This window comes from Schistocerca americana, chromosome 2 (genome assembly GCF_021461395.2).
Source record: "Schistocerca americana isolate TAMUIC-IGC-003095 chromosome 2, iqSchAmer2.1, whole genome shotgun sequence".
Classification (NCBI taxonomy): Eukaryota; Metazoa; Arthropoda; class Insecta; order Orthoptera; family Acrididae; genus Schistocerca; species Schistocerca americana.
The window spans coordinates 168,725,567-168,969,359 of NC_060120.1; the positions used below are offsets into that span (position 1 = coordinate 168,725,567).

The window sequence follows — 243,793 nt, forward strand, 5'->3', positions numbered from 1 at the left end:
ATGATATCATCCGTGGTGTCTGAGGATTGACTGCAGATGGTATCCACCGTTGCATCGCATTTTTCAATCTTCCATGAATGCGAATGCGCGTTTCATCTTCTGCATTCAAATATTCTATCACAGAACGCTGTCTAAGATGAGAGTCGAATTTGGCCGTTTAGCAAGCGATTGCATTAGATGCATCTGTAGAATGAAGAAAGTTACTACTGCAGTGGATTCGAGAAGTGGCAATGCGAAATAGCGCCAGACTCAAATTTTTCACTTAACACCTTTATTTAGGGAGAAAAAAAGAGGCGTTACTTTTTCACTAACCCTCGGAGAGTTCCATTACAACATAGTAATCATACGCACATTGCGAGAAGAGTCGAATGGTTCAAACGGCTGAGCACTATGGTCTATGGGACTTAACATCTGAAGTCATCAGTCCCCTAGAACTACTTAGACCTAACTAACCTAAGGACAGCACATACATCCATACCCGAGGCAGGATTCGAACCTGCAACCGTAGCAGCAGCGCGGTTCCGGACTGAAGCGCTTAGAACCGCTCGGCCACAGAGGCCGGCTCGAGAAGAATCATATAGACATAATCATATCAGAGTATAAACATGAGCTGACATGTTTATGCCTATATGACTCTTCTCGTAGTGATGACTACGTTATAGTCGAAATCTAGATCAGCAGTAAATCACGGATGCTGCACTGACTGCTGTAGTTTGAGTCTATTTAAAATAGGTAGTCCGGTATTTACGGATAAACGTCCGGCTGCATGTAATGTCAAGTCTGGCTTTTGTGTTTTCGGGCCTGGCAATACCATCTGCTCACCGCTCGCTACAGATGCTGCCAAGCGGTGCAGCAGCCGACCTTGATAGGAGCGCATATGACCTTGTGTGTGAGATGCGCTCCCCTGCTAGCGCGCAGCGAGATAAACGTGGACCCTCTCCCACTGCCTGCCTGCTGCCTGCTTCGTGTGTGTGTGTGTGTGTGTGTGAGCCAGCGGTGCGCAACAGACGTGACAACGCCGGCGGCTCTGTGGTGCCGAAGCTAAGCCCTGCAGCCGACCTGCCACACATCGTAGCCTCGAAACGTTCCAAGGAACTCGCAGCATTTTGTACGTGGATGGTAAGCACCGGTGTTAGAACTACAGTAATACGTTGTTTACACCACTAACAAGTGGTCACATGTTGTAGTTTTACCCACATGCTACACAGCGCAGTACAACGTTTACGAGCGTAGTAACAGTGTGATAAAACAGTGAGAAGGTTGTTTCGGACAACAGTCACATTACCTTGTGTTCTGTCCCAGCTAGAACGCAGCTTAGCGCAGGGACAATCAGTGGTGTCAGTGTCATGCAAACTAAGCGTGCACAAATATCTTCACACATCCATGCAATACTTGTAAATAGCTAGCACTAGATGAAGTCAGAAACACTAGTACACAGTACACATTTCTCAGTTCAGCAACAAAACATGATGTTCTTATAATTAAAAAAATGGTTCAAATGGCACTAAGCACTATGGGACTTAACATCTGAGGTCATCAGTCCCCTAGAACTACTTAAACCTTACTAACCTAAGGACATCACACACATCCATGCCCGAGGCAGGATTCGAACCTGCGACCGTAGCCGGCCGGAGTGGCCGAGCGGTTCTAGGCGCCACAATCTGGAACGGCGCGACCGCTACGGTCGCAGGTTCGAATCCTGCCTCGGGCATGGATGTGTGTGATGTCCTTAGGTTAGTTAGGTTTAAGTAGTTCTAAGTTCTAGGGGACTGATGACCAAAGAAGTTAAGTCCCATAGTGCTCGGAGCCATTTTTGAAACTGCGGCCGTAGCAGGCGCGCGGTTCCGGACTGAAGCGCCTAGAACCGCTCTGCCACAACGGCCAGCTTTTAACTAAAAACACACATCTTTCAAAGTAATCACTCTTTAAGTCAATGCAATGCACTCATCGTGGACGGTAAGACAAAAACGTTAACCATCTATTGTTGCAGTCTTTGAAATATATATGTACCTCAGGTGTTCCAATTTTGTAGCAATTTACTAATGATGTACCTGTATAAAGTGGATTTTCTATCACTTTTCAGAATTTTACATGTTGCCCATAAAATAATGTCCCTGGTAAAAATTTTGGTGGTATCAACTATAACGTTGCAGAGTGTTGGTCGGAGATCACAATTAAAGAGTACCCAAAACAGTTTTGAATAAGCAAATGCCCGAGTATTGCTTTCTTGTTTTCCCGCTTGCAGCGTCACATAGACAAAATGTTGAATCCTGAGCGTAAGGCGGTTTGCGTTCTGGAGTTTGCCAAGAGTGAATCTGTAATTTCGTTTGGACGTGCATTTCGTTTAAAGTTTAATTGTAGTCCCCCATGTGGCAAAAACATCCACCTGTGGCCAGTTCGAAACGAGTGGATGTGTGTGTAAAGGGAAAAGAACGGTACGACCAAAAGTGTCTGAAGAGGATGGTGACAGCGTCAGAGTAGCTTACCTTTGTAGTCCTAAAAAGTATGTTCGGAAAGAAAGTCTTGAACTTCAGCTGCCAAAGACGACAGTGTGGAAGGTTTTAGGAAAACATTTACACTCCTTACTGGAGTTCCTCCCCACTGGTATCTCTTTGCATGAGAATGGTTGAATGTCGAAATCCCTGACTGACCGTTGGATTGGTCATAATGGCATATACGATATTCTTTTCCGCTGGCCTCCACGTTCAACCTGACTTCACACCATGCGATTTTTCCCTTTGAGACTTTGTAAGAGATCGTTTCTAGGCTCCATTCCATCACTACTTAATGATTTGCCAGAGTTAAGACACAGGACTGAAGAGGCTATTGCTTCAATTACTCCGAACGTATTAACCAAAGTCTGAGAAGAATCGGATTTTGGTTTGGATTAATACCAAATAACTGAAGGTTATATACTGATCATTGTAAAAAAACTAGGTTAGTTTAGCTTCAGTTTGACGTATAATTTCTTGTAAATAGTCTAAATTAAACTGTTATAATTTACCATTGAAACTGGAACATTTTTTTATGGACACCCTGTTTACTGTTGTGTGGATGGATGGTTGGTTAATTTGGGAGGAGGGACCAAAGAGCGAGGTCATCGGTCCAATCGGATTAGGGAAGGCTGGGGAAGGAATTCGGCCGTGCCTTTTCAAGGGAACCATCCAAGCATTTGCCTGAAGCAGTTTAGGGAAATCACAGGAAACCTAAAGTAGGATGGTCGGACGTGGGTTTGAACCGTGTAACCTCCGCACAAAAATTTACAAGAGTGTCAACATTATTTATGAATGCTAATGGACACTGCGCTAAGTGTAACCTCTCCACTGAAATTTTAAAGACAGAAATAATAAATGAATAGGAGCCAAACGTAACCTCCCTGCAATTAAATTTAATGACAATAAAAGTGAGAATCGCAATCTGACTCAAGTATAAGTTCTTCATAAAAAATTAAAGTCCATTCAGTGATAAGAAAATCTCAGTGATAATGATAATTCAATTAAACCGAAATATCGGTCTTTGGCCCTGTGCAAAAAAATCAAAATTAAATTCTTACCTCATTGCAACACCTAGTCAGATTTCTGCTCTTGTTGTTGCGCACCGCTTGGAGGAACTGCATTGCAAATAATAATATTCCTTTTTTTTTTTTTTTTTTTTTTTTTGTAATCTGCTTGAAAACTGAAACTTTTGTTTAGGGGAAGTGGAACGAAATAGTTACTTCAATTAAATGAAAATTTTATGTAAAATTGCTTTTGAAATCAAAGTTATTATTGGGGGCACTTGTTGAAAATTAGTTACAATAATTAAACTTTACATTATCCGATGATTATCTTAATTAACAGTATACCTCATTCAGCATCTTGACCAGTGTTGTCGCCAGACCACATCACGCAATCCCACTGGACTGCTACCACTGACCGACCGCTCTGCATGACGACTACTGGCATACTGCACGCGACGACTATTGACAGAGTACTGCACGCAACTAGACAGAGCTACAGACTCGCAACGACTGACTGACAGACTGAGAACCGCTCGCAACACTCGCGCGGTCAAGCGCATACTCTCTGGTCACAGATGCTACAATGCCTCGCCATCGCTGCTATGTTACATACGTGTTTCATAACCCTCCACTGGGGGGGCAAAAATTTGGCAGCGATGGTGAGTCATTTGGACTTGCCAAGCGCGGCAAAATTTTTCTTTAATTAACCAAATTCTACAACTTACAGAATATTTAAATGTTGTGCACACGCACTAAGTACCAAATTTATCAGGCAAAGACAAAATGTGAGTACAAAACATAGTAGCAAATCAGAAAAATGTATATACAAATTATTTGACAGATAACAAAGTGCACAGGCACTGAAAAAAATCTTTAGCATATTCAGAACAAATAACAGACTGGCAAAAAATATTATGTTGACAAGTGACATGAGCGCACATGCACTGCAGTTGAGAACATATCAGTAAATGATGAAATGACATAAGTGCATACGCATTAAAGTATTGAATATACAGAATAGTAGAAATCATATTGAAAAATGAGAAAAGTGTACAGGCACTGAAGTTCAGTAGAAAACATATTAACACCTAACAGAAGTGCTCATGCACTGTAGTTCAGAAAATAAAAAATGTATATACAATATAAAGGACAAAAGTGCACATATACTGTACTTCAGAACAAATAAAAAAAAATGTCTTTAGCATTTTGGCAATAAATAAACATAATAGCAAAAAAATCATGTCGACCAGTGACATAAGTGTACTCGCACTGGAGTTCAGCAAATCGAAAAAAAATGTATAACCCATGAACATAAATAATGTTAGCAAAAATGATTTTCACTATGTGACAAGAATTAGGATAGGAAAGGGAAGGATTGCATCATGGTTGTAGCACTTTAGATTGCACACAGCTATTTTGAAAGTCCATATCTTTCCACAGAAGTACAACACCAAGTGACACAACTTGAAGTTCTTTTCCCCTCAGAATTTATCAGCGTAGCCAAGACACTGAACTGTCGTAGTAATATTCCATTTTTTTTTTTATTTTGGCAGTATATTAGGTACACCAAACAGTGGGACCATAATAACGTCTTCATCGCTCACGGTGGTGGACAGCATGTCGTGTCAACACCACGCTCTTACACGGCACATCAACGTAGAATTAGTGCAAAACCAAATATAGTGCTCCATGATCACTAGGATAAACAGGACAAATGGACATTGCAGTAATTCAGGGTAGTTAGCTCATAAGGTGAAGGACATTAAGTCACATAATATTGTCAATTACAGTAGTAGTTTGCGGCATTCATAGCCCAGTTATTGAACATTTCTGTACCATGTATGTAGTATTACAGAAAATGTTCATTAATTGTTTTACATAGAATCAGTAATCTTCTTTTCCTAGTTACAAAGCATTATTAAATAATCGCATTCTTTTTCAGTTACAAAGTATAGCATAGTTAATTAATCATTTGTCATTCCAATATAGTATTAATCATTAACCTTCTCCTAATTACAAAGCATCATGAAACAATCGCATTCTTTTCCAGTTACAAAGTATGGCATAGTTAATTAATCATTTGTCATTTCAATAGTAATAATCATTAGCTTTTTCCTAATTACAAAGCATTATTAAACAGTCACATTCATTTCCAATTATAAAGCATAGTTAATTAATCATTTGTCATCTCAATAGTAATAATCATTAGCTTTTTCCTAATTACAAGGCATTATGAAACAATAGCATAGTTAATTAATTATGTGTCATTCCAATCTAGTAAGAATCATTAGCTTTTTCCTAATTACAAAGCATTATTAAACAGTCACATTCACTTCCAATTATAAAGCATAGTTAATTAATCATTTGTCATTTCAATATAGTATTAATCATTAACCTTCTCCTAATTACAAAGCATCATGAAACAATAGCATAGTTAATTAATTATGTCATTCCAATCTAGTAAGAATCATTAGCCTTCTCCTAATTACAAAGCATTATTAAACAGTCACATTCATTTCCAATTACAAAGTATGAACATTGAAAACAAGAGCTAATTAATGGCATAATTAATAACAATAAATTAAGTGACACTAATTATTGGCACTCAGTGGCCATCAGGTATCAAATAGTATAAAGCATTGTTCCTCATTCATTATTATTCAGATCATTACGAAGTCATTATTAAAAATCAGTTAATTATACTCATAGCATTAATAATCATGGGGATTATAGGTAGTCTCATTACAATAACAGTGGCAATTACTAGCCAGTTACTAAGCATTATTTTATATATATGTGTATTTTTGTTGTCTCATTAAGAAGTCATTACTCAAGTGACATACTATTCAGAGCTAATCAGTATTATTCAGAATTTTCTCAAACTGGTATCACTATTTGGGACTGTTAATACATTTTTTTGTTAGCAATGCATTGCGTTGGGATCGATAATTAATTGCTGAGGCATAACACTTTTTGCTTTTGACCTATTGCTGCAAATGAGGATAGGTAACGTCATTCGTCATGAGTCAGCTGTAGCAAGGTTATGTAACAAGGCAGTATATGTGATTACATTTATAAATGATAGACACAAATGGGTAAAAAAAAAAATAAAAATGCAAGTACTAGAACAGGTATAATAAGTAACAGGTTTAGTAAGTATCATGAAAAGCTTCTCCTGGAAAAAATACAAAATGGATTATTGACCTGAAAGAAGAAACGCACACTATGCTGAAAAGTAGTGAACTTCGAATTAACAGGTAGTGAAATGTGTATAAAATGTGTTCCATAGCTGTCCTTTCCAAAACTTTCTGTCATCCTACTATGCAATATAACACCTGCTGTCAAAACAAACTGCAACAAATACTTAAATAACTACATAGCATAAATATAAAACTCCAACATTATCCTCATCTGTAAAGAAAAAACTTCATTATCAATCACTTCATTATCCATATTATCATAACTTCATTATTATCATCACCTCTAAATAAAAACTTCATTATTCATAATACCATATCCTTCATCATTATTCATCAGTATTCATTATCATCTGCAAAAAATCACTTCATTACTCATTATACAACTATTCCTTATCTCTAGCATATTTCATCACTAAAACTAAGATGTGTAGTTCAGTCTGACAGCCTTGCATCAATCACCTTGTATTCTGAAAGAAAAAATTAGTTAAGACTGCTATTCTACGATGAGTATAGTATATTCTTGTTAATGCTTGTTAATCCTGATCCATTTACTCTTCCTCATAAAGTTATTGCATCTTCTTTCGTTTATTCCGTAGGTGAAATTCCCATTTCTGTTGAATTTATTTCTTACACGCATCATTTCTTTCTGAAATTGATGAACAGGGATTAATGTCTTACATTTAAATCATATACCCATTAAATAATGACTGGTTTATGGTAACATAATTAACCATACAGCATAACATGACAGAAAACGTAATACACTCCTGGAAATGGAAAAAAGAACACATTGACACCGGTGTGTCAGACCCACCATACTTGCTCCGGACACTGCGAGAGGGCTGTACAAGCAATGATCACACGCACGGCACAGCGGACACACCAGGAACCGCGGTGTCGGCCGTCGAATGGCGCTAGCTGTGCAGCATTTGTGCACCGCCGCCGTCAGTGTCAGCCAGTTTGCCGTGGCATACGGAGCTCCATCGCAGTCTTTAACACTGGTAGCATGCCGCGACAGCGTGGACGTGAACCGTATGTGCAGTTGACGGACTTTGAGCGAGGGCGTATAGTGGGCATGCGGGAGGCCGGGTGGACGTACCGCCGAATTGCTCAACACGTGGGGCGTGAGGTCTCCACAGTACATCGATGTTGTCGCCAGTGGTCGGCGGAAGGTGCACGTGCCCGTCGACCTGGGACCGGACCGCAGCGACGCACGGATGCACGCCAAGACCGTAGGATCCTACGCAGTGCCGTAGGGGACCGCACCGCCACTTCCCAGCAAATTAGGGACACTGTTGCTCCTGGGGTATCGGCGAGGACCATTCGCAACCGTCTCCATGAAGCTGGGCTACGGTCCCGCACACCGTTAGGCCGTCTTCCGCTCACGCCCCAACATCGTGCAGCCCGCCTCCAGTGGTGTCGCGACAGGCGTGAATGGAGGGACGAATGGAGACGTGCCGTCTTCAGCGATGAGAGTCGCTTCTGCCTTGGTGCCAATGATGGTCGTATGCGTGTTTGGCACCGTGCAGGTGAGCGCCACAATCAGGACTGCATACGACCGAGGCACACAGGGCCAACACCCGGCATCATGGTGTGGGGAGCGATCTCCTACACTGGCCGTACACCACTGGTGATCGTCGAGGGGACACTGAATAGTGCACGGTACATCCAAACCGTCATCGAACCCATCGTTCTACCATTCCTAGACCGGCAAGGGAACTACCTGTTCCAACAGGACAATGCACGTCCGCATGTATCCCGTGCCACCCAACGTGCTCTAGAAGGTGTAAGTCAACTACCCTGGCCAGCAAGATCTCCGGATCTGTCCCCCATTGAGCATGTTTGGGACTGGATGAAGCGTCGTCTCACGCGGTCTGCACGTCCAGCACGAACGCTGGTCCAACTGAGGCGCCAGGTGGAAATGGCATGGCAAGCCGTTCCACAGGACTACATCCAGCATCTCTAAGATCGTCTCCATGGGAGAATAGCAGCCTGCATTGCTGCGAAAGGTGGATATACACTGTACTAGTGCCGACATTGTGCATGCTCTGTTGCCTGTGTCTATGTGCCTGTGGTTCTGTCAGTGTGATCATGTGATGTATCTGACCCCAGGAATGTGTCAATAAAGTTTCCCCTTCCTGGGACAATGAATTCACGGTGTTCTTATTTCAATTTCCAGGAGTGTATGTCAAAGGCATTGACAGTGTTCAGAGGCAAAATGTACAGATAATATCACAATGCAGCAGCAAAAATGTAAAACAGTCACGATGTTGAGATGTCATAAGGCAAAAAATGTCAAAGTCAACAGGTGTGTTATATCTTAACTATTTCACAGTGCATACAAACAAAACTGGAGTACAATCATATACACAAAAAAAGTGGAAAATGTGCACGGTCTGATGTGTAACGACAAGAAAAGCGACCTGCTAACCTTACCTTGCCGGGCACTTGCCAAGAAAAAATGCGATAATCATCAGTAATTAGTCAGGTGAACATAATTGCATTAGTAAATGGCATCATAGTGTGTTGAATCATAAAGTGTCTTCACTCAATAAACGGTTTAATGTTTGAGATATGGTGATTGCCTTTCGATTTTCTAGTTCTCAAAGTTTCGACGTGTACAACATTGGGGTGAGGGATGCTGCGAATCCGATATGGACCTGCGTATAGAAGTTCAAATTTACTGCACTTACCTTTTAATTTGCTGCATAAATAATGTGTACGCACTAGTATTTTCTGTCCAATGTGAAAGTCTCGGCGTCTACAAACCTGTTTTTGCTGTCTTCTCCGGCGCTCTGCGGCACTTTTGATGTTGTTCAGCGCAATGTCAATTATTTCGTGGTGTCTTAGTCGACGACATTTAGGGAAGTTTACTAATTCTTTAATTTTGTTTGGTGGTTCAACGTTTTTCAGTATAATAGACGGAGATAACATAGTGGATTCATTTGGAATGGAATTAATTACATCTTGGAATGAGAGTATGTATGTATCCCAATCAATATGTCTTTTGTGGCAGTATATTCGGCACAGCTTACCAATTTCTTTCATTAATCTTTCACAGGGGTTCGAAGAAGCGTGGTACTTGGATATATAAATCGGAGAAATGTTTCTAGCTCGTAACATGCGTGTCCATGTAGCTTGCTGTAAAAGAATTTTGCGTAGTTGCGTGCGTTCGTCGTCTGTATTTGCACTGCTTTGTTTAACTTTATCGGAAATCATCTGTATTACGTCGTAGTCAGCTTCGTCTGGAGTATTATAGTTGTGTACGTACGTATCCGTGAACAATGCAGAATTACAGTCTAAGTTACGTGTTGCGGAATAGACCTCTGTGCGATTAATTGTTTGTTCTTCTGCAGACAATGAATGCTGAAACTCTAAAGCCAATTGTACATTTTCATCCTTTAACATTAAATAAGAATTCTGAAAATCAATGACTGCGTCGTGTTGTACCAGAAAATTCGTACCTAAAATTACGTCTGTTGTCAATAAAGGAACAATCCAAAAATTTGAGTGGAAAGTATGACCTCCAATACAAAATGATAAATGCGTCTGTAATTTAACGTCTACACCTTTACTCGATACTGCTCCTTTTACTTTCGTCTTGCCTAATGGTAATGTCGGATACGTATTCTCTTTGTTGCACTCATTAAAAGTCTCCTCATTTATTACTGATATAGGTGAGCCGGAATCGATTACTGCTGAGAATTTCGATGAACCAATTTTAATTTCGATAACAGGATGTGAAATAGATTTCTGAACAAATGGTCTTTCCTGCAAGAGAGTGTCTCTGATATCGTCAAAAGTAATTACATTTTCGTGAATAACATTTTGCGTGTCAAAGGTAGTGCTTGTGTTATTAGAAGATGCGTCCTGTGCAGTATTTAGTCAGATTCTATCTGACGTGTTATTGTTATTAGGAGGATTCTGTGGCATTTCTACTATTTGAACTGTCCTATTACTTCTTCCAGACGTGTTACGCTCTGGATGGTACCTACTGTCGGGTTCGTTCATGAGAATAGGTTCTTGTGCATAATTTTGCTGTTGGTATGACCGACTGTTGTTAGATGTACGCTGAAAATTGCCCTCATTATTTTTACGTCTGTCGTAATAGTCATTCCTATACGGTGCATTACGATAGGAATTGAAATACTGCCTTCTTTGTACGTAGTTGTTTCTTTGCTGACATGCGTTACTATTTGTTGGGGCTGGGACTATACGTGCACGCGGCGAAACATTAAAGTTTGGTTGACCTTGTAGACTGCATTGTTGGTTAGGTATGCTAAGCGGTTGACTTTCATGCTGTTGTGGTGGAAAACGTCTATTGTTACTAAAATGCATTCGCTGTTGCTGCTAATATTACACATACTGATGATTAAAAATTTTTTCTGATATTAAAATTACACTGGTAGTTCTGGTGTGCCTAATGAAAATTGTCACATTCGGTAAAAGTTGTCACATCCGGTTTTCATTACATATTCTTAATCCTACAAAGAGCAATAGTTAAAGAGCAGTTTTGATAGATATAAGGGATAGTAGAAGAAAAGGCAGCAGTGCAGAAAACTAAAGATGAAACAGCACTACTACAGCTCGGGGCCCTATGCTCGCTACGGCACATATTCATTAAAGCGTAATGAATCCCCTGAGGTCATTTACGCACTGCAAATAAATTTTAGCTTTTGTGTTACAAGCAATAGCGGTAAAATTCCAAAAGTAAATCGCTGTATTCTTGCTAATTCAAATTTCTTCATTACAGGCAATGCTGTTGTAAATACAAAAATAAATTGTCGCATCTGGTTCAAAGCTAGCTTCTGCATTACAGGTAATAGCGGTGAAAGTACAAAAATAAATTGTCGTATACAGTGCAAATCGTGTATCTGTGTTCTGGCATTATTAAATTCTTTACATTTTCTTACAAATACAAATTGCTTATAATCAACGTTCTCGTCACTGAATTTGATAACATGTTCGGGTTTGTGTGTGAATCTGTTTGTCTGTGTCATTTCGTACTTCAAGTTACGTAGCTTTTCAGATTTTAAGTCGCATAGCTTTTCGGATTTTAATTCGCGTAGTCTCTGTAAATTGTTCACATTATACACGCTGCGTGACTCTGACAAATGCTCGTAACGTGGCGGATTCTGTGACGTATTGGTGACTGAAATAGTTTTTAATTCTGTTACTTTAAAACTTTCGACATTTTGGTTGTTCTGTCGTTCACTTTTATTATTGACTTCCGTATTCTGAGTGTGTGAAACTTCCAGTGACTCTAAATTAACTTCGTCGCGAATCTGTACTGCGTTTTTAGGGCATTCTTCAGTGACTGCATTAATTTCATGTATCTGTGTTTCGTTCGCTGAACATTGTTCAGTGACTGCATTAGTCTTGTCTTTATGTGATTCTGTTGTGCCTACACGTGTGCTACTTAATTCTTGTGCAACAGTGCCAACTTTTTCATTACTGTTATTAGCACAAGTCTTAGTATCCACATGTAATTGTACTTTAATGTTCTGACATTGCACGGCAACAGCTGTAATCTGTTCACTAACTTGTTTCTTCTGTTCATTAACGTTGTCGTGTTTTTCGTTCTGCTGTTTAAGACTTTCAGAAAATTCTTTGTTCCATTCTATAAATTCTTTGTGCTGTTCATCAAGTTTTTTAATCATTTGTAGCAATAATGCTATAATTTGATTCGACTCAAAGTCAGCATTTCTATTCTCTGTACTATGTGACGGTGTATTTGCCATTGTCGCGTTTTGTGTGACCATTTGGTCATTCTGTAATTTACAAAAAGGTTTCTCACTCGAGTCCGTCGTATTTTCGGTACACTGACCACTTTCATTAGACAAATTTGTCTGTTCGTCACGAGAATTTTTCAAACCGGGTGTGTTAGGCTGGGCAGCGCTCATTACAATAGAGCGTCCCGCGTCATCAATTGTCGTCAAATTAACAGACGAGACAATTGAGTTCGTTTGTTCATTATCAGGGTAAAAGTCATCATTATTGGTTGGAATGCACTGATTGTCAGTGAACGCAGGATTGTCACAATTACTATCGGTCACGTTGTTTAAGTTGGTAATTTCGTTCATAATACCTCGCGATACACTATTCACAGTCTTTCGCGGCATTTTTACTATAGTCACAATTTTTCACAAAATAAATAAGCACAATGCAAAAGCAACACACAAATACAACAGAGCAACGAATTGCCGTTGACCTGTAGAAAGAAAGTCACAAGTTAATAAAAGCGTTGCGCTAAATCCTAATTATATTTAAGCAAATAAGAGCAGATATCTGACTGTTGCTCAAAAGACTCTCAACGAAATACGATCCTGGACTGGGTGTCGCCAAGTGTAACCTCCCCACAAAAATTTTACAAGACAGAAATATTATTTAGGAATGCCAATGGACACTGCGCTAAGTGTAACCTCTCCACTGAAATTTTAAAGACAGAAATAATAAATGAATAGGAGCCAAACGTAACCTCCCTGCAATTAAATTTAATGACAATAAAAGTGAGAATCGCAATCTGACTCAAGTATAAGTTCTTCATAAAAAATTAAAGTCCATTCAGTGATAAGAAAATCTCAGTGATAATGATAATTCAATTAAACCGTAATATCGGTCTTTGGCCCTGTGCAAAAAAATCAAAATTAAATTCTTACCTCATTACAACACCTAGTCAGATTTCTGCTCTTGTTGTTGCGCACCGCTTGGAGGAACTGCATTGCAAATAATAATATTCCTTTTTTTTTTTTTTTTTTTTTTTTTTGTAATCTGCTTGAAAACTGAAACTTTTGTTTAGGGGAAGTGGAACGAAATAGTTACTTCAATTAAATGAAAATTTTATGTAAAATTGCTTTTGAAATCAAAGTTATTATTGGGGGCACTTGTTGAAAATTAGTTACAATAATTAAACTTTACATTATCCGATGATTATCTTAATTAACAGTATACCTCATTCAGCATCTTGACCAGTGTTGTCGCCAGACCACATCACGCAATCCCACTGGACTGCTACCACTGACCGACCGCTCTGCATGACGACTACTGGCATACTGCACGCGACGACTGTTGACAGAGTACTGCACGCAACTAGACAGAGCTACAGACTCGCAACGACTGACTGACAGACTGAGAACCGCTCGCAACACTCGCGCGGTCAAGCGCATACTCTCTGGTCACAGATGCTACAATGCCTCGCCATCGCTGCTATGTTACATACGTGTTTCAACCGTCATCCTCCCGAATGCGAGTCCAGTGTGCTAACCACTGCGCTGCCTCGCTCGGTGTATGTAAATGTCGAAGTGCTTTACTCTATGTTTCTGGTCTCAACAACGTTCATCGTTTGGCGCGCGCCAGCGTGCTGTGTGTGGGTGTAGTAGTATGCATGAGTGTATGCCGTAGTGTTGTGCGTGTTTCATGTGTAGGGTTATGCGTACGGTAGTGGCACATTGTCATACAAAATTTAATAACTGTCACGAGAGATGCTTAGAGAAACTGATAAAACAAACGGTAGTCTTTGTTAAGCACTGCTCGACTTACGCGTTATCCTGCGATCATCACAGACCATTCCTGAACCTGGTAATACAGGACCTTACCAACAAAGTTTTTGAGTTCTTGTTTACCAGAGAAATTGGCGACCTTATATGTGAGCTCACCGCTTAGCACGACAAGAATTTGGACGGAAATTGTGCTGCTGGTATTTAAAGAACAGAAGCAGAATGAACCGAATGATGATGTGGATGTAACAATAGAGTTCATCGGCATGCAATACCTGCTACCTCAGGGTAGTTCAGCAGAAGAACACGCTGCCATTTTGGAGGCAACTGAGGGCAGTCTCGACCAAGTAAATACGAATTCCCCACCCCCTCGCCACATGATCAGTTTGGCATCTAGGAATCATTTACGAATAATAGTGCAACTCCTCCACTCACCTCATGCAACGTTCTGTGCGATGAAAGTGAGCGAGGGAACACCTGAAATGGAAATTTAATTCTCGCACCACTGCAACGATGATATAGATATTAGTGTCAGTGTTAGTGAGAAACAGCTGGAATCACTAAAACCGAACAAAGATCCAAAGTCAGATGAAATCCCTGTCAGATTCTAATACCTAATTTGCGGCTGAGTAAGTACCTCTTAAAACTGCAGGTGACCCAAAAGCCCAGTAACATTTGAAAATGCAATACTACACGGAATAATGTAGATGGAGACGTGAAAATTAACACAGATGCTTGAAACGACATGGGGTTTTATCGAAACCAAAAACGTGCACAATGGCAAACTAATGGCGTTTCATATGATACAAAAACAATAATAAGAGAAACAATCCATTTTTAGAAAAGACGATGTTTTTATAACAAATTCTCAACATGTCGGCCGTCATTCACCAATAATACCTGTAGTCGAGGGACGATGTTGTGAACAGCACAGTACAGCATATGAGTAAGTATGGTGAGAAATTGTTGTCAGATGTTGACTTTTAGCATCCCTAATGAAGTCAGACGATCGCGGTAGACTTGCGATTTCAGGTAATCCCACAACCAATAATCACAGGGATTGATTTATGGAGAACTGGGACGTCTGGTATGTCAGAAGTGGTGGTTCAGCATGCGATCCTCACCAAACGATGTGAGCACGAGATCCTTCACACGTGTAGAAATATGGATGGAGTACCTTCCAGCAGGTGTTTATCAGCCAGGCTTGGGATTATGTGATTCTGTAATAAATCGCACCCATCACGCTGACAGTTTGAAAAGCAGCACCCCGCATTTTCTCGAAGAAAAAGGGTCCTATTATGATTGGTGTGGTAAATCCGCACCAAAGCTTGGCTTTCTCGTCTTGCAATAGGTTTTCCACGAAAGTTCTAGAGTATTCTGTAGCCCAATTTCTGCAGTTGTGGTTGCCTTCGAGTGTGGAATGGGCTTCGTCGGTCCACAACAAGTCAGACATCCGTCTTTATCTTCCCCCATTTTTTGAAGTGCTCATACTGCAAATCCGCTCCGGGTTACAAAAACGGTGGCTAACAGTTCATGACGACGTTGGATTATGTACGGATAGCATCGAAGAGTAAATCTTAGTGCCCTCCAAACATTAGTGCCTGGAATGCTTGTGCGACGTGCGACTTCACAAATGCTGACTTCACCATGTGGAGATGAACCCACTAAAATCTCCGTTTCTTCCTGAACTGTCCGAGCATCAGTAGCATTTGTGTCTGGTCGCCCACTACGGGCCGATCTTCTAAACAACCTAAGGCTTCGAATTTCGTGGTCATTTTCTTCAAAGCAATAATTATCAGAGGACCTTTCCCCGTTCTAATCCCCTTCTTAAGGCCACAGTATCCTAAAGCTGAAGCAGCGGACTCTCCATGCTGATGGTATAGCATCAATAACAGTACCTTTTCTGGTAAAGTCACATACCCCGTCATTTTATACACGATTCTCGTTCGGCGTCATTAACAAGTTACTGTCCAGTGCCATCTGTTGGCCAGTTTTTGCACTCTTTTTTGGTCTGAATAAAACCCCATGTCATTTCAGGCATGTGCGTCAAGTTTTACCTCTCTACCTACATTATTCCATGAATTAGTGTATTTCAAATTTTGACGTACTTTTGGGTGTACTCCATTGCAGACTCCTAGCAGAAAAGACCATGCCGAGTAGTTGGAAGAAAGCGCAGGTTACGCCCATTTACAAGAAGGGTGGCAGAAGTGATCCACAAAACTACCGTCCAGTATCCTTGACATCCAAAAGTTGTAGATCTTATGACATATTCTGATCTCAAACGTAATAAAATATCTCGAACCGAATGATCATCTTTGTGCCAATCACCATAGAATCCGAAAACACTGATAATGTGAAACCCAATTCGCATTTTCCTCACTTGACATTCTGACAAAAAATGGTTTAAATGGCTCTGAGCACTATGGGACTTAACTACTTTGGTCATCAGTCCCCTAGAACTTAGAGCTACTTAAACCTAACTAACCTAGGACATCACACACATCCATGCCCGAGGCAGGATTCGAACCTGCGACCGTAGCGGCCGCGCGATTCCAGACTGTAGCGCCTAGAACCGCTCGGCCAATCCGGCCGGCACATTCTGACAGTCTTGGGTACCAGCAGTCACGCAGATGCAGCATGTCTCGATTTCCGAAAGGTATTTCGCGCAGTATCTCATCTACACTTATTGCGAAAAGTACAATAGTATGGGCATCAAGCGAATTTGTGACTGGACAGAGGCGTTTTGGATAGGGAAGTCGCATCGTTCAAAATGGTTCAAAGGCTCTGAGCACTATGGGACTTAACAGCTTTGGTCATCAGTCCCCTAGAACTTAGAACTACTTAAACCTAACCAACCTAAGGACATCACACAACACCCAGTCATCACGAGGCGTCGCATCGTGTTACCATGAGTAGGTAGTCATCAGCAGACGTAGAAGTAACTTCGGATGTGACCCAGGAAAGTGTGTTGGAACCTTTGCTGTTCATGTTGTATGTTAATGGCCTTGAACATAATATTAATAGTAACGTCAGTATTTTCGCAGATGATGTAGTTATCTTAAATGAAGTACTGTCTGAAAAAAGACTGCAGAAATATCCTGATAAGATTTCGAAGTAGTACAAATATTGGCAGCTTGCTTCAAATGTTCGAAACTATTCGCTTCACAAAACAAAAAAACGTAATATCCTATGAGTACAGAATCAAAGAGTCACAGTTGGAATATGCCAGCTCATAGAAATACGTGGCTGTGCCACTTCGTAGGGACATGAAATGGAACAATCACATAAGCTCATTCGTAGGCAAAGCAGGGTGCAGACTTCTATTGATTGGCAGAATACCAAGGAAATGCAGTCAATTTACAAAGGAGATTGCTTACAAATCTTTCGTGCGACCCATCCTACAATATTGCTCAGGTTTATGGGACCTGTACCGAATAGGATAACAGGGTATATCGAACGTATACAGGTAAGTGTAGCACGAATGGTCACAGGTTTGTCTCAGCTGTGGAAGAGTGCTGAAGAAATTGAACTGGCAGACATTTGAAGATAGACGCAAACTGTGCCTAGAAAGCCTATTTACAAAGTTTCAACCAGTCGTTTTAAATGATGAGTCTAGGAGTATACTACAACCCCCCAACGTATCGCTCCCGTCGAGATCGTGAGAACAAGATTAGATTAATTACATCGTACACAGAGGCGTTGAAACAATTCTTTCCGCGTTCCTCTCGCGAATGGAACGGGAAGAAGTCCTAATAACTGCTACAGTGGGAATTGCCTTCTGCCTCGCACTTCACAGTGTTTTGCAGAGTAAGAATGTATAAAAAGATGTAGACCCTGGATCAGTGGATTTGGGTGCTCTTCATCGACGAACGAATGTTATCTGGTAGCAGATACTGATTGTGCATATGCGCAGAGATATGCATTTCCGAACAGACTGTTTCTATTTTTGTCAGTAAAGTTGATTTTCTTTTTAGTTTCATATGACTTATTTTTTCATTTCTCGCTCCCCTTGATTCCTTTCCCAAACATGTTCTCAGATATGCAGATGGTGCAAAACTTGTTTTGGCGAGTTCAAATAATGATACCTCCGCTCTTCTGCTCGACTTAACTTTCGCACTGAGTGAGGTGGCGCAGTGGTTAGCACACTGGACTCGAATTCAGAAGGACGACGGTTCAATCCCGCGTCCGGCCATCCTGATTCAGGTTTTCCGTGACTTCACTAAATCGCTCCAGGCAAATGCCGGGATGGTTCCTTTGAAAGGGCACGGCCAACTTCCTTCCCTAATCCGACGAGACCGATGACCACGCTGTCTGGTCTGCTCCCCCAAACAACCCAACCCTTAATTTTCGCAAACGACTCACACTGATCGGAATACAGCATCTGCTCTCATCATTTAACGCAACTGAGCGCCATCCATCCCACAAAGAAACAAGATTAGAATTTGATCTGTTCATGTTTGCCATTTTAGGCGAGAGCAAGTGCGAGTGCAACTGGAAAAATAAGCAGGAGGGTCGCACAACCCATCATCGATTACGTCATTAAAAAAAATGGAGCGAAAGATTCTATTGGTCAAGGACAGGAAAGCAAATCAGCAAGTTTTATTTAAATTTTTTATAGAAACCGCCCACTTACAACTTTGGCTATACCTGTGAAAGTGGGCTGCACAGTGATGAGATGTGAAAAGGAAAGTGGCCAGCGCACCCTGCCTTGAAGACTGGCTCCCTTTACAATCTGAAATGACGCACTGTGTGTAATGGCGTTCGAATCCTGCCTCGGACATGGATGTGTGTGATGTCCTTAGGTTAGTTAGGTTTAAGTAGTTCTAAGTTCTAGGGGACTGATGACCACAGATGTTAAGTCCCATAGTGCTCAGAGCAACTTGTAGTGGCGTTGTTTGTGTTATCGTACCTACAAGATTACCAATGGCTTTTGCCTGGCGCGGCGGTTCAGCGCTAATCTAGAGAGTGGAGAAATACAGCCTGATGATAGGGTGAAAGCAGAGTAAGGGACGTCGAACAGAGCAACATCATCGAAATAACCGTGTAGTTTATTACTTCGTACATAGCGGTAAGGAGAGTTGGGCTACAGAATGGTGCAGCAAACGTCGACGTAGGGAAACTGCATGGGATCAGAAATGATTAGCAAACAAGTAAATACAGCGAGGTAGCCACGCAATCTTAGGCGCCTTGGACGGTTTGCGCCGCTCCCCCCGTCGGAGGTTCGAGTCCTCCCTCGGGCATGGCCGCTATCGACAAGGGATCTCAAGTTGATTCCGTATTTATAGATTTCCGGAAAGCTTTTGACACCGGTCCTCACAAGCGACTTCTAATCAAGCTGCGGGCCTACGGGGTATCGTCTCAGTTGTGCGACTGGATTCGTGATTTCCTGTCAGGAAGGTCGCAGTTCGTAGTAATAGACGGCAAATCATCGAGTAAAACTGAAGTGATATCAGGTGTTCCTCAGGGAAGCGTCCTGGGACCTCTGCTGTTCCTGATCTATATAAATGACCTGGGTGACAATCTGAGTAGTTCTCTTAGGTTGTTCGCAGATGATGCTGTAATTTACCGTCTAGTAAGGTCATCCGAAGACCAGTATCAGTTGCAAAGCGATTTAGAAAAGATTGCTGTATAGTGTGGCATGTGGCAGTTGACGCTAAATAACGAAAAGTGTGAGGTGATCCACATGAGTTCCAAAAGAAATCCGTTGGAATTCGATTACTCGATAAATAGTACAATTCTCAAGGCTGTCAATTCAACTAAGTACCTGGGTGTTAAAATTACGAACAACTTCAGTTGGAAAGACCACATAGAAAATATTGTGGGGAAGGCGAGCCAAAGGTTGCGTTTCATTGGCAGGACGCTTAGAAGATGCAACAAGTCCACTAAAGAGACAGCTTACACTACACTCGTTCGTCCTGTGTTAGAATATTGCTGCGCGGTGTGGGATCCTTACCAGGTGGGATTGACGGAGGACATCGAAAGGGTGCAGAAAAGGGCAGCTCGTTTTGTATTATTACGTAATAGGGGAGAGAGTGTGGCAGATAAGATACGCGAGTTGGGATGGAAGTCATTAAAGCAAAGACGTTTTTCGTCCCGGCGAGATCTATTTACGAAATTTCAGTCACCAACTGTCTCTTCCGAATGCGAAAATATTTTGTTGAGCCCAACCTACATAGGTAGGAATGATCATCAAAATAAAATAAGAGAAATCAGAGCTCGAACAGAAAGGTTTAGGTGTTCGTTTTTCCCGCGCGCTGTTCGGGAGTGGAATGGTAGAGAGATAGTATGATTGTGGTTCGATGAACCCTCTGCCAAGCACTTAAATGTGAATTGCAGAGTAATCATGTAGATGTAGATGTAGCTGGGTGTGTATGTTGTCCTTAGCGTAAGTTAGCTTAAGTTAGGTAGTGTGTAAACTTAGGGACCGACGACCTCAGCATTTTGCTCCCATAAGACCTTACCACAAATTTCCACAAACAGTAAACGGATGATTTACTTAACTTACAGCTTTATACAAGCATTGCAAAGAAACTTTACAAAATAACAAACAACAATAAAGTCCAGCTATCACAAGAAGCATCTGTAGTGTGTAGCTGTCGATCTTAATTCACGAGCGAACTGTTAAAGGCTGACTAAGATTGCAGGCTATCAAAGACTGCGACTGAGACTGGCCGTGTAGCAGCCCCTGGCCATCCTATTTTCCATCGTCAGAGGGGCTCGTAGTCGGAGCCGCTGAGGGCGTGGCTCAGTAGGCGCACTTCACCAGATCCGCTGGGTCCTTGCGCCTGCCACTCTCTAACTTTAACGACACTGTCAGTCAGATTAATATTCATATTTCAGGTCATGATCTACATTTACTGTATGCACACTGTGTGATCAAAAGTATCCGGACACCTGGTTGAAAATTATTTACAAGTTCGTAGCGCCCTCCATCGGTAATGCTGGAATTCAATATGGCGTTGGCCCACCCTTAGCCTTGATAACAGCTTCCACTCTCGCAGGCATACGTTCAGTCAGGTGCTGGAAGGTTTCTTGTGAAATGGCAGCCCATTCTTCGCAGAGTGCTGCACTGAGGAGAGGTATCGATGTCGGTCGGTGAGGCGTGGAACGAAGTCAGCGTTCCAAAATATCCCAAAGGTTTTCTATAGGAATCAGGTCAGTACTCTGTGCAGTCCAGTCCACTAATGTCGTGTAGCCACTCCGCCATAGGCCGTGCATTATGAACAGGTGCGCGATCTTGTTGAAAGATGCAATCGCCATCCCCGAATTGCTCTTCAACAGTGGAAAACAAGAAGGTGCTTAAAACATCAATGTAGGCCTGTGCTCTGATAACGCCACGCAAAACAACAAGGGGTGAAAGCTCCCTCCATGAAACACATGACCACACCATAACACCATCGCCTCCGAATTTTACTGTTGGCACTACACACTCTGGCAGGTGACGTTCACCGGGCATTCGCCATTCCCACACCCTGCCATCGGATCGCCACATTGTGTACCGTGATTCGTCACTCCACACAACGTTTTTCCACTGTCCAGTTGTCCAATGTTGTCTCCTTACACCAAGCGAGGAGTCGTTTGGCGTGATGTGTGGCTTATGAGTAGCTGCACGACCATGAAATCCAAGTTTTCTGACCTCCCGCCTGTCATAGTAATTGCAGTAGATCCTGATGCAGTTTAAAATTCCTGTGTGACGATCTGGATAGGTCTGCCTATTACACATTACGACCCTCGTCAACTGTCGGCGGTCTCTGTCAACAGACGAGGTCGCCCTGTACACTTTTGTGCTGTACGTGTCCCTTCACGTTTCCACTTCACTGTCACATCGAAAACAGTTGCCCTAGGGATGTGTAGGAGTTTGGAAATCTCGCGTACAGACGTATGACGCAAGTGACACCCAATCACCTGACCACGTTCGAAGTCCGTGAATTCCGCGTAGCCCCCCACTCTGCTCTCTCACGACGTCTAATGAGTGCTGAAGTCGCTCATATGGACAACTTGTAGATGGCAGCACAATGCACCTAATATGGAAAACGTGTTTTTGGCGGTGTCCAGATACTTTTCATCATATAGTGTAGTTACTGACTTTTTACATGAGTAAACTGTGGGAAAAACATTCATATAACTGCATGTCTTGCTTGTAGAAAACGTATACCCGAGGGGCCATAGTGGAGGCAGCGGAGAACAGGGAGAGAGATGGACTGCAGGCCATGAAGTCTGAGTGCAGTGACCTGGCTGTGAGAGTGATTCTGGGAGACAACTCTGCCGGCCGGAGTGGCCGAGCGGTTCTAGGCGCTACAGTCTGGAACCACGTGACCGCTACGGTCGCAGGTTCGAATCCTGCCTCGGGCACGGATGTGTGTGATGTCCTTAGGTTAGTTAGGTTTAAGTAGTTCTAAGTTCTAGGGGACTGATGACCTCAGAAGTTAAGTCCCGTAGTACTCAGAGCCATTTCAACCATTTTTTGAAACAACTCTGCGTATTGTGTTTGCAGATGGTCCTCTGGGTGTACCACTCCCTTCTTTCCGCTTAAGGTTGGAGCAGCAGGGCGCTGGTTCACAAAACATTTTACCTGGGCCAGGCGGCAGTCAGTCGCGGAGGCGGCCAGTTGGCGGAAAATGGGTGGAGGAAGCCATTTAAGAGAAACTGCTGTAAACTGAGCCTCTGTGTGAACGGTGGAAAGGTCATAAAACTCCTTGCATTCTCATGTTAAAAGCTGGGACGATACGGACAGAACACTTGGTGCACATGTTTACTGGAGGAAATACTGTAACTCCCCTGACACCAGGAAGTCGCCACGTTCTTTCAGCGAGCGCCAAGAAATATGCAGGGTGTCCATAAAGTCCCTTTACAGCTTCAAAATTTTATTACAACGGCAGTTGTTGAAATATTTTAACAAAATTTCTTTTATTGTAATCACGGTTTCATGGTTTACTAAAGTTTATATATATATATATATATATATATATATATATATATATATATATATATATATATATATATATATATATATTCTGTGTTTCAGATACTCTGTTGGTGGAAGGAACTGAGCCTCTATAACATGACAACTCCTCAAGTGAAGGCACAATGTGTGTTCTGGTTTATTAAGACAAAATTGGATGTTCAGACTCAATGAAACTTCAGAACGAAGTATGGAAGAGATCAATCCGTGCATGGAACAAAAGATTTATGGAGACAGGGACAGTGTTGCATAAAGGGAGGAGCGGGCGACCAAGAACATGCGAGGAAAACATCGATCGCGTTTCAAACGTCTTCACTCGTTCACCTACGAAGTCCATCCGCACTGCTGCCAGACAGTTGTCACTACCACATTCAGCTGTATCTAAGGTCCTCCACAAGAACTTATGGTTGTACGCTTACAAAGTGCAACTGTTAACAGACACTTGAGCCAAATGACAAGCCGAAATGGACAGAGTTTGCACTCAACATGCTGGAACGCCTTTCGGAGGATGAAGCATTCCTCGAGCGAGTTCGTTTCAGTGACGAGGGAACTTTTCATGTTTCTGGGACATTAAACAGACACAATGTGAGAATCTGGGGATCTGAACATCCCCATGTGACTAGGGAGCTTCACCGGGATAGCCCTGAATTGAATGTGTGGTGTGGAATCATGTGCTCCCGAATAATTGGTCCACTTTTCTTCAACGAGTCAATAATTACTGCAGATGTTTACCTCGACCTTCTGACCGATTATGTAACACCGCAACTGATTGACTTACAACCAACTATAATTTTCCAGCAAGATGGACTGCATGTTCGTCGGTTCCTCAATCAAATATTTCCAGGCAGATGGATTAGGAGGGATGGGCCAATTCCTTGGCAACCGTGTTCGCCAGATATCACTCCCTTGGAATTTTTTTATGGGAGTATGTAAAAGATATCGTGTACCAAACACAGGTAAGGGACATTGCTGACTTGTAATGCCATTGTCACCATTGATGACGCTATGCTACAGCGAACATGGGAAGAAATCGAGTACCGTCTTGATGTGCTTCGTGCAGCTAAAGACGCCCATAACCACTCTAAAAAAAACTTGTATAAACACTGATTAAGAAATGTTGTTATAATATTTCAACAACTGCCGTTGTAATAAAATTTTGAAGTTGTAAAGGGACTTTATGGACGCCCTTGATGTATTTCACGGGTACGACTGTCTGGGAAGCTCTACAGCCTTCCGTAATTGGAAATGGTCAGCCTGGAAAGATCAGATCTCTCCGTAAATGAGGAACTGTGGTCCCATCTAGGTATTTTTTTCTCTGCTAATAAATTGGCCATGCTTACCATGAGAACGGCGCCTCCTTAATCTAAAATCTTCTTTTTTCAATCAAGAGAGATTTTGAGCCCCTGATTGGCTCCTCTCAGGATTTGCAAAGTGGTGGCTTGACTCCTCATGCTTGGCAATCCCGGCGCTGTGTCTGGATTGGCTACCAGTCCAACACAACAGTTAAGAGGGGAGATTCAATGAGTAGAGGATAATTTGATTGGTATGTGCAATGTGGGGGCAGTTTCGTTTTTGCTAATTCAGCTCCCGTACCGAGCCCTGACACTTCCAGCACGCACCGTCGTGCCTGATAGTCAAATTGGTCCGGCCAGACCAGCGAATGGGTACACCTCACACTGAAATCTCCCGGGATTTCAGGGTTCTGACAGGGAATTTTCCCGCGTTCTGATAATCACAACGCCAGATGGCGTAGTTTGCAAATTTTCGTCGATGCGTCAGAACATTACAGCTGCAGCATCGCACCGCTTCTCGCCCAAAGTGAAAGGGTAAAATACTGTTGTGCCGACGTAGGGTCGTTAAATACGATTCACAGCTCCCTGTTCTCTGGTGAACCATAGCTTGTGGTATACTTGGTCTTAGCTGATTCCATTTGAATAAAGTTGGACCTCACATTGGATTCATGTAAACAAAGTCAGATTGCGTTGTAGAAGGGTTTAATTCGGGGGAGAATTTGTATAATTTGCAGGAATGAACGCTTTGTCAATCAAGCACCATACCTTTTCTGATTTGTGTTTGTCTTTTTTTGCGTGTAAGATTTATCAGCTCGTTGTAGTTATAAAAGGATTAATAAAACTTGTCATTATTTTTGTAAACTTAAATACGCCACTGTTCTCATTCATACTCCCTGAACTATTCCCCGAACTATATTCTCCTCATCTGAACACATGCGACTCCTTTTTGTTGGGCTATACGAAAGACAAGGTGTCCTGCAATAACCCCAAAACCGTTTCTCAGCTGAAAACAGTCATTGAGGAGGCCATCGGCAACATCGATGTTCCGACGCTTCAGCGGGTCACGCAGAATTTCGCCATTCATCCGCGCCACGTCATCGCCAATGATGGCAGGTATATCGAACATGTCGTAACCTAAATCCGAATATCTGTAGTGGCCTTTACATGTTGAATGAAATGTGTGCATGCCGTAGTTTGTAACTAATTTACCTTTTTTCATATGTTTCAATCATTGTCATCCTGTAAGTACCAAAGAAGAAGAGATAGAGGAAGACCCCGACAAAGACAAGGGTAAAAGAAGAACAGACAGAGGAAGACCCCGGCAAAGATGAGTATCTTAACAGGCAACTTCACCTAATACCTGAAGAGAAGAAAAAGAAGATGACACGTTTTCTTTATTTTTCTCGTGAAGTAATTGTCGTGCTTTTTCACATAAAGATTTTTGAACTTGCCTTCTGGAGGCATGTCAGGCTACTGTCGACTCCGGTTCCAGACTCTGAGTCGGATCCCTGCGTTACTTACGATGTTTTTCGTCCCTTTGTTGCATGCTCTTTTTCCACTCCATGTCACATAGAATGCCTTGTGGTCCGATGCTTGAACTTCTAAGCATCTGAATGCATTTAGCTGTCTGATTTCAGCTTCAACATATTGCGATGACATCACCTCTGTGAGATAATCACTACAGACAACAATCGCCGAGAGCGAAGACAATAACGCAGCCACACTCCACATGGAGAGATTACGCCAGGAGCACGGAAGGAATGCCATATTACGCTGCCCTACACATGGCATCAAAGCCACAAAACGCGGAAAACGAAGGTCGCCGGCTGTCAACCGGCAACAACACATACATCACGCCGTCATCACATCAGCTGCACCTGCCTTCATGCAAAACTGATTCCATCGAACAGTGAGATGAAATACAGGCCATTCAAAAAGGAGGAACAGCTTCAAATATTCATTTCTTCCAAACTGAAAAAAGATAGAAACACATTTCCAACGTCCCTGGAAAGAGAAAAGTTCCAATTTTTACTTTTTCAATGAGAGTATCAAGTGCTATACGAAAATTATCAGAAGGATGACTCATCTCCTTCCACACACGAAGCCGTTGGTCTCTCGTTACAGAATTCACAGCTTCAACAATGCGATGTCGCAGACTTCCAAGTGTGTGAGTTACAGGAGAGGGGCGGGGGGGGGGGGGAAACATAATCTTTTACGTATGTCCAACGTCACAAGGTGTGAGGTCTGGAGACCTAGGAGGAAACCGGCAATGAAGTTCATCTTCTGCCCTCCTCTTCCAATCCAACGTCCTAGAATGGTGTCATTCAGGTAATTTCGGATATGCTTAGGGAAACGAGGCGAGGCACCATCTTGCATGAAGATAAGTCATCTGAATCATCTTCAAGTTGAGAAAATAACCAGTTTTGAAGCATACTAGATAGGTTAGTCCTGTCACAGTTTTCTCCATGAAGAAGAAAGCAACGGCGCCAATGCGACCATGATTAGAATGTCTGCTCGAACTGTTCAAATTATAGACAGTTTTCTGTCTAGGAACGTTGGAATTATGGTGCTACCTTTGTAATCTGGAAGGCATAAATGTTTGAAATCTGTTCCTTCTTTTTGAAAAGCCCTGTAGTTCATTGCTCAAATACTGAGTTTATGTCCAGTCAAATCGGCCCTGAGCGTATACCTGCATTATTGATCTGATAATGAGCTATAATAAATGTAAATATTTCGATGTTTTTACTGCCTTCGAATTCCATACATTTTTGTGATCGTGTTTGCACATCAATACCCTCAATAAATTGAATTCCAGTTCCCGACATTTTGGCTCTCTCCATGGAGCGACGTCATTTTCAATTAATCAAAGCAATTTTAATTTACTACATTTTGGCGCCTATCTTGGAGTTAATTGAATACTTATTTCTTCAATCAAGTCCAAAACATTTTGGCCCCAGATGTGGGGTGATCAGCAGATTAATTTCCACCAAAAAATATGAACTTACGATTTAGGTTCGCAACATGGGGCTACGATTTAATTTCATCCTCCGTTTAATGCTAGCGCGACGACCCTGCATGCTTTAGCACGACTCGGGAAAAGTTAATCTCCCTTATCTACATCAGTGGTCATCAAACTGCGGCCCGTGGGCCGTATGCGACCCTAACCTGTTATTCGTGCAGCCCGCGTTTCTCAGCGGTATCTTAAAACAACATCCGTCTAGCAACTACTTGAAAATAAAAGGAAGGTTCAAGAGTGGAATTAAAATTCAAGGAGAAAGAATATCAATGAAAAGATTCGCTGATGACATTGCTACCCTCAGTGAAAGTGAAGAAGAATTACAGGATGTGTTGAATGGAATGAACAGTCTAATGAGTACAGAATACAGAATGATAGTAAATCGAAGAAAGTGGAAAGTAATGAGAAGTAGCAGAAATGAAAATTGCAAGAAATTTAACATCAGGATTGATGGTCACAAAGCAGATGAAGTTCCAGAATTCTGCTACATAGGTATCAAAATAACCCATGATGGAAGGAGAAAGGAGGACATCAAAAGCAGACTTGGACTGGCAAAAAGGGCATTCCTGGCCATGAGAAGTCTACTAGTTTCAATCTTTCGCAAAATTTAAGGAAGAAAATTTCTGAGAAGGTACGTTTGGAACACAGCCGTGTATGGTAGTGAAACATGGACTGTGGGAAAAGCGGAACAGAAGAGAATCGAAGCGTATGGGATGTGGTGTACAGCCGAATGTTGAAAATTAGCTGGACTCATAAGGTAAGGAATGAGGAGGTTCTGCACATAGTCGGAGAGGAAAGGAATATGTGGAAAACACTGACAAGAAGAAGGAACATGATGATAGGACATCTGTTAAGACATCAGAGAATAACTTCCATGCAACCAGACTGAGCTGTAGGGGTAAAAATCTGTAGAGGAAGACAGAGGTTGAAATACCTCTAGTACCTAACTGAGGACGTTGGTTGAAAGTGCTACTCTGAGATGAAGAGGCTGGCACAGGAGAAGAATTCTTGGCGGCCCCCATCAAACCAGTCAAAACACTGATAATCCAAACACGCCAACTGTTGTTAAGAGCTTCTTAACAGTGTAGTTTTCGTGCTCCGTAACAAACAAATAGACTTACAGAGACAGTAATATTATAAGATGAGCTTACAGAGGCAATAATATCGTAAGGTGGGCTAAATTTTAATTGGCGTTGGTGGATTCGGCCGTGCGCTAAGTAAAGTTGGCCTGTTATACCTAGGGACAGACGGGTAAGTCGCGCGACAACAGTGGAGTTACAGGTTGTGAGAAGGGGAGTGTTTTATTGTTTGTCTTACAGTACTGACAAATTGTACTGATTACAGGGTGGCGCACGAAATGTGTTACCATTTTGTTATTGTATGTAAACTTTATTGTCAATACAATCTGAAAGGAACATACACTACAATGTAGAGCCGTCCATTGAGATTTGTTCTAACTCAGCACATGCTCAATATGTCCACCATTTCGTCTCCTAACTTCCTTCAAACGAACACTGAAGTTAGTGATTACCCTACGGCACATGTCTTCCGTAATTTCACTGCAAGCTTGAAGAATAAGTCTTCTGAGCTCCATTAAATCACATGGACGTTTCGGGAAAATTTTTTCCTTTGGGTACCCCCAAAGAAAAAAGTCACACGGATTAAGGTCTGGACTGTTAGGGGGGCGGGGGCAATTTTGTCCGTCATTGAAGAGACCTGGAAACCTGAGTGAAATGATCCGCATGTCGAAATGCTCGTGTAAAAACTCCAACACAGTGTTTGCAGTATGTGGCCTTGCTCCATCGTGCTTGAACCACTGCGTGTTGAAGGGCAAGGCAGTAGCAAGAAGCTGTGGAATGAAGCTATTGCGAAGCATGTTCAAATAACGCTCGCTGTTCACAGTTTCTTCAAAGAAAAAGGGTCCAATAAGTCCGTGACTAGAAATTGCTCCCCACGCTGTAATCCTCGGAGCATAATGTTGTCGTTCCAGTTCTGCTGGAGACGCCAAAGTGAACAGTTGGGATTGAGAAGTGAAAGCGGACCGTCGGTCTTTAGGCAGTTAGGAAGTGAAACGACTTAGAAAATTTCGCGTTGTGTGGTATCGCGGGACTTAGTCTCTGAGCAGTGAGCAGCCGCGCGGCTTGTGTGAACTTTTTGCGTAGATAACTTGTATTTTGCCATGAGATTGTGAATGATCGAACTGTGTCAAATGGGTATGCGCTCGAGTGTAACAGTAACTCTAAATACGACCACTTTCGCTATTAGTTTGCTTTCTGAATAAACATCATTCTAACCAAATCGCAACTGTGTGGCCTACATCTTATATGGATCGTTAATTTAGTTCCCCGTATTATTATTACTGTTATTATAACTTTGTATTTCGCAAACTTGCCATCAGCCAGACAATTTAACCAATGTGTCACAAGTGTCTAATTTAGGGCGTGTAATGCGACACGTGCGGTTCAACCCCTAGACGAGTTTGAGCCAAGATATTTCGACGAAGGGGAACCGTACGTGAGACCGAACATCTTTGGGATGTTAGCTGGCAAACAGTCCAATGTCGGTATTGACTGTCCCAGCGAGGCGTCAAGCTTTGTGTCGTGCAATCATCAAGGATACACGAGTGCGGAAGGGTTGCGCTTCTGTAGCGTTGAGCGATTCCTTCAGTCGTCGAGGGTCCTGTTCTTGCAGGATCTTTTCCGACCGCAGCGATGTCGGAGATTTGATGTTTTACCGGATTCCTGATATTCGTGGTACACTCGTGAAATGGTCATACGGGAAAATCCCCACTTCATGGCTACCTCGGAGATGCTGTGTCCCACCGCTCGTGCGCCGACTGTAACACTACGTTCAACCTCAGTTAAATTCTTGATAATCTGCCACTGTAGCAGCAGCGACCCATCGAACAACTGCGCCAGACTCTAGTGATCATATATAGGCGTTGCCGGCAGCAGTGCCGTATTCTGCCTGTTTACGTATCTCCGTATCTGAATACGTATGCCTATACCAGTTTCTTTTGCCCTTCAGTGTATGTACACATATATGTACATGGATTTTTATAACACATATGATTAAATTACAGCTGCTTTCCAGAATTTACGACACTGTTATACACCGATTAAAATTGCTTTGTGACGGACGCTTCAACGAGTCGAGTGTTAGGGGCCAGCCGCCATCCAACCGGAGTTCTCTCTCGACTGCCACGTGCTTACCGCATCGTCTCATTTGTAGCTACAGGGTGTTTAAAAAATGACCGGTATATTTGAAACAGCAATAAAAACTAAACGAGCAGCGATAGAAATACACCGTTTGTTGCAATATGCTTGGGACAACAGTACATTTTCAGGCAGACAAACTTTCGAAATTACAGTAGTTACAATTTTCAACAACAGATGGCGCTGCAAGTGATGTGAAAGATATAGACGACAACGCAGTCTGTGGGTGCGCCATTTTGTACGTCGTCTTTCTGCTGTAAGCGTGTGCTGTTCACAACGAGCAAGTGTGCTGTAGACAACATGGTTTATTCCTTAGAACAGAGGATTTTTCTGGTGTTGGAATTCCACCGCCTAGAACACAGTGTTGTTGCAACAAGACGAAGTTTTCAACGGAGGTTTAATGTAACCAAAGGACCGAAAAGCGATACAATAAAGGATCTGTTTGAAAAATTTCAACGGACTGGACTGGGAACGTGATGGATGAACGTGCTGGAAAGGTAGGGCGACCGCGTACGGCAACCACAGACGGCAACGCGCAGCTAGTGCAGCAGGTGATCCAACAGCGGCCTCGGGTTTCCGTTCGCCGTGTTGCAGCTGCGGTCCAAATGACGCCAACGTCCACGTATCGTCTCATGCGCCAGAGTTTACACCTCTATCCATACAAAATTCAAACGCGGCAACCCCTCAGCGCCGCTACCATTGCTGCACGAGAGACATTCGCTAACGATATAGTGCACAGGATTGATGACGGCGATATGCATGTGGGCAGCATTTGGTTTACTGACGAAGCTTATTTTTACCTGGACGGCTTCGTCAATAAACAGAACTGGCGCATATGGGGAACCGAAAAGCCCCATGTTGCAGTCCCATCGTCCCTGCATCCTCAAAAAGTACTGGTCTGGGCCGCCATTTCTTCCAAAGGAATCATTGGCCCATTTTTCAGATCCGAAACGATTACTGCATCACGCTATTTGGACATTCTTCGTGAATTTGTGGCGGTACAAACTGCCTTAGACGACACTGCGAACACCTCGTGGTTTATGCAAGATGGTGCCCGGCCACATCGCACGGCCGACGTCTTTAATTTCCTGAATGAATATTTCGATGATCGTGTGATTGCTTTGGGCTATCCGAAACATACAGGAGGCGGCGTGGATTGGCCTCCCTATTCGCCAGACATGAACCCCTGTGACTTCTTTCTGTGGGGACACTTGAAAGACCAGGTGTACCGCCAGAATCCAGAAACAATTGAACAGCTGAAGCAGTACATCTCATCTGCATGTGAAGCCATTCACGTTGTCAAAGGTTTCGGGTAATTTCATTCAGAGACTACGCCATATTATTGCTACGCATGGTGGATATGTGGAAAATATCGTACTATAGAGTTTCCCAGACCGCAGCGCCATCTGTTGTTGAAAATTGTAACTACTGTAATTTCGAAAGTTTGTCTGCCTGAAAATGTACTGTTGTCCCAAGCATATTGCAACAAACGGTGTATTTCTATCGCTGCTCGTTTAGTTTTTATTGCCGTTTCAAATATACCGGTCATTTTTGAAACACCCTGTATATGCAGCGTCTGGTGAAACGTGACTGGGTGCACGTCGACAACGCTGCACCTCGCCACTGCAGTCTGTCGATCACAAAATAATTCTAATCGTAATTTATCTCTCGTAAATTGAGCCTGGATTCAGTGAGCGCCGCGTGACACATTGGACATCACCTGTCGCTGCATGAAGTGCCTTGCAGCGTTAAGCGCTCCTGGTGTCAGGGCACGTGCTGCAAAATAGAGCGACTTGTTTTACACTGGAGCCAATCGAAGCGAACTCAAGAGAACGAGCATTCGCAGATACTTCGCCAGTGTTCACTACCATTCGCCTTTACCTGCGAGCAAGCGTTTACACTGGAGGGAACGGGAAAGAATACGACACAAAGAATGTAATTTTCAATCCAATTTTTTTTTTCGCGCTAATAATCGTCATAAAGGTTTCACTCGATACATCACTAGTTATAACCAAGATGCAAAACTTACATATCGAGGTGGGAGTATTCTACACAGTGATGTGCTGTGTTTGACAAAGCAAGTAGAACGGCGTTGGAAAAAATGAATGTAGGTGCCTGGATTTGTACGTAAGTGCGAAACCGGTGGAGGCAGTTACTTACTACTGAACTGCAACTCAAACTCTTAACATTATTCAAAAATTTCGCAGACATGGCGGTTGACGCTTTTCGCTTGTTTCTCGTTACAACTGAGCGGAAAAGTTAGAAGCAGAAAACTAACTACCGACGAGCAACACAATTTGAAAAAGGCTACCATTTACACTCTGGTAATTGGCAACTCCAGACTTTTAGAACTTGTTTAGATTTCAACAGATGTTAGATAGTTCCTGATGCGTGCAGTGCATGTGCGAAGCACCAGAGGATTTTACTTATGCGCATATAAGGCAGATAACGTCAATAAAGTACCACTAATGAAATGTGAAATATACATGTACATATAAAATACCTGATAATATTTTTGATAAAATCTGCTACACAGTTTATTAGAGGGCATATGGCGTAGCAAGCGTATATTCTGTCTCGCCATTTAAGGATAATTAATTTCTGCAGACTGCCTATTATTATGAGCTAGTAATTAGGCTAGCTGTCATATAACCATGGACTTCCATGCTTGCTCTAGAGTAATGAGTGGAGGAAGCAAGTAATTTACCTAAATTTTGTTGCACTCTTGTCCACCGCGCATACAATGTCGACTGTTCGGATGATTAACAAAACTTCTTTGTAATGATTGTGCAACAGTGAGGCCCTTGTGATGCAGTTCGACTGCACAGATGTAGTGCACATCACATAAACACTGAATACTTACGGAATACCGAGGGAGGTGGCGCAGTGGTTAGACACTGGACTCGCATTCGGGAAGACGACGGTTCAATCCCGCGTCCGGCCATCCTGATTTAGGTTTTCCGTGATTGCCCTAAATCGCTCCAGGCAAATGCCGGGATGGTTCCTTTCAAAGGGCACGGCCGACTTCCTTCCCCGTCCTTCCCTAATCCGATGAGACCGATGACCTCGCTGTCTGGTCTCCTTCCCCGAAACAACCAACCAACTTACGGAATTTGATTCAATGTTATTTGTTATCTAAAAGGACTTGATTTCTTTACCTTTAGAGGGACAGCTGAGGGATACAGGAGATCACGGCAAGGGCGAATGTTTGGAAAGCAACTCTGATTAAAACCGCTGATTTTTATCATGAGCGACAGCCGACATGAAACACAGTAACTAATATCAACCCATGTTTGAAATTATAATCCCTTACTTGCGTGATAACTGTGCTTAAATAAAACGACAGGGGGGAAAGCAGCATGAATGACTTCAGAGGCAAGGACATGAAAACTGGGAGACCAAACAAACAGGAGAATAATCCTACACTGTCGTTAGAATGATCACACACATAATAGTGACTAAAAGAGACAGTTCCTTCTCCACACCCATTAAACCACACTAGTGAAAGAGAGTGAGCTACAAACTGACTGAAGCTGAGCCTATCCATTAAAATTAATACATTCCCTAACTACAATTATATTTGAAAAATAGTATGCAAATTGGGATTCATTCTGCATGGAACCACTTATATATTATAATCAGCAGGATTATTAGACCTGCTTATTATAATAAGCAGGTCTGTGCTCATTATATCTTTACTTTGTTCACACAGCAGGAAGGCCACACCAGAAATCAAGAAACAACTTCAAGTCTCATGATCAGATTCACGTAAATACACCTCAAGACTACGAGTTGATCGCTGAAGATAATAACTTTGAGTAAAATTGAGCCAGTTTTGGGGAAACCTGCTTTGTCCCATGTCAAGAGGGCGCAAATGTAAAAGGGTTGGTGTCTATTAATCGTCAGCAATTGAAATATATGGCGTTTAGGGATTTCAGAAGGGGCATGAAGAAACACCAGGTGCTCTCACTGTGTAGGCCTGGAGGTCTGATTGAACATGTTGAAAATTTTGTTCAGGCAGTCACTGAGGAAAAGGGTGCAACCAACTGCAGTTTGTGGCGCACGCTGGAACAAATGATGCATGTCGTCTGTGTGCCGTGGTCATACTTGGATCGTACGACTGGCATAGAAGATTGAGTTTCAACAAAGCTCACAGTTTGCAACATAGTCCCCAGAACTGATAGTTGCCCCCTGGTTCTGAATGGTGTGGAATGACTGAACCAGAGAATTCGAGGGTTGTGTGACAAGCTAGGCTGCGACTTTCTAGACTTCTGTCATATACACTCCTGGAAATTGAAGTAAGAACACCGTGAATTCATTGTCCCAGGAAGGGGAAACTTTATTGACACATTCCTGGGGTCAGATACATCACATGATCACACTGACAGAACCACAGGCACATAGACACAGGCAACAGAGCATGCACAATGTCGGCACTGGTACAGTGTATATCCACCTTTCGCAGCAATGCAGGCTGCTATTCTCCCATGGAGACGATCGTAGAGATGCTGGATGTAGTCCTGTAGAACGGCTTGCCATGTCATTTCCACCTGGCGCCTCAGTTGGACCAGCGTTCGTGCTGGAAGTGCAGACCGCGTGAGACGACGCTTCATCCAGTCCCAAACATACTCAATGGGGGACAGATCCGGAGATTTGCTGGCCAGGGTAGTTGACTTACACCTTCTAGAGCACGTTGGGTGGCACGGGATACATGCGGACGTGCATTGTCCTGTTGGAACAGCAAGTTCCCTTGCCGGTCTAGGAATGGTAGAACGATGGGTTCGATGACGGTTTGGATGTACCGTGCACTATTCAGTGTCCCCTCGACGATCACCAGTGGTGTACGGCCAGTGTAGGAGATCGCTCCCCACACCATGATGCCGGGTGTTGGCCCTGTGTGCCTCGGTCGTATGCAGTCCTGATTGTGGCGCTCACCTGCACGGCGCCAAACACACATACGACCATCATTGGCACCAAGGCAGAAGCGACTCTCATCGCTGAAGACGACACGTCTCCATTCGTCCCTCCATTCACGCCTGTCGCGACACCACTGGAGGCGGGCTGCACGATGTTGGGGCGTGAGTGGAAGACGGCCTAACGGTGTGCGGGACCGTAGCCCAGCTTCATGGAGACGGTTGCGAATGGTCCTCGCCGATACCCCAGGAGCAACAGTGTCCCTAATTTGCTGGGAAGTGGCGGTGCGGTCCCCTACGGCACTGCGTAGGATCCTACGGTCTTGGCGTGCATCCGTGCGTCGCTGCGGTCCGGTCCCAGGTCGACGGGCACGTGCACCTTCCGCCGACCACTGGCGACAACATCGATGTACTGTGGAGACCTCACGCCCCACGTGTTGAGCAATTCGGCGGTACGTCCACCCGGCCTCCCGCATGCCCACTATACGCCCTCGCTCAAAGTCCGTCAACTGCACATACGGTTCACGTCCACGCTGTCGCGGCATGCTACCAGTGTTAAAGACTGCGATGGAGCTCCGTATGCCACGGCAAACTGGCTGACACTGACGGCGGCGGTGCACAAATGCTACGCAGCTAGCGCCATTCGACGGCCAACACCGCGGTTCCTGGTGTGTCCGCTGTGCCGTGCGTGTGATCATTGCTTGTACAGCCCTCTCGCAGTGTCTGGAGCAAGTATGGTGGGTCTGACACACCGGTGTCAATGTGTTCTTTTTTCCATTTCCAGGAGTGTAGTTGAGAACTGTGGGGGCCCCCTAAATGGGTCACGTGTGCTCTGCACATCATAGGCTGCTACTCAGTTGGCTGACTGTGTGGGGTGCACACAAAGGTTTTTTAGATTATGCGACTCGCCATCAAATGGTTCAAATGGCTCTGAGCACTAGGGACTTAACATCTGAGGTCATCAGTCCCCTAGAACTTAGAACTACTTAAACCTAACTAACCTAAGGACATCACATGCATCCATGCCCGAGGCAGGATTCGAACCTGCGACCGTAGCAGTCGTGAGGTTCCGGACTGAAGCGCCTAGAACCGTTCGGCCAACGCGGCCAGCTGACTCACCATCCAGTCCAGATAAAGACAGCTGTAGGAAACCAAGAAGTATCAGTCTAAGAAAGAAATGCCTCCAGCAGGTGAGAGCCTAAAATTCTGGAGGTCAACTGTCGAAGCAATCGCAACAAAGTGCCAGAGTCTGAAGCACTTCTAAAAAGCACTGAACTCACGTAAGAGGATGGCAACTCACACTAGGAGTAGCTTAAGGGCCGACCGACCGACTAACCAATCTGCCTAACGTCCGATCACCGGTACAACGATGGGATATTTTTAGGCAAGGGCGAAGAGACAGACAGCACCACGTCTTCAGAAACACACCCAAGGCAGAAGGAAACACTAGAACCAGGGTAGACCTTCCAAAAACATATGTCCAGCACAATTCAAGAGGCTGTCGAACTACATGCCGGTGGAGGTTCGAGTCCTCCCTCGGGCATGGGATAATTTAGGTTAAGTAGTGTGTTAGCTTAGGGACTGATGACCTTAGCAGTTAAGTCCCATAAGATTTCACACACATTTAAACATTTTTTGAACTACATGCCGTGTCGGACAGCATCAACATGACGAGGAAAGGTCCACTGCTGAAAAAGTACGCTAACCTCTAGGGCAAGTAACTGTGGCGTTAGCGTCCACAAGGCAGAAAATCCCGCTAGTTGCACTTCACTAGTAAAAATAATACTAAAACCAAACTAACATCAAGGAGTAGGAGGTGGCTAATAGCTTCCGCCAACCTGACAGACTCTACTTGTTGCTGTTGCTCTCACCGACCCTGGGAGCAGCAACACGCAAACAACAGCGAGATCTCAAATAGTGGAGGTTTCAGTGCTGGATACGGTTCACTCAACTTCAGACGTCCTGGGTTCGGTCGTCGGCTACAGCCCCTCAATCCGACAGTGCCTGCACGCCGCCAGTGGTTCCGGCCTGCCCACGCGCTGCGGACCCCCTCACTGCTCCGTCCGAAGCCACGAACAGCCTGACACACCCGACGACCCGGAAATACTAGCCGTGGCACGAAAGATACTACCACAGTACTGGCTATTGATAACCGGTACTTCTGCCACTCGCGGACAAACAATACTAGCAACAGTGGCACCAATAACAAAAGAAGGAATTGAGACACCACTACCTCTATTACGAGATGCCAACCTATGAACGGCATCAACGCAAGCCGCACATGGCTCAACCTTCCCCCCTCAAACATCAACCCGGGGGTACCTATGAGAAGCCTATCCAATTTAGTTTGATAACGATGCACTCAGTTAGTGTTCACTGAAGAACCCAAAACCACAAACAATTTTACAGACAATCAGATCTCAAAATGAAGTCGACTAGCAGCTCCTTAAGGAAGGCGGGAAAAAAATGGCCATGAGAAAGCCCCAAGTGAGACACTCACTCGGACCCAGCTCTGCAGAGAGATACCTGCCCATTGGCCACCCAACATCCCTGCACCAGGAAAGGACCGACCTAAGTCCCGCAAGATGACCAATTCAAGAAACCATTGCTAGCTCAGCAACAAAAGAAGCGAGATACCCACTCGGACTTCAACCATGCAGAGGAACACATGCCCACAGGCAACCCAACATCCTTGCACTGAAGAAGGTACCGAGCTAAGTCTCACAAGATGACCAACTTCAAGAACTATTCGTAGCTGCCCAACCAAAAGGAGCTACCAGAACTGAAGGGGCACCAAAGGTTGGCCAACTAATCAAAAACATGCATTAACTGTGTCCGCACCCTGACTAACTGACTGCCACTAGGTTGAGTGCCCTCCTAAAAGCCAATGGTGTCCTCAAGGCCCCTAATGGCCTTAAACAGAAACTCAATTGCTGCTTCTGTCTCACCCAGAACATCCAGCGTGACGTGAAACAGGCTGAAGAATGGTAGCACACAAATGAGCTGGTAAGTCCGGAACGCTACCCTCAATAGCTTGGTGCCTAATCGCCAGCTCATAAATGAGGTGGCCCCTCCTCAACAGGCCGATCCTGGGGCCCTGCCTGACCGCTATTAGAATTAGTCACCTAAAACAACAAATAGCAAGACTAATATCATGTTACAATTCAAACCAACGGTAACTTAATGGGTATATTACAATCGCAACCACACCTTGCTACCACTGATACGTGGGACTTAGGGAAAGCAGGAAAGGTTGAACGGGGCCTCATCAGTTACCGTTGGTTGCACAGAAAACACATATACTTTATTTTTAAAAAACAAAACTCGCAACAATCATTTTTAAAGATTTTACTACACTGACGACTGAAAGCCTTATTAGAAGAATTGCAAGTTATTGTCAGCTGAAGGCCACAAGCAGTGTTACAGACAATCAACGGCTGGAGGCCTGATTAAGAAGGTTCAGAATTATTCGTCGGCTGAAGGCTAGAAGCAATTTCAAAAATACACAATGGCTGAAGGCTTGAATTGCCCATAAGGTGGACAATTACACGATAAAAAATACCAAAAACCCTCTTAACAATCTTAATAACTATAACAAGTTATAGTGATGGCTGAAGGCCTTATCAAGACAGAACTGAAACTATTTGTCAGCTGAAAGCCACAAGCAATGTTACAAACAATTAACAGTTGAAGGGCAACAGCAATTTCAGAATACACAACGGCTGAAGGCCTGAATTACAAATAAGGTGGACAATTACACTTTAAAAATACTAAAACCCTTTCTAATAATCTTAATAACTTGTAACAAGCTATAGTGATGGCTGAAGGCCTCACTAGAACAGGATTGAAAATTATTAGTCGGCTAAAGGCCACAATAAATGTTACAAACAATTAACAGCTGAAGGCTTGATTAAGAAAGGATTCAAAATAATTAGGGGCTGAAGGCCACAAGCAGTTTTTGGAATACTCAATGGCTGAAGGCCTGAATTACAAGTAAGGAAGGCAGTTGCATGTTAAATTACTAAAACCTTTTTAAAACAATTTTAACGAACTGTAATAGGCTATAGTGATGGCTACAGGCCTTATTAAGAGAAAATTGAAAATTATTTGCCAGCTGAAGGCCACAAGAAGTGTCACAAACCATTAACGGCTGAAGGCAGAAATTACAAGTGGGGAAGGCAATAACATGTTAAAATTGGCTCTGAGCACTTGTCCAAATAAGATGGAGTGATCCACAGACAGTGGTTCAAATGGCTCTGACCACTATGGGACTTAACATCTGTGGTCATCAGTCCCCTAGAACTTAGAACTACTTAAACCTAACTAGCCTAAGGACATCACACACATCCATTCCCGAGGCAGGATTCGAACCTGCGACCGGAGCGGTCACGCGGTTCCAGACTGAAGCGCCTAGACCGCACGGCCACACCGGCCGGCAAACAGACAGTGCTCCCTGGATCGACCTGAGGAAGGTGACTACAGCTGTGTAAGCGGTGAGACAGGCAGCCAAGAGTTGTACTCACATAACAGGATGGCAACTCAGACTAGAGGTAGCTTAAGCGCCAACCGATGGAATATTTTTAGTCAAGGACGAAGAGATGGACAGCACCATGTCTTCAGAAACATACCCAAGGCCGAAGGAAACGCTAGAAGCAAGGTAGACCTTCCAAAAACATATGCACACTACAGTTCAAGAGGCTGTCGAACTACATGCTGTGTTGGACAGTATCAACACAACGAGGAAAGGTCCACTACCGGAAAAGTATGCTAACCTCCAGAGCAGGTAACTGGAGTGTTAGCGGCCACAAGGCAGAAAATAGCGCTGGTTGCACTTCACTGAGGAATAATACTAAATCCAAACTAACATCAGGGAGTAGAAGGCGGCTAATACCTTCCGCCAACCTGACAGACTCTACTTGTTGCGGTTTGTCTCACCAACCCTGGGAGCACCAACACGCAAACAACAGCGAGATCTCAAACAGTGGAGGTTTCAGTGCTGGATACGCTTCACTCAACTTCAAACGTCCTGGGTTCGGTCTTCAGCTACAGCCCCTCGATCCGACAGTGCCTGCACGCCGCCAGCGCTCCCGGCCTGCCCACGCGCTGCGGGCCTCCTCGCTGCTCGGTCCGAAGCCCTGACCTGCCTGACACACCCGACGACCCGGAAATACTAGCCGTGGCACCAAAGATAGTACCACAGTACTGGCTATCGATAACCGCTGCTGCTGCCACTCGCGGACAAACAATACTAGCAACTCAGTGGCACCAATAACACAAGAAGGAATCGAGACGCCACTACCACTTTTACGAGATGCCTAGCAATGAGCAGCATCAATGCGAGCAGCACAAGGCCCATGCACTGGATTCTATTTTAACAAATTCTTTTCTACCGTTAATTTCCAAATGCAGTTTATTGTTAGCCTCTGTGATATTCGGGATACTGTTGTACATCTCCAGCCCAATTAGTGCAATACTCCAATCTCTAACGCTTTAATCAATCGTTGGGAAGTAGTTAACGTGTAATGCTGACGGTCTCTTTTTTAAAGTCAGTGAACTTCAACTGGGGAATGGACGCTTACTACACTTCCTTATATGTCCTTTTTCATAAACGTTAGGAGGAACATGGTGCATAGATGACCACACAAGTAAGTCTTCATAGCTTTCAAAATTGTAGAACAAGTGTCTTCTGCTGGAGAAGTATCACTGTAATTCTTTTGGAGGTTGCATGTCACCAAAGGTGTCGAAATAGTGGAGGGTATTTGTAATTTTTTTAACATACGGCACCCAGTGGTTTTCAGGTCCTCCACCAACATCTAAGTTCACAATTGCACATTCTTTGGATTTCCACGTGGTGTTTGGTAATGTTTCCCGCATAAACACACTGCGGAATCTTGAAATCTAGAATTTTTTTCTAACAAACTTAAACAGATCTGTATTCGCAAGCACTCTATCCGGTGGGATGGCTAAGGGGCTTTTTTATTTTTTATTTATGGAAGACCTAGTGCTTTCCTGTTGGGTTTCACGTGTAGTCCATTCCCGATAGCTGCTGCTGCCATCATGCAGTTATTTCTTGTTGCTTCTTCTAATTGTTCCTGAGAGTTCTGTGCGTCTTGACTGTCATGGCAGTAGCTGCAGCATGTCTAGCCAGTGAACCCACTGTTCAGAGACCTGAGAGGGCCGGAATGAGGAAGGAATAATTCCATCTGATGTCTTGGATATTGGCAGAACCCCGACTGCTTTAACCGTCCCTTTATGCTTCAGAGCGCTTTCAGCGGCATACATAGCTACCAGGATGCAGGTTTTTAAACATTCCTGTTCCGTCTTCTTCTTCTTCTTCTTCTTTATCGTAATTGTCTTCTTCTTCCTTAGTGCATGAAATGCTGCTTTCATAACTTGCTTGAAATTCATACCCAAACCTAACTTCATTTTAGCATGCACGGTTTTATCAGTTGCAAATGCTGCAATCCGCTGTCCTATACCAGTAACCCTTCTTGCATGTATTGCCTTGTCTTTATCAGTTAAAATTCATCTGCAGTGTGACATCCTGGGAGATCTTTATTTGCCGTGTATGGGAGGCCATGTTCATACACAACTCATCAAACAGGTTAATCACTAAGTTCAAGCTTTGTTTCAACGCCACAGTACTTATATTTCAGAATGTGTAATTCGACCAGCATTTTTTTGAGAATACTACCATCTCCTCCAATGTGTCTCTTATGACATTTGTTACACTAGTGACGTGGTTGTGGTCTGCACACCCCATTACATAGCAAATTGTTGGTGTCGATCAAGTTGTTTTGTGCTCTAACCCCTGACATTTTCTACGAGAAACGCATGCGGTTCCAAGCTCTTCTGTAATTCCTCTGATTAAAAGCATCCTGCAGTTTCAGTACTGCTGCTAACCCTTAAGATATAAGTTCTAGGACCCTTTCTTTCGTCATAGTATATATGCTGTAGGGGTTGATTATTCACTCTTTTATACTGAATGTCAGTACCATCATTGCTGCTATTTCGAGAATCTAATATAGGTGTTATAATGGTATAATGGTATAAAGCAAAACGAGGATAATGGAATGTAGTCAAATTAAATCGGGTGATGCTGAGGGAATTAGATTAGGAAATGAGACACTTAAAGTAGTAAAGGAGTTTTGCTATTTAGTGAGTAAAATAACTGATGATGGTCGAAGTAGAGAAGATATAAAATGTAGACTGGCAATGGCAAGGAAATCGTTTCTGAAGAAGAGAAATTTGTTAACATCGAGTATAGATTTAAGTGTCAGGAAGTCGTTTCTGAAAGTATTTGTATGGAGTGTAGCCATGTATGGAAGTGAAACATGGACGATAACTAGTTTGGACAAGATGAGAATAGAAGCTTTCGAAATGTGGTGCTACAGAAGAATGCTGAAGATAAGGTGGGTAGATCACGTAACTAATGAGGAGGTACTAAATAGGATTGGGGAGAAGAGAAGTTTGTGGCACAACTTGACTAGAAGAAGGGATTGGTTGGTAGGACATGTTTTGAGGCATCAAGGGATCACAAATTTAGCATTGGAGGGCAGCGTGGAGCGTAAAAATCGTAGAGGGAGACCAAGAGATGAATACACTAAGCAGATTCAGAAGGATGTAGGTTGCAGTAGGTACTGGGAGATGAAGAAGCTTGCACATGATAGAGTAGCATGGAGAGCTGCATCAAACCAGTCTCAGGACTGAAGACCACAACAACAACAACAATGGTTTTATGCTTCAAGCTGCTTCGGATTTTTAGTACTCCATTTGCTTTCTTAGGTACATCTGTCAGTTGTAATACTTCAACAAACGTTTCTGGAACTTTTTGTGAATAATTTACGATTTTTGAAGGTTTTAGGAAAATAAGGTTCAGTAGACCTGGTTTTCTTTCGAATTCCTTATCACCGAACGGTATCGTGTTATCCGTCAAACTTATAGGCTGATTGCCCAGCTATGGTTTCACAATCATGACACTGTATACTTTGTGTCTATCCTAGCATCATTGTGACGATTAAAAAATCGGCAATAGCATTGTCGTCATCATGTTATTTTGTCAAGAGCTGCCTGACCGATTCAGTAACAGGTTAAAAGTTTCTCTTACAAGAGTAGGCCACGACGTTGGGATCGCGAGGTATTTTATTAAAATTACTGGTTTCGGTCTAGTCTTAGGCCATCTTCAGGAGAGATTACTGTGAAAGGCAGAAAACGTGTTAGTTACATAAAGAAATCAGTGATTTAAAATAAAATAATTTATACATATTAAAATCGAAGAGCGTCCGTAGAGAACAAGTTCAGGCCAGAAGAACAAGATGTAGATTGAATAACATCAGGGGTAGGCTACAACGTTGGCATACTTCCTTCTCAACCATTGATCCCTTTTCATGTCCTTCGACTCCTATAAATTCAGTCTGTTTTCTGTACAAGTTGTAAATAACACTTCTCTCCCTATATTTTCCCTACTTTCAGAATTTCAAAGAGTTTAGTCCAATCAACACTGTCAAAACCTTTCTCTAAATCTACAAACGCTATGAGCGTAGGTTTGCCTTTCCTTAATTCATCTTTTAAAATAAACGGGAATTAATACATTATTCTTGACGTCTAAGGGTGTTTTCGGCTGCCTCATATACGGGTGAGACAGGAGGAAAGGTACTGCTTTGAGGAGTGATAGTATTAGTGGTTTTGAAGAAAAACGTCATGTGAACAATGTCTTGTTCTTAACAGTTTCCGAGGAAACGAGGAAACTAATGAAAACAAAGGGGGGCAGGATAAATGTTTTGTTTTATTGTGTACATTCTCCACAAAGGGAGATGTTTAAATGCAACATATTTTGCAACTCTTGTAGACAGCTGCTGTGTTGCTCGTCATGAGCATACGCATGTAAAATACGAGTGCAAGTAAAGTGCGCAACACTACGTAGCCTAACGTCGCTTTGATTGTATTCGCTTGTGAGTGCTGGTGAAGAAAGATATGCGAATGACGCCCGTGATTTTCAAACAGTTGTATGCTAGATCGGTAAAGAAAAGGACATACGTTCATTTGAAATTTTTTGTTCAGAATCAGATGGAATAGTTCTTTCCTGTTTGCCTCTCCCAAAGATCTCAATAATTCTGACATGAAATATATAAATATGGTTTACACGAGGACGATAGTGTCTTAACAGGATGAATATCCATTGACGCACTTCATAGAGAGTTGAAATGTTGTCATTTCAAACAATGCTGCACGGCTATGAAGGCGAGTAAACAGAAAAGAAATCAGTTGCTCATGAGTGTGTACTAAGCGGTTTCCTACTCTTGTTTCAGACGTCAAGGGTTTATAGAGGGTATGGCACAGGCAACGTTCCGAATATGAACCCAAGTCCGTAATAGCGTCATTTCCCCACTATGATTAAGGGAAATCAAAGGAGTCTAAATTTATTGCTTCTACTGGAGTCAGAGAGCCATCACAGCTGTTTATTTTCTAAAGCGTCGTGCCTCTCCACGTGTCTTCGCGACAGATGCCTTGAATCATCCCGACTAAACATTTCGAGGAGCCCAGCACAGCTGTGTGATCTTAGCGGCCGCTGGATTTAGCTACGCTCAATTTTTCCTTTGTAACGCATTAACTACGTAATTTACGACGCACGAAGTCACAGTGAGCTCTGTGAGGAGAATTTCTGTCCGTAACAGCTGTACGCTTACTCAGCACTAGTGCTGGGTTTGAACTTCTCGCAGGCAGAAACCGGGTAGCTAAAATCTTCTCGGTTATTAGGCCGCGTCATGATTCTTCTAAAATGTTCGACGTTTCGACCCCTCTGCTGGGATCTTCCTCAGGATCTTTTGGTGTCCACTACTGCTAGAACACTGTCAGAGACAAGTGTCGCGTCCACTTATAAAGGGGGAATTTTCTGGCGTTCGTGCTGGAGAAGTGATAGTATTGGTTAAAATACATGTGGCTACCATTGGTCGGCCATAGTCACAGGCTAATACAGAAGAAGGGGCGCTGGTAACTCATCTCCTGTGGATACCATTGGCGACCCATCGTCATTGGATAGAACGGCGCTGTTCCACACTTATGCTGGAGAAGGGTTATTGGTTGAAATGCCTCCTACCGCTATTGGTTGGTCGTCACCAGTGGCTGGATTCGAAACGGACAGAGCAAGAGAGGGGGAAGGTTTATCCAAAATATTATTGTCCGCCGAGGTGACTTGCAGCGCGTTGTTTATGCCGCTCACACACCGTGGCCGCGTATTTACTTCCTTGATGGCGGGGAGCCACGATGCCGGAAGCCTATAGCCGTCCTCTCTATTGAAATTAGATGAATTCTTAGAAATTTCAATCGCTTCTCGGACCTTCCTTCTATAAATGTTTGTTTCTTTAGCCAGTACACGTACGTTATTAAAATCGATGTCAGAGCCACAGTTTTCGTGATGTTCCGCTACTGCCGATTTTGCACTTTGATTTATCCGCACGTGCCGTTCGTGTTCCTTAATGCGTTCTTTAACAGTTCTTCCCGTTTCGCCTGTATACACTTTGCCGCAGCCACATGACACTTGATAGACGCTTGCATTGTGGAGGTAATCAGGTGCATCCGTTTTCCGTCGGAAAAAGTCTTTTATTTTGTTTTGACTAAAGAAAGATGTCTGAATACCATCTTTCTTTAGAATTCTGCTTATGCGGTCAGTGACCCCAGAAACGAACGGTAACATGACGGAGTGAGAAGGCGGTTCCTCGTCATTCTCATTAGCGGTATTAGCGGTATAAATATTCCGGCTAAGAGCCCTGTCGATTGAATAACTATCATACCCATTTGCCTTCAATGTCCTCTTTGAAAAATTCAACTCCGATTCTAAGTTGTCGACATCGCTGATACGGAAGGCACGTGAAGACAGAGTGTTTGAGTACTGCTTGCTTCTGGGCTGGGTGGTGGTGCGAAGTGGCATCTAAATACCTGTTTGTGTTAGTCGGCTTTCTGTACACTCTATGACCTAGAGTGCTGTCAGATCTTCTGTATACCAACACATCTAGGAATTTTAAAGAAAAATGGTATTCAGACATCTTTCTTTACTCAAAACAAAATAAAAGACTTTTTTCGACGGAAATCGGATGCACCTGATTACATCCACAATGCAAGCGTCTATCAAGTGTCATGTGGCTGCGGAAAAATGTATATAGGCGAAACGGGAAGAACTGTTGAAGAACGCATTAAGGAACACGAACGGCACGTGCGGATAAATCAAAGTGCAAAAACGGCAGTAGCGGAACATCACGAGAACTGTGACTCTCACATCGATCTTAATAACGTGCGTGTACTGGCTAAAGAAACAAACATTTATAGAAGAACGGTCCGAGAAGCGATTGAAATTTCTAAGAATTCATCTAATTTCAATAGAGAGGACGGCTATAGGCTTCCGGCATCGTGGCTCCCCGCCATCAAGGAAGTAAATACGCGGCCGCGGTGTGTGAGCGGCGTAAACAACGCGCTGCAAGTCACCTCGGCAGACAATAATATTTTGGGTAAACATTCCCCCTCTCTTGCTCTGTCCGTTTCGAATCTAGCCACTGATGACGACCAACCAATAGCGGTAGCAGGTATTTCAACAAATAACACTTCTCCAGCATAAGTGTGGAACAGTGCCGTTCTATCCAATGACGATGACCGCCAATGGTATCCACAGGAGATGAGCTACCAGCGCCCCTTCTTCTGTATTAGCCTATGACTATGGCCCACCAATGGTAGCCACATGTATTTTAACCAATACTATCACTTCTCCAGCACGAACGCCAGAAAATTCCCCCTTTATAAGTGGACGCGACACTTGTCTCTGACAGTGTTCTAGCAGTAGTGGACACCAAAAGATCCTGAGGAAGATCCCAGCAGAGGGGTCGAAACGTCGAACATTTTAGAAGAATCATGACACGGCCTAATAACCCAGAAAATTTTGACTTCAGTGACAACGGCCACGAAAGCCTGCAGATTTAGAAGAAACCAGGTACTTTCCCGGTTAAATGTTATCCACTTAACGTCTGCTACTCTAAATGCAATTATAAAACCGTCGTTTAGCCTGTATTTGCAGCGGTCCGCTTTAAGGCGATTTTTTGTTACCTGAAGAGAATCAGGCACAAGTACATAACAACGATCTCAGAAAGGTACCAGTTAGCTGAATGTAGTCAATTACAGTCATTGGAAAAGGAATGGACAAGGTACAGGGACACAGTACTAGAAGTGGCTAAAGAATGTCTTGGAACAGTAGTGTGTAAAAGTAGGATGAAGCAAACAGCTTGGTGGAATGACACAGTCAAGGCAGCCTGTAAAAGGAAAAAGAAGGCCTATCAAAAATGGCTACATACTAGAACTCAGGTAGACAAAGAAAGTTATGTTGAAGAAAGAAACAAAGCCAAACAGGTAATTGCAGCATCCAAGAAGAAATCGTGGGAAGACTTTGGAAACAGGATGGAGACTTTGAGTCAAGCTGCTGGAAAACCATTCTGGAGTGTAATTAGCAGTCTTCGAAAGATAGGTAAGAAGGAAATGACAAGTATTTTGGACAGGTCAGGAAAACCGCTGGTGAATCCTGTGGATGCCTTGGGCAGATGGAGGGAATATTTTGAAGAGTTGCTCAATGTAGGTGAAAATACGATCAGTAATGTTTCAGATTTCGAGGTAGAATGGGATAGGAATGATGATGGAAATAGGATCACAATTGAGGAAGTGGAGAAAATGGTCAATAGATTGCAGTGCAATAAAGCAGCTGGGGTGGATGAAATTAAGTCGGAACTCATCAAATACAGTGGTATGTCAGATCTTAAATGACTACACAGGATAATTGAAACGGCCTGGGAGTCGGGACAGGTTCCATCAGACTGGACAAAAGCAGTAATCACACCAATCTTCAAACATGGAAACAGAAAAGATTGTAACAACTACAGAGGTATCTCTTTAATCAGCGTTGTGGGTAAAATCTTCTCAGGTATTGTTGAAAGGAAAGTGCGAGTATTAGTTGAGGACCAATTGGATGAAAATCAGTGTGGGTTTAGGCCTCTTAGAGGTTGTCAGGACCAGATCTTTAGCTTACGGCAAATAATGGAGAAGTGTTATGAGTGGAACAGGGAATTGTATCTATACTTTATATATCTAGAAAAGGCAATTGACCGGGTGCCTAGGAGGAAGTTATTGTCTGTTCTACGAGATTATGGAATAGGAGGCAAACTTTTGCAAGCAATTAAAGGTCTTTACATGGATAGTCAGGCAGCAGTTAGAGTTGACGGTAAATTGAGTTCATGGTTCAGAGTAGTTTCAGGGGTAAGACAAGGCTGCAACCTGTCTCCTCTGTTGTTCATATTATTTATGGATCATATGTTGAAAACAATAGACTGGCTGGGTGAGATTAAGATATGTGAACACAAAATAAGCAGTCCTGCATATGCGGATGACTTAGTTGTGATGGCAGATTCGATTGAAAGTTTGCAAAGTAATATTTCAGGGCTGGATCAGAAATGTAAGGACTATAGTATGAAGATTAGCATCTCCAAAACGAAAGTAATGTCAGTGGGAAAGAAATATAAACGGATTGAGTGCCAAATAGGAGGAACAAAGTTAGAACAGGTGGACGGTTTCAAGTACTTAGGATGCATATTCTCACAGGATGGCAACATAGTGAAAGAACTGGAAGCGAGGTGTAGCAAAGCTAATGCAGTGAGCGCTCAGCTACGATCTACTCTCTTCTGCAAGAAGGAAGTCAGTACCAAGACTAAGTTATCTGTGCACCTTTCAATCTTTCGACCAACTTTGTTGTATGGGTGGATTCAGGTTACCTTATCAACAATGCTGAGGTTACGGATATGAAAGTAGCTAGGATGATTGCAGGTACTAGTAGATGGGAACAATGTCAGGAGGGTGACCACAATGAGGAAATCAAAGAAAAACTGGGAATGAACTCTATAGATGTAGCAGTCAGGGCGAACAGGCTTAGATGGGGTCATGTTACACGCATGTGAAACTCAGCTCGCCCTATTTGCCCAAGAAATTCACAGTGCCGTAGACTCTGGCGAGCAGATTGATGCCGTATTCCTGGACTTCAGGAAGGCATTTGATACGGTTTCGCACTTACGTTTAGTGAAAAAAATACGAGCTTACGGAATATCGGACCAGGTTTGTGATTGGATTCAGGATTTCCTAGAAGAAAGAACACAACATGTCATTCTTAACGGTTCAAAATCTGCAGATGTAGAGGTAATTTCGGGAGTACCGCAGGGAAGCGTGATAGGACCTTTATTGTTTACAATATACATAAATGACTTAGTTGACAACATCGGTAGCTCCGTGAGGCTATTTGCAGATGACACGGTTGTCTACAAGAAAGTAGCATCATCAGAAGACTCGTACGTACTCCAGGAGGACCTGCAGAGGATTAATGCATGGTGCGACAGCTGGCAGCTTTCCCTAAACGTAGATAAATGTAATATAATGCGCATACATAGGGGCAGAAATCCATTCCAGTACGATTATGCCATAGGTGGTAAATCATTGGAAGCGGTAACGACCGTAAAATACTTAGGAGTTACTATCCGGAGCGATCTGAAGTGGAATGATCACATAAAACAAATAGTGGGAAAAGCAGGCGCCAGGTTGAGATTCATAGGAAGAATTCTAAGAAAATGTGACTCATCGACGAAAGAAGTAGCTTACAAAACGCTTGTTCGTCCGATTCTTGAGTATTGCTCATCAGTATGGGACCCTTACCAGGTTGGATTAATAGAAGAGATAGACATGATCCAGCGAAAAGCAGCGCGATTCGTCATGGGGACATTTAGTCAGCGCGAGAGCGTTACGGAGATGCTGAACAAGCTCCAGTGGCGGACACTTCAAGAAAGGCGTTACGCAATACGGAGAGGTTTATTATCGAAATTACGAGAGAGCACATTCCGGGAAGAGATGGGCAACATATTACTACCGCCCACATATATCTCGCGTAATGATCACAACGAAAAGATCCGAGAAATTAGAGCAAATACGGAGACTTACAAGCAGTCGTTCTTCCCAAGCACAATTCGTGAACGGAACAGGGAAGGGGGGATCAGATAGTGGTACAATAAGTACCCTCCGCCACACACCGTAAGGTGGCTCGCGGAGTATAGATGTAGATGTAGATGGGAGAAGAAAGGTTATCCAAGAGACTCATGGGTTCAGCAGTAGAGGGTAGGAGGAGTCGGGGCAGACCAAAGAGAAGGTACCTGGATTCGGTTAAGAATGATTTTGAAGTAATAGGTTTAACATCAGAAGAGGCACCAATGTTAGCACTGAATAGGGGATCATGGAGGAATTTTATAAGGGGGCTATGCTCCAGACTGAACGCTGAAAGGCATAATCAGTCTTAAATGATGATAATGATGATGATGCTGAAGAGAACCGTATCAAAGGGCGGTCGAAACGTCGGTGTTATAGCTGCTTTTAGTGCTTCACAATGACGCCTCCGGATCGCAGATCGATTTTACTCAAATTGGCAGTAACCGTGGAAGACTAAGCGCTTACTTTGACCTTTTCTTTGGATAGTACTCGACTGTTGAAAAGACTTACGTTCAGCGTATCTCGAAAAATTTTTGTATCTAATTTCATTACTCTTTCACGTTTCTTTTATATCTCCCATTTCACAGTCTTCGCGTAGTATTTTCTCTCCTTCACTTACAGCCAATGTTTCATCATTCTCTCGCTGACCTCTCTTTTGATTTTTTGTGCCTCCTGAATATCATGAACTAATTGACCTTTGGTCTAAATTCAAGTATGTTCAGTTAGTCCCCTTCTTCGTCTGTTAATCTGGCGAGATCCGTCCTCACTTCTTGTAATCAGTTTGGCGCTGTTTTCCTTTGGTTAAAGTAGTAGAAAATACTAATCGTTTCTTGACCTGTATTCTTCAAAAATTTTAAACTGTAGAGATGTGTTACCTTTTTTAATTGCTGTTACCATTCCTTCTGTGTTTTTGTACCTTTGTTGTTACGTCAAAGCTTCTTTCTCCACAAGTTTCGTTTTCACATTCAAGAATTTTTCTAAAACATTTTTCTCTTGTCCTTGAGATCTCTCTTCCTTGACATTTCCAGCCTTTCTACTGTAAAAGTTTGGCGGACCACCTCGAAAGACCAGACCATCAGTCCTGGAACTCGAAAATGAACTGTCATCTCTTTGATTTTCAGAAGTAACGTATGAGTGTATCGAAAAATGTAAACGAAAGAGACTTTTGATGAATATGGGACACCTGTCGGATGACGAAACGTTGCAAGAATTCAACTATCCAATCCTAAAAGAACATGGTATTCAGAGTTCAAACATTCAGTATATAGACATCGATGGCTGCTCCCGCTACGTCAGGCAACAAGACAAACTCTGTTAGACAATCGTCAAATTGGAAATGGAATTGAGCGTACGGCATTGTGGGCCGGGAGTCCCCCATTCGGGGAAGTTCCGCTGCCGTGGGCAAGTACTAATTGCATTCGACGCCACATTGGACGACCTTCGCGTCGGAGATGGGGATGAAATGATCATGAGGACAACACAACATTCAGTCCCTGATCGGAGAAAATCTCCTGTCCCAGACGGGAATCCAGCCCGAGCCTCTTGGCATGGCATTCCGCCGCGCTGACCACTCAGCTAATGGGGGAGGACGCTAAACTGGAAATTTCCCTACATATAAATGTCACGAACCTCGCCCGACAGTCTAAAATCTATGTCTGCATGGAGAAATACACACATAAAAAAAGAAGTTTTGCATCACCTTGGTTCCGAGAGTTCCGGAACCTGTACAGAAAATTGGATTGGAGATCAATATAAACATCACTTCCACCCTTTTTATTGCTCATGAAAACCACACATTGCATGTTGTACCACCATACAGCGAGACCATCATAGATGGTGGTCCAGATTGCTGTACACACCAGTACCTCTAATACCCAGTATAACGTCCTCTTGCATTGATGCATTCCTGTATTCGTCGTGGCATACTATCCACAAGTTCATTAAGGCACGGTTGGTCCAGATTGTCCCACTCCTCAACGGCGATGCGGCGTAGATCCCTCAGAGTGGTTGGTGGGTCACGTCGTCCATAAACCGACCTTTTCAATCTACCCCAAGCATATTCGATAGGGTACATGTCTGGAGAACATTATGGTCACTCTAGTCGAGCGATGTCGTTATCCTGAAGGAAGTCATTCACAAGATGTGCACGATGGTGGCGCGAATTGTCGTCGATGAAGACGAATGCCTCGACAATACGCTGCCGATATGGTTGCACTATCGGTCGGAGGATGGGTCACGTATCGTACAGCCGTTACGGCGCCTTCCATGACCACCAGCGGCGTACGTCGGCTCCACATAATGCCACCCCAAAACAGCAGGGAACCTGCTACACTCGCTGGACAGTGTGTCTAAGGCGTTCAGCCTGACCGGGTTGCCTCCATACACGTCTCCCACGATTGTCTGTTTGAAGGCATATGCGACACTCATCGGTGAAGAGAACGTGATTCCAATCCGAACAACATCGCTTTGGTTCACTCCGAGACGCGTGGACACTTTCCTTGTTGAGGGCCCTTCCTGGCACAAAGTAACAATGCGGACGCGATCGAACAGCGGTATTGACCGTCTAGGCATGGTTGAACTACAGACAACACCAGCCTTGTACCTCCTTCCTGGTGGAATGAGTGGAACTGATCGGCTAGCGGACCCCCTCCGTCTAATAGGCGCTGCTCATGCAAAGTTGATTACACCTTTGGGTGGGTTTAGTGACATCTCGGAGCAGTCAAAGGAACTGCGTCTGTGATAAACATCCACAGTTAACGTATATCTTCAGAAGTTATGGGAACCGGGGTGATGCAAACCTTTTTTTGATGTGTGTATTTATCTCTAAATTTCGAGATGAGAAGACACGAAGACACAGCAACCACATTACTTGTTTGACTCGACAGGTGCACAGACAACTATTTGCAGAAGATAAAATCATTTACAGTCAGTTTTATTGACTGCTTATTTGTTTACATTGATAATCCTCATCGCTTTTACTTACGTATCCCCGATGTTGATCTCGACAATACTCACTACGATTAAAGAAAAGAGAAAAGCCGGCCGGAGTGGCCGAGCGGTTCTAGGCTCTTCAGACTGGAACCGCGCGACCGCTACGGTCGCAGGTTCGAATCCTGCCTTGGGCATGGATGTGTGTGATGTCATTAGGTTAGTTAGGTTTAGGTAGTTCTAAGTTCTAAAGGGACTGATGACCTCAGAGGTTAAGTTCCATAGTGCTCAGAGCCATTTGAACCATTGGATTGTTAATTACTGATTCTTCGCACAACATTTCTATCACACTATAGTTTACTCGTTTGTGTTATTGGGCTTGGCAGTACAGGGTGGCGCACGAAATGTGTTACCATTTTGTTTTTGAATATAAACTTTATTGTCAATACAGTCTGAAAGGAACATATACTACAATGAAGAGCCGTCCATGGAGATTTGTTCTAACTCAGCACATGCTCAATATGTCCACCATTTCGTTTCCTAACTTCCTTGAAACGAACACTGAAATTAGTGATTACCCTACGGCACATATCTTCCGTAATTTCACTGCAAGCTTCAAGAATAAGTCTTCTGAGCTCCATTAAATCACTTGGACGTTTCGGGAAATTTTTTTCGTTTAGGTACCCCCAAAGGAAAACGTCACATGGATTGAGGTCTGGACTATTGGGGGGCCAATTTTGTCCGTCATTGAAGCGACCTGGAAACCAGAGTGAAATGATCCGCATGTCGAAATGCTCGTGTAAAAACTCCAACACAGTGTTTGCAGTATGTGGCCTTGCTCCATCTAGCATGAACCACTGCGTGTTGAAGTGCAAGGCAATAGCAAGAAGCTGTGGTGTTTAATGCATCTCAGAAGACTTATTCTTCAAGCTTGCAGTGAATTACGGAAGACATGTGAAATTACGGAAGACATGTGCCTTCGGGTACTCACTAACTTCAGTGTTCATTTGAAGGAAGTTAGAAAACGAAATGGTGGACATAATGAGCATGTGCTGAGTTAGAATAAATCTCCATGGACGGCTCTTCATCGTAGTCTAGGTTCCTTTCAGATTGTATTGACAATAAAGTTGATATTCAAAAGTGTCGGAAGTTCCATGCGGCTTTTCGCGGATGATGCTGTAGTATACAGAGAAGTTGCAGCATTAGAAAATTGTAGCGAAATGCAGGAAGATCTGCAGCGGATAGGCACTTGGTGCAGGGAGTGGCAACTGTCCCTTAACATAGACAAATGTAATGTATTGCGAATACATAGAAAGAAGGATCCTTTATTGTATGATTATATGACAGCGGAACAAACACTGGTAGCAGTTACTTCTGTAAAATATCTGGGAGTATGCGTGCGGAACGATTTGAATTGGAATGATCATATAAAATTAATTGTTGGTAAGGCGGGTACCAGGTTGAGATTCATTGGGAGAGTGCTTAGAAAATGTAGTCCATCAACAAAGGAGGTGGCTTACAAAACTCTCGTTCGACCTATACTTGAGTATTGCTCATCAGTGTGGGATCCGTACCAGATCGGTTTGACGGAGGAGATAGAGAAGATCCAAAGAAGAGCGGCGCGCTTCGTCACAGGGTTATTTGGTAACCGTGATAGCGTTACGGAGATGTTTAATAAACTCAAGTGGCAGACTCTGCAAGAGAGGCGCTCTGCATCGCGGTGTAGATTGCTCGCCAGGTTTCGAGAGGGTGCGTTTCTGGATGTATCGAATATATTGCTTCCCCCTACTTATACCTCCCGAGGAGATCACGAATGTAAAATTAGAGAGATTAGAGCGCGCACGGAGGCTTTCAGACAGTCGTTCTTCCCGCGAGCCATACGCGACTGGAACAGGAAAGGGAGGTAATGACAGTGGCACGTAAAATGCCCTCCGCCACACACCTTTGGGTGGCTTGCGGAGTATAAATGTAGATGTAGATGTAGAACAAAATGGTAACACATTCCATGCGCCACCCAGTACACCGAAATGACAAACGTCATGGGATGCCTTCTAACATCTTGTGGGGCTTCCTTTGGCTCGGTGTAGTGCAGATGTTCAGCCATGCTGCTGCTACAGCAGCCCAGAACTGCGCAAGTGTTGCCAATGCAGGATTTTGTGCACGAACTGACCTCTCTATTATGTCCCATAAATGTTCCATGGGATTCATGTCGGCAGTCTGAGTGCTCAAATGTTTCGTCTGAATTGTCCAGAATGTTCTTCAAACCAGTCGTGAACAATTGTGGCCTGCTGACACGGCGCATTGTTATCCGTAAAAATTCCATCGTTGTTTGGGTACATGAAGTCCGGGGTTGCAATTGGTCTCCAAGTGGCGGAAAATAACAATTTACAATCAATGATAGGTTCAGCTGGACCAGAGGACACAGTGCATTCCATGTAAACTCAGTCATGAATCCCTAAGTACTTACTTGAATTTATAGCCTTCAGATTTGTGTGACTTATCGCATAATCGAAATTTAGCTGATTTCTTTTAGTACTCGTGTAAATAACTTCACACTTTTCTTTATTCAGGGTCAATTGCCAATTTTCGCACCATACAGATATCTTATCTAAATCATTTTGCAAGTCGTTTTGATCACCTGATGACTTAACAAGACGGGAAATGACAGCATCATCTGCAAACAATCTAAGACGGCTACGCAGATTGTCTCGTATGTCGTTAATATCATCCCGTTTATTTTGTTTCAGGATCTTGAGCTCCTCTTGGTGTTGCTATTGTGCAGGGTACAATTGTATAGACTGGTCGAGCCGGTCGAGGTGGCCGAGCGATGGTAGGCGCTTCAGTACGGAACCGCGCGACTGCTACGGTCGCACGTTCGAATCCTGCCTCGGGCATGGATGTGTGTGATGTCCTTAAGTTAGTTAGGTTTAAGCAGTTCCAAGTTCTAGGGGACTGCTGCCCACCACGCGCAGGTACAACAATAAATAGATAAACATGCTATAATTACATAATAAAGACGTAACCAATAAGCTAATGCAAAGGTCTATATTTACTGACCTGATCTGTCTTGTACATTGCCGGCGGCTGTAGCCGAGCGGTTCTAGGCGCTTGAGTCCGGAACCGCGCTGCTGCTACGGTCCTGCCTCGGGCATGGATTTGTGTGATGTCCTTAGGTTTAAGTAGTTCTAAGTCTAGGGGCTGATGACCTCAGATGTTTAGTCCCATAGTGCTCAGAGCCATTTGAACCATTTTGTCTTTTACATTATGTGACATTAAGTGCTGAAAATTACATCCTTGTGCTTCAAAGCACTTCTGTCTGCGCCCAAACGTGTTAATATACATTTTGCGCTACTCTGGCGCATCAATTCTCAAAATTTCATTACGACCATTGTCCTTCAAACCTTCTAATGTTATTGGGTTATTTGCGTACACATTTCCCTGTAGACTGCCAACAGATAAAAGTAACAAAAGGGTAGATGCAGCGAACGAGGTGGCCTTAATCCTTTGCTCACATTTGTTTCTTCGGTGAATATTTCACGAATTCTTGAGCTTGACTCGCGTTAAGTGTCACAAGCCGCCCCATCATGTTGAAAGCCACAATACGACTTGCTGACACAGAACACCGCACTCCGATTTTTTCACGTGAAGATGTTCCTCATTAATCGTATTGGGATTACGTGTTGACCAGTGTGTTCTGGGTGTTCAAATGTCCTGTCAGATGGAACTAGGTATCATCACCCACAAAATACAGCAGCGGATCCATCATTTCTATTCTCAGTTATTTGACACAGGCACGTGCAATCCACAAGTTTTGCCTCTCCTTCAGTTCTTGGAGACATGCCATTTTGTAGGGCTTCATCCATGGATGGTGTTAAACACGTTGCCAAGACCTACGCGAAACGTTCACTTGTGGCGGCGGTTTACGTGCCGACTTCTTTGGACCCGGGATCATTCTTGCTTTAATGTCAGCGATCACAGCTAGTGTACGAACGGACGAGGCTCGATTCTTTTTCGCGTTTGCAACTGACCCTGTAGTACGCCACTGGTTACCAAATTCTGTATATTGCTTTTTGCAGAACAAGATGTATTATTGGGCACTTTTATTTTTGCAATAATTGAGCTTTGTGTGATATTTGAGTGTGGGAGAGACACATACGAAAATTCAGTAAGATAGATACTGTTAGATAACTCCAACTGTATGAAGAACAATTTGATCAAATTTTATTCACAGGCAAGCCAAAATGTAATAACGCTGACATTACGTTAATTTTAAATTCAAGATCTTGAAAAATAATTTACTCACATTTACTCATGTCAAGTATGTAATTCAGTTTAAAACAGCTTCAGGGAATTACTTTTACACGGTATTTTGCATCATATCTTAAAGGCGTGTACTGCGTTTTATTTTAAGGGCTTTAATAGCCAGGCAAAATACTAAAAATTTAGAGGCGTGCTTTGTGCGTCTCATTAGCGAAATGACTTCTCGATGCACTTGTGCTTTGAATGCAGATACAACAATCTGAGTTTCTATTTCTATGATATGCACATAAAATATCTACCCGGTTTTGAAACTCGATATTTTGGCACGAAAATGAATTTAAAAACATCTTCATGTCAGTTTGTTTCGCATAACTTTCTTTTTCTCACAACAAGAACATAAACAATGTTTTTTTTAGGTACTTACAGGACAAACTTCGGAACATATGCACTGTAACGTTAAATTATTTCGTACACTTAGCAAACTACTGCACCGAACAGAAGCTCGGTGCTCCTCTCCCAATTCTGTGACCGATGCCGACACAGAGTTTATTACAACTGTGAATTGTGATTCATCCTGCATAACTCAAAATCTGGTTTGCTTCGAACAGCTTCCTTCATTATTGTGAGGTTGCGATACTTTGCTGACGTCAACTGTGTTACAACAGCGTTTCCAGTAAGGCTCTCAGATGTTACTTGTTCGTAATTACGTTTTCGGTCTTCCATGTGTATGCTGACGAGCCCAGTACACACGCCAACATAGCTTTAGTTTGCGTTTTTGTGCTTTTTAATTCGATCTAATAAAACATTTTCATGTGATACTGAAATAAGTTTTGAAATATTAGTTCAATTCAAAAAATTTTCCTTTAATCAACATGGATTTCAATTAGGGTGACCATATTTTATTCGGACAAAAGTGGGACTTTCATACATTTTCTAGGCCAAAAAGTGGGACAATTTTTATTTCTCGTTAAATATCACTTTTAATGCTAAAATTTCTTCTTCCTCTGCAAATATAGCCTTCACTGATATTTGTATGTGTGTGTGTGTGTGTGTGTGTGTGTGTGTGTGTGTGTGTGTACAAAACCAAACAAAGAATGGGAAGACTGGAAACAAGTACATTTCAAGTTTTCAGAAATTTACTTATTAAGAAATGTAACATTTATAACATAGAATGTAGAAAGACACACAGTACCAATCACTAAAAAAAAGTTCTAAGTGAACACAAAGAATTTATGGTTTTGTGGATTCCACACTGCAATCATATTTCTTCGAAGATGAAATTTCATTCAGCAACTCAGGTTTGCCTAATAGGTATGAATAGAAGTCAGTGCAACTGTATTTACTGGAGTTTAAACAGGTCAGTAAAATACACTTAACGCTCCTCAACGTAAATCTATTCCTCTGTCAACTGTGACGATAGTAAGCTGAAAACTCTTTCAACATTTGCATTGTGGGCAGGGAGTGAAAAGAAGTACTGCGCTATATTAAGCGATTCTCTGAACTGTTCATTACACTGGCAAGTTCTGGAAAACCTACACCATTTTTTATGTGCCATCAACTGATTCCATTGTTCACTGTCTGTTTCAACTTGTTGTTTTACAAATGACTGTATATTAAGTATTTCATCAAATAAGAGGCTTTCATTTACTAGAATGCCCTTTTCATTTCGCCACATTTAGGAGCTATAACATTGTTGATAATTGCTTCACACTCTGTTCTTCCACAAGAAACATTTTCCTGCAATCTTAGAATCAGGAAAATATTTTTTTGTTTAGTTGAACACTGCAGTCATTAGAACGATAGCTTTGGTGGTGTTTAACAACACGGAATGACAGGGTTCCTTATGCTGCAGCTACGTTTTTCTGTTCCTCTGAAGCTCTTCCGAAAACATTGATTTTCGTTTCGGCATCGCCACGACGTGCTAGCACGATACTGACACTGAGTGCTGACAACAATGGCAAGCAAAAGCAAAGAAAATAAGAGTACGCAACCATTGTAGTGGTTAAGTGTCATTATCAGGGTGTTCCAACGTACGGAATATCAGTTTCAATTGATAGTTTATAAAATCAACACTCAGAGAATATTTTAACCACTTTGTAAATGTGTGAAAATAATCCTTGAAAATCGGGACAAATTGCTTCTTTAAAAAAAAAAAAAAAATGTCGGGACAAATTTTTGAGCGCCAAATAACGGGACAATCCCGATTAATCGGGACGTATGGGCACCCTAATTTCAATGCTTCTCTGTTGTCAAGAAAAAAAAGCTAGAAAAGAAAACAAATGATGGTGAAGAAAGCCATACTTTCGGACCCCAGCCGAATCACTCATTTGCCAGCTAAACGCTATTAAAAAGAAGCCAGAGTTCGTTCTTAAAAAATCTGACAGGCAACACTGGGTCGTCGCAACAGCTTCGAAACAATAGTTGACAATTGGTGGACGACAATGATTAGTCTAGTACTTGGGGCCGGTTTTCCGTGAGTCAGTCCGTATTTTCACACTAAGCTCCAATTACGCCACGTCGTATCAAGGCATTTTTAGTCCTTTTCTTATTTTCTTGGGTAGGATAAATCTAGTTTATATTTAGGTGACATCAAGCCTACACTCCCCCAATCATGATCTTCTGCGCTTACCTGGAATTCGCCACAAGATCAATTTGAAAATCACACAGGATTGGCTTTGAATGTTTTTTTTCGTTTTCTTACATTTGAATCTAGTTGATCTCTGACTGAATCATGCTACACCATTCACAGACTTAAAATGGATATTTTTCAGACGTGAATAAAGTTTTCGTAAATTTGATAACCTAGTGTTTCTTATGCATTGGATTGGTCGCCCTTCTCAAAAGTCGTAATGATTCTTAATAAATATCTATAAAAATGTGTATACTTGCGCACAAAATCAGGCAAAGAGGCGAGAAAACCACGAACTATGTCCGCTAGAAAACTCTACCGAACCGATTCCTGAGTTGAAAAGATTTTGCTTCATCACACTATACGCATATACATGAGGATCCGCAAAAATTATATGTATCGCACAACTAGAAATATTTGACTCTCATGCAAAAATCGCCAAGACTCCAAAAAAACAATTTTCCGTTAACTTGCGAGTCAAAGAGTTCTGTTAACCACGTTTCAGCTCTCTTCGAAAGCTAAGAAATTTCACCTTGTTGTCGTAGCCTTGTGTTAATTCCCGGGCAGCAGCAGAAAGGTCAGAGGTTCAGGCTTTTTCTTCGGTCCAGGAAAGAACGTTTCGTAACCACATCTTCTATGGAGAGCATCAGATTTAACGAGGCGGCAACAATCTGGTCGCATAAATTATTTATTCCTCTGCGTATATTTCGTGTCATTAAGTGAAATGATGATCCTTGATATACATCTTGATCTTTCGAAATGGCGTAGAGAGATATCTGCGAGACAACAGCATCACCAACGAGCGACAGCGCTCTCTTTTGTTTAACCGGATGCCGCTGCCGACAGATCGAAGGAGCGACGCTGCCAAAACGTGCCGTTTCCGTATTTTTAACGGCTGCGGTAAACACCTTCGCAACACACGTCGCTCGCTTCTCCCCCACCTCCGCCGCCTCGCGCAGTCGATGGCCACGCCGAGCTCAACGTGACTTCTCGTACCACGTGACCACTGGCTCCAATAGCGAAGCGGCTGACGTACAATGTCACGTTGCACGCAGCGTGCTGACTTCGCCCGCCACTGGGCGCCCACCGCGTACGTTTCAAGAAGTGTTCAACGTTTGGCAGCGAGCAGCTGTGTCCCTGACCCGCGTCACTACTTTTGTTAGAGCAAACGCAGCGTCGACAACTGCCCGCCGTTCGTGAAGAATGCCAAGATGAGCTTCGCTTCGCATCCAGTGAATCAGTGTCCGGGATAAATCAACTATGTGTGCGAAAACCACTCAGGAACACACTGTGCATTGGTTCAGAAGGGGACTTCGTCTACATGACAACCCTAGTCTGCGTGCGGGACTCATAGGTGCGACGACATTTCGGTGTATTTTCATCCTGGACCCTTGGTTCGCGGGTTCATCTAATGTCGGCATTAACAAGTGGAGGTGAGTGCTGACATCAACAGTTAATTTTCATGTTCTTAAGATGCTCCCTTTTATAAACTCTTTTTGCCTTCTGTTTGTTTGTCTGATTTGTATTTTATGCAGTAACGCTTTGTTCAGTTCTCTCCCTCGCTGTAGCTGTGTCAATGCTAGATTTAAGTTTACATACGTATGGTGAATCTGTAATAAACATTTCTTCTCTTGTGACGTAACTGGCGATAACCGTTGGTTTTTCTCAGTGTATTTTCCTTGCAAGTGTGTTGTTCGCCAGTACTCAAGCTGGATGGTTTGACCTTCGTTAGTGTATTCCATTACAAGAAGTGAAAGTCTGTGCTCAGAAACGCAATTGTGTTTGAAAGGATGTGCGTAATATTGTAGTTGTTTACCCACCAACATTTTTTTTTTTTTTTTTTTTTTGGTAGTGTATCACTAGAAACAGTCGTTGAAATGGATTCATTCAGTGTTAAAGCGACCGAATAGTTGTTGTCAGATCAGTAAGTGGATACCGGAAGTAATAATAAGTACGAAGTACCTTTTACGGTGTCCTGTTGACACCTATCAGTTGGCTGTCACTTCTTCGTGTTCAAAATTTATTTCAGTAATGGCGCTCCGTAGAGATTAGTCATCACCTCGAGTCGCCCACCGTTTAATGTTTGCGTCCGCTACAGCGCGAGGGAGGGGCTAGGTGGGGAGCTAGGCCAGGTAACGCAGCATCATTTGTCATTGTTGCAGCACAAGAGTCATCCTAAGAAAGATACCATCACGCCTAGTGTCACAATAGTAATACCGCTGTTACTCAGCAGATATTTTTGTTATTGTGTATATAATATCGCACTCGAAAGGGTGGGGCAATAGTATGAAGCTTTCAGTGGGAAAAGGTTTACAGAACGAGCGTGGGCTTTTAATTCTAGTAATTACCATCTCCCTTAGGTGTTTATTTGTCACAGACATGTAATATTTCTCTCAAATATGGTAAATTGTTTCATCTACGAAATGCTTTCCGCCTGTGAGCCTGTGGTCTTTATGAACATTTTACTGCGCAGTGGTTGTTGTCACAGACGTGTAATATTTCTCTCAAGTGTGGTAAATTGTTTCATCTATGAAATGCTTTCCGCCTGTGATCTTGGTGAACATTTTACTGCGCAGTGGTTGTTTAGAAAATTGAAAGTGTTGTTGGCGATTATTGTGTATGTCGATGTGCCTCCATAAATGCTTCTCGTTGGCATACGACTCCTCATGATAAATGACAGAATTCAATACGTGAGAAATGACAGGATTCAAGACATTGTAGGGGAATATCAGATCTTTACTGGCGGAACAAATATCATAGGACTCGTGTGTAGAAGAAACGAAATTTCAGGAATAAGAATTTGCATTTTTAGCTGTTCACAGAAAAGTAAAAATTTCGCGAAGTCCACTCATGACGGAAATTTGTTGGATCTTAATGACAACAAACAGACCTTACCTCTTTTACTATGTCCGCATTGAGACTGGTAGATTTGTCTCTGAGGCAGATGTAGCAAAAAATATTATCGAAGAACAAAGGGCAACTGCAACAAATAGTAATTGTACATGTTAAGTGAACTACATAAAAAGCCAGTAGTTTCATATTTCACTGAGGAATTTGAAACATTGAGCACTGGACAGGTGCCTCCAGAGGTATTGTAGCTCATTTTAGGATAGTTGATCAAGCACTAGATGTGTACGTACCTAGTAGATAAGTTCATAATGTGAGGGACGCTGGTGGTGTCTGTAAAGAAACTCTAAAGAAACAGCGGCTGCTGCACAGTAGGTACAAAACAAAATGCAAGTCCATAGAGGGACCCCAAATAAGGCGTGTTGGCTGTCAGAGGGACAATAAACGAAACTTTCTGTGACAGTAGCAATATCTTCTCGAAAGGCTACCCCACAAAACGCTTATAAATTCTGGTAATATATCAAAAGTGCTAGTGGCAGCAGAGTTAGGGTCCTGATCCAATGATGACACAGAAACGGAAATGTGTAGAAAGAATATTCCGTTTTCAAGTGTTCCCTTTCAAAGGATGATGTAGGAGTATCGCCTCAGTTTAATTCTTGCATCACTTCAAATTTGAGTGGTAGTAATTGTGAGATTGAGATACAAATGGCTAGACAAAATTTACAGCTGGGCTACCCTCATTCTTAGCCATAATATACTGTAGATCTCTCCTACCAGAAAACTGCACCCAGTGGTTGGAAGAAATCGCAGGTCACGTTCATCTACAAGAAAAATAGCGGAAGTGATATACAAACGAAAATATCGTCACCTAGGTTATCATAGCAGGTTTTTTTCTTTCCACTTAACTTATGATACACAAACAAGCAGTTGAAAATACACATATCATCTTTCTACACCCCTTCATCGTGCGTCGCACGTTTGGAAAGGGATCTGTCATCTGGTCTTGGAGGTCTACATATGCCATCCACTCCTTAATGATGTCGAAAGACACTGTAAACTACTGCTTGCAGGTCTTCAGAATCTGAACCACTGATATACAAATCACCTCCTTATCGCTGCTGAAAATAATATCATCAAGCTTCTGTAAACCCCCCTCCTCTTCATCACCACGAATTAATCTCACCGGCTTGTTGTTTGTTTACTAAGATCAGCTACCAGTGGCACACATGGCTGTGCTTCGTTTCAGAGTACATTTAGGAGCCATCTTTTAGTTAGAAATTGAATTGCAAACTGCGTGATACACACTGTGCTGTCTTACAATACGTTCACTCATTTCCGATTTCGTTCATGGACCATCTTCACAGTGGAAAAAGACCCTTTGTGTCATGTTCACATGGCATACCTGCTGTTTAACCAGGAAAGTATAGGCAATTGTTGGCTTGATGACTGTGCCTCAACAATGGTGCTATGCTCTTACTGGTCTTATTTGTTTTCATGTTTTCAAGATGTTTTCTGCTTCGTTGAGCCTGTATTATGGCGTTAAATACCAATTTCCTTACGTTTTCATATCGGCAATGGCATATACGTTCCTGGTTAAATAGCATGTACGCCACGTGATGTTGTCACAGCATGTATTCTTCCACTGTGAAGATGGTCGATGATGGAAACCGGTAGTGAATAAATGTATTGAGAGATAGCACAGTGTGTATCATGCATTTCCCCAAGTATATCGATGCTGTTGATAGTTGCTGAAAAAAAAATTAAATTTCAAACATTCATATGATGAAGGGCGCATTGCGAACTGATCTCATCATATGATTTAAATGCCATAGCAGCTTCATGCGATTCCAACTCGTCATTTGTTGTGACTGGGTAAATGGATATTATCAACAGGCTCAATTGTAGGTAACGGAGGTGATTTCTTCTCACTGGTAGATTAACTGTGAAAATGAAGTCGGCCTAGAAAGGAGGTTGTTAAAAAGAAATTGTTTGATTCGTCCTAGAATATTGCTCAGATGTGTGAGAACCATAACAGATAAGAGTAACAGGAGACACTGAATGTAGAGCAACAAGATCAGGTCCTGTAGTCACAAGTTTGTTTGCCTCGCGGAAATGCTGAATAATCTGGACTGGCAGGCGCGAAAACCATTTACAACGTTTAATGTAGCAATATTAACTGAGGAATCTAGTATTGCACAACCCTCCTACATATCGCTTCCGTATAGACAGCTAGAACAAGTTAAGAGTAATTACATTCCGAACAAGGGCGTTTGAGCCGTCATTTTTCCCGCGTTCCAGACGTGACAGAAATGGGAAGCAACCCTAATAAGCGATGAAGTGTCCTCTGCTGTGCGCATCACTGTAATTTGCAAAATAGGGATGTAGATATCTTTCCTCAAGGGAATAACAAATACAGCTTGACCGTAAAATTTCCGAGTAATCTCATGGCGAACTTGCACCCCTAATTTTGTCGCAAGCTCATTGTGCTAAATTTTTGGTTTAGCAGCGAAGAAAACAACCAAGGGATGAGAAGTCCTATCTGAGGAGGACTATCTGTTGACAGTAGTGGAACTTTTATTTATCTGTCTAACGGAAAAAGCATTTGGTGGTAAGTTCCTATGGGACCAAACTGCTGAGGTCATCAGTCCCTAAGCTTACGCATTTCCTCTCTTATCAGTGGATTAATATTTTGCATAGCCATTTTTTCATTTCCAGTCTGCAGCGGGAAATTAGGAAACCTGTTATGACACAAATGTATCACTGTTGCGGACTGTACCGTAGATGTATTAAGTATATAGATCAAGGTTCGCATTGAACGACATACCGATTGGAAGCTCGATGATGACGACATTGTAATCTTATCTGGCATTCTAAATGCTCCTGTCCAATGTGCACTCAATTCGTTTTTCCGTGGCGAATGTGCAGGCTGTTTCAAAAGGTTCATCCGATTTCACAAGACTGTATCTTCTCCATGAATGAAGAACTTTGCGTGAACTTTAACTTATTCATAGGACTATTAAGTTGCATCTCACCAGTCAGTTTTAGGAGGTTGTATATAAGGGGCAGTCCAATGAAAACGAAACAGAGAAAAAAAGTAAGTAAACAGTTTATTATTTCAAAAGGAATTGCCTTAATTGTTGATACATTTGTACGACTATGAGACAAGACGTTCAGTGCCTTCATGGAGAGAAGCATGGTTCTACGCAGACGTGCACCTTTTTGTCCGAAGCGAATCAACGGCTATGATTGTCTTCCTTCATGGCTCCAAGATATGGAAATCGCGTGAGGAGAGATCGGGACTGTACAGAAGAAGTGTAAGGGTTTCCTAGTGAAACTTCTGCAGCGTACTCGAAACAATCTTGGCAGTACGTGACCCTCTGTTTGCTTCGGAAGAAGAGCTGCTTTTTTGTACCTGCCTCGTTTTTATTTAACTGCCACACATATTTTTCATGCATGTACATACAATCTTGGAGTACATTGTTTTTAGGACCAAAGTTATGTTACCATTCACAAATGTACACTCTAAAACAAAACAAAAAAGACGCACCACGAAGGAATTGGCCGAATGGTATGGAATCTGGAAGAGTGACGTACATGTACAGATAAACAAATAATTATAATTTGAGAAAAATTGGACGATGTATTCAAGAGAAAGAGCTTCACAAATTCAGCGAGTCAGTAATGCGTTGGCCCACCTGTGGCCCTTAATGCAAGCAGTTACTCGGCTTGCCATTCGTTGATAGAATTGATGGATGGCCCTCTGAGGGATATCGTGCCAAATTGTGCCCCATTGGTGCATTAAAGTGTCAAAATCCAGACATTGTTGGAAGGCCCTGCCCATAGTGCTCCAAAGGTTCTCAATTGGGGAGTGATCCGGCGACCGTGCTGGCCAAGGTAACAGGTAATCACGAAGACAAGCAGCAGAAACTCGCACCGTGTGCGGGCGGGCACTACCTTGCTGAAATATAAGCCCCGGATGGATTTCCATTAAGGGCGACAAACCATGGCTAACATCGTCAGCTTATCACTGTAAGGATGCCGTGGATAACAACCAGAGGGGTCCTACTATGAAAAGAAATGGCACTCCAGACCGTCACTCATGGTTGTCGGGCCATATAGCGGAAGATACTCAGGTTGGATCCCAACACGCTGTCTGGGGCGTCTCCAGACAGGTCTTCACTGGTCATCGGAGCTCAGTTGGAACTCGTCACTGAAGACAATTCTACTCCGTCCAGCGAGATTCTAGCCGAAGACGTGTCTGGAGACGCCCCGGAGAACAATTGGGTACCAACTTCATTGTCGCCGCCCTACAGCGCGACAACCAGGAGTGATGGTCTTTGGTGCCATTTGTTTTCATAGCAGGAGCCCTTCGGTTATCATCCGCGGCACCGTTACAGCACAGCGGTACTTCGACGATATTCTACGCCCCAGTTTGTTGCCCTTCATGGCAAGCCATCCTGGGCCCACATTTCAGCAAGATAATGTCCCCCCGCACGTGGCAAGTGTTTCTACTACCTGTCTTCGAGCTTTCCAAACCATACCTTGGCCAGCAAGGCCGCAGGATGTCTCCTCGATTAAGAACGTTTGGAGCACCATGGATAGAGCCCTCCAACCACCTCGTGATTTTGACGATCGAACGCGGCAGTTGGACAGAATTTGGCACGATATCCTCAGAAGGACATCTAACAACTCTATCAATGAAACTTCCTGGCAGATTAAAACTGTGTGCCGCACCGAGACTCGAACTCTGGACCTTTGCCTTTCGCGGGCAGGTGCTCTACCATCTGAGCTACCCAAGCACGACTCACGCCCCGTCCTCGCAGCTTTACTTCCGCTAGTACCTCGTCTCCTACTTTCCAAACTTCGCAGAAGCTCTTCTGGCCGAAGTAAAGCTGTGAGGACGGGGCGTGAGTCGTGCTTGGGTAGCTCAGATGGTAGAGCACTTGCCCGCGAAGGGCAAAGGTCCCGAAGTTCGAGTCTCGGTCCGGCACACGGTTTTAATCTGCCAGGAAGTTTCATATCAGCGTACACTCCGCTGCAGAGTGAAAATCTCATTCTGGAAGCTCTATCAATGAAGCCAAACCATAAAACTGCTTGCATAGGGGTCAGAGGTGGACCTACGCGTTTCTTGCTCAAATAAATCATCCAGTTTTTTTCTGAAATTATAATCGTTTGTTTGTATATGTACACTATATGTACCGATTTCCACCCCATTCCGATAATTCCTTAGCGGTGCGTCTTTTTTTTTTTTTATCTTAGAGTATATAATGAGCCCCCTACCTGACGCACAGCAAACATTGCCAAATTCGCCCCATACTTTTACGAGGATGTGTGGAATTATTGCATCCATTGCTGTTGCCATGCGCCGCCACAGTTCATCTAAAGTTGTAAGGAGGGGCACGTAGATGAAGACATTCTAAAGCGTTGCAGTGCGAAATCCGTTCGCGCCTTCCTCTTGTAGGAGTTCTGCGACAATCTCAGCGAAAATCATGTCTTACAGCTGTAACTGAATTGCATCTGTTGAAACGGGAAAGGCAAAACTCTTTTTGTTGTGGGCATCTCGACCCGACTCACTTTGGGTAACGAACTGGCGCCCTGGTAAGCTCTTGTAGTTTCGATGCATGAGTCAAAATTCACCCCAAATTTCTGTCTTCATTCACGGATAAGATATATTACTGCGAAATCGGTTGAATATTTTTGAATCATACTGTAGAATTCCATGAATGTTAGCTATTATGAAACCATGGGCGAGGGACGACAGTAAGTAACATATTGTTTAATGTAGCAATTAATGTATCCATCTGAAGATGAATCTGTTACGATGAATAAATCGTTGTATCAAAGCATTTCCTACTTACAATTTGCGGCGCCATTGCTCTGCGAGAGGCAGCTTCAACTCTCAACACAAACATGTTTCCGTCATTATCAGTAGAATCAGAAAGTTGGGTAGAATTGCGACTGGCGTAAGGACGTGCTTTTATAATAGGTAGTTTACATTATTCTTCATTTCGTCACAACTATCCTGCTGTATTATCAAGAAAGGTACTGGGATAGCAAATTCATTCACGTCCGATTTACGACTGACAGGAGCGGTGAGTAGTGGGACAGCTGACGATTACGATGCTGTATTTGGGACTGTGAGCTAAACTGCACGCGGTGTTTCGTGATGCCGTTGACCGCTTTGATGAGAAGCAAAGTAAAAGATTGTAATTTTACCTGTAGCGCGCGGGATGTGTTGAAATAAAGAAGTTTCGAAGACATTTCTAGAGTAGCGACAGTCCACTGATGTTGATTGATGAGAGCAAGATCAAAAATGGTCGTCACTGAGTAATTAGGTGTCATGGGATAAAGAACAAATACTATTTTTGTAGTTTAACGGACAAAGGGAAACATTTTACCGCCAAACTGTAGTTTCGTTTACTTAGGTAGGTATGTGACAGATCTGTTATTATAATTAGAATTATAACGCTTGCAGTACCAAATCCAGAACGGCCGTATTAAGTGATTCACTACGTTGTGCAATGCCCGCCCTCCCTTCATAAATTCGAAGGCCTAAAACGGTAGATTTCTCATCACACCACCAGTGGTTTGTCAGCTGCATTTTAACAAGTCCTGTATCCGTTTTGAAGACACTCTAGAATAGGAACGCTGTTCCACTGTCTCTTGCATTCTGTCGGGAAATACGTTTTTAATTAACTATGCAGCTTTCTTTTATCAGTTTCCTGACACGGACTTAAGTCAGTGAGTAGTGACTGCGCCCGCTAAGGAAGCTTAAGGCCCACATCTTTGATCTGATAGTACCTCTAGACCGCTTTCGAATCTCCACAAAGGAACTCCGGTACTCTTGCGTAGCCTACTAGGACCCCTGAGAGGAAACATACCGCGGATAATGTTTTCAGACTGAATGTCTAACTCTGCTGAGGAGTGTGGTTTTCTTATGAACTTTCATAATTTTAATTGAAAGCTATTTCCTCTTGTGTTTTTGTCGCCACCTCATTGATCTTATTGGTGCATAGGAACTACAGTGTCGACTACAATTCAAAGAAGGACAAAAAGTATACGTCGAACGTACAACTACGTCTGACCTTAGATCGACCGAAACATGTTGAAATGCGTCACATTGAAGTAAAATATATGCTAAAGAAATATGTACTCATGCCATATATATATATATATATATATATATATATATATATATATATATATATATAAGCCTTTCGTAAAAATTCTTTGTGTTGCTCCATTGCCGCGCCGGCCCTGAACTTTAAACTGCTGCCAAAAAGCCTTCTGCCTGTGTCGTGTGCCATGTCTCCATTCGGGGTTCACTTATTTCAGTCGTAAATAATTGACTATGTTGTACTTTTTTCCAAGTAAGCGGTGTTCTTGGGATGAAGGTCAGCCTCGGGAACAAACGTGCTAGTCCCCTTGCTCCTGTTTGAGAGTTTTTGAGTTTAAACTCCCAATTCGATCATCTGGATTTACAAGCTTCCCGACGTCTCTGTAAATGAGTTCACATTGAGATAAATCAGTCTATAAGTTCGCGGTTACTCTCTCTCCAACCGAGTTACTTGCTGCGCCTTTAAACAGTGGAACAGATATCAAGCACAAATCTACCCTGTTTAAGCTGCCGTCTTTAAGGGCTTTACAGACCAGGAAGATTAGCATATTGTACATTTCACGTTACCGGCCTTAAACCCTAGTCAGGCTTAAATGCAATTGACAGTAGTTTAGCGGTTTAAATTTCTTCCGCTTTTTATTTTTATTTTTATTCGATCTGCGGAGTTTCCCCCTTTCGCTCAGCACTTCGAGTTTGAATTTAGTTGTTATTGATGATGACACGTTAATGTCTTTACCTAATCATAGTATCAAACTATTGGACGACATATGCAGAAAACCCTTGTTTACTGGACATTTTTTGTTGCTTTAGTCCATACTCTAAATGCTCCTCTCAAAATATGAAAAGCAAAGAGCTTCCAGTAGAAGAGATTTGTTCGAAGATACTATATACCTGTTAAGGTAAGCATCTTAGAGCTCATGTTTACTGGACTTTTTTGCTTCGAATGATCGTTCCCATCATATTCCTGAGTTATGATTTTGGTCATGGCTGTTACTGAAACAGCTGCAGAATATTTCAACAAAGATAACAAGTCAGTCGTCAGCTGCAGAGGAGAATCTTTGTTTGGTTCACTTTACTGCTTTCAACAGTTTTAATTATCTTCTTCAGAAGAGAAATAGGCTCAAATCATTGGTAAGCCAACGACGAAATAGAAAACTAAAATTCCACCCGAACAGGCCGGCCGCCGTGTCATCCTCAGCCGACAGGCATCACTGGATGCGGATGTGGAGGGGCATGCCGTCAACACACCACTCTCCCCGCCTTATGTCAGTTTACGAGACCGGAGCCACTACTTCTCAATGAAGTAGCTCCTCAGTTTTCCTCACAAGGGCACCCCGCTTGCCAACAGCACTCGGCAGACCGGATGGTCACCGATCCAAGTGCTAGACCAGCCCGACAGCGCTTAACTTCGGTGATCTGATGGGAAGCGGTATTACCACTGCGGCAAGGCCGTTGTCAGCGTAAAAATAAGAAGACACTACCGCTCGATTCTTATTGTCTTACCAATGATTTGAGCCTTCTGAGGATGGTTCAAATGGCTCTGAGCACTATGGGACTTAACTTCTGAGGTCATCAGTCCCGTAGAACTTAGAGCTACTTAAACCTAACTCACCTAAGGACATCACACACATCCATGGCCGAGGCAGGATTCGAACCTGCGACCGTAGCGGTCGCGTGGCTCCAGACTGTAGCGCCTTCTGAGGATGACCGTTTAAACTGTTGAAACCGGTAAAGTGAACCAATGAAAGGTTTTCTTGTGCAACTCACGCCTGACTTTTTATCTTTGTTGAAATACTCCTAGATATTGGCTACTCCTCCTGAGACGGCATTTATATGTATCTATGGTCAAAGGACCACATCATCTATTGGTGCTTAAATTAATGAAATAAAATGTTATTGGACGTTATATTCACATAGCACAAGAAAGTAAAATAACACATTTAAAAAAGTGCGAGGGCGAGCTAAAAAAATAATGCGTCCGAATTTTCGGTTGAGGTATTACATGTCATACTTATTACTCGGTCGACTGTCCCGCTTCGCCGACGCAAATTGCAATCCTCTGCCTCTACACTCCGAATTGTGTAACGTGACAGTGCAAAACGTAGCTATGTCTGTACTTGAGAGACCCGCAGGAAACTGAAAGCACCACCTCGAAGAGTTCCTGCACCTCAGTTCCGACTTGCCCCCATCCGATTTACATGTCTTTTCAGAGCTTGAAGAACACCTTCGAGGACTTCACTTTGACAGTGACGAGGCGGTGTAAGTAGAGCTGGCCGTGGCTCCGTCAGAACGTTCTACAGTGATGGCATCAATAATCTGGTCTCTCGGTAGGAGGCCGGCCGAAGTGGCCGTGCGGTTAAAGGCGCTGCAGTCTGGAACCGCAAGACCGCTACGGTCGCAGGTTCGAATCCTGCCTCGGGCATGGATGTTTGTGATGTCCTTAGGTTAGTTAGGTTTAACTAGTTCTAAGTTCTAGGGGACTAATGACCTCAGCAGTTGAGTCCCATAGTGCTCAGAGCCATTTGAACCATTTGAACCTCGGTAGGAGGAATGCGTTGTTCGCCAGAATGACTATTTTGGGAACTAAAAATGAAGACATGAATAGGTATAATGTTAATGAAGTTTAATTTAAAAAGCTTCAAGAGTTTTCATAGAAAAAATTCGGAGGTATTTCTTTTCACCACGCCCTCATAGTTACTGACTATGGGTCTCACGCTATTTTAAACCGGCCCTAGTCAAAACGCTAAATGGGTGACCATTTCCTCCTCTTGTATCGTGCATCGGAGCCTGACGCAGGAGCTGGGTGCATCTCAGATACACTTCAGGCTATCACGTTCCTCGCGCGCTTGCGTTACGCAATGGCCGCCCTCGGTTAGCGACCGCTGGACTGACAGCGACTCGTCACCGCCGCTGGTTACTGCATCAAACGTAACCTCTCCCGGCACGCCGTGTCTTTTTTTTTTTCGTAACAAGTTCCTACGGTACGCCATCGAGAATGCCCCGACAACCAGCGTACAATGGTCCATCTAATGCCGCGCCTGTTATTTTCCTGTCTGAATGAACTTCAACCTTTTTCGTCTTTTTGAAAAAGTTAATTGCAGTTCCTGCTAACTGTTGTCACCCCGTTAGCCGTAATGCCGTGACGAAGGAAACGCATCTCGCAAAACTAGAGAGCAACGCGTGTTTTATAATTCCCCTCCTGTGTATCTTCTTGTGCGTTTCTAGTATTGTCGCTATTGTGGACGTTACGTTATTACTAGTGATGAAAAAGTAACGACTAAATTTTGTAACTTACGTATTTGGTAATGTCGAGACACCTATCCGTTAAAAAGTATTCGTTACTCGTTACTTTCATTACTGAATGTCATTACGTACGAGTATGTTTTGATGTTTCAAATGCTTTTTATTCGAGTCTCTGATCACAATATCAATTCTTTAGACGATGACCGGTTTCAGTCCGTAATGACCACCCACAGATCTAAAACATATAAATATATACATCTAGTGAGCAGTGTGTCTTTCAGCATAAAACAGCAATATGAATGACGATATACTGTCATACAACCAGGGAAATGTACAGATAAAATAAGGTATAATGTACCTTTTTTACACCAAGTCCTAAGGCCAAAACAGATAAATATAATCAGCACAGCATCGTCACATGGATGTACAATAAGGTGTAGAATAGGCCACGTCGTCCACATAGTGATTATTGCAACTGGCTACTGAAGTACAGTAGCAACCAGAAATCTGTTTGCCTACATCCTCCCTAGATGTCGCTATTGTGGGCTTACTTAGATGGAGTCATCATTTACGCAAAAAACATAATCTGATTAAAACACATTTGGTAAAATGCATGTAGCAGACTTATTGAAATTGATGACTATCATAGAAACCAATTGTGATACATTAAAAGATGAATGCAGTTACCCACATAAAATTATTAAAAGGTAATATATGAAGAGAATAGGTCCGATCCTTTTTTTATGGTGAATTTACGGTCAACAATTAATATACGTAATACATTGCCTGTGGCAACCTATAAATTGCTTATGAAAGATAAAATGTCTATATGAAAGATAAAATGTCTATATGACAGCTGAAAAAGAGACAGATCAATGGTCAGCGCTCTCTGTTGGGTCGGCCGCTAGGATGTTATGTAGGCGCGCGACGATCGTAAGAACTTAACCACTAGAGGCCTTTACATACGTCGTGACATGTCTCCCACAGAAAACGTTTAAACAACATATAAGCTGTCAATAAATAAAATTATATAGTCTGGCTATACATTCCATGAATAGGTAGGAGATAATCAGTTACAGGATTAGAGCGACAAATGTAGGGATGTAAGGCAAATGCCTACTGTTCTTAACATAACTCATCAAGTAACGCTAGGTATAAATATGCGAGGCATTATTTGGTTATCGTAGTATGTTATCAAATAAAGCAAAGTACGGGGTTGAGCACTCTAGTGGGCTCATGCTTTTTGGCTTTGTAAATCTCCAATAAGTCGAGAGCGCGACCCTTCTCTGCTGGGTGTAAAATACGCATACAACTCTCGATATTAGCTATAGTGTGGCCGGGTTCTGCTAAATGCATTCCTAATGCAGTTTTGTTATGTGCTTGCAAATGATCCCTGAATATAAATTTTAAAAGAGCGGCCAGTTTGACCGATGTAAAATTTGTCACAACTACTACAAATGATTTTGTAAACCCCAGAACCGTCAAATTTATCAGAGTCTTTACTCAAACTATGTTTTACACGGACTTTCAGAGTGTTGTTAACTTGAAAACCACATCTAACCTTAGATTTATTCAAACACTTTTCTATTTGTTGGGACATTTTTCCGTAAAATTTCATTGGAATAGTTTTCAGGTTTTCTTTATTCTTTCTTTTTTCTAGATGATTGTGGGTCTGCCTATTATTTACTTGATATTTGTTGTGGAGACGCCTCTAATTGAGTCTGTCTCTCGACACAAGTAACACTTCATTCTAATGCCTGGCTCTTTGAAAAAATATCGAAGTTAGCTTCTTTTTCGCAACGTGATGACTGCACTTCACAATTACAAAATATACTAAATTGTCATTAACGTGAACTCTATAGGAATAGTATAACGAGTCGTTGAAAATAGCACTAATCTCTCCAGACAGTTCAGGTCACAAATTAATTTTACAGTCATACTGAAGATTGTGTAAGAAACGTAGGAAGGCCGAAGTAGTTGTTGCCGGAAACATACTCAGGCCATCTGCTGCTAGCGCACGGCGTTTGAATTCACAGGACCAACGAAACGTACCTGGGATATATCGACCTATTATTGTTGTCATAAACTTGCGTCACATATTCAGTAAAACAATCATAGGTTTATCTTTTGGTGGGACGCTCAAGGAAAGGAAACTAAGTGGCACATGCCGGACGAACTAAAGAATTAAAAAGAAAACTACCCTTTGTGCCGAAAGGAACGAGAATATCATCGTGATTTCAAATCCACTGCAGCGGATGATTTGAATAGTTTCTACTTGTATATTCTGTGTCGAGTAGCTCATTTTAGCTGTCTACATTCGAATTTTTTTTATGTCTACATTGAATTTAGATCTCTGGTGCCTTGAGACTTCCCTTTACTTACGCAGTTATAGACTATTGTTCCAGCAAGTCCACATCGTATAGGTTGTTCTTGATAGCCGGCCGGAGTGGCCGTGCGGTTCTAGGCGCTACAGTCTGGAACCGAACGACCGCTCCCGTCGCAGGTTCGCATCCTGCCTCGGGCATGGATGTGTGTGATGCCCTTAGGTTAGTTAGGTTTAAGTAGTTCTAAGTTCTAGGCGACTGATGACCTCAGAAGTTAAGTCGCATAGTGCTCAGGGAGTCGTGTGCCATTATCAGGGCTCGTCATACTTGGATCACTTTTTATTTTTTATTTCATTTTTTATGAATATAAACGTCTGTACGGTGGGAGCGCGGTACAACAAGTTTCGGGCCTGTATGCTCACTGCAGTCACCTATAAATATAATCATCTAGTCTACCTACTATACTGTATACGTTCTATAAGGTAAATTTCGTTATTTACTATGCCTTCTAATGTTGTAATTTTCAAAACCACCACTGCATTACACCAGTTTGGTAAGGGCCTCAGACTCTAGCTTCTGTGAAACGAATGTTTCGCAAGACACCTATTTCGTGGATGAATTACGTTTCTTGAAGGGGACTATTAATGGTTTGTTGAAAAATTTTAATCTTTGGTTTGAAGCAGGAATAATGTTTGGAATTTGTCGTACTATTTCTTAAATTTGGCTGACTAGAAGTAAATTTAATGTAAGTTGTTGATCGGAAATTTTTTAGATTGCATAAACTATTGGTCAGTTAAAAATATATCACGAATCACAGGGTCTAGAATTCGGTAGTATGATTTAAATTCTAGTGGAAACCTTTCTGCATATGTTGGTAGGACTGGCATAACAGTTGTGATTCTTGTTTACGTTGTGCATGCGATATCCTTGATATAATGTAGGAGCAGGGGTTGTTGACATCACTGTTTGATGACAAGACTATTAGGAGTCGTCTACTAGACATTTCCATCAGTCAACTCTCGGAAGTCATAACAAGCTCGGAAAATAACTTAGATGGCACGATAAAGGCTGTGTGGGCAACGTTTCTACATAAAAGAAAGACAAATCAGTGCACACTCTTCGTCTAGACGAGAGGTATAAATATACTACTGTATGTAAAAAGTGAAACACTCAGAAGAAATGGTCTCCAAAACACAGGGATAAGAGGACGTGTTGAACAGTGGTTTCACTGACAGAGGTGGTGTGCACATAGGCCCAGCAGCGCCCTCTTCTGTCTGGTCGGACAGGTTAGTGTTATGCAACGCTTAGTTGGTACGGAGCCGTCGTACGCAGTGGAAACGCAACGTGCCACTCTTGCCTCACCGACAACACAGGTTGGAAGTTCGGAATGTGACTGCGTTTGAACGGGCAGAATAATTGGGCCCCGGGAGGCGGATTTGTCGTTCCGTGACATTTCAGCTCGTACCGGGCGTACTGCTTCACCAGGCCTATAGGGAAAAATGGAGAGAGGAAGGCCATACACGGCGCAGAGACGGTTCTGGATGACAGTGCGACCAGGGGCGCCCGCAGGTTTTTGTCTCACAAGGGAACCTCCCCATCGGACCCCCCTCAGATTTACTTATAAGTTGGCACAGTGGATAGGCCTTGAAAAACTGAACACAGATCAATCGAGAAAACATGAAGAAGTAAGTATGGAACTATGAAAAAACAAGCAAAATATATAAACTGAGTAGTCCATGCGCATGATATGCAACAACAAGGATAGAGTAAGCCCATGAGTACCGTGGTCCTGTGGTTAGCGTGAGCAGCTACGGAACGAGAGGTCCTTGGTTCAAGCCTACCGTCGGGTGAAAAGTTTACCGTTTTATGTTCAGTTTATGTGACAAACGCTTATGTTTTCATCACTTTTTTTGAGTGATTATGACATCCACAAGAAAACCTAAATCGGGCAAGGTAGAAGAATCTTTTTACCCATTCGCCAAGTGTACAAGTTAGGTGGGTCGACAACATATTCCTATCATGTGACCCACATGCCGTCACCAGTGTCGTATAGAATATATCAGACGTGTTTTCCTGTGGAGGAATCGGTTGACCCATGACCTTGCGATCCAATGTTTTCGGTTCCCATTGCAGAGGCACGTCCTTTCGTCTATTAATCGCACGGTTTTGAGACACTAAACTTATTACAGTGAACAGGTACGTCAATGAACGAACGCACAGATCATAACTTTTCGAAATTATAGAAAGTAAACTTTTCACCCCAGGGAAGACTTGAACCAATGACCTTTCATTTCGCAGCTGCTCACGCTAACCACAGGACCACGGCGCTCCTGAGCTCACATTATTCTTGATGTTGCCTATCTTGCACATGGATTACTCAGTTTGTATATTTTGCTTATTTTTTCATAGTTCCACACAACTTCTTCCTGTTTTCTCGATTGATCTGTATTTAGTTTTTCAAACCTATCCACTGTGCCAACTTATAACTGAATCTGAGGGGGGTGCGATGGGGAGGTTCCCTTGTCAGTAGGGGCAAAACATTTTCACCATATATATATATATATATATATATATATATATATATATATAGGGTGTTACAAAAATGTACGGCCAAACTTTCGGGAAACATTCCTCACACACAAAGAAAGAAAATATGTTATGTGGACATGTGTCCGGAAACGCTTACTTTCCATGTTAGAGCTCATTTTATTACTTCGCTTCAAATGACATTAATCATGGAATGAAAACACACAGCAACAGAACGTACCAGCGTGACTTCAAACACTTTGTTACAGGAAATGTTCAAAATGTCCTCCGTTAGCGAGGATACATACATCCACCCTCCGTCGCATGGAGTCCCTGATGCGCTGATGCAGCCCTGGAGAATGGCGTATTGTATCACAGCCGTCCACAATACGAACACGAAGAGTCTCTACATTTGGTACCGGGGTTGCGTAGACAAGAGCTTTCAAATGCCCCCATAAATGAAAGTCAAGAGGGTTGAGATCAGGAGAGCGTGGAGGCCATAGAATTGGTCCGCCTCTACCAATCCATCGGTCACCGTATCTGTTGTTTAGAAGCGTACGAACACTTCGACTGAAATGTGCAGGAGCTCCATCGCGCATGAACCACATGTTGTTTCGTACTTGTAAAGGCGCATGTTCAAGCAGAAGAGGTAGAGTATCCCGTATGAAATCATGATAACGTGTTCCATTGAGCGTAGGTGGACGAAACTAAAATGAGCTCTAACATGGAAATTAAGCGTTTCCGGACACATGTCCACATAACATCTTTTCTTTATTTGTGTGTGAGGAATGTTTCCTGAAAGTTTGGCCGTACCTTTTTGTAACACCCTACATATATATATATATATATATATTCCCCAGATTTTATGTTTCTGAACCGTATTCTGCCAATACATTGTTTTCTTACCACTAATAATTGTTTCTTGCGATGGATGTGGAAATATTTATGCGATATGTTCCTATTAGAACACAGCAAGACTCATCTAGAACATTCCGGAAATGAAGGTAGCTCACGCCACACCCTGCTAGATCACGTTCGTTGACAGTGGTTCCAATGACGAATATTGCCTACTTCTACAGACAAGTAGCGATATTAGTGGCCACCCAGTACCCTCGAACACTTCTTCAGCAAACGAAAAGGAACATAATACAATACGCTAATTTAAATTAGCGTCTGACAATTGTTAACCATTATTTGAAATTTGAAAGAATAAAATTTTGCCGAGTGTGTTTTGTTGTGCAACTGTATTGTGTTGCCAGTTGAGGTTTATGAAAAGGTTTGTACCTAGTGAGGTGGGAACAGAGAGGGTGGCATTTTAGTACCCTGTAAGTGAGCATTTTCGAGATGGAACTCTCACCATGGGTACCATTCTTAATGGGACCACGTACACATGTAGTAGTTTGTCGATCGGCAGATTCGCTTTATTTTCTTATAGCTTATTAGTAATGCCCAGAGTTTTTAACCCGTAACTGGTACACCTGGGTCCCAGGGACCCGAGCGAAATTTCTTTTTTCCAGCTCCGTGATGTGTGTGGTAGCACTGACTTCCCTCTCCCTGTACTCTCCTAACAATCAACTGGCTACCAGCCCACAACATTGTTGCAGGCGTTTCTTTGTTAGTTTTGTTTCTATAAAGGTGATCGGGTCCCGTGGACCCAGGTGTACCGTTAGTGAAAGTTTTCTTTTCGTGGCATTATTTCCGGTATCTTGGATTTACGGTGTAGTGCTTCAGAAAAATGAGCGAGGAAGATACTACAGATAATCTGAACGAACCATTGGACAGTGATATTGAAGACATAAGTGGAAGCGACAGTGACTATGAAATTAGTGAACATGAAACTGGAAGTGATGAAAGTGATGATGGAGACAGTAACAACGAACAATCTGGAACTAATTATATCTATGGAAGAAACAGATTCAAGTGGTCAACAACACCCAGCATACGTGGAAGAACCTCTCAAACCAACATCATTGCTCCAATTCACTTTCCTGGCATACGTAATGCAGCTAGACAGGTAACAGAAAAGACCCCTCTAGCATTTTGGGAACTACTTTTCAGCAAAGAAATGATTGCAGAGGTAGTACTCAGAACCAATGAAAAGATTATGTCATTGCCACCTGAGTCAAAAAAGAATTCTTTTTCAAATCTAACAGACAGTACTGAAATAAAAGCTGTCATAGGTCTTTGTTATTTGTGGGGAGCCTTCAAGTCAAACAACGAAGATCTGAATGGTTTATATGCTACAAACGGCACTGGTAGACCAATTTTTAGGGCAACTATGCCCTTGAAACGTTTGCTGTTTTTATTACGTTGCCTTCGTTTTGATGATGCAGCAACCCGTGACGCAAGGAAACTCACAGATAAACTGTACCACATCTCTTGGCTCTTCAATTCATTGATAGAAGCTTGTCAAGAAAACTATTCAGTCGGAGAGTACGTCACTGTTGACGAAATGCTTGTAGGATTCCGTGGTAGATGTCCATTTAGGATGTACATTCCATCCAAGCCACGGAAATACGGTATAAAAATATTTATTCTAGCTGATGCCAAAATGCACTACTGTTTGAATGCAGAGATATATTCGGGAAAATCAGCTGTAGCCATCCCGCGCCGTGTCCTCTTACCAACAGCTGTTGTCATGCGGTTGGTTGAACCAATCAAGGGAAGTAACAGAAATGTGACAGGGGACAACTGGTTCTCAAGTGTGGAGTTGGTCAATGAGTTGTCGAACTGTAATTTGACTTATATTGGCACCATGAGAAAGAACAAGGCTGAGCTACCACCAAGCTTTTCAACAGCAAAGGGCAGAAATGTGTCTTCTTCAATCTACGGATACTCTGGTTCTGTAACAATACTTTCACACGTCCCCAAAAAGAACAAGGTTGTCAACCTGATATCGACAATGCACCATGGAGAATGTATGGTGGAAAATAAGCCTGAAATAATCCATGACTACAATAAAACAAAAGGTGGAGTTGACGCACTTGACGAAAAGACGCATAATTACACGACTTCTAGAAGAACAAGGCGGTGGCCTATGGCAGTCTTCTACACTATGCTAGATATAGCAGGTGTAAATGCTTTTGTTTTGTACCATGGGAAAGAAGATACTGATGATGTGACACGCAGAGAATTCCTCATTGAACTAGGTACACAACTCATAAGTGATTGTATGAAAAGAAGATTGGATTCTCCATTTTTGAGAAAAGATATCCGAAATTCCATTTGTGATATTCTAGGCATGACCCCCTCCAAGGCATCAGGAACATCCCAGGTAGCTGGTGCTACTAAATCGAAGAGGAAAAGATGCTCAGTGTGCCCATCTAAAAAAGACAGGAAAGCATCCCGGGCGTGTGCCAGATGTCGAACACCATTATGTTTGGAATGTTCCACTGCTTTATGTCCAAACTGTTTCGGTAGTCTGGATGAATGAAATAACTGAAATGGACTGGTGAAGATGCTGTATAATTGAAACCTAATATTTTGTCATAATTTCTGCTATTTTCAAAGATCACATAGTCATTTAGCTGAGAAATGTACTAAAATTTATCCAAAAGTTGTGCCTGCAGAAATTTTTATATTGATTTTGAACTTTTCTTCTGGCTTACTGTTGTGAAGCATAGTACATTTTGTGTTTAAACGTGAAGTTTCAGTTGTCTATCTTACTATTTGTAACTGATGTGCAGGACTTTCCAAAAGTATATTTTTCACATTTCGTATTTTATGCAGTTTATTGTCCTTTTTTGTAACATCTTTAAGGTATGACCATAAATGAGGAATGTGGTTTTAAAACATTAGTAACAAAACATTAATAAAAGTTTCATATTTAAATTTCATTTAAATGTGTTTTTTTTACCAAAATATACTCAAAACTTGGGTGGGTCCCGAGGACCCAGATGTACCTTATGTGTTACAATTTATAGGTGTACCAGTTACGGGTTAACATGTAAACGGTCTTTCCGTATCAGATATGCATTGTTTACATTTACTAAAACCTCGAATATTCCGGCTATAGATATTTATCTTTAATTTTGTATTTTTCGTCATATAGATACTGTATCGTAGATTATTTTTCAAGGAAGATATCATTTTTTTACGTTTGTGTTTAACGTCCCTTTATGACACAACTGATTCTTTTATTATGTAAAGAACGAACAATGGACGTGCCTTCAGGAAAAACGCTTAAATATTGCTCAAGAATGCATTTGTAAAAGTTAACAATAAACTGCTGGTTCATCTGATTATTCCCATTGTGGCCTCACTTGTTGTTGTTAATATCCACCACGTGTGGGTGTAGAAATAAAAATGAAGATACTTCGTAGGCAATAGCTGTAAGACGGATGTATAACAATTTTGCACATCTTCAACGAACGATATTTATTAAAGAAAATCACACAATTTTTAAATTTATCATCATTTTTTAATTTTAGTTCGATTCTCCTTCAAAGTTTTTCATTGCTCTAGTTCATCCTTTAATTCTGTTTACATATGTTTTATATAATTTTTACGTAATTTTATCGATATTTTCCGGTTATTTTAGTGGTAATTTTACAGGTATTTTAAATCATACATAACTGAGCCACAAAGTTCAGGTATTGAATTCTCACTAGGGGCAATTGCCCCCACTGCCCCCCCCCCCCCCCCCCCCCTGCGGGCGCCCCAGAGTGCGACCACACCGCGAGATTACCGCCATTGTCCGCTTGGCCGTAACGGACAGGACTTTGTCCGCACTGTAGGCGCGATGGAGCAGTGCAACAGGTGTGGACATGTCAGCTTCGACGGTTCGATGCCGTCTTTTGAGGACTGGACTGGTGGCTGCATGCCGTTGCGTCGGCTTCCGTTAACCAGAATCCACCAATGCCGCAAACTGCAATGAGCATGTGAACGCCGACACTGGCGTGCTGAGTGGCAAAATGTAATGCGCGCATCAGCTTGTCCCACAGTGATGGCCGCATACGCGTTCGACCCCGCCCTGCTGAACGCAATCGCGTAGACTGTATTGTTGAGCAGTATAGCCGCCAAGTGTGACGGTTTGGGGCGCCATTGCCTACAACACGTATTATCCCCTTCTACACCTTGAGGGCGATCTAAACAGCTTCCGCTACATCAGGGAAGTTTTACAGCCCGAGGCACTGCCCCTTCAGATGGCCGTTCCGTATGCCATATTTCAGCTGGGCAAACACCGGCCGCATGTATCGATGAATGTGCAAGCCTTCTTCAAAGAATGCTTGATGCCACTGCTCTCATGGCCTGCCTGTTCGCCTGACGTGACGCCCATCGAACATGTCTGGGATATGGTTGACCGCAACTTGTTCATTCAGGTCCTCCTGCAGCCACAGTTGATTTGTAGACGCGAGTACAAACCGCGTGGCAGAGTATTCCCCAGATGTCTATCCAGTCGCTCTTTGATTCCATGCCACGACATATAGCAGCTCTGATTGCAGCAATGTAGTGGCGCTACTCCTACTGAATTTCCTCAGTCGCAGGTCTGCAATGATAATCATTTGTGTAGTGTTGTGTCCGTAATCGGTGGAATAAATTTCATTCTGATAACGGCTGTCGGTGCTGGTGTTACATTTTTTCCAAACAGTTGTCTATAAAACAGCTGAATCATTTGGGGGAACTTCATATAAGTTCATCCACAAGAATTCTGCATGTTATGTTGGCTATAAAGCCAGCTTTTGGAGATTTCGCAAATCTAGATCTATTTAAGAAATGTCGGACAGGAAAAACACAAGATTTGACTGAGGCATTGAACAATGTCGTGTGCACAAGAGTACCTAAAATGTATTTGTAGGCTACCATACATTGAAGCTTGGTGTGTATGATGTTGTTATCACATTAAAGTACGGTAATACTGGTAGACGGAAGCTCTTAGAGGAGCTGGGAGTGAAGACTGGTTGGAATACCCACGCAAGAATGGGATAAATGAACAAAGGAACCAGTCGACTAGGCTGAACTACATCCTCAAAAAGCTTTCAACGAGGAAAGATCTGAAGAGGATGCATTCAGATAGGGTAGAAGATGATAAAGACTATCAGCGCTACCTCATTTTACTTGTTGTTTCTATTAAAATGTGAATTTTAATGTAATAAAAAATGCGAACAGCAAAAATTCTGTATTAAGTCCTAGAATAGAAACGTCAAACTAACTTGATGACAAGGTATGCGAAGAATGTATGATTAAGCTGCAAAAGTTTCTTTAAGTTGCATGGAGTAGTTATTGAGAAAATGGCTCGTGAAATTAGCAAATTTAACATTATTCAAAATGGTTCAAATGGCTCTGAGCACTATGGGACTCAACTGCTGTGGTCATAAGTCCCCTAGAACTTAGAACTACTTAAACCTAACTAACCTAAGGACAGCACACAACACCCAGCCATCACGAGACAGAGAAAATCCCTGACCCCGCCGGGAATCGAACCCGGGAACCCGGGCGTGGGAAGCGAGAACGCTACCGCACGACCACGAGATGCGGGCTAACATTATTAGGATAGGCCAGGATTCTTTATGTACAGGGTGAACAAGAAATCTACCGACAAAGTTCCAGAGGTTGCTCAGAGATATCTTGTGAGTATTTCGATGTTAGGAACCCACGTTCTCCCGCGAGTTGTTATGGAGTAATAATGTAATTATGATTTGATGCTGAAGTCTTCTTGGTTTGTCAGTCAAGGCCCATTCAGCGACAACGTTTCGACAAGTTTCCTACTCGTCATATTCATGGGATGTGAAAGGGGCGAAGGCAGCGGATGGAATAAACAGGCAGTTCCAGGACGCAACGCCAGGACACTCCAACATGCTGGGAGTTCACCCTCCCTCCCCCCCACCCCCCCGCGCCATACCTTTCCCCTCCCGCCCGCCCACCTCCCGTTCGGGAAGCGCGCGATTGTCCCAGCCGTTGCGGACGAGGCAGAGGAGCCTGCGATCCAGCGGCTGTAAAGATACGAAATGGGCATGAATCCGAAACATTGCCTGAAGATAACGAGTACGAAATTTGTCGAAACTTCACCACAGAACGACGACTTGACTCAGCTGAAAAGCCGAGAAGACTTCATCATCGAAATTCGCCGAAATAGCCTGCATTCCCAAATAATTATGATTTATTCGGTTTGTTACCACAATCGCACTTTTTCCTGCGAAAATACTTTCACAACAGTGAAGAAGCCTGTAATATGCAATAATCAAAACGTACACAAAACACAGAGTGATGCAACGACCCTCAGACAACACACATACACTTTTATTACAGTGTGATAACTAGGTTCTGTCAGTGTGTGGTATAGCATGTAACAAATGCAAAACTGTTCCCTTAGAAGTCCACCATGATCACGGCAGGGTGTACAGCGACGCACCGTCGACGTTCTTATACGCTCAAAAATTCCAGGAGTTTGGCGTCTACTTCCGCGGCTGCTATAATCCTAGCAACCAGGCCCGAGTGAGCATCGATCGGAATCTCGTAAGCAAGCGGAAGGAATGAGCTTGTTTTCCAAAATGACACACAGCAAATACCATCGATGAAGTTTGTCGGCGGAGTTTCGATTTGCACTGTATATGCATTTTGAACAGTAATAGTCGTCAGGGTGCACGCGAAGCTACTATTAGTCCTGAAGATTCATGATGATACATAGGCAGCTTTGCGGTAGTAATTACTGATCGGCTGTTGTACCTCTCAAAGTCAACAGTACAATAGTTCCTCATGAGCTATCGCTATTATTTGGTGACAGTTTTGTATCAGATGGATGGGTAATAGCTGGAGAGGGTGATTATTGAAGAAGATGATCAGGCGAGGTTTGGCTCTGAGCACTATGGGACTTAACTTCTGAGGTCATCAGTCCCCTAGAACTTAGAACTACTTAAACCTAACTAACATAAGGACATCACACACGTCCATGGCCGAGGCAGGATTCGAACCTGCGACCGTAGCGGTCGCGCGGATCCAGACTGTAGTGCCTAGAACCGCTCGCCCACTCCGGGCCGGCTTCAAATGAAGTGCTATTTTTGGTATTAGTATACCTTTGTTAGCAAGGAATCTCCTCTTGTCTGTGCTAGGCTGCTTCTCATATCCTCCTTACTGCAAGGTAACACAGCTCCTTTACTTCTACTACGCTGCCCCCAATTTTATCGCTAATCTCGTTTCTCATACTCCCCATTACCTTCGTCTTCTTTGCTTTTCTCTCTCAGTCCATATTTTGTTTTCATTAGGACTCTTCAGGTCAATGAAAGGTCCTGTGATTGTTCCTCGCTTACACAAAGCATAAAAATGCAATCAGCGAACCTTATCATTAATATAGTTTCATCCTGACTTTTAACCCTATTCCTGTACTTTTCATTTCCTTGATAAATTCTTCGATATACTGATTGAACAGACTGCATCCCTGCCTTACACCCTTTTTAATCCAAGAACTTCTCTCTTGGTCACTCATTCTCATTGGGGCTCGTAAATACTGTATATTATCCGTCTCTCCCCATAACTTACATGTATATTTCTGATTGTTACTTGGCAGTAATCAGTTACGTCCACGTTTTTAACCCTATCTCATGAGTTAAGCGATACTGGCGTCTCTTCTCAGTAACTGTTTGACTAATATATCGCCGGCAGGGGTGGCCGAGCGGTTCTAGGCGCTACAGTCTGGAACCGCGCGACCGCTACGGTCGCAGGTTCGAATCCTGCCTCAGGCATGGACGTGTGTGATGTCCTTAGGTTAGTTAGGTTTAAGGAGCTCTAAGTCTATGGGACTGATGACCTCAGAAGTTAAGTCCCATAGTGCTCAGAGCCATTTGAATCATTTGAACTAATATATCACAACAGATACCTGCCTTGAACCTGCCAATTTGTTTCCCCGGCAGTAGCGCTTCCCCGTGCGTCAACAAGGCGTTTGGACGGCAGCATGGGCTTGCTTTCGAGAATTCGCATCGTTGAGACGAGAAGAAATCAATAATTACAGAACTATTGAATCCGTCCTATAAATAGCTGCTATTTTACAGCCAAAACACATTTTTCCTCGAACTCAGCACCTGTGCATTGGCTATTACACTGAGGCGACAAAAGTCATGGGATAGCAACACACACATATACAGATGGCGATGGTATCGCGTATACAAGGTACGAGGGTAATCCCAAAAGTAAGGTCTCCTATTTTTTATAAGTACATAGACCTATTTATTTCTACAATGGTTTAGATCACTTTGCAGCTTGAACATTTAGTAATTTTTCGACAGAATCACCATTTCTGTCGATGCATTTTTGTAGACGCTGTGGCAGTTTTTGTATGCCCATGTCATACCAGCTCGCCGCCATGCTGTTCAGAAAGTTATAAATCTCTTCTTTCACCTCGTCGTCGAAGCCGAATCGCTTTCCGGCCAAATGTTCTTTTATCTTAGGGAACAGTTAATGGTCACTGGGCGCCAAGTCAAGACTATAGGGTGGGTGGGTGATTATGTTCCACTGAAACTGTTGCAGGAGAGCAATGGTATGCCGAGCGATGTGTGGGCGAGCGTTGGCATCGAGAATGTGTACGCCCTTGCTCAACATTCCTCTTCTCCGGTTCTGAATTGCCCGTTTGAGTTTTTTCAGAGTCTCACAGTACCTGTCAGCGTTAATTGTGGTCCCAGTGGGCATAAAGTCGACCAACAATACACCTTTCCGATCCCCCCCCCCCCCCCCAAAAAAAAAAAAAAACAAAAAAAAAAAAAAAAAAAAGACGTTTGTCATGACTTTACCGGCAGACTGTGTTTGTTTGAATTTCCGCGGCTTTGGCGAAAAAGGAGGCCGCCACTGGCGTGATTGTTGTTTGGTCTCAGGTGTACAGTGGTATGCCCAGGTTCCGTCACGTCACCCGTAACAATTGAGTCCAGAAAGTTGTCCTGTTCGGCCGCAAGGCGGTGAAGAAAAGCGCGGGAAGCATCAGCTCGTTGCCGCATGTGGTCCTCAGTCAGCATGCGTGGCACCCATCTTGCGCACACCCTCCGGTAATTTAAGGTCTCCGTTAAAATTCTGTGAGCGGTGCTTCGGGAAACCTCAGGAACCAACGTGCAGAGATCATTCAGGGTGATCCGCCGATCTTCACGCATGCTTTGCTCAACCTTCAACACTTAATCCTCAGAAATTGACTGTTTCCCGCTCCTTTGTTCGTCGTGAATTTCGGTCCGACCAGCTGCAAACTCTCTACACCACTTACGAACATTTTTGACGTCCATGGACGACTCACCATACACTTCCGTCAATTGGCGGCGGATTTCAGTCGGCGCAGTGCCCTTAGCGTTCAAAAACCGAGTAACTGCGCGCAATTCGCTCTTGGCGGTAACATCCAACAGGAGCACCATTCCCAACGGTTGCCAAGCCAAGACTGAGCGCCTCAGCACGGCGTGCGCTTGTTTACACAGCGCGTGAAGCACTCTTCGTAACAGTGTAACCAACTGCAACACAGAGTTCTGTGCTTCATGTCTAGAGGGTTACCGACGTGATTATGGCCGCATGATGGTAATCAACAGACTTCGAACGCGTTATTGTAGCTGGAGCTAGACGCATGGGTACATTCCATTTCGGAAATCGTTAGGGAATTCAATATTCCGAGATCCACAGCCTCAAGATTGTGCCGAGAATACCAAATTTCAGACATTACTTCTCACCACGGTCAACACAGTAGCCGACGGTCTTCACTTAACGATCGATAGCAGCAGCGTTTGCGTAGAGTTTTAGTGCTAACAGGCAAGCAGCTTTTCGTGAGATAACCGCAGAAATCAATGTCGGACGTACGACGTTGTGACAGTGCGTTGGCATTAATGGGCTATGGCAGCAGACGATCGACGCGGGTGTCTTTTCTAATAGTTCGGTATCGCCTGCAGCACCTTTCCTGAGCTTGTGACTGTATCGGTTGGACCTTAGACTACTGCAAAACCTTGGCCTTCTCAGATGAGAACGATTACAGTTGGTAATAGCTGATGGTAGGGTTCGAGTATGGCGCAGACCCCACAAGCTATGGACCTAAGTTGTCAACAAGGCACTGTGCAAGGTGATGATGGCTCCATAATGATGTTGGCTGCATTTGCATGGGATAGGCTGGAACCTCTGGTCCAAATGTCTGGAAATGGTTAAGAATGTTGGGCTCCATGTTGTTCCCAAGTCGTGCAGCCACCGTAAACCATAAAATTACCTTATATGCAGCAACCAGTCGAAAAATCATGTTTTATTTATTCACTTCTGCAAATCGATTTCAACTGATAAACAGCCATCATCGGTGCTTTCAACCAATATTTGCCCTGAGTAGTAATACTGTCTTAAGCAGGGATCAAAACTTTGTTTGACCTCTGCTTAAGACAGTATTACTACTCAGGGAACATAATGGTTGAAAGCACCGATGATGGCTGTTAATCAGTTGAAATCGATTTGCAGAAGTGAATAAATAAAACATGATTTTGCGACTGGTTGCTGCATATTTGGTAATTTTATAGAAATGGTTAAGTTCGGCTACTCGGAGACCACTTACAGCCATTCATGCACTTCATGTTCCTAAACAACGATGTAGTTTTTATGAATGACAGTGCGTTATGTTAACGGGCCACAATTGTGGTTTGAAGAACATTCTGGACAATTCGAGCGAATGATGTGGCCATCCAGATCGCCCGACATGAAACCCATCGGAAATTTATGGGACATAAAATCCTGCATCGCCAACACTTCCGCAATTATGGACGGCTATAGAGCCAGTATGGCTAAATACTTCTACAGGGGACTTGTTGAGTCCATGCCACTACCCCGAGCAAGAGGGGGGGGGGGGGGGGGGGAAATTGAGGTAAGTTCTATGGGACCAAACTGCTGACGTCATAGGTCCCTAGGCTTACACACAACTTAATCTAAATTAAACTAATTTACGCTAAGGGCAACACAAACACCCGTGCCCGAGGAAGGACTCGAACCTCCGACGGGGGAAAAGCGGCGCGAACCACGGTAGGGTGCCCTAGACCGCACGGATGAGATGCGACACGATATTAGGAGGTATCCCACGACAGCTCTCATCTCATTTTAACACCACTTTATGCACCGTTCGCCCTAGCTACGTTTGTGTTGAGCATGCATTTGTTTGCGCTTCACGATGTACATTTAAACTAGGTCTTGAAAATCTTTAGAAATGAGATTTTTTGTCGCCTTTTTTTATGTCTTCTTGTAGTTGAAGCGATGCTTTTGATGCACGTTTGCGAGATGTGTTTTTACGACGTGTTGTAAGGATCATTTAGGTAACTGCCTTGCACAGCGTAGGAGTCAAGATAGCGCGTGACGAGTGCGGCACGTGAAGCTGCAGCAGAGCGCAGAGATAGCGGGTTTCAAGGTCACGTTGAGTTTCGTGCGGGATGTACGGCCGTCTAGAGTCCAGACCGATCCAACAGAATCACCGTCCGCTGCCCCGTAGTCCTTTTAAGGTGAACGAGGGTTTACTGGCTAGTTAGAACCTAAAAAGGACCACATAACAAGCGATCACAGCTTGGCACTGCCTGCTACTCTACACGCGTAAACTCGTCAATAAGCAATACTGTGCGGAGGGGCCTGAATGTTTATTCATTAGATTACGTGATTGTAGGCAGACAAATTGGCCGTCCTAGAGTGCTTACCCAACGTTTGTTGTGTGAAGTCTCTACGTATTATCACTGTGCCTCTGCGCGCAGAAATCTTCTGCTGATAACAGTTTGCACAGTAAGTTCTTGTTCTAATCGTTATCAGCACTTGATTACGGCCATTGACCGCTTTCAGAGACAGTGACTATTTTCTTCGTTTAGCTGCGTAATGTTAAACTCTGTATTGTGTTTTATTTAGGCCTTCATTTTTTACTGCGATAAAACTAGGGGATAGAATTAATATATTATAAACACAAGCTGTGGATATTACAAAGTATTGTAGTATTTAATTACAAAATTAGTTGCAAACTTCGTCCCACAGCATATAGTTCAAATACTTGGCCGTAATGCTACGAAGCGATGTTAAATGGTTCGAAAACGTGGGATGAACATTAGGGAAGGCGAATGGGACAGAGATTTGTTGTAAGGCTTCTTGGAAAGCGTGGTACATGTCTAAAGGAGACCAGTAACTGGGCTCCATTGCGACTAAATCTTGATATTATTCTCGAGTTTCGAGTTTTTACCGAGTAGAGGTGACAGTAGGTGCCGAACAAGTTTAGAAGCGCGCTTCTAGGATCGTAAAAGATCAATGTAGGCAGTGCGGAAGTGTGGCAGTGACGCTCATAGAATTTATGTGGAAATGGAAGACGATATTGTTCTCGTGAATTCGTGTTGAGTGAATGTAGAGTATTCTCGAAATACTGTGCGACAGTCGTACTGCCTCAGTCCTATACCTCGCGTGGAATCATGAGAATAAGATACAGTCTAGCGCTCGTACCGAAGTTTATAGCCATTTTCCTCTCGCTCCATACGCGTTGTAAAGTGGCAACACTAGTATGTTTCATTATTAATAAACATAGTTTTCCAACATCTTTGTTTTGTTTTAATAAGAAATTTCGCTTCCCTCCATGAAACTGAGTGCTCCCCTCCCATGCACATCTCGTGGGTACGCCGGTGGTTTGTTACCATAAACTAGAATTCATATTTGAAGTTTTTTATGACTGAGGAAGACGAAGAATTATTTATGTTTCCAGCAAGAGAGCGAGTAGGGCCCCTTTGCCGCACTACTCTGACTTCAGAGTCTCATTATCTGCAGGGAAGTCAGCGGGGCACAGCTCGCTGCTGAAAATGCCGATTTTTCTTCGTATTTCGTCGTCGCCGTCAGTAAGTAACCTTCAGGTGAATGCAACACCAGATAAATAAAGGCTTCTGTATCGATTGCGATGATAAAATTGTAATTTCTACAGTGTTTTGTTTATAATGGGAACCAAAACGTCAATTTCCGGCGACACTGGGTCAGAGAGAGAAGGGAGAGGAGAGGTTGGCTCCATGAGGGATATAGGAGTAAAGGTAATGAAAGTTTTGCATCGTATTCGCAGTAGGGAGAACACACTTTTTGATCACTCGCACTGACGGAGACGGTGGAACAAACAAGCAGTTCCTGTGATCGATAACGGCGGGGGTCACGAAGTCGTTTGTTTATCATCAGTTGATCTTAGACCATAATGGCGACTGCTACTGCCAAGAAAGTGGACACCAGAAATATCATGAAATACGTACACTGATGCTGTGACGTCGTAAGTTTTGGCAATTTTTAACACATCGCCCAGGGTTGGATCAGACGACTCTAAAGCCTTCGCCCTATTTTATCTATCAGTAATTAGCAGCTATTCGTATAAGTACATCACAAATTAATGATTCCGCTTAGGATGTACCATACTCTATACAGGAAAAATCACACTTGCAAGCTAAGCTTTGTAAGTCAGCAGCACGTGTTGTTTAGGTTTGTTTATGTTGCTATACATTGACTGTATTTGAGCGTAGTTTCAACCATGTGAGTTTGGAGACCGTAATATTTCGTCGGCAAACCATAAAGATCAGGAAAGCTCGAACTACAGGGAACCGAGAGTGGGCGTAGTTTTTCCACAAATTCGTTGAATTTAGCTCTAAAAGAAAGAAAGAGTGCACTCTGGTATTCAGCGTCAGCTATTTGACTTGCCTTGCAGTGAAGGACAAAACAAAATAAACAGACCTCATAACCCTCGCTTGCTTTCTCGAAGCAAGTGAATGATTGAGGGGGAGGGAGTGATCCTGCAGCTGCAGAATGTTGTTGGTTTCGTGGTGGTTGTAACAACAATTCCTGTTGGTGTTGGAATTCCAACTGCTTGTCTTGTTGTTGCTGCAGTTGTTTCTGTTTCAGCTGCAGCTGCTGCTGCCACAGTTGTAGAAACTCAGTATCCGTGATTCACAGTGAATAACTGCTCTGTAGCAGCCAGGATGACAACCGCTACTGTGAGTAATGCTGGCTGAGGTAGTTCAGAATGTCTTCAGTTCACCGCCCTGGGCTTGGCTGCAGTGGTGTGGTGGCAGGCGTTAGGTGGTGTTACGTCATGTAAACAGTACAGGCTAATAAAATCCCTTTATTTCAAAACAAGCTACAGCAGCGAAGATAGTACTGAGAATGCAACCAGTGCCCGCCATGACATAGGCTTGCCTCGACTAGCAAAGCGTCCTGGTGTGAGCAGCAGCCTAGCAAATGGACCATTGAGTCTTCCCACTCAGGCCTTGTTGGCAATCGGCAACGTGATGATGTCAGCACCGTGTCTATAGGCCTGATTCAGAAATGGCATGGAGTGGAGTGGCCTGATTACGACAGTGCCCAAAGTTCGCAGAACCTGGCTGCCCTCGTCGCTCAGCATGAAGTCGAATGGGACAGGGGGGATGAGACTGTGGTCTTCAGGATGGACGATGGTGTTGATGCGTACCTGCACAGAGCGATGGTTAATAGCAGCAGCGTGTGCCCTCCCAGAGCGGTGAAGAACGACAGTATTTGCCCATAAAGGCGGTGAAGGCTGGGCAGCCTGATGACCCATGCACGAACTCCAGGCCAGCAGGAAGGCAGCCAACAGGACGTGACGGTCATCCAGATGGTGGATGGGTGCCGGTGGAACTGTGACAAGTCGACACCATTCAGACATAGGGCAGGTGGCGGCCTGCAGTTACCGGAGACAGTGTCTGGCAGTGGTGGCTTGCTGACTCATCTTAACTCAAGACTGGCACGACTCTCCCCTCGCGGCTGGCAATCACTGAAACTGTCTAAATTTGGCAGTGTATATACTGGCCTGGTCTACTGTTGTTTCTGAAATGGTAGTGGTAGCGATTTTGCCCTCCAAGTCGAGGAGCAACCGTGGCATCATTGCTCCATTTTTCTCTTTATGTCAGCAGCTCCACAGTCGTGGTGTTACTGTAGTGGTGTCACAACGTCTTCTTGCAGAAGCCCCAGTCAGCAACTTCTAGAATGTCAGCAACCTCAAGCTGTAACTCAGTGAATGACTCCTCCAGCCTCTGTACTTCGTTCCTCACTTGCCATGCATTGCATGTCAGTTTCAGCGTCCAAACGTGGCTGGGTAGGATGATATCCTCCTGCCTGCAGAACATTACCCCCACTTCCAGTTGCTTCTGCAAGATGCCTACCTGTTAACCACTGAAGGGGTGTAGTACTCACAGAAGTATGACATGCATTACGGTCGTTCTTGATGGTGACGTCACCTGGGGAAAGGAAGCCACAATCACTCACCCTCCCCCTCACCTTCCGGGAAAGACTGGATGTTTGTGATCCATCAACATACACATTATGAATATATAAATTATTCTGTTATGTTAACACACCTTCGTCATACATCATTTCTTGCAAAATAAACTCTGTGTCATGCCTGTGGCTACAAAATACACGAAAATAAAATAAATTTCAGCATATTAACAAACAATAACCAAAGCCAAATCAAGAAAAAACATATGAACAAAACATAACCTTCCACTACATTTCCCATGCATCCCTTACATCCTACATAACTAATCACTTATAATGAATACCCTCAATACACATGGTAGCCTACCTATCTTTATTCGCGACCTCAATGCATATGGCATTTTGCGAGAGCTTCCATATCCTTACCCCTCGCTTAGCCCCTTACTTTCTTCTCAGGCAGTGGTGCTGGTACCTGCGGGAAGGCATTTGGAACACATTTAAAGGGCAAATATGGCCCACTTTGACAATAGTTGTTCTTGTTTGTTGCAGTTTGCAATTTAACATTTACTGGCAGTGTCATTTCGACAACTTGGTATGGTCCCTGATACCATGTGATAAATTTCTCCATCTTACCTTTCTGCGTATTTAGTTAATTTCATCCATTGGCCAATCTGATATTCTGGTAGTTTATCACTACATCATCCCATTTTCTCCTGACATTCGAGTGCCCAAGTATTCACCCTCTGTGACCACTTCCATACATCCTGCAATGTTCTAGTGATGTTCTGTGAAAGTTGTCCATGTTTTTCCGATCTTTCTTAATAATCTCATACACTACTTCATATGGCGAGAGGCCAATGCTATTATCCACCCTTCAATTACATGCCGTCATGACTTATAAGTAAACAGCCCAGTCATTATGGTAACTAATACTGTAATAGCTAAGCATCTTACTGATCCCTTGGTGAATGAGTTTATTCCTCTCGTTAGCCTGTGGGTGCAATGATCTAATTCACAGTTTATAGATACTTAACAGGTGACTCCCCTGTTTCATTCCATTTGACAAGAAGTTGGGGCCTTGAGCCATGACTATAGTCTCAAAGACGCCAAACTTCAACGATCAGTTATGCACCATCATATGCGGAACTGTGCTTGCTAGCTGATTTGGAATGGCAATCATTGCAACATATCTCGAGTAAAGATCTCTGATAGAAAATACCAGGTGATCAAAAAGTCACTATAAATTTGAAAACTTAATAAACCACGGAATGATGTACATAGAGAGGTAAAAATTGACACACATGCTTGGAATGACATAGGGTTTTATTAGAACAAAAAAAAGCAAAGTTCACAAAATGTCCGACAGATGGCGCTGGACAGCTAAACGTCAGTGACTGTGCATGTCAATCGTGTTTAAAAGGAGCTGTAATGAGAGAGAGAGAATCAGATGTGCCAGCAGTCGCAGCATGTTGACGTTACCTGAAAAGGCGCTTTTAGTGAAGCTGTATTATCAGAATGGGGAATGTACTAGTTCAGCGTTACGATCCTATCGCCATAGGAAGGGGATTCGGACGGGTAAAGGTCCATTGACAAATGCAGCTGTGGCGAGAATGATTTCGAAGTTCGACGCCACGGGTTGTTTAGACGATAGACCTCGTAGTGGCCGACCGAGCACAAGGCGTAATGCTGCTGAGACAGTTCAGGAAGAAGTGGAGACTGTATCGGGTTCATTTATTTATGCACGGGGAGGTCAGCGCTCGTGCAGTCGCACGTCGCACCGGCATTCCATACACTACTGCTTGGTTGGCACTGAGGCGTACCCTCCGATGCTATCCGTACAAAATCCATCGGATTCATGAACTGTTACCTGGCGATTTAGTGAAGCGGAGGGCATTTGCGGTGTGGGCGTTTCAAAAGATGGCGGAAGATGACGATTGGTTGAGTAACGTGTTGTGGACCGACGAAGCTTATTTCACGCTCCGAGGGTCTGTCAACGCCCACAGCTGCAGAATTTCGGCTACCGAAAATCCTAGAACTGTCGTGTAAACTCCATTGCACGACGAGAAAGTCACGGTGTGGGTTGGATTTACCACATCTACCGTTATCGGGCCTTTTCTCTTCGAGGAAATGCGTGATTCTGGTTTTGTAACTGCTACCGTGACGGGTGAGAGGTACGCCGACATGTTACAGAATCGCATCATGCCCAGCCTGGCTGATAAACACCTACTGGAACGTACGATGTTTATGCAGGATGGCGCTCCACCCCATATTGCTATACGCGTAGAAGATCTCTTGCGCGCGTCGTTTGGTGATGATCGTGTACTCAGCCGCCACTTTCGTCATGCTTGGCCTCCCAGGTCCCCAGACCTCAGTCCGTGCGATTATTGGCTTTGGGGTTACCTGAAGTCGCAGGTGTATCGTGAACGGCCGACATCTCTAGGGATGCTGAAAGACAACATCCGACGCCAATGCCTCACCATAACTCCGGACATGCTTTACAGTGCTGTTCACAACATTATTCCTCGACTACAGCTATTGTTGAGGAATTAGGGTGGACATATTGAGCATTTCCTGTAAAGAACATCATCTTTGCTTTGTCTTACTTTGTTATGCTAATTATTGCTATTCTGATCAGATGAAGCACCATCTGTCGGACATTTTTTGAACTTTTCTAATTTTTTGGTTCTAATAAAACCCCATGTCATTCCAAGCATGTGTGTCAATTTGTACCTCTCTGTCTACATTATTCCGTGATTTATTCAGTTTTCAAATTTATACTGACTTTTTGATCACCCGGTATGTGTTGTCTGGCTAAAAAAGTGTAAGATGTTCACCCAAACAGCTTAAATGGCTTGGTTGTCTCTGGTAGCGTGTAAAACGGTATTTGCTGATGACTTAAGTCTGCACATTGTTCACATGGCACACAATTCTTCACATTCTGGTCAATATATCATTTCTGTGTCCTCCATCAATAATACTTGGCCACACTGCGACACATTGGCGTGTGTCTTGTGTGTCCAGGTAACACATGATCATGTGCTTCAACACTTTATCTCTTGGCACAGCAGACACTGTGATGTGTTGCCCATACTACAGAACAATCTATTGTCAATGGCAAACTGAAGCAGTGTTCTGAATGCCCCGCAGATTATGTCAGCGGTTTGTGCCTTCTGCCATCTCTCAAGGCCATGACCAAGCGCTCATATTACGCCAGTCTTCCTGCTCAGTCGATGTGTGTTGCCATGTTTATTACCCGGTTTGCGAATCACGTTAAATCCGGATTCACTCAGTTTCAATGTCCACTGAGTCAGCCTACTTGATGGATCATTTAGACTTAACAACCGTTTTAACTGTGTGCGGTCTGCTAATACCAAATTTCTTTCTTTCTAGGCAACATTTGAAGTAAGTGATGTCACATAAAAAACCTAAAATTTCGTTTTCACTGATCCAGTAATTTGTCACAGCCTTATTCAGATCTCATGATGTGTAGTTTCTGGGGATATTAACACAGACTAGCTGTTAGTGCCACCTGCAATTTTTCAAACGCAACTTGACAGTCTGCCAGTCATTGATACATTACACCCTTCTTTTATAATTGTGTCAGTAGTCTTGTAATATCCTATGAACCCACAACAAATTTCGCATGTTAGCTAATCCCAAGGAAGAATGACGCTCTTAACTCCCCTCTGGTGCTGGTGAACTGCATTTATTAATCTCACATCAATTTTTACACCATCTTGGCTAATCACATGTCCCATGTAGATCACTTCTGTTAATGCAAAATGACACTCCACGATACTCGATCAGGCGTGCAGAATACCTTTTAAAAACTTCAATTACTGTGGAAATTCCTTCATACCCTTCGAAAATACAATTGTGTCACTCTGGTACACAGTGCATTGACATGGCTTTGAACTTCTTGGAATCCATCCAGAAACCATTGAAATAGGGCAGGTACATTCTTTAAACCAAAGAGCATTCGCCAATATTGGCAATGGCACCAATAGGCTGCCAACAGTTTTTGGCCAGTCGACTGTCATTACTTTTAATTGATGTTAACCATTTTTCATTTACTAGTATATATAGAAAAGTATTTGCACTAATCCAGATTATCCAGGATCTCGATAATATTTGCTGTTGGATATGAATCCATAATAGTTCTAGCGTTCGAGTAGCGATAATCACAGCAGAACCTAAACTTTTTTTGTATTGTTTGACGACATTTTGGATACGATAATGACTGATGCTTCCCAGCGACAAGTAATTTCTTCTGTTATGCTATCATTTAATTGCTGGTTAAAAAATTGTTCCATTATTGGCTGTATGTGATGGAACATTCTACAAGGTTTCTGGCATACAGGTGATTTGTCTCCTGTTGGAATTCTATTATGTCTTATGGATTCTGCTGACAATATTTCGGAGGGAATGAATAGGTCCTTGAATTCTGCTGAAGACTTCTCCATGTCTATCCTGTCTTCTCTTTCCAAATGCTAAACTTTTGCATGTAATGCGGTGCACTGCACTTTTGTTAAGATTAAGGACCATACTTGATTTGTCTAAGTTGTTCTCATCCAGGATGTACTAACTGACAACTAAAAATCCTTTTGCCGAAATCACTTCATGGATGCCAGATTTATCCGCTTTGGCAGGAACAATATGTTTACCATCTTCTTCTTATACACGTACAACACTTCTGTGAATAAAACATCAAGTTCATCTGGTTGACCATTGATCTGCAACAGTTCTAGTACACATAAGAGACTGGTTTGTAATTCTGCACCTACACTCATCCATAGCAATATATTTCTATGCCTTGCGGCACTTTTATCACGCAAATTGAATTTAAATGATTTTGTATGCAGTTTAATTGGTTCAGCCTTTATGACAGGAGAACCTTCCGGCTGAGTGTTGTTGGCAACAGTTTCCTCCAGTCAGAACAAAACCCCACTGAGTTCCATGGTACGTTGTGAGAGAACTTTTTTGCATGATGCTTATTTAAGAAATGTAACCCTAGGATTGTGCAATACCCTTCAGCTACATGGGGCAAAATTACCATACTCCCTCGGAATTCTTTTGCTCCAAAGTGATACCCAAGCACTGCTGAACCTAGCGATGTCACATAATTATTTCCTGTACGCACATAATCTATAATGGAGAGACTACAGAGTCCTCTTACCCAAGAGGTCCTGACTTGCCACAGACACATGGGTCCTGTGACTAATAATAACTTATCCTCTCTACCATCTGTTACACCACTTGACTAACAATCCGCTTCTGCAAATGTCTTCATAGCATTGGAACGTATTGGGAACGCCAGCTAGTGGATTTGGAGTTTCGGTTGGTGTTATTATTTCGTCCTTGCCCATGCCGCTTTTTACTTCTACAGTAATTTTCCCAGTGCCCAGCCTCTCCGCATTTGTTGCGTTGTAGCTGGCAACACGCATTGGCCGAGCGGTTCTAGGCGCTTCAGTCTGGAACCGCGCGACCGCTACGGTCGCAGGTTCGAATCCTGCCTCGGGCATGGATGTGTGTTATGCCCTTAGGTTAGTTTAGGTAGTTCTAAGTTCTAGGGGACTGATGCCTCAGATGTTAAGTCCCATAGTATTCAGAGCCATTTGAACCATTTTTTCTCGCATAACTCGTCTTGATGTACGAGATTCGGGCAAGCGTGCAGTCTCCGTTGCCCCTATACGCCTCAACGTCGCGAGCGCTCCACGTCGCAGTCACGACCGGACAACAGGCTATTGTACGAGGTTCTCACAGACGCCGCCACTTCCGAGGGCCTATTCGCTTCCTCATAACACCTGACTTTTGTATCCCGCCTAGGAGGCGGCGCGTGGGTAAGGAACAGGAAAAGGTACTAATCTCTCGGTACTGCAAATACGGTTTAAGCACCTTTACTAGCGGATAACATAAGCAAACGTATAACTTGCAAAGTGGTACGAAGTTGAAGCGAAGTGTTCAAATGGTTCAAATGGCTCTGAGCACTGTGGGACTCAACTGCTGAGGTCATAAGTCCCCTAGAACTTAGAACTACTTCAACCTAACTAACCTAAGGACATCACACACATCCATGCCCGAAGCAGGATTCGAACCTGCGACCGTAGCGGTCGCGCGGTTCCGGACTGTAGCGCCTAGAACCGCTTGGTCAAAGCGAAGTGCCCTGGCTGTCTGCACCTGATGAAATGGGCTGAAGCAGTCGCGGAGCTCGTAGACCCGACAGCACCGGCTAGAGGGCGCTGTCGTCTGTGTCTTGTCGTAGTGCCAACCTAAGCAGTGGCATCGTAGGTATCGATACCACACTGACAAGGAAATAGAATCACAAAGTTTTTTTTTTTTCTAACGGTTTCTGTACATTCTGTTTTCTAGCGAGAGGGTATCTGTCTTTGTTTACACCGCATTTTCCGAATACTACCATTCAACATGGTGAGTCTTGTCTGTCTTTTATTAGTTGGTTGTGTATTTATCTAGATCTCTGTTTATGATGTCTCTGAGCATTAACCACCGTTTCTCCTCGTCTGTCAGTTGTGAACTACACGTTCTAAGTTCGTTTGTTAGTAGATTATTAGTTTGCATTACACGCCTTACACTGAAGTGACAAATGTCATTGAAAACTCCTAACATCGTGTCGGACCTCGTTCTGCCCAGCGTATTGCAGCAACTCGACGCCGCATGGACTCATCAACTCGTTGAAAGTCCCCTGAAGAAATACTCTTGTCATGCTGCCTCTACCTGCAGAAATACTCTTGTCATGCTGCCTCTAAAGCCGTCCATATTTTGAAAGTGTTGCCGGTTCAGGTTTTTTTTTTTACACAAACTGACCCCTCTATTAAGTCCCACAATTGTTCGATGAGATTCATGTCGGGCGATCTGGGTGGCCAAATCATTCGTTCGAACTATTTAGAGTATTACTCAAACCAATCGCGAACAGTTGTGGCCCGTTGAAATGGGGTGCTGTCATCCATAAAAATTCCGTCGTTGGATAGCTGCAAATGACTTCCAAGTAGCTGGACCATTCCCAGTCAGCTGGACCAAAGGACCAGTGTGTTAACACAGCCTACACCATTAGAGAGCCACCACCAGTTTCCGCAGTGCCTTGTTGACAGCTTGCATCCAAGGCTTCGTGGTATCTGCACAGCACTCGATCCCTACCATCAGCTATTACTAACTGAAATTGGGACTCATCTGACTTGGCCACCGTTTTCCAATAGTCTAGGTTCAAATGTCTCTGAGCACTTTGGGACTTACCATTTGAGGTCATCAGTCCCCTAGAACTTAGAAAATGGTTCAAATGGCTCTGAGCACTGTGGGACTTAATTTCTGAGGCCATCAGTCCCCTAGAACTTAGAACTATTTAAACCTAACTAACCTAAGGACATCACACACATCCATGCCCGAGGCAGGATTCGAACCTGCGACCGTAGTGGTCGCACGGTTGCAGACTGTAGCGCCTAGAACCGCTCGGCCACACCGGCCGGCCTAGAACTTAGAACTACTTAAACCTAACTAACCTAAAGACATCACACACATCCATGCTCGAGGCAGGATTCTAACCTGCGACCGTAGCAATCGCGCGGTTCCAGAGTGCAGCGCCTAGAACCGCTCGGCCACCGCGGCCGGCCAATCGTCTAGGGTCCAACCGATATGGTCACGAGCCCAGGAGAAGCGCTGCACGTGATGTCGTGCTATTAACAAAGGCACTCGCATCGGTCGTATGAGCCATAGCTCGTTAACGCCAAATTTCACCGCACTGGTCTCATTAACGACAAATTTCGCCGTACTGTCCCAGCGGATACGTTCGCCTTACGTCTCGCATTGATTTCTGCGGTTATTTCACGCATTGTTGCTTGTCTGTTAGCAGTGACCACTCTACGCAGACGCCGCTGCCCTCTGTCGTTTAATCGATGCCATCGGCCACTGTGCTGCCCGTGTTGAGAGGAAATGTCTGAATTTTTGTATTTTCGGCACACTCTCGACACTGTTGATCTCGGAATACTGAATTCCTTAATGGTTTCCGAAATGGAATGCCGCATGTGCCTACCATTCCACGTCCAAAGTCTGTTAATACCCTTCGTGCGGCCGTAGTCAGGTCGGAAACTTTTTCTTTTGAATCACCAAAGTACAAACGATAGCTCCACCAATGCACTGCCCTTTTATAAAATAAAATAAAATATTAATTATTGTATATGTATGATAGTGATTGGTTGTAATTAATATTTGCTTATCTAGAACGTGGACGTTTAATTATTTGGTATCAGACGCTTGACAATGGATTTTACGTAAATGCAATGTTATTCGTAGTTGACCGTGAAATGTAACTCAAATAATCGGACCTCGCATTTAAATCGTTTCCAAAGACTGCTGCGGTAGGTGCGGACTCAAAATCTCAATATTAGACTAATTTGCCAGCCATGTCAATACGTTGTACAGAGGTGACTGTCTACTAAACATAAAAAAGTTTACACAGTTAGTTAAATCAGATATATTCAACGAATAAGCCTACAGTTAAATAATTCAACTTACTTTCATAAATACAGAATCTTTACAGAGTCGAGTGCCTAGTGAGATTGCAACTCGCAGTGTTCTTATATAACATCAAATATGGCGGTGTACCAGTTAATAAAATATACGTGCTTCTCGCACCAGCTATTGTACAAGACCTACTTCTTCTTAATGAAACATCGGAGTGTCGTAATTGTGTTTTGTTTTATCAGCGGCATAGCGCTGCAGTTCTGTGTCATAGTAAATATGTATGTGATCTTGTTACATATTTGTATGGCTTCTATGAAATTTCTAGAGAAACCCATATTGTCAAGCACATGGAAGAGCTTCCTTCTTTTAGCAAGATCAAAAGATACAATGCAGTCAACGCAGATTATTTACTTAGTGTACTCCTTGTGTCTTTCAATAACTTGCTTTAAACTACACTCCTGGAAATTGAAATAAGAACACCGTGAATTCATTGTCCCAGGAAGGGGAAACTTTATTGACACATTCCTGGGGTCAGATACATCACATGATCACACTGACAGAACCACAGGCACATAGACACAGGCAACAGAGCATGCACAATGTCGGCACTAGTACAGTGTATATCCACCTTTCGCAGCAATGCAGGCTGCTATTCTCCCATGGAGACGATCGTAGAGATGCTGGATGTAGTCCTGTGGAACGGCTTGCCATGCCACTTCCACCTGGCGCCTCAGTTGGAGCAGCGTTCGTGCTGGACGTGCAGACCGCGTGAGACGACACTTCATCCAGTCCCAAACATGCTCAATGGGGGACAGATCCGGAGATCTTACTGGCCAGGGTAGTTGACTTACACCTTCTAGAGCACGATGGGTGGCACGGGATACATGCGGACGTGCATTGTCCTGTTGGAACAGCAAGTTCCCTTGCCGGTCTAGGAATGGTAGAACGATGGGTTCGATGACGGTTTGGATGTACCGTGCACTATTCAGTGTCCCCTCGACGATCACCAGTGGTGTACGGCCAGTGTAGGAGATCGCTCCCCACACCATGATGCCGGGTGTTGGCCCCGTGTGCCTCGGTCGTATGCAGTCCTGATTGTGGCGCTCACCTGCACGGCGCCAAACACGCATACGACCATCATTGGCACCAAGGCAGAAGTGACTCTCATCGCTGAAGACGACACGTCTCCATTCGCCCCTCCATTCACGCCTGTCGCGACACCACTGGAGGCGGGCTGCACGATGTTGGGGCGTGAGCGGGAGACGGCCTAACGGTGTGCGGGACCGTAGCCCAGCTTCATGGAGACGGTTGCGAATGGTCCTCGCCGATACCCCAGGAGCAACAGTGTCCCTAATTTGCTGGGAAGTGGCGGTGCGGTCCCCTACGGCACTGCGTAGGACCCTACGGTCTTGGCGTGCATCCGTGCGTCGCTGCGGTCCGGTCCCAGGTCGACGGGCACGTGCACCTTCCGCCGACCACTGGCGACAACATCGATGTACTGTGGAGACCTCACGCCCCACGTGTTGAGCGATTCGGCGGTACGTCCACCCGGCCTCCCGCATGCCCACTATACGCCCTCGCTCAAAGTCCGTCAACTGCACATACGGTTCACGTCCACGCTGTCGCGGCATGCTACCAGTGTTAAAGACTGCGATGGAGCTCCGTATGCCACGGCAAACTGGCTGACACTGACGGCGGCGGTGCACAAATGCTGCGCAGCTAGCGCCATTCGACGGCCAACACCGCGGTTCCTGGTGTGTCCGCTGTGCCGTGCGTGTGATCATTGCTTGTACAGCCCTCTCGCAGTGTCCGGAGCAAGTATGGTGGGTCTGACACACCGGTGTCAATGTGTTCTTTTTTCCATTTCCAGGAGTGTAATTACGTTATCAGTACAGCTCCTTCTTCTGCTGAATCCTGATCGCTGCTATTTTAAGATGGCTTCAAAAATTTTGATGATTCTCCTTGCAAAGATTATTTTGCCCTTACATAATTTGCACTAAAAAGGAGCAGTCACTAATGGCTTTTGGTACCGCAAATTCTTCACATTTTTGGTTGCAAACATAGCTGCAGAACCCTCTCTGAACGCAGCTGTAAAGCTGCCGCCGTTCAAACACTTGACTGTGATCAAACCTGCTGATTTAGCATGTTTGACTCTGCACTGCTATTTACGTGCCGCAGGCCGACGCGTCGTTGCGTGATGTCTGTCAGCTGCCAACGTCTCGTGACGGGCGGTATCTTCGGCGATAAGCGACGACTGTTTTCGCCTTTCTTGACTTCGTCGATCAGTAGCAAGACCAGCTAAGCCAAAACCTGGCAAAATTTCCAGAATATTAGGTACGATTCGTGTAAATTGTGGAGTTTCTAGCAGGAGAAGCGTCCGTCTGTACATAACCCACATAGATCATTTCGCGCCGGCCGGTGTGGCCGACCGGTTCTAGGCGCTATCAGTCTGGTACCGCGCGACCGCTGCGGTCACAGGTTCGAATCCTGCCTCGAGCATGGATGATTGTGATGTCCTTAGGTTAGTTAGGTTTAAGTAGTTCTAAGTTCTAGGGGACTGATGACCTCAGATGTTAAGTCCCATAGTGCTCAGAGCCATTTGAACCATTTTTTTGAAATCATTTTTCGACGGTCGGCAACAGGGCCGAGAGTCATCTAAAGTAAATAGAGCACCGTGAAAGATAGGATAGTGTTTGTGTTTAATAGGACTACACTAAAACTCTCCGTCCGAACAGGCCTCGGAAGGGCCAACGGGACCGACCGACCGCCGTTTCAACCTCATGCGATAGGCGTCACTGGATGCGGATATGGAGAGGCATGTGGTCAGTACACTGGTCTCCTGACCGTTGTCAGTTTTCGTGACCAGAGCCGCTACTTCTCAATCAAGTAGCTCCTCAGTATGTAGAAACTTGATTACGCAAATCAAAGCGTAATCTTTACACAACACGAAGCAGTACGGGTGTATTAACTTATTAAGATAACCATAACTGCTTGCACCTTCTGTTGTGTTAATGCAGATATGTTGATGTAGAATGTCGAATACAGAACTATGGGGTCTTGAAAAGCATCGTGCAGTTACATTCTGTAAAATATGAAATCTCTGTACCTACACTGTTCACAAAATTTGAAATACTTTGAGCAACAAATTGATGGCATTTGATTTGCGCAAATGTAATTTGTTGATCTGATAGACATTTTAGTTTGGGAGTCACCTAGTTAAGAGAAAAATATCATCTGCATGTAGAGACAAATTTAAATCGCCTATGAGTCCAAGCTGTGGAAGTACATGACAACATTGTTTGACGCCCGACAATCTCCCTTACATTACTATCCTGTAACTCTCGTGAATCCAAGTAGTGTCGTTTCGGTTGTTTCTGTTTAAAATTCGAGGAACTGCGCTTTCTTTTTTGCAATATTAATATTATTGCCTCATTCATTACTTAAATTTTACGTTATTGAATGAAAGGCAGAATGCCCACGTATTGAAAATTCGCTTTATCCTTATTAACTGGTAGATTTCGTTACTGTGAACAGCTGATTTAAATCACTCCGTCTTCAGACCACAAGTGGCCCATCGGGACCATCCGACCGCCGTGTCATCCTCAACTGAGGATGCGGATAGGAGGGACGTGTGGTCACCACACCGCTCTCCCGGTCGTTACGATAGTTTTCTGTGACCGGAGCCGGTCTAGTAGCTCATCAGTTGGCATCACGAGGCTGAGTGCACCCCGAAAAACGGCAACAACGCATGGCGAGCCGGATGGTCACCCATCCAAGTGCCGGCCACACCCGACAGCGCTTAACTTCCGTGACGTAACGGGAACCGGTGTATCCAGTGCGGCAAGGCCGTTGCCCAGCTGATTTAAAACCATAACATAAAAGTACCAGTGTTTTTTCGCAATTCAACTTCAAAGAAATTTATTACTTTGGCCGTCAGTAGAAATAATCCAGAATGAGACGAGGTACTGGCAGAAGTAAAGCTGTGAGTACCGGGCGTGAGTCGTGCTTCGGTAGCTCAGTTGGTAGAGCACTTGCCTGCGTAAGGCAAAAGTCCCGAGTTCGAGTCTCTGTCGGGCACACAGTTTTAATCTGCCAGGAAGTTTCAGTAGAAATAATATTTGAGAGAAATATTAGTTTGACTGCTTAAGGGCTATAGTCAGGTAGAATATTGAAGTAATCATTAAATATTGGACGCCATACAGCCAAAGTACCAGTTATATTTTTAAGGTCGGTTAGTCGCTGTCGAACGTTCGTTGTGTACATGCTGAATTATAACTGCGTTGCAAATCAATTAACTCCTATCTGTGGCCAAGTGATGCCAGTGACGCGTCCACACGCAGCAGTAGCCAATAGGAAATGGAGAACAAAGATCCATTCGTTTGATGAGAGTTGGTGCCCAGAGAATAGTGGGTTTCAAGCCGATTGATGTTTTGTCTTGCAGTGGGCAGCAGTGCGATGTTTCAGACGGGAGGTTTAACTTCCCTCTAAAGTTCGAGTGGTCCACGGAGGGATGCTTGACTTCTTGCTCTGGCTAGAATCTATTATCTGCCAGTAATCAGACACTCTAAACATAATTTTTATTGAAACTTCGTGGCTGAATAAAACAGTCTCGAACCTGGGACCTTTCCCTTTCGCGAGCGAGTGCTCTGTCGACTGAGCTATTCAAGCACGACTCACGTTCACAGCTTTACTTCCGGCGGTACTACTTCTCCTGCTTTCCAAGCTCACACTAGTTCTTCTGTATACCTAGTGGGACTAGCTCTCCTGGAAGATAGGATATTGCGGGAAAATGGCTTCAAACTGTAGCGGAGTGAACACTGATTTAAAACTTTGTAACAGATTAAAACTGTGTGCCGTCCTGGGACTCGAAGCAGCTACTTTTCCCTTTTGCCAGCAGGTGCTCTACGGGCTCACCTACCCAAGCAGTACTCGCGATCCGTCCTCACAGCTTTACTTCTGCCAGTTTGCAAGATAGGAAAAGAGGCACTGGAGAAATTACATCTCTTGGGACGGGTCATGAGTCGTGCTTGGGTATCTCAGTATGTAGAGCACTTTCTGGCGAAAGGGAAATGTCCCAGATTCGAGTGCCAGCCCGGCACACAATTTTCATCAGCTGGAAAGTTTCAAATCAGCATGCACTCCGCTGCTGAGCGAAAATTCAGTTTGGAGATATTTTCCATTCACGAGTGATTGGAAACTCTGTGACTATATAGAAATACAGGAAAAGAAAAAATGAACTGCTACCAGATACAGTTCTTAGAGTGGACAAAATATTCATGTTTAACTAATTTTAGATCTAAATACATCTTTAGGTGGCGGTGGATAATTTTTAAGGGGACCACACCGTGTTCGGGTCGAAAAAAATCGATTTTCGGTTTTCATTATAGTTCGATAGATTAAGGTTTTATTTGAGACCTCTGAAAAGGATTTTTCTGAAAAAAATTTTTTTCGGGCTTTTAAAGAGCATTTTCCTACCACGTGTGGTTATGTGCCACGCCCACTTTTCTGTCACCCACTTTTCTGCATATATTTTAGATCTTTATATCCCCTACATTGCACGTTAGGGATTTTTTTTTTTACTCCCGAGTGTGTTGGCTATCCTTGGAATGCAACGGTCGGTATTATTTTGTTTCTGCTGTTTGTAAACAACACGCTTTCAAACACGCGGTTAGTTTTGTTCAAGTTTGATTGCGAGTAGTTGTTATAGAAAACTTGCGGGTATACTACGGGCAGGCAGTTAGGAGAAATAAAGAAAATCTGGAGGCAATGAAGAGAGATGTTTGGGCCATATTCTTCCTTAAGTCCTCTACTGATGATAAGCCGTGTCATGGATTGTGTCCATCAGGAGAAAATTCGTGGTGCAAATACAATAGGGCTCAGGCAACTGGAAAATCTTATTCTCACCAGCATTCTCTTCCTGCTGCTGTTATTACAGCAATTAAACCTATTTTCAGGGACTTGGCTCATCCTGACCTTCTAAGGAAATGTCTGCATGGGCAAACACAGAACCCAAATGAATATTTCAACAGCATAATTTGGAACCGCTTTCCTAAAACTGTATTTGTAGGCATGCATAAAATGAAACTAGGAGTTCATGATGCTGTTATTACATTCAGTTGTGGTAGTATTTGAAAGTGCTGGGTACTGATAAAGCTGGGAATCAATCCTGGTGAAAATATGATCACTGGGTTGCAACATTGTCATTAAATGAGGGTAGCCGATGTAGACTGGTGTGCATCTAATATGGCCAAGAAAGCAAGACAAACATCCAGGAAGGTGAAAAAGAAGCTGTAAGACCTGCTAGAGGCCACAGAAGGGCCATCATATGCAGCAGGACAGTTTTAATTAACTGTAAGCAACAAATTTCAAAAGTTTTTTCTTTAAAGTCAATTTCCCGCAAACTAAAATTTTCAATACATATGCCCTATTATATCAGAAACTATCATAGATAAATGAATGAAATTTTCAGGGACTCTGCATAACATAAAAAGCCACCTCTGGTACTACATTCATTAATATTCCCCCATCAGGAAGTTCACAAAAAAATATTTTCTCTAGAAAAAACTTAATATTTTTTGTTAATAAATTTAAAAAAAATTTCTTAAAAACTATAAAATGGATAAAGTAGGTTTTAGTACCGTTGACTCTATTAGCATCATGTAACATACAGTAAAAATATTAAGGTCCTGCCATCAAATAGTTTTTTTCAGAAATGGGTCAAATACTTGCCTAAATTAACATGGGTTAGATAGGCAGGGTATGGTCCCCTTCAAAAAAATGACACTGGCACTTCATGACAGACGAACATAATTGCGTTAATAATGTGCAACTCCGTCTGAAGACGGGATTACCCCCGAAAATTGTTACATATAAAAACATTATCAGTTGACTAATTTTTGCTGGTTTCGTATTTTCTCTTGTTACAGGAATATCCGACTTGAACTTATCTTTGAGAGCGGCGGGATCATTAGAAACGATAACACACCTTGTTACTGGATGGGCAAAGGAATTGGCCGTATGGGAGGAATAATATCGCCATTCGTCTGGTGTGATGTTAGGGAAACCACGGAAAACTATGCATGCTGCCTTTTTGCTTTTGTTTTTCATTTTTTGTTAAAGAAAACAAATTTTCTGAATGGAATTGTTTTCTTCGCGATGTATTCATTTTTGTAGAGAATAAATAAATAAAAATAATAATGTTTAACTGAAATCTTCTTGTTTAGTGAAATAAAACTTCTTTTATTTCGAAGTTTGTTCGATGCATGAAGATAACCGGACGGCGATCTGAACTCTGCCTCTCTTGAAGATGAGCACGGTGCTCCAACCAATGTGATGAAATTTCCGAACGCAACATGCTTAGCAGTCCGTCACTCATATTTCTTTTCTGAAACACATTTACGATGATGTAACTTGCACGAAGGCCAAGCAATTTAGTTATGACAAAACCAGTATGAGGTTTCAGCTACACTTGTAACTTTTGCACAAGAGAATGCAGAACAGCTGAAACAGATCGTAACAATCTATGCCTAATGTCTGAGTATATCACGTCAGTTCCTGTTGATTACTACAATTTGCTGCAAATTTATGGTTTCTTGCACATGATAAAGTAGACTCGTGTTCGAACGTTCCCAAGAAAAGAATGTATTTTATTTTTAATATCTTCACTAGTGGTAAAAGAAAAATTAAAAAATTTGTAATAATGATCCCAATGAAAAATTAAAATATTGTAATAATGATCCCATATGAATGATGTTATATTCACACATTAAGCCAAAACGAGCAAGTCACATACAGAACAGTTTACCACAAGGATCTGTCCTGACTCCACTGTTGTTCAACCTGTATATAAATGACATGCCAGAACCTATTTCCAAGAAATTCTTCTAAGCAGATTGCATTTCGAAGCAAGCACCTAGAGGATGGAGAAAATGTGCTCACACTAGACCTGGAAGTTGTTGTTGTTGTGGTCTTCAGTCCAGAGACTGGTTTCATGCAGCTCTCCATGCTACTGTATCCTGTGCAAGCTTCTTCATCTCACAGTACCTACTGCAACCTACATCCTTCTGAATCTGTCTAGTTTATTCATCTCTTGGTCTCCCTCTACGATTTTTACCTTCCACGTTGCCCTCCAATACTAAATCGGTGATCCCTTGATGCCTCAGTATATGTCCTACCAACCGATCACTTCTTCTAGTCAAGTTGTGCCACAAATTTCTCTTCTCCCCAATTCTATTCAATACCTCCTCATTAGTTATGTGATCTACCTATCTAATCTTCAGCATTCTTCTGTAGCACCTTATTTCGAAAGCTTCTATTCTCTTCTTGTCCAAACTATTTATCGTCCATGTTTCACTTCCATACATGGCTACACTCCATACAAATACTTTCAGAAACGACTTCCTGACACTTAAATCTATACTCGATGTTAACAAATTTCTCTTCTTCAGAAACGGTTTCCTTGCCATTGCCAGTCTACATTTTATATCCTCTCTACTTCGACCATCATTAGTTATTTTGCTCCCCCAATAGAAAACTCATTTACTACTTTAAGCGTCTCATTACCTTATCTAATTGTCTCAGAATCATCCGATTTAATTCGACTACAGACCCGGAAGTACTTTGTGATTATTATAGAAATTGGTTATTGTGCCCTAACCCTACAAAAACTGTAGTGAAAGCTTTTCACATTAACAACCGCTTAGCAGACCAGTCGCTAAATGTCATCTTCCATAAGAAAACAGTTAAGAATAACCCTCCCCCTTGGAATCTGAGATTAACATCGGATCGACCACTGCCATTCGACCACGTCACATTCAGAAAAGTTAAAGACCAGGAACAAGATAACCCGCAAACTGGCTGGAACTTCGTGCAGCCGCCTTGTCTCCTGTATATTCTGTGGCTGAATATTGCGCACCAGTGCGGTACAAGACTGTGAATGTCAGTAAGCTGGTTGGTCATCTGAACGAAGCCATGAGAATCATAATAGGCATCTTGAGATCAACTCCTCTATCTTGGCGGTCTGCTCTCAGTAACATCGTTCCACCACATTTGAGACGACAACAAGCAGTGACCCGAGAGTGGGAATTAAGAGTTTTCCCAAAGGCTACCTGTCCAGCAAACTTTGCTCAGTCCACCCAGCATGCGTCGCAAGTCTGGGAAAACATTCTGGACAGCTCATGAGATGCAATCACTGAAGAATGAAGATGCGTGGAAGAAGATATGGAAAAACAACAGCAGCGTACGTAGTCATGGCCTCGAGACACCACATATCAGACTTGCAGATTCCTAGAAGAACCTGGTGTCAGGTGATGTGGACACAGAAGAACTAAGTCCTTCCTGTACAAATGGGTACTCACTGACACGCTATTATGTGACTCTGAAGCTTCAGAGCACTCCATTGATCTCATTTAGAGAGCTGTCCCAAGAGATGTTTCAGTGGAGACTGGAGGGATATCATCAATGTCTCCTTTTAGAATGGATACTCTCTCTTGACATAACTCTGTAAGATCAACTGGCACCAGAGCTCTTGCATATTCCTGTTGTACCTCGTTATGTAAATATTACTGATATATACATGCATACGCTAAATAATTAAAGTTTGCGCACTGTATTTTGCTATCGTAGTATCCATCATCTCTAGTCAGAATGTCACGAAGAACAAAATTTAAGTAAGTCGTGTAGCCTCCTCAAGCTACAAGAAAGGTGTGCAGTAGTGCATGCATGATATCACAGAGGCATCGGATTTTATCGTAAGAGATACTACTTCATGCTGCTTCCACCTGTTGGAAAATCATGTTGGCTTCTCACTGTGCAGCTCATTAATCATAGAAAGTTGTGATCGGTGACTTCTTTGTGATCGAACCATAACACCGTGTGATTCAGATACAATGAGAAGATTACGCGAGATTTCACGTCAGAATGCAGTAAATGTATTGTTCTCTTTGCACCGAACGTCATGGCCAACTTACATACTACTGCAAGTAGTGACCTCTACGTAAAAATTCTCTTCCACCTGATGATTATGGCTTAACGTTCGAAACGCGCAGTGGTTCAAGTAAGAGCTTTGTAAGTGACGCAGAATTATGTATATTTTTTTCCTTTGCAATTAACAATCTCAACATAGCCGTAATAGATAACGTTGTTAAGCCGTTCGTACTCACAATATGCTATCGCTAAATGTCTCCAAGTACCGTCAGAGAAAACGTTGTTGCAGATGACAAGTTATCTGACCATTTAATGAGGCTCTTACAAAGCATAACCTAATAGAAATTAAGGTAAAAGATTACAATGCATTAAAAATGCCTTGTTTTTCACCTATGAATTACCTGTAAAACATGGTGCAGTTTCATTCCTCAGTAACATATGACCACACTGAAAATGGCACAAATATGGGGAAACCTGTTCGGACAAGAAAAGTAATGAAAGAAGATTTTGCAGTTTCTATAAACATGCATAAACCGAAGTTCCATAATGATTCTGCAAGTGCAATAATTACGTGAATTACGTTTAACGAAATTGTCCTATCGCCCTACATTTCCTAACCTATTACGATGCTCGAAACAACTGAGTACGATGTGTTATCATCACCTCAGGAAAACTGAGCTGCACCCATAAAACTTGCTCCTCCTCTGATAGTTACCCTACAATGCGATACGTAGTTCACAACAATGGATACCTAGGTTGTAAGAGGATGAATTTTGGCTGCATAGGAAACGCTACACCAAGAAAATCACTAAGTGGTCGTTCTGAAAATGCCTATCAAGCAATGATTTCTTTGCACGCGGAAAGAGGACGAAGTCATTGGATTCCGTGTGAGAAGAATACGGGGGTGAAGCCGACTTAAAAGCCGAAAGAAGCAGCATATCCATGTCCTTGCAGAATGCTTCAGGGTGTTGTAGAGCAAGAAAACCCCGTTGGGCAACTTACCACCACCCTTTAATTTATCGGCACAATACCACGACTGTCCCAAGAAACAGCATCATCCTACGCAATGAAGGTTAGATCTTCGTCTTTCTCGGCGGCGATGAATTCACGTGTTTTACTGCTTGCTTTGCCCTTTGTCTCTGGACGTAATAAACGCTGACGCAGGAGAATCGTACAACCGTACCGTCGTTTGACCAGCGCATATAAGTCCCGTATCGATGACATAGTAATAAGCATCCCTGGCGTAGAGAAACAACAGAAACAGTTTAAAACAAATAAGTCGCCAGATCCGGATGGAACTCCAATTCGGTTTTACAAAGAGTACTCTATGTCATTTTCCCCTTACTTAGTTTGCATTTATCGTGTATCTCTCAACCAGAGCATAGTACCAAGCTACTGGAAAAAAGCGCAGATTCCATATTTCTAGATTTCCGAAAAGCATTCGGCACTGCAGACTGTTAACGACGGTACGTGCCTATGGAACAGGCTCCTAGATATGTGACTGGCTCGAAGACTTATTAAACCTAGTATGTGGTCCTCAACGTCGAGTGTTCATCGGAGACAGGTATAACGTCAAGAGTGCCCCAGGGAAGTGTGATAGGACCGTTGCTACACTACTGGCCATTAACATTGCTACACCAAGAAGAAATGCAGATGATAAACGGGTATTCACTGGACAGATATATTACACTAGAACTGACATGTGATTACATTTGGGTGCATAGATCCTGAGAAATCAGTACCCAGAACAACCACCTCTGGCTGTAATAACGGCCTTGATACGCCTGTGCATTGAGTCAAACAGAGCTTGGATGGCGTGTTCAGGTACCATGCAGCTTCAACACGATACCACGGTTCGTCAAGAGTAGTGGCTGGCGTATTGTGACGAGCCAGTTGCTCGGCCACCATTGAGCAGACGTTTTCAGTTGGTGAGAGAACTGGAGAATGTGCTGGCCAGGGCAGCAGTCGAACATTTTCTGTATCCAGAAAAGTCCATACAGGACCTGCAACATGCGGTCGCGCATTATCCTGCTGAAATGTAGGGTTTCGCAGGGATCGAATGAAGGGTAAATTCGTAACACATCTGAAATGTAACGTCCACTATTCAAAGCGCCGACAGTCCGAACAAGAGGTGACCGAGACGTGTAACCAATGACACCCCACACCATCAAGGCGGGTGATACGCCAGTATGACGAACACACGTTTCCAATGTGCGTTCACCGCGATGTGGCCAAACACGGATGCGACCATCATGATGCTGTAAACAGAACCTGGATTCATCCGAAAAAATGACGTTTTGCCATTCGTGCACCCAGGTTCGTCGTTGAGTACACCATCGCAGGCACTCCTCTCTGTCATGGAACGTCAATGGTATCCGCAGCCATGGTCTCTGAGCTGATAGTCTATGCTGCTGCAAACGTCGTCGAACTGTTCGTGCAGATGGTTGTTGTCTTGGAAACGTCCCCATCTGTTGACTCAGGGATCGAGACGTGGCTCCACGATCCGTTACAGCCATTCGGATAAGATGCTTGTCACCTCGACTGCTAGTGATACGAGGCCGTTAGGATCCAGCAAAGCGTTCCTTATTACCCTCCTAAACCCACCGATTCCATATTCTGCTAACAGTTATTGGATCTCGACCAACGCGAGCAGCAATGTCGCGATACTATAAACCGCAATCGCGATAGGCTACAATCCGACCTTTACCAAAGTCGGAAACGTGATGGTACGCATTTCTTCTCCTTACACGAGGCATCACAACAATGTTTCACCAGGCAACGCCGGTCAGCTGCTGTTTGTGTATGAGAAATCGGTTGGAAACCTTCCTCATGTCAGCACGTTGTTGGTGTCGCCACCGGCGCCAACCTTGTGTGAATGCTCTGAACAGCTAATCATTTGCATATCACAGCATCTTCTTCCTGTCGGTTAAATTTCGCGTCTGTAGCACGTCATCTTCGTGGTGTAGCAATTTTAATGGCCAGTAGTGTATTTTGTATATGCATAAATGATCTGACAGACAGGGTGCGCATCAGTCTGTGGTTGTTCGCTGATGATGCTGTGTTGTACTGGAAGATGTCGAAGATAAGTGATTAGGTTGATGCAAGATGATTAGGCAAAATATCTAGTTCGTGTAATGAATGGTAGCTGGCTCTTAATGTAGAACAATGTAAGTTAATGTGGATGAATAGGAAAAATAAACCTGTAATATTCGGATCAGCATTAGAAGTGTCCTGCTTGACACAGTCACGTCGTTTAAATACCTGGGCGTAACGTTGCGAAGCGATACGAAGTGCACTGGGTTGTGACGATTGTGGTAGGGAAGACGAATGGTCGACTTCGGTTTATTGGGAGAATTTTAGAAAGTGTAGTTCGTCTGTAAAGGAGGCAGCATATACGACGCTAGTGCGACCTATTCTTGAGTACTGCTCGAGTGTTTGGTATCTGCACCAGGTCGGACTGAAAGAAGAGATCGAAGCAATTCAGAGAGGGGCTGGTAGATTTGGTACCGGTAGACTCGTTCAGCATGCAAGTGTTACGGGTATGTTTCGGAAGTTCAAGTGGGAATCTCTGGAGGGAAGAAGACATTCATTTCGAAGAACCCTGCTGAGTAATTTTAGAGAGAAGGTATTTGAAGCTGACGCACCCCGCTACACATACATATATACAAAAAATGAAAGGAAAAAAAATTATTCCTTCTATGTTTTCACTGCTCATGCAGTAAAACTTTGACTTCTGTCTTCTCCAAGACTGCGGTAAGTTTGTTAAAATGGGTAAAACTTCAGCTCAGAGGCGTATCGAGCTCATGGATCAGGTCCCCAAGCTGGAATGTGAGTGTGGATACTGTTGGTGTGTTCTCAGACCGCCACGGTGCGGTGTACGCCGCTGTCTGAAAGTAAAGCACAATCGAGGGAAAGGAGAAAATACAACGAGAGATGACGACTTAATTTATTACTTCTTTACTACTGACGCTATTCGCAACACTTTGCTGACAGTATCCACGTATACCACCGACTGTTCCTATAAATTGTACGGCACATACTTCAGGACACATGACGTCATAAACATTGAAATACGTGAAAAATCAGCTTTTGCGTAAAACGGGACGGGAATTACCCAGTCTGTATTCATCCATTTATTTGTACATGACACTGACGGTCGTAAAACATCGGCGCACGTGCGGCTCATGTGGCAGTATCTGTTGGCTGCGTTCCATGCTTTTATACTTAATATCACTTGGTCAGCAAATGTTTAATGGGACTTGTGTGGGCGGTGTAAACTCTTGGCGCGCGCAGTTTCTTCTTTCATCTCTCTCTCTCTCTCTCTCTCTCTCTCTCTACTACACGCTTGCCAGAATAAGAATAAGTTGCTGTAGCGTATAGGCAGGTCAGTTGCCCCAACGCTATAACCTGAACTACCAACATTAGCTCGCTTACCACGCTACAATGAGACGGCTGATGTTAGCCTCTAGGTCTTCGCTATTGATCTTGCGCATGCGCACTGGGCTGTGTTCTCTCTCCGTGTCTCTCGCTCCTCTGACAGTGGACATCTTAAGACGCACCCGCAGTACATACCACTATTTTCGCATCTTACTGGGGCTAGCCCCACTTCCTTATTTATCGTATGGTTTTTAAGCACAAAATTAAATAAAATACATCCAGTAGCATATCTGACGTTTAATTAATAAAACAAAATTAATAAAACCGACAAACTGCAGGGGCGGATCCCTGACTGGAACATAGTACACAGCCGCATCGCATCCACGTCACAGCAGATGTTCAGAGTGACCTCCATGGGATAGTAGCGACACATAGTCGTACTTGGCGGACCACTTGCCTGGAGCTTGTACTTGTGTTCGTCTCAGTATCCTGTAAGACCCGCTCCTCCAGATGTGATGTAAGCACAGTCCGCTGCCCCTCTGCACGTTCGTCTGTGTGAAAGGACCCACGATCACACAAACGCCAAAAAAAGCTCTTGAATGTGTGTGATGTGGTTGGTGTCTGTGAGGATTCTTGTTTTGATGTAGCCGTGCTGCCTCTCGAGCATTTCCACCTGCTCCGCCGTACACAAACACCATCTCGGCTTGTTCCCGACGTGAATAGTAGACCATTCTGCTGCTTACAGTACGCTGCGTCAATCACACAGCGTGCAACACACAAGAAACACACGACACGTGGTCAGAGGAGCTGTCACTCGTCAGACCCATCTACCGTGGCAACGACGCATTTCCAGACACATATTCATAGTTTTCTCTTCCTCCATTTTCAGTTATAAATCCGTCCTTGCAGTTTGTCAGTTTTATTCACGTTCACCCTATATAATAAATTGTTTCGTTCGTTGCCATCAAGAAATCCTTGAATGTTCCACGATGTGCCCTGCTGTGACATTCTGTGACAATGTGGCGAACGGTTTGCCTAGCTGCTTCACCATCACGTTTTGGAGATGGAGTCTTACCACATTTATAACGAGTATCCGCGCTTCTGCCACGATGATTTCGGGAAAGCATTGGACACGGTACCCCACTGCAGAATGTTTACGAAAGTCCGAGCGTACGGTTTAGGTTCCCAAGTATGTGACTGGCTCGAAGACCTTTTAAGTAATAGAACCCAGTACGCTGTCCTCGACGGGGAGTGTTCATCAGAGGTAAGGGTATCGTCAGAAGTGCCCCAGTAAAGTGCGACAGGACCGTTTTCATTCTCTGTATACATAAATGACCTGACGGTCAGGGTGCGCAGCAATTTACAGCTGTTTGCTGAGGACGGCGTGGAGTACGGGAAGGTGTCGTCGCTGAGTGACTGTACAAAGTACAGGATGACTTAGACGAAATTTCTAATAGCTGAGATCAGTGGCAGTTTGCTCTAAATGTAGAAACGTGTTGTAAGTTAAGGCGGATGAGTAGGAAAAAAGGTCATGCAACATTCGGATACCGCATTAGAAGGATGCAGTCACTTCGAGTAAATATCTAGGCTTAACGCTGCAAAGCGTGTTGAAGTGGAATAAGCATGTCAGATTGGTTGTAAAAAAATGTTCAAATTTGTGTGAATTCCTAAGGGACCAAACTGCTGCGGTCATCGGTCCCTAGACTTACATACTACTTAAAGTAACTTACGCTAACAATGACACACACACACACACACACACACACACACACACACCTATGTCCGAGGGAGGACTCGAAGCTACGGCGGGAGGGGCTGCGCAATCCGTGACATGGCGCCTGAAACCGCGCGGCCACTCCGCTCGACTTCGTTATATTAGAAGAATTTTGGGGAAGTGCAGCTCATCCTTAAAGGAGACGGCGTATAGAACGCTAGTGCGACTCATTCTTGAGTACTATTCGAGTGTGTGGTGCCCTCACAGGTCGGATTAAAGGAAGACATGAGGCAGTTGAGAGGCGGGCTGCTAGATTAGTTACCGGTACGCACGCAAATATTACGGAGATGCTTCGTGAACTCAAATGGGAGCCCGTGGAGTTAAGACGATACTTTTTCCGCAAGGCACTATTGCGCAAATTTAGGGAACCGGTATCTAAGGCCGGCTGCAGAACGATTCTACAGCCGCCAAAATACATTTCGTGTAAGGGCCAATGAGATAAGATGCGAGAAATCAGGGCTCGTACAGAGGCTTTTAGAAAGTCGCTTTTTCCTCGCTCTATTTGTGAATGGAATAAGCGAGGAAATGACTAGTAGTGGTACAATGTACCCTCCGCCATGCATCGTACAGTGGTTTGCTGAGTGTGTGTGCAGATGTTGATGTAGATTGGTGCGCAGTCTGTTAATCGTTGTCTATAATCTTCGCGATTGATCAAAGGCAGGGGGTTTCTTTCTTACGCAGGGCAAGTTCTGACATTGTAGAAGGCCTGCCTCTGTCCTAGTTGTCGCAGCCGTCTGATGAGATTCACACCCCAGCACGGTGGAATCAAGAATCTTCTTGTCTAGATGAGTGGAAGTTACCAGAATTGCCCACCCTCCCCTCCCTCCCGACAATCGCTTCCTTGGAACTTTCGCATGCGCTTTCAATCCATTTAGTATAATTATATGCCGCTTACGACGTGAGTTTAGTAAGGCGCTAACGGGGCATTCTGTTCCGCACTCTTTAGCGCTTCCTATGTCGTCCATTTGATGACGGGACAAGTGGAGGGACTCATACCAGAGAGAGATATTCAGTACAGAGAAACAGACTGAGACTGTGCCACTGCTTGTCGTATGACAATCCAAACGGATATTGTGGGCAAAATAATGTAACATAAAAACCTTCATTAAGAGGAAACATTTATTTTCTACTCTCGTTCTATTTTCTTCTTTCCCTCAATTGCGCTTTACTTTCAGACAGCGGTGTACACCACACCGTAGCGGTCTGAGAACACACTAACAGTATTCACACTTACATCCCAGTTTGCGATACGCCTCTGACCTGAAGGTTTACCCATTTTAACAAACTTATCGCAGTCATGGAGAAGATAGAAGTCAAAGTATACACTGAAAAAGCCAGGTTGTGGCTGATCAGTGGAACCGAAAACAAAACAGAGCGGTTCTGTCAGGCAGTACAGAAGCAGACCATAAGGAAGAACGTTATTAAAGCCAGAGGTTAGAAATCATCAAAAGGTCCACAGTGCAGAGTGAGCTGTTGTAAAAAGAACCGCACAGACGGATTGCAAACAGAGGTACAATCTTGTGATACATTGGATCTTGTCAGTAATGTCGTCAACCAGTAGAGAACAGCTGATGGGATCAAAGACGAGACAATATCGCCGAAAATGAAGAAAGCAAACTACTGTGGGACTTCCCTATACACTCACTGAACGCTGGAACACAATCGTGGAGAGAAATGAAGTATGGATCGACATTGCTATTGCAGGCGACGGAAGTCTAAACGAACAACAGATGAATAAACTTACACGATACGGAGACCGGAAAATAGAACTTCAGTGGCTTTGGCGTAAAACATTGTAAGTGGCACCAGCAGTTTTTGGTACAATAGGCGCAGCGCCGAGAAATCTCAGTGGGCGCATGAAACACATTTAGCATCGATAAAAAGTCCATTTGTCAATAGGCTAGCTACAGAAATCAAATTTGGGTCGCTTGAAGAGTGTCTGACTGGTGATAATCCTGAAGTCGAGCATAGTGAACTAATTGGCTACGTTTATCGTTTTCTTTTCAAATGGTTCAAATGGCTCTAAGCACTATGGGACTTATCGTCCGAGGTCATCAGTCCCCTAGACTTAGAACTACTTAAACATAACTAACCTAAGGACATCACACAGCTATGCCCGAGGCAGGATTCGAACCTGCGACCGGCCGGCCGGAGTGGCCTAGCGGTTCTAGGCGCTACAGTCTGGAACCGCGCTACCGCTACGGTCGCAGGTTCGAATCCTGCCTCGGGCATGGATGTGTGTGATGTCCTTAGGTTAGTTAGGTTTAAGTATTCTAAGTTCTAGGAGACTGATGACCTCAGAAGTTAAGTCCCATAGTGCTCGGAGCCATTTGAACCTGCGACCGTAGCAGCAGCGCGGTTCCGGACTGAAGCGTCTAAAACCGCGCGGCCACAGCGGCCGGCTAGTTTTCTTTTACGTCAGTAAATAATAACAGGTGGCACAGAAGTGGCGCACCGAATGCGAACCAGATGGAACATACCTCCAGTGTTGCTCTCTCTTCTGATTGTTCTATACGAAATTATACGGGGTGTACAATATTTGACAGCGAAAACTGCCATGGGTTGAAATATGCGATATGAGAAGCAAAAATGTTCCAGTAAACATGAAACCTCAAATGAGCCTTTTGTGATATAATTCTGGATTTGTGATTACAAACCGCTACTAACTTGAGTACGAAGTATCTTTGTAGTTATCACAAATGAACGTGGAATGCAAAATTTTTGGTCTAGTTCCTATTTTGAATGTAGTAACTACAGCTATTATATTGCCCGCATCTCGTGGTCGTGCGGTAGCGTTCTCGCTTCCCACGCCCGGGTTCCCGGGTTCGATTCCCGGCGGGGTCAGGGATTTTCTCTGCCTCGTGATGGCTGGGTGTTGTGTGCTGTCCTTAGGTTAGTTAGGTTTAAGTAGTTCTAAGTTCTAGGGGACTGATGACCATAGATGTTAAGTCCCATAGTGCTTGGGGCCAGAGCCACAGCTATTATTAGTCCGGCCCAAACATTCACGATAGTAGAAAAAGATTCCCAGGTACAGTTCCGTAAAGGTAGTCATCACAGCAATGATTATTAAACACTTGTCTGACTATAACAGAGACGTGGCAACACGATAAGAACTCACTAATAACGTTAATTAAGAGTATATCTCAAAATGTTACTTAACTTTGCTGCGTGGCCTTGTGTCCTATAGCAATAACATAGCTGTTTTGGCAGACTATGATATTACCGCTCTAAGTGAATGTAATGTTGCAGACATTCTATTAGTGGTCCATAACCTCCATAAATAGCGACAAGTTTGAAGGTAGTCAGTATTGTACTGAGCTGACTGGAGGCTGGACTGAACTGTCTAATTGTGGGTTCGTAAATATTTGAAAGTCTGCAGCGCGTCGTGTTTTGGTACCTGTCAGCGGAAGGATTTACATGTCCGCCAGTATGAGGCGAAAGCAATGTAAACACATTTGACAGTGCTCTATACGGCTGTTGTCCATACTATCGGCAGACGTATACGACACGCTGGAGAAAAAGGTGCGGAAGCAGGAAGAGGTCTGCATTTATGAGTATCATCTGGAGGCTGCTGCACGAAACTGAGGTGTGAGATAGTTTTATAACTCTGTGATGGTTGCCTCTCACGATATTAGTTACGTGCCTCTTGCTTAGTACACAACAGTTCCCATCTAATACTCACAAATGTTACTCATGTTTTCACTAAACTGCATAAGACTTGTACAGTACTCAGTAGAGATGGGTCTTTCGCAAACTAACGGGTCCAAAGGAACGGTTCATCAAGATGAACGGAACGAGCAATGAACGAATTCTAAGGAACGGTCTTTCACAGTTCACTTCGGTCGGGGCTTTCTACTTATAGTTCCCGGGAACGGGAAAACGGTCGGTCTCGTTCCCGCAACAGCACGTCGGCCGGTCTCGTTCCAGCCTCGGTCCCGTTCCCGTCTGTCTCGGCCTCGCTCGGCCGGACTCGTCCTTCGCGTGGCCACTCGTCGCAGTTCCACTGCCGACTGCTCATAGTTCAGTATAGAGTTACTCATTTCGTTCGCTGCGCACGCCCATTCTAGATCTGTTTTATATCTTTTTTTAACTCTGGACTTCTGGTTCTTTTCGTATTCTATTCAGCGTCCATGACCGGTAGTTAAAATGTATTTTATAATTACGCAAATTACATAAAATTACGTTGTATGTAATACATGCATCTTTTCAGGTAACAAAACGGCATATCAGCTCACTTCACTATTTCGATAAACAGCAGACGAAATACTTGTAAAAAGGCAAGATTTTTTTATTACACATGCAAAGAGACTCGGCACGACACACACGAGTGGCCATTTCCCGTCTTTTTTTGATCCAAGGTAAAAGAGCACGTTCATTGTTATGGAAGGCAGACCGACTTACAACCGAATGAAGTCCGCGTTCCATAATCAAGTGGTTGGTGTTACATTTTGCAAAAGGGAATATGATAACTTCTACAATATTATTTCAGTGGTACAGGGAGACGCACGAAAAATTGGCCCCGAGTACTATACTGCTCATTGTCGCCTACCAATCGTCATCTATTACTTCGAAGTTGTTATTTGCATTGCATTACCTTATGTGTTATATCTTCACTGCCTAATTATTACACGTTTATCTATTCTGCTCGTAACGGTCAACACGTCCTGCGTAATTGGCGAGCAGTCTGTACTCGGGGCCGGTTTCTCGTGCGCTACAGTTGGCTGAACGAGAGGTTTTGCAGAATCACGAAAATTACAAGTGTGTGAGAATTCTGGTATGAATAAAAACTCTGTACTCCAGGGCAGAGGGAAGTGCCCCCTCTTGGCGCCTTCCATCTTCAGTCATCTATACTACCAATTTTCAATTTTTCATAAGAACCGTATACCAAGCACAAATGAACGGTGAACGAGTAAAAATGAACGGTTCCCAAAAAAGAGCGATCACCTGTGAACTAGTTCCCAAGGACGGACGAGTTTGCCCATCTCTAGTGCTCAGCAGTCATATTTCATCTAAACTTGAAAATGAACAGTGCGCGGATGAAGTAGAAGACACTGCTCAGCTGGTCTGATATAATCCTGCAACCAGTACACGCAGAATTTCGATAAGTATCGATGCTCCATATACAAGAATATGGCGGACCTCCCATATGTGTGGCCAATATTCTTACAATTTACAGCTGATTCAACACCCATTCGTAACGGTCTCAGTAACATTTGGTCAAAAGTCGGAGGTCTGACGAAAACGCTCATTCCTTTTTAGAGGCCTGCTGTTAGTGTATGCTGCGGTATGGTAAGATAACCAGTTTATTGAGCCTGTTGTGTTACCATGTCGCCTTACAGGGCCCAGTTATCTAGACTCTTTAAAACGAACTTTCACTTCACTGAAAGTACTTCCTTTGGTTACACGGCTTGGTTCTTCCAGCTTGACGGCACCCTTGGATATTATAGTCGTCATGCCATACATCATATAAACCTAACCTAAACAAACCCGAAAAATGGACCGGCAGGGATAGCCACGTATCTTGGTCATCCTCTTTTGATTTTTGCCTGTGAGCATGGTTGAAAGTGAAGTAGACCAATTGCTCGTCCGTATTATGAACAGCGCTGCCCCATTAAAGAACACCAAGACGACATGGGAAGAGGTATGCGTGGTGGTCTTAAGGGAATGGTTGCATTCGAACATCTGTAGCTCTGTAATCAATAAAAACTGGACTCATATTATAATAAATGTTTTATTCGAATTATTCTGTACTACTACCCCTCGAAACACTCTGTGTACACTAAGAGATCACTGAATCGTCTGTACCTTGGCTAGCTATAAACCGCAGCGTAGACTAAGGAAGGCGAAACTTTAATGCTTTTTGCTCCAGAAGAGATACAGAGAATAATTTGGGATCTTAGTACTACGCCACCTACTTCAATTGCAGTCTCCTGGAGAATAACAACGCTGCGCTAGGCTCCATGTAGGTACTCAGTTTCTACCGACGACTAATGAAACGGTGATTTTATGACGATTGGCTTTCTTTCAGGAGTGCTAGTTCTGCAGGTTCGCAGGAGAGCTTCTGTAAAGTTTGGAAGGTAGGAGACGAGATACTGGCAGAAGTAAAGCTGTGAGGACGGGGCGTGACTCGTGCTTGGGTAGCTCAGTTGGTAGAGCACTTGCCCGCGAAAAGCAAAGGTCCCGAGTTCGAGTCTCGGTCCGGCACATAGTTTTAATCTGCCAGGAAGTTTCACGCTTGGCTTGTTTCCGTAGTGGAGCATAGCGACAAAATAACCTTCACCAAACATAATTAAATGTTCAATGTTCACGCCAAACTCGTGCGACATACAAAAGATAGAATGACGCTATTTCCTGATGCGTCACATAGTACAAATACACACTGAGGTGACAAGTCATGGGATAGCGATATGCACAGATGGCGTTAGTACCGCGTACACAAGGTGTAAAATGGCAGAGCAATGACGGAGATGTCTCACTTGCACTCAGGCGATCCATGTGAAAAGGTTTGTGGCGTGGTTACGGCCACACGCCGGGAATTAACAGTCTTTGAACGCCGAATGGTAGCTGGAGCTAGACGCATGCGATATTACATTTCGGAAATCGTTAGGGAATTCAGTATTCCGTGATCCGCAGTGTCAAGAGTGTGCCCAGAATACCAAATTTCAGGCATTTCTCTCACCACGGACAAAGCAAGTGGCCGAAGGTATTCACTTAACGACCGAGAGCAGCAGTGTTTGCATAGAGTTGCAGTGCTAACAGACGGACAACGTTGCGTGAAATAACAGCAGACATCAATGCGAGACGTACGACAAACGTATCCGTTAGGACAGTGCGGCGAAATTTGGCGTTAATGAGCTATGACAGCAGATGAACGACGCGAGTGCCTTTGCTAACAGCACGACGTCGCCTGCAGCGCCTCTCCTGGGCTCGTGACCGTATCTGTTGGACACCTAGTCAGATGAGTATCGATTTCAATTGTAAGAACTGATGGTAGGGTTCTAGTGTGGCGCAGACTCCACAATGCCATGGACCCAAGTTGTCAACAAGGTGCTGTGCAAGCTGGTGGTGGCCCCATAATGGTGTAGGCTGTGTTTACTTGGAATGGACTGGATCCTCTGGCCCAACTGAACCGATCACTGACTGGAAATAGTCATGTTCGGCTACTTGGAGGCCATTTGCAGCCATTCATGGACCTCATGCATCCAAACAACGGTGGAATTTTATGGCTGACAGTGCGCCATGCCAGTGGTCCACAATTGCTCGCAACTTGTTTGAGCAACTTTCTGGAGCGAATGATTTGGGCACCAAGATCCCCCGACATGAACCCATCGAGCATTTGTGGAACGTAATCGAGAGGTCAGTTCGTGCACAAAGTCCTGCACAGGCAAATGTTTCACAATTATGGATGGTTATAGAGGCAGCATGCGGAGTATTTCTGGAAATTGGAAATTTGTGGTAAGATCTTATGGGACCAAACTGCTGAGCTTACACACCACTTAGTCTAACTTAAACTAACTTACGCTAAGGGCAACAAATGGTTCAAATGGCCCTGAGCACTATGGGACTTAACTTCTGAGGTCATCAGTCCCCTAGAACTTAGAACTACTTAAACCTAACTAACCTAAGGACATCACACACATCCATGCCCGAACCAGGATTCGAACCAGCGACCGTAGCGGTCGCGCAGTTGCAGACTGAAGCACCTAGAACCGCTCGGCCACTCCGGCCGGCGAAGGGCAACACACACACACCCATGCCCGAGAGAGGACTCGAACCTCCGACGGAGGGAGCTACGCTGACCGTGACAAGGCGCCCTAGACCGCGCGATTACCACGTGCGGCCTTAATATTTCTGCAGGGGACTTCGAGCGACATGTTGAGTCCACATCACGACGAGATGCTGCATTATGTCGGAAAAAGAAGGTCTGACACGATATTGGGAGGTATCCTACGACTTTTTTCACCCCACTGTATTTACTCCTTATTATGTGTATCTCCCCTACACATACTGTCTTACACGCGCTATTCAATCAGCACCAATGAATATTCGACTGTGATGGCGGACAAAAATGTATAGAGGTTTCGTAATTGGCAGATGAGCATATGTTGGGGGTGCGGAGGTCTGGTGGTTATGAAACCGTAGGTTTTGTATGGTGTTGGTGGGGTACCGGGAAAGGGGGGAGGGGGCCTTCAGCCGCATCAGTCGTGCATTGCGCTGGTCTGTAGGGCGGTAGTATGATGTCGGGATATGTTTACATGGCAGCGACTTTGACCTAAAATGTCTGTAAAGGGACCGAGAGAGGTGGCGCAGTGGCTAGCACACTGGACTCGCATTCGGGAGGACGACGGTTCAGTCCCGCGTCCAGCCATCCTGATTTAGGTTTCCCTGATTTCCCTAAACCGCTCCAGGAAAATGCCGGGATGGTTCCTTTGAAAGGGCACGGCCGACTTCCTTCCCCGCCCTTCCCTAATCCGATGAGACGGATAACCTAGCTGTCTGGTCTCTTCCCCCAAAAATAATCCAACCCAACTCTGTAAAGAGATGGACGACTGGTTTTCGGATTCCCAATTTGTTCTCGACGTACATGTACTGAACACTTTTCCTAAACAGCGGTAGCGTCTTTCCAGACGGCAATGCACTTAGCCATTGCGCTTGTTCCAGACAGCAGCATGTAAAGAACAGTGCATATTTCTGCGCCATCTTAAATGACTTTAGTCTGAAATGATTTATCGAAACTATAGGAAGCCTAAGTAATAATGATGATGCCCGCAATCGAGGCTACCTTATATTACGAAAATCTGCATTTCATCAACAGCGCCATTTCATGATTAGCTTAAACGACGATCAATATGCACATATTTCATTTATCATGCTGAAAGTCACACTAAAACCTTTTAGGAAATCGTAAGTAAACACACTGTTCAGCAGAATTAGGGGAACATGTGTATCAATGTGCGGTATGTTAAATCTGTTTTGATACAGGCGGTACAGGTCTTATTGCACGGCTTGAGGTCCTCGCTTTCACTGTAGGCAACAATTAAAATCGCTCCCTATTTGTTGGCTGTGTTGTACTTAACAGTGTCAGGTGACCTCTCAGAAGGAACCGCGTGCCGTTGTTTCAGTGTTTTGTGGTGAGGTACACAGATGACATTTGTCTGTTGTGGACGTTGTATTCAATCAAGCACATGCAACACGACATCTTAATGCAGTGCAAGTTGCAAGTGCAGTCTGTTCGATCCAAAAAGGATGGACTTTCGTTCATGCTGCTGCAGATGCCATAGCCTCTCCAGGTGTCATCTGTAGGTTGTGGTCTCGTTACAAGGAGAGAGATCAGTACACAAGACGACTCGGACAAGATCGCCGAAGCACTGCAAGCCCACGTGAAGATCGACATCTGCGCATCTATGCATTGCGGTGTCGTACGTATGCCGCCAGAGTAGTGCAAGACGATCTCAGAAGGGCCACAGGAGCCGCTGTATCCGATCAGACTGTAATGAACAAGTTAAGAGAAAGGACCGTATGACCTAGACATCTTGTCCGAGAACCCCACTTGACACGGCACTATCTTGCAGCTCGTCTTCAGTTCTGTAGTTCAACTGGCAACTTCAGGAAATCGACAGATTACCAAGGTTCTGTAATGTTGTGGGAAGGCTTTTGTGTTGACAGCCAGTCGGATCTTGTCGTTGCCCGTAGTCGCCTTACCGCCAGGCAGTACATCGAACTGACCCTGTTGGACGCTGTGGTGACTGCTGCGTACAGTGGTAGCCGTGAATTCCTTCTGGTTCCAGGGCCTGTGTGACGGGCATCTGCGGAGACCTCTTGCTTGACAAACGTGTTCATGGTGTCCTGTTCCACCAAACAATCTCCAAGAACTCTCGTGGCCTCTCACTGAAGAATGGGAACGGATACCACAGGGTGGCCTCCATAGACTTATAAGGAGCATGCCACGTAGGTATCAGATAGTGATAAAAGGTCATGGAGCACACAGATGTATTTCAAGCTCTGAGTCCAATGAAAAGCACCTATAATTATTGTTCCCACTTTGTTTTCGGCACCTGTCGGACATTTCAGTTCTTTTTATGTAAATGATCGAGGAATTATAATATTTTGTTATTGCTGTGTAGTTAATTTGTCAAAGATTAAAGTATGATTTGATAAAATATCCAGCCTCCAATGATTGCTCAATAGAGTACGGCTGACTCCCAAAGTCATGTTCCCCTATTAGTTTTGAGTGAGTGTGTGTGTGTGTGTGTGTGTGTGTGTGTGTGTGTGTGTGTGTGTGTGTGAAATCTTATTGGACTTAACTGCTAAGGTTCAAAAATGGTTCAAATGGCTCTGAGCACTATGGGACTCAACTTCTGAGGTCATTAGTCCCCTAGAACTTAGAACTAGTTAAACGTAAGTAACCTAAGGACATCACACACATCCATGCCCGAGGCAGGATTCGAACCTGCGAAACTGCTAAGGTCATCAGTCCCTAAGCTTACAAACTACTTAACCTAAATTATCCTAAGGACAAACACACACACCCATGCCCGAGGGAGGACTCGAACCTCCGCCGGGACCGGCCGCACCGTCCATGACTGCAGCGTCTAAGACCGCTCGGCTAATCCCGCGCGGCTATTTGTTTTGAGCAGCGCAGTACAAGCCCTCGTTGCTTTGCTTATATCCAATTACCAGAATTTATATATATCCTCCCTATGTATAATTTCATTCGAACCAGTGACACCACATTTCCTTCGTTTCATTTCCTGTCGATGACGTGGCAAAGGTAAGACGAGGGGTGTTAGAATACCTGGGGAACAGGCAGGAAGAGAGGAGAAGTCATGAGGAAGTACGTCGCTGATTGTTATCTGCAATGCACAGAGACAGCAATAAGGGCAGTAATGTAGCTAAATTTTGCCTATTATCGAGCAAAGTGCGAATCACTAGAAGGATAAAAGGTTGTAGAGATGTCACTTAAGTGACCTGTTTCAGATGCAGCCGGTGGGCTCCTCGAAGTGAGGCCTGTTGGCAGTTACAGTATATTTCCGGCTGTTTGTCACTGTTCCATAACAGAATACTTACTGCACCAGTTTTCAAGATAGCTCGGCGCTGGCAGTGAGCCCGAGATAAGCGGGACTCGCGCGAAGCAATTTTACGAGTGTCATCAATCTCTCCACTGTTGCTTCCCTTTGCGACAGTGTTGGCGAGCTGTTGCAGTCTCTACACTGCAGGCAGCCTCATTATTTAAGTGCCTGTTTACACGTTTCTTTTAATGCACAAAAAGAGACCTTGGAGTTCCGCTCACTGCCTAACTCACTACTCCACCTTGCTCCTGCATGTTGCCTGTATCCGTGCGTATTTCGTCCATACGATGTTACGCGAATGTTGGCAACAGAAGCTGATACGATCACTCGCACATGTGCTAAAAGCAGATTATAAAAGAGTGTAGCAGTATTCAAGAATATTAAATTAACTACGAAAGAAAATGAAACTACCGATCGTAGATCGGGATGCCAATCAGGCAAAATCGCCGTGAGTATCGACGCAATCAACCTACTGAAGATACCCGTTTAATAAAACACCGTGTCCTGGTGCTTGAAGATGTCCGTAACTGATAAGTAATTGAAACCGTCAGCTGCCGACAGATGTTGTTGATATACCTTGTGGACAGTTGGGAATGCGGGTCTCACGGGAAGCGTGCAAGGGTTAAGTCCTTGCAGTCGCGCTATTCATCTGTGTCCTCGGTGGCTCATATGGATAGAGCATCTGCCATGTAAGCAGGAGATCCCGAGTTCGAGTCCCAGTCGGGGCACATGTTTTCAGCTGTCCCCATCGAGGTATATCAACAACACCTGTCGGCAGCTGAGGGTTTCAATTAACTATCATTTATTGTAGAGAAGCTGCACGGTCATCAATGGTATCTGTTCTTTCGAGAGCAGTTACTATCTTCATATGTCCGTAATTGTGTGGTGCACGTTTTAGTCCGACAGCAATCATCGACCCTCCAAGGCTTTTTTGTTAAGGGGCCAAAGGCGTGAAAACAGCGTGGGGAGAGATCAGGTCTTTAGGGCAGGTGCTCGAGTATCTCCCAGTGGAGTTAGCGTAACTTCTGTGCTACAAAACATGCGATGTGGAGACGTGCACTATCATGAAGATGGCGCTCTATTCGACGTCGGTGGTCTTTGACAGGGGTGCTACCCCATACACATTCTTCGCTCTCCAGTTGATCTATACTGGCGTTTGTCCTTCGGCAGCCGAGAAAAGAATAGCAGCACGTTGGCTCTGGACGAATTCGGTAATAACGTCACCATAGTTGACTTTTCCGCATTTATCGCCCGCACGTCGGAAAAACACGAATACCACAGTAATCCCCTGCCTACATGTCGGTGCTTATATACCCGCGTCGAAGTCGCGCCATACTCTGCATGTACGCCGCAGCAACGCCATCAAACGTCATCTTTTTTGAATGTTTCATCTGCCTGTGGGTAAACAATAAGGCACAGATACGTTCCTGTGGGCAAACAAAAAAGCACAGATACGTTAAGAATTCAACCTCACATTATTAAGCAGCAACGGCACTCTGTGACCAAAATGGTACTGAAACAAACGATGACAGACTAAAGCCCGAAATACTAAATGTCTTTTTCCAAAGCTGTTTCACAGAGGAAGACTGCACTGTAGTTCCTACTCTAGATTGTTGCACAGACGACAAAAAGGTAGATATCGAAATAGATGACAGAGAGATAGCAAAACAATTAAAACCGCTCAGAAGAGGAAAGGCCGCTGGACCTGATGGGATACCAGTTCGATTTTACACAGAGTACGCGAAGGAAGTCGCCCCCCTTCTTGCAGCGGTGTACCGTGGGTCTCTAGAAGAGCGTAGGGTTCCAAAAGATTGGAAAAGGACACAGGTCATACCCGTTTTCAAGAAGGGACGTCGGACAGAGTGCAGAACTATAGACCTTTATCTTTAACGTCGATCAGTCGTAGAATTTTGGAACAAGTGTTATGTTCGAGCATAACGACTTTTCTGGAGACTAGAAATCTACTCTGTAGGAATCAGTACGGGTTTCGAAAAAGACGGTCGTGTGAAACCCAAGTCTCGCTATTCGTCCACGAGACTCGGAGGGCCATAGACACGGGTTCCCAGGTAGATGCCGTGTTTCTTGACTTCCGCAAGGCGTTTGATACAGTTCCCCACAGTCGTTTAATGAACAAAGTAAGAGCTTATGGAATATCAGACCAATTGTGTGATTAGATTGAAGAGTTCCTAGATAACAGAACGCAGCATGTCATTATCAATGGAGAGAAGTCTTCCGAAGTAAGAGTGATTTCAGGTGTGCCGCAGGGGAGTGTCGAAAGACCGTTGCTGTTCACAACATATATAAATGATCTTGTGGATAACATCGGAAGTTCACTGAGGCTTTTTGCGGATGATGGTGTAGTATAGCGTGAGGTTGTAACAATGGAAAATTGTACTGAAATGCAGGAGGATCTGCAACGAATTGACGCATGGTCCAGGGAATGGCAATTGAATCTCAATGTAGACAAGTGTAATGTGCTGCGAATACATAGAAAGAACGATCCTTTATCATTTAGCTACAATATAGCAGGTCAACAACTGGAAGCAGTTAACTCCATAAATTGTCTGGGAGTAGGCATTAGGAGTGATTTAAAATGTAATGACCATATAAAATTTATCGTCGGTAAAGCAGATGCCAGAGTGAGATTCATTGGAAGAATCCTAAGGAAATGCAGTCCGAAAACACAGGAAGTAGGTTACAGTACACTTGTTCGCCCACTGCTTGAATACTGCTGACCGGTGTGGGATCCGTACCAGATAGGGTTGATAGAAGAGATAGAGAAGATCCAACGGAGAGCAGCGCGCTTCGTTACAGGATCATTTAGTAATCGCGAAAGCGTTACGGAGATGATAGACAAACTCCAGTGGAAGACACTGCAAGAGAAACGCTCAGTAGCTCGGTACGGGCTTTTGTTGAAGTTTCGAGAACATACCTACACCGAGGAATCAAGCAGTATATTGCTCCCTCCTACGTATATCTCGCGAAGAGACCATGAGGATAAAATCAGAGAGATTAGAGCCCACACAGAGGCATACCGACAATCTTTGTTTCCACGAACAATACGAGACTGGAATAGAAGAGAGAACCAATAGAGGTACTCAAGCTACCCTCCGCCACACACCGTCAGGTGGCTTGCGGAGTATGGATGTAGATGTAGATGTAGATAACAGGATAACGCTCACCGTATAATAAGCTAACATGCTGTACAGAGTATCGACTTGTTGCCTTGGGCTACTCGATCACCAGATCTGTCTCCATTCGAGCACATGCGTGACATCACGATCACATATGGGACATCATCGGACGGTAGTCCCAGCGTCATCCACAACCAGCATTAACCGTCCCTGTATTGACCGAGCAAGTGTAACAGGCGTGGGACTCCATCTTACAAACTGACATCAGGCACCAGTGCAACATAATGCATGCACGTTTGCATGCTTGCATTCAACCCTCTGGCGGTTACACCAATTGTTAACGTATTATCATTTCACATTTGCAGTGGCTTATTTCGCTCTTACATTAACCTGTGACCTTGCAAATTCAATAACTTAAATATGTTATGTAGGCAAACGTATTCACAAAATTTCATTACTTTGCATTAATTTTCTTTTGGTTTTGTGAGTTTTTTTCCGTCAGTGTATATGTATATGCCTGAGTTTTTGTACCATGGGCATGGTAGAAAGTACAAAGTATGACTGTAATGGGTGTATTATGTGAGGAAAAGATGTCCATACATTCTTGTCGCAAGTTATAATCCCCACCACGGTGTGTCATGCATGAATGCTGGAATTAAAAAAAAAAATATTAATATTATTGGTATCTTAAAAAATGGTTCAAATGGCTCTGAGCACTATGGGACTCAACTGCTGTGGTCATAAGTCCCCTAGAACTTAGAACTACCTAAACCTAACTAACCTAAGGACAGCACACAACACCCAGCCATCACGAGGCAGAGAAAATCCCTGACCCCGCCGGGAATCGAACCCGGGAACCCAGGCGTGGGAAGCGAGAACGCTACCGCACGACCACGAGATGCGGGCATATTGGTATCTTATGTAATCAGTATTACAGTGTTACGAAATAGTGATAACGGTAACTACCATTAAAAAACAATTTAGTTTCTTGACGGAACCTTTCTGTTTTTACTCTTCAGAAAATTTCATTCTACCCGTCAGGGGGTAAATACTGCCAGAGTCAACCCACAGTCTTCGTTATAGTGCCATCTACAAGCAGCAATAGTTATGTATGCAGGATGGTATACAATAAAAGCGGAGTTGCAAAACTTAAGTAGTTTTTAATTAGGAATTTAATTGAACGACACTGAAAATTTATGTTTTACGGGAATAGTGAAAAGTTGATTTTTTTCGGAATTTCTTTTACTTTTTTGCGCATTCGCTATCCAGCCTCCTGTGAGAAAGGCACCTGATGCTGACGTGCCGTCAAGCGTAATACACGGCCGCCATCGGCGTATCGCTTCTCGATCGGCTGCTGTGGCCACGACAGCTCTGATCGCCTGGGCCGCTGAGTTATTGAGCGGCTCGGCACTCGAACGCCGGTAGGTGGCAGGTGGGGCCTGCCACGTCAACTCGGCCCTGCTGTGCTCACAGCCGGGCGAAGCAACAGGCCCGAGAAAATGTCTTACGTCACGCATGCTACGACAACTGTCGTCTAAAATATCCTGAGTCGCAGTGTCTCAATAGTACTAAAATGCTACTCTGTTCGTGATCACACGGCAGTAATTTCAGCAGGCACAGTAGATATTTCGATCGCTTGTTTACACTCGAGAGGAAAATTATGGCGGGCGAGGAAGACTCTTGTAACATTTGTCGCTACAGAGGAATAAAGTCGAATAAAAGTAGAATGGGTGGCAGCAGTGGTTAACTCGAGTCACTGCCCCCAGGGCGAACTTTGCCACCCTCTTCTCCCCATCAATCAACATCTCGCCAGTTTCGTGATTGTTTCACGAAGGCCACAGTAATTGACGGGAGCCGGCCAGAGTGGCCGTGCGGTTCTAGGCGCTACTGTCTGGAACCGAGCGACCGCTACGGTCGCAGGTTCGAATCCTGCCTCGGGCATGGATGTGTGTGATGTCCTTCGGTTAGTTAGGTTTAATTAGTTCTAAGTTCTAGGCGACTGATGACCTCAGAAGTTAAGTCGCATAGGGCTCAGAACCATTTGAACCATTTAATTGACGTGAAATTATTAATGAAACAGAAGTCGTGTATTGGATTCCTCAAGGAAGTGTTATAGTCTCCCTGTTGTTCTTAATCTGTACAGTTTGTTAGGGGTGTAAATGCAGATATTGTGATCATTGGTACTTTAATGAGTACCCATTTTAGTGCGTTAGCTGTTTTTATCCAGGCCTAACAGTCTTCCTGCAAACATCTCACATAATTTACTGCCTGATGTTTTCTGCACGGTCGTAACTGCACCACAAAAGTGGGCTACGCCTGTCAAGTACATTTCAGCACCTGACCTGCTGCCCAGGAGAAAAATCAAATGGTTCAAATGGCTCTGAGCACTGTGGGACGTAACATCTATGGTCATCAGTCCCCTAGAACTTAGAGCCACCTAAACCGAAATAACCTGCAGGGTGTTTCAAAAATGAGCGGTATATTTGAAACGGCAATAAAAACTAAACGAGCAGCGATAGAAATACACCGTTTGTTGCAATATGCTTGGGACAACAGTACATTTTCAGGCAAACAAACTTTCGAAATTACAGTAGTTACAATTTTCAACAACAGATGGCGCTGCGGTCTGGGAAACTCTATAGTACGATATTTTCCACATATCCACCATGCGTAGCAATAATATGGCGTAGTCTCTGAATGAAATTACCCGAAACCTTTGACAACGTGTCTGGCGGAATGGCTTCACATGCAGATGAGATGTACTGCTTCAGCTGTTCAATTGTTTCTGGATTCTGGCGGTACACCTGGTCTTTCAAGTGTCCCCACAGAAAGAAGTCACAGGGGTTCATGTCTGGCGAATAGGGAGGCCAATCCACGCCGCCTCCTGTATGTTTCGGATAGCCCAAAGCAATCACACGATCATCGAAATATTCATTCAGGAAATTAAAGACGTCGGCCGTGCGATGTGGCCGGGCACCATCTTGCATAAACCACGAGGTGTTCGCAGTGTCGTCTAAGGCAGTTTGTACCGCCACAAATTCACGAAGAATGTCCAGATAGCATGATGCAGTAATCGTTTCGGATCTGAAAAATGGGCCAATGATTCCTTTGGAAGAAATGGCGGGCCAGACCAGTACTTTTTGAGGATGCAGGGACGATGGGACTGCAACATGGGGCTTTTCGGTTCTCCATATGCGCCAGTTCTGTTTATTGACGAAGCCGTCCAGGTAAAAATAAGCTCCGTCAGTAAACCAAATGCTGCCCACATGCATATCGCCGTCATCAATCCTGTGCACTATATCGTTAGCGAATGTCTCTCGTGCAGCAATGGTAGCGGCGCTGAGGGGTTGCCGCGTTTGAATTTTGTATGGATAGATGTGTAAACTCTGGCGCATGAGATGATACGTGGACGTTGGCGTCATTTGGACCGCAGCTGCAACACGGCGAACGGAAACCCGAGGCTGCTGTTGGATCACCTGCTGCACTAGCTGCGCGTTGCCCTCTGTGGTTGCCGTATGCGGTCGCCCTACCTTTCCAGCACGTTCATCCGTCACGTTCCCAGTCCGTTGAAATTTTTCAAACAGATCCTTTATTGTATCACTTTTCGGTCCTTTGGTTATATTAAACCTCCGTTGAAAACTTCGTCTTGTTGCAACAACACTGTGTTCTAGGCGGTGGAATTCCAACACCAGAAAAATCCTCTGTTCTAAGGAATAAACCATGTTGTCTACAGCACACTTGCACGTTATGAACAGCACACGCTTGCAGCAGAAAGACGACGTACAGAATGGCGCACCCGCAGACTGCGTTGTCTTCTATATCTTTCACATCACTTGCAGCGCCATGTGTTGTTGAAAATTGTAACTACTGTAATTTCGAAAGTTTGTCCGCCTGAAAATGTACCGTTGTCCCAAGCATATTGCAACAAACGGTGTATTTCTATCGCTGCTCGTTTAGTTTTTATTGCCGTTTCAAATATACCGGTCATTTTTGAAACACCCTGTAAGAACAGCACACAACACACAGCCATCACGAGGCAGAGAAAATCCCTGACCCCGCCGGGAATCGAACCCAGGAACCCAGGCGTGGGAAGCGAGAACGCTACCGCACGACCACGAGATGCGGGCCCGCCCATGAGAAAATAAGCATTTAATAGCTTACTTTTGCCACATGTGCTTGGTTGTATTAATCATGTGCTTGGTTGTATTAACCAAACTAAAAACGTACTACTAATCGCTGTACTTATTAGTCCTCAAATGCAGTAAATACTGATGTAATGCTATTCAGTGCACTGTCCTCAGTCACTAACAAAAATATCTGCAATTATACACCTAACACCCTGTATAAACAATTTAGAAGACGTTCTGAGGAGCCCTGTTTGATTGCTTATAATGACACTGCAGTTTACCATCTAGAAATCAGAATAACAAAATCAATGGTGCAAAGTGATTTAGACAGTATATCTATATGGTGCGAAAAGTGGTAAACAGTAAAAAGTGCGAGGTCCTCCACATGAGTACTAAAACACGTTAAATTTTGGTTACGCGATAAATCGCACAAATTGAGAGGTTATCACTTCAACTAAATATATAGGGATTACAATTACGAACAACTTAAATTGGAACCATCACATAAAAAATGTTATGGAGAAGGCGAACCAAAGATTAAGTTTTACTGGCAGTACTCTTAGAAGGTGCCCACCAGTTTCCTCCTCCGAATGCGAAAATATTTTGTTGACGTACACCTACACAGGGGAAAAATGCTCACTGTAATAAAATAAGAAAAATCAATGCTCGCACGGGATTTAGGTGTTGATTTTTCCCACTTGCTATTCGACAATGGAACTGTCGAGAAATAGTCTGAAAATGGTTCTAACAAGGGAATCTCCCCATCGCACCCCCCTCAGATTTAGTTATAAGTTGGCACAGTGGATAGGCCTTGAAAAACTGAACACAGATCAATCGAGAAAACAGGAAGAAGTTGTGTAGAACTGCGAAAAAATAAGCAAAATATACAAACTGAGTAGTTCAAGGGAAGATAAGCAACAATAAGGACGATAGGAACGCAGGAGCGCCGTGGTATCGTGGTAACGTGAGCAGCTGCGGAACGAAAAGTCTTAGGTTCAAATCTTCCATCAAGCGTAAATTTTAATTTTTTATTTTCAGTTTATGTGACAAACTCTTATGTTTTCATCACTTTTTTGGGAGTGATTATCACATCCACAAGAAAACCTAAATCGGGCAAGGTAGAAGAATCTTTTTACCCATTCGCCAAGTGTACAAGTTAGGTGGGTCGACAACATATTCCTGTCATGTGACGCACATGCCGTCACCAGTGTCGTATAGAATATATCAGATGTGTTGTCCTGTGGAGGAATCGGTTGACCTATGACCTTACGATCAAATGTTTTCTGTTCCCATTGGAGAGGCACGTCCTTTCGTCTACTAATCGCACGGTTTTGCAGTGCGGTCGCAAAACACAGACACTAAACTTATTACAGTGAACAGAGATGTCAATGAACGAACGGACAGATAATAACTATGCAAAAATAAAGAAAGTAAAATTTTCGGTTGAGGGAAGACTTGTACCAAGGATCTCTCGTTCAGTAGCTGCTCACGCTACCACGGGACCACGGCGCTTCTAAGCACGCTTCTTCCATGATGTTGCTTATGTGGCATATGGACTACTCAGTTTGTATATTTTGCTTATTTTTTCACAGTTCCACACAACTTCTTGCTGTTTTCTCAATTGATCTGTGTTCAGTTTATCAAGGCCTATCCACTGTGCCAACTTATAACTAAATCTGAGGGGGGTGCGATGGGGAGGTTCCCTTGTAAGAACCCTTTGCCAAACACTTAAGTCTGAGTTGCAGAGTAGTCATGAAGATGCATGTGCTCGCGCTGTTTAGCTTGTTTACACGTTTATTCAGATCAACACGAATTTGGAATGGAGTGAAATACGCAGTTCGTGCTCAGTGTTTAGCGTCGATGCATCTAGATCATGGGGTCCTGGTTTTGGTTCCCAGCTGGGTCAGAGATTTGCTTCGCTCGGGAATTGGGTGTTTGTATTGTTCTAATAATACCCTCATCTTAACCATAAAGATGCACAAGTTGCCGAAGTGGCGTGAAATAGACAAAGGGGGTTGAGAGGAAGACAAACATCCTCCTGAAAAGAAGTCCCTTGTCTTATCTCTTACTGTGCTGTCCGACCTAGATTATACTGACTTCCGAAATGGATTTGTCTTAGACCTACTGTCGGTATTATAGGTGCTCCGACGTACCATGTACCAACACACTTTTCTACTGTATTAAGCCCATTAGTATGTTAGTGTTCCTATAATATTAGAAATTCAGAAGCCCTCATAAGCCGATCAAATGAACGGTGTTTGATTGATAGTGATATTCTAGTTAGTTTTGATGTCCTATCTCTTTTTACTGCCGTTCCTCCGACCGATTCGTCATGCTTAATTACATTAGGTTTGGTGTTGCATTAAATAATCTGTTTCGACAAGTCTTGACTATCATTTACTTTTTATCCAGTGACCAGTTTTATGAGCAGGCATATGGAGTTTCGTTGCGGAGTCCTCTGTCACCTATTGTTAGCAGTTTGTTTGTGGAAGACTTCGAGGAACGTGCTCTGGAATTGGTGGCATTGAAACCCGCATGCGTTCTAACATACGTAGATGATGCTTTTGTTATTTCGTCTCATTGCGACGAGAGTTTGCTCAGCTTGTTAGAATATCTCAATTCAATCCGTCTCAATATTCACTTCACTATGGAGTGGAAAAAGATGGCTGTCTTCTCTTCCTTGATATAGTGATCAGAGAAAGGAGGATGGAACGATGGGACGTGACGTTTATAGGAAGCCAACTCAGACTGATTTGTGATTCAGCTGGATAGTTGCAACCATTTGGCTCAACGTGAAAGGGCACTTCGTACCTTGGTTCACAAGGCGCATGTCATCTCAGACCCTGAAAGTTTGTCAGCTGAATTAGCCCACTTTGAAGTTACATTTCTCCAGAAAAGATGCAGTGCTTTCGCCCAGCTGTGTAATTTGGTGAGTGATGCCCCGCGACGTGCGATCTTGGGAGTTATAGAAGAGGCCGATGTTCGATTACGGCAGTGGCACCCGACTTGAGCGTAATTACCCCCTGATGGGTAAAAAGAAAATTTCTAATGGGTAAAAGGAAAACGGGTTCCATGAAGATTTAGTGACAACTCTAAACTAATTTGTTTAAAATAATCGACATTGCCTAAATTTCGGTAGACTGCAATATACACTGACATGACAAAAGTCGTGCAGTGCCTTCTAATATTGTGTCAGGCGTCCTCTAGTCCGGCCTAGCGCGGCAGCTGGACATGGCATAAACTCAGCAAGTCGTTGGAAGTCCCCTGCAGAAATATTCAACCTTACAGCCTCTATAATCGTCCATAATTGCGAAAGTGTTGCCGGTGCAGGATTGTGTGCGCGAACTGACCTCTCGATTATGTCCCGTAAAATTTCAGTGGGATTCGTGCTGGGCGATCTGGGTGGCCAAATTATTCGCTTGAACTGTCCAGAACTTTCTTCAAACCAATCGCGAATAATTGTGGCCCGGTGACATGGCGCACTGTCATCCACAAAAATTCCATCACTGTTCGGAAACATGAAGTTCGTGAATAGTTGCAAATGGTCTCCAAGTAGCCGAACGTAACCATTTCCAGTCAATGGTCGGTTCAGTTGGACCGGAGGATCCAGTTCATTCCATGTAAACACAGCCCACACCATTACGAAGTCACCGCCAGCTTGGACTGTGCCTTTTGATAACTTAGGTCCATAGCTTCGTGGGGCTGCGCCGCACTCGAACACCACCATCAGCTCTTAACAACTGAAATCGGGAGTCATCTGTCCAGGCCGTGACGTTCCATGGAACACGCCTATCTCACTACTGACTACTAGTGTTAGACACATACGATTACTGTCAACAAGCATGGGCCTGAAGATGATGTTGTAACAACATCGAAACTAGTTGCCAATAAAACCAACACCTTAATACAGCTGGAGGAATTACGTCATTTTTAACATATATTATACCAGTTGACGTCCCAAGTCGTCCGTCTTAATTATAGATATACGAAGATTAAAAACGTGTTAGTTTCAATTATCTGAACAGTAACTACACTACTGGCCATTAAAATTCCTACACCACGAAGATAACGTGCTACAGACGCGAAATTTAACCGACAGGAAGAAGATGCTGCGATATGCAAATGATTAGCTTTTAGAGCATTCACACAAGGTTGGCGCCGGTGGCGACACCTACAACAAGCTGACATGAGGAAAGTTTCCAATCGACTTCTCATACACAAACAGCAGTTGACCGGCGTTGCTTGGTGAAACGTTGTGATGCTTCGTGTAAGGAGGAGAAATGCGTACCATCACGTTTCCGACTTTGATAAAGGTCGGATTGTAGCCTATTGCGATTGCGATTTATCGTATCGTGACATTGCTGCTCGCGTTGGTCGAGATCCAATGACTGTTAGCAGAATATGGAATCGTTGGGTTCAGGAGGGTAATACGGAACGCCGTGATGGATCCCAACGGCCTCGTAACACTAGCAGTCGAGATTACAGGCATCTTATCCACATGGCTGTAAGGGATCGTGCAGCCACGTCTCGATACCTAAGTCAACAGATGGGGACGTTTGCAAGACAACAACCATCTGCACCAACAGTTCGACGACGTTTGCAGCAGCATGGACTATCAGCTCGGAGACCATGGCTGCGGTTACCCTTGACGCTGCATCACAGACAGGAGCGCCTGCGATGGTGTACTCAACGACGAACCTGGGTGCGCAAATGGCAAAACGTCATTTTTTCGGATGAATCCAGGTTCTTTTTACAGCTTCATGATGGTCGCATCCGTGTCTGGCGACATCGCGGTGAACGCACATTGGAAATGTGTATTCGTCATCGCCATACTGGCTTATCAACCGGCGTGATGGTAGGGGGTGCCAACGGTTACACGTCTCGGTCACCTCTTGTTCGCATTGACGGCACTTTGAACAGTGGACGTTACATTTCAGATGTGTTACGACCCGTGGCTCTATCCTTCATTCGATCCGTGCGAAACCCTACATTTCAGCAGGATAATGCACGGCCGCATGTTGCAAGGCCTGCACGGCCCTTTCTGGATAGAGAAAATGTTCGACTGCTGCCCCTGGCCACGACATTCTCCAGATGTCTCACCAATTGAAAACGTCTGGTCAATGGTGACCGAGCGAATGGCTCGTCGCAATACGCCAGTCACTACTCTTGATGATCTGTGGTATCGTGTTGAAGCTGCAAGGGCAGCTGAACCTGTACACGCCGTCTAAGCTCTGTTTGACTCAATGCCGAGGCGTATCAAAGCCGTTATTACGTCTAGAGGTGGTTGTTCTGGGTACTGATTTCTCAGGATCTATGCACCCAAATTGCGTGAAACTGTAATCACATGTCAGTTCTAGTATAATATATTTGTCCAATGAATACCCGTTTATCATCTTCATTTCTTCTTGGTGTAGCAATTTTAATGGACAGTAGTGTATAATTTTTATATAAGTTTTCTCTTTCAAAATAGGAATGTCAATTCTTGCAGACTTATGTTTAGTTAGGTCCCAGGCTTTGTATAGGGTATTGCATGGCATATGATCTCGTCCCGAGGGGATGGTTTCGCAAATACTGGGAACCACTGGATTACAGGGGAGAGCGAGAGGAAAAACGCATGGCCGTGCGGCTGACAGGAAAATCGAAAATAAAGCGGGGGCGCGTTGGTGCGCGTGGCCACGGGCGCACACAGCGGGCAACGTGGGTGGGTGTGCGGCTGAGCGGGGCGCCTGTGGGCCAACGTGACACCCGGGCCCCACGTGCAGCGCGAGTCTTGGGCCGCCCGCCGCCGTGCTATAAGCCACCGATCACGGGCCTCGCCGAGCGCCGCGTATACCGGGTGGTTATAATTAAACTTCGGCTACTCGAGCCCGTGTAGACGCAAAACTATTTTACCGCAAGAGTTCCCAACTTCATAGGATTTATGTTCAGACTGTGCGCTGCGGGATTTCCGTTGTTAGCGGTGTTAGGCTGTTAGTATCATCACTTGCCGTTAGGCGTCGGTACTGGTACCGTGTTACGACTGATATGAGAGAACGTTTTGCTGTAGAAAATATTTATCATTTAAAATTCAATGTACTTTTGCCCTCACAACTACTGAAACATGACGTTAATGATGTGGCACATAAATTGAACCAGTACTTAACTGAACTACCGTTCTTTGAAGAAGTATCACTCTTTGTGATTAAAAAGAGACTAACGGGAGAGATTCTTCAATACAAGCAAACGAGCATAGACGCCCTTAATTGTGTATTGTGTTTTATTTATCTCATAGCTTACATTTGCAATCCATTTGGTTTGCGTACAGGAGACATGTCAGAAATTTATAAAACAGTTACAATGATTTTTACATTAATAAATAATAGCACTATTATAAATAATAATACTACAGGGTGAAAAGTATTTAAACCGACAAGGTCTGGGAGGTTGTAGGGGACATCAAAACAAATATTTTTCCCTAAAGTCATTTTTTCCTATGAGGAGTATTTAAACTGGTAGAGGAAGATTTCTCTGGCGGTAGATAATTAAACCAACAAACACTTTTCCATTTTTTTACGACCAAAAGACAACAATTAGGTAGCAGATACGGCCCAATTAAACAGTCCCCAACAACACCGATCCACACATTAACGAAGAACCGCACTTGGTGAGCGCTAGTAACTGTGGCATGTGGGTTATCCTCACTCCAAACATGCGAATTGTGCATGTTGAAGACACCATCACCCCCGAACGTTGCTTCATCGGTAAACAACACAGAGGATGGAAGTGTAGGTTGCATTTCACACAGTTCCAGGTACCACTGCGAAAACTGTGCTCTGGGTGGATAATCAACTGGTTCCAGGTTGTGGACATGCTGTAAGTGAAATGGACATAACAATTGCTCTCGAAGGACTGTTCTTACATTCGTCTGATTCGTCCCCATCTTACGCGCAATTTCACGAGCGCTGATTGAAGGATCCCGCTCCACACGCTGCAAGACAGCTTCCTCAAATTGCAGCGTTCTTACCGTGCGACGGCGTCCCTGTCCAGGTAATCTGCTAAATGACCCGGTCTCATGCAGACGTTGGTACACAGCAGCAAAGGTCGTACGATGCTGGATACGGCGATTATGATATTGTTGTTGATAAACCCGCTGTGCAGCTCGTCCGTTGTGGTGCACCACGTAGTACGCACCAACCATATCAGTGTACTCACTCCAGGTCTATCGCTACATTAGTAAACAGAGACATTGCACTACTGCACTGGTGGACAGCAGTTGCCTACAACTGAAGAGCCTAATACCGCCTCTAACAACTGAAGAGCGTAATACGGCCTCCACCGGTTTAAATAATCCTCATAGGAAAAAATGACATTAGGGAAAAATATTTGTTTTGATGTCCCCTACAGCGTCCCAGAATTTGTCGGTTTAAACACTTTTCACCCTGTATAAGGATATTTCTTGGAATGTGTAACACATTGTATCCAGCTCAGATTTCCAGTCCGTTCCGCATGAATTCATCCACTGAGTAATAACACTTCAGAGTCAGTACCTCATATAGCTTTCTTTTCAGTGAACCTGAATTCATCTGCATCAACTTGTTCCCTTTTAATTTATTACAAATTTTCATTCCCATGTATTGAGGTCCCTGGGCATACAGTCTGAGGCGGTGGGTGCGGAGCATTAAATTCTATTTGTTTGTATTATCATGTGAATGGACAAACTGGTTTCCCTCAAATAATTCATGTGTGGTGTACAAAAATATAATAATCTCATATATGTATAAGGATGGAAGAGTTAATATTTTAAGTTTTCTAAATAATGGTCGACATGGTTCTTTGTGATTTGCAGTGCACATATTTGGAATGATTTTTTTCTTTATTTTTAGTATCCGCACTATGTTTGTCGAGTTACCCCAAAAAACAATACCATACCTAATAATGGATACGAAATAGCTTATATACGCTACTTCTCGTGTGTCCATGTCATTTGAAGTTGATAATATGTGCATTGCAAAATTCAAAGCTGCTCACTTTGTTTGCCAAGTATTCAATGTGAGCCAGTCAGCTCAAATTTTTATCTACATTTAAACCTAAGAATTTGATTGAGTCAACTTCTTCTATACCTTGGTTGTTGTGTACAATCTTAATCTGCTCACATTTTGACTGTTTGGTTTTGAACTGCATCACGTGAGTCTTTGATGTATTTAGATTCAACCCATTTAGCTGAAACGTGAGTCTGTCATGCAAGCGTTTTTAACATGATAATATTAAGTTGTCTCTTCCTCTATGAATAGATGATGAATGCAGCTAGCCGCTAACTTTGTGTAATGTCTTGTCTGTATAGACGTGTATCTGTTGTCTTTAAGACCCTTTCACCTTCACACATAAATCTATACAGTTATGTAAGGGCCTCCCGTGTCTTGGCTGATCCGTGATACGACAGGCGAAAAGTTATACTAATGGAGGATTATTAATATTATCTCTATTTTCATTCGCTCTCTCTCTTTCTCTCCTTTATCTATGTACAGTTTTTATTATAATATTTCATTACGTGAAATCAGCCAAATAGGATCTTTGGTGGAGTCCTTCGTCTTGGTAATCAGCGGCTGGCTTGCTGTAAAAGATCTTTACATTTATTATTACTGTTAAACACTGTATTCAGTCGGGAGAATCAATCGTGTGGACAATTTGTTCCTTTTACGAAACGCTCTCTCGTCAGCTAAACGATCCCGTGACTAAACGCGCCGCTCTTCGTTGGATCTTCTCTATCTCCTCTATCAGGCCTACCTGGTAGGGATCCCAAATAGATGAACACTTCTCAGGAATCGGGCGAACAAGCGCCTTATAAGCTACTTCTTTCGTGGATGAATTACTTTCGTTGTCCTACGACCACTCGTTTCTCATGGGGCCCCTCTCAAACATCGGAAGTTTAATTACAACCATCCTGTAGACTGTACAGTTAATGGCGGGGTAAGCATTTGACCGATTTTCTGGTCTGTGCCATTCACGTGTTGCTTCGCATCAGCGTTCTAGATTTTCAGTTTTTTCTAACTGACGTTTCATATTCTTCTCGGAATTACGGGATGACTCAGCTAAGACAGGCCAACACAAACATATCCACAACGACTAGTTACAGGGTTGTCAGAAACAGTCTGAAAAGCTTGTAAGGGTGCTGCAGGGTAGCTTGTGCTCAGAAATAGTTGCGAAGAGAAAAATCTATACTTTGTGCCGTTTCCGAGTAAATTAACATTGAAGTTAGCCAATCAGACCGTTGCGCGCCGAAATTTATGCGGCCCGCCAGAGTCGGTGTCGCCAAACATGTTCTTCGTATCGTTTCCTAAAACCGAACAAGAGCGCGATACGAAAATCGGGCGTAGGACGGTAGTAACGATCAATCCGGAACCAAACGGTGAGCAGTCTCGTGCGCTATCGCCTACGCTGTGGGAACAACTGACGCTAACTGTATCTGGCGGACCACTTGAATTCGCGCGCAACGGCTTGATTGGCCAACTTCAATACTAATTAACTCGGAAACAGCTCAACGTATCAAAAAAATGGTTCAAATGGCTCTGAGCACTAAGGGACTTAACATCTGAGGTCATCAGTCCCCTAGAACTTAGAACTACTTAAACCTAACTAACCTAAGGACATCACACACATCCATGCCCGAGGCAGGATTCGAACCTGCGACCGTAGCGGTCGCGCGGTTCCGGACTGAAGCGCCTAGAACCGCTTGGCCACACCAGCCGGTTCAACGTATCAAACATTTTTCTTAATAATCATTAACCTATGCTGCAAAGGCCTCACAAGCTTTTCAGACTGTTTCTTGACACGCTGTACATCGAAATGCGGCTTTAGCAGTGTGGCGAACTGTCTGATGTATACGAGTAATTTTTAATATTTATAGCTGCTGAATTATGACAGCGATTCTTTTTTATTTCGTGTAATAACTTTATAGTAATTCTGTCAGAGACGACAAAAGACGAGAAAGAGCAGCTGAAGAAGAACCACCCGTGCTCCATGCGATCGAGCATTATCATCCATCAATACGAAGCTTGGGCCCACAGCACCTCGCAACAATCGCAGATGAGCTCCCAAGATCTCGTCTGATACCTGACAGCAGCTAAACCTTGCCGATTCACCCGTACAGTTTCATGAAGAGGGGTCCGAGTGGTCAACATAATACCTGCCCACACCATTAGTGATCCTCCCTTACATCGGTCTCTTTCCACAATGTTTGGGTTCTACGTTCCCTCCAGATGCGAATTGATTGAGAATCACTCTCCAGAGTAAACCGGGACTCTTTTGTGAAAATAACATTGGCCCACTCTTTGACCGTCCAGGTGGAATGTCGATGACTCCACTCTAGACGTTCGTTTCTGTGAAGATGTGTCAGCGGTAGATTCAGCAGGTCTCCGACAATAAAGGCCACTCTGCCAAAGCCTTGCGCACGCCGTTTGTCTCGATACAACACGTCCAGTAGATGCTGCGAGCTCACACGCCAGTTGCCTTGCAGTACTCAGGCGGTACTGTCGTGCCCTTACAGCCAAATAACGCTCCTCTCTTCAGAAATCATACGTGATCGATGCTTCGATATACAGTTTCAGTCTCTATGAACTGACGCCACATCCGAGAAACAACAGAAGATTCGCATTAAGCCATCGGGCCATATCAGTTTGCGACTGCCCTGCTTTCTTTCTTTCTATGGCTCTCCACTACAGAGAGTCTGGTAGGTATCTTCTCTGTGTCATAACGCACCATCTGTGACTGTGTGACCGCTACGGTCGCAGGTTCGAATCCTGCCTCGGGCATGGATGTGTGTGTCGTCCTTAGTTAGGTTTAAGTAGTTCTAAGTTCTAGGGGACTGATGACCTCAGATGTTAAGTCCCATAGTGCTCAGAACCATTTTGTGACTGTGTACACAGTGATTGTACAGGGTGTTTCAAAAATGACCGGCATATTTGAAACGGCAATAAAAACTAAACGAGCAGCGATAGAAATACACCGTTTGTTGCAATATGCTTGGGACAACAGTACATTTTCAGGCAGACAAACTTTCGAAATTACAGTAGTTACAATTTTCAACAACAGATGGCGCTGCGGTCTGGGAAACTCTATAGTACGATATTTTCCACATATCCACCATGCGTAGCAATAATATGGCGTAGTCTCTGAATGAAATTACCCGAAACCTTTGACAACGTGTCTGGCGGAATGGCTTCACATGCAGATGAGATGTACTGCTTCAGCTGTTCAATTGTTTCTGGATTCTGGCGGTACACCTGGTCTTTCAAGTGTCCCCACAGAAAGAAGTCACAGGGGTTCATGTCTGGCGAATAGGGAGGCCAATCCACGCCGCCTCCTGTATGTTTCGGATAGCCCAAAGCAATCACACGATCATCGAAATATTCATTCAGGAAATTAAAGACGTCGGCCGTGCGATGTGGCCGGGCACCATCTTGCATAAACCACGAGGTGTTCGCAGTGTCGTCTAAGGCAGTTTGTACCGCCACAAATTCACGAAGAATGTCCAGATAGCATGATGCAGTAATCGTTTCGGATCTGAAAAATGGGCCAATGATTCCTTTGGAAGAAATGGCGGCCCAGACCATTACTTTTTGAGGATGCAGGGACGATGGGACTGCAACATGGGGCTTTTCGGTTCCCCATATGCGCCAGTTCTGTTTATTGACGAAGCCGTCCAGGTAAAAATAAGCTCCGTCAGTAAACCAAATGCTGCCCACATGCATATCGCCGTCATCAATCCTGTGCACTATATCGTTAGCGAATGTCTCTCGTGCAGCAATGGTAGCGGCGCTGAGGGGTTGCCGCGTTTGAATTTTGTATGGATAGAGGTGTAAACTCTGGCACATGAGACGATACGTGGACGTTGGCGTCATTTGGACCGCAGCTGCAACACGGCGAACGGAAACCCGAGGCCGCTGTTGGATCACCTGCTGCACTAGCTGCGCGTTGCCCTCTGTGGTTGCCGTACGCGGTCGCCCTACCTTTCCAGCACGTTCATCCGTCACGTTCCCAGTCCGTTGAAATTTTTCAAACAGATCCTTTATTGTATCGCTTTTCGGTCCTTTGGTTACATTAAACCTCCGTTGAAAACTTCGTCTTGTTGCAACAACACTGTGTTCTAGGCGGTGGAATTCCAACACCAGAAAAATCCTCTGTTCTAAGGAATAAACCATGTTGTCTACAGCACACTTGCACGTTGTGAACAGCACACGCTTACAGCAGAAAGACGACGTACAGAATGGCGCACCCACAGACTGCGTTGTCTTCTATATCTTTCACATCACTTGCAGCGCCATCTGTTGTTGAAAATTGTAACTACTGTAATTTCGAAAGTTTGTCCGCCTGAAAATGTACTGTTGTCCCAAGCATATTGCAACAAACGGTGTATTTCTATCGCTGCTCGTTTAGTTTTTATAGCCGTTTCAAATATACCGGTCATTTTTGAAACACCCTGTACATGTGGAGTTACTACCTTGTTTCATAAGTGCCCTGACGTCATCGTTGGCATGGTTGTCAGTTGACCGGAATTCCATCTTCCGTGCATAACACGATCGTACGGACATCTGGTTGACAGTTGGTATGATTATGTCATGAATTAGACACACGACGGGGGGAAATAGCGCGGTTTGTTGCTTTAATTTTAGACACCAATGTATTTCAGTCCATCTTCTCAGAGAATCACGCACCCTTAGAAATATATTCGTATTTCGTCACATGCATTGGTCACACGTTCCTGTAAAGTCCGCCCATTGTTGATGCGTTGAGCATTCGCCGAGCCTTTTTAAAGTCCCTATAGCCAGAAATTCAACTACTTTAGGTCTGGTGAAGGGGATGGCCATGGGACCGGACCTCCTGGACCACGAAACGTTACAGTTAGGTACTGTTCCATTGTCGAGTCCTGCCCGCATCTCGTGGTCGTGCGGTAGCGTTCTCGCTTCCCACGCCCGGGTTCCCGGGTTCGATTCCCGGCGGGGTCAGGGATTTTCTCTGCTTCGTGATGGCTGGGTGTTGTGTGCTGTCCTTAGGTTAGTTAGGTTTAGGTAGTTCTAAGTTCTAGAGGACTTATGACCACAGCAGTTGAGTCCCATAGTGCTCAGAGCCATTTTTGAACCATTGTCGAGTCCCGAGCGTGGATTTTGCCAGGGACTGAGCGACAGGTGTTCCTGTCGAAGGAAGTTCAGTCTGTTGACCTGAGTGAGAGGGAGATTTGATTGTCAGGCGTGAATTCCCTGAGATGGATATAGATGATTTGAGGAGAATAACCATTCAGAATGTGCAATTAACCTTCAAGTTTATTCTGAATCTCAATTTGCGGAGTGACTTTTCTAAGTGAGGTGCCTCCACATTAAAGTCAGTTCCTTATGCAGAGACAGTGACTGCTTATCGCTATTCCGACTGCTAACTGAAATCCTCGTGTAAATCTAAGATCTGAAGAGCCTTGAAGCTATCTAACTCCAGGTTGTAACTCAGACTGCTACTTCTTTCTACATGTTTCTGTGATCCTAGACCCCAGTTCCTAGCATTTTGTCCGCCTTCGCCTTCGATCCCACCAGTCCCTGACATGACGCGGCGTCGTAGGCTTCACACCGCCTCATTGGATATCTTGATTGGTTATTCTCCAGAAATCTTTCAAAGAGTGAGAGGAGAGGGTAGAAAGCCCTTTCCTACATGGCTAAGGAATCCATCCTAAACCTTCCATTGGCTCCTCATGACGTAGCGTAGTCTCCAACACAAGCCGCTCTCTCTTTCTTTTTTTTCCTCTGCTTCAATTGTTGCCCTTTTATTACCGAAGGACCTTGCTTAATTTATTATGCCACGTTATTTATCCTTTACTGTCTAACTCTTTGCTTCATTAATTCTATCATCTAATTTATCGTTTCCTGTCTAAGGACTTCGCTTCATAGATTATGTTACCTCATTCAGTCTTTTATCGCCTAAGGACTTCGCCTCAAATATCTCGTCAAATAACTTATTTCAGTAGGCCTTCCATATTGCGCTCTTCTGGCCAAACATGTATGTACTCGGGTCTTCTTCTTCCACGCCAAAATTCCGTTTCTGCTATCGATATTGTTCGCAGAACTTGTCTTTTCGCTATGAACACGACAGCATGACCCTTAGAAAATAATTGGTGCGCCGTCGTGCGTATACCACTCTTGTCTTTCTGCAAGGGTAAAGTACTCCAATAGCGCTGGCAGTACATCGCTCAGAAATCGTGATACACAGCACAGGCTAATCTGTTTGGTAACGTATGTGGCCCCATCCCAATGTGTATGTCGTTGACAATTCCTGCCCATACGTTGCGTTGATACTGAAACGATCCTGATGCCTCATGCCCGTGATTTCCAAGGATTTGGTTTTGCCCACACGTGCGTGTTGTAATTTACTGTGTCATCTCTTGTGAATCGTTCCTCATCTGTAAATAAAATGCAGCATGCGAATTGCGGATCTTCAGCGGCCCATATCTCAATTCTCAACTGGTATTTATTTCCGAACCAAGGGCGCCCATATCCGTGGTCAACGACCCCCTCCCCCCCCCCCCCCCCCCACCTTTGCGGCCTTGTTCTCATCGAAAGGGAAAAAAACTTAGTTTATTCAGGTGTTTTTATTTCGAGAAAAGGATTTTAAAAAAGTCGTTAATACGCAGGTTTTTTGCTTGGTCGGAATTGGAACTTTTTATGGCTACTTGCAGGTTCCCATTCGTCTTCCAAAATATTAAAAATACCGCATACCCCCAAGTATAGGCTCCCCTTAAAAAAACTAGCGTATGAGCGCCATTGTTCCAGACATGTCATTATAGGAAATTTTCTTCTAGTGTGACAAGTAATTTATAAGTGACTCTTCGTTTTAAAACACTCACTATAAGCCTTGTGCAAGGACTGGCGAAACACTAATGTTTGAGCAGATGTGTTACATATATAAGTGGGACGGGAGAAGGATAACAAGTCTAATGACGTGAAGCAGCCGATCGCATAGTATCACTTATAGGCAGAGCAAATGATGCGTTTCATCCACTTGGAAACTACTGTTTGATTGTCTAGTCCTTTCTTTTTAGAAACTGAAGCAGATCTCCGATTGTTAACTATTTCAGTATTCAGAGCTGCAGAAAAGTATTTTGTTCGTCATTAACCGCTCGTTTCCGTTACAGAGTAATCACAGTTGTTGTTGTTGTGGTCTTCAGTCCTGAGACTGGTTTGGTGCAGCTCTCCATGCTACCCTGTCCTGTGCAAGCTTCTTCATCTCCCAGTACTTACTGCAACCTACATCCTTCTGAATCTGCTTAGTGTATTCATCTCTTGGTTTCCCTCTACGATTTTTACCCTCCACGCTGCCCTCCAATGCTAAATTTGTGATCCCTTGATGCCTCAGGACATGTCCTACCAACTGGTCCCTTTTTCTTGTCAAGTTGTGCCACAAACTCCTCTTCTCCCCAATTCTATTCAATACTTCCTCATTAGTTATGTGATCTACCCATCTAATCTTCAGCATTTTTCTGTAGCACCACATTTCGAAAGCTTCTATTCTCTCCTTGTCCAAACTATTTACCGTCCATGTTTCACTTCCATACATGGCTACACCCCATACAAATACTTTCAGAATCGATTTCCTGACCCTTAAATCTATACTCGATGTTAACAAATTTCTCTTCTTCAGAAACACTTTCCTTGCCATTGCCAGTCTACATTTTATATCTTCTCTACTTCGACCATCATCAGTTATTTTGCTCCCCAAATAGCGAAACTCCTTTACTACGTTAAGCGTCTCATGTCCTAATCTAATTTCCTCAACATCACCCGCTTAATTCGACTACGTTCCATTATCCTCGTTTTGCTTTTGTTGATGTTCATCTTATATCCTCCTTTCAAGACACTGTCCATTCCGTTCAGCTGCTCTTCCAAGTCCTTTGCTGTCTCTGACAGAATTACAATGTCATCGGCGAACCTCAAAGTTTTTATTTCTTCTTCATGGATTTTAATACCTACTCCGAATTTTTCTTTTGTTTCCTCTACTGCTTGCTCAATATACATGTTGAATAACATCGGGGAGAGGCTGCAACCCTGTCTCACTCCCTTCCCAACCACTGCTTCCCTTTCATGCCCCTCGACTCTTATAACTGCCATCTGGTTTCTGTACAAATTGTAAATAGCCTTTCGCTCCCTGTATTTCACCCCTGCCACCTTTAGAATTTGAAAGAGAGTATTCCAGTCAACATTGTCAAAAGCTTTCTCTAAGTCTACAAATGTAGGTTTGCCTTTCCTTAACCTTTCTTCGAAGATAAGTCGTAAGGTCAGTATTGCCTCACGTGTTCCAAAATTTCTACGAAATCCAAACTGATCTTCCCCGAGGTCGGCTTCTACCAGTTTTTCCATTCGTCTGTAAAGAATTCGTGTTAGTTTTTTGCAGCTGGGACTTATAAAACTGATATTTCGGTAATTTTCATATCTGTCAACACCTGCTTTCTTGGTACGTTAATATCAGACAGTTTACAACATTTTGATGACAGATGAGTAAAGCACACTCGCGTGAGTGAGATACCTGATCTCATTTAGAAAAAGCATAAACAGTTATACTTACCAGAAGTTATTCACACTTAATGTCTAGAAAGACGGCAATTGTTTCGCATTTTTCCGTGCACAAGCACGAAATGACCAGTATTAAAATCATTTGTGCCGTATGTCAGTCGTTATTCCTGCGGTTTCTGTTCTAAATTGTGCATGAAGAGCATTTTTGTAATCGGATTTGAAAATGGTGATACTTTCCACCGTGACATGACACTGGTCGAGACTGCCCGCACTCAAATAGTTCGTAAGCCTGCGTGAGCTCACTGTTGCGCATCCAAACACACAATCTCTCAGAAAAGTTCGGCAAATGTAGTTAGTATTCGTACACACGTGACGGTTCTCTGTTTTACAGTACAAATTATGTTAACAATATAAACATGTAGAATGATTGTTGCACACCGCAGAGTTTCTCCAATGAGCCCTCCTTCCGGTAGTTGCTCGCTTCATGAAGTATAAAAACAGTAAGTCAATCTTCTGTGCAAGTATAAATAAATAAATACGTAAATACAGGACAAATACATATAATATTAATTGCTTGGTCTTACACTTAGTGCAAAATGTAAACAAGTAGAGTTTTATTAATGTCCTAGATGACAATTCTGGTGGGATGTTGGTGATACGTGCAGTACACTATGCTTGGTCCACAGATATTCCTACGTTTTAGAATATATTTCCCGCTAATTATTTTAGTTTTTCAGATTGCTGTACTAGGCTTTTTCATTTTATTTTTCAGGTTTCTTCTCCAGTGTCTTGAAGACCTCGATTCTAGCTTGCGGAAGCTCAATTCTCGACTGTTCGTCATTAGAGGGCAGCCAGCTGATGCCCTTCCAAAATTGTTTAAGGCAAGTTATTTCCATGCTGTTACTCAAAGCTTAAAAGTGCCAGGTATATTGTTTCATTCTTGTGGCAAAAATTCAATTTTTTTGCTGCTTGGAATGAAGGAAAGAAAATTAAACATAGGATAGGGTAAGGTAATAGACACTACTGTGACAAATATTTATTCACTGATACAATTGCTAAGCAATTTCTCACTGATATATCCTTCAACCATTCATTAGTCATCTGTGGAATATAAAATGTTGCAACGATATATTCAACTGTGTGACAAAACAATAAAAGTATGATATTGTTTAGTAATATTACATACATAGGTCTACAAAAATCACTGATTTAATTTACTTGGTTTCATCAATATGAAAAATGAAAATAATAATACTTTACAACTGTCATTACAAGTTTATTGCAGTACTCTAGCTTTATCATTATCTAAATGTTCTGTGACTGACTAATAACAATTTTGCATAAGATGGCATGTAATTTTCTTTTCAGCTTATCTTATTTTATACTATGAAAGTTTATGGCATGTAATTTTCTTTTCAGCATATCTTATTTTATACTATTAAAGGTTTGCACTTTAAATCTGTTATGAATTTACAGAGTCATTTACTGAGGGGTTGAGGTTTGGGAATAGAGATTTAATCTATCTAATCAAATTTGGAACTGATATGTGCAATGACAAACCAATTTTTGTTGAAATATGCAATTTATACCTGAACAGTGGTTGCATTTCCTCAAGATATAGTTGACTTCCTGTAGGATGACTGCTGGCTTGTTTCTTCAATCTGTATCTGTTAAAACCGCTTAACAGTTCATTATGAGCAGAAACCATGAGCTACAGGAGTTGAGCATAGAGCAGGGTGGGAGACAGGTAGTGTTTTCTGTTTGTGGGCTGGTTCCAGAGTTCTTGGTTACACAGCACTAGCCTGGAGGAGCAGCTCATGCTAGATAATGCCCCTGCCCCCTCCCTCCATACACCCAGCAAATGAACCTTTCAGGGAGGCAGCTTCATCCTAGAAAAGTAGGATTTGGGGGAGGGGGGGGGGGGAATTGGGTTGTAGGATATCAGATATCAACTAGATATGGTATACTACAGAAACTCACAATCAGAAAAAGAAAATATGGTCTTTCAGAGGAAGACCTCTGGCTTATGTAGGTGGAGGGGTTACAGCTGATTATTCCCCTCCCACCTCCCGCTGTGTATGCCTAATCTAAATGAATACATAACAACCTGAGACAAAAGCAAGTGCAAATGTGAGTATAAACAATTACAGTCACTTGATACAGTGTGAAAGGTGGAGCTGTCTGTATTTGCTCACAAGCTCATCAAAGTCTGGTTGCATTTCTAATGCAATTTAGATAACTGTGACTAACTGATTGTCAACCACCATATGCAAATGCAGGTTACATTTCCTTTGGTTCATGACCAAAATGCCTTATGGTATTCCTTAATTTTCTCTTTCCACTTTTTCACAGTTACAAACTTTTCATATAAATTGTTTGTGATATTTTTATTTTACTTGTTTTATGTAAATTATATAGTTAGGTACTGTGTCACCTCCTACTTGGATCTTGGAATACCATACAAAAACATATTATGTTTGTCTACTGGGAATATGGTTCTGAGAATTTAAAATTCATTTGCTTTTATAGCAATCAGAAGACACAGTATAGCTTTTCAAATACCTTTATGGTTTTTACATCTCTTCTTTTATAGTAATATAAAATATGCTGCTGGTTTTGTATGCTTTTTTGTAATGAAAGATATCTGATAATGAAGGATCTATGAACAAAAAGCACTTTATTGCTTCCAATGGCAAACTTCTCTGCCTTTAAAAAGAGGGAGACAGACACACAGAGTGATGTGAACCTTCGTCCTATTTTGTCATAGGTGGTATTTATTCTTTTCATAATTATTTTATATTTAGATATCAGTATGATTTGTTTCTACACTGGGGGTAGAAAACAAAGAAATATTGCCATTTATTCACCATAACATAGGCCTAGTGCAACATCACTACCATTCCTTTGGCAAAATTCTGTAAGTTTAGTTTGTGCAGTTTTTACAGACCGGCCTTGCATTCAGGAGGATGGAGTTTCTAATCCCCATCCAGGTGACCTGGTTTAGGTTTTCCTGATATCCCTAAATTACTTTAAGCAAATGCTGGAATATTTTCTGCTATAAGACCATGGATGTCTACATGTCGCATTCTTGTCAAGCAAGACCTATAAGTATGTAAATGCATGTATATCTGAATTATGTTTTTTGTTTGTCAGCCATAAAGTTGTGAAATCTACAGTATCATTGTAAAAGTGATTGGCTGTGAACAAATGTAAATGCATGCATATTTGAATTGTGTCATTTTTTCTTCAACCATAACACCATGAAATGTCCAATAGACTTGCAAAAGTGGCTGATTGATGAACAAAACTACCAGTACTACTACTACCACCAACACTGTTGTGGAATAAGAGATTCTCATCATCATTTGCCACAACTGAAACTGTGGAGCAGAGTTAATAGAACTGGGAAAAAGAGTTAGAGTGACAGGGGAGGGGGGAGGGGGGGAGGAGATAGAGAGAGAGAGAGAGAGAGAGAGAGAGAGAGAGAGAGAGCAGACCTCAAGTTTTTAAAAGGAATAATTACTTTTTTCAAGGTGCAAAATAATTTAACTAGACATGAAGAGGGCAGGGGGGGGGGGGGGGGGGGGTTCAGCGGTGATCAGCAAGAATGAGTATAATGGAGAGAGAAATTACAGGAAGTAACAGATCAAAATACAAAAGAAGTTATTCCTTTCAAATAATTTGAGCATGTTTTCCCCACTGTGTGTACTTCGTTTTAATAGCTGTCTCCTACTTGACTATTACTCCAGTAGCTCAAGAGCCAAAGTGTTTTGTCTTTTTTTGTACTTACCTGTTCTACAGGAGCAATAGTTTTGTTTATTTGTGAGCTAAATAATGTGTATTTTTGATGACTTGTGGTATTGTTAATTATAAGGAGCACTATAAGTCTTAAAAAAGCCATCAATAGACATCTGTTCATCTGTAATTTACCGAGTAACACAACTAAAAAGTCAACACAAACAAATTAATGTCTTTCCTGTGATTTAGATCAGACACTTGAACTAACTGCTCATATTTAAGACAATTGTGTGTGTGTGTGTGTGTGTGTGTGTGTGTGTGAGAGAGAGAGAGAGAGAGAGAGAGAGGAGAGGGAGGGGCGAGCAGGAGTGAATGAGTTTGGGGAATGGTTGTTGCATCATTCACAAGTACAGTAATTTACTTTCACTCTGTTTTCAGATGGAATGTAATTGTCAGTAAAAGATTTCTGTTATGCTGTATAACTGAATTTCAAATAACAGAGAAGGGCAGATAAGTTTTGTATTTAAGAGTAAGTTAACCATTGTGTGTATAAAGTCCCTGGAACTCGAAAGTAAAGCCTGTAGAAACAAAGATTTTCCTCACAATTAGAATTAGTGATGATTACAATATATAGTGGGTGACCTGGTGTTTTAATGTGATTTATTAGTGGTCAGTATTCTACAAAAATTTAATAAAGATGAAAATTTTTCTTGATGTGAAGGATGAATAAAACAGAGATGCTAATCTTTTTAGCAGGAATGGGGGACAACAAACTTGACCTTTGAGGAAGATCCTGAACCATTTGGAAAAGTGCGTGATCAGAACATAATGGCAATGTGTAGAGAAATGGGAATCTCAGTAATTTCCATAGCTTCACACACACTGTACAGTCTTGATACGTGAGTAAATTTTGTGATTCATTAATTTAGTTGTCAGAGTTGTTTCAGTTATTATATTTTGTTCTTTGGTGCTACTGATTTTTCTGTCACTATGCGTAATATTTGTGATTATTGTTGAAACTTTTAAGATAAACTGACAAAATTTCTCTTAAAATTAGATTTTTTCACAGTAATGGTCTTTTTGGTAATTGTATAAGACAATCATTTGTAGCCTTCTAAGCAAAAGTAGAAAAACTTTGATTATTACTAACAGTAGCTAAGTGTTATTTTATGCATGTTTGTCTATTTATTTATATATTTATTGTCCTCTGAATCAATACTGTGCATGACATGCACATGGTGATGCATAAACATACATTTGATGTTGGACATTATGATAATTTGCTGGCATGAAGTAATATGCCAAAAGTTTACACAAACATGAGCGTACATACATATTTTCTGAGAAGTTATGAACACACAAATTTATGAATACACAAATTACATACTCAGTTACACATTTGTATTTTAGTGCTTTATTCCTCTCACACATATACACAACAGTACCTGGTTGAATATTCTTTCTGCACTTAATTTGCTTAGTAGCAGATGATATAGAGGCAAGATTTTGGCACATACTTGCATTAATGTTTTACTCTTGACAAAATTCTTTGCTGCAATTTGTTTATGTTTCTTTCCACCCATGTGGAGCAGAAATTCACTTGCACTGTAGAAACAATGATCAAATAGGAATGATTTTAATTTTTTATTAAATACAGTCAGGGACTTACTGTTTTTTTTTATTTCTGATGGCAGACTATTGTATATTTTAATGCAGTGAAGAAAGCTTTGTATATCTATGAAAGCACATAACAGGAGAGCAGAGAAATGAAAAACAGATGCTGAAAGTATGATTGTCCCTTCAAAAGCCCAATCCAAGTGATCATTCCAGCAAATGAAAACAGTTTTTCAGACAAATACTAAATTCCATTTAACACTTCCTTCCTTTCTGTTTCTGCTCAGTTTGCGTTCCATACTGGTACTGACCTTACGTGTCTTCCTACTACCTTGTGCTTGTCATTGCTTTCATACATGTTATCTATTTTCCACTGTTCTCAATTACCTCACTGTGCACCAGCTTGTCTCCTTAAGACTACATTCTTTTCATTGTTTTGCATACTGTATTTCAATGTGCTAATGGAATTTATGACATACAAAAGTGATAGACTGATTCTCGTGTAATAAGAGTAGTTAAATATTTGCTTCAGAACTTCAGAGAAACTTACAAAATGTAGATGATAAAATGAAGTTATCTCCAGTTTGACAACATCTGCAGAAATTAACTTACCATCTCTACCTTGGCAAAATCTGTAGAAATTATTACCACTAATATGACTCTGCATTAATTTACTGGTCTCTCTCAGCTTCTAACATACCTCTTCCTTCCACGCATTCCTTATCTATAATTTGATTCACTTAAGTAATGTAAGGAGTAAAGGTAAGCAACTCACTGTGTAGTTCAGGCACTTGGTAGTCGATAGAGTCATAAGCAAGACTGAAAATGTTGCTAAGCTTTTGGATGACGTCCTTCTTCAGAACTAACTGGTACCAAAAACACACACACACTCCCACACACAGACCTCTGTGGCTACATTGTTCCAGCTGTGTTCATTGTTGCAACACTGCAATTTACATTTTGCTATCGCTTTACTCCACTGTTCTGCCACTTAGATCTTTACCCCTTGCGTCTTTCTTAAGAAAATAACAGATCTTCCTCCTCACCCAGAATGGTGCCCCTATTCTTATTACCCCCTGTCTAATCTTCTCTTATAATCTTCTCCCCCCACCCCCTTTTCAGTTCTGTTTTCACTTTACTTCTCTCTATAAATCTTCTTACAACTAAAATGTTACAGGGGATATTACAGTCTGTATATCATCTTGTATATAATCTTATACATGTACCTCTATGCTCCTCAAGCCAACTTTTACAGGGTGTGATGGAGAATACATCCACTACCACTATTATTTACCCCTTCCCTGTTCCATTTCTGGGAAGAACAACTTTCTACAAGCTCCACATCAGTTCTAGTTTTTCTTATGTTCTAGCTGCCATCAGTTCTGAAGCACCATCACTTTTCTCCTGCTCCCAGGATTGCCCACTTTTGGGATCATTTCAAATTCTGGTTTATCACCTTACCAGAAACATTGTGTTAAAGTAAAATCCCTTTTTTGCACTTGTAGATTGATGTAATATATGTTTTTACAGGATCATTGAAAAAAATGGAGGGAAAGCACCTTTAACTTACCACCAGTTTCAAAATATAGTGGCTTCCATGGACTCACCACCTCCAGCTGAACCCAGTATCACACCAGCATGTGTGAAAGATAAATTTACCCCTATTTCTGATGACCATGATGAACGATTTGGTGTTCCTACCTTAGAGGAATTAGGTAACATTGTTATTAAAGTTTTAATTGTTACAGTAAATTGGCTAAGTACCTTAAATGTGTTTTTTTCTTTACTCTGCAGAATTGGCATGCAAGTTGTAATGAAGGCACTGCACAATGGATATATACATAATCTTTTACGTGTGTGTGTGTGTGTGTGTGTGTGTGTGTGTGTGTGTGTGTGTGTGTGTGTGTGTGCATGGAAAGGGGGGGTTAGCTCCAGTATTTCTTCTTCCCATTGTCTCAACTTAGTCATCCCTAAACTGATAAGAAAGAGACTTATCTTTTCGATCTTCTCGTATGTTGAATGCCAGTAAAACTTTTTTTGTTTAGACCTCTTTTACATTTCTAGTTAAGAATATGATAGAATATGTGTGTGGTGTTTTTAATGTTCAAACATGTATTTGAGGCCTTTGCATTTTTCAAGTGTTAGTTTGTTCTTTGTGTTGGAATGTTTGGATCATGATGCATGAATGGTTTGCTAGATTTTCAGTCATGTAAAACTGTTGCTATCCCTATTAATGAACTATTCATTATGAAAGCAAGGATTGAATATTAACAACATATGCAACAAAGAAGAGCACTGCAGGGAGATAACTTGGACATTACTGACTGGCACACAAATTAAAAACATTATTGAACCAATACCAGAGAAAGAAAGTTGCTACTCACCATATAGCAGAGACGCTGAGTCGCGACGGGCACAACAAAAAGATTCACACAATTGTAGCTTTCAGTCATAAAGGCCTTTGTCAGCAGTAGACACTCATACACACACACACACACACACACACACACACACACACACACACCCACACACACACACTCATGCAAACGCAACTTGCACACACGTCTGCACTCAGAGAGCTGAAACCACACTGCGAGCAGCAGCATTAGTGCATGATGGGAGTGGCGACTGGGTAGGGGTAAGGAGGTGGCTGGGGTGGGAAGGGGGAGGGACAGTATGGTGGGAGTAGCGGACAGTGAAGTGTTGCAGTTTAGATGGAGGGCAGGAGAGAATGTGTGGAGGGGGGAGGTGGTAAGTAGCGGAAAGGAGAGAAATAAAAAGAAATTAAAAGACTGGGTGTGCCGGTGAAATGACGGCTGTGTAATGTTGGAATGGGAACAGAGAGGGGGCTGGATGGGTGAGGACAGTGACTAATGAAGGTTGAGGCCAGGAGGGTTACGGGAATGTAGGATGTATTGCAGGAAAAGTTCACACCCGTGCAATTCAGAAAAGCTGCTGTTGGTGGGAAGGATCCATATGGCACAGGCTGTGAAGCAGTCATTGAGATGAGGGATATCATGTTCCAAACATAATATCCCTCATCTCAATGTTCCAAACATGATATCCCTCATCTCAATGACTGCTTCACAGCCTGTGCCATATGGATCCTTCCAACCAACACCAGCTTTTCTGAATTGCACAGGTGGGAACTTTCCCTGAAATACATCCTACATTCCCGTGACCCTCCTGGCCTCAACCTTCATTAGTCACTGTCCTTACCCATCCAGCCCCCTCCCTGTTCCCATTCCAACACTACACAGTCGTCATTTCACCGCCACACCGTCTTTTAATTTCTTTTTATTTCTCTCCTTTCCGCTACTTACCACTTCCCCCCTCCGCACATTCACTCCTGCCCTCCATCTAAACTGCAACACTTCACTGTCCGCTACTCCCACCATACTATCCCTCCCCCTCCCCGCCCGAGCCACCTCCTTACCCCTACCCAGTCACCACTCCCATCATGCACTGGTGCTGCTGCTCGCAGTGTGGTTTCAGCTCTCTGAGTGCAGACGTGTGTGCAAGTTGCGTTTGCATGAGTGTGTGTGTGCATGTGTGTATGTGTGTCCACTGCTGACAAAGGTCTTTATGCCAAAAGCTACAATTGTGTGAATCTTTTTGTTGTGCCTATCGCGGCTCAGCATCTCCGCTATATGGCGAGTAGCAACTTTCCTTCTCTGGTATTGTCACATTTCATCCTGGATTTTCCATTGTTTGACATTATTGAACCAGATTTTTAAAAAGTAACTGAGTCATTAAAAAAAATAAATGAAACAAGAAAGAAGAGGATTAGGATGCGTAGACATTACTGAAACCTATTCAGATGCTAGTCAGAAGGTAATTGGAAATGTTTGGCTGTAACAAGGACTAGCTGCTGAGATTAAGATTCCAGACTAATGCCTTTAATGGACAACAGATACTTTCAAGATGTGAAGTAAAACAATTACATTGTTGTGCACAATCTTTCTACGACTGACCTAGTCAGGTTTATCAGGTACTGCAAGTGTGGTCTTAGGATTTAATACTTCTGTTCATTGCATGAAAAGTAGCAATATTCACTGTAAACAAATTTATGTTGCTACAAATGTTGATAACTGTTGTATGAAAATGATAAGCTATAAGCAGAAGCTTTTTAATGAAACTAATTGAGACGGAAGCAACCATTTTTTAACAGTTTGTTATGTGCACAACTAATTTATGGGAGTTTAACAACAGTTAATTATTAATGCCATCTTTAAAAACAATTTGTCTTCGATAGTGTATAAGCTGGTCCATTTCACACCTATGAAGATTCTCTTTCATGAAGTGATGTATGGAACATGAAGTATGGACAAATGGATGAATGAATGAATGAATTAATTAACCATGCTCAGTACCTCAGTTTCTACGAGAGTGCTTGGAGTCGAGCAGTAGGAAATTCTAAAGCAATTGCTCTCATTGTGTGATGAAGACAACTAAATCAGCTATCAAAATATTGTGGAATCAACTGGAATCTTCAACATGGCTAGACAAGCAAATATACAGGGTAACTTTTGAATGTGTTAAGGAAAATTTAATTCCATACAGATAACGCTGAAAGGAATTGAAAAATTATATACCGCAGTTCACACACACTAACATTTACATTTGTTGTTTTTCTGTAGCTTGAAAGCAACAAGTTGGATCAATGGAAAACTAAATATTTTGTTTCTAAAATGAGCATAATATAAAGAGTTCGTGAAACTCATTCATGTAAATGAACCACATTGGTTGCATGATACAAGAAAACTTTCAGTAATGATCCAAGTGAAAGAGTGTCACAACTGTGGAAACTTTTATTACTGCATGACACAGCCAGAAGAACTACTTTCTGAGTGCCATGAATGAATGTGGCATACTTTTCCTTATGTGTATTTGTTACATATTGTCAACTCATCCAAGAAGTGTCCTACACAGCTGCTTGTTACAGTAACATCACCCTGGTGCCTGATGTGACCACAGGCAGTTTCTGAAGGTTGTTCCTATAAACAAAAAGCTTTGATATTAATTATTGGCTAAACCATAGGACAAACAGAAACTGGAAGAGGAATATTTTTTTGCAAATTAAGTGCACTTCTACAAGTGACACTCCTGTATGCATCAAAAAGTCACCCTGGAAAGGAATATCAACAATATTATGAAAAGGATAGATTGCTACTCACCCTAAAGATGACATGTTAAGTTGCAGATAGTCACAACAAAAAGCCTGTTAGACACTGAGCTTTCGACCAAAGCCTTCTCCGGAAAGCAAACCACAAGTAAGCACATCGCATGCCTGCATAACCACTACCTCTGGCCACTCGGGGCGGATCTGTCTGAAGCGGCCAGAGACATCAGTCATATCTGCATGAGGTGTGCTTGTTTGTGTGAATGTGTATGTGTTTCCCTTTCTGAAGAAGGCTTTGGCTGAAAGCTTAATGTGTAACAGTCTTTTGGGTGTACCTGTCTGCAGCTCAGTGTGTCATCATTATGGTGAGTAGCAGTCGATCCTTTTCACAATATTGTTAAAAAGTCACCCCGTATATTTTCTAGAGTAAGCATTGTCGAAAGAATTTAAGATGTTGTAGACCTGTTTCTGAGGATTTTGTAGTAGCTTCGGGCTATTGCATGGGACTCTATGAAGTGAATCATGGCAGTGAATATGGAGACGCACTTACCTTGAGGAATGGTACCTACAAGTATGGATGGAGATGTGCAAGTAAGTAGTTCTGGGTCATGAGACCCCAAATGGTGGAAGTGTCACTGTTTCCTTGCCCGTGACTCCATTCTGCTTCTCTCTTTATAGTGTCAAGACAAAGTGAAGAGCTCCCTTGCCTGGCCTCTAGATTTGAGGAGTGAGCTGGTAGGAGTAGAAGACCATTAGTCTGTTAAAAGGGGTGGCACGCCCCCCCCCCCCCTCCCCCCACTTTTCCTCCTTTTTATACCTGGGATAATCCTTCCTTCCTAAGGGATGGATTAGGATGGAATAACAATGACTACACTTGTTCAGTACTATGGTTTACAAGTGATGAGTGTGCAGCAATCTTGACTCAGCTGTGGGTAAGTGTGACCAACTGGGAATTTAGTTCCACAGATTTTTCAGCAACATAGTGCCACATGGGAGTTTTATCGCTGCTGACTGACAGTTAAAGGTGTTCTTTATTTGAGGGTCATTCCCCATTTGTGGTTATATTTTTTCAAAATGTTTTCTAGATTTGGTGTACAGAGCAGTTTGTGGATAACCCTATGTTTTCCATCACCAGTTTATCGTAGCCTTGGTACATCTTGGGACTGCTGGGAAACCATAGAAAAAGAGGGAGAGGGCAGTATTTCAACATGGAATTTCTTGCTTATTGATTTGATGTATTACTCTTTTTTGTTTTATTTATTCTTATTCGCTTCTTTGTTGGGAGGTTGGTAGAGGAAACATTAATGATTCCATTAGAAGTTAGTATTCATGCAATATAATGGATGTTAATTAGTCACTTTGAGCATTAAATTTGTTGTGCATTGTGGGAAAATTATTCCATGCAGATATCACACATCATTTTTAGAAAACTTACAAAATCTGCTATGATACAAAGTGGTGTTACAGTACTCATTTAAATGCAAGAACTGTTTTTGTTTCCCAGTTGGAAACTTGAAGGTACAATGTAAATTTTATATTTATTATAATAATTTAGTGGAGATGTTGAGTTACAGGCAGGCACAACAAAAACAAGTGAACTTTTGGCCAAAAAGGCCTTCTTGTAAAGAAGACAAAATGCATATGTGTGTGTGTGTGTGTGTGTGTGTGTGTGTGTGTGTGTGTGTGTGTGAATGGTTTGTCTATTTTAGAAGAATTACTTTTGGACAAAAGATCACATGTTTGGCAGTCTTTTTGTTGCACCTGTCTGTGACTCAACATCTCACCAAGCAGGGTAGCGCAGTGGTTAGCACATTGGACTTGATTTTGGGAGGACAGTAGTTCAAACCTGCATCCAGCCATCCTGATTTAGGTTTTCCGTGATTTCCCTAAATCACTTAAGGCAATTTCCAGGATGGTTCCTTCAAAAGGGCACAGCTGCTTTCCTTCTCCATCCTTCCCTAATCTGAGCTTGTGCTCCATCTCTTATGGCCTCATTGTCAATGGCACATTAAACACTAATCTCCTTCTCCTCTTTCCTTTCTCCTCAACATCTCCACTATATGGTGAGCAACAATCTGTCCTTTTCATAATATCATCAGTAATCCATCCTGGATTTTATATTGTTTGTCGTAATAATGTATTTTACACTATTAATTATTTCTTTTTTTCTATATTAGGTTTTGATACTGATGGCTTGATGCCTCCTGTGTGGCAGGGAGGAGAATCTGAGGCACTTGCGAGGCTGGAAAGGCACCTCGAAAGAAAGGCATGGGTGGCATCCTTTGGAAGACCTAGAATGACATCACAGTCATTGCTTGCCAGTCAGACAGGTCTCAGTCCGTATTTAAGATTTGGCTGTTTGTCTACGAGGCTTTTCTATTACCAGCTTACTGATCTTTACAAAAAGGTAAGCACATAGTGGTACTTCCAATTTCTACAGTTATTATTTGTTGTTGGTTATAGCTTCTGAGTAGGGCTTTTTTATTCTAATTGCTTAATCAGGGCTCTGTTGACAGTGTTTTTGTCATATTATATATGATTTGAACTGAGAAATTGTTTTAACCATTAGCTAACTGACATATTAGCTGATAGTTAAATGTGAACTCAGAGTCAAATGCAAAATACTTTTTATAACAATTGTGCAAAAAATTGGATAGTTATTTCAGTGTGCATTCTTTCATAACTTTTTTAAATATTTTCTCACAGATGTTATTGTTTATTCAATGTGTTCCAGATAAAAAAGGCATGCCCGCCTCTTTCTTTACATGGACAGCTGTTATGGCGGGAATTTTTTTACTGTGCAGCAACAAAAAATCCATATTTTGATAAAATGTATGGAAACCCAATATGTGTACAAATTCCATGGGACAGGAATCCAGAAGCACTTGCCAAGTGGGCCACAGTAAGCATTGTTTTACTATTTATTTGCCTTTCTGTACATTTGTAAATCTACGTTGGAGTTTCTTTCCAAATGTGTGGTACCATACCTTCTTTAGATTAATATGTCATCATATTTATCATCTGCAAATGTGAGCCCATTTGTGAATGACTTTGTACCCTGAAAGTACCTACAATATGCTGTGCTTATAGATCTTATGAGGGGTCTTAGTAGGGAGTAAAATCATAAATTTCCTGTGGCTTATAGGTGAAAAAGCATGGCAAAGCAGAATGCAGAATATGTTGAGTGAGATCAAGATTACAAGAAGCCTGGCTAAATGATTAAAAGTACTAATTATCTCATGGACAATAAGATGGGTTACCATGTTTTTTCTGCACTGGCAAACTTCACGAATGACTAAACCTATGGGTAACCTCACAAGGATATGGTCAGACGTGTCATGTCAACCTATTCAATTTCTTTCCCACTGTTAACTACCTTGCAAAATTGCTCTCTACAAAATTTCAGCTGCCAACATGAACTGTAAGTTATCAATAGTAATTATGAAGTAAGACACTTTTTGCGTTGTTTCCACACTTGAAACTGCCTGGTGTACAACCCTGAATTTTCTCACTGCACAATGCAGCATTCATTTGCATCTGCTTTCTTTGGTTTTTGAGCCAAGTGCTGAAACTCTACCTAAAGGTGATCAAAACATAATGTAATATTTACAAAGAAAAAAAACTTACCTTTTATCAATAAAATGTTTTTTCTTCCAAATTGGTAATGAGCATACACAACTTCAGAGCACTTCTTATATCACTGCTGAATGGGTTGCTGGAAATGAACAGTTCACTTGTTGTTCAACAAACAATATTTGATATGTCTTGGGTGTAGACAATCTTTAAAATGCCAGCCAAGTAAAATACAAATTCATGAAAGCACAAGTCTACCATTCAATAACCATTAAGAGTACAGATGTTATAAAAACCTTTAAAAATAAAATCACATATCATACAAAATGTCTTCATACAAAGTGTAGCATCACATTTGTATGCCCTCACCATCAGCTGCTCAACTAATGACGAGTCACTGTTACAAAGGATAACTATCAAAACATGCCAGAAGAGGGCCTGGTTGTATGATAGCAGTGGTGTTAAAAGCATTCATAGAGATAAGTGAGCAAATTGATACCAAAACAGTACTTGAAAATTATAAAGAAAATATGGATGGAGACCTAAATGTAAAATTAAATGCAATAATTCAAATTGTACCTATAAAAATACAATTATACAAGGGATATCGGGAAAGTAGTGTTACAAGATTTTTCAAACGTACACAAATGCATGTATTTCAATGAAACATATTGGAGCAGTAGCATAGGTATTACATCATCTTTTCACATAATCACCATTCATGCTTTTTGCCAACTGCAGGATGAGCTTCTTATTTCCTGCTTTGTAAATATCTCCCACCAACTCTACTTTGATTTGCACCTCCTCATTGTGGGAAAAGTATTTTCCACCCACATATTCCTTCAATTTAGGAAATAAATGATAGTTGCTAGGTGTAAGTTAGGTGCAAGACCAGGACTGTGATTGGAGTGGTTTAAAAGATTTCAATGAAATGAAATCAGCAACTCTTAAGTTGCTTGACTGGAAGGCTGCCAAACATTTTCATGAAGGAGGCAGACTCCCTTCATCAGCATTTCACACTGTTTTTTGTGTATGGCTCTGCAGAGTTTCTTAATGGTCTCACCATATCATGCAGAGTTGACTGTTTCACCTCTTGGGAAGAATTTGACATGCAGAACCCCTTTTCTGTCCCATAGAATGGTAGCCATTACTTTTTGAACTGATTGCTGACTTCTGAAGTTTTTTTGTTGAAGGGGATTGAGTGTAGCACCACTGCTTTGATTGCTGCTTGTTCTCTGAGATATGTTAGTGAACTCATGTTTCTTCCCACATCACTATGGAGCTGAGAAAAGTCTCATTGTCACTTGCAAAATGACCAAGAAACTCTCACGAATATCCTAGACTTTGTTGACTTTGTGTTCTGCAGTAAGCATGTTCGGAACTCATCGCTCACAGAGCTCATGATATTCTAGTCGATCAATCACGACTCCATGAAAAACGGTTCAAGAAACTTCAGGACACAGTTCATGCAGGTCATCAGTGATCATGTGGTGATCAAAACAAATATGCTTTTCACATTTTGCACCCGTTCATTATTCACCATGGTCGGGCATCTACTTCTCTCTTCATCATGAATTTCTGTTCTTCCAGGAAAGTGAAATGCTGTACCCATTTGGTCACATGTTGCCATGACATAATACCCTCCCCACTCACTGACACAAAATTGTGATGAATCACCGTGGCACTCATGCATTTCGCATTCAAGTAGCATATTACAGAACACATTTAGCATTTGGTGGGACTCATTTTTAACCATCACCACAGTGAGAATCAGAATGCTCTTGATGACCCTTATCATACATTCATTTCAGTGTACTCTACCATACACAACAGTGGCACCAACTATGAAAAATTCAGTTCCCTGGTAGAGCAAAGGGCCTTGTAACCTTACTTTCTGGTTATCCGTAATATATTGTATAATTCATTTGATGGGCAGTGGGGAAGGGGATGAAAGGAGAACAGGAGGGGGAGGGCAGGAGAATCATAGTGGAATTCATAAGGGTAAGGACCAATAACATAAAAAAAAGTGCATACTCATGAGAGGGTATGAGGAGAAGGGGACATATCAGGGATGGGGAGAAGCATCTTTATTAAAATTAATGTAGCCACTGCACCAATATAAACAATGAAATATCAAGTAATTTAGGAATTTACAAGCAATACATGGATTACAAATGTCATTAAACATCATTGCACCATTGAAGCAAAATATAATACACAAACTAAAAAGTATTTATAAATTTGTTTACAAATTTTGATAGTTACTGTTTATAATGGCTACAAACAAATACTCATCATACGTTGTTGCACCTGCTCTATAGCTATCTGTATCGCAGAGGCACACAAGTCATCCCACGTCATCATTGTTCATGGTTTGTGGGGACAGCGTATATAACAATAAGTATTAATATCCATTGTAAGAGAATATGCAGGAACTTCTGATGTTTCTTAACAAAACATCTCTGATCACAATCATGAATCCTGAAGCTGATGAAATACATTCACATCTCCCAGACCATAATACAAAATACAAAATATCTTCCTGTTAAAAGAAGTGTCCTATAGTGAAATACAATTTACAGCAACCTGCCTGACTACATAAAACTGGAGAAAAATGAAATCCTTTTTAAAAACAGTCTAAAGTTATTTCTGCTGAACTACAGTTTTTAATTTGTAATTGACTGCCCTGTCAGATGAAATGGAAATTCATGATGTAGAATTCTGGTAGGCCTACTTTGTATCGTGCTTGTGTGTGTGTGTGTGTGTGTGTGTGTGTGTGTGTGTGTATTCAGATCAAAGTGAAGAAATGCTTGAAGACTATGACCATCATTATCTTATTTATGTGCTCTTTCACTGTAGGCTACAGTGCTTCTTCTGTATCTAATAAGATTGCTTATATTCTATCCAGGATGACACATTATTGGAAAAACTGCAAGCAAATATATTTTGTCATGTGCTACAAAATAATATTGCAAAATAAGTTAACATCACATCGTTGTTACACTTTTGTGAAATAATTATTACTTAATATTTCAGGGCCAAACAGGTTATCCGTGGATTGATGCTATAATGATCCAGTTGCGTGAAGAAGGTTGGATACATTATTTAGCTAGGCATGCTGTGGCGTGTTTCCTTACACGAGGAGATTTGTGGATTTCATGGGAAGAAGGCATGAAGGTATGTATTTCAAAACAATAGTTGTTATAACTGATGTTCAGTTCAGTGAGAAAAAGAGGGCATAAAAATTGGATTTATAGAGGAAAAATTGTTTAGAATGTGAGATAAAACTCACGTTTTCACTGAATTTCTTAATGAATTACTTAATAGGTCAGTGCTGTTTCATTCATGTAATATCTATTGGTCATTAAATTCAATAAATTCTTCCCACCAACAGATGAGAACACAGGGACAAAAAAGGCACCACTGAAAGCAGTTTCATTGGAATTACTGTGACAGGCATTGCATATTTCACCAGTAGACATCAGTTTTGCCAAATCAATTGTAAAAGACATCACAAAAATCATTAGGTTACTCAAAAGGAGTCTTTCTTCTGGCTATGGTAGTATTTCAGTTGTTGTTGTGGTCTTCAGTCCTGAGACTGGTTTGATGCAGCTCTCCATGCTACTCTATCCTGTGCAAGCTTCTTCACCTCCCAATACGTACTGCAGCCTACATCCTTCTGAATCTGTTTAGTGTATTCATCTCTTGGTCTCCCTCTACGATTTTTACCCTCCACGCTGCCCTCCAATACTTAATTGGTGATCCCTTGATGCCTCAGAGCATGTCCAACCAACCGATCCCTTCTTCTTGTCAAGTTGTGCCACAAACTCCTCTTCTCCCCTATCCTATTCAATACCTCCTCATTAGTTATGTGATCTACCCATTTAATCTTCAGCATTCTTTAGTAGCACCACATTTCAAAAGCTTCTATTCTCTTCTTGTCCAAACTATTTATCGTCCATGTTTCACTTCCATCACTTCCATCACTTAAATCTATACTCGATGTTAATAAATTTCTCTTCTTCAGAAACGCTTTCCGTGCCATTGCCAGTCTACATTTTATATCCTCTCTACTTCGACCATCATCAGTTATTTTGCTCCCCAAATACCAAAACTCCTTTACTACTTTAAGTGTCTCATTTCCTAATCTAATTCCCTCAGCATCACCCGATTTAATTTGACTACATTCCATTATCCTCGTTTTGCTTTTGTTGATGTTCATCTTATATCCTCCTTTCAAGACACTGTCCATTCCGTTCAACTGATCTTCCAAGTCCTTTGCTGTCTCTGACAGAATTACAATGTCATCGGCGAACCTTAAAGTTTTTATTTCTTCTCCATGGATTTTAATACCTACTCCGAATTTTTCTTTTGTTTCCTTTACTGCTTGCTCAATATACAGATTGGATAACATCGGGGAGAGACTACAGCCCTGTCTCACTCCCTTCCCAACCGCTGCTTCCCTTTCATGTCTCTCGACTCTTATAACTGCCATCTGGTTTCTGACAAATTGTAGATAGCCTTTCGCTCCCTGTAGTTTACCCCTGCCACCTTCAGAATTTGAAAGAGAGTGTTCTAGTCAACATTGTCAAAAGCTTTCTCCAAGCCTACAAATGCTAGAAACATAGGTTTGCCTTTTCTTAATCTAGCTTCTAAGATAAGTCTTAGGGTCAGTATTGCCTCACGTATTCCCATATTTCTACAGAATCCAAACTGATCTTCCCTGAGGTCGGCTTCTACCAGTTTTTCCATTCGTCTGTAAATAATTCACGTTAGTATTTTGCAGCTGTGACTTATTAAACTGATAGTTCGGTAATTTTCACATCTGTCAATGCCTGCTATCTTTGGGATTGGAATTATTATATTCTTCTTGAAGTCTCAGGGTATATCGCCTGTCTCATACATTTTGCTCACCAGATGGTAGAATTTTGTCAGGACTGGCTCTCCCAAGGCTGTCAGTAGTTCTAATGGAAGGTTGGCTACTCCTGGGGCCTTGTTTCGTCTTAGGTCTTTCAGTGCTCTATCAAATTCTTCACCCAGTATAATATCTCCCATTTCATCTTCATCTACCTCCTCTTCCATTTCCATAATATTGTCCTCAAGTACATCGCCCTTGTATAGTCCCTCTATATACTCCTTCCACCTTTCTGATTTCCCTTCTTTGCTTAGAAATGGATTTCCATCTGAGCTCTTGATATTAATACAAGTGGTTCTCTTTTCTCCAAAGGTTTTTTTAATTTTCCTGTAGGCAGTATCTATCTTACCCCTAGTGAGATAAGCCTCTACATCCTTACATTTGTCCTCTAGCCATCCCTGGTGAGCCATTTTGCACTTCCTGTCGATCTCATTTTTGAGACGTTTGTATTCCTTTTTGCCTGCTTCATTTACTGCATTTTTATATTTTCTCCTTTCATCAATTAAATTCAATATTTCTTCTGTCGCCCAAGGATTTCTACTAGCCCTCGTCTTTTTACGTACTTGATCCTCTGCTGCCTTCACTACTTCATCCCTCAAAGCTACCCATTCTTCTTCTACTGTATTTCTTTCCCCCATTCTTGTCAATAATTCCCTTATGCTCTTCCTGAAACTCTGTACAACCTCTGGTTTAGTCAGTTTATCCAGGTCCCATCTCCTTAAATTCCCACCTTTTTGCAGTTTCTTCAGTTTTAATCTACAGCTCATAACCAATAGATTGTGGTCAGAGTCCACATCTGCCCCTGGAAATGTCTCACAATTTAAAACCTGGTTCCTAAATCTCTGTCTTACCATTATATAATCTATCTGAAACCTGGCAGTATCTCCAGGCTTCTTCCATGTATACAACCTCCTTTTATGATTCTTGAACCGAGTGTTAGCTATAAGTTGTGCTCTGTGCAAAATTCTATCAGGCGGCTTCCTCTTTCATTTCTTCCCCCCCAATCCATATTCACCTACTATGTTTCCTTCTCTTCCTTTTCCTACTATCGAATCCAGTCACCCATGACTATTAAATTTTCAACTCCTTTCACTGTCTGAATAATTCCTTTTATTGCATCATACATTTCTTCAATTTTTTCGTCATCTGCAGAGCTAGTTGGCATATAGACTTGTACTAGTGTCATAGGCATGGGCTTCATTTCTATCTTGGCCACAATAATGTTGTTTGTAGTAGCTTACCCGAACTCCCATTTTTTTATTCATTATTAAACCTACTCCTGCATTACACCTATTTGATTTTGTATTTATAACCCTGTATTCACCTGACCAAAAGTCTTGTTCCTCCTGCCACCGAACTTCGCTAGTTCCCACTATATCTAACTTTAACCTATCCATTTCCCTTTTTAAATTTTCTAACCTACTTGCCCGATTAAGGGATCTGACATTCCACACTCCGATGCGTAGAACGCCAGTTTTCTTTCTTCTGATAACGATGTCCTCCTGAGTAGTCCCCACCCGGAGATCCGAATGGGGGACTATTTTACTTCCGGAATATTTTACCCAAGAGGACGCCATCATCATTTATCCATACAGTAAAGCTGCATGCTTCAGTTAAATAATTAAAATATTGTGCTAACTTGGTTGTGCCACCCTTGAGTTCTGCTTTGAAACTAGTTGATGAATTGATGTACCTTTTCTGAAACTCTGGACATAATCGTATCTTAACAAGGGAAAATGAAGCTTCACATTAACATATGGTACCACCACTGTAACCTTTGGTGCTTGGTCCACTCCTGTTCTTGCCATATGTAAATGACTTATCTGGGATATCAGAGGATTCTGAAAAAAATATTTTGTTTGTTGAAGGCACATATTATTCAATTAAAAAATAAATAAATAAATAAATTTACTGGTTCAAGAAATAAACATCAATAGGCATACACTAGATGAGGCTCCATATGTGAAGTTCCTAAGCCTATAAATACACTCCTGGAAATGGAAAAAAGAACACATTGACACCGGTGTGTCAGACCCACCATACTTGCTCCGGACACTGCGAGAGGGCTGTACAAGCAATGATCACACGCACGGCACAGCGGACACACCAGGAACCGCGGTGTTGGCCATCGAATGGCGCTAGCTGCGCTGCATTTGTGCACCGCCGCCGTCAGTGTCAGCCAGTTTGCCGTGGCATATGGAGCTCCATCGCAGTCTTTAACATTGGTAGCATGCCGCGACAGCGTGGACGTGAACCGTATGTGCAGTTGACGGACTTTGAGCGAGGGCGTATAGTGGGCATGCGGGAGGCCGGGTGGACGTACCGCCGAATTGCTCAACACGTGGGGCGTGAGGTCTCCACAGTACATCGATGTTGTCGCCAGTGGTCGGCGGAAGGTGCACGTGCCTGTCGACCTGGGACTGGACCGCAGCGACGCACGGATGCACGCCAAGACCGTAGGATCCTACGCAGTGCCGTAGGGGACCGCACCGCCACTTCCCAGCAAATTAGGGACACTGTTGCTCCTGGGGTATCGGCGAGGACCATTCGCAACCGTCTCCATGAAGCTGGGCTACGGTCCCGCACACCGTTAGGCCGTCTTCCGCTCAGGCCCCAACATCGTGCAGCCCGCCTCCAGTGGTGTCGCGACAGGCGTGAATGGAGGGATGAATGGAGACGTGTCATCTTCAGCGATGAGAGTCGCTTCTGCCTTGGTGCCAATGATGGTCGTATGCGTGTTTGGCGCCGTGCAGGTGAGCGCCACAATCAGGACTGCATACGACCGAGGCACACAGGGCCAACACCCGGCATCGTGGTGTGGGGATCGATCTCCTACACTGGCTGTACACCACTGGTGATCGTCGAGGGGACACTGAATAGTGCACGGTACATCCAAACCGTCATCGAACCCATCGTTCTACCATTCCTAGACCGGCAAGGGAACTTGCTGTTCCAACAGGACAATGCACGTCCGCATGTATCCCGTGCCACCCAACGTGCTCTAGAAGGTGTAAGTCAACTACCCTGGCCAGCAAGATCTCCGGATCTGTCCCCCATTGAGCATGTTTGGGACTGGATGAAGCGTCGTCTCACGCGGTCTGCACGTCCAGCACGAACGCTGGTCCAACTGAGGCGCCAGGTGGAAATGGCATGGCAAGCCATTCCACAGGACTACATCCAGCATCTCTACGATCGTCTCCATGGGAGAATAGCAGCCTGCATTGCTGCGAAAGTTGGATATACACTGTACTAGTGCCGACATTGTGCATGCTCTGTTGCCTGTGTCTATGTGCCTGTGGTTCTGTCAGTGTGATCATGTGATGTATCTGACCCCAGGAATGTGTCAATCAAGTTTCTCCAACCTGGGACAATGAATTCACGGTGTTCTTATTTCAATTTCCAGGAGTGTATATGATATCTCTCATAGCTGCGACATATGTAACGTTCTTGTATTTATTTTTCTAGAATTCTTTATTATCAGTTAGGTGCACACAATAGCATTTTTTCTCTGTTGCCATCTCATTTTCATTTGCCTTGAAATAAAAGAAAAGCGGGAGAGGCAGATGTTATTTGTCTTCCCCTAGGAGTTGTGAAACTGAGCAGATGCAAAGAAAGGTGCACCCAAGTTTTTGTAACAGGTTTGGTAAAATAAATGGTGCATCACGAAATAGGTTGATGTGGACTAAGTTATTCACTAAACTAATTAATCATTCTACATTTACGTTTACTGAAAAGAAGAAAGAGAGAATATGGATGCAAAGCAAACACAAGATTTCTTCCACCAGTCACAAAGAAGCAGCAGCAAAAAATTATTTGAGAGCCTGCAGATAGATAATAAACTGAGATGGCACAAACAAAGGGATAAATCAAACAATGGAAAATCCAGGATGGAATGTAACAATACCAGAGAAGGAAAGTTGTTACTCACCATATAGCGGAGATGCTGAGTCACGATAGGCACAATATAAAGAGTCACACAGTTAAAGCTTTCGGCCATTAAGGCCTTTGTCAGCATTAGACACAACTACACACACACACACACACACACACACACACACACACACACACACACACACATAAATGCAACTTGCACACACATCTGCAGTCTCAGAGAGCTGAGACCACAAAGGGATAAGTTAGCTAAAATTCTGAGTCCTGCCTGCTGTGCACTTAGAGATCCCTGTCACTGCATTGATCTAAAAACAGAATTGCTAGTCCAATTTGCATTGTTCCACTCATTAATGACTGAAACCTTATCTTCTGGGGCAATTTGGTAAATTCTTAAAAATACTGTATTCATTCTATGGTAATGTACAGTAATAAGAGTGAATTTAAGTTGAACTATTGCCATTCACAACCACAACACTAAGAGTAAAATAATTTCTGTGTAGACTATGCACCCTTATTTACTGTTCACAACAGAATTTTATGTTTTAGTACAAGTCTAAACAGGTTGCAATCAGATGTCAGGGATAAAATTGAAAATTGCCATATACTAAAATAACAAGATAAATGATTACATTATTAGTGTGCTTCCTTCTAAAATTTATCAGAATATCAAAACACAAGGAAGTAATTATAATTTAACTCTAATGCTGGCATTAAACAGATCTTGACATATCCAGTATACTGACAGCTGATAGTGTTCTTTGTAAGGGTACAGAAATGCTGTTTTAAATATTCAATTAAAAAAAGCAGATAGGTAATATAAGAAGAGGAACAGTGAGTTTTTTACTTCAAAGTAGCTCTTACACCTCTAAAATAATCTAGAATTAATTCCCATAGTTAGAAAATCAAGCACTAATCGTAATTTATTGATTGCATACTTTACAACAGTAGTCTGCAGAAGTTGCTGCTGTCTGTTAAGGTATAGCTTGACTGCTCCACATCTTAAACAACACTTCACTTTGGATCTGCAGAATGAAGAGTAAATCTAAATATATCAATTCTTGCATAAAATATGCACCCTGCATTTTGTTTTTCTGATGTTTTCAACTTTCTCATAATCTCCTCACTATGATTTATGGAATATACAACATATTTACTGTCATCAAGACACATTTTTCTATGGTCAGTAATATCCACATTCTCTTGTTGGAAGCATTTAATGCATTACAGAATTATCTTATTGTACAGGTGTTTGATGAACTACTGCTTGATGCTGACTGGTCTGTTAATGCTGGAATGTGGATGTGGCTGTCTTGCTCATCCTTCTTTCAGCAGTTCTTCCATTGTTATTGTCCTGTCCGGTTTGGTCGCAAGGCAGATCCAAATGGGGACTTCATAAGGTATTGAAATATTATGATTATGACATAGCATATCTTCGTATATTTGTTGTTAAAGTTGCATATGGACTGTGTTTAAATGAATGTTGAATCATCTCGTAAAATCAATTTTTTTTTCATGTTGCAAACAGGAAGTACCTGCCCATTTTGAAGAACTTTCCAACACGGTATATCCATGAACCTTGGAAAGCCCCTGAATCAGTACAGATAACAGCGAAGTGCATCATTGGGAAGGAGTTTCCTTTGCCTGTAGTGGACCACCAATACGCAAGTCGAATAAACATAGAACGAATGAAGCAAGTGTATCAACAGTTAAGCAAATATCGAGGTCCAGGTGAGCTGTAATACCAGTTATAGACTGTGAACTAACTTTTAAATTTGGATCAGTATTTTACATAATGTTGTGCTTGAGAAATGTGTAGCTCGGTTTAGTACTAGCTCCCACCACCCTAGCTGTCTGCATTTTTCCATGATATTATTATAAGTACAATCTAGTGATGTATTCATTAGAAATCTGTAGATTTGTCTTTGAGTACAGGAAGGCCAGTTCAATTAGTAAGATAGTGTAAGATAGTTATACCTTATATTTATAGTGCTGTATTTTCATAATTGTGTAGGAAATGGGAGAAAATTAACTTCTTTTTGTACATACTATCTCAAGTGTAGTCATATGTTGTATTTGAAATGTTTTGAGGTAAACGATGATCATCTTAACTCAAGGTGACAGGGGGAAGGCTGTTGTCATCATTGGTGAACAATTGATTTACAGTCTGTGCAAAAAGTGTTGTTTGTCACAGCTAAAATACATATAATATTGAAGATATGCATATAAAGTGATCAGTTGTTGAATTGAATCTGTGTCAATGAGCTGAACAACTCTATGAGAAATTTAGACAGTATGAAACATAAAGTGTTAGAGTGAAACACAGATAAGTGACTGAAGATTACACATACACTAGTATGAGAGTCTCGATCAAGTATTGTACTGTAGCATAGGAAACCAGCTTCTGTCTTGTTTTTCTCAGCCTCTTCCTGCTCCTCCCTAGCTGGCATCCATTATGTACCATACAACTATGACAAGGGAGAAGCAAAACTCAAGTTTTTTTAAAGAAATCCAGAACTGTGTTAGATCAGAGAAAATCGTAGAAAGAACAATAATTTTCTTCATGTCTGTACCACAGCCATATATTTGTTGAAGTTTGTAGTTGTGGTTTCACCTCAGCTGTTGTTTATGTGTATTTACTTTATTTAATTTTGCATTATTGGCCAATTTGGCCTTACAGGTCATTCTTAAGTGCTGTAGGTGCCAACATGTCATAATATATCTTATTATTTGGCAGTGGATATGGCAGTTCTGAAAGTGAGCACACATGTGCAAGCATTAAACCTAAAAGAGAAATTGACCAATCATGCAAAATTAAATAAATTAAATACATGTAAACAACAGCTGATACTATGACCTTCATAGAAATAACTTTCTGAGACAGTAAATTCCTGTGGGCTTTGAACTGTTGTTTTGTTGCTTCATTAACCTGCCATTCTTCTCTTGAGACCAGCATTTGCTGCATGTTATGGGCTGTTTGTTACTCTCATAGGGTGGTTTGATTAAGCTATCATCAGTAATCTATTTAGTGCAAGCCTCTACATCTCTCTGTCACCACTGCTGCAGTAGCCACCAGAAAGATCGCGGGAGGCACAAATCGGCACGGCGTGTCACGGATGGTAGTTGCCGCAAGTAGAGTCCCGTCCACCAGAGGGCACGCGAGAATTCGGACGCGACCTCTGCCGGCGTAACAACAACAACAACAACAACTCAGGCAGCACGGGCCGTGCCCAGTCAGTTAACATCGAGCATGCATAGGACACAGTCCCGGTCTACGCTAAGTGAAGTGCGACGTAAACGTGAACAGTGTTACTACACAATTGGCGACGAGTAGGGTCGTTCTTTCGCGTATTGCGTCGTTGTTCCGGTTTCGCAGCTTCTCCACGGCATGGAGGATTTAGTGCGGGTTTTGGTTGAGCAGCAGACGGAGCTCATGGCCACCATGAAACAAGTGCTTCCGGCGTTGCTCTCCACACCGTCTGCTCCAGCGCCATTCCCTCCCCCCTTTCCCCCATATGACAAGACGGCGGAGGATTGGGACGCATATGAACATCGCCTTTGGCAGCATTTCCAGGTGTTTCATGTTGCCGATGCGGAGGTATGTCGTGCTCTCTTCTTGCCTTGGATATCTCCCTCGCTGTATCAAGTTTTGCGGCAGCTAGCGCCATTGCAGGAACCCTCGTCCTTGTCTTTTGATGCATTGTGTTCATAGCTGTATTCATATTATCGCCACTGCACGCATGTTGTGGCGGCTAGGGTCGAGTTCTATCAATGCAAGAAACAGCCCCATCAGTCTTACCAGGCGTGGGCCGCTACCCTGCACGGTCTTAGTCGCAAGTGTCATTTTGTCACGGAGCAGTCGCGAGAGTCGTATGCCCATGTTATGGTACGCGACGTCATTGTTTGTTCGGCCCCTGATAGGGAGGTCTGGCAACGGGCCCGGCAGTTAGAAGACCCTTCCCTTGAGGAAGTCCTGTCCATTGCTCAATCGTATGAAGTCTCTCACGCCACAGGTCAACAGCTGGAAGCGTGGTGCGACGTCGCGGCGGTTCAGGGCGGCGCGGCCGCATCCACTGTGTCCGGGGTGGACGACGTGCGAGCGGTACAATCCGGCCGTTAAGGCCGCTCCCGCACAGCGCGTAAAAGAAATTCCGGCCGCTGGCCCCCGTTGCCATCCTGTGCGTCGTGCTATATACATCATGATCGGTCAGAGTGCCCCCAGCGTTGGGCCGTTTGTCACAAATGTAATAAAAAAGGACACATTGCTAAAGTTTGCCGCTCAGCCTCAAAGAGTCGAAGGAAGGAGGTACAGAGGACATGGACGTTGACATCCAGGAAGTTTCATGGGGCCAGGCTCCCAACGCATCGGCATGCAAACTCTTTATCGAGGTGTTGGTTCTGTCGCGCCGGTTACAACTGCAAGTAGATACGGGCACGGCAGTTTCGTTGTTGAATGCCCAAACTTATTCCGACCTTGGATCGCCCCCGTTGGCGCCAGTTTACCGGCGTCTACGCAGTTATGGTAAACAGTTCATTCCCCTACTGGGTCAATTCACTACCGACGTGACTTACAAATCAGTCACTCGGCCTATTACTTTTATTGTTGTCAGTGATGCGAGCTCCACTAACCTTTTTGGCCTAGATGCCTTTCAAGCTTTCGGTTTTTCTATTGCTGACACCATACAGTTGGTCTCCGAAGACGTTCCCTATCAATCATTGGAATCTTTGATCTCAGACTTTCCCGATATCTTTGAGGAGGGCCTGGGGCGTGTTTCAGATTTTGAAGCTCACTTAACGTTGAAGGCGTCGGCTCGCCCGCGTTTTCTACGTGTGACGCAGGTCCCCTTGGCTCTCCGCCCTCAGGTAAAGGAAGAGCTAGACCGGCTGACAGCCCTAGGGGTCGTTCTTCCCATTTCTTCTAATGAGTGGGCTTCGCCCCTCATTATTGTAAGGAAGCCCTCTGGAAAATTACGTCTTTGTGGCGATTTCAAGGCCACCATTAATTCCCAATTGGTGGTGGACACCTATCCTTTGCCTCGTGCTGATGAATTGTTCTCCGCCGTGGCGGGAGGCCAATATTTTTCGAAAATCGATCTTTCAGAGGCTTATCATCAGATACCACTTGATGAGGACTCCAAACGGCTGGCGGTCGTCAACACCCTGTTTGGCCTTTACCAATACCAGCGGTTGGCCTTCGGAATATCCAGTGCCCCGGCGATATTCCAGCGTTATCTTGAGCACGTCACGTCGACAATCCCTCATTGTATTAATTACCTGGATGACATAATTGTCACAGGCTGCAGCACGAAGGAACACTTGCACAACCTTCGCACCCTCTTTCTCAAATTCAGGTCTGTGGGCTTGCGTTGCAACCTGCATAAGTCAAACTTCTTCCAACCGTCCATTGAGTATGTGGGCTACACCATCTCTCGGCACGGCGTCCAGCCACTAGGAAGTTTGGTCCAAGGTATCGTCGACCTTCCTCGGCCCGCTTCGCTGAAAGAGTTACAAGCTTTTTTAGGCAAGATAGCCTATTACTACCGGTTCATTCCCAGGGCTTCCGCCGTAGCCCGCCTCCTGTACTGCCTTCTGCGCAAGGGTGTTCCTTTTGATTGGTCGCCTGCATGCGAGCAAGCGTTCACCTCGTTGAAGGGCCTCCTCACATCAGCGCCTTCTTTGGCTACTTTTGTCCCCCATAAGCCGTTGGTCGTGGCTACCGATGCTTCGCAGTATGGGGTGGGGGCGGTCCTGGCCCATCGCAACGCAGATGGTTCCAAGCAACCACTGGCGTTTGCGTCTAAAACTCTTAGTCCCGCACAGACCCATTACTCCCAGGTGGAAAAAGAGGCTTTGGCCATTGTCTACGCTGTTACCAAGCTTCACCCTTTCTTGTATGGCATGAAGTTTCAGTTAATCACTGACCATAAGCCGTTAATATTGTTATTTGGCCCTGCCTCTCAGATTCCGGATAGGGTGGCCCGCAGACTACAGCGCTGGGCCTTGTTCCTCTCTAAGTACCATTATGACATTCATTTTGGCCCTACCGGACAGCATGCCAACGCCAACGCTCTTTCCCGTCTTCCAGTGGACCCGGATCCTACGTTCGATCGAGAGGAGATTATGTGTTTTCATTTGGATGTGGCGTCCCGCCAAGCGGTTGACGGCTTCCCGATCACTAGTTCTCGAGTCGCCAGGGAAACGGCAGCTGACCCGGTTCTCCGGCAGGTAGTTCGCCTCATTCAGCAGGGGTGGTCATCCCGCTCTCCAGGCCGGGCCTCGTACCCTCTTCGTAATTATTTTGTTCTACGAGACCCTCTTCGTAATTATTTTGTTCTACGAGACCGCCTCTCGGTCTTGGACGGAGTTCTCCTTCTGGCTACTGATGATCCAGCTCCTCGTGTGGTTGTTCCTGCAAGTTTACGATGGGAGGTCCTCACGTTATTACATGCGGGACACTGGGGTGTTTCCCGTACTAAAACCTTGGCTTGCAGGGCAGCATTCTCTCCATGGCCGCCGGCAACCCATGCATGGGAATGTGTTCACATCGATTTTGCGGGCCTGTTTCTCAATGGCTTTTGGCTCATTGTCACTGATGCTTATTCCCGATTCCCATATGTGGTTCACTGCTACTCAACCACTTCAGAAGTTGCAATCCAGGCACTAGCAAAAATCTTTTCTGTGGAAGGTCTGCCAATCACCCTGGTCTCGGACAATGGACCGCAGTTTGTTTCGCAGACCTTCCAGGATTTTTGTAGGCGCTTCGGTATCCGGCACGTTTGCTCTCCCCCCTTCCATCCACAATCGAATGGGGAAGCCGAGCGCATGGTGCACACATTTAAGACGCAGATGAAAAAGTATGTGCACAACTATCCTGCGGAGGAGGCGTTGACGTTTTTCCTGACGGCATACCGGACCACACCAATGGGAGACCGCAGCCCTGCAGAGCTCCTCCATTGGCGCCAACCTAGGACTCTGCTGCACCTCCTCTGGCCTGGTCCTCGCCAGTCTTCGCAAAACGGAGTACCTGGCTTTCCACTGGGTATGCCGGTCTGGGCACGTGGGTTTGGTCGCAGTCCATGTTGGATACCGGCGGTGGTCTTGCGCTGAAATGGCCGCCGGCTCTATACCTTGCAGGCGGGGGACCGGGTGGTACGTCGTCACCAAAATCAGCTACGTCCACGTTTGGGCACCCACCCTCCGACCTCTCGGACACCGGCTTCCCCATTGCCAGCACCCGTGTTGGTTTCCCAGGGGATGTTACCGCCTCTCCCCGCTGTGACTCTGCCACACTGCAATGGTTCTCAGACTTGGCAGCCTCCAGTAGCTCCAGCACCGGTATCGCCATCGTGCGAGATGCCCCAGCGAGAACGGCCCCCCTCGCAGGCCCGGTTTCTCAGGAGGCTGGTTCACCTGTGGTCGTCCCTTCCCCATCGTCACCGCCACTGGGTCTTGTCCCCCCCGAGGTGGAACGGGATCCGGAGTTCGACAGCTTGTCGCCCGTTCTGTCCCGGACTCCGGTGGTGGGACGACGGGGGCCTCTTCGTGTGGGTCATTTCCAGCCGTATTCGAAGGTTCCGGCTCGAGGGTTGGCAGATCTCCTCGACTCCGGCCTTCCAATGGATGTGGAGGTCATCGCTCCTGCCCGAAGCTCCACCTTCCAACGCAGTGGTTCACAGTGGCTTCACCCCCCGAAGGAGGAGGAGTGCAGTAGCCACCGGAAAGATCGCAGGAGGCGCACATTGGCACGGCGCATCACGGACGGTAGTTGCCGCAAGTAGAGTCCCATCCATCAGAGGGCATGTGAGAATTCGGACGCGACCTCTGCCGGCGTAACAACAACAACAACAACAACTCAGGCAGCACGGGCCGTGCCCAGTCAGTTAACATCAGGCATGCATAGGACACAGTCCCGGTCTACGTTAAGTGAAGTGCGACGTAAACGTGAACAGTGTTACTACAACTGCAACCTATATCCATTTCAAACTGATTACTATTGTGAAGCTTTGATATCTATCGGGGATGTTCTCCACTTACCCATTCAGATGCTTCCAGTGATTTTATCTGCTCTGACTGCTGCAGGGCACACAGATGACAGATGATCTTAATTTAATGATGAAGTTCAACAAGTTGTTTTCAGATAAATCACAGTGAGTCTTTTGGTACTTATGTATTTGAGAATTACTTTTGAAAAGTATTCAGCTTGGTATATAAAACACAAAATTTGAGAGACAACAGATTTGTTCCAATGACTTTCCAATTTTTTATCATCCTCATAAAGATACTATTTGTCCAACTGTGCAGAATAAGCATCTATCTCACTTTTAACATCACCACTTGATATGAATCTGCATTCATTTGATCATTCCTGAACAGTTCAAGTACACAGGAAGCCAAATTTAGATCATAAAGTACATCATCATGGATTTTTATTGCAACCTCATTGGTCATACTGGTTTTTGTACATCCTGACAGCTTATTGTCTTTTAGGTAAGGCCACACATTCAGTTCTGCACTGTCCAAAAACTGAAAGAAAGAGAATCACTTGATATTGGCTCTAACTCCTTTTTTTATGTGCATTGGGGAAAAAAATCCTTAAAACAAAGTACTTTCTTTATCACAAGAAGTAAATGTTTATACATATCAGTAATGTCACTAAATGTTAGCTAAAAACTAGTACTTTTCAAAATCTAGTAGTATGGACACATTCATGCTCTTTATAAGCTGAAGAATGTGTAGGACATCCTGCTATTGTTATAGATATTTCGGAATAACCTTTAGAGACACTGAATATTGTGTAAATATAAATTACACAGCAACCAAGGTTAAGCCAGTGAATTACTCCTTAATAGCAATGCCAGTTCAAGGTTTTTAGGGTTTCCCTAAACTGAAAAGAATACAGTGATATCCTTTTTGCCCTCGTTGCTTGTTTCCTTCCTTATTTTTTGTAAATATTAACTGAAGTTTTAATATTGTGATAGGTGTTGTTGTCTTGCTTGTTGGGTCATTTTGCAATGGAAAATTTTCTTCAGTAATCTTTCTGTGAAATAAGCATAACAATTTTTTGTCATCTAAGCAGAAGACACCAATTTAGACCTGTGACAATCCCTGCAGATGCAGTATCTGTTGCAAGAATTTAGAACACAGAATGCAGAAATTGCTGGGTAGAAGATATGGTGTAAAAAACAGGTGTATAAATAAATGGAGTTAAACTTGAGTGATTGGTCAAAAGTCAGTATATAGATAAATCAGTAAATTATAAAGAAAATATACAATATATTCTGAAGTTTGTGCTTACCAGCTCTAAGGAACAAAGCAAATCTTGCAGGAGAGTCTCTCTGCAGTCATGCTGTTGTGTGAGCAAAGTCATTCATCAGAAAAGGTGATCTTGCACCTCTACTTCTTCACCTCAATTAAACAGTATTTAAATGGTAGGTAATTCATACAATAATAATAATTATTACAGCAACAAGATGTAACATGAAACACTTTATTTCAAAGAAATGATTTGGACAAGTTTTTTTGTAACCGTTAGGAATGATTCCAATGCCTTGCCGCAGTGGTAACACTGGTTCCCATCAGATCACCGAAGTTAAGCGCTGTCAGGTTGGGCTAGCACTTGGATGGGTGACCATCTGGTCTGCCGAGCACTGTTGGCAAGCAGGGTGCAGTCAGCCCTTGTGAGGCAAACTGAGGAACTGCTTGATTTAGAAGTAGGGGCTCCAGTCTCGGAAACTGACATATGGCCGAGAGAGTGGTGTGCTGACCACATGCCCCTCCATATCCACATCCTTGTGATGCCTGCGGGCTGTGGATGACACGGCGGCCTGTCAGTACCATTGGGCCTTCATGGCCTGTTCAGGAGGAGTTTAGTTTAGTTTTTTAGGAATGATTAATAATTGAAAGTGGTGCTTCTCTATTTTGAACTTAATGTCACGATGCGAATACAAAGACTGGTAGGCACACTATGCATTTGAAGAAGAGCTACACCATTGTGTTGTTGAGGCCTTAAATTGTCATGCAGCTGACATATGCACAGTTAAATGAACTGTACTTCTGTTAATAGAATTTGTCCATTGGAATATAATTTGTAATGGTTGCTTTAATGTATTCTCTGAAAGACAAATAACCTCATCACGTAAGGCAATTCTTGCGTCAATGTGGACAAAGTAAGTTCTTCCAAACTGTCACATGGTACTGATAAATTAGAAAATAGGGACAAGTGAGTAGATTGTATTGCTCTGCATTGTACTTGTTAATGCATGACATTGCGAGACTGCAATGGATAAATATTTTGCTCTTTCTTTTTTCTATACTGTGACATTCACAGCATCTGTAACGCACTGTTGAGAAAATACAAATTATTTTTCAGGGCCAACATGTTGTAAATAAAGCAAACATCCTCTTCACTGTCATTTCAACCAGTGCTTTATTTCATATTCATTTGTTGCACAATTTGACAAAATTCATTTAAGAAGTAACATCTGCATTACATGTTGTTGCATTAGAGAGACAATTGTGATTGCCTTTGTACCAGTCTTAATTGCTGTTTTTGTACTAACTTTGTGTTATTTTCTTCCTTATTCTACTTTCAGCCTTAAATATGTGTATTTAAAGCTTTATGAAGTCAGCTTATGCCAACCCTTTGGAAGTTGTTTTCTTTGGTCCAAATACCACATTTTTCTGTTTGTGATCAACTTTACGGCCTTTTTTGTTTTTATTTTCTGTTTTTACACGCTTGATTGAGTAATTCAAAATGATGGTAACCTTATATGCAGGTACAGAAAGGATCTTGGATTCTTAAGACTGAAGTTTTCTTTAAAATAGTGTGCTATCTAAAAGGCATTATATTTCATAATATTTATTATAGATCAGTGTTAATTATTACTCACTAACACTTAATTATAATAAATAACTAACACAGCTGCCCAGAGATTTTCAAATGGTGTTCAATTTGCATTATAATATATGCCAAATTGTATGGACCACAACATTGTGAGTGAAGTACACCTATTCATGTTTCACTAAAGCATGTTTCAGAATTTGTGGCACTCTTCTTTGCAGCAGGTGAGAAATGTTGTATGAGTTTCAGTAGTGCCACATATAAATTGACAGCTAACTCTGTTCTTGTGCTTGATGGAGTGTGATACTTTCAAGGTACAGATAATACTTTGCTTGTTTATTATGGGGTCAACTTAATCCTTTTCCAAAATGACAGTTCTTGAGAAGGGTAGCTGCATGTTTGGTTCAAGGTCTTCTCAGTCTAACAAACTTTCAGGGCTGAAAAAAGTAATGCATTAATACAATCACTCAGCTGTACAGCTCTGGAACTATGATTTTTAAAAAGAAATTATTATAGACTTGACTTTTTCAATTTTGAAGACTGGCCAGATTTATGTGGGTTCTCCTTTTATTGCTGTGGTAGTATAGTGAAATTTGTAAAAATAGTTTGAAATGAAATCTTTTTAAGGGTATCCTAGCCTATAAATGACACAACAAGCATCCTTCAGATCTAGTGAAAACATATTCTTAGCATTGCAGCACAGCTTGTAACAATAGTGACAAGTTACACTAATAGACTCTACTTCAACTCTGCCATACAGAAATGAGATGTCTAATATTTATTAAGACAGTTACAGCACAATGTGGAGTACAGTAAAATTTCCCAGAAGATCTGAAATTTTGAGAATGGAAACAGCTTTCAGAAATATACAATTAGTTTGCAGAAAAGCAATAGATATCCATTATGGTCTCAATAACTGATGTAGTAATGGCCAAAAATGATATGTTTTCTTATGAAAAGAACAAAGCTTATACATCATTTAAAGACAATTATTTTCCTTCTATCTGGCTTTCAGTCCTACTCAATCAGTATCTTATTTCAACGTGGAGTGTTTTCTGGTACAGTTTATTTTTTGTGTATGGCCCCCACGGATACATCACACTTAATAAATGCACATACCATCATCATAATTTAAATACCACTCCACTTATCAGTACTGTATCCTGACGTGTATATTCCACTTAGCAATAATGAGATCATCAGTCAAGTTAGCTGTGTGAGCTTTTCAATTATACTGCTGGTGCCTATGAGCTATGATTGTGAAGCATAGCACCACAATACCACTATCTGTTGCCCAAGATGCAAAATTACAGCACAGTCCACAATACAGTGCTGGTCTTAGCCAACCTGCAAACATACAGTGTCATTCTCAGTTTTAGGAGCTCAGCACAATCATGTAGCAGTGAAATCTAACATGTTCTGCCTGCTGAATCTTCATTGGACCCATAAATAATCTCTCTCTCTCTCACACACACACACACACACACACACACACACACACACACACACACATGATTTCAATGGTCATTCAAACAGTGGATTGTGTGGTGATGTCAGTGGTCACTTGTGCGATGGCATACACCATGATTTAAATGGTTACCTGAGCAACAGATTGTATAGTGTCTTCAGAGGTCCCTTGTGTGATAGAATATGTCAGTAGTCATGACGATCTCCTGAGTGGTTTGAGTGGTTGCTCATCCAGCGGGACATTTTCAGTGACGAAGTGGTCACCCCTGTGACGGATAATGTTTTGTGACCATGTGACCATTTCTGTGACTATTTTCTTGTACCATCAGAGCTATTAATAAACATTAACTTAGTCAGCAGTTGTGTCTTTTATGTGCCATAACATGCCAAAGTGATGATACCTGGTTGGCACAGATCAATTGCCTTGTGACTACCACCTTTTTGGCCTACCTATGCCGTGCTCTAGCTCATGCAGTTTGACACCATCTTCCATTACAATGGCTTAATGTCAGAACATACGAAACACTCTTATGTTGTCGGCCAGCTTGATCAGTGCTACACCACCAATGTTGCCAGCATCATCACATGACACCACCCAATGAGCCACACCAGTGCCTCAAGAGGGAACTCATATGCCACCTCTCCATATCTCCAGCTGTGAGCATACATTGGCTGATTTCTGGCAACAACAGTGGTGACAGGACTCCGTCATAGCTCCTGTACCACCTCCATAGCGTGGTCGACAGCATCACAGTTCCAGACAAACTGCTCTGTGTGCTTTAGCTGAACTGGCTGCCCAGCCTGAACTGGATGCCCAGCAAGGCACTTGCAATCCTTGTAACTCAGCAGTCACTTTTGCTGCAGCAATTAGCAGCCCTTGCTGACACTATGGTCCCTCACTGCGGCCCTATGTTCTACCCCAACACTTGTTGCTGCTGCCTCAAACACAACGACTACACTGAGATACAGTACAGTGGATTTGCACCCTTTGGTGCAAGTATCTGCACTTTGTACCCAGTCACCATGCCTTTGCCAGCACAACTGGGACCATCAACATGCCGAAGATTAACTTTGATTAGCAAGGTTCCCACTTTTACCCACCATGCAACCACACAATCACCATGGCATCTGCAAGTGAGCCCACATGGATGCCATGCTACTTCAAAGCACTTTTTCATCTCCGACTGGTCTTGCATGCTTTTACTTATAGACTCTGGTTCCAATCTGTTTGCCTATCCACACATGTTGACTTTCTGATTCCTGGGTGTTGACCAACGATGTCATTTTGGCTGCCAGCTGCCAACAGCTTGTCCTTTGCTAACTATGGTATCTACCTGATGCAGTTGAACCTAGGACAGCACCGCACCTTCAGTTGGCAATCCACTGCACAAGTGTCACAGTGCCAATCATTGGTGCTGATCTAGTAGCACATTTTAACTCCTCCCTGAAATTGCCAGCTCTCATCTCATTGACAAGGAGTTCCGCCATGTTGTGCAGAACTCTGTGCTGAAGCTCATCTGTGCCATTGACACAGGGCAGTACCAAGACCTTCTTGACCATTTCCCAGCCATCACATGCCACCTGGAGTTCTACAAGAGGTAAAGTATAGCATAGTCCATCACATCTGTACCACGCCTAGCCATCCAGTGGCTTGCTGCAGCCAAAGCTGAATTTAAGGCTGTGCTTTGGGATGGCATCATTCACCATTCATACAAACCCTGGCCCTCTGCTCCCCGCCTCACATTGAAGAAGGCTTCATCCTGCTAACCTGCAGCAACTGTCGTGCTCTGAATGCATCACACCATCCTGGACAGGTAACTGGTCCTAAACCTTCACCACTTCAGTCATGTCCTCAGTGGTGCTTTGGTGGTGAGTCCATCGACTGCTTGAAGGCACCCATGCTGACAACACTTGCCATGGAAGACAGCCAACAGCATGCCCTTTGGCGTCTTTGAATCACTTAATGTGACATTTTGTCTCCGAAAAGCTGCACAGACATGGCAGCAATTCATCCACAGTGTGCTACATGACCTACCCTTTTCCTTTGCCTATCTCAAAGACCTGGTGTTTTATTCTTCACCATAGCAACACCATGAACACCTGTCAACAGTGTTTCAAAAGATAAATGACTTCAGGGTTATCATTAATCCCTCCAAATTCATCTTCAGTGCCTCCAAGGTGACATTCCTGGACCACCAGATTTGTGCAGACAGTATCACTCCCCCTTCCTGAAGAAATTCAGACTATTTGTGAAACTCAGCACCCAAGAACTTTCCAAGAACTTCACTGGTTCCTCAGGATGCTTGTACCATCATTATGTCCCCTGCACAACCTCCATTCAAAAGCCACTGGTAGATGTTCTTGCTGATCCTAACACTGAGAGCAACGATCTCTTTCCTTGGATGAATCAAATAGGAATCGCCATCACTGCTGCCGAAACAGCCTTGCCACAGGGCGTTTCTGTCTCACCCAGCACATGATGCCATGCTGGCACTGGTGGTTGATGCCAGACAGCAGTCTTAAGAATAGTCTTTCAGCACCTCTTCATTGGTTCCTGACAACCGTTGGCCTTGTTTTCAAAGAAGCTCATGCCTATACAACGTAAGTGGAGTCCCTTGCCTTCTATGAGATGATCTGCTACTTTCGCCAATTACTGAAGGCTAGGAACTTTATGATATTTGCCAGCCACAAACCCCTCATATAAGCCTTCCAGCAGACAGACTGTTTCTGCCCACCAACCCAGTTCTTTGTATTAGAATATACCGCTCAGTTCAGTGCAGACATTTGGCATGTCTCAGGAATGGAAAGTACTGTTACCGATCATATGTCACAAGTCACCGTGATCACTGGTTTTACCACACTCACTGCAGCAGAAGAGGTCAATATGGAGCTGGACGCCATGACCCAAACACTGGCCTCAGACTGAAACTTGTCTCTATCCTTGGCATAGACACAAAACTATTGTGTGACACCTCCATTGGCAAGCCACAAGCTTTCCTACCAGCTGCTTTCCACTGGCAGACCTTTGACAGCATCCAAGACCTGTGCATTAAGGCAACTACAATGCTTGTTATCCATCACTATGTGTGGCTTGGTATTTGCTCAGACTGCCGCAGCTGGGTCTTGCTGTTGTGTTGCTTGTCAGCATAGTAAGGTTGGCCAGCATTTTTATGCTCCCCTTGGTGATTTCCCTTAGAATACAGGGAGGTTTACCTAGATCCACATTGACAATGTCAGTCCACTCCCCACCTCACATGGCCAGCGGTTTCCCATTCCAGATCACCACAGATCGCAGAAGGTAATTTGATCCCAGCAGTCCAACAAGCTTGCCTGACTCTGTGGCACTTATCACCACCTCATACCAACAAGCCAGCAATGGTATAATCAAGCGATAGCATCAAACTTTGAAGACTGCTCTACTTTGCCACAACACAGCATGAGATATTGTACTCCCTATTGTCCTTCTCAGCCTCTCAGCCTGTGCACCACCTTTAAGGTGGAGCTCAATGCCTCTGTGATGGAACTGGTCTGTGGTAAACCCCTTTGCCCCTTCAGATACCTGGAGAATTTGTCAAGCTCCCTGCTGCCACTTCTGTCTCTGATGTACCACCCTTCCTGGATGGGCTGCACTCCGACATTGCACACATCCTTTCTTGAGCCAGCTCTAAGCATGGCACCTCACCTTCATTCATTCGTACACATTTGTCTACTGCCACACAGATAATGGTCCGGTGTGAAGAGGTCAGACCTGATCGTCAATCTCCATACTCCAGTTCTCACATAATTGTTGGACATGGTTACCATACACTGGAGTTTGCCATCAGTGGGAATATACAGCGCCACTGGACAGTGTTAAGCTGGCCACATCTTCCCACCTGAGCCTGCCCCTACACACCCCTCTCAGATGGCCGACCACCCCCACCACCACCACCACCACCACTGCCGCCAACACCACTGCTACCACCACCTCCCCAGTCAGCATGGCCATCGATTCAAGACAGTCAGTCCTGCTCTGGGTGACAATTGTGCTTACCAGCTCAATTTGCTTCGGTGCTCTGCTATTCCTGGGGAGGTGTCTGTGTGGTGACTACCATCCATGACAGCCAAATACAGCCAGCCACGGTACTGCCATCTTTTGTTGATGGTGTGGACTTAACAGCACAGGTCGCAATGCAGGGCTGCTAATAGCCTTGGCCAATCTGCAGGCTTACAGCAGCGATCACAGCAGTGCATGACTAGTATGCGGGTGAGACAGCTGACATAAAAGCAGAAATACAGGAACCCCATGATAGAGTTTGTCAGTGCTGCATACAATTCCTACCAACAGTAGTGTAAATCTATTGTGTCCACTCTGCTGAAACTTAACTGTAACAGTATATAGCTACACACAGGTGCCTGACAGAGCTTCATGGTGCTGCAGTTTCAGTGGTCTCCTGAGTGACGAGTTGTGTAAAGCCATCAGTGCTAGCCTGTGCTGTGACAAATGCTGTGATTTCAGTGGTTGCCTTTTACTAACTGCCATTCGCCTTCCAAAATATTAAAAATACTTCATATCTCCTCGATTTGCGCCCCTCCACCCCCACCAAACTATTGCGTGGACAATGTTGGTGCTTGCTTGTGTGAGGGCCCATGTTCAGTGGCAAAGTGGTTGCACTTGCAGCGGGCAATAGTTTGTGACAGTGTGATAATTTCTTGTGAGTAGTTCCTCATACCAACAGAACTATAAATAAATATTAACTTAGTGAGCAATTCTGTTTTTTGTGCACCAGTACATGCTTGCACTATGTCCTGTGTGAATTATCCCAAAACATTGTCACTTCCTTTAACCCACATATTTGTGCAGAAGTTGATGTCACGTGATAGGGTGGTAAGTTGTTTATTGTCATGATCACAAGACATTTATCAAGAAGCAGTTGTTTATTCACAGATTTACATTACATCATTATCAATACCAATAATGTTTTGTTAAAAATAGTGTTTGATATATGACATACATCCTTACTTGAACAATTTTTACTTCTGGAACCATTGTTCCACACTTCGTTTGGTAACATTTGTGTATAATTCCCGGGGTGTCTGTAAGATTGACCACATACCTGCAGCTAGTTCACATAAATGTTATTAAATTTAGAAGTGAAAGTAACATCTACCGACGGCCGGTGTGGCCGAGCAGTTCTAGGCGCTTCAGTCTGGAACCGCGCGACCGCTACGGTCGCAGGTTCAAATCCTGCCTCGGGCATGGATGTGTGTGATGTCGTTAGGTTTAAGTAGTTCTAAGTTCTAGGGGACTGATGACCTCAGATGTTAACTCCCATAGTGCTCAGAGCCATTTGAACCATTTTTTTAAAACATTTACCTTATTAAGTTAAATTGTATTTATAGGACACCAGTTACAAACAACAGGGAGGCAGCATTATTCAGAGGGAAAGAAATGAAAAGAAAAATATCCAGTGATTATTAGTCATTTGAGTCTGGTTCTTGAAAACTGTATCAGCAACAACAGAAATGCTAAAACTGGGACCATCTGTTCAAATTATACAAAACCAAGCTGTACTGTTGGGCTTTGTTGGCAGTTTAAATTTGTGGAGAAGATTAATGTAATGTGGATGGTAGCTACTACTCTTCTGGTTACTACGTAGGGAACTGGGGGAGTCTTGGGTGAGACAATGATAAATTTAAAAAAAGTAAAGAAAATGAGGTTTAAAGAGAATCAGAAACTTACTATTCTTTCGTAATGTGACTCAAGTCCCTGACCCAGAATAATTGTAAGGAAAAGACATTCCCATTTACAAAAAAGCGGTGTTTCCACGAATTATTGTACATTTTTCCTGCAATGTCAAGAACAGGTCTCTGCTTCATATGTGATATCCTAGGGGGCAAATTCTTAATGATTGTGATCAGTTTATATAATTGATGCTTATGTTATGATAATTTCTTACTTTTTTATTGTTGGTGAATTCCATTGCTATAGCATACAACTTTAGTAGTGGCACTGCAAGTTCCTGAGTATGTGGACTGTCATAAAGTTGATTCCCATTTCCCTGGATGTCATCTGGTCCATTGTATGCTGCATTATTCTTCTCTGTCAGTTAGTTCCTTTTCCATAAATCATTCACATTATATGAAGCCTACAGAAGGAATAGCATAAAGTTTATATTTTGTATGTGTAGAAATGAACTTGGAAGCCAATTGTGGCAATTATTGTAACATAAATAATTTTGTGCAGTAGGTCATATAGGAAGCAAAAAAGGTGGTGTTTTAAAAGCACCATTCTTCTATGTTGGGTGTTATTTGACAGTAGGGAAGTGGGCAGATTTTTAACATGAGCATATATAATTGGGCCCTATCTGAATCAAAGCCAGCTTTACAGAAAAGTGATGAAAGCATTTTTCCCTTCGTAGTGTTACCGTTTTATGGTCTTCAAACTGCTGTACCTCATATCAATAAGTGTGTTATGAAAGTATTTGTAGTGAATTCGTTTTTAATATGCCTACTTCCTAAAGAGGGCCCTACAACTTAAGGATTTTTGACAACAAAGGTTTTTTTTCTTACTGTTAATTGAAGAATCATCTCACATTACCCTGTGACAAGCAGTTGATGGATGGAAAATGGCAAAATATGCCATCTTACTCATTTCATGACATTGACTTGAAGCGAGAATGATAAAGAGCTTGATTATTCATACATGTCTGATTACTTTACAAATGAGTTAATGTGTTAAATTAAACAATGGAAAATCCAGGTTGCAATGTCAACTATGTTATGAAAAGAATAGATTGCTACTCACCATAAGGATGACATGTTGAGTTGCAGACAGGCACAATGAAAAGACTGTTACACTCTGAGCTTTCGGCCAAATCCATCTCGGAAAGGAAACACACACACTTTCACACGAGGAAGCACACCTCATGCACACATGACTACTATCTTTGGTCACTCTGGTCAGAATGCAACTGCGTCAAACAGAAGCAACAGTCCGGAGTAGAGGGGAAGAGGGAGGGATACAAGGGTCAGGTGGGGGGAGAGAAGTAAGCACTGCTTGGCAGAGCATGCAGGGACTAGTTGGTGACAAGACAAGGCTGCCGGGTGCAGCGTCGGGAGGCTGTGGGGGGGGATGTTAAGTAATTGACATTCAGCACCTAAGTGAGGAAAAAAATTAGAAAGTGTTTAAAATCATGCGTAAAGTTTGTTGGAAGTCACTAAGTGTTCTCAGTGTGAAACACTGGATGAATATAGCCTGGGTAATTTGCACTCCATTTTGCAATAATATAATTTTGCAGGTACATTCAGTGATATAAATAGCTACTGCCTGCAAAATGTGTTGCGAATGGAGTTAGTAATAAAGAAGTAACAAATTAAAATGTCATGCCTGATGTAGAAGTTTTACTGCACACCATTTTAAGCAGAAGGTAGTTTTTCACACACGTAAATGTCTATGACTTCATAGCTCCTGAACTGTGTGTCATACGGTGATACAATTTTGCAGATATGTTCAGTGATGTATGAGTAGATTATGACAGCATTATAAGTTCTTAAATTTGGTTGATAGTTAAACAAAATTTTTTTTCCCTAGAAGCCATAACATAGGCAACATTCAACTGGTACCAGGTTCTGGGCTCCTAGATAGTCACTCAGTATTATAGATTCTGTGCTGTATAGAACTGTAGTTACCTCTAGGTTGAAAGAATCCCCCCCCTGCAAAAAAAAAGTTGTTGGTTCCAGTTTAGGACTGATTATAATAGTAACACAGGTTTTTTCTGGGGGGTAAATTCATCACATTCTGTATAGAATAAAAGATAATTACATGTGGTTGACATTAGTAGCACCTTACCATCCCCTCCCCAAGTGAGGAAAAAAAAACCAACTCGTTTTAATGGAGATATTTTCCTGCTTAATGAGTTGTTCTCTTGTCTCTCATTTCATTACATAAGATGCAAATCAAATTTTTAATTTGCATTATTAATGTATTAGATTTTGCTCTTTAGCCATGTTTCTTAATAGATTGCACTAATTTCTATGTTTCTGCAAATTCATGGCATACTAACTTGTCCTAGTCATTATAAAAATTTCTTATTTTAACTTGTAGGACATATAAATTCCTTTACTGATTTGTAGACTTTTATAAAGTTTAATTACATACTTTTTAATAATTTATTATGAAATTTACTTCTAATAGTGAAAAAAATCTGTTAAGTGATATTTTGAATTTAATATTAATTCCTGGATGATTTTTAAATTTCACCAAAAGTGTTAATGATAGCACTTGCACTCTTTTATTGTTCCGTAAATTCTTACTGTATAGATCACTTTACACAGTCAGTAATCTGAAACACCTGTTTTGATCCAAAATGACTCTATTAATTTGCTTCCTCTACACTTCAACCATTAGGCATTTGCCTGTTGTGGCAATAACTGTTAACAAAAAGAAATAACATTTTCACATAATTGTTTCCTCAATCTCAATTTCACTGTTACAAAATACATCAGACAAGAATTACTCACTGAAACCATGGGTAACCATTTAGTTTCCTGCAAGAAACATAGCTTCATTGTCTCAAACTAAAATTTGCCAGCACAGGGACCTGATTTTGTAATCCCCACCACTACCTTAATCATCTTCTTTTGTTCGCTCCTCTTCTTCTGCATTTCGTCATCTCTTTCATCCCTTCAACCTTTATTTTTCTTGTCTGTTTCATAATCCCATGGGTATACAGAAACAGTTATAAACCTAAATTTTTGACGTTGATATGTTGTAGAATTATGCAACATCTTTTATGCTTAAGAATTATGACTTTCTCGGAGAACGAAAATCTCGTGTATAAAAATCATCGTGGACTCCACAAACAAAACTCAGTTCACTCTGTTCCTCCATGAGATCCAGACCAATGTAGACCACAGCACTGAGGTTGATAGGTTGATGCTGTGTTCGTTGACTTCAGAAAGGCATCTGACACAGTCCCACACTGCCAGACAGGGAAGGATGGGGGGTGGGACACAGTATGAGATTATTGAGTACTGGACCTGTTTTGCGACTGGATTCAAGACTTCCTTGCAGATAGAACTCAACATGTCACTCGTAATGGAAAAAAATTGACAGGTGAAAAGGTAATTTCTGGAGTACTCCAAGGAAGTGTGATAGGGTCGTTACTGCTCACAATGTATATAAATAATCTAAAAAAACATTGGATGCTCTTTAAGGCTGTTTGTAGATGATGTAGCTGTTTATAACTAAGTAGCTGTGCCAGAAGACATTATCAATTTGCAGAATGACCTGCTGAGGAATGTGAATGCAGCAGGCTGTGGCAGTTGACCCTAAATGTAAATAAATGTAAGGTATTGTGCATACATGGGGAAAGACATCCACTATTTTACAACTGCCTATCAGTGACAAACTGCTGGAAACAGTCCTACCATAAAATATCGAGGAGTAACTATCCAAAGTGACTTTAAGTAGAATGACAACATAAAACAAATAATAGGCAAAGCAAATATCAGACTGAGGAAGAATCTTAAGGAAGTGTAACTCATCCACAAAGAAGTGGCTTATAAGGCCTTGTTTGACTGACTTTTTAATATTGTTCATCAGTATGGGATCCTTACCAGATAGGACTGATTGGAGAGATAGAGAAGATTCAGTGGAAGAGTGGTGCATTTTGTCATGGGGTCATTTACTCTGCAAAAGAGTGTTACTGAGATGCTCAACAAAGTCCATTGATGGGTGTTACTAGAGAGGTGTTATGCTCCATGAAGAGGTTTACTGTTGAAATTTCGAGAGAGCCCTGACAACTTATTACTTCCTTCCACATACATCTTGCATAATGACCATGACAAGAAAATTCGAGAACTCAGAGCCAGTACAGACGCTTACCAACAATTATTGTCCCTGTGCGCCATTCATGAGTGGAACAGGGTAAGGGGGATCAGTTAGTAGTACCAGAAGTACCCTTTGCCACGCACTGATCAGATGGCTAGTGGAATATGATGTAGATGAAGATGTAGACCATTGTTTCTGTTTTTTATTTTTTTCCTAACTGATGGCACTTTTTATGTTTGCTAGATAGTACTGTAAGCTGGACTAAAGGGTTTCAGAAAATGAATACATATTACATTTCATAGTAAACAGAGCTACTTAGTTAATTTGGCAGTTATGAGACAAATTAAGACATATGAAAGGCAGTGAAACTCAGGTGTTACAAAGCCACAAAGCCACTTTTGTGTTTGGAAAGTTAACAAAAAGAAACAAAAACAAACAGAAAAATTCCAGAATTAACAGAAGGATGTAGAGGTTATTTAGTGTGTCAAAACACTAAGAATTTTTATATGTACTAACCTGGTTGTAGTTTGAAGTTCCTCTTTGGCACATGCAGAATTATAGTTTCATAATCTGAAATTTCTTTTGTTGGTGATCATACAGTTCAGTGACATTTGAGCAAAATTTTTCATGATTTCGCATTTTTCAAATTTGACATTGAACCTTACGTTACTGTTTACATACTATCAACACCAAGCTAGTGCTTACGTTTCTTGATAATTTCAGTGGCAACAAGTTTTGTAAACATTAATCTACCACAGATCACAGTTCTTTGAACAATAGTCAGTTGTGCACAGTTCTTGATATGAGTCAACAATCACTTTCAAAACAGTAAAGGTACTTAAAGTGCAGACAGGCAGACACAGTTCATATGTGTATTGACTGCAAAAGTTTATAGAGATATTTAACAAATGATGTTGACTGTACATATGCTGGCGACAGATTTGTTGTGTGTAGGTCTTACTTGTGTGATTACTGGGAGCAGACTGAAGATTTTTGGGTTGGGGGTATTATATAAAGTCTGGCGTAATGGTATTTTGTAATCTTGATAATTACATTGCAGTTTATAAAACTGCAAGATGAAAATTTTATAGTATAGATGACTTACAGGTTCTGACAATGATTAGCTTTAAGTAAAAGATAGCTGGTTAGAAAAGTAACCAAAATACAACAGTAAAATAATGAAACTGGTTAGAAAAACAGCTTTACTTACGTTTTTAACCAACTATGCTATATCACCTTCAGAGTAATTCTCTTGTATCTGCACACAATTGCTCCATTGGTGTTTCCAATGTTGGTAGCATCTCTCGAACTCAACTTCTGATATACCAGTAAAAGCCCTAGTTAAAGCTGTTTGGATCTCCTGTGCTGTTCCAAAATGGTGTCCTTTAGCAACTGATGTCAATTTTGGGAATTAAAAAAATCACACAAGCCACACAATGAACTTTGACTCCAAAAATTGTCTAACAGACAATGCAGTGTGGGATGGTGCATTATCATGAAGGGCCCTTTTTTGAAACCTTTTAAGAATTGATTGGTAGTAATATTGATTTACTGTGTGGTCTGAAGGTAACCACTCATATGCCAATGCCAATGGAAACAAAGAAACACACAAGCATACATTTCACCTTTGACTTCAACATGACCAGCTTCTTTGGTCTTGGCAGTTCCTTCAAACACCATTGCGACCTTTGATGTTTTATCTCAGTATCACACTGGAAAAACTAACTTTAATCACAAGTGGCAAATTGGTTCAGTAATTCTGGGTTCAGTTCCACTTGCTCCAACTGATCAGCAGCCACAATCCTCTGTTGATTTTTTTGTTGCTGTGTGAGATTTTTGGGAACCATTTTGGCATGAAGTTTTCTTATTCCCAGATTTCCAGTCAATTTCAAGTAAACAGTTTCGCTCAGCTAATGTTCACTTCATTTGCAATCTTTTTCAGAGTTTATCTTCCATCAATTGAAACAAGTCCATTCACTCTGGCTGTATTGTCACCTGTTCATGCTGTTGATGATCACCCAATGCGTTGTTGATCTTCAGCATTGTTTCCACTTTCAGAAAACATTTTGTACCAACAAAACACATTTGCCCTTGATAAAACCTCATTTCCAAAAGCAAAAGCCTGCTGAAACTTCACATATGTTACAGCAGCATTCTCACTGAGTTTCACACATGAAGAGCTGGGACACTGCTGCACAATGTGTTAAGTTGTCATTGTTGTGATGAGGAGCAAACACAGGACTTCGTTCTTCAAGCCACTACTCCTGATTGAAACATTGTAGGTGCATGCCACTTGTGGCTGTGGTGGGGAAAGGCAAACATCACACACTGCCTGCAGTAGCAGGCTGCATGGTTGCCACCCTATGGAGGAGGAAAACAGTCTCATCACTTCATTGTCACACTTCATAAAAGTTCACAGTACTATTTCATTAGCATAGGTAAAGTTGCCTTGTTTAAAATTTTGTTAATTTGTGTAAACTTTTAGATAAAGGCTTAACTGAAAAATGAAGCTTGTTATCTGGTTTAGAAAATTTAGGCCAAAAAAACATAAAGTCAAATCCTGGAATCTAACAAGCATAATGGTGTGTCTGATCTTTAATTATGAACGTTTTTTAAGTTAATTAGTGTTTGCAAAACTGAAAGAGGTCACTAGAAAGAATGAAATGAGGACTTTCTAACAAGAGGTGTCAATTCTGTCAGAACTACTGATTAGCTCACACAGATTTCACCAGTACGCATTGTTTTAATTAATTTTGTTACTATTAGGGGCAGTCAAATAAAAACAAGACATGTGGAAGAAAAGTAAGTAAACTGTTTATGATCTCAAAAATAATTTCCACAACTGTTAATACATTCTTCCCATTGTGAGACAATTTCTCTTTCTGTTGGCAAGTGGGACACATTAGTTCTGTATGAATATTTGTTATATTTTATCTGCTTGCTGCCTTCCAACGACAGCACTAACTATTTATTCACTTGGTCCTTTCACTCTGTGGCGTCTCGCCGGCCCTTTCAGGATGAGGGTGACTTACGACAATTACAGTTGAAAAGTGGTTGTTGCAGTGGCAGATTTCGGTATTCAGTCTGATGAGCCTTGTATGGCAAATGAGTTGGCTTGTAAGTTAGCTTTGACATGTACAGTTCGACCTACTATTTATAGATACTCCTGAAGATGGAGCTGAGTCCCTGAAACCTGGTAGTGTAAAGACTTCAGTCAATAAGTAACTGTACAGTTGTATCAGATGTTTTAAACATTTGCACAAATAACAGTTGTCACATTATACTTTATAAAGCTTGAGGGTGAAAATTTAATATTGAAGATGATTGTATGTCGCAGCAGTGATTTGCTTCAACTAGAAGATAGCGAGATAGATAATTATAAAAATTTTCAGTATTATATGATTAGCACACTATATGCCTCTGCGGTGGATTATCTGTTTTTGTGTAAAGTTGCCACATTGAAAATTTTGTTTTAATTGAATGATGAAGGGCATTATCTGGCTCAGGAAGAGTGGGGCAATAAAAATATAAAGTAAAATCCTGGAATATGACAAGCATAATGGCTCAGCTGGTGAAAGTAAATTTGGGTGTGAATGCTCTTTAACTAAGAATATCTTGTAAGTTAATTAGTTTTTAGAAAATAGAAACAAGACACAAGAAAGAATGAAATGAGAACTTTCTAATGAGTGGTGTCAATTTACTCAGATCTGCTGATTACCTCACATGAATTTCACCATTATATGAGGTTCACTCAAATGAAACCTGGTCATTGCATCTACTTCTGCCTTACACGTAAGATGGCACCATGTAACTGTGGGTATGATGGCGCCATCTATTGGTAGAGAGGCTGATGTGTGCACACCATTTGATGTTGCATAGAGCCACTGTGGTTTCACGACGAAGAAAATGTGGTTACAGAAGTTATCATCCACTACTGAACATGCAGGTGAGTAATAAGCAAGAACAATGAGGAGTGGTTCAATTTTTGGCAGTGGAGGGAGTTGGAGGCTGTGGAATGTATCGACAGATGAAGGCTGTGTATGATGAGTACAGTCTGAGTTTTTCAAGTGTTGTGTGATGGCGCAAATGATTCCTTGAGAGGCGCAAGTCACTGGAAGACGATGCAAGTGGTTGTGCAAGTGAATGCTTCAGTCTTGGACAACTGCAGAATCACTGTGGATGAGATCCATTGGTTACTAGGTATTAGCATGGGCACTGCCCACACCACAATGCATCAACACTTGAACTTTTGAAAAATACATGCGCAGTGGGTTCCCCCCTATCTGACCACTGAACAGCACAATACTTGAATGGCACTGTCTTTGAGTCATTTTCAACATTATCATGAGGAACAATAAGGCTTTCTGTCGCGTATGGTCACAGGTGACGAAATATGGTGTCAACATTTTGAACTGGAGAGCAAGCATCAGAGCAAGTAGTGGAAACATGCGACTTCACCACCTCCAAGGAAATCAAAGGCCATGCACACCAGTTCTGGTAACGTCATGATGTCTCCCACTGCCTGCTGAGTTCCTGGAATGGGGAACCGCCATCAATGCCCAGCTTTATCAAGCCACTTTACAGAACCTTAGACGAACCATCAAGTCATAATGCCGAGGCATGTTGTCCAATGGTGTTATCCTCCTACATGATAATGCCCGCCCACACATGGCCAATGTAGTGAAGATGACATTGCAGCAGTTTTGGTGGGAAATGCTGGAACATCCACCGTACAGTTCCAAACTTTCACTGTTTGACTTTCATATGTTTGGATGTCTAAAACAAGCTATTCGTGGACATTGATTCACAAAGGACAATGAAGTGTGTGACTGGGTCCAGGCCTGGATCCGACAGCAGCCTGCTAGCTTCTTCAAGGATAGAATCGACCAGTTAGTGTCACAATGCGATAAAAGTGCCAACAGTTTTGGTGACTATTTTTGAGTATGTGTACTGTGTATAACTACATTTTTGAGTTAATAAAATCATTACCGTTACTTTACACTTGTGACTAGGTTTCATTTGAATGCCCCTTATATGTTGTAATTACTTTGATTACTGATTTATATTAATTAACATGGTTTTCAGTAAATTAAATATACCTCTATCATCAGCAGTTGGTAAATTCTGATACAATTTATGAAATTAAATGAAATACTACATAAATAAGAAATTAATCATTTTGAACATGTACTTGGCATATGCCCTACTTACAGAAGTACAATCAGCTTAAACACTAAGAAAAAAATAATTATTAACAGGAGTATAACAACAGAAACAGGAATAGATACAACTTGCTATGTTTCAAGTGCTCTTTTAAATTATGTCCTTTCACATCGGTAGCTCCTTCATTTAATCTATTTTCTTTCTTTTCTCATTTTTTAAGGACCACAAGGAAGACAACAATGTTTCTGATAGTGTACGGAGTTTCAGTTACATAGCAGTTATCTAGCATATATCGTAACTTTTATTTCTGAACTATAATTACTTTTGAAAACATTTGTAGATTTGTATCATAGAACACCAAAATGTTGAAGGGTGTGTAAGGTTAACTGCACAAGATGTGATTCAGCAACAAAAGGAAATAAACTACTGTACCATTTTAGTATCATATGTTGTATTATTTCGCTCATAATCACAAATTCATAAAAGTAACAATGGACTGGTTGGACACTATAAGAGTAACTATGAACGATGATTAAATCTAATTGGGGATTTTATAAAATATTTAAATAACATGCAGGTGAGGGTTGAGTACTGTTACATGCAGTTTTGCCATACAATACACTGAAAAAATAGAAGCTTTCAATAACACATCGAAAATCTCTGCTGCAGCAACTAGACTTACATTGTATTTATGGTAATTCAGTATGAACCATATTGTGTTAGTTACTGAAGGAACTAGATACAAAATGAAATGAGATTAAAGAAAGGTTTGCAGAAAGATTCATTATTTTCTGTTTTTAATCACTTTTTTTAATCTCAGCCATTTTTCCTCTACATTTCAGCAAAATTTTCATGGCAGCAGATCAACCACTGTTTTAAATGAAATTTTTCAACAATTTTGCAGGCAAGGAAGATATTACTTCAAGCGCGTGTAAGGTTTTAGGTGAGCAAAAGATTTATCCAACATGTCATCAATATCTTCTCAAAAATCCTACATATCTTCCTAGGAAAGGGATGCACCTAGATTCATATCAATATAATAAGTACTTTTCTATCAAGCTTGCTAAATGTGAAACAACTTTCTTAGTTTTTATGAGTAATCTTTTGTCGTATTCAAAACTCTCCAGTATGTCCTTTCACTAACCTGAATAATGTATCCCCAGAATCTTTATTTTGTTGTGTTATTTGTTTATTTATCATTGATTTTGAGACATATTTTGTTTTGCATTCTCATATTTTACTGTTTATTACTTTCATCTGTAATTGAAAAGATGATAATCTCTCTGTAATCATCTGGAAGTTATCATTCTAACTAGTTGTAGTACATAAACAACATAAGCTACTGCATTGTTTGGACAAACAAGAGTAGAAATATTGTTATTCTCATCAAATACATGGCATATTGTTTTTACACTGACACTGGCAGTTTTCTCTTAGAAATGAACTACTACATCAACAAAACCCATCCAAAATGCATTTACAAACAGTTAATTTCTTACAAAGTTTAGTTTGTGTCAGGTTTATCTGCAATATACATAGGTAAGATCATTCACCATGTTGTCATGAAAGAGAGAGAGAGAGAGAGAGAGACTTCGAGGGTTCTGTTTGGGCAAGACTACTAGCAGCAGTGGGTGTAAAATTGTAATTTGATTCTTCTGTTGATCACCAGACTCACTTTCTGATGTATCTGAAAACTTTAGAGAAGACTTCAGTTCGATAGGAGATAAGTTCCCCAATGATACTGTAATTATTGGTGGAGTCTTTAAAATCCAATGATCAGTTGGTAAAATTACGGTTTTTTCAGTGATGGGCTTGACAGGGGATTCTGTGAAATGTTACTAAATTCCTCTACTGAAAACTGCTTAGAACAGATAGTTTGGAATCCTCTCACGATGGAAATATATTAGATCTAACGGTAACAAATAGACCTGACCTCTTTGAGGATGTCCACATCAAAAATGGTATCAGTGACCATGAGGCAGTTCTGGCAACAATGATTACCAAAGTACAAAGTCTATTTGGAAAGTAAAGAATGATTGGTCGCAAAACTGAAACCACAATGAAAATGTGATGAAACTTTGTACAGAAGTGTTGGACAGTGTCTCTAGTACGGGCCTAGATAGCATCATGGTGCTCTTCTCAGTTCTGAGCACACAGTGAGCACATAAGACGCCTAGAAAATAGTGTCTTTGCTAAGTATGGATGCCTGCCAGGCAATTTCACCCAATTTCATGCAACCCCACATAACGTAACTGGCACGAATTTCATCTTCATGTCACTTCTCGGCTGCACACTGCAGGGGCAATGAAGATGCTCCTGCAATGTTTATGGTGGGAAGTGTTTGATCACCTGTCATACAGTCTGGGCTTGGCTCCCTTGATTTTCATCTCTGCTCCTATGAATGGCTGACTGTGAACACAACATTTTGGCACAGACAACAAGCTGTAGTTCAGCATAGAAAATTGTCTGAAAGCACAGGAGGCTGCCTTCCGTATTGAGAACATTGGAAAGTTGATACAATGCTATGACAGATGTCTTAAGTAGGAGTGGCAACTTCGTAGAGAAATAGCTGGAAGGTGTAGCTTACTGTTGCAAATAAAACAGTTTTTATTTTCACCATTTCTCACCTGACTGTTCCTTACTTTCTGAATAGCCCTCATACAAGAAGAAAGATGTATCTGTTCAACAAACTAGATAAAACAGTAGTATTTTGTCTCAAAGGTTAAAAGAATAGTTGACCATGCACTGGGTAGATACATACCCAAAAGAATAGTTCATAAATGAAGGGAATCTCCATGATATACAATCACTGTAGAAAATTTCTAAAGAAACAGGGACTACTGCATAATAAGTATAACAAATCTTAGGGCTGTAGATAGAGAGATGCTAAAGGAAACACATTTGGCTGTCAAGATAGCAGTGCATGGAGCCTTCAGTGACTATCATGGAAGAATATTGCTAAACAATCTTTCACAAAACCCAAAGGAATTCTTGTCACACGTAAAGGCTGTTGTTGGCACCAGAGTTAATGTCAATTACTCATAGATGAAAGAGAAACTGAAACAGAGAGTAGCAAAGCAGTAGCAGAAATGCTTAACTCTGTTTTCAAGTACTGCTTTAGAAAGGAAAACCCAGTAGAGTTCACCAGTTTAATCCTTGTACAGCTGGAAAGATGAGTGAAATGAATGTTAGTGTCAGTGATGTTGAGAAACATCTGAAATCATTAAAATTGAAGAAATCTGCTAGACTTGAAGAAATCACTGTCAGATTCCATACTGAATTTCCAGCTGAATTAGCCCCTCTGTTAACAACAATCTGTTGTAGAGCCTTTGAACAAAAAATGTGCCCAGTAATTGGAAGAAAGCACAGGTCACAGCCTGTATAAGAAGGGTAGTAGAACTGACTCACAAATCTACTGTCCAACATCCTTTACATTCATTAGTTACAGAATCTTAGAATACATTACAAGCTCAAACATATTGAGGTACCTTGAAGAGAATGACATTCTCTGTGCCAACCAGCATGGATTCTGAAAACATTGACCTTGTGAAACCACTTCTCACTTGTTTTCATATAACATACTGAAAGCTTTGGATTGAGGTAGACAGGCAGTTGCAGAATTTCTTTATTTCCGAAAAGCATTTGACTCATTACCACAGCTACACTTGTTATCAAAAGTATGATCACATGGAGTATTTGTGACTGGATTGAGGATTTTTTGGTACGGAGGGTGCAGCAAGTTTTTGAATGGACAGTCAACAACATATGTAGAAGTACCTTTGGATGCTCGCCAGGGAAGTATGTTGTGCCCCTTGTAGTTTAAAGACCTTGCAGACAATATTAATAATAACCTCAGACTTTCTGTATGTGATGCAGCTATCAACAATGAAGTGCAGTCTGAAAGAAGCTGCATAAACATTCAGCCAGACCTTGATAAGATTTCAAAGTGCTGTGAAAAGTGACAACTTGCATTAAATGTTCAGAAATGTAAAATTGTCCACTTCATAAAACAAAAACAAAACAAAAAAACATGGTATTTATAACTACTGTATTGACGAGCCACAGCTGGGGTCGATTAACTCATACAAATATCTGGGTGCAACACTTTGTAGGAGTATGAAACGGAATGTGCACGTACACTCAGCCATGCATACAATGGGTGGTACACTTCAGTTCATTGACATAATACTGGGGAAATGTAATCAGTCTACAAATCACCTGTGTGAGCCATCCTAGGATACTGTTCAGGTGTGTGGGACCCATACCAAACAGGGCTAACAGGGAATATTCAGTGTATACAGAAAGGGGCAGCACGAATGTTCCCAGGTTTATCTGACCCATGGGAAAGTCTCACAGAGATGCTGAAGAAACTGAATTGGCAGACTCTTGAAGATAGACATAAACTATCCCAAAACAGCCTACTTAAAAGTTTCAAGAACTGGCTTTAAATGATGTGTGTGTGTGTGTGTGTGTGTGTGTGTGTGTGTGTGTGTGTGTGTGTGTGGAGAGAGGGGGGTGGGGGGGGCACACGCTCACATATGCACAAGCACTCTATAGTACTAAAAAAGGTTTTGTCCCAAAGCTAGCAGAATCTTCAGGCTTTTTTGTGTACCTTTTGATGACTTAACTCCTCTATTGTTCAATCCATTGATACATTTACTCCCTAAATTATTTAAATTCCATCAGTACTTTCTGTTACTATATATACAGCTATCAATGTGAGCTGACTAGCAGTAGTCATAACTTGCTATCAGTATAAGGTATAGATGTAGCCTGCAGCGGCTGCTTCTGCCAATTAACGTAAAATTTGACACATTCCACATTCTTAAAGATGCTCCTTCATGATGGGATTTGTGTAAGACGATGAGTGAACAAATGAATGAAATAATTTTTATTTTTATTTCATTAAAAAATTAGTACTACCATATTATATCCTTGTGCTTTATTTTCAAGCTTGATTCCTCATGTCCTGAATTCTGGGCCACAACAAAGAATTGGAACTACTTCGCAGTCAAAGTAAATGATAATATGATATAAAGAGGGACTTCAAAAAGTAATTTACACTTTATTATGGCAGGAGAAGCAACCTTCATTGAGTGCTCCCTTACATTTCAAAGTGACAGAGATAAATGACACTATTTTTGAACATAATGATGAGCTGTCTGTAAACAGTGGTCAGAACTACCAGTCACTTAATTTGTCACTGCTGTGTGAACATCCTCATCACTGGAAAATCTCTTCCCCCCCCCCCCCCCCCCCATCCCCCCACCCCCACCCCCGGCGTTCTTTCAGGATACCAAAAATATTGGTAAATGGATTTAAACCTGTTGAGCACAGAACAAGGTCATAGTACTGGTGTGAAAAGATGGAAATTGCATGGTGCAGGATCTGGACTTCCTGATCAGCATCACCCACTTGTTTGTGGCTTCTGTCAAATTGTCGGCATCATTTCACTGTGCCTGAATGTGACATTGCATTCTCTTATGGCAATGTGCCACTTTCTGCAGCCTCTGCATATAAATGAAGAGTAAGAATATCATTGTGTGTAGAAATGATCTTTTATTTGAGCCATTGTTTGAAACTTAAGCAAATGGACTGACACCTTCTGCGCTGCAGAACGTGATAGTTATGTCTGGTACAAAATAAAGCATCTATTTTATTTTATTTCAAAGTGCAGAAGTTATGGAAAGGTGCTTGCTCCGGAGTTGTCAAAACAAAAACACTGGAATGAAGCTGATATGCATATAAACAGGAAAAGCAAAAATTGGATCTGAAAAGCAAAGATTATATCTGAACTAGGGATCTATAAAAATAGGATCTTTATTGGGAGCAACAAATAGTCAGGGACATATGTAAATAAGGGAAGGAAGAAGCCCTCTGAAGTTTATATCAGAAAACAGGAAAATTTTTACTGTGAAGTAAGTTTTCTCTCAGCATGTGGGACACTCATTCTTCTTTTACCTTTGTTTAGCAGTCCTTGCCATACATTGTTTTTCTCAGCAATTTGCCGCTATTGCCCAGTATCTCTGACACCTATTTTATCTAAAGTTTTGGAATCCATCATCAGCTCCCAGTTGTGTGATTATCTGACATGTAATAACATTATTACTGTGGTACAATTTGGCTTTAGGAAGGGCAAATCCACAGTCCATGCCATTGACTCCCTGATTTAAAAAGTGTTTAATGCTTATGAAGGAAGAAATTTTGCTCAGGCTACCTTTTGTGATCTTAGCAAAGCCTTCAATTGTGTGGAGCATATTTCACTCATCAACAAGCTAGTCTATTACGGAATCATAAACAGTGGAGTTGATAACTGTAAACAAATTGTTTGTATTGGTAAACAGAGATCACAGGTAGCTGAAGTTAAGTGCGTTGTGCCACAAGGCTCAGTATTAGGACCTCTGCTATTTATCCTAATGACAAACGATCTACCATCTTACATAAATACTCACTCCATTCTCTATGCAGATGATACCACTTTTTTCAATATCATCTCAGACATGGATATGCTCCAAACTGTGGCAAATGACGCAATATCACAAGCATCAGTCTGGTTTCGAGCTAATGGGTTCCTGCTTAATGAGAGTAAAACTCAAAAGATTGTATTTAGTTTAAGAGATCTGCCAGTAGCAGACTTCATGGATAGTGTTAAGTTCTTAGGTATTGTTATAGATAGTGAATTGACTTGGGAGCCACATATTAAATACATTAGTGCAAGGCTATCTAGAGTGGTGAATTTGTTAAGGAATTTAAAAAACCATGTGCCTGCGGCCTATGTAAGATCGGCCTACTTTGCTTTTTTTCAAAGCATTATATCTTATGGGCTTTTAATATGGGGCAATAGCTCACATCTTCAGGGCATTTTGGTACTTCAGAAGAAAGTAATTCCAATTATCACAAACAGTGATAAACTGGCCCACTGCAAACCACTGTTTATCAACTTAAAAATATTATCTGTCATAAACATGTATATTTACACTGCCCTATTCCATATAAAGAGCAACTTATCAGAATACTAGCATAGAAGAGATCTACACTCTCATGGAACCAGAAATAGTAGCCATATTGACATACCTTACTACAGATTATCCAAGTCACTGAACAGCTACGAAGTGGTGGGTATGAAGATGTTTGACAAACTGCCACTAGAATGGGTAGAAGCTCCATTTGATTTATTTAAAGACAAATTATTCAGTTGGTTAGCTGCAAATCCTTGCTACTCACTTCAGGAATTTTATGACTGTAAAATATCATAGTGGTATCGGTTTGGAGAGTACAGCATAATTTCTTTAACTGAGTAATTTATGATGCAATGTTTTCATATTATTTGATTTTAAATATTGTCTTTTATGGAAAACCAATAGTGACAAATTGATCTTCAACCCATGTATATATGCTGTATAACTTGTATATACCGAGTGATCAAAAAGTCAGTATACATTTGAAAACTTAATAAACCACAGAATAATGTAGATAGAGAGGTAAAAATTGACACACTTTTTGATCACCTGGTATGTAACTTGACTTTGTCAATTGCTGTAATAGCTAAACGACAATAAAATTTCATTCAATTCAATTCAATTCTGTTTTGTATCTGTTCTTTGCTCTCTTGTGTGTCCTCACATGTCTCATCTAGTGAGTCTCAGTCAGCACATCCTCTTACCTGTGACCACTCATTTCTTCTGTTGCAATGAAACCTTCTTTTAATTGTCCTTTTTGGTATTCTGTCATCTGCAATTCTCTGAACACATTGTAATTAATGTATGTTCATGACTAAATTAATTTAAAAGTGTTTTCCATTTAATAAGTCTGCCTAGATCAGATAGCCATAGTTTTGGTATGAAGATATTCTTAACAGGTCTTCATTTGATTTTTAAGTATTTCGTCACTGTCCATACTTCTGAAATGATATTATTAGTAATCTATCATTTTCCTTTATGATTCTGGTCAGTATCTTTTCACTTTCTACCTCCCTTCTGCTGCCATGTTTTTATATGTCAGTTTTTTGTTATATTTGCTCTAGTGCTTCCTCTCCTTCTGAGTTGCCTATCAATGTGGCTATCTGTTGTTTGTAGTTCATGGATTGCAAGAGCCCACCCTGTTTTCAAATATCTGATTTCTGAATGCATAGCCCTTAAATGGTCTGTAAATTTCACTGTGCTTCATCTCCAACTCACAGTAGAATGTGTCATCTTCACTTGCCATTCCCCAAACAGTTATGTTTACCATGATTTGGCTTGTTATGTCACTCTCTATGCAGTTCCAAAATCTCATGCATACTATTTAATTTAATATTTCAGCACTTCTAATCTTCTATGAAGCCAGTACAGTAATAAATATACTTTCTACCTTACTACAGCATCCACAGGACTAAAGAAACATACCAAGGAGAAATCTTGATATTGGTTAGTCCTACAATTGTTGTAGTAATTTAGAAAACATATTTATTAGTGAATCCCTGTAATGTGAAGAAGGAATCCTTATTCACAACTTATACAGTTCATGTGTAAATAGTTTTACAAAAGTAAACTTTAAATGTGAAAACGGTAAAGAACTTAAAGAAATGTTTGATACAGCACTGTATGCTGTATACATTGAAGTTTTATTTACAAGTGTTCAATGTGGCTGCCTTTTGTAACATGACCAATGCCCAACTGTAATCAGTTTCCTGCTAAATTCTCTGAAGCTAGTCTTGATGTATGGTGGCAACTGCTTGTGTTATCCATTATCATAGTTCATCAACATTTCCCAGAAGCAGGGGAATAAATACTCTGTCTTTAATGTATACAAAAATCCATTGAGATTAAATAAGGCGATCGTGGTGGTCGGGATATCGTTGTGGTGGTGCTCCATGTTGCTGGAAAATTGTTTTTATGCCCATATCCTGTTATAACTGAGGTATTAGATAATGTTCAACTATGTCCAGGTATGCTATGCCAGTTACAGTTGACTCAGCAAAAAACAATAGGACTTAAGTGAATCTCATACACGTTCAATTATGTGACATAGTTTCTGCTCACTCCGTATCTGAACATTATGCCGATCCACTTTATTGCAGGTATGGAAGGTGACTTCATCACTAAACACAATTTTATTAAGAAAATTGTCATCAGTATGCATTTTGTATGCAGTTTGTTAAAATTTTCTACACAAAATTTAGCTCTTTTTCTTTGTCGCTTTCTCTTAAAGTGTGCAACAGTTCCAATTTGTAGGGTCTGAATAATAGGCATTTCCATAATACCTTCTACACTGAACACTAGACATTTTCAGTTCTAAGCTAGTACGTCTCATTGATTTACCTGGACTATGAATGTAAGACTGCACAGACTTGTTCAATTGCTGCATCAGAGACTGCTGGCTGACCCTGATGCAGCATCCTATGTGATACACAATCAGTTTCAGTGAAACGATTGTACCAATTAATAACAGTTTGTCTTTGGTGGTTTGTGCTATTTAGTCTGGAACTGTCTCTGTGGTTGCAGATTTGGATTCATGAAACCATAAACAACACTGTGCATGCTCTGCACAGTAATATGACTCCATGATGACTATTGGAATAACTCATTCACATTTTCCAACTATGGGAATGTAGGGGATCAATAGTGTTAGGGGGGAATAAAACTTTTAAGATATACTCCATTCAGTGCTGTATCAAACATTTCTGTGAGTTATTTACCCTTCTCACAATTAAAGCTTACTTTTTACAACTAATTTATAAACTTTACCATGAAACTGGCTTCATACTGGAGCACAATAGTAGGCTATGCCAAGAACCTAAGACAATAAATGGATATCATAATATTATTTTATCTATGATATAAATATAATAGAGAGAAACATTCCACATGGGAAAAATATACCTAAGAACAAAGATGATGTGACTTACCAAACGAAAGTGCTGGCAGGTTGATAGACATACAAACATACACACAAAATTCAAGCTTTCACAACCAACGGTTGCTTCATCAGGAAAGAGGGAAGGAGAGGGAAAGACGAAAGGATGTGGGTTTTAAGGGAGAGGGTAAGGAGTCATTCCAATCCTGGGAGCGGAAAGACTTACCTTAGGGGGAAAAGGACAGGTATACACTCGCACACACACACACACACATATCCATCCGCACATACACAGACACAAGCAGACATTTGTAAAGCCAAACTCTTTGCCTTCTATCATCAAGAGCCTTCCAGTTCAGTTCCTTCAGTATCTCTGTGACACTCTCCCATGGGTTAAACAAACCTGTGACCACTTATGCTGCCCTTCTCTGTATATGTTCAGTATCCCCTGTTAGACGTGTCTGGTTTGGGTCCCACACAATTGAGTAATGTTATAGAACGGGTTGCATGAGTGATTTATAATCAATCTCCTTTGTAGATTGATTGCACTTCTCCACTATTCTACCAATAAACTTAAGTCTACCACCTGCTTTACCCATGACTGAACCTATGTGATCATTCCATTTCACATCCCTAAAAAGTGTTACCCCCAGGTATTTCTATGAGTTGCCTGATTCCAACAGTGACTTACTGATGTTATAGTCATAGGATACCATTTTTTTAATTTTTTGAAGTGTTAAATTTTACATTTCTGAATATTTAAAGCAAGTTGCCAATCTCTGCATCACTTTGAAATCTTATCAAGATCTGACTGAATATTTATGCAGCTTCTTTCAGATAGAACTTCATTATAGACAGTTGTGTCATCTGCAAAAAGCTTGAGTTTACTATTAATATTGTCTGCAAGGTCATTAATATGCAACATGAGCAGCAAGGGTTCCAACATACTTCTGTGGCACACACCTGAAGTTATTTCTACATCTGACAAAGACTCTCCATCCAAGATGACATGTTGTGTCCTCCCTACCAAAAAGCCCTCAATCCAGTTACGAATTTCATTTGATGCCCCATATGACCATACGTTTGAAAATAAGAGTAGTTACAGTACTGAGACAAAAGTTTTTCGGAAAGCAAGAAACACAACATCTATGTGATTGCCTTGATCCAAAGTTTTCAGTTTGTCATGTGAGAAAAGCGCGAGTTGGGTTTTATTTTATTGATGTTCTTGAAATCAATGCTAGTTGGCACTGAGGAGGTCACTCTGTTCAAGGTACCTCATTATGTTTGAGCTCAGAATATGTCCTAAGATTTTACAACAAATCGATGTTAAAGATATGGGATGGTAGTTTTGTGAATCACTTCTACTACCCTTCTTGTAGACAGGTATGACCTGTGCCTCTTTCCAAGAACTGGGCAGGGTTTTTTCTTTGAAGGGTCTATGATGGATAAGCATTTCAGTTTTTGCTTTGCTGCCCTCAATTCTGTTTCTTGTCTCATTCACTAGGGATGGGACACAAACTTTGGTGTCACTGTCAGCCTTTACATACAACCAGAATTTCTTTGGGTTCTGTGAAAGATCACTTGACAATATGCTGCTACAGTAGTCATTGAACATATCATGCATTGCTCTCTTGGCAGCCAAACACATTTCATTCAGCATCTCTCTATCTAGAGTCCTACACTTTGTTTGACATCTATTTGCAGTAATATCTGTTTCTTTAGAAGTTTTTTTACAGTGATCGTATATCACGGAGGTTCACTCCCATAATGAACGCTTTCTACTGGGTACGTACCTATCCAGTGCATGGTCAACTATTCTTTTAAACCTCAGCTGCAGTTCCTCCACATGCTCCTGCCCTGTAAAATGGATTGAGTGCACCCTCTTATACAGTTTTATTTTTAAAAATTTTAATGAATTGGTTGAGCAAAAAGTAATAATTTATCTACGAGTCTGAGGACATTTACTTTTTATGAGCTTCCAGCTCTAGATAGCTTGTGCCTTGGCGTAGTAAGATTTTCTTAACTGAACATCAGATCTTTTTCATCTGAGGTTACTTCATTGTGAATCATGGTGCAAAACAAGAAAAGGAATAACTTTTATAACAGGATGATAAGAGGAAATCACTTTTAATAGGTTCTCTTTTGGTGTACAACAGAGTAGAACCATGAAATTATATAAATTTTAAAAAGCAGGAAAACTACAATCAAGTGGCTGAATATGAACAATCATTTCCCCAAACTATTTTCTTCATATTTTGATAATAGATGACATGTTGTCATGGGAGAAGCATATACTGTAATTACTGCAGTATGTACTGTTATATTCATTCTGTAAAACGTTTTTCATTGTGAAAAAGCCAGAAGATTATAGACTCTACAGATTATGCTGTGCTGCATTGGGCTAACTTAATAGCTATTTCTTTGTTATCTTTCTTCATCTAAACTAGCATGGAATCAATTCTGACACTTTTATTAGTACTAGCTGCCATACCCAGCATTGCCCAGGAATTAAATTTTCCTGGTTTTTTTTAAATTTTTATTTTATTTATTTATTTATTAGATATGAAAACAAGAAAATTAACTGTGTTTGTAGTGAAGCACTGAAAAAATTTCATTTCTGTGTATTCATTGAATCATGTTTGAAATTGTGACACTCGTACAAAGAAATATGCATAATGTAGAAATGTATAAGTACAGTATCCAAATTAAGAAACATGATCCCGGACAGTTTAGGTAGCTGAGCACAGGTACCCCATGTGTCTATAATGAGCACAGCTGCTCCATGTCTCTACAATGTTATTTTGCAAACATCGCTATGGCAATGCCTCTTCATAGCTCTTTAGATGGATACTGTTTTTTGCCTACAACCATTTGTGATATGCAGTTGAAAGCTGTCAATTGTGCTGCAATGTGTCAGGGATTTCCTTAATTTGACACAACTGTATGAGCTGCGCTATGTTTTCTGCACTGCACCTTAATTAACAGTTTACATAAACAACATAGTCCATTACTTCTTAAATCTGTATATGCAGACGTAACTGAAGAGTGGATGGCTATGCCTGTGACATTTTGCACAGATTCAGTTACTGGCTGAAATATAGGCTTTCATACAAATTAGCGAAGTATAATTTTTTAAAACCACCTTGAAATTTTATAACCACTCTTTAAAACAAAAACCACTGTTTCCATCCCAGAATTTTAATTCTGTTTGTCCAGGATTTCTCATCCTCTGACTGGTGAGTACCAATCACTGACTAGATACCCTATTGTGTAAAAGTCTGGTATTGATGTCAGACTTATCTCACAGGCCTTCCATGTACCATCCAGATTAATGAGGGATATGTACTGAAAACTGTCCAGTTAGTGGATTGATACCAATTTCTTATAATTTAATCACTTAATAGAAACTTCCTCTTTACTTTGCCAACACTTAAACTTAAACATTCATTGAACATTGTATTCTTGATATTGGTAATTTCTGCTACTGTAGTTACTTGAGGACTTAATGTGTCTCTAATTAACTACATGACTGAAAGTATAACTTGTTATTTACATATAGACCAGTTGCTGTTGATTACACAGTTACATGATACAGTTAATACTAATTCCAAAATTTGTTCAATGTCTCACTTTATCACTTTGTTGTAGATAATCACATCAGATATAGGCAAGCTGAGGTGACAACTGTTACCACAGAGCAGCAGCCCATCTCTGATTCTCTCATAGGGTCAGTTTCTATTTGCTTTATTTTGTTGCTTTACTGGGACTATAAGTGCTATTCTATATTGGAAAAATTATTTCCATTACACGTAATATAATCATAGGTTGCTCCTCGTAGTGCCTTGTAGGCAGCAGCTGGTCAGTCGGAACAGGCCTAAGGCTTAATCTGCAAGTGGTGTGTACATTTTATTACACATGTTATACACTTATTTATATACAATAATATAAATTATTTTTATTTGTTATAGTTGAAACCAAACAGGAATATATATCTAAATGCAGGAATATTTGCGAGAATTCTGTGACGTTTGCAGCAAAGCCAAAAAACATTTAACAACTAGTACCTTTTAATTTTCATCTATTAAACTTGTGAGTTTACAATGTTTGCTGCTGACACTAGTATTATAAGGGACAACAAATTCTCCACTGACACAGAGGTGATGCCAACAAACTTACTTTGTTCAAAGTAAATTCACTACCAATAAACTTGAGCCAAACATACATCCTTCAGCGTTATGCTGATCACAGAAGCCCGTAGGAGATACCTATTTTCCACAATAGTAAACAGATACAAAGAGAGTACTGCACAAAATTCTTAAATGTTACAAATGTAGATATTAGTCTCACCTCATACCTTACAGACCTTAAGAAGATTGACTTCAGCCATATTTGTAACTACGAGGACATTGAATATTGGTGACATAATTGTTACAAGATCTTTTTACTTCCACTGCTAGTATTCATAGCCTACAGTCTTGTCGCTGTGGTAACTCCGATTCCCATCATATCACCCAAGTTAAGCACTGTTGTCTTGACTAGCAATTGGATGGATGACTGTCAGGCTCTGCTGAGCTCTGTTGGCAAACAGGGTGTATTCAGAATGAGATTTTCACTCTGCAGCGGAGTGTGCGCTGATATGAAACTTCCTGGCAGATTAAAACTGTGTGCCCGACCGAGACTCGAACTCGGGACCTTTGCCTTTCGCGGGCAAGTGCTCTACCAATGAGCTACCGAAGCACGACTCACGCCCGGTACTCACAGCTTTACTTCTGCCAGTACCCCGTCTCCTACCTTCCAAACTTTACAGAAGCTCTCCTGCGGACCTTGCAGAACTAGCACTCCTGAAAGAAAGGATATTGCGGAGACATGGCTTAGCCACAGCCTGGGGGATGTTTCCAGAATGAGATTTTCACTCTGTAGCGGAGTGTGCGCTGATATGAAACTTCCTGGCAGATTAAAACTGTGTGCCCGACCGAGACTCGAACTCGGGACCTTTGCCTTTCGCGGGCAAGTGCTCTACCACTGAGCTACCGAAGCACGACTCACGCCCGGTACTCACAGCTTTACTTCTGCCAGTACCCCGTCTCCTACCTTCCAAACTTTACAGAAGCTCTCCTGCGGACCTTGCAGAACTAGCACTCCTGAAAGAAAGGATATTGCGGAGACATGGCTTAGCCACAGCCTGGGGGATGTTTCCAGAATGAGATTTTCACTCTGCAGCGGAGTGTGCGCTGATATGAAACTTCCTGGCAGATTAAAACTGTGTGCCCGACCGAGACTCGAACTCGGGACCTTTGCCTTTCGCGGGCAAGTGCTCTACCAGTGAGCTACCGAAGCACGACTCACGCCCGGTACTCACAGCTTTACTTCTGCCAGTACCCCGTCTCCTACCTTCCAAACTTTACAGAAGCTCTCCTGCGGACCTTGCAGAACTAGCACTCCTGAAAGAAAGGATATTGCGGAGACATGGCTTAGCCACAGCCTGGGGGATGTTTCCAGAATGAGATTTTCACTCTGCAGCGGAGTGTGCGCTGATATGAAACTTCCTGGCAGATTAAAACTGTGTGCCCGACCGAGACTCGAACTCGGGACCTTTGCCTTTCGCGGGCAAGTGCTCTACCACTGAGCTACCGAAGCACGACTCACGCCCGGTACTCACAGCTTTACTTCTGCCAGTACCCCGTCTCCTACCTTCCAAACTTTACAGAAGCTCTCCTGCGGACCTTGCAGAACTAGCACTCCTGAAAGAAAGGATATTGCGGAGACATGGCTTAGCCACAGCCTGGGGGATGTTTCCAGAATGAGATTTTCACTCTGCAGCGGAGTGTGCGCTGATATGAAACTTCCTGGCAGATTAAAACTGTGTGCCCGACCGAGACTCGAACTCGGGACCTTTGCCTTTCGCGGGCAAGTGCTCTACCACTGAGCTACCGAAGCACGACTCACGCCCGGTACTCACAGCTTTACTTCTGCCAGTACCCCGTCTCCTACCTTCCAAACTTTACAGAAGCTCTCCTGCGGACCTTGCAGAACTAGCACTCCTGAAAGAAAGGATATTGCGGAGACATGGCTTAGCCACAGCCTGGGGGATGTTTCCAGAATGAGATTTTCACTCTGCAGCGGAGTGTGCGCTGATATGAAACTTCCTGGCAGATTAAAACTGTGTGCCCGACCGGGACTCGAACTCGGGACCTTTGCCTTTCGCGGGCAAGTGCTCTACCACTGAGCTACCGAAGCACGACTCACGCCCGGTACTCACAGCTTTACTTCTGCCAGTACCCCGTCTCCTACCTTCCAAACTTTACAGAAGCTCTCCTGCGGACCTTGCAGAACTAGCACTCCTGAAAGAAAGGATATTGCGGAGACATGGCTTAGCCACAGCCTGGGGGATGTTTCCAGAATGAGATTTTCACTCTGCAGCGGAGTGTGCGCTGATATGAAACTTCCTGGCAGATTAAAACTGTGTGCCCGACCGAGACTCGAACTCGGGACCTTTGCCTTTCGCGGGCAAGTGCTCTACCAGTGAGCTACCGAAGCACGACTCACGCCCGGTACTCACAGCTTTACTTCTGCCAGTACCCCGTCTCCTACCTTCCAAACTTTACAGAAGCTCTCCTGCGGATCTTGCAGAACTAGCACTCCTGAAAGAAAGGATATTGCGGAGACATGGCTTAGCCACAGCCTGGGGGATGTTTCCAGAATGAGATTTTCACTCTGCAGCGGAGTGTGCGCTGATATGAAACTTCCTGGCAGATTAAAACTGTGTGCCCGACCGAGACTCGAACTCGGGACCTTTGCCTTTCGTGGGCAAGTGCTCTACCAGTGAGCTACCGAAGCACGACTCACGCCCGGTACTCACAGCTTTACTTCTGCCAGTACCCCGTCTCCTACCTTCCAAACTTTACAGAAGCTCTCCTGCGGACCTTGCAGAACTAGCACTCCTGAAAGAAAGGATATTGCGGAGACATGGCTTAGCCACAGCCTGGGGGATGTTTCCAGAATGAGATTTTCACTCTGCAGCGGAGTGTGCGCTGATATGAAACTTCCTGGCAGATTAAAACTGTGTGCCCGACCGGGACTCGAACTCGGGACCTTTGCCTTTCGCGGGCAAGTGCTCTACCACTGAGCTACCGAAGCACGACTCACGCCCGGTACTCACAGCTTTACTTCTGCCAGTACCCCGTCTCCTACCTTCCAAACTTTACAGAAGCTCTCCTGCGGACCTTGCAGAACTAGCACTCCTGAAAGAAAGGATATTGCGGAGACATGGCTTAGCCACAGCCTGGGGGATGTTTCCAGAATGAGATTTTCACTCTGCAGCGGAGTGTGCGCTGATATGAAACTTCCTGGCAGATTAAAACTGTGTGCCCGACCGAGACTCGAACTCGGGACCTTTGCCTTTCGCGGGCAAGTGCTCTACCACTGAGCTACCGAAGCACGACTCGCGCCCCGTCCTCACAGCTTTACTTCTGCCAGTACCTCGTCTCCTACTTTCCTTCGGTTATCATCCGCGGCACCGTTACAGCACAGCGGTACTTCGACGATATTCTACGCCCCAGTTTGTTGCCCTTCATGGCAAGCCATCCTGGGCCCACATTTCAGCAAGATAATGTCCCCCCGCACGTGGCAAGTGTTTCTACTACCTGTCTTCGAGCTTTCCAAACCATACCGTGGCCAGCAAGGTCGCAGGATGTCTCCTCGATTAAGAACGTTTGGAGCACCATGGATAGAGCCCTCCAACCACCTCGTGATTTTGACGATCGAACGCGGCAGTTGGACAGAATTTGGCACGATATCCTCAGAAGGACATCTAACAACTCTATCAATGAAACTTCCTGGCAGATTAAAACTGTGTGCCGCACCGAGACTCGAACTCTGGACCTTTGCCTTTCGCGGGCAGGTGCTCTACCATCTGAGCTACCCAAGCACGACTCGCGCCCCGTCCTCACAGCTTTACTTCTGCCAGTACCTCGTCTCCTACTTTCCAAACTTCACAGAAGCTCTTCTGGCCGAAGTAAAGCTGTGAGGACGGGGCGTGAGTCGTGCTTGGGTAGCTCAGATGGTAGAGCACTTGCCCGCGAAAGGCAAAGGTCCCGAGTTCGAGTCTCGGTCGGGCACACAGTTTTAATCTGCCAGGAAGTTTCAGGGTGTATTCAGCCCCTGAGAGACGAAGTGAGGAGCTACTAGATTGAGAAGTAGTGACACCAGCCATGAAAACTGACAACAGCAGAGAGTGGTGTGCTAGCCACATGCCCTCCATATCCGCATCCAGTGATGCCCATGGACTGAGGATGACATGGTGGTTGGTTGATACCATTGGGCCTTCCAAGGCCTGTTCGGATGGCATTACAAATCACACGTTTTGGTATTATCTTTTAGCGTAATTTACCAAAATAAAAATCTTATGTCTAAAAAAATTGAGGTTGAGGTTTTATGAATCATATGCAGAGCGTCCCAAGAATCTCCTATTAGTATGTTCACAGTTATAACACTTTATTGTTCGAATTTTCCATTATCTCACAAATTTATCACTTTAAATATTGACAGTTTCTGTCCTTTTTGTCATTTACTGTCAAAAATTTGCAGTGCCTGAGAACAGTGTTGTTTCACGTGAGCTTCTTCGCAGACTGTGAATCACTATTTTCATAAAATTTGATTGACAGTTATTTCTCACAAGTTGAATTTTATTTCATTTACTTCCATCTTGGTTCATCTCAATAAATGCATGCACCTTGTGGGGAGAGAGAAGGGAGGAAGATTGGGTTTAACATTCCATTGACATTGATGTCATTAGAGATGGAGCATAAGCTCAGATTGTGTTGAGGATGGGAAAAGAATGTGACTGTGCCCTTTTTCAAATGAATGACCCTGGTATTTGCCTGGCTGATCTAGGGAAATCATGGAAAACCTAAATCTGGATGGTAGGATGCTGGTTTGAACCATTGTCGTCCCGAATTCGAGTCCAGTGTTCTGACTACTGCGCCACCTTGCTCAGTGCACCTCATGGGAGAACATTAAACAGATTTATTGAAACATCATCTGGATCTATTGTGATTTTATTTTATTTTTATCTGTATACATATTTTGTAGATCCTTTTAGGGTTTGAGACGCTAGGATATGGAATGAGTTAAAGGATATACAAGTACAGGTTATATAGAGCATATTACAAAAACAGTTGTGGAGAAAATAAAGACATAAAACTAGAACAAAACAGAAGTAAAGTGAAAAGAAGACATAATAATTAGCACTTGTTGTACAATACATAACAAGCAAACAGTAAAAGTATGTGCCTGAAAGGTATACGCATTTCTGTTAAAATTCATCTAGTGAATGAAAAGTTTTATCAAGTAAATACATCTTTGATTTATTTTTAAACAATGTGCTGCTATTACTAAGTAGACCTTTGATTCTGACAATGATTTAAATATTGTAATACTGGAATAATGTTCATCTTCTTCATGTACCTCGAGTTAGATTTTTGAGATCACAGTGGTGGTCAGCCTTCCTTCTTGTATTATGACCATGGTATGTAGTAGTAGTAGTAGTAGTAGTAGTTTATTGAACCAGAGACAATATACATTGCATGAATTTTGTGAGAAAACTCACAGCGTAAAGGATATAAGGGTGTATAGTCCCCCGCGTAATACAAGGATGCATAGTGCCATACACAATAACACATTCAAAATAACATATACAACTGTAATGAATTATAGAAATGTGTGAAAAAGCTATTATTATGAAAAGCCTAGATTCCTGCTCACCATATAGCAGAGATATTGAGTTACAAATTGGCATAACGGAAAGACTGTCAAACGAGTAAGCTTCTGAGCAGAAGGGCCTTCATCGGAAAGTGTGTGTGTGTGTGTGTGTGTGTGTGTGTGTGTGTGTGTGTGTGTGTGTAAAATTTCTTTTGCCCAGAAGCTTACTTGTTTGACAGTCTTTTTTGTTGTGCCTATCTGCAACTCAACATCTCCACTGTATGGTGAGTAGCAATCTATCCTTTTTATAATACTGCCATTATTCCAACCTGGATTTTAGATTGTATGAAAAAGGTATTTTATACAGAATACATAGTAGATATTTATGTAAAAATAAAATCTCATTTGTATCACTTTCGTTCAAAACATCTGTTCACATTATAGGAAGCATTTGACTAGAAACACTATTGATATATAAGTAAATGAATATAGTTATTTGCTACAAATTTGTTGCAGTTTGTTTACTGCAAGTAGAACAACAGTTGATCTGTTGGTAATTATTCTGACAGCTCTTTTCCAGGTTTGTCTTATTATGACTCATTCCACATCATTATGATCTATCGTGCAAAATTATCCATAGAACTTGTAACTAATTAACTAACCAGCTAAAATTTTGAGTACTGCTACCTTAAATGAAGAATTTTTAATTTTTTTGAATCTATGCTGGAAGTTTGTGAACACTAGTAACCTGACAGTTTGCTTTTATGCTGAAGCCTTGTTTTCTCTTTGTATATGGATGTCATTTCACAGTCTTGAACTGTGAGAAAGAAGATCTGAGTTAGTTCTGAAATTCTTAGTGTGCCTTTTTATATAAATTACACCTTTTTGTATATAGAGGCATGACAAGGATAGAATATTTAGCTGTTGAAATAATTGTTTGGAGGGTGTTAGCGTTGAACTGTTTATAATTATTCTAACAGCTCGGTTCCATGTGTGTCTTATTATGACACCAGACTGTGAGGCCATAGGTAATAACAGAATGAATGTATGCAAAGTAGGCAGTACTGCTACACTGTCTAATACACACAATACTAATTACTTGTAATGCAAAGCAAGCAGAACTTTGTTTGTTAGTGAAGTAGAGGCTATGGACTTCCCAGTACAAATTTTTGTAAATATGCACATTTAAAAATTTGATGACAGCTTACCCTCTCAATTTGTTTAGTTTGAACTCTGCAGTCCATGTTATGATGTGAGTTTGTTTTTTGTAATGAATATTATTAGTTCTTGAAAGATTCAAGGTTAACTTATTCATTCCAAACCAGTTTTGTATATATTCCAGAACTCTGGCTGCAGATGTTGGGAATACTTTTATACCAGTTACAATAACATTTGTGTCATCAGCAAACTGAGTTCTGTAAATACCACAGATTCAAATCTTAATGTCATTTACATGAATAAGTAAAAAGAGAGGTCCTACAACACTGTTCTGTTGTACCTCTCTTGGTGCAGTCTGAATATCAGATTTGTAAACAGCACTTTGGTTTCTAACAACTACACATATAGCAATAGCCTCTAATTTATGTGGTAAAATATCATGTTTGCCAGTACTGAATGCCTTCAATAAGACCAAGTTTATTCCTATTACACTGTTGTTTCTATCAATATTTTTATGGAACTGAGTAATAAGTGACTGTACTCATTCCTCTGTAAAAAGCTTGTCTATTTACAGACAAAAGATGAACTGTTCAAGGTAATTTGTTACCCTGTGTTTCACGACTGTCTCTATTACTTTTGAAAAAACAGTTAATAAAGTGACTATCTATAGTTTACCACTTCATATTCAGGGTGTCCAAGGAGGAATGGTCAGTATTTGAAGCGAAAAATCTCATATGAACAGATACGCTATTTTGAATGGTTTCCGCATTTACAAGCGTTATGTGTCAGAAACGGTATGCACTGGTTGGAACTTTGAAGTTTGCTACAATTGGAGAGCCAGAATGATTGGTTTTATGTGTTTTAGGTACTAAATTACCAGTTTTTCGTGTCAGTTGTCACTTTCCCCAAATAAGGAACTAGTAATAAGCTGTGTACTTTGTAGAGTTTGGTTCAAAGAGGGGTGAATGTCTTTTTGATTCATGGCTTGTTTGTCAGTTTGTTTTTACTCTTTACTAAAGTCATTACTGTTACTTAAAGTTGACATGTCTTCATGTCTAAATCATGCATTGTTTAAACTAAAAGTAATAATAGTAATATGATGGAACACACCATCTCCCCCTCCCTTGTGTGTTTATATCCTGGTCAGTGCTACTTGGTTTTGTGTCTATATAATGCTCAATTTGTACAGTTATCAATGGTCTGTCACGCACCACTATTTGTAATGGAACCAATAATTTTCTGTAGTAGTACTATGTTAATGCATTAGATTATACACTCATGCTCAGAAAAAAGAGAACACCTTGAACAACTGGCTGTAGGACGTTCATATTCACAGGACATGTACATTAGTATGCTCTGCAGAAGTGATTAGCATTTGAGTCATGTGGGTTCCAGGTCAACATCAATATCGCAGCACAACACCACCTACTGGTAAAACGTGCCTGCAGCTCTTGTTGCTGCTCTAAACGGAAGGTAATGGATTGGTGTGCAATGAGCAGACATGCAGGATGCCTCGCAGTCATAAGTGCAAACCATACTATCAAACCAGTGAGTTTGAAAGCTGGGACGTTATTGGCGTGAGAGAATGTGGTGCATCCATCGAGGAAAATGCTGCTGATATGGGACAAAGTGTTTCAGCAGTGTAATGGGTGTGTGCAGAATGGTTCACAGAAGGCCGAAGAACACGACAAGATGGGTCAGGTCACACCACCCAGAACCCCCCCCATGAAGATGTAATCTACACCTCATCTGAATGGCATTGCAGAACAGATCTGTGTCTTCCTTGGGTCTGGCACAACAGTGGAATAGTGTAACACATTGTTCACTATCAGATGTGACAGTCTGTTACTGTTTATTATGGCATGGGTTTCATGCACATTGTCCACTTCTCTGCCTGCCTCTGAAAAATATGCGGAAACATGTTAGACAGCCATGGTATATGGAAGATTCTGTTTGTTTGAAAATGACGGCCGTATTTTGGGTCGTTGCAGACAGGGGGAGCAGCATCACAGTGACTGCATTCACACAAGACATACAGCACCAGCTCAAGGCCTTGTGGTGTGAGGTGCTATTCGGTACAACCACAAATCACAGTTGGCACATGTCCAGGGTACTGTGACCTATGTGAATGAATGACATTCTGCAACCTGTAGCCGTACCCTTTCTGCACACCACCCCAGGTACTATTTTTCATCAAGACAATGCATGACCACTTGTTGCTGCATGAACATGTGCCTTATTGGTGTCATAGGATGTCAGCCTTTTGGCCTGTCCCACCAGATTGCCAGACTTGTCACCAATTGAAAATGTGTTGGATATGGTGAAATGATGGGTGCAGCACTGTGATCTAGTGCCAAACACAACAGATGAACTCTGGAACCAGGTGAATGCAGCATGGATGGCCATACAACTGAGGTGACTGAAATGTTAATCATTTCTGCAAAAGACATTAATGTGCATGTCCTATGAATATGACCATCCTATCTCTAGTTGTGCAAGGTGTTCTGTTTTTTCTGAACATATGTGTAATACTTACTTTACCTGGTCCTCAACTACTTCACATTGTACAGAATACGAGATATCTCTGTCTCTTTCTGTCTGTAGCCATGGTTACTGCCTCTCAGCACTTCTTTGATTCCATTTTCCCATGTCTTTCTTGGCCGTCCTTGCCAGTCGTTCGCCATTCACCTTTACCCCCCCCCCCCCCCCCCCCCACACTAACACTGGCATGCTGTCTTTTGAAATTTGCTGGATGTGTCCAAGCCACTTGTGTTTTTACTATTGGATATTCATCTGTGCAGGCACTGCATTAAATTTTCCCAAATCACTGTGTTTCAGATGATGTTTGCCCTTGTCTTGTTTATTTTGCAGTGGTGTCTCATTTCTACTACTGACTTTTTATTTGTTTACTATCTATCCAATACTAAAAACTTTGAGGTTTGTCAGTAATATTGAAATTTTATCAGAGTTGACAAAGGACTTGGAAGAGCAGTTGAATGGGATGGATAAGAGGTTGTAAGATGAATGTCAACAAAAGTAAAACATGGGTTGTGGGAAATAGTCAAATTAAATCAGTTGATTGTGACAGAATTAGATTAGGAAAGGAGACGCTGAAAGTAGTAGGTGTGTTTTGCTATATGGGCAGAAAAATAAATGATGATGGCCAAAGGGGAAAGAGTATAATATGCAGAGTGACAGTAGCAAGAAAAGCATTTCTAAAAAAACCGATATTTGTTAATATCAAATATAAATTTAAATCTTAGGAAGTCATTTCTGATGGCATTTGTATGGACTGTAGTCATTTTTGGAAGCGGAAAGTGGATGATCAAGAGTGCAGACAATAAGAATAAAAGAGCATTTGAAATGTGGTGCTACAGAAGAATCTGAAAATTAGATGGGTAGATCGAATAACTAGTGAGGAGGTACTAAATCAAACTGGCGGAAAAAGAAACGTATGGCACAGTTTGGCTAAAAGAAGATAATGGTTAATAGGACACATCCTGAAGCAACAAGGACTAGTCAGTATAGTGATGGAAGAATGGTCTGTGGGAGGGGGGGGGGGGGGTAAAAATCATAGAGGTTGACAAAGGCTTGAGTGCAGTAAGTGATTCAGTGACTCATATGGATATTGGTTGCAGTAGTTCTGCATAGAAGAAGCAGCTCACACATAATAGAGTAGTGCGGAGACCTGCATCAAATAAGTCTTCAGACCGGAACAACAACAACAAAATTGTCTAAGATTCACAATCATAGATCAAAGTCAAGACATAAGTTCATCTATGTACTGCTACCTTTGTGCCTTTTGATATATCTCTCTTTTTGAGGAAATTCAGCATGAATAATGAAAACCCAAAAAATGTCCACAAAAGCCACTTGGTAGAGATATGACATTGCCTGAAGTATGACGGCTAGGCCACCCAAAAGCCCAGTTGACATAGTGTTATTGAAACAACCGCACGCAGTGCAGCCAACAAGAAGTTTGGAAACATGCCATGAGAAGTTGCTAAGCTGGAGAGGGAAGAAACACAATTACATACCAACTGAAGGCTGGGAACTGCTACAAAATAAATTGAGGAGGAATGAGACATCAAGTAATACAACAAATGGCATTTACAGGTTGTGCAGTAAGAGTCACTAAGATAAAATTAAAACTAAAAGTTCCACACAAAAACTTCCTGTTATAAAACAATAGTAATATAATGACCTATAAATAGTTACAGTAGCAACAAAACCCATTTGGAACATTAAACTGAGACAAGTAACCAGTCTGCACTCATAACATGATATCAGACATAGGTAGTACGTATACATATGTGGACAGGCTATGCAAAAGTTACTAGTCTTCATTTAATATGTTCTCCTAATCAGTTTTGTTGCTATTGTAACAATTTCTATAGGTCACTGTTTAATCTTTATATTACTCATATTTTATCACAGGAAGTTTTTGTATAGTACTTGCGCCCTGTAATTGCCCTCTACGTATTTGCTATGTTTCTCACTGACTTGTTCCTCCTTAATTTATTTTGCAACAGTTTGCAGCCTTCGGCTGGTACATAATAGTGTTTCTTCTGCCTCCATCTTTGCATCCTCCAGTGACATTTTCCATAATGCTTGTTGGCTGCTTCTCTTGGCACAGTGTGTGCTGGGAATTTCAATAATACTACATCAGCTGGACTTTTGGGTGGCCTGGCCTTCCTAGCTACTTCATGCATAGTCACATCTTCATCATGTGGCATTTGTGGGAATTTGTTGATTTTTTCATCACTGGTGAGTCATTATATTTTTATCTCCAAAAATGGTTTATTCCAAAAAATTTTTCTCTGGGGTCTTATTTCAACCCCTTTGGGTGTAGGTCCATACTTGTGGCTTGCAGTGCTCATGTGCACTATCTGTGCCTACTACCCACTGAAATTTTGATTGTTTCATCTTGTAACCATCAAATTTAGGCAGTTCTGCAATTCTAATGCCACCTGAAGGTTCGAAACCATGTATTTTTAACAAACCAATGTTAAATTAGTTAATTGAGTATTTGTTCTGGTGTCTTTCTGGTTAATTGCCTTATTTTTACCATTATTATACCTTCTAATTCGTATTACATTTATTCACATATGTGTACATCTGAAGATGCTATGAGTTGTGTATGATCCTATACCTGTGAACAGCTAATGCAGCTACTAAAAAGTTTTATTAGTAGATTTTACTAGTTAAAAAAAAAAGTACTTCCATCATGTATGTAAGCTGTGGGTTCCCAAGTCGTTAAATCATATAATGCTATGCCTTTCATCCTTTTTATTTATAATCATAGCTTTGCTTTTTCAGATATTTACCTACATTCCTTTATTCTTAAATACTTCCATCCAAACATTGAGGTTATGTTGGAGGTATTGTTAAGTAGAGACTACTATCATCAGGTATTGCAGAAACTCCAGGCTGGTCTGTTGAGCCAGTTCCATCTCATAATTTTTGGTGGTCAGCTTTGTAACTATAATGCTACATGCCTTAATTTTCCAATCAACATATTTTAGAAAAAGTACCAGAGTGAGACTACAGCTGTTAGAGACACCTTGTCTCTTAATCAGTTCAATAGATCTCTGATTTCCTGTTCTCATATAGTTCTTACAAGGGAACCTCCCCATCGCACCCCCCTCAAATTTAGTTATAAGTTGGGACAGTGGATAGGCCTTGAAAAACTGAACACAGATCAATCGAGAAAACAGGAAGAAGTTGTGTGGAACTATGAAAAAATAAGCAAAATATACAAACTGAGTAGTTCAAGGCAAGATAGGCAACATTAAGGAGGATGGGGAGGCAGGAGCGCCGTGGTCTCGTGGTAACGTGAGCAGCTGCGGAACGAAAGGTCCTTGGTTCAAATCTTCCATCGAGTGAAAAGTTTAATTCTTTATTTTCAGTTTATGTGACAAACTCTTATGTTTTCATCACTTTTTTGGGAGTGATTATCACATCCACAAGAAAACCTAAATCGGGCGGAGTAGAAGAATCTTTTTACCCATTCGCCAAGTGTACAAGTTAGGTGGGTCGACAACATATTCCTGTCATGTGACGCACATGCCGTCACCAGTGTCGTATAGAATATATCAGATGTGTTTTCCTGTGCAGGAATCGGTTGACCTATGACCTTGCGATCAAATGTTTTCTGTTCCCATTGGAGAGGCACGTCCTTTCGTCTACTAATCGCACGGTTTTGCGATGCGGTCGCAAAACACAGACACTAAACTTATTACAGTGAACAGAGATGTCAATGAACGAATGGACAGATAATAACTATGCAAAAATAAAGAAAGTAAAATTTTCAGTCGAGGGAAGACTTGAACCAAGAACCTCTCATTCTGCAGCTGCTCACGCTACCAAGGGACCACGGCGCTCCTAAGCTCGCATTGTCCATTATGTTGCTTATGTCGCCCATGGACTACTCAGTTTGTATATTTTGCTTATTTTTTCACAGTTCCACACAACTTCTTCCTGTTTTCTCAATTGATCTGTGTTCAGTTTATCAAGGCCTATCCACTGTGCCAACTTATAACTAAATCTGAGGGGGGTGCGATGGGGAGGTTCCCTTGTTAGATTCTGCTAAAAGGATGGTGATGGATCTATACTGATGAGCCAAAACATTATGACCACCTGCTTAATAGCTTGTTATACGTCTTTGGAACAAAGTACATCACTAATTCTGTGTATCAGGGATCCAACAGTTTGTTGGTAGGCATGTGGAGGCATGTGGCAGTAGATGTCCACACACAGGTCACAGTGATTCATGTAAATAATGGGCTGCTGATTAGCGGATGTGGTGATGGCACACAATAATGATCCAGATGGGTTCCCCACGATTTATATCAGGTGTATTTGGTCACCGAATGCTTCTCAAACCACTATAGCATGGTTCTGGCTCTGAGGCATGGGCAAATATATTACTGAAAGATGACATCGCCATTGGGGAAGACTTCAAACATGAGGGATGCAGGTGGTTTGCAGCTGACAGCATGTTTTCGATTACTACCACAGGTCCCATGCAAACATAGGAGAATATCTCCCGTTGCATAATACTGCTCCCACCAGCCTATGTCTGTGTTGCACTGCACGTTTGGGCCACCGTTCACCTCGATGATAGTGTTTTTGGAGATGACCAGCAATATATTCTAGCAAAACTGTGTTTCAGCTGAAGAGCTGATGTGTTTCCATTGCTGTGGTGTTACTGGTGCTCCGTCCGTTGCAGTCATAATTGATGATGTCGTCGTATCAGCATGTAAACACTTGGAGGGGGGGGGGGGGGGTCTGCTGCAGAGCTCCATGGTCAATAGTGTGCTGTGAATGGTTTGCTCCGAAACACTCGTATGTGCACCAGCACTACGCTCTTTCAGCAGAGATGCCACAATCACCATCTATCCTAGTTTACAGAGCAGACAAGCCTCTGAACCCCATGTTCTGTGAAGAGTTGTAGGTGTCCAACCATTTAGCACCTATTGGTAGTTCTACTGTTCTTCTACCTCTTTCCGTAAAGGCTTATGACTGTAGCACGTGTAGATTTGACCAGCTTTACTGTTTTCAAGATAACCATTCACAGGTTCTGCCTAGTAATAATCTGCCCTTTCAGAGTCACCACACACACACACACACACACACACACACAGAGAGAGAGAGAGAGAGAGAGAGAGAGAGAGAGAGAGAGAGACACGGGGGGGGGGGGGGGGGAGTTAATTTTATGTTCTAATGTGCAACTTAACACTCATACAATATACCATTAGTTATTAATAACTACTTGGAAATTTTCATCGTGCATTTATTTTGTACAGACTCCAATGAACAAAAATTGAGCTTCAGTAAATATTCTCAGGGTTCATGCTCAGTCAAGTGGTTACACATGCACAAGCTTCTGGCCAAATGTCCCTCAGCTGCTGTACTAGCTGTGCTGTTACTGGTGCTCAGTCCATTGTCTTATAAGGCAATGTTTTCTGCCTGCATCTGCTACACCCACTATAATCTAACAAGGGCTGTGTTCCATATTGTATAGCTTCTTTTATTGCACTATCCCAGAAAAAGATTTCCCCGGACAGTGTAGTCACAGACACCTCTCATGCTCATCCTGGTATTTTTCTGTCATGCGTATGGTATGCCCGATTGTTTGCAGTTGAGTGGTATATTGTATGCCAGCAGGCCTGTGGCATACATTGTCTCTCACAGCCTTCACGATTTGGTGTATTTTAGTTAAAGGCCTGAAGATTGCCTTGATTTTATGCCTTTACAGGAGCTGAATCAAAGAAAGGCAAAAATACCAGTTTTTATTCCTCTACTTGATCATGGTCTGCTTGTGTATAATTTATGGAATTGCTTGTAGTATTTGTTTGTTGTTGTAGCTGTTCTCATAAAATACTTTTTGTAAATGGTTCAGTTCTTATGAGAAGCTTTTGACACCAGAGATGGCTTTTGCTCAATCAACCAATGTCCTCAGAACAATGTGCTTCTGGACCAGGTAGTGATAGCTAAAACATGAAAATACCAGTCCGTATGAATGGATTTTTTGTTTAAGTCATAGCTGAGGCATTCATTGGGTTTTTGGTGGACAAGAATGTCACGGCTGGGCAAGGCACAATCTTTTTCAACCTCCATCATGTACCTGATGTGGTCATGGATGCTATTGATGTGTTCCAGAAACTCTGCCAATTTTTCAAGCCCTCGGGGGGAAAACAATGTACGTGCTGTTGACATAGCAATGAAAACAATGCAGCTTGTGTCCAGGGCAATATCCTGAAAGTTCTCTATCAACAGGTTAGCTACAGTTGGAGGTAACAGGGGCTCCATTAGAACACTGCACATCTGATTGAATGACTCGTACTTTCTGCCTTATGAAAATAAGACAATTTCAGGGTATGCTTGAACAGATCCACCAGGTGTTTGATGGGAACACATCAGAGCTGATCACAATATCAATTTCTAAGAGAGCAGATGCTTAATATGGCTGATAAAATCACCCATATTCTATATGTCATGTACAGTAGCCCACATTTTAAGTAAAGACACTAGCAAGATGTGAGGGAGAAAATTCTTAATAACATACTCTTCCAGTGATCACCAGTTAGTAGCTCTAGTGTCTCTCACATTATCCATGAGATTTGGTTATATGGCAATTTGTGATAGACAACCTTTTCCAGTACCAACTGGATCTTCAGGTCATATTCAACTTTTTCCAAAATTATGCTCTTGTTAGCTGACTGGATGACAATGGAGGATTATTGAATAGTGTAGAGAGACTTGTTGCTCTCAGCCCTTGTCAAGTTGAGAGCTGGTTGTATGGATTTTGAAAGGATCCGGCTCATTTTACAGCAAATTTCATTGTCATCTTAGCATCTTGTATACTGCATGTTCCACACCATTCATTGTTTTGCATAAAGCTACTGTATGGAGCATTTTAATGAATTATATTGTGCGCCATGTTGTGGTTGCAAAGGTCATCTGAATTTTTTTTCTGTTGTGGATATCTTCCAAGAGACTTTTGAGGCTCTACTGTGGCCAGATCAGTTAAGTTCCAGTCTAAGGCTGAGGGTGAGTCCATCAGTTGCAGATGAGCAGCCAAGAGTTCATGGTCATTTGCATCCAGCTGATTTCTGTAATGTGTCCTTTCCCACAGCAAAGCAAGGTTGACAAATGCAAGATTATTTTGGCCACAGTAGTGTTGATATAATGGCTCATTGTGGCATCATATTCTTGTTTAGCTTGCACCAATATGTTGTCTTTATGTGGAATATTGCTACCACAAAAAGTATTTTTGTGAGACCTACAGTCTTTGACTGTACTGTATGTTGCCATCATGTATTTGGATTTGTTGATACATGAAAAACAATTTCCCCATATTTTGTCAGGAGGATGTTCTCTATCACAAATGGTAGTATCTTGGGTTCAGTGGAATGCACACTACAGGGTGTCTGGTTCGGAACTGTCCTTGAAGTAGTTGAATTGTAACAGTTCGTTGTGGCACTGTGTGGCAACTGCTGCTCAAATTGCTGGTGCAGATGGAGTATGATGTGCCAGAGTCCCAAACCGAATGCAAATATTGTCCATATACCTAGCATGTTCTACAGAGTGTCATCATATTGCCTTGTCCTGCTTCACCAAATCTGTCCGCAATCGAGCATGTATGGGACATTATTGGATGACTACTCCAGCATCATCCACAGACAGCATTAACAATGCCTGTATTAACTGACCAAGCGCAACAGATGTAGAACTCCATCCTACTAACTGATTTCTGGCCACCCATGCAACACAATGCATGTATATTTCCATGCCTGCTTTCAACATTTTAGCAGTTATACCAATTATTAATGTGCCAGCATGTCACATTTGCAGTGGCTTATCTCACACTTGCATTACTCTGTGATCTTGAAATGTCAATCATTTAAATATGTCACCTAGACAAATTTATTCCTGAAATTTTGTTATTCAACATTAATTATTTTTTGGTGTTGTGATTTTTTTTTCCATCAGTGTATGTAAACCACCAGCTAGGGTGACTACAGGTGTTTGATTGATTTCATGTCATCTATTTGGAGCCATATCAGGTGATCGATAATGTTCTGTTAATGATATCACAGCCAGTTTGAATTGTGGCATCAGGAATCTATCTTTATCACAACAGCATGGAGACAAATGCACTGCCTAGGCTTCAGCAAATGATGAGCATTTATAATATCCCTTGGCCTTCCCATAACTTATAACTACTCAGTGTATATTGAAGAGATTTTAATCCATTCACAAACCACCCTGAAGCTCTATTGACATCTACTTTACTTTTATTTGTTGCAAGGAGATTTCTGTGCATCTGCTTTCATAAGAGATCATGTGAATAAATGTATGCAACTTGCAGCAGACACTGACAAACTAATTATTTCAATTTTAATTGTATTAATTTTTCAAGAGTAGAATTCGTAGTAATTTTCTAAAGAAAATCATTTTTGTACTGCACCTAAATTATAACTTGCATTTCTTTCTTAAGTTATTACTAAAAAATGATCAAAAACAGAAATTTACTGCTGTCGGATATTTCATCAGGCAGGGATTTGAACTCACCGGATTATTAAAAGCAGTAAAATAAGAGCCATGGCAATAAAAATTAAAAGAAAGGAACAATAATTAAGGTTCAACATCTGAAATAAAAATTAAGGTGGAACTGTGGCAGTACAAGTTAAATGCTATATTTTCCAGTTTAAATGGGACTGGCAGACTTGCAGTAGTTTGATATCTGTGCACATTTCTAACCATCTCTGCTCCATCACCACATTCATGTAAACCTCTGATATATAATTTCTTTGCTCATAGTATATGGATTAATTTGGCATCGCACTAAAATAAAAGAACAGCTACAAAAAATGGTAATTATATAAATAGAAGAATTATTTTGGATTTACATGTGTGGCACACCAAAAATAAATTAATTAATTAATAAATACTCACAGGGACAAAGAGAGAGTTTTATAGGTGACATTGTAAAGAAGACCCTTCATGGTTGTTGGCCACTTGTTGTTTCACATTATCAAATGAAACTGCTGTAGTAAACTAATTTTAAGTTATCCAATAACTATAAGATATTGTGCAAATGTTACACAAAATCAGTAAGAGGCTACTTGGTCAGCTAAATGCCAGAAGCATCCACTCTGACCAAAGCAATATCCATCCTACCTTAAGGATTTCCACTGTGTTTCCTAGCGATTTACAGGGAAATTCATCTGAAAGGAGGAGCTTTTCATCCTTCCCCTTAAATGCAGGTCCATTATATTTTACCACTGTACCACCTTGACCTTGCTCTTTTTTCCCTACTGTGAGCTTGCCAAAGTTAGTTAAACACATTGTGAATCTCCACTACACCCTTCAAGTAGGGATGATTCCATAAGAAAAACTATATTAAATTGGTGGTTTTGCTAACACTGTTCCCTTGAGACTTCCATAACTAGGCAGTGTGTGTTCCGATGCTCATGTACCAGACACCTACATTGTATTTTATATCCTCATAAACCAGACTGACTCTTCCTCTCCTTAGTACCTGTCTCCATTTTATTTCTGTTGTTGCATCTCATGTTCCAGTCTTCACCTTGCTCTAATGTGTTTAAGGTGTCTCTATGAAGTTTTCATTACTAATCACTAACAATGTTTGTCAGGTGCATGGCAATTGAGTATTGTTCATCATAACTCTACATGATGCTTAGCAAGATTAGCACTGCCATTCTGACCACAGATGGGTCTATCAGAACCAACTGACTACCATACCATCATCTACTCCATGGCATGAAGTGGATGTTGTATAGAGGGGCATGAGAGTCAGCACACTGCTCTCTTGCCTGTCGTCAGTTCAGCAGAGCTTGGTGCCACTACCTCTCATTCATGTAGCTTCGCAGTTGGCATCATGTGATGTAGGGTCCTCATTACAATCCTCCCACCAAGGAAAGATTCCTGATAGTACAGGGGGATGAAACTCGGGGCCCCTGCATGTCAGTCCACTGGCCACTCAGCTACAGAAGTGGACACACTACATGATCATACTCTCTATTTCATATTCTATGACTGTCGTAATGTTCTTGTGTCTTTGTGTTTCCTCCCTATTTGGTGTCTGTCTGTAAAAATATTAGTCACCTGAAGCCTGTACTTTGAACTATGGTTCTCAGTATGTGGTGTCATTGGAAGAAAGAAAGGTTTTCTTTCTTTATTGGATTTCTCTTTAATCTGCTATGTTTTTTTTCTTTGAAAATTCAGAAATGCTGACTTGTATATTGATTGGCTGTTGTTTTTACATCTCTCACAAATGTGGCTGTACATGTCTGTTATGACAACAAAACATTTCAACAGAGGTTCATAATTTTTATCTTATCTGAGACAGAAAGCAGTATGTATCAGTCCCAAGTCAACCACATAATAGACTTTCAGAGTTGTCAGACATAATGTACCACAGGTTTCTATTTGAGGTTCTCTCTTGTTTCTGATATTTATAAATGATCTTCCATTCATAGTTTCAGAACACACAAATTTTCTACTTTTGCAGATGATAGAAGTATGGGAATAAAAAGTAGCATCAGTCCTCTTAATGAAAAGGCAGCTAACAAAATATTCGAAATCATCGAAGGTACTTCAGAGCAAATAAACTGTCACTGAATTTTGATGAAACTCAGTACATGCAGTTCTGTATTTGTCACAGACATGTCGAGCTATAAAAAGAGTCTTCTGAAATAATGAAATACAAGAGGTAGAAGGTGTTGGTTTTTGAGACTGGAGATAGATCACAATTTTAATTGGAAAACTCACTGACAAGAATTAATGGGGGGCCTTAGTTAAGCGAAGTTTGCAATATGCATGATCAATGGTATTGGTGATTTAATAAACATAGAAACTATTTTATTTTGCCTACTTCTGTTCCTGGTTAGTAATGGAATAATTTTGTCTAGAAACTCAACTTTTAGGAACATTACTTCAGAATGCAGAAGCATGTTATAAAACTGTATACAGAGATCATTCTAGAATATCCTGCAGAAATTGCTTAAAAGAACTTGGTATTTTACCAGTTCCTTATATATAAAAAAAAATATGAAAAGTGTGAATATAACACAAAGACAAAACCCAGCCTCTACAAAGATTTCAAAGAGTTAACATTAGTACACAAAGGAGTCAGATACATGAGCAAACATGTAATCAACTGCCTATTAGAGCACATCAAATGTCATGTAAGTATCACATAATATGGTGAAGTTTAAGACTCAATTAAGGAACTTCTTATGGGACAACTCACTCTGTACCACTGAGAAGTGTCTTCACAGAAATTCTCAAATGTGATGTTTTGAGTTATTTGATATTAGCACATTAATATACTAGTCTTTTGTAATATTGAGTCATTTCACTGTATTGTACCTCTGCACTATTTCACTGCATTGCACTTACACACTTAAATTACATGTATGTCTTTGCCTTCTTTCCACATCTCAGAGAACCCTGTCGACAAGATTCATGGAATACAGCTATTGTAATGTACTTTGTAATTGTGTTCAGGTACTTCCTGGAGGCTAAACTTTGCTGCTAATATGTATCTGCCAATCTCACTTATTGTGTCAGTTGAGTGTTCCAGTGCTTGGGATGGAAGATGCAATGGTTGTAATGTAGTGTAATGTAGAGTGGACTATTGTAGTGTAGTGGTTTCTGTCAACCACCTCATTATCACCTGTCTGCTTGTTACCACCAACAAGCCCACATCTTGTCTTTGGGATCTGTTATAATCTTGTATGCTTTACTTACTTGGAAATAAGACATAATATACCACTTATAATTAAGTAAACTGTTTAGATCTACAAAAATCAGGCACATCAACAGAGATACAAACTGCCTATTGGCTTCTGTCTCGGGTTCTTCGGCCGACTTTCATCTAATGATTTTTCTGACGTTTCGCCAGCACAAGTGGCTGGCAATGTCAAAGCTTCACCCTCCAGTGAACTGGAGCCGAGTTCACGGCCGCAGACTATATGTACCTGGCGCGCCAACGTCCGAGGAATGACTGTCGCGGGTAGCAAGAGGAGAACCGCACCGGAAATGACTGCAGAGAAGCCCTCAGACGTTGGTGCACCAGGTACATATAGTCTGCGGCCGCGAGCTCAGCTCCAGTTCACCACCGGCAATGGAGGGTGAAGCTTTGACAATGCCAGCCACTCGTGCTGGCAAAACGTCAGAAAAATCATTAGATGAACGTCGGCCGAAGAACCCGAGACAGAAGCCAATAGGCAGTTTGTCAACAAGTGGCCACGAAAGCCTTAACAATTTTGTGTAACAGAGATACAGTTAAGTAGAATGTCTAATGTAGCTTTAAAAATGCGTTAGAAGCATTTTGGAAGTAATAATAGCCATAGATACCAGGATGATAGCTTGTAAACTGAAGAGCAGTTAGTTGTAGTCCAATACTATAATCTTCACCCCCCCCCCCCCCCCCCAACCCCAAAAGGAAAAAAAAACAAACAAAAACGCATATGTGACCATTAGGAGAAAGTAGGTATACTTACATGATAAGGCAGCCTCAGTTTGATCATATGCAGGTGAAATTGAGGTCTATTAAAATGCCAATAATATGAGACAAATCTAGCCATTAACCAAAAATGAATAAATGATTCGCTCATCAGCAAAGTCTTAATACTCACTGCTGAAAGATTATAGAATAATTTTTCCTCATTCTAGAATTATTAATATTTTTATAAAAAATACTTTTTAAAGAAGTGATATTTTTGTATTAGTTATTTGAAACTTTGGCTGTAAACAGTTTGCATGAGGGGAAACTGTTTACAGCTGAAGGGAAGCTTATTGCAGAGAACTGATGTCTGAACTTGGTATGTGTAATCTATGCATTGCAGGTCTTTTGGCAACAGTTCCTACAATCCGATCACCTTCAGTTAAGGGCGGTCAATACAACGGCAAAGAGGACAAAACTACACCAGAGAACAGGATAGTGAGTGCAAACAATGATTGCAGTATGTATGTTGAAACTCAACAGCAGATGACACCGCAAGAAACTAAATGTGACTGGGAGTTTTGCAGGAGAAACATGTGATTCTTTACATTGGCAGTAACCAGTGAAATCCCATAAAACTAATGTGTTATGAAACAGAAGTCTTTCATTAGTAGGCCTTACAGGAAGTGTTGGGTGCACATTTTAAGAAGTTAAATTATAGTCTGTGATAATGTACTAAATGTGAGGACATATGTGGGAAATAATCAGTATAAAATGAGACATTTCACTGAATTCCAGTCATTGTATATAGAGTGTAAATATATCACAAATTTCTCATTTTTTAACTAAAACTATTTTTAAAATATTTCCAGTGACGCGAGATTTTTCTGTCTTGATTTGTTACACATGTTCATTTCTCACATTGTTAATTGTAGCAATTTTGCTTTTATAAAGCAAAATTATGATTTACCTTTTATTGTATGTGTTTTCTACCAGTAGTCATAGCATTTACTGTGACTGTCTTTCCAATATAATATGAAATTATTTTCTACATATTTTCTTATTTGAATCATATTATGCACAGGAAAATCATCTCATATTTTTAAAATATGCAAAGAAAGTAACATTTAGTAATTAAATTGTCATAATCATAATGGAAAATTCCTCATACAGTACAATTTAATGTGCCTAGAAAAGAATTCATTGTATACATGAACTGTTGAGCAGTAGCTTATTTATTTATTGTATTTTTTGCATGGAGCCACCAACTGATGGCTTTTGCAAACTCCATAGCAATTTTTTTACATGTTTTGTACAAACAGAGAATACATACATTTTATATATGCATAATACAGACATCAGTGTACTTAATAAGACCACAAAATTGTGTGATACACCGTAATTATTATGTATATTCAGATTTTACAGAACAGAATATAAAAAGATTTCAATTTAGTTTAATATTAATATTCATTCAGGGAGTATATGCACTTATCTATCAGGAATTATTTCAGTTCTCTTTGTGACAAAGAACTAGGCAGTTTGTAATAACATATCTGGACATCAATGCATGGACCATCACATATTGTTTTTAGTTTAGTTGTTTGTCTATAAAAGCAGTCTTTCCTTTTTTATATTGTAGACATCCATATCAGAGCACTTGGTTGCATTGTTTTGATGTGTCACAAAAAATGTAATTAATTTGTAAAGATACAACAAGTAAACTGTGGTCATGTGTTATGTACGGAAATTTCCCTGCAGGGGTCTCTGTACCCTAGTCCATGGATACTCCTGACCGCTCTTTCCTGTGGGGTTAGTATTCTGCTCTTATGTATGTCAGCAGCACAGTCCCATGTCTCTATCCCAGAATTAATCAGTGCAAAAATTGTCCCATAATAAATTGCTTATAATGTCTTATTAGAGACTACTTTTGATGATTGGCTAATTAGGTTAGTGAACTACTGATTCGATTACATATAAAACTGATATTGTTTATTTATTGTAGATTTTCATCTAGGTATATATCTAGAAATTGATGTTCATCTGTTTCTATTGCTTCAATTTTGCCTATGTTAGTGACAGAAGTTTAGTGTGAATTTGCGAGTTTAAAAGTCGATTAATTGAGATTTACTGACATTAATCTTCAAACCCTGATCATGGAAATAAGTAGTTATTTGACCTAGACCCTCAAATTTGCTGCCAATGTTAACTCATCATTTTGTTTGCCAACAAATAGTTGTGAGGCATCGTCTAAGTAGCTTAGCAATTGGGAGTTGAGAGGTGGCTCTATATAATTTATTTACACTAGGAAGGGGGAAATGCCCAGAAGTGAGCCATGGATACAGCTTGTGTGACTGTTTCTCATCTGGACTGGAAGTTTATGACCTCATTTACTTTGTAATGCAGCTTTGTACACTGCTTACGATTAGCTAGGTATGTAGTCATCAGTTAAGTGGGTATGGCATGTACATTGTATGCCTCAAGTTTACTTAAGAGTAAATCATGGTTTACCAAATTGTAGGCTAACAGGGTCTTTACATTCATTGATGAAAGACACCACCATACTCTTTATGAAGAAACTCCTCTTGATCAAAGATACCACCACACACTTTATGAAGGAACTCCATAATTGCTGTGATAGTGTTGTGATCCTTTAGGAAGCCATGTTGTGTTTCTGTTTGTAACTTAGTTTTTGAGAAAGAGGAGTAGTCAATAAGTTGTGTCAGCAGTACAACTTCAAATACTGTACTGCAGATGCGTATTAAAACTTATGGGCCTAAAGTTTGAAACCTTTTCCTTGGATCCTTTTTTGTGCCCTGGTTTAACTGTGCTACACTTCACTGTATTTTATAAAAGTGTGTTCTCTGATACTATAGTTAATCAGATGAGTAACTATTTTAACTACATCTTTAATCACAACACTACACCACCTGATGAGTACTTACTCTTTAAGTAATTTATTATCATGCCTATTTCCTGTTTACTCATTTCTTGGAATTCACAGAATGACTCTTGCATGGGGCAGAGCTTTGCTTTAACACTTACATTTGTGGTATTAACTGGATTGACAGCTGCAAATATAAAATATTTACTAAAACACTGCATACTTTATTAGATCTTAAACTGTGTTTCCTTCACATCTAGTGTTTACAGTTTCAGTTCCTGGTTTGGGAATGACTTTGCAAAATTTATTTATTACATTCCATGAAGTCTTGGCTATGTTGGCTGATAGAGCTATTTCATTCCTGTACATCTGTTTTCTTAGATTTATAAGCTCTTTCTGAAAGATTTTTTTTCTGGATTCATTACACTTATCCCTGAAATTCTGCAGCTTTGTTGACTCTTGTAGCACACCCAGGTCCTCAATATTTTACCCGAGTTTAATCTTATTTGCTGGAAATGGCAACCTGGATTTTCTACATCTTGGTTATGGGTTAGCACCCTCTGTATTTCCTTAACTGGGCAGCAAAAGCAAAATGTCTTAGCGTAATATGATAGAATTTGGCTAATTTGTTTTCTGACCCTTTAGCCTGATAAATCAGATCCTAATCCTCAGTCACTATTTTTACGGCACTGATGTTATGATCCTTTAGAAATAATTTATTTTCCACAACTTTTGTCATATTTGAGATACTTGTGTACTGACATTTGTGGCCAAAGTGTTGAAAATCAATATTTCTGCACATGACACTGTCTTTAACTTAATATGTTTACTAAGTATAATGTAATTTATTCTGCTAGAGGTGGACTTTGTTACTCAGGTCTCAGTATTTGTTTGCTTTAGAGGTTTTTTAGGAAAGTTTTAAACTTAGATATCAAGCACAAAAATCCAAAAGACTCAAAACAGACAAGTTTGCTTTCTTAAGGAGTAAATTGACTAGAGAATCCAACCATTTTCAAATGTATTGTCACGAAGCACATGGCACCATTCCT

At 42.2% G+C, this 243,793-nt stretch overlaps 1 protein-coding gene across 7 annotated transcripts; it reads left to right on the top strand.

Moving 5' to 3' along the window:
* Positions 1–61,520: 61,520 nt before the first annotated feature.
* LOC124592964 (cryptochrome-1-like) lies at positions 61,521–241,777 on the top strand. 7 transcript variants are annotated; one of them, XM_047131889.1, is made up of 12 exons: positions 61,521–61,894; positions 154,828–154,936; positions 158,547–158,692; positions 160,938–161,122; positions 166,707–166,936; positions 167,264–167,431; positions 171,139–171,279; positions 178,154–178,305; positions 178,434–178,636; positions 205,094–205,132; positions 217,672–217,750; positions 240,264–240,496. In XM_047131889.1, exons 1-12 carry the CDS (start codon positions 61,722–61,724, stop codon positions 240,304–240,306), a joined length of 1,668 nt encoding a protein of 555 aa, XP_046987845.1. In that variant the 5' UTR covers positions 61,521–61,721; the 3' UTR covers positions 240,307–240,496. The 7 variants fall into 7 exon arrangements, 6 of the variants coding, with proteins under 6 accessions (XP_046987845.1, XP_046987840.1, XP_046987843.1 ...); XR_006977770.1 differs by lacking the exon at positions 217,672–217,750 and having other exon boundaries at positions 205,032–205,132; positions 240,264–240,279; XM_047131884.1 differs by lacking the exon at positions 217,672–217,750 and having other exon boundaries at positions 240,264–241,777.
* Positions 241,778–243,793: the final 2,016 nt, after the last annotated feature.

Coding starts and splice junctions, on each gene's coding strand:
- LOC124592964 (XM_047131884.1), top strand. CDS start 61,722: ATGTGTGCGAAAACCACTCAGGAACACACTGTGCATTGGTTCAGAAGG. Junction 61,895..154,827: donor GTCGGCATTAACAAGTGGAG/GTGAGTGCTGAC, acceptor TTTATTTTTCAG/GTTTCTTCTCCAGTGTCTTG. Junction 171,280..178,153: donor CATGGGAAGAAGGCATGAAG/GTATGTATTTCA, acceptor CTTATTGTACAG/GTGTTTGATGAACTACTGCT.